The 213,172-nt window shown below is 47.4% G+C and overlaps 2 protein-coding genes across 3 annotated transcripts; both read left to right on the top strand.

The window, feature by feature from the left end:
• Positions 1-37,983: 37,983 nt before the first annotated feature.
• Positions 37,984-187,822, top strand: CD72 (CD72 molecule). Of its 2 annotated transcripts, XM_040420698.1 has the most exons (10): positions 38,194-38,261; positions 39,324-39,447; positions 39,480-39,643; positions 64,065-64,154; positions 80,455-80,776; positions 134,048-134,328; positions 143,365-143,388; positions 146,405-146,571; positions 178,576-178,661; positions 187,332-187,822. In XM_040420698.1, exons 2-10 carry the CDS (start codon positions 39,362-39,364, stop codon positions 187,519-187,521), a joined length of 1,410 nt encoding a protein of 469 aa, XP_040276632.1. In that variant the 5' UTR covers positions 38,194-38,261; positions 39,324-39,361; the 3' UTR covers positions 187,522-187,822. The 2 variants fall into 2 exon arrangements, with proteins under 2 accessions (XP_040276633.1, XP_040276632.1); XM_040420699.1 differs by lacking the exons at positions 38,194-38,261; positions 39,324-39,447 and adding an exon at positions 37,984-38,170 and having other exon boundaries at positions 39,536-39,643.
• Positions 187,823-205,786: 17,964 nt separating this feature from the next.
• LOC120992362 (uncharacterized protein K02A2.6-like) lies at positions 205,787-209,908 on the top strand. Its single transcript, XM_040421289.1, has one exon. The coding sequence runs from the start codon at positions 205,787-205,789 to the stop codon at positions 209,906-209,908; it is 4,122 nt and encodes a 1,373-aa protein (XP_040277223.1).
• The last annotated feature ends 3,264 nt before the right edge of the window (positions 209,909-213,172 follow it).

Here is a 213,172-nt window from a genome sequence, read left to right as displayed (position 1 = left end):
GGGAGGAGCCTGCCGGGGGCGCTGGGCGGTAGAGGAGGTCAGACCGGCGGAGAATGAGAACTGCACTGCACTGTGAGAGATGTCACAGGCTTGCAGAGCAGCGGGAGTCGCGGCGCCGGCAGGACTTACTAGCGGGAGCCGAGGTCAGGAGGACTCAGAGGAGGAGGAGGTCTTGGTCTGTGCCACTGCCGCGGTACTGGTAGGTGACGGTGAGTGACTCACTGCCTGCCCTGTACGAATCAATGCTGCTGCGCTGCTCTCTCTGCTGCAAGAACCGCGGCGGCAGCTGGAGGAGGAGGAGGTGGGGGTGGAGTCGGAGCCGCAGAGAGAGCGGGACATGGTGACGTCACTGGTTGCTACACGCCAAGCGGGGCAGCCGTAGCAACCAGTGATTTAGGATGAATTAATTACAACAGCACTGCGGCAGCAGCGGCAGTGAATGTTGCAGACTGGCAGCAGTGGCGTCTCTAGCTTTCAAATTTTGGGGGGGCACACTGGGGGCCAGGACAAAAGTAGGGGGGGTAGCTATAACAATGATACATTTACACAAGTATGCTTAGAAATGCTACAATACTTTACCCAATACCTAAAACCGCAACAGGGAAGAAAAGTCCAGCTGTCTGTGGATGACACTTTTATAGAGAGGGGGATCTGTGGATGACACTGCTATGGGGGGGATCTGTGGATGCCACATACCGTATATAGCATCTTATGCTATATGTGTCATCCCCAGATCCACCCCATGACAGTGTCATCCCCATTTCCCCCTCCATAACAGTGTCATCCACAGATCTCCCTCCCTATAACAGTGTCATCCACAGATCTCCCTCCCTATAACAGTGTCATCCACAGATCTCCCTCCCCGCCTCTCACAGGAGTGTACATATATAAAAAAAGCATATTTCACATGAACACTTACAGTTACTTGGCTTGGCCCTTGGGGATCTCGGACGCCACTTCAACACTTTGGCTGGGGGGCTCGGCGGAGCTGATGTTGTGTTTTATCCTAATGAGAAAGATTTCATAATAAGGATTTGGAGAAGGGGCAGAGGGATAGCAGAGCAGGGAGAGGCTGGTGCTGCTACTAGGGGGTCATACCATGGGGGAGTAATAAAACCCACCATAATGCCCCCCAGTAGAAAGAATTCTTTTTATAATGTGCAAAACATACCCCCTTGTAATGCCCCCAGTTGAGCTAATGTCCCCCATAATGTGCCAGTATAAAATACCCCTATATAGTGCCCCAGTAAATGGCTCCATAGTGCTCCTCTCCCCCCTTCCTGCTAGTGCCCCCCATAATGTACCAGTATAAAATGCCCCATATATCGTGCCCCAGTAGATGCCCTCAGTGTCCCCCATAATTTGCAAGTATAAAATACCCCTTCTTAGTGCCCCCCGTAGATGACTCCATAGTACTCCTGTCTCCCCTTCTCCATAGTACCCACCATAATGTGTCCCAGTATAAAATGCTACTGTACAGAGCCCCCCATATAAAACACCCCTTCTTTGTGGCCTCAGTAGATGCCCCTATAGTGCCCACCAATAATGTGCCAGTAATAAGTGCCCTCAATAACGTGCCACTGCCAGTAACAAGAGCCCCCCAATGTGCCAGTAACAAGAGCCCCATCACGTGCCAGTAATAAGCCCCCCATCACGTGCCAGTAATAATCCCCCCATCACGTGCCAGTAATAAGCCCCCCATCACGTGCCAGTAACAAGAGCCCCATCACGTGCCAGTAATAAGCCCCCCATCACGTGCCAGTAATAAGCCCCCCATCACGTGCCAGTAATAAGCCCCCCATCACGTGCCAGTAATAAGCCCCCCATCACGTGCCAGTAATAGGCCCCCCCATTACGTGCCAGTAATAAGCCCCCCATTACGTGCCAGTAATAAGCCCCCCATTACGTGCCAGTAATAAGCCCCCCATTACGTGTCAGTAATAAGCCCCCCCATTACGTGCCAGCAATAAGCCCCCCATTACGTGCCAGTAATAAGCCCCCCATTACGTGCCAGTATTAAGCCCCCCCATCACTTGCCAGTATTAAGCCCCCCATCATGTGCCAGTATTAAGTCCCCCCATCATCATGTGCCAGTATTAAGCCCCCCCATCATCATGTGCCAGTATTAAGCCCCCCCATCATGTGCCAGTATTAAGCCCCCCCATTGTAATAAGCCCCCCCATTGTAATAAGCCCCCCATTGTAATAAGCCCCCCCATTGTAATAAGCCCTCCTCATTGTAATAAGCCCCCCCATTGTAATAAGCCCCCCTCATTGTAATAAGCCCCCCATTGTAATAAGCCCCCTCATTGTAATAAGCCCCCCCATTGTAATAAGCCCCCCTCATTGTAATAAGCCCCCCATTGTAATAAGCCCCCCTCATTGTAATAAGCCCCCCTCATTGTAATAAGCCCCCCCATTGTAATAACCCCCCCCCATTGTAATAAGCCCCCTCCATTGTAATAAGCCCCCCCATTGTAATAAGCCCCCTCATTGTAATAACCCCCCCCATTGTAATAAGCCCCCCCATTGTAATAAGCCCCCCTCATTGTAATAAGTCCCCCCATTGTAATAAGCCCCCCCATTGTAATAAGCCCCCCATTGTAATAAGCCCCCCCCTCATTGTAATAAGTCCCCCCACTGTAATAAGCCCCCTTCGTTGTAATAAGCCCCCCCATTGTAATAAGCCCCCCCATTGTAATAAGCCCCCCTCATTGTAATAAGTCCCCCCATTGTAATAAGCCCCCTCATTGTAATAAGCCCCCCCATTGTAATAAGCCCCCCCTCATTGTAATAAGTCCCCCCATTGTAATAAGCCCCCCCATTGTAATAAGCCCCCCCATTGTAATAAGCCCCCCTCATTGTAATAAGCCCCCCCATTGTAATAAGCCCCCCATTGTAATAAGCCCCCCCCAATGCCAGTAACACTATTGTAAAAAAAAAAAACAACAAAAAAAAACACTTATACTTACCTCAGTGTCAGCGATGCGATGCAGACTCTTCCTGTGTCCCGCGCTGTAAGGCTCGGGCGGTGCGATGACGTCATCGCCCCGCCTTCGCCGGCCTCTGATAGGCTGCCGGCCTAGTGCCTGCAGCCTATCAGAGGAAGGGGAAGGGACACGCCTCTCCCTCCCCTGCACCTCCGCTGGCACAGGCAGATTACTAAGGAGATGAGCGCAATGGAAGCGCTCATCTCCCTGTGCCCGGCGGCGGCGGCTCACTTGGGGGGGCATTTTAGATGGGGGGGCACAGCATGATGTAGGGGGGGCCGTGGCCCCCTCTGGCCCCCCCCTGGCGACGCCACTGACTGGCAGGCAGTTGATTCCGGGACTCTCTATTGTCCCGGTTTGAAGGCTCCCGGGACACGGGACAAAAACGGAAATTACGGGACGATCCCGGGCAAACCGGGACACGTGGTCACCCTACCGTCCACAGTGCACTAAACAGAGCAGCCCTGGCCACAGTGCACTAAACAGAGCAGCCCCGGCCACAGTGCACTAAACAGAGCAGCTCCGCCCACAGTGCACTAAACAGAGCAGCCCCGCCCACAATGTACCAGAGCAGCCCCGTCCACAGTGCACTAAACAGAGCAGCCCTGGCCACAGTGCAGCAAACAGAGCAGCCCCGCCCACAATGTACCAGAGCAGCCCCGGCCACAGTGCACTAAACAGAGCAGCCCCGGCCACAGTGCACTAAACAGAGCAGCTCCGCCCACAGTGCACTAAACAGAGCAGCCCCGCCCACAATGTACCAGAGCAGCCCCGTCCACAGTGCACTAAACAGAGCAGCCCTGGCCACAGTGCAGCAAACAAAGCAGCCCCGCCCACAATGTACCAGAGCAGCCCCGGCCACAGTGCACTAAACAGAGCAGCCCCGCCCACAGTGCACCAGAGCAGTTTCGCCCACAGTGCAGCAAACAGAGCAGCCCCGCCCACAGTGTAGCAAACAGAGCAGCCCCGCCCACAGTGTACCAGAGCAGCCCCACCCACAGTGCAGCAAACAGAGCAGCCCAGTCCACAATGCAGCAAACAGAGCAGCCCCGCCCACAGTGCAGCAAACAGCAGCCCCGTCCACAGTGCACCAGAGCATCCCCGTCCACAGTGCACCAGAGCAGCCCTGCCCACAGTGCAGTAAACAGAGTAGCCCCGCCCACAGTGTACCAGAGCAGCCCCGGCCACAGTGCAGTAAACAGAGCAGCCCCGCCCACAGTGCACCAGAGCAGCCCTGCCCACAGTGCAGTAAACAGAGTAGCCCCGCCCACAGTGTACCAGAGCAGCCCCGGCCACAGTGCACTAAACAGAGCAGCCCCGCCCACAGTGCACCAGAGCAGCTTCGCCCACAGTGCAGCAAACAGAGCAGCCCCGCCCACAGTGCACCAGAGCAGTTTCGCCCACAGTGCAGCAAACAGAGCAGCCCCGCCCACAGTGTAGCAAACAGAGCAGCCCCGCCCACAGTGTACCAGAGCAGCCCCACCCACAGTGCAGCAAACAGAGCAGCCCAGTCCACAATGCAGCAAACAGAGCAGCCCCGCCCACAGTGCAGCAAACAGCAGCCCCACCCACAGTGCAGCAAACAGCAGCCCCGTCCACAGTGCACCAGAGCATCCCCGTCCACAGTGCACCAGAGCAGCCCTGCCCACAGTGCAGTAAACAGAGTAGCCCCACCCACAGTGTACCAGAGCAGCCCCGGCCACAGTGCAGTAAACAGAGCAGCCCCGCCCACAGTGCACCAGAGCAGCCCTGCCCACAGTGCAGTAAACAGAGTAGCCCCGCCCACAGTGTACCAGAGCAGCCCCGCCCACAGTGCAGTAAACAGAGCAGCGCCGCCCACAGTGCAGTAAACAGAGCAGCCCCGCCCACAGTGCACTAAACAGAGCAGCTCCGCCCACAGTGCACTAAACAGAGCAGCCCCGCCCACAATGTACCAGAGCAGCCCCGGCCACAGTGCACTAAACAGAGCAGCTCCGCCCACAGTGCACTAAACAGAGCAGCCCCGCCCACAATGTACCAGAGCAGCCCCGGCCACAGTGCACTAAACAGAGCAGCCTCGGCCACAGTGCACTAAACAGAGCAGCCCCGCCCACAGTGCACCAGAGCAGCCCCGCCCACAGTGCACTAAACAGAGCAGCCTCGGCCACAGTGCACTAAACAGAGCAGCCCCGCCCACAGTGCACCAGAGCAGCCCCGCCCACAGTGCACTAAACAGAGCAGCCCCGCCCACAGTGTACCAGAGCAGCCCCGCCCACAGTGCACTAAACAGAGCAGCCCCGCCCACAGTGTACCAGAGCAGCCCTGCCCACAGTTCACTGAAAGCCTTTGTTACATAAAAAGAAGCATTTCTCAGGGCTGTAGTAAGTGGCTTGTATTAACTTTCTCTACATGATAAATGCCACTTCGACTACTCTCACACTCGCGTTTTGGTTTTCCGTTTGTGAGATCCGTTCAGGGCTCAGCCGTCCAAAACGGATCAGTTTTGCCCTAATGCATTCTAAATGGAAAAGGATCCGCTCAGAATGCATCAGAATGCATCAGTTTGCCATTCCGTCACCATTCCGCTCTGAATGCGGACACTAAAACGCTGCCTGCACGTTTTTCTGTCCGCGATGTGGTGCGGAGCAAGACGGATCCGTCCTGACACACAATGTAAGTCAATGGGGACGGATACATTTTCTCTGACACAATCTGGCACAATAGAAAACGGATCCGTCCTCCATTGACTTTCAATGGTGTTCAAGACGGATCTGTCATGGCTATAGAAGACATAATACAACCGGATCCGTTCATGATGGATGCATGCGGCTGTATTACTGTAACTGAAGCGTTTTTGCAGATTTATGATGGATCGACAAAAAACGCTACTGTAAAAGTAGCCTTAGACCCCTTTCACACTGGCAAGTTTTCCGCACGGGTGCAATGCGTGACGTGAACGCATAGCGCCCACACTAAATCCTTGCCTATTCATTTAAATTGGGCTGAGTACATGAGCGATGTTTTCATGCATCGCAACATGTTCTATATTCTGTGTTTTTCACTCAATGCAGTGTAGCTGGCCAGCTAAGACCTGTCCTAGGTTGCTAGTATAGCTTATAGGTTTATACAGCTAAACCTGCCAATAACCTTAATACAGTTCCTATGTTTATGTGTTAAAGACAAAAGCAGAGTTATTTACAGTGACTTCATGTTGGGATGTCATATAACTGTTATATATTGTGTTCACAGAAGCAGAAAAAGATAAAATGCCTTTAAGATTCATTTTGTAATGTAAGGTAAGCTCAGTGACACAGCAGCAACAACAGAAGTTATAGTGTTAATCTGTTGTTGCTGGGCAGAAGTCTAGACCAATCACAGCCAGCTTTTCACACAGCATGAGTTTTCACCAATCACAGCCCGCCTCACGCACAGCCTGCTAGAATCATTATTCACCAGAGACAGGAGCTGAAGAGACATTCACTCCACTGAGAGGTGAGTTTTATGGGAGCAAGAGGCCAAAATAGGTATTTAAAATGTATAATGTCCCTATTGTTAGTATTGTGTTTAGAACTGTATACTGAACTAGATATATATGTGTTTACTTACAGTTCCACCAATTGCAACCATACAATTGCAAATACAAATACTATACAAACCAGATTCCATACAAACTGCGAACTGCTCATACCAGATCATAAGCAAGTGCATACTGCAAACTGCAAACAAAGTTGAGTAAGCAGAACTATTAGTTAGACCTCAGATATACCTCTCAGAGAGATCATAAAGTGCTTAAATAACTTAAAGTGAGAGTACAGATACTGAAGAGAGAAATATATCCACCATTTTATGTTGAATGACAAGATTGAACAGTTGAACCACCATCTTAATCATACCGCCATATTGTGATATCTTTTCAACACGTGTTATGTACATGGACGATTTCTTGTGGAGGCAGCAGTGTTATATATGAAGAAAAGTTGAAGTTAATAAGGAAGTTATTTCAAGCATTTGGTGTGCTCTTTAAACCTACTGTTTCCATAGAACGGCGCTAGAGGAATTACAGAGTAATAGACAGTCTGGTTAGACTGAAAGTCAGAGATATCAAAATTCTTCTAGTTCCACAGCGCAAAAGTCACTTCATAGTGCTGCACCTGCCATAGTGGAACTATTACCCTCAGAGGGTGAAGCGATAGCGCTCCTCAATTTGCACAGTAAAGATCGCATTAGAGCAGCGGAGCGCCAGCATATACCGCCGCGCAGCAACTGTTCCCTGAGTGAGCAAGCAAAGACACCTCAGCGGAGCTACCATAGAGGCCATAGAACGTGTGCATTAGTCAAACTGCAGCCGACTCTTAAAGTGGCAGAACGGCAAAGGCCAGATAGTCAGAGATAGAGTGCCAACCCTCCGGCGATCCCTAGAGAGAGAAAGAGAAGCATGGTGTGAGGCCAGAGTGCCTGCATGGTGTGAGGCTAGAGTGCCTGCACCACTATCCACGGAGAGACCACGTACTGCAGCCAGCTAGTTTTCCGCCATTAGGCCCAAAGCCTGCAGCAACCTATCCAAGCCAACGCATCGCAAGTCAGCACAAAGCATCGCAAGTCTGCACAGAGCATCGCAAGTCTGCACAGAGCATTGCATCATATCAAGAAAAGACAAGTCTCCTTTAAGACAGACATTTGTTCCAGCAACCTTCAGATCGCAGCATCCTGCTCTTCAGAATAAGGTCAGAGCTTTCCTTTTATTACTTATAATTGCATATAGGCTTTGGCATAAAGAAAAAAAAATTGTGTTCAGAAATAAGAAACTTTAAATAAAAACAAAGGACAGTTTGTAATACACGGACTCTAAAGCATTTAAAGTGAAAGTCATTTATTGCCTGCATTTATCGCAGTTCAATTTAAAGTGACAGTCATTTATTTCTGCCTTTGTCAGTATTGCATTTAAAGTGAAAGGACTCTTAAAGGGAACCTGTCATCAACTTTGTGCTGACCGTACTGAGGGCAGTTTAAAGTACTGACAGAAATGCTGATGTCAGCGGTGTGTCACTCATGTGCTAAAAGTAAGTGGTTGACGAGAACCAGCATCACAATCATTACAGCCCAGGCCTTGAAAGGAGTCAAATCTACCTGAGAAGAGCCATAAGAATTCCTGCTCTCCTGCTCACCTGCTGATGACTGACAGGCTTCTACCTACTTTTCTCCCTTTCTCTGTAGGAGAGAACTGCCAATCATCAGCAGATGGTCGGGGAGAACAGGAGATTATGAATAACCATGATTCTTCTCAGGTAGATTTGACTCTTTTCAAGGCCTGTGCTGCAATGATTATGATGCTGGTTCTCGGCAACCCCTTACTTTTAGCTGATGTGTGACACACCGCAGAAATCAGCATTTCTGTCACTACGTTATACTGCCCTCATTACGCTCAGCATAAAGTTGATGACAGGTTCCCTTTAATATTCATATTGATTGTCAGTATTGCATTGAAAGTAAAATGTCTGAGCCTAGTATTACCATGCCACTGTTAGAGGATACAAAGATAGATAGAGTAGAGGGGAAAGAGCAAGGGAACCTGTCTGAGGTCGAAGAGTCTGATGCAGCATTAGTCTTGCCTCAAACAAATATTGCCCAAGCAGATGAACTAAGACGTTCATCACGTGCCAGAAAACCGACCCCAAAGATGGGAAAATTTGGAGCAAGAAGCAGCGCTGAAAAGAAAAAAGTTTGCCAGAATGTATGATAAATGGAAATTATACATTAAAGACATTCGTAAAAAATCTAAAGCAAGAAAGTATAAAAGGGAACTTGAGTGATATGGTAGAGATGGTAGAAGAATCTGAATCAGAGCTTATGGTAGCTTATGTCAACCTGCGGTCATTTACAACACCTTCCCAGGATATTGAAAGGAACATGGACACATGTACTGCGGTCACTAAAGATTTGGTAAAGCTCATGAGAGAACTATCATCTGCAGAAAACTATGATGAAGTTAAATCAAGAAGTAGAATGAATGAGCTTTTTATGAGAGACTATGCTAGGTCCTTAGATTGTACCACAATCTCAAGTGTGACTTCCTTTGCTAGCAAAAGTGCCACCCACATATCAGAGTCCTCAAATACTTCAGCCAAAAGAAAGGAATTGGCTGAACTACTTGCTGTCAAGAGAGCAGAAATTGAAATGGAAGCTGCCATCGAGGCGCAGCGCCAACTGATGGCTAAAAAGGAAGCTAAAAAGGATGCACAACGCCATCAGATGGAAGCTGAAATGGATGCACAACGCCATGAAATGGAAGCTGAAATACAAGCACAGCGCCAACTGATGGCTGAAAAGAATGCACAACACAATCAAATGGAAGTTGAAATGGAAGCACAGCGCCAACAGATGAAAAGTCTGGAAAGGCAGAAAGAAGTTAAGATCCTAGAAGCCAGACTCAGAGTACATGAGGAGGATATGAGTCAGAGTAGTCATAGGTTCAAATCTTTACTAAGTGAAGAAACAGACTCCTACTTTCCTTCATATGCCCAGGAGAATGAAATGAAATCTCCAGCATGTAGTGAAGAAATTAGTTATTATCCTTCCATCCCTGCTCATAAAAACAAAGAGAGGCCTAGTCCAGTGTCAGGAAAAAGGTGTGTGAATTTACCCTCTATCTCTACCGGAAAAGATGAAGAAAAGAACTCACCTAATTCAGAACAAAGTGAGAAAATAGAATCGGATGATTTTATTCCTAGATGTCACGGCAATGCTCAGGAGAATGTTACAACTATTGTATAGGGCGGAGCTATAGTAGTAATGGATACATCTTACTATAGACAAGAAATTAAGAGACAACTGGCTGACACGGACACCTACAAACTTACATATAATAATCCCTTGACCACCACTTAGTGACTGATACAATTGATAAAGCAACATATAAATTTTTACACAATGATCACCCAATCATACCGGTCATATATGTATTGCCTAAAATATATAAGAACCTTCAACAACCACCTGGTTGCCCGATAGTGGCATCGACAGATTCACTACTGGCACCACTATCTATTTACTTAGAAAAAATACTCACACCATTAGTACGTCAAACAAAATCTTATTTATTAGATACATCACATTTTTTAGAGACCATTTTTTCCATGGGTGTAATTCCCCCTGATGCACTTTTGGTTACTTTGGATGAGAAGAGCCTGTACACCTCCATTTCTCATGATGGGGGTGTACAGGCGGTGCGCGCATCTCTTGCAACCACTACTCTTTCCAATGCTCAACAGGCTTTTTGTATTGGACTATTGCAGTTTGATTTACAATTTTTTTTTATTATGTTCGGGGACCATTATTATATTCAGAAGAAGGGTATGGCAATGGGGGAAAATGTGGCCCCCCCATATGCCAATCTCTTCATGGCACAGTTTGAAGAGGACTATGTATACCCACATACATTATTTTGGACCTATGCACTAATATGGCGTAGATTTATCGATGATGTTTTTTGCATCTGGACAGGAAATAGGGAATCCTTTGATAACTTTTATACATATCTTAATGATGTGATTGATGACTTGCAGTTCACTGCCCATGTTGATGAGACCACTATTAATTTCTTGGATACTTCTGTGTCCAAGGATTCTAGTGGCCTTCTTAAAATAGACATCTATACAAAACCGACGGACCGGAATACACTACTTCTATACTCAAGTTGCCATCCCAAGAATACTAAAACATCATTACCTCGGTCACAATTTGCCAGGGTATCAAGAATTGTAAGTGATCCCATAGTAAAACAACAACAATTGATGGAAATGTCAGATAAATTTGAGGCACGTGGTTATCCACGGGGCCTCTTGCAAAAAGAGATCAACTTGATTACTCAGGGCAAACTTAAACCGAAATCCTCACAACTGCAACAATCCTCACCCCGACTTCCACTAGTGGTGACATATCACCCTTTTGTGCCAAAAATTCTACGTACTATACAGAAACATTGGCCTTTGTTAGGTAGATTCTATCCAGAAATAAAGGAATTTAATAGTCCTGTCAGGATGTGTTATAAGCGCCCAAGAAATTTACGTGATGCCCAAATAAAAGCAGATATTGGCCCCGAGAGATTCCATTAAAACAGACGGTATTTTCTAATCCAAAAATGGGCACTTTTCCTTGCTTGAATTGTGCACAATGTACTCATGTTATGAAAGGGAGCACATTTTCACATCCACACATGGGCAAAACATATAATATAAAGGGTTTCTTCACTAGAGATGTCGCGAACATAAAATTTTCCGAATTTTCGCAAATGTTCGCGAACGGGCGAACTGGGCGAACCGCCATTGACTTCAATGGGCAGGCGAATTTTAAAACCCACAGGGACTCTTTCTGGCCACAATAGTGATGGAAAAGTTGTTTCAAGGGGACTAGCACCTGGACTGTGGCATGCCGGAGGGGGATCCATGGCAAAACTCCCATGGAAAATTACATAGTTGACGCAGAGTCGGGTTTTAATCCATAAAGGGCATAAATCACCTAACAATCCTAAATTGTTTGGAATAACGTGCTTTAAAACATCAGGTATACTTCCGGTTCCGACGCTAGCATGTGAGGACGCTGGAGACTGCTGCTCCGTACCGCCGCCAAATACATCTGCTAACATCGGCCAGCTGGGAGTTGTGAGAGGGCTGCTTCTGGCAGAGTGGAGCCCTGAAGGGTGTATGGAGCGTTACCTGCTAAGAAGTGGACAGAAAACCTTTTCTCAGACGGCAGCTGACGCTGAGAGCGCAAGTGGAACTTCTCTAAAGATGGCGCCGTTCCCTCCCCCCTCGCCGAAACCTGCGTCTCCTGAGGAACAAGATCCCCAGATAGTTAACACGCAGCTGGATCTGTTTGAAAGTACTGGTAAGGCGATCGATGTCAAAACTCTGGCCATTGAAGTGGCGAAACAACTAGCCCCCGATATTATAGCCTCTTTATCTACCACCCTGCAAGCTGCACTGAATAAGCTTAAGGAGGAGGTGGACTTACAGGACCATAGGGTATCTGAGGTGGAACAACGGGTGGCCTGCATGGAGGAGGAGGCATCAGATACCGCACAGAGGATGCGGGATTTATACCAATTGGCGGAGAAATTGAATGACCGCGTTGAGGACCTTGAAAATAGGTCCAGACGCAGCAATTTGCGATTGGTTGGGGTGCCTGAATCGGTGCCGGTGATAGAACTTTGCCGAGTTTTTGAAGTGGAATTGCCTCAGGCCCTGGGGCTTCAGAGCGGAAGAAGGAAAGTGGAAAGGGCTCATAGAGTGGGACCATGGAGAGATCAAGGTTCGTCTGCTAACACCAGAACAGACCAAAGGCCAAGGCAGGCGATTTGCAAGTATTTAGACTACTCTGACAAAGAGGACATTTTGCGGGCTTACCGAACAAGAAGGGAGCCGTTAATACTGAGAGGGTCAAAGGTGCTACTTTTTTGCCGATTACTCTGCAGAAGTGGCGCGTAAACGGAGGTCTTTCGGGCCTGTTTGCTCTAGCCTTTATAAGAACGGAACCAGATTTCAGTTAGCATATCCTGCTATTTTACGGATACAGCTGTCGGATGGTGGCGCTAAACAGTTTACGGATCCAGTGGAGGCGGAAGAGTTTATGCGGAACCAAGTGAATCGTGGTCCGGGAGCTGGTGATATTGGGGAGGACCGTCAAGTTACTTCCATGCGACAGGGAGATAATGGCTGGCACCGGGTACATCAAGTCTCCTCGTCTCTTCCACAGAGGATGAATAAGATTCCAAAATCTTCGGGAGCAAAGTTTGCACGGCAGACGGGTGGACTATGATAATAATGTCAGGTTATGTTCTGAATATTAGATATTATCTTCATGGCTTTGGGGGAGGGGGAGGGAGTTTATTTCTTGTTCATCATGATAGAAGTATTTACAGTGACTTTTACATTGCCCGGGGACTCTGGTCAGTACCTGCTAATAGGCGGTGGTGGTGAGCGTCTAATGCTAGAAAAAAGAGAGTTATAAAACTAATTGTGGTGTCTATGTGGTTCTACTTAGTTTACTTATATTGCTTAGCCATAGTTCCTATGTGGCTTATTTTTTTTATGTTATAGGGCAATCTATGTGCAATCAATGTATGATGATGAATGGAGTGCTGTCGGGCTGGGAGGCAGTGCTTCTTTGGATAATATTCAAGCTGTGATAGCAAGGTGGGGAGGGGTTCTCTGCCGTCAGGTGGGTCTTACGTAACTATTCCATTTATGAGAATTATCTCGTGGAATTATCTCGAGGCACTTGCGCAGATTAAAGGCGGATATAGGCTTGTTGCAGGAGACCCACCTGTCGGCGGCGGACTTCCATAGGATGAAGAAGTTGTGGGTTGGGGAGGTATATGGCTCTGCGGCGGTGGACAGAAAAGCAGGTGTTTTAGTTCTGATAAGTCGTCACTTGTCACATACTGTGCACTCTGTAATAGCGGATGATGCAGGCAGGATATTACGTTTGCATATTTCTGGCCTATTTGGGGACATTAGCCTTTACAATATTTATGCACCCAATATGGGTCAGAAAGCCTTCTTTGATTCTTTATGCACCAGATTGTTACAGGATACACATGGTGTAAAAATATTAGGGGGTGATTTTAATGCCGTAATGAATCAGCATGAGGACAGGAGGACTACTAGTGATATTTGTCGTCATAATCCTCTGGGGGACTTTGCCGAGTCGTTGTCTCTCAGGGATATGTGGAGGGTCTCCAATCCTCAAGGTCGGGAGTTTACTCACTATTCCCATGTGCACAAGAGTTGGTCGAGAATTGATTACTTTTTTGTATCGGCAGCTATTGTGCATAGAGTGACTGATATTGTTATAGGGGATATGGTAATATCGGATCATTCACCTCTCCTAATGGATATCAGGGAAGTGTACAATGGGGGAGGGGAGTATATATGGAGATTTCCTAATTATTTGGTGAAAGATGCCGAGTTTGTAAAATTATTGAAAGGATGGTGGATGGAATTTGTTGATGACAATGGGCAGCATGTGAATGATCCGATATTATTCTGGGAGACGGCCAAAGCTGTATTGAGGGGTAGGTTGATGGCGTATGTGTCCTCCATTAGGAAAATAGCCAGGAATCAGTATGAGAAGGCGAGTACATGTTTAAGGGAAGCCTATAGTAACTTTCTCTTGGCCCAGACCCAGATTGCTAAAGAACGCTGGATCTCGGCTAAGAGAGACTTTGATGAATGGGCAGAGAAAATAGAGATTTCTAAGAGGTCTCAACTGGAGGCCAGGTTGCACAGATTTGGCAATAAGTCAGGGAAGCTACTAGCTTCTTTAGCCAAAGGTAGGCGTCCTTTGAATCATATCCAAGTGGTGAGGAAAGGGGATGGGACCAGGGAGCATAGACCACAACGGATTAACCAATTGTTTGAACGGTATATGGCAGCATTTTATCAAAATACTGGGGATAGGGTGGAAGAGGGGAGGGCTTTCTTGGAGCGTATGTCCTTGCCAACTTTGACAGTGGAACAGTTGGATGTTTTGAACGCCCCTTTGACGGCAGTGGAGGTTCAGGCGACTATAAAGTCTTTTCCTTCCGGTAAAGCCCCAGGCCCAGACGGGTATACGGCGGACTTTTATAAAGCGTTAGATGCTCAGGTGGTGCCTTATTTGACGTCCCTGTATTCTTCCATAGTGGAGGGGACTCCGTTGTCGGAGCATATGAACACGGCGTATATAACGTTACTCCATAAAGCTGGGAAAGATCCGGAGGATTTGGGGTCTTATAGGCCAATATCCCTGATCAACCATGACATTAAGATCATATCAAAATTGCTTGCCAATAGGTTGGCGACGGTTCTTCCCTCTTTGATCTCTCCTGCACAAGTTGGTTTTATTAAAGGTAGGGCGGCTGTCACTAATTTGAGAAAAGTGTTGTTGGCCCTCTCTGTGACTGGCAAGGCGGAATACCGGGGGCGGGACCCAGCCATCCTCACTTTAGATACGGAAAAGGCTTTCGATAGCATTAATTGGAGATGGCTGGGTCTAGCTTTGGATTCGGCGGGTATTACAGGATTGTTTCGCACTCTATTAGATGGGTTATATTTAGGTCCAAAGGCAAGGGTTTGTACAGGAGGATGCATATCTGATTCTTTTTTGTTGAAAAGGGGAACTAGGCAGGGATGTCCCTTGTCTCTTCTCCTGTTTGACTTGGCTATAGAGCCTTTGTCTAGATGGCTTGATTCAGGAGATTTCTTTGAGGGTTTGGAGGTGGGCAAGAAGCAGCTGCGTACGGCGTTGTTTGCTGATGATATCTTGCTTTTCTTATCTGACCCTCAAAGGGATATTGGGAGGATTATGGTTGCACTAGAGGAGTTCGGCCTTCTATCAGGGTTGAAGATTAATAAATCAAAAAGCGAGATACTATTTTTAAAGGGTGGGGGGCAGAGGGTGTTAGGTGATGAATTGGGGGGTATACCTATTGCTAGATCTTACATAACTTACTTATAGATTAAAGTGGGGATTACTCCCGAGTCTTTATATAGACTTAACTATGACCCATTAATTACTAAAATAATTCAGGAATTGTGTAGGTGGCATGATCTGCCGCTGTCGTTGCTGGGGCGTAATCATCTTATTAAGATGATGTCAGTTTCTAAACTGCTATATCCTATGCAGACGATCCCTATTCTGTTAAAACATAAGGATGTCTCCAAACTGGTCAAAGCATTAAAAAAATTTTTGTGGCATGGTAAGAGACCCAGGATATTAATGCGTTCCCTGATGAAGGGAATCGAGCAGGGAGGTATAGCATTTCCTGATATTAGAAACTACAATCTGGCGTGTATGGCTAGGCATATTTGCGACTGGATTAATGACTCTAGTTTTTATTCAGCTTTACTATTGGAAAAGGAATTCTGTGCTCCCTGGTCCCTGGTGGCGTTGCTGCATTCGAGGTTGCAGGTAATTCCTGTTTGGATTAAACCGTCTTTATTGGTTAAGGACACAATAGCTGCATGGAGGATTCTTAGGAAAAAGTACTGGTTGTCGTACAGAATCTCCAAGCATCTTCCATTGTGGAACAATCCTGAATTCCCACAGGGTAATAGAAACAAGCTGTTTGAGGAATGGAGGAGGAAGGGGATTTTGTGCGTGAAACAGTTATTGCATGATTCGGACCCTAGGTGGCTGACAGGAGAGGAAGTGATTGAAAAGTTTTCTTTGTCGTCATTTCAGACTATTCAGTGGTCTCAAGTGAAGGAGGCAGTGGTGAACCAGCTAGTATTGGTGCAGAAGGAAATACGTAAAAACACTCTGGATAAGATCTTGGACCTGGGGGGTGGGAGGGTCTCGATTTCTACGATATATGCAGATATGCGGAAGGAAGAAGGGATTAGGGATGGGAGTAAATGTTTTGGGAAATGGGCGGAGCAACTGGGTGATGACGACATTGAACCAAAGATAGTGAAAGGGTGGGAAGTAGTGAGGAGGCATATAATTAATGAGTCATGGAGGGACACCCAGGTTAGACTTATGCACAGAGCTATTTATGGTTTTAATATTCCCCCTCATGCAGCTAAACCAGACAGGATTACAAGTTGCCCGAAATGTGGGATAGGGTTCCCTGATCTATTCCATGGGATATGGACGTGCCCAAATAGTAAAAGGTTATGGGAGGAAGTGGGAAATTTGGTTCGGGGGATCTGGGGAAGAGAGCTTCCGTTATCAGCTACTCTGTATCTATTTCACTACGAGGAGGGAGAGATAGGGCAAGGTGGGATACCCTGCTTGTTCCATACGATAAGTATGGTAGTGAAGCATAGTCTCCTGCGACAATGGCTTCAGGATGATACCCCAAGGTTACAGGCTATAATTGAGCAGCTAAAGCACGTTTTTCATATAGAAAGGTTAAATTCTCTTGCAGAGAAGGAACGACAGGCAAAAGGGTTGTTTCAAAAATGGAAACCGTTTATTGAGTATTGTATGTCAAATACGGAGATACAGTTGATTATGAAGCCATTTACACTCACGGAATGGTACATAATGGGTCAATTGAAAGGGACACTTGGTCGTCTGCTACTTAGTCTAGCCAACTCCTCTTGATTCAACGCAAGTGTATTGATTGTTTATGCTACTATACATTGATTGTGAATTATGACTGCTTTGTACTACGGAAAACATATTGCCCTATGTTTGTGATTGTATTGTCTGTGGCACTTGAAGTGCCTTACTTTGTTTTGTTGTTTGTGTTTTTAAAAAAATAATAAAGAATTATTAAAAAAAAAAAAAAACATCAGGTATGATGTTGTATTGATCAGGTAGTGTAAGGGTTATGCCCGCTTCACAGTGACAGACCAAACTCTGACAGACCAAACTCCCCGTTTAACGCTCCGCAAACAGTCCATTTGCACAACCGCAAACTCACCATTTGCTCAAGGTTGGATACCAAGCTAGCCATGTCCCGTTCCTTGTCCTCACTGACGTCATTGAAGGTCTCTTCCTCCACCCAGCCACGTACAACACCAAGCGTCCCCGAAAGGTGACAACAAGCCCCCTGGGACGCCTGCTGTGGTTGGTCTTCCACCTCCTCAAAGCCACCTTCCTCCTCTGACTCCTCTACTTCAGACTCCTCTCTCTGCGTTGCCTCTCTCTGCGTTATTATAAGGTGTGTTAAGTAGTACTATTCCTATCAGGGGACGTGTATATGGCATCGATTTTAGGAACCGGGAAATGGAAAAAGATGCTTGGTCGGTCCTCTTACTTCCAATTTGGGGCACTGCACGTGCGCCGTGTAATGTACTGTGCCACCAGATATGAGTGGTGTGTTAAGTAGTACTATTTCTATCAGTTTAATCCCTGTTACACCCCCTATCAGGGGACCTGTATTGAATACAGTTTAGACAACCGCAAAGAGTTGTCAATAGTTGACACACTCATGACATAAATTTTATTCCTCTATGCGTCAATCTTGGTGTAGTGATGACTGCGCCGTGCGCACGTTTGGGAGATTGCAGGCGATGGGGGTTTTACAAAGCCTATGGTCATGCTGAGGTCGTTCAGTGACAGTTAAGTGACCCAGAAAACAATGATTCTGCAGTGTGGGCCCATTGTTGGCCTAGTAGGCTTTAATGATCACCTTAGATGATCACAAAGAAAATTAATGTTTTTTCTATGCAAAATTATCCAGGCGATCGCTTTTGGTCTGTTCACAATGAAGCAATGACCTTATCATCTGGGGTGTGCCAACATTGCCATTGCCAACACAGTCATAGAGGTGGTCGCTTCATTGAGATACGCAAGCCCCTTCACCACAACAAGGTAACGATCACGAAGGGGAATTGACACATGTATGTGCCTTTTTTTTTGTTTGGTTTTTGAAGCCACAGTGCAGCACCAGAGGCCAGAAAAATTAGGCATGTACGCATGCCTGAAAAATTAGGAATTGTAGCAGTGACCAGAAAAATTGATGTTTGTTTCCCAGGCAGAAAGTGCCCTAAAACATTGCGGCTTGAACCCTAGTTGGTGGCGGATAAGTCACGCAAGTCATCCGGCATGCAGATATAAAATACAGCAGCGTGTGGACCATTTTTAGCCCAAGGCAGCTCATCTCATCAGGCCTTTTTTAGTCGAATGTATCGCCCACTGTCAGTCCCTTCGGGATCCATCCCTCATTCATCTTAATAAAGGTGAGGTAATCTAGACTTTTTTGACCTAGGCAACTTCTCTTCTCTGTGACAATACCTCCTGCTGCACTGAAGGTCCTTTCTGACAGAACACTTGAAGCCGGGCATCCCAGAAGTTCTATCGCAAATTGGGATAGCTCAGGCCACAGGTCAAGCCTGCACACCCAGTAGTCAAGGGGTTCATCGCTCCTCAGAGTGTCGATATCTGCAGTTAAGGCGAGGTAGTCTGCTACCTGTCGGTTCAGTCGTTCTCTGAGGGTGGACCCCGAAGGGCTGTGGCGATGCGTAGGACTGAAAAAGCTCTGCATGTCCTCCATCAACAACACGTCTGTAAAGCGTCCTGTCCTTGCCGGCGTGGTCGTGGGAGGAGGAGGATTACTTTCACCTCTTCCCCTGTTAGATTCCCGTTGTGCTGTGACATCACCCTTATACGCTGTGTAAAGCATACTTTTTAATTTATTTTGGAACTGCTGCATCCTTTCCGACTTCCGGTAATTCGGTAACATTTCAGGCACTTTCTGCTTATACCGGGGGTCTTATACACATTGCTATGCTGGGGGAGAGAAATATCTCGGCAAAAGACAACTTTTCCCATTTTTTTATACAAATTTGGCAATTGACCGAGATATTTATCTCACCCAGCATGGGTATATGTAAAATAACACCCCAAAACACATTGCCCAACTTCTCCTGAGTACGGCGATACCACATGTGTGACACTTTTTTGCAGCCTAGGTGGGCAAAGGGGCCCACATTCCAAAGAGCACCTTTAGGATTTCACAGGGCATTTTTTACACATTTTGATTTCAAACTACTTCCCACACATTAGGGCCCCTAAAATGCCAGGGCAGTATAACTAACCCACAAGTGACCACATTTTGGAAAGAAGACACCCCAAGGTATTTTGTGATGGGCATAGTGAGTTCATGGAAGTTTTTATTTTTTGTCACAAGTTAGTGGAATATGAGACTTTGTATGGAAAAAAAATAATCATCATTTTCCGCTAACTTGTGACAAAAAATAAAAATTTCTATGAACTCACTATGCCCATCAGTGAATACCTTAGGGTGTCTACTTTCCGAAATGGGGTTATTTGTGGGGTTTTTCTACTGTCTGGGCATTGTAGAACCTCAAGAAACATGACAGGTGCTCAGAAAGTCAGAACGGCTTCAAAAAGCAGAAATTCACATTTTTGTACCATAGTTTGCAAACGCTATAACTTTTACCCAAAACATATTTTTTTTTTACCCAAACATTTTTTTTTTATCAAAGACATGTAGAACAATAAATTTAGAGAAAAATTTATATATGGATGTCGTTTTTTATTTTATTTTTACAACTGAAAGTGAAAAATGTCATTTTTTTGCAAAAATTTCGTTAAATTTCGATTAATAGCAAAAAAAGTTAAAATGTCAGCAGCAATGAAATACCACCAAATGAAAGCTCTATTAGTGAGAAGAAAAGGAGGTAAAATTCATTTGGGTGGTAAGTTGCATGACCGAGCAATAAACGGTGAAAGTAGTGTAGTGCAGAAGTGTAAAAAGTGGCCTGGTCATTAAGGGTGTTTAAGCTAGGGGGGCTGAGGTGGGTATAGGCCATACGGAAAAATGGAACGGAAAAACGGAACGGATCCGGAAAAAACGGCCCGCAAAACACTGAAACAGCCATAAGGTCGTGTGAAAGAGGCCTAAGGCTGAGGTTTCCTCAGTTCTGGGTCAGCTCTCCTGGTGTGTGTTGTCTTGTCCTGCTTCTAGTTTGTACTCACTCTCCCATGCTGCTGACCCATGGGATCCGTGTCTGTCTGTGGGTTTCCTACTTGTTCATTACCGTCCTCTTTCCTGTGTTTCTGTTATCTGTTCTGCCAGTTATGTTTGAGTCACCTTGTGTGTATTCATATGTCTCTGTTCAGCAAGCCCTTGCTGCAGAGTGCTATGGGAAAGGCCACGCAGTATACCACTGGTGGAGCTAGTCCTTCTCTGCTCATTGCCACTCCTGTTCCCTTGCGTGAACTCCTGCTGGTGTTTTTAGTTGCCTGCTTGTATTTGCCTGTTTGTTATGTTTGCCTATGTACCGTCGGTACCTTCTGGTACCTGTTGTCCGTTTGCTCCTGTTGTCACTGTCTAGTTCACGCTCCAGAGTGGACCCTGGCAACTTCCTGCGGCAAAGCCTAACCCTACCATCTGGGGCCCTAGTGAATACCAGGAGTTGCTTAGTCACGTCCCTCTGGAGTATTACTAGACAGTGGCGCAGTGGGGGTTTTCCTCCCACTGTGCGGACGGTACATAGAGCTCTCAATTTCCCTGTGTTTCCCTCCTTGGATTCTGTTTGTGCAATAAACTCTGTTGTGACTGTACCGTATTGCTGTATGTTTTTGCTTGAGGTCTCTCCTGGGACCTCCAACTCGTGACACATAGACTTTGTTTCCCCGGGTGTGGGTGCCCACAGAGTGGGCTCTGAGTGCCACCTCTGGCACCCGTTCCATAGCATTTCCACCACTGTGCTATTCTAACACATGGCAATATACCTTTTTTGATTATACCCTTTTTGAATAAACCTTTTTTTTTAGAACTGAAAACAAAATACATCATTCATAAGTCAAAAAGGTCCCGAGAGTACGAATACTAGTCCGAAGAGGAGGTAGTGGGCTGCTGGAAGACCCGTGTAGCACTTGGACCTTGGACTGGAGGAGGAAATTAATGATGCATCGAAGACATTGCAGGTTGATGCAATTGATTCCGAGCATCATTGAGGAAGTCAAACACTCTCATTGGCATAGTTGGGCCTGCAAATATCTCCAGAACAGCTGTCAAGGCAGACACGCATATATCATTCAAGCAGTGCCGACCCTTCTCTACAATATACGCATATATGCTGTCTGGATTTAGGTACCCTTTGTAAGAAAGGCCCCAGGTGTCACCGCCAGGTCTGTGAGAAGATCTGGCAGACGTTTTTCTCTACCTCTTGTATGATGTTCTTTGTTTTGGTTTCACTTTCTCATCTCCTTTCCTTCTGCCAGGTGTAACTTATTTCGACTAATCGTCTTCCTTTATAATCCCTCCCATACTGCCTCACTTTGCGGTTTATACTACTTCCTGGATGAGGTGTTCACTGCTGGAGGCTGCTTCTGCTGTTTGTACAGATAAGTCTTTTACTTTATTGTGTTTCCTTGCTGGCTTGATTCTAGGTGACCCTGACTCCATCCGTATTAAGTGCAGGGAGCCAGTGGTCGTGTCCCCTCACTATTATAGGGTTTTCAGGTGTCACACAGTATTAGGTACGCGGGCATGCAATCGTCTACCATACAGACCCTTGCATGTGCATAGAAGACAGGGAGAGCTCTTAGGGTTTTATAGGGCTCACCTATAAGCTCCTTAGTTTGGGATCAAGCCAGTCGCTCGTTTATTTATATGTTCCAGCTATCTGCTAACTTCATCCGTGACACCAGGCTCAGCACAATGCTGTCCTCTGGAGTTTCAGGCTTGTTTCGGGATAAATACTCAAGAACCTGACAATCAATCAGGTCTCGAGTACTGGAACCGGAAAATAGGCTGAGGAGGATTCCTTTTGCATTTTGAACCCCTTGTGGTAATGTCTGCCTGTTGATGTGGGACCTCAGGTGTTCTGATCTGTGGTGGTGGTGTCACAGCCATTGGTGGAGTGTTGCTGTGTGTAGAAATAGGGCTTCTTTTTCTTTCCACCGCTATCGCCATTTTTGCCTTTACGGGCTGTTTCTTCGAGCCGGAATTGATCCCGGCAGGAATGCCATCGGGTCTTAAGATTTTTTACTGTAAATAAAAATTTATAAAAACAGTTTTGGCTTTTTTGTTAGCAGATAAAAAAAAAAAAAAGAGGATGTCAGTTTGATCTAGTACATGGATGTAGTGTCGAGCACGTGCAGGATGCTCAGAGAAGATTTCAAACTTCTCTGAGCATGCTGCACATGCTATATACTACATGCATGTAGACTACATCAAACTGACATCAAGCTTGTGCACTAAGAAAATAAGTGCAGGATGCTCAGAGAAGATTTCAAACTTCTGAGCATGCTGCACATGCTAGAAAACCTAAACCCAATTGCATTTCAATTAAAAATTAATCTAGAAATATAAAAATATAAGTTTACTTACTAATCCTTTTATGGACTTTGGCATCTCCCTTTGCCCACTCGTCCGGCATAAGGATTTCAGCAACTTCGCACCACGACCTATCCTTGCGGACACGGTCGTGGTACAATTCTGAACGAGTGTCCCACAACTCAATTCTCTCCTGAACCATAACTATCATCTGCTCCACAGAGAAAGCCATGTCAGACAACTCCTAAAACTCACAGCCAACTGACAAAATGGTTTTTCTCTGTCTGAATTTGCCCAGACAGACCTGTCTGATAATGTATCAATTTTTATTTGGGGCTGGGTCAATAAAATTGCGGACATTGATCCGCAAAAATGTTGATTACATACTGAAACATTTCCGTTGTAATCCGCATTTTTGCGGACCCATAGACTTGTATGGGTGCACGGAACGTTTTTTGCGGACAAGTATAGGACATTAAAGTTTATTTTTGCGGACCCGCAGTACGGAATAACGGATGCGGACAGCACGCGGTGTGCTGTCTGCATCTTTTGAGGGCCCATAGAAATGAATGGTGTGGCGAAACCAATCTCGCCACTGGGTTTTGGAGAGGCCTGTTTATCAGCCTCTTGCCTCAGGATTATGGCCCATACTAACTTTTAAACCCCTGAACCTATTCAAGTGAATTTTGGATAGGTTTGTCCCCAAGTTATACTGTTTAAATTGATGTAAGTTATATGTATGGCCAATGTAAACTCACAAAGTTGTAACAATTTATAATAAGTGTAACTTGTCAGCTTGGGAGGAATATGCTGGGTGTGTTTCTATTGTGCCATTGTCCCATTGTGTGTTTAAATGGTGATTTCTGTCCTGTTATATCCACATGTGTATTGGTGATTTCTCTTTGTCTTGAGAGATAATTGGATTATGCCTCGGGTGTCTCCAGGGCAGAGAGGAGGAAACCATGATGCATTGTGGGGATGTATTGTCTCTGTGTATCCTACAGTGCTGCATATCTGTCCTATGTCACAGTCTTCATTCTGGTCCCCTAGGGGCGTGTACACCAGATGGGCTTGGTTGTTTTATACCTCCCTGTGGGCGGACCTGTAATTGCAACAACTGTAATAAAAAACAGGCTGGGTGTGCCAGCACCTCAGACCACTGCTTGACCCTCAACACGGAGCCTTGTCTCGTTATTGGGGGGATCCGCTGTATGCTGTTAGAGACTGATTGCCAGGAGTGTAAGCTGATTCCTGTTCGTCTGCTAGCAGCTATTCGTGAGGTTCCAGTTTGGAGTGCTATTTTGTATCCAGTTCGGGAGTTGGGTGTTCTGCAGTAGCTGGGCCTGTCTCTCAGAAAGGGGCACATCGCCTAAACGGATTTTAACCCCTTGTCTGCTGAAACTATCCGTTACATTGGTGGCAAGCAGCGGGATCGTTCCTACAGCCAGAAGGACAGCTACAGGAGACACCATTTCTTTGGATTTTACAACTTAAGGGCAACGCACGTCTCAGTACAGCGACCCTAAAAGCACCAGGATGGAACCAGCAGTGGAGTACAGATACTCTGTGGAGGAATTTGACCGTATGATGTGGTTGCGGCTGAACTTCTTCGGACCCAATCCAGCTGAGAAATACGTGAAGTTCGTGAGGAGTCTAGTGTTCAAGACCCTACTATACCGGGCAGAAGGTGACGGTCAGCTGCCACATTGGGTGGACCTCCATCGGAAGTTACAGTTGCGGGACAGAGGGAGCTCAGTCTCCTCTCCCCAGCGGCAGAGTGTCCAGCAGGGAATTGGGAGCCCAGTCTCCATTCCCCAGCGGCAGTGTGAATTGCAGGGAATTGGGAGCCCAGTCTCCATTGCCCAGCGGCAGTGTGAAGTGCAGGGAGAGGAGAGCAGCGTCCTCCCTCCCCAGCGGCAGGCTGAGTTACAGGGGGCAGAGGTAGTTGTTCCTGCCCCCCAGCAGCAGAGTGATATGCCGGGAAGGTAGTGTGAAATGCAGGGAGAGGAGAGCAGCGTCCTCCCTCCCCAGCGGCAGGCTGAGTTACAGGGGGCAGAGGTAGTTGTTCCTGCCCCCCAGCAGCAGAGTGATTTTTTGGGAATTGGGAGCCCAGTCTCCATTCCCCAGCGGCAGAGTGTCCAGCAGGGAATAGAGAGCCCAGTCTCCTTTCCCCAGCAGCAGGACACTGTAATGGGAGCGGAGACGGTCGGTCGCCCTCCCCAGCAGCTGGAAGTATGTATAGGAGAGGAGCTCGTTACCCCCTCTCCCCAGCGGCAGCTTAATGCACCAGGGGGAGACAGTAAGCCCCACAACAGTGCAGATGGGACCGTGGTCTCTGCACTTACAGCACAGGGGGTAGGGACAGTCGGTCTCCCCCTCCAGCAGCAGAGCTGGGTATCCAAAGGGAGACAGTCGGTCTCCCCCTCCAACAACCAGGCTCCAACCAGGCTTCTTCCATGGTAACGCTGGCACCAGGGCAGAGTACCGCTGATACCTGCCCACAAAGCAACCTCAACTCCAAGCCAGGGAGCAACACAGAGACCGGGAGTACCAGCTACCAACATAACCTTGGTGGACTCACTGGACAGAGACAGGCTACCAAATTAAACAGGTCCAGTATTTGGTTGTGGGTGGGCTGCCAGACTAACTCAGGTACCGACTGGCGTGAGGTCAGGTATCTGGTTAGTCTTCCCTGGGGGGGGAGATGTGTGGCGAAACCAACCTCGCCACTGGGTTTTGGAGAGGCCTGTTTATCAGCCTCTTGCCTCAGGATTATGGCCCATACTAACTTTTAAACCCTTGAACCTATTCAAGTGAATTTTGGATAGGTTTGTCCCCAAGTTATACTGTTTAAATTGATGTAAGTTATATGTATGGCCAATGTAAACTCACAAAGTTGTAACAATTTATAATAAGTGTAACTTGTCAGCTTGGGAGGAATATGCTGGGTGTGTTCCTATTATGCCATTGTCCCATTGTGTGTTTAAATGGTGATGTCTGTCCTGTTATATCCACATGTGTATTGGTGACTCCTCTTTGTCTTGAGAGATAATTGGATTACTCCTCGGGTGTCTCCAGGGCAGAGAGGAGGAAACCATGATGCATTGTGGGGATGTATTGTCTCTGTGTATCCTACAGTGCTGCATATCTGTCCTATGTCACAAGTCTTCATTCTGGTCCCCTAGGGGCGTGTACACCAGATGGGCTTGATTGTTTTATACCTCCCTGTGGGCGGACCTGTAATTGCAACAACTGTAATAAAAAACAGGCTGGGTGTGCCAGGACCTCAGACCACTGCTTGACCCTCAACACGGAGCCTTGTCTCGTTATTGGGGGGATCCGCTGTATGCTGTTAGAGACTGATTGCCAGGAGTGTAAGCTGATTCCTGTTCGTCTGCTAGCAGCTATTCGTGAGGTTCCAGTTTGGAGTGCTAGTTTGTATCCAGTTCGGGAGTTTGGTGTTCTGCAGTAGCTGGGCCTGTCTCTCAGAAAGGGGCATATCGCCTAAACGGATTTTAACCCATTGTCTGCTGAAACGGTCCGTTACAAATGGATCCGCAGACCTTCCGCAAAATTGCGGAACGGCTACGGATCCGTACATACGGTCGTGTGAATGGACCCTAATACAGATAGTTAGTGGGAGATAGTCAGTATAGGTTATATCCTGATATAGGGTAGCTGATAGGGTCCAGTGCAGGGTGTTAGGCAGTGTGATAGGTTCTGCTGTCCATACAGACATAGAGCTGGGATGTCACAACAATACTTAGTGCACCAATCAGTAAAAACTACTCAGACCTTATAAAATGTGAAGTTTCACCTATTGCACCAAAATATACACATCATGAATTGCCGATTTGCGCAATCGTGAATATATTGGAGCACTCTATCTGCATATAAAGCTAATGTAATGTTCTGCTGTGCCGGCCATTTTCTACAGTCTCAGAAAACTTCTAGCAGGTTGAAAAATGTAGCAACAGTGACCCACGCCTGTATTGCGTGCGCAATACGCGCATACTACATTGACGATTTTCTCAATCAAGAAAATAATTGTGAATTCTACAATTCGTGAATTTATGATGAATATTTGCCCAAATATTCGTGAAATATTGCGAATTCGAATATTGCCTCTGCCACTCATCACTACTGGTGACTCCGAACAGAACAAATGTCTCTCCAACAAGCATGCGGTACCGCAGTGTTCCTCTGCTCTCATCAGCACTCCTGGCAGCAATATTTCTTCCTCTGGACAGGATCAGGGTCTTGGACACGATCAGCTTCACTCAGCTGCAGCTCTGGTCACTCTCATACCTGGATGCCATCAGATTCTCTGCTCAAACAGTTCCTCAGTGTCTCTCACAGCCTCCTTCTAAGATGGCTGCTCCCTTCCCCTCCAGACTCTGCGTGTAAACCCCACGTCTCTCATGAATATGGAGATATATGTGCAGTCTGTAGCTGTGTTAGGAAACAGCGGCATCTTGTGGCCAAACAGCAGAATGTCAGTCCAGTACATTTAATTTAATCACACAGTGTTCAGAATTCAGAATTCCAGTACTCATACATAGATCACTGGTCGGGATAAACAGCAGTGTAGAAACAGTGACTTCGAGTTGATAAACCATTAGTCAGTCCCGTAGTATTTAAGGCATATTGACGAGTACAAGACCAGACATCCATCCACACACACATTCATACAACCTGGATTTCCGGATTCCGGCACATAGAGTCAGATAGTGCCCTGTGCACATAGCCACAGTCCCCAAACCTGGTCAAACCTATCAGGAGTCCCCCTTGCTGCAAAAGTAAGTTTGTACAACTGCAGGTCAGAATTTATCAGTTGGATCCAGGGTAGGGGTCTTTGGTGGTTTCCAATTCAAAAGGATTGTTTTCCTCCCATAGAACATGAGCAGGCGGAGTAGCTTCCTTCCATATTTGGTAGGTACTATTTCCGACACCAATCCCAACAGGCAGACTATAGGGGAGAGTATCCCCGGGAGCCCCAACTTTGAGGAAACAAAATGACAAATCTCACTCCAGTATCGCCGCACCGCAGGACAAGACCATACCATATGATATAAGGATCCTCTCGGCTCTCCACACCTGGGGCAAGAAGGGTCTGGGAGTCTACGCATATGATACAGACGGACTGGAGGGAGATAAACTCTGTGTAGCCACTTAAGTTGAATGAGTTGATCACGAGCACTTATTACCGTGTTCTTCCAGACAGAGCTCAGTTCCTCCAGGTGAGATGCCTCCAGGTCTGGGATATCAATCCTCCAATGCTCGAAGGAGCGACTGAGTGGTGAATCCTGCATTTTCATAATTTCAACATAAAACAAAGAAATAGGTTTATATGGTTGTTTCCGCCGAGCCTCCAATTCAATGGGGCCACATTTTAAACACAAGGATAAGGATTTAAATTGGGTCTCACAGGCGTGTGTCAGCTGGAGGTACCGATAGAAACATGTATGAGGCAAATTGTATTCCCTGCGAAGGCTTTCAAATGAGCAGAAGACCCCATCCACATATAGTTGAGTAAGGTACTTCACCCCCCTTTGAGGCCAAAATTCATATTCAGATAAGTGAAACAGTTCTTGCAACTGCTTGTTGCGCCACAATGGAATGTATGGGGACCAGCTATCGCCTCCCTCACCTTCGATGAGCGTCACCACGAACTGTTTCCAGGCCATCACCACCACGGCCATAGCTTCAGTGTAGTGTAGGACTGGAGTCCCTCCCCCCGATAAACCAAGTTGGCTAGTGCCTCATAGGAGCCCACTAGTGCCGCCTCTAGAACCACTGCAGGATTAGTGGCATCGGCCCCAATCCACCAGGAGGCATACACTATTTGGGCAGCGATGTAGTACACACACATGTCTGGTAGTCTCAACCCTCCCTCATTATATAGGGCTTTCAAAGAATTCCTAGCAATGCAAGGGGACCGATGATTCCACAAAAAGGGGGAGAAAATCTTATTTAGAGAATCAAAGTGGATATGGGGGATCTTTATGGGGGCTGCTCTGTAAAGATATAGAAGTTTCGGCAATATGGCCATTTTTATCATATTCGTTCTACCTATTAACGTTAGCTGTAAATTTTCCCAAGCTTCCAGTTTCCGAGTAATATACTCCATAGTGGGGACTACATTAAGCCGATAGAACTGTCTAGGGTCTCTGTGTATCCCAATCGCCAAATAGACAAAGCACTCCACTACCTTTAGACGCGACAGGGGCGTTATATTTGCAGGATCTATCTCGTCTATTAAGCAGAGACTGGATTTACTCCAATTGACCTCGAGGCCCGAGAATTTCCCAAAATCGTCTATGGTATCTAAAAGAGCTTCCAAGCAGGGACGGACTGGGGATAAAAACAGCCCTGGAATAAGTTGCACACCAGCCCCACAGCGTCGCGTCATTATTTACTTGTTTATAATAGGAGAAAGCGTTCATTTTAAAAACACGTGTGTAAACACGAATATGAACTTTGCCCCACGATATCTCTTTTGTAGAACCCCCATTGTTCATATTATCAGTGTTTTCCCAACCAGGATGCCTCCAACTGTTGCAAAACTACAACTCTCAGCATGCTCAGACAGTGTTTTACCACGCCCTTTGACCCGCCCCTTTTTTGTTGGCCACCTATTTAATGATTGTTGCATGCAACATTTTACTTGACCAGCTATTTTAGATATTCTACGGCAGTCCTGTTACAATCCCCCCTCCCCCCCAATGAGCCTTTCGACCAAATAATAAAAATATTTATAAAATTTCACCCATATGCTGCAAAAAAAAATAAAAAAATCTGCAATGTAAAATCGATAATAAAGATCAACTACAAACATAAACATATTTCACATGAAAACTTACAATTACTTGGCCCTTGGGGATCTCGGACGTCACTTCAACACTTTGGTCGGGGGCTCGGTGGAGCTGATGTTGTGCTTTATCCTAATGAGAAAGATTTCATAATAAGGATTTGGAGAAGGGGCAGAGGTATAGCAGAGCAGAAAGAGGCTGGTGCTGCTACTAGGGGGTCATACCATGGGGGAGTAATAAAGCCCACCATAATGCCCCCCCTCCCCAGTAGAAATAATTCTCTTTATAATGTGCAAAACATACCACTTTGTAATGGCCCCAGTTGAGCTAATGTTCCCATAATGTGCCAATATAAAATACCCCTTCTCAGTGCCCCCGTAGATGACACCATAGTGCCCCTCCCCCCTTACCCCCACCATAATATGTCCCAGTATAAAATGCCCCTATACAGCGCCCCCCATATAAAATACCCCTTCTTTTTAGCCTCAGTAGATGCCCCTATAGTGCCCCCCAATCATGTGCCAGTAAGATGTGCCCCAATAGATGCCCCCCAATCATGTGCCAGTAAGATGTGCCCCCATAGATCCCCCAATCATGTGCCAGTAAGATGTGCCCCCATAGATGCCCCCAATCATGTGCCAGTAAGATGTGCCCCCATAGATGCCCCCAATCATGTGCCAGTAATAAGAGCCCCCCACCATCATGTGCCAGCAGCCAGGGCCCCCCTATATCATGTGCCAGTAGCCCCCCTTTATGTGCCAATAACCCCCCCTTATTATGTGCCAGTAACCCCCCCTTATGTGCCAGTAGCCACCCCTTATCATGTGCCAGTAGCCCCCATATCATGTGCCAGTAGCCCCCATATCATGTGCCAATAGCCCCCATATCATGTGCCAATAGCCCCCATATCTTGTGCCAATAGCCCCCATATCATGTGCCAATAGCCCCCATATCATGTGCCAATAGCCCCCATATCATGTGCCAATAGCCCCCATATCATGTGCCAATAGCCCCCATATCATGTGCCAGTAGCCCCCATATCATGTGCCAATAGCCCCCATATCATGTGCCAATAGCCCCCATATCTTGTGCCAATAGCCCCCATATCATGTGCCAATAGCCCCCATATCATGTGCCAATAGCCCCCTTATGTGCCAGTAACCCCCCCTTATGTGCCAGTAGCCGCCCCTTATCATGTGCCAGTAGCCCTCCTTATGTGCCAGTAGCCCCCATATCACGTGCCAATATCCCCCATATCATGTGCCAGTAGCCCCCTAATGTGCCAATAACCCCCATATCATGTGCCAATAGCCCCCATATCATGTGCCAATAGCCCCCATATCATGTGCCAATAGCCCCCATATCATGTGCCAGTAGCCCCCATATCATGTGCCAATAGCCCCCTTATCATGTGCCAGTAACCCCCCCATCATGATCCAGTATTGTACCTATATAAAAATAAAATAATAAATAAACACTTATACTTACCTCCAGCGATGCGATGCAAGCCTCTTCCGGCCTGTGTCCTTCGCTATACGGTGCAGGCGGCGCAATGACGTCACCGCGCCGCCTGCACCGGCCTCTGATAGGCTGCCGGCCTAGTGCTGGCCGCCTATCAGAAGAACAGGAGGGGACACACCTCTCCCTCCCCTGCCGCAGCATAGACATCTGTATCGCTGTCCTAAAGACGGCGATACAGATGACTATGGAGATGAGCGCTTCCACAATGGAAGCGCTCATCTCCTGCTGCTGTGTCCTGCCGCCGGCCGCCCCCACTTTCCACCAGGGCCGCGGCCTTGCGTCACTCAGGCCTGCTGGCCTACCGGGAAATTTCCCGGTATCCCGGCAGGCCAGTCCGGCCCTGCTTCCAAGGAAGGACTTGCATCAGCTAGATACACCAGTAGGTCATCAGCGTAAAGCGAAATCTTCTCTTGAATTCCCGCTATAGACCATCCTTCAATCAGTCCCGATCCGTTAACTAATTGAGTTAGGGGTTCCATAACTAGGGCAAATAACATGGGTGACAAGGGACAGCCCTGCCTAGTACCTCTATGTAGACTAAAGGGGCGCGACAGGTAACCATTAACCCTGACCCTTGCCGTGGGGGCCGTACAACAATAGGCCAGAGCCCTCCCGTTTTTGTCCCCTTCTGAGAACACCACTTGCCTCTGATACAATAGCCTCTTCTGAGTGTATTCCAATAAATGAAGGTGATACCTCCTCTGGGCCTCCTCCCACATCTCACGGGATTCCGGGCAAGGGTTTAGAGTATATTCACCCTCCTTATTAGCTATTTCTTCCTCTAGTTTAGTCCTAGTGCTCACTAATTCTTTCCTATGTGATGCAATGGCATGTATAAGAGTACCGCGTTGCACCGCTTTGAAGGCCTCCCATTCAACAGTAGGATTAGCTGACCCCTCTAGAGCTGCACAAGCCACAGGTAATACCTCCAGCCATCTAATCACAAGTAACGGGGCATGATCCGAGATGCCCCTTGGGAGGTATTCCACCCTAGACAACCATGGCAGTAGCTCCCTGTTAACAAACACTAAGTCAATACGGGACAAAGTATCAAAAGAAGCCGAGTGACAGGAAAATTGACTGTCACTTGGGTGGAGAAATCTCCAGCCTTCAGTCAGATCATGTGCATCAGCCCAATTTACAAGTGACCTATTAGGCGAGACCTGAGGACGAAGTCTATCTGCTATCGGGTCCAGCACTGCATTGTAATCTCCCATCATAATTAGCGGGTAGAGTTGATACCTTCCCCATAATGTCATCTAGTACTCCTCTTTGAAAGGGGGGGGATGTATATGTCTACCACTATGTAGTCTCTTCCCCGTATAGCAGCGTGTACAATTACATAGCGCCCAGATAAGTCTGTCTGCACGGAATGTAGCTGAAAAGGGATTGACTTAGACACAATGACAGAGACCCCTCTAGCATTGTTACTGTAAACAGCGTGAAATGATGATCCTATCCAAGGACGCTTCAATGCCAACAGCTTTTGGCCTCTCAAGTGGGTCTCCTGCAATGAGACCACATCCGGGGAAAATTTCTTCAAGTAATTAAATACAAGCGATCTTTTCACTTTGTCATTAAGTCCCCTGACGTTCCAGGAGATAAAATTACAGGTAGCCATCATGTAACAGAGCCGACCACATAAGTCGTAGAAATCCTAGGACATCCAGGCCAGGCACTCCCACACTCATACCACAAGACGACACACCAACACATAAAACAAATATGAAAACAGGTGAAACAAGACCCGCAAAAATGTCCCCCCTCCCTGCCCAGACCACCCAACCTATCTGAGCCTAGAAACCCAAACTAAGACTAGTAGTTTCCTATTGGAAAAACGGGACGACCCGTTCTAAACACTACCTCCCCCGGAATAAACTAAACTAACCCCCGGGAAGTGGAACTGTTCTGTCGAACACAGCCCCTCCCCGTGTCTCGGCCAACTTCAAAAGTGTAGACAGAATCTCACTATCTGACAGTCTCTATATATTCAGCCCCTCCGGTCGAGCCAGTCAGATGCTTCCTCTGGAGTAGAGAAGAACTTTGCTGAGTCGCCGTCCTGTACGCTAAGACGCGCGGGATACAACATAGCGTAGACGAGGCTTTCTCCCGTAGTCGTGCCCTCACTGCTGTGAACTGTCTCCGCTGTTTCTGGACCTCCGAGGAGAAGTCCGGGTAGAAGGATATCCTAATGTTATTAAAGCGAATGTCTTTCAGGCGACGGGCCGCTGCAAGCACCGCATCTCGGTCCCTATAATTCAGGACTTTTAGGATGAAAGGACGCGGCGGGGCCCCAGGCGGCAAAGGTTTGGTGGGCATCCTGTGGGCCCTCTCCACCGCAAAGTTCACAGACAAATTAATGGGGGTCAGGGTTTGCTTAATAAGGTGCTCCGCAAAGTCCTCCGGAGATTGGCCCTCCGCCCTTTCAGGTAACCCCATGATACGTATGTTCCGCCTGTTCCGATTTTCTGCGTCCTCCACCTTTGCCATTAATGCTTTAATTTGTTGTTGGAGTGTTCGGACACTATTATCACCACGCTGCGTCATATCCTACACTTCGCCCAGCCTCCTCTCCACCTCTACGGTTCTTTCCCGCACCTTGTCAATGTCATGTCTGAGGCAGGTAAGGTCTGCCTGGACGTGGTCTATTTTGACCATGAGGGTCATCTGACAGTTCGTAATGGCAGCCATTATTTTAGAGAGATCAATCTTCGCCTGATCAGTGGGGACACTGTCCCCTTGAGCCTCTGTCTGACTCATGGTATCTACCATCAACTTGCTCCAGAAGTGGCCGTCTTACGGACCATATAGAGGACGTGTATCCGCGTATGATATAGGTAACAGTCCCTCAGGTGCAAAATATAAGAAGACACAGGCTCGCCAGTATAGGCAGGCGCGGGCCCCAAAGGATGTCAAGGAGGTAGCGCCAGGGCTACGCACAGCAATCCCTAGGGTGCCACTTCTCTGTTATAGCAGTGTGCTAGCTTCTCCAACTGTGGCTTTCAGGAGATGCCTGCACTCCCCTCAAAGGGTTAAAACCCCCTTGCAGTCCTTTCTGTGGGGAATATTGGTGCCGTACTTTGATGCTGCCACTGACCTGCTCTGCACAAAAGTCGCCCTCAGTGGCCACTTGGCCCAGGGTAAGGGTCCTAGAAGCTGCAGCCTGCGTTCTGTCCCCAAACCGCTAAGGCTGGTCCGGTGCTGGCAAGAGGATCGCAGGGGAGAACGGAGCCGCGGCGGTAATTGAGCCCGTGATGGAGAGCGAGCGGGAACCTGTCAGGAGGTGTCGAGTCTGCTGGTAAGGGCCGGACAGCTGCACTCTCTCCCGTCGTCGAACTCCACAGGTCTGCTGTGTCGAGGGGAATCACCTTCGGTGTGCCGATATCCCAGGCATCCACAGGAGAGCCCGGGCGCTGGAGAACCTGGTCGGCAAGATGGCTGCTCCCCTGTGCTGTGTATAGGCGGTCACACTGGCATGGTGGTAGGTCTCCAGGGGCAGACTTGCGGCCAAGAGTCCCACTGCTGCTCTCAGGGTGTTTCAGGGATCTTTAGGGGCAGAAATAATGGCGCTGGAATCGCTGATGGCCAGGATATCCTCAGGATTTTGTAGGAGCTGGAGCTGTGTGCGACCTTACGCCATGACAGTCAGGCCACGCCCCATCACTGCCATTATTAATCCTGTAGCTTTTCGTCTTGAACTTCCTCAGGCCCTGAAGATTCCTAATGTGTTCCATAAATCTTTGTTGAAGAGATATGTTGAACCTTTGGGGCCGTCTTCCTTTCCACCCGCTCCTGTCATGGTCGACGGTAGTTTGGATTTTCAGATCTCGAGTTCTCTGTAGATCTCTTCAGAATCGTATTCACTGAAAGGGTTATGGACCAGAGGAGAGGATGTAGGTACCGGCATCTGACGTGAATGCCAGTCGTTTGGTGAAAGCTTTTCACAGGTCTCACCCGGATAAGGTCGGTCCTGGGTGCCCTGAGGTCACCCGTAGAAGGGGGGGTACTGTCACAGACGTTCCCGCCCCCTAATGTCATACTGGTGAGACCCCCTCTGTCACGGACGTTTCCGAGACAGGTGGCAGGAGATCAGTGAGACTGGCAACACGTGGTTTGATCTGACAGGTTTTCCTTGTGGATCAATAGGCGTCTGTGATGTTTCTGGTAACGGCCACATCCCTTGCCTCAGGTGTTGCTAATGTGGTCATTTTACCTTCCTTATTTATCGTTGCTTCTCCCACAATGCTGTGCGGTTTATAGCTTCAGTTTCAGTTGTGGATGCTGGTGTGTGGATCTCGGCAAAGTTCCTGGTGCTTCCATAGCCCCTTTGAAGTTAAGTCTTTCCTTTCCCTCCTTGTATTTTGATTGGGTTCTGTGTGTTGCATTTCCTATTGTTTGTATTGGTCTGAAGGAGACTCCTTCCTTTTGGAGGAACAGGTAGTCTCGTCCCTGCCAATAGTACCAGGGTCCTATAGGGCTAGATATGACCCTAGGTATTCCTGCGTATGGACACACCTACCTCTGGGGTCTGTCAGGATTTGGTTAAGGTTTTACTAGGAGGTGTCCATCTTCCTTCCCTTGTTCTCAGGACTGATTCCCTGTTCCCACCTTCCCGGTGTGGTGTTTTCCTCCTACACCGAAGCCTGACACCACCAAGTCATATTGATTAGAACCCTTTATGTCATACTGGTGAGAAACTCCATGTGATACTGGTGAAAGCCCCCTTATGTCATACTGGTGAAAGCTCCCTCATGTGATACTGGTGACAGCACCCTCATGTCATACTGGTGAGACCCCATCATGTCATACTGATTAGAACCCCTTATGTTATACTGGTGAAATCCCACTCATGTCATACTGGTGAGAAGCCCCATGTCATACTGGTTAGGGCCCCCTCATGTCATACTGGTGAGAAACCCCATGTGATACTGGTGAGAGCCCCCTCATGTGATACTGGTGAGAGGCCCCTCATGTCATACTGGTGAGTGCCCCCTCATGTCATACTGGTGAGGGCCCCCTCATGTCATACTGGTGAGGGCCCCCTCATGTCATACTGGTGAGACCCCCTCATGTCATACTGGTGAGACCCCATCATGTCATACTGGTGAGACCCCATCATGTCATACTGGTAAGGGCCCCCTCATGTCATACTGGTGAGACCCCCTCATGTCATACTGGTGAGACCCCATCATGTCATACTGGTGAGACCCCATCATGTCATACTGGTGAAAGCCCCCTCATGTCATACTGGTGAAAGCCCCCTCATGTCATACTGGTGAGGGCCCCCTCATGTCATACTGGTGAGAAGCCCCATGTCATACTGGTTAGGGCCCCCTCATGTCATACTGGTGAGAAACCCCATGTGATACTGGTGAGAGCCCCCTCATGTGATACTGGTGAGAGGCCCCTCATGTCATACTGGTGAGGGCCCCCTCATGTCATACTGGTGAGGGCCCCCTCATGTCATACTGGTGAGGGCCCCCTCATGTCATACTGGTGAGGGCCCCCTCATGTCATACTGGTGAGGGCCCCCTCATGTCATACTGGTGAGACCCCCTCATGTCATACTGGTGAGACCCCATCATGTCATACTGGTGAGACCCCATCATGTCATACTGGTAAGGGCCCCGTCATGTCATACTGGTGAAAGCCCCCTCATGTCATACTGGTGAGGGCCCCTCATGTCATACTGGTGAGGGCCCCCTCATGTCATACTGGTGAGGGCCCCCTCATGTCATACTGGTGAGGGCCCCCTCATGTCATACTGGTGAGGGCCCCCTCATGTCATATTGGTGAGACCCCATCATGTCAAACTGGTTAGACCCCATCATGTCATACTGGTAAGGGCCCCGTCATGTCATACTGGTGAAAGCCCCCTCATGTCATACTGGTGAGACCCCATCATGTCATACTGGTGAGACCCCATCATGTCATACTGGTGAGACCCCATCATGTCATACTGGTGAGACCCCATCATGTCATACTGGTGAGGGCCCCGTCATGCCATACTGGTGAAAGCCCCCTCATGTCATACTGGTGAAAGCCCCCTCATGTCATACTGGTGAGACCCCCATCATGTCATACTGGTGAGACCCCATCATGTCATACTGGTGAGGGCCCCGTCATGTCATACTGGTGAAAGCCCCCTCATGTCATACTGGTGAAAGCCCCCTCATGTCATACTGGTGAAAGCCCCCTCATGTCATACTGGTGAGACCCCATCATGTCATACTGGTGAGACCCCATCATGTCATACTGGTGAAAGCCCCGTCATGTCATACTGGTGAAAGCCCCCTAATGTCATACTGGTGAAAGCCCCCTCATGTCATACTGGTGAAAGCCCCCTCATGTCATACTGGTGAAAGCCCCCTCATGTCATACTGGTGAAAGCCCCCTCATGTCATACTGGTGAAAGCCCCCTCATGTCATACTGGTGAAAGCCCCCTCATGTCATACTGGTGAGACCCCATCATGTCATACTGGTGAGACCCCATCATGTCATATTGATTAGAACCCCTCATGTGATACTGGGGAGAGCCCCCTCATGTCATACTGGTGAGAAACCCCATATCATACTGGTGAGGGCACCCTCATGTCATACTGGTGAGAAACCCCATGTCATACTCGTGAAGGCCCCCTCATGTCATACTGGTGAGAAACCCCATATCATACTGGTGAGGGCCCCTCATGTCATCGTGGTGAGGGCCCCCTGATGTGATACTGGTGACACCCCATCATGTCATACTGGTGAGAAACCCCATGTCATACTGGTGAGGGCCCCCTCATGTGATACTGGTGAGGCCCCCTCATGTTATACTGGTGAGACCCCATCATGTCATACTGGTCAGAGCTCTCTCATGTGATACTGGTGAGAAACCCCATGTCATACTGGTGAGGTCGCCTCATGTCATACTGGTGTAACCCCCCCACGATACCAGTAAGCCTCTCTTCTTCACACTTGGCCGCCCATGGCTGCAGTCACGTTGTCTCTGCTTCTTCCGTTCTGTGGATTCTTTTTCTTTCCACCATTTACTTCCTCTTCTGAACCGATGAAGACGCGGTTCTGAGCGCTGATGGCCGTCGTCTACGCTGACCTGAGATTTACCAGAGACCCCTCCCGGACCACAGGTAAGTACTTCTCTAGAGACTAGAGGTTGTCAGATCCAGGCCACCGGTTAGTGGTGTCAGAGGAGACCTATAGAGAGGTTGTCAGGGCCAGGCTGCAGGTGAGTTGTGTCAGAGGAGACCTGTACAGAGGTTGTCAGGTACAGGCCACTGGTCAGTGGTGTCAGAGGAGACCTGTACAGAGGTTGTCAGGTCAAGGCCACCTGTTAGTGGTGTCAGAGGAGACCAGTACAGAGGTTGTCAGGTCCATGCTGCAGGTCAGTGGTGTCAGAGGAGACCTGTACAGAGGTTGTCAGATCAAGGCCACTGGTCAGTGGTGTCAGAGGAGACCTGTACAGAGGTTGTCAGATCAAGGCCACTGGTCAGTGGTGTCAGAGGAGACCTGTACAGAGGTTGTCAGGTCAAGGCCACTGGTCAGTGGTGTCAGAGGAGACCTGTACAGAGGTTGTCAGATCAAGGCCACTGGTCAGTGGTGTCAGAGGAGACCTGTACAGAGGTTGTCAGGTCCATGCTGCAGGTCAGTCATGTCAGAGGAGACCTGTACAGAGGTTGTCAGGCACAGGCCACTGGTCGGTGGTGTCAGAGGAGACCTGTACAGAGGTTGTCAGGTCAAGGCCACTGGTCAGTGGTGTCAGAGGAGACCTGTACAGAGGTTGTCAGGTACAGGCCACTGGTCGGTGGTGACAGAGGAGACCTGTACAGAGGTTGTCAGGTACAGGCCACTGGTCAGTGGTGTCAGAGAAGACCTGTACAGAGGTTGTCAGGCACAGGCCACTGGTCGGTGGTGACAGAGGAGACCTGTACAGAGGTTGTCAGGTACAGGCCAATGGTCGGTGGTGTCAAAGGAAACCTGTACAGAGGTTGTCAGGTCCAAGCTGCAGGTCGGTCATGTCAGAAGAGACCTGTACAGAGGTTGTCAGGTCAAGGCCACTGGTCGGTGGTGTCAGAGGAGACCTGTACAGAGGTTGTCGGGTCAAGGCCACTGGTCGGTGGTGTCAGAGGAGACCTGTACAGAGGTTGTCAGGTCCAGGCTGCAGGTCAGTCATGTCAGAGGAGACCTGTACCTATACCATGGTTCACTACAGACTCTGGTCAGGGCTGCCAGCAGACAGATGTACCTAGAACAGAGACTTTGTACAGAGGTTGTCAGGTCCAGGCTGCTTTCCTTTAATAAGGGTCCAGCTGTGGCTGAGGATGCATGTGCGAGGTCCTGAGAGTCCTTCAACGAAACCTAGAAGAGGACGCTTCCTGATCCGCACAGAGTGGCCCCTGCCTGTAAGGGGCCCGCACCCACTATCTGCCAGGGCTGAAGACTGCACTTAACTACTGGACGTAATAATGGCGTCATATCGTGTGTCACATTCACAGGCGTCAACCAGGAGCCGGCAGATGAAGACTGGGACGTTACATACGAAAATGTCATCGACCCGAAAGAAAGGGAGAATCAGAACCAGTCACAGAGGACGAGTCCCAGAGGTAAGTGACCACGACACCATAGGTAATAACAGTATATGGCACAAGCTACCGCCCTGTAATCTGTATATAACATACAGCACAATACAGCGCCCTGTAATCTGTATATAACATACAGCACAATACACCGCCCTGTAATCTGTATATAACATACAGCACAATACAGCGCCCTGTAATCTGTATATAACATACAGCACAATACACGACCTGTAATCTGTATATAACATACAGCACAATACACCGCCCTGTAATCTGTATATAACATACAGCACAATACACGCCCTGTAATCTGTATATAACATACAGCACAATACACCGCCCTGTAATCTGTATATAACATACAGCACAATACACCGCCCTGTAATCTGTATATAACATACAGCACAATACACCGCCCTGTAATCTGTATATAACATACAACACAATACACCGCCCTGTAATCTGTTTATAACATACAGCACAATACACCACCCTGCAATCTGTATATAATACACAACACAATACACCGCCCTGTAATATGTATATAACATACAGCACAATCTACTGCCCTGTAATCTGTATATAACATACAGCACAATACACCGCCCTGTAATCTGTATATAACATACAACACAATACACTGCCCTGTAATCTGAATATAACATACAGCACAATACACCGCCCTGTAATCTGTATATAACATACAACACAATACACCGCCCTGTAATCTGTATATAACATACAACACAATACACCGCCCTGTAATCTGTATATAACATACAGCACAATACACCGCCCTGTAATCTGTATATAACATACAACACAATACAGCGCCCTGTAATTTGTATATAACATACAACACAATACAGCGCCATGTAATTTGTATATTACATACAACACAATACACCACCCTGTAATCTGTATATAACATACAGCACAATACACCCCCTGTAATCTGTATATAACATACAACACAATACACGCCCTGTAATCTGTTTATAACATACAACACAATACACCACCCTGTAATCTGTATATAATATACAACACAATACACCACCCTGTAATCTGTATATAACATACAGCACAATACACCACCCTGTAATCTGTATATAACATACAGCACAATACACCACCCTATAATCTGTATATAACATACAACACAATACAGCGCCATGTAATCTGTTTATAACATACAACACTGTAACGGACCGTTTCAGCAGACAAGGGGTTAAAATCCGTTTAGGCGATGTGCCCCTTTCTGAGAGACAGGCACAGCTACTGCAGGACACCAACCTCCCGAACTGGATACAAAGTAGCACTCCAAACTGGAACCTCACGAATAGCTGCTAGCAGACGAACAGGAATCAGCTTACACTCCTGGCAATCAGTCTCTAACAGCATACAGCGGATCCCCCCAATAACGAGACAAGGCTCCGTGTTGAGGGTCAAGCAGTGGTCTGACTGTACTTCACGTACAGCCTCTTTTATTCATAAACCACAAACATAGTACTGCCCACAGGGGTTTGAAATACAACCAATCAGTAATTTACAACACATACAATGATACAACATATCCCCACAATGCATCATGGTTTCCTCCTCTCTGTCCCGAAGACAACCGAGGCGTAATCCAATTATCTCTCAAGACAAAGAGAAGTCACCAATACACATGTGCAGACAACAGGACAGACATCACCAGTTAAACACACAATGGGACAATGGCACAATAGAAACACACCCAGCATATTCCTCCCAAGCTGACAAGTTACACTTATTATAACTTGTTACAACTTTGTGAGTTTACATTGGCCATACATATAATTTACATCAATTTAAACAGTATAACTTGGGGACAAACCTATCCAGAATTCACTTGAATAGGTTCAGGGGTTTAAAAGTTAGTATATGGCCCATAATCCAGGGGCAAGAGGCCAGCAGCCAGTCCTCTCCAAAACCCAGTGGTGAGGTTGGTTTCGCCACAAACACAATACTCCACCCTGTAATCTGTATATAACATACATCACAATACACCACCCTGTAATCTGTATATAACATACAACACAATACACCGCCCTGTAATCTGTATATAATACACAACACAATACACCACCCTGTAATCTGTATATAACATACAGCACAATACACCACCCTGTAATCTGTATATAACATACAGCACAATACACCACCCTGTAATCTGTATATAACATACAACACAATATACCACCCTGTAATCTGTATATAATACACAACACAATTCACCACCCTGTAATCTGTATATAACATACAACACAATACAGCGCCATGTAATTTGTATATAACATACAACACAATATACCACCCTGTAATCTGTATATAACATACAACACAATATACCACCCTGTAATCTGTATATAATACACAACACAATTCACCACCCTGTAATCTGTATATAACATACAACACAATACAGCGCCATGTAATCTGTTTATAACATACAACACAATACAGCGCCCTGTAATCTGTATATAACATACAGCACAATACACCGCCCTGAAATCTGTATATAACATACAGCACAATACACCACCCTGTAATCTGTATATAATACACAACACAATACACGCCATGTAATCTGTATATAACATACAACACAATACAGCGCCATGTAATCTGTATATAACATACAGCACAATACACCCCCCTGTAATCTGTATATAACATACAACACAATACACCGCCCTGTAATCTGTATATAACATACAACACAATACAGCGCCATGTAATCTGTATATAACATACAACACAATACACCGCCCTGTAATCTGTATATAACATACAACACAATACACCGCCCTGTAATCTGTATATAACATACAACACAATACACCGCCCTGTAATCTGTATATAACATACAGCACAGTACACCGCCATGTAATTTGTATATAATATACAACACAATACATCACCCTGTAATCTGTATATAACATACAGCACAGTCTACTGCCCTGTAATCTGTATATAATATACAACACAATATACCACCCTGTAATCTGTATATAACATACAGCACAGTACACCGCCATGTAATCTGTATATAATACACAACACAATCTACAGCCCTGTAATCTGTATATAACAATATCACTGAACAAAAATCAATTCCCCTTTTAAAAAAAAACGTTTAATTATTGTCTATTATTAAAAATCCTACTTCAATAAATTCTGATAACAGACAAGAATATGTATATACTACAGGGGACAGTATACTATATATATATACTACAGGGGACAGTATACTATATATGTATATATATATATATATATATATACTACAGAGTACAGTATACTATATATATACTACAGAGGACAGTATACTGTATATATATACTACAGAGGACAGTATACTGTATATATATACTACAGAGGACAGTATACTGTATATATATACTACAGAGGACAGTATACTGTATATATACACTACAGAGGACAGTATACTGTATATATACTACAGAGGACAGTATACTGTGTATATATATATACTACAGAGGACAGTATACTGTGTATATATATATATACACTACAGAGGACAGTATACTGTATATATACTACAGAGGACAGTATACTGTATATATACTACAGAGGACAGTATACTATATATATACTACAGAGGACAGTATACTATATATATACTACAGAGGACAGTATACTGTATATATACTACAGAGGACAGTATACTATATATATACTACAGAGGACAGTATACTATATATATACTACAGAGGACAGTATACTGTATATATACTACAGAGGACAGTATACTATATATATATACTACAGGGGACAGTATACTATATATATATATATACTACAGAGTACAGTATACTATATATATACTACAGAGGACAGTATACTGTATATATACTACAGAGGACAGTATACTGTATATATACTACAGAGGACAGTATACAGTATATATATACTACAGAGGACAGTATACTTTATATATACTACAGAGGACAGTATACTGTATATATACTACAGAGGACATTATACTGTATATATATACTACAGAGGACAGTATACTATATATATATACTACAGAGGACAGTATACAGTATATATATATATACTACAGAGGACAGTATACCATATATATACTACAGAGGACAGTATACTGTATATATATATATATACACACTACAGAGGACAGTATACAGTATATATATATATATATACTACAGAGGACAGTATACTTTATATATATACTACATAGGACAATATACTGTATATATACTACAGAGGACAGTATACTGTATATATACTACAGAGGACAGTATACTGTATATATATACTACAGAAGACAGTATACTGTATATATACTACAGAGGACAATATACTGTTTATATATATATATATATATACTACATAGGACAATATACTGTATATATACTACAGAGAACAGTATACTGTATATATACTACAGAGGACAGTATACTGTGTATATATATATATATATATATATATATACTACAGAAGACAGTATACTGTATATATACTACAGAGGACAATATACTGTATATATATATACTACAGAGGACAATATACTGTATATATATACTACTGAGGACAGTATACTGTATATATATATACACACTACAGGGTACAGTATATTGTATATATACTACAGGGGACAGTATACTATATATACTACAGAGGACAGTATACTGTATATACTACAGGGTACAGTATACTGTATATATATACACTACAGGGGACAGTATACTATATATATATATATATACTACAGAGGACAGTATACTGCATATATATATATATATATATATATATATATATATATACACTACAGAGGACAGTATACTGTATATATATACTACAGAGGACAATATACTGTATATATATATATACTACAGAGGACAGTATACTGTATATATACTACAGGGGACAGTATACTGTATATACTACAGGGTACAGTATACTGTATATAAATACTACAGGGGACAGTATACTATATATATATACTACAGAGGACAGTATTCTGTATATATAGATATACACTACAGAGGACAGTATACTGTATATATACTACAGAGGACAGTATACTATATATATATACACACACACACACTACAGAGGACAGTATAATATATATATATATATATATATATATGTATACACACACTACAGAGGGCATTATACTGTATACATACTATAGATGACAGTATACTGTATATTTACACTACAGAGGACAGTATACTGTGTGTATATAAATATATATATATATATACTACAGGGGACAGTATACTGTATATATACACTACAGGGTACAGTATACTGATATATATATATATATATACAGTACAGACCAAAAGTTTGGACACACCTTCTCATTCAAAGAGTTTTCTTTATTTTCATGACTATGAAGGCATCAAAACTATGAATTAACACATGTGGAATTATATACATAACAAACAAGTGTGAAACAACTGAAAATATGTCATATTCTAGGTTCTTCAAAGTAGCCACCTTTTGCTTTGATTACTGCTTTGCACACTCTTGGCATTCTCTTGATGAGCTTCAAGATGTAGTCCCCTGAAATGGTCTTCCAACAGTCTTGAAGGAGTTCCCAGAGATGCTTAGCACTTGTTGGCCCTTTTGCCTTCACTCTGCGGTCCAGCTCAACCCAAACCATCTCGATTGGGTTCAGGTCCAGGGACTGTGGAGGCCAGGTCATCTGGCGCAGCACCCCATCACTCTCCTTCATGGTCAAATAGCCCTTACTTTCAAAGTTTTCCCAATTTTTCGGCTGACTGACTGACTGACCTTCATTTCTTAAAGTAATGATGGCCACTCGTTTTTCTTTACTTAGCTGCTTTTTTCTTGCCATAATACAAATTCTAACAGTCTATTCAGTAGGACTATCAGCTGTGTATCCACCTGACTTCTCCTCAACGCCACTGATGGTCCCAACCCCATTTATAAGGCAAGAAATCCCACTTATTAAACCTGACAGGGCACACCTGTGAAGTGAAGACCATTTCAGGGGACTACCTCTTGAAGCTCATCAAGAGAATGCCAAGAGTGTGCAAAGCAGTAATCAAAGCAAAAGGTGGCTACTTTGAAGAACCTAGAATATGACATATTTTCAGTTGTTTCACACTTGTTTGTTATGTATATAATTCCACATGTGTTAATTCATAGTTTTGATGCCTTCAGTGTGAATCTACAATTTTCATATAAAGAAAGAAAACTCTTTGAATGAGAAGGTGTGTCCATCCAAACTTTTGGTCTGTACTGTATATATATATATATATATATATATATATATATAGAATCCAGAAGAAGGACGGCACTCCAGTAAGGTGAAAAAAAGATGATGCCTTTATTCAACCATCCGGTGCAACGTTTCGGCTCTAAATGAGCTCATTTAGAGCCGAAACGTTGCACCGGATGGTTGAATAAAGGCATCATCATTTTTTTCACCTTACTGGAGTGCCGTCCTTCTTCTGGATTCTATTTGTGGGGTGAGAAGTCTATACTCTAGGATCATGCACCCAATTTTCTTTTTATTTATAGCCAGTGCTGCCATTTTTCCTTTATATATATATATATATATATATATATATATATATACACTACAGGGGACATTATACTGTATATATACTACAGAAGACAGTATACTGTGTGTATATATATATATATATATATATATTACAGGGGACATTACACTGTATATATACTACAGAGGACAGTATACTGTGTATGTATATATATATATATATACACACTACAGAGGACAGGATACTGTATAAATATACTACAGGGGACAGTATACTGTATATATACTACTGAGGACAGTATACTGTATATATATATATACACTACAGGGGACAGTATACTGTATATATACTACTGAGGACAGTATACTGTATATATATACTACAGGGGACAGTATAATATATATATATATATATATATATATATATATATACACACACACACACACACTACAGGGGACAGTATACTATATATATACTACAGAGGACAGTATACTGTATATATACTACTGAGGACAGTATACTGTATATATATACACACTACAGGGGACAGTATACTGTATATATATATATATATATATACACACACACACTACAGGGGACAGTATACTGTGTATATACAGTCGTGGCCAAAAGTTTTGAGAATTACATAAATATTGGAAATTGGAAAAGTTGCTGCTTAAGTTTTTATAATAGCAATTTACATCTACTCCAGAATGTTATGAAGAGTGATCAGATGAATTGCATAGTCCTTCTTTGCCATGGAAATTAACTTAATCCCAAAAAAACCTTTCCACTGCATTTCATTGCTGTCATTAAAGGACCTGCTGAGATCATTTCAGTAATCGTCTTGTTAACTCAGGTGAGAATGTTGAGGAGCACAAGGCTGGAGATCATTATGTCAGGCTGATTGGGTTAAAAGGCAGACTTGACATGTTAAAAGGAGGGTGATGCTTGAAATCATTGTTCTTCCATTGTTAACCATGGTGACCTGCAAAGAAACGCGTGCAGCCATCATTGCATTGCATAAAAATGGCTTCATAGGCAAGGATATTGTGGCTACTAAGATTGCACCTCAATCAACAATTTATAGGCTCATCAAGAACTTCAAGGAAAGAGGTTCAATTCTTGTTAAGAAGGCTTCAGGGCGTCCAAGAAAGTCCAGCAAGCGCCAGGATCGTCTCCTAAAGAGGATTCAGCTGCGGGATCGGAGTGCCACCAGTGCAGAGCTTGCTCAGGAATGGCAGCAGGCAGGTGTGAGCGCATCTGCACGCACAGTGAGGCCAAGACTTTTGGAAGATGGCCTGGTGTCAAGAAGGGCAGCAAAGAAGCCACTTCTCTCCAAAAAAAACATCATCAGGGACAGATTGATCTTCTGTAGAAAGTCTGGTGAATGGACTGCTGAGGACTGGGGCAAAGTCATGTTCTCCGATGAAGCCTCTTTCCGATTGTTTGGGGCATCTGGAAAAAGGCTTGTCCGGAGAAGAAAAGGTGAGCGCTACCATCAGTCCTGTGTCATGCCAACAGTAAAGCATCCTGCGACCATTCATGTGTGGGGTTGCTTCTCATCCAAGGGAGTGGGCTCACTCACAATTTTGCCCAAAAACACAGCCATGAATAAAGAATGGCACCAAAACACCCTCCAACAGCAACTTCTTCCAACAATCCAACAACAGTTTGGTGAAGAACAATGCATTTTCCAGCACGATGGAGCACCGTGCCATAAGGCAAAAGTGATAACTAAGTGGCTCGGGGACCAAAACGTTGACATTTTGGATCCATGGCCTGGAAACTCCCCAGATCTTAATCCCATTGAGTGGTCAATCCTCAAGAGGCGGGTGGACAAACAAAAACCCACTAATTCTGACAAACTCCAAGAAGTGATGATGAAAGAATGGGTTGTATCAGTCAGGAATTGGCCCAGAAGTGATTGAGAGCATGCCCAGTCGAACTGCAGAGGTCCTGAAAAAGAAGGGCCAACACTGCAAATACTGACTCTTTGCATGAATGTCATGGAATTGTCGATAAAAGCCTTTGAAACGTATGAAGTGCGTGTAATTATATTTCACTACATCACAGAAACAACTGAAACAAAGATCTAAAAGCAGTTTAGCAGCAAACTTTGTGAAAACTAATATTTGTGTCATTCTCAAAACTTTTGGCCATGACTGTACTACAGAGGACAGTATACTATATATATATATACTACAGAGGACAATATAATGTGTATATATATATATATATATATATATATATATATATATATATATATAAAATAGAAAAAAAACACTGGCAGCACCATCCAAAGGAAAAAAGAAAAACAGGCGGGTGCAATGTCCAAGTATGGCAACAGGTGCTTACCCTCTTGTATAGAATAAAAATCGGACTGCACTCCAGAAAGATCTTCAATAAGACAATGTGTTTTATTCACCCATGAAGTGGCAAAGAGCGACGTTTGGGCTCATACATGAGCCTTTCTCAAGCATTGGTACAAAATGAACAGCAAACATATAAAGGTGTGTCAATCAAGGTAATCAGTACAAAAACATAATTGATAATTACAAAAATTCAAGTGCAAAATATATTAAAATACATAAGAGAAGTCAATAATCATCCGCACCGGGTAAAGTGACAAGTGCATATAGTGAATCAAATACATAAAGTAATAAAAAACATACAATATCCTGAAATGAACATGATTGGATCCACCTGTATCACATCCTTCTATAATCAGTGCATACACTTTAATTAATGTGATCATAAGAGGGAGGAGGAGACCTGGAAGATCGATGTGGCCCACATATACCATCGCGCCATTCTGCGCATGTTCCGGCTGCATTACGTCATCAGTATCGGGCCGAGCGGAGACGCACGCTCGCCGCAGGGTCGCATGAACGCATGAATCACAGGCCCTGCCCATAAACTGACGGCTATAAAAGGCGGCGCATGCGCAAAACCACCTTTGCATCCGCCGCCATGTTCAAAGAGGGAATCCCGCCAAATCTCTTTTTTATGATTTATCATTGTAGCTACACACCGTCACGATTCCTGTAGGATCAGTCACTGTGGATCAATTCCACTACCAAGCAGGTTAGGCGCATAACCACCTCTTCCAAGATGGATAGCCCAAACCCAATCGGTACCCAAATGGTGCCAACACGTCAATGCTGGCCACATCTCGGGTCCCCATCCTGCTCCAACTCGTGACTAAGAGGGTTCTCCTCTATTAGATGTGACAGGGTATATAAAGGTCCAAAGCAATAACATACTGGCAATATAGATACTTGAACTGAACAAAGCATTGTCTCATCAAACAAAGGAGAAAACCACCTCCCTGTAGTGCAGGCGGGACCCACAGAGGGAACCTCAGAAATAAAAACCACTAAGAGGTTAGACTTCATTGGGGGCTCTTCATCCAACGTCCAGGCTCATTACTCATCCAAAAAACCTTCTCCCAAATGTGCGAAGGTGTCTAAAATAATGAGAGAAATATCAATAATACATATAATCTATATGCCTCATTACCCCTATGTTACAAAAAGTATATAATTTTCTGTTCTTATTTTAAAATTTTTCATTATTTTTATTTTTTTTAACCATTCCACCACAGGTAGAAGGCTTCACGTACATTCCAGGTAATCGAGGGCAAACCACCACACTCATACTATCCCACCATATCTGCAATCAATATTCAATCCATTAGGATACAGGCTGTTTAAAGTCTGGATCCAATATAACTCTCTTTTTGAGTAGAGATATACGGTCTCCACCCCTCCGTGGCATTTGAATCTGGTCTATTATCCAACATCTCAGATCCTTTTCATTATGTTTTTACCGGGGACCGGTAAATCTGTGCGCCCCTTTCTAATCGTATAGCGATGATTATCGAGCCTGGTCTTTAAATCTGGAGATGTTTCGCCTACATAGAGCAACTGACAAGGGCAAGATAAAATATATACTACAAAAGAAGAATCGCATGTTAAATGGGACTTAATGGGGTATGTGTAACCCGTATTAGGGTGCACAAATGTCCTAGACCTACAGACATAACGACAATCGACACAATGCAGGCACGGGAAACAACCAGTGGCCGATGGTGCCAACGTCGTCTGTCTACTAGTTGTTTTGGGGTCCACATCCGCTCTCACTAACTGATCTCTGATATTTTTACATCTGCGATATGCACACAAAGGTAATGCCCTAAATTCAGGTACCGCTTTAGGGCGCTAACACTAGGATGTTATAACAGCATTATACTTCATTGGGGGCTCTTCATCCTTCATGAAGTGCCTATTAGGTATTTAGTGTGCCGTTCCACAAGATGAAGACATCGTCAAGAAAACGACCCCAAAAGCTGATGTAGGGCTTCCATTTATTGTCTTCAGTAAGTATCACGGTATCCTCCCACCAAACCAGGAACAGATTAACATAAGTTGGCGCACAGGCGCTGCCCATGGCTGAGTTGGTGGAAGTACCTAGAATTGAAAGGAAAATAATTACCGGTATGTTTTAGGACAAAGTCCAAAAGACGCAGTATAAATCCATTATGGGAATTGCAATGTGTGCCTCTCGTTTTCAAGAAATTGCCAAGAGTCCTTTATCATGGGGGATATTACTGTAGAGGGCTTCAATGTCAATTGAGGCTAGAAACATGTTGTCCTCCACCATTAGGCCATCGAGCTATTTAATCAGATCAGAGGTGTCCCTGATGTACGAGGGGAGAGAGACTACAAAATCTCTCAATATTTTATCAATATAGATCCCTACATTGTGGGTAATTGAGTTTGTTCCTGACCCTATGGGTCTTCCTTCTAGTGGGCATAGGCCTTTATGTATTTTTGGCAAAGAGTACAAAGTAGGTATTGTAGGTTTCTCTACATACATAAATATCTTTTCTTCTCTGAGATAAGCCTGGCATCTAAGGCCTCGATCAGGATAATACTTAATTTTTGTTGGTATTCTAAGGTGGGGTTACTACTTAATTTTCCATAAGAGGATATATTATTTAAGATGCGATTACACATTTCCAGATATTGTTGGTGGTTTAAAATGAGTAGATTCCCCCCTTTGTCTGAGGGTTTGATGATAATGTTCTCGTCTGATTCTAATGCCACCATGGCCCTAATTTCGGACTTACTCATATTTGTACTTTGGTCAGCTTTTCTAAAAACTAGTTTTACCATTTCCTTAATGACACCACTTAGGAATAAATCAATAATGTTACTTTCTTGGGGTGGAGGGGCCTTCTTGCTTCTGGATTTTAGGTCAGTAAAGGGACCTAGGCCCCTATCTTTCTCCTCTTCATTGAGTAGCTCTGCTAATAATCTGGTGCCTGGAAGATCTTCTAAGGATATCCCTAATTTTATGCTCTCAACCATATCATTATTTTTATGGAATTTGTGCCATTTTAGCTTCCAGCAAAAGAGATGAATGTCTTTTACCCATCTAAAAGCATTATATCTTGTTGTAGGAACAAAAGTAATCCCTACAGAGAGGACAATCGTTTCATCGGTCGTTAGGTTTCTATCTGACAAATTAATTACTTGACCTTCATCAGAGTTTGGGCCAGTCTCATTCATTTCTCTAGGCAGGTCCGATCTCTCAGTTGATATGGGCTTGCCCCCTCCGAAGACCCCTGATGATGCATATGATCGTGAGGGTTGAGAAGAATCCTGATCTCGTGAGTTGTATCTGTTTTGTGGGCCCCATCTTCCTGATCGACCTCGGTTCCGATATCCCCTACTACCTCTGGGCCTTGATCTGCCAGCAGTAGGTCTCTCACCCACTCGTTCAGTGCCCGAGATATCTACCTCCGAAGAGGAGATCTCGGAATCAGAAGGGGTCTTCTTTTTTTTCTGTTAGATTCGAGTATGCCCTGTTTTCTTTAAATTCTAACAGATCTCTCCTAAACTGTTTATGTTTCCTGTCTTTTATTAGCATGTGAAATTTACTACTGACGTTTGTAGATTATTTTCACGCTTGGGTGGCGATCCATCTATAGTTGCTGTATTCACCTCTGTCAACATAGATATTACTCTTGTTAAGCAGTAGTGTGGATAATGTTTTGGTGGTGAGGTCTTTATAATTTGATTGTACCTTAATTAACTATAGGCATAAGCATCTATATAAATATTCTTTTTTGTTATCGGGATTTATTGAAGTGGGCTTTTTAACAATGGACAATAATTAAACGTTATGTTTTAAAAGGGGAATTGATTTTTGTTCAGTGATATTGTTCCTTAAAAACCCCCCGTAGGTATCCTTAATTTTTTTAGTGAATTATATAATATACAACACAAAACACTGCCCTGTAACCTGTATAAAACATACAACATAATACAGCGCCCTGTAATCTGTATATAACATACAGCACAATACACCGCCATGTAATCTGTATATAATATACAACACAATACACCGCCCTGTAATCTGTATATAACATACAGCACAATCTACTGCCCTGTAATCTGTATATAATATACAACACAATACACACGCCCTGTAACCTGTATAAAACATACAACATAATACACCGCCCTGTAATCTGTATATAACATACAGCACAATACACCGCCATGTAATCTGTATATAATATACAACACAATACACCACCATGTAATCTGTATATAATATACAACACAATACACCGCCCTGTAATCTGTATATAACATACAGCACAATCTACTGCCCTGTAATCTGTATATAATATACAACACAATACACCGCCCTGTAACCTGTATAAAACATACAACATAATACACCGCCCTGTAATCTGTATATAACATACAGCACAATACACCGCCATGTAATCTGTATATAATATACAACACAATACACCACCATGTAATCTGTATATAATATACAAAACAATACACCGCCCTGTAACCTGTATAAAACATACAACACAATCCCCTGCCCTGTAATCTGTATATAACATACAGCACAATCTACTGCCCTGTAATCTATATACAATACACAACACACCACCCTGTAATCTGTATATAAAATACAGCACAATCTACTGCCCTGTAATCTGTATATAATACACAACACAATACATCACCCTATAATCTGTATATAACATACAGCACAATCTACTGCCCTGTAATCTGTATATAATAGGCAACACAATATGCCACCCTGTAATCTGTATATACCATACAACACAATACACCGCCCTGTAACCTGTATAAAACATACAACACAATACTCCACCCTGCAATCTGTATATAACATACAGCACAATCTACTGCCCTGTAATCTCTATATAGTACACAACACTATACTCCACCCTGTAATCTGTATATAACATACAAAACAAAAATAACTGGATAATATGCAACTGAAACACTAGGAGTCAGGGCCCTGCTCGCAAAAGCTTTAGGTAGCCTGATAAGCCTGCCTGAAAAGATGTGCTTTTAAGGCACGTTTGAATGTGGAGAAGTTGTGGATTGACCTAGTATTCCGGGCAGAGTATTCCAGAGAGTAGGTGCAGCTCGAGAAAAGTCTTGAAGACGGGAGTGAGAGGTACGAATTATGGAGGTTATTAATCTTAGGTCGCTAACATAAGGAGAGCACGAGTAGGTGCAGCACTGTGGAGAGCAGGAGTAGAGTGGTAGATGGAGATGAGGGAGGAGATGTATGGAGGTGAAGCACTGTGGAGAGCAGGAGTAGAGTGGTAGATGGAGATGAGGGAGGAGATGTATGGAGGTGAAGCACTGTGGAGAGCAGGAGTAGGGCGGTAGATGGAGATGAGGGAGGAGATGTATGGAGGTGCAGCACTGTGGAGAGCAGGAGTAGGGTGGTAGATGGAGATGAGGGGGGAGATGTATGGAGGTGCAGCACTGTGGAGAGCAGGAGTAGGGAGGTAGATGGAGATGAGGGAGGAGATGTATGGAGGTGCAGCACTGTGGAGAGCAGGAGTAGGGTGGTAGATGGAGAGGAGGAGATGTATGGAGGATCAGCACTGTGGAGAGCAGGAGTAGAGTGGTAGATGGAGATGAGGGAGGAGATGTATAGAGGTGAAGCACTGTGGAGAGCAGGAGTAGAGTGGTAGATGGAGATGAGGGAGGAGATGTATGGAGGTGCAGCACTGTGGAGAGCAGGAGTAGGGCGGTAGATGGAGATGAGGGAGGAGATGTATGGAGGTGCAGCACTGTGGAGAGCAGGAGTAGGGTGGTAGATGGAGATGAGGGGGGAGATGTATGGAGGTGCAGCACTGTGGAGAGCAGGAGTAGGGAGGTAGATGGAGATGAGGGAGGAGATGTATGGAGGTGCAGCACTGTGGAGAGCAGGAGTAGGGTGGTAGATGGAGAGGAGGAGATGTATGGAGGATCAGCACTGTGGAGAGCAGGAGTAGGGTGGTAGATGGAGATGAGATTTATGGAGGTGCAGCACTGTGGAGAGCACGAGTAGGGTGGTAGATGGAGATGAGGGAGGAGATGTATGGAGGTGCAGCACTGTGGAGAGCAGGAGTAGGGAGGTAGATGGAGATGAGGGAGGAGATGTATGGAGGTGAAGCACTGTGGAGAGCAGGAGTAGAGTGGTAGATGGAGATGAGGGAGGAGATGTATGGAGGTGCAGCACTGTGGAGAGCAGGAGTAGGGTGGTAGATGGAGATGAGGGGGGAGATGTATGGAGGTGCAGCACTGTGGAGAGCAGGAGTAGGGTGGTAGATGGAGATGAGGGAGGAGATGAATGGAGGTGCAGCACTGTGGGGAGCAGGAGTAGGGTGGTAGATGGAGATGAGGGAGGAGATGTATGTAGGTGCAGCACTGTGGAGAGCAGGAGTAGGGTGGTAGATGGAGATGAGGGGGGAGATGTATGTGCAGCACTGTGGAGAGCAGGAGTAGGGTGGTAGATGGAGAGGAGGAGATGTATGGAGGATCAGCACTGTGGAGAGCAGGAGTAGGATGGTAGATGGAGATGAGATTTATGGAGGTGCAGCACTGTGGAGAGCACGAGTAGGGTGGGAGGAGATGAGGGAGGAGATGTATGGAGGTGCAGCACTGTGGAGAGCAGGAGTAGGGTGGTAGATGGAGATGAGGGAGGAGATGTATGGAGGTGCAGCACTGTAGAGAGCAGGAGTAGGGTGGTAGATGGAGATGAGGGGGAGATGTATGGAGGTGCAGCACTGTGGAGAGCAGGAGTAGGGTGGTAGATGGAGATGAGGGAGGAGATGTATGGAGGTGCAGCACTGTGGAGAGCAGGAGTAGGGTGGTAGATGGAGATGAGGGGGAGATGTATGGATGTGCAGCACTGTGGAGAGCAGGAGTAGGGTGGTAGATGGAGATGAGGGGGAGATGTATGGAGGTGCAGCACTGTGGAGAGCAGGAGTAGGATGGTAGATGCAGATGCGGGAGGAGATGTATGGAGGTGCAGCACTGTGGAGAGCAGGAGTAGCGTGGTAGACGGAGATGAGGGAGGAAATGTAGGAGGTGCAGCACTGTGGAGAGCAGGAGTAGGGTGGTAGATGGAGATGAGGGAGGAGATGTATGGAGGTGCAGCACTGTGGAGAGCAGGAGTAGGGAGGTAGATGGAGATGAGGGAGGAGATGTATGGAGGTGCAGCACTGTGGAGAGCAGGAGTAGGGTGGTAGATGGAGATGAGGGAGGAGATGTATGGAGGTGCAGCACTGTGGAGAGCAGGAGTAGGGAGGTAGATGGAGATGAGGGAGGAGATGTATGGAGGTGCAGCACTGTGGAGAGCAGGAGTAGGGTGGTAGATGGAGAAGAGGAGGAGATGTATGGAGGTGCAGCACTGTGGAGAGCAGGAGTAGGGAGGTAGATGGAGATGAGGGAGGAGATGTATGGAGGTGCAGCACTGTGGAGAGCAGGAGTAGGGAGGTAGATGGAGATGAGGGAGGAGATGTATGGAGGTGCAGCACTGTGGAGAGCCGGAGTAGGGTGGTAGATGGAGATGAGGGAGGAGATGTATGAAGGTGCAGCACTGTGGAGAGCAGGAGTAGGGAGGTAGATGGAGATGAGGGAGGAGATGTATGGAGGTGCAGCACTGTGGAGAGCAGGAGTAGGGAGGTAGATGGAGATGAGGAAAGAGATGTATGGAGGTGCAGCACTGTGGAGAGCCGGAGTAGGGTGGTAGATGGAGATGAGGGAGGAGATGTATGAAGGTGCAGCACTGTGGAGAGCTTTGTGGGTGAGGGTGAGAAGTTTGAACTGTATTCTGTGGTGGATGGGCAACCAGTGAAGTGACTGGCACAGACTAGTAGCATCAGTGTAGCGGTTGGATGGATAGATGAGCCTGGCTGCAGCATTTAGGACAGACTGAAGGGGGGAGAGTTTAGTGCAAGGGAGCCCGATTAGTAATGCGTTGCAGTAGTCAAGACGAGAATAAATCAAGGCAACAACAAGAGCTTTTGCAGTTTCCACCGTAAGAAAAGGGCGGATTCTGGCGATATTCTTGAGGTGCAGACGACAAGAGCGAGTAAGTGATTGAATATGGGGAACAAAGGAGAGATTGGAGTCAAAAGTGGCCCCAAGACAGCGGGCATGTTGCACAGGAGTTATGATAGTGCTGCAGACCGAAATTGAAATATCAAGTTTAGGTGAGTTAGTAGATGGGGGAAAGACAAGAAGTTCAGTTTTTGAGAGGTTCAGTTTTAGATACAGAGAGGACATGATGTTAGAGACTGCTGCCAGACAATCACTGGTGTTTTGGCGTAAAGTAGGGGTGATGTTAGGGGATGAAGTGTATAGTTTGGTGTCATCAGCATAAAGATGTTATCGAAAGCCAAATCTACTAATAGTCTGTCCGATGGGGGCTGTATAGAGGGAGAAGAGTAGAGGACCTAGTACTGAGCCCTGAGGAACTCCAACATCAAGAGGAAGAGGAGAAGAAGAAGAGCCAGCGAATGATACACTAAAGGAGCGGCCAGAGAGATAGGAAGAGAACCAAGAGAGAGCAGTGTCCTTAAGGCTAATTGAGTGGAGCATGGTGAGGAGGAGTTTATGGTCTACAGTATAGAACGCTGCAGAGAGATCCAGCAGAATCAGTAGAGAATAGTCACCATTTCTTTTTGCTGTTAGGAGATTGTTAGACAATTTAGTAAGTGCAGTTTCTGTAGAGTGAAAAGGGCGAAAGGCAGATTGTAAGGTGTCAAGAAGAGAGTTTGCAGAGAGATAGCTTATTAAGTGAGAGTAGACAAGACGTTCAAGGAGTTTAGAGATGAAGGGGAGGTTAGAAACAGGTCTGTAGTTAGCAGCGCAGGTCGGGTCAAGAGATGGTTTCTTTAGTAGTGGGGTTATAATAGAGTGTTTGAAAGAGGAGGGGAAGATACCAGAAGAGAGAGAGGTTAAAAATTGTAGTTAGGTGAGTGATGACAGCCGGGAAGAGGGACTGGAGGTGTGATGGAATAGGATCACTGCTGCAGGTTGTAGGTCGAGAGAAGAGAGAAGCCGGGAGACTTCTGCCTCTGTTATAGGGTCAAAAGAGGAGAGAAAGCATGTGGAGGAATCAGAGGGAGGAGGATTGAAATTATTTGGGGACTGGGAGATAATTTCCTGCCGGATACTGCCAGTCTTGTCTCTGAAGTAAGTGGCCATGCCATCAGCACAGAGGTCAGTGACAGGTTCTGGAACTTTAGTTTTTTTGTTTGGCAATGTTGAGAGCCGAATTATATGTTTTGAGCATACATTTATAATAGAGGAAGTCTGCTGATATTCGTGATTTTCTCCATAAGCGTTCTGCACATCTGGAGCAGCGCTGGAAAAAACGTGTTTCAGGTGTGTGTCAGGGCTGTCGTGTTCTTTGTCGAGAGGGACGGATTGATATTGGAGCAACTTCATCTAGGGTGGTTTTGAGGGTCTGGTTGTAATGATTGGCTGCCAAGTCTGGACAGGGAAGGGAAGAGACTGGGTAAGAGCTAATTGTAGGGTGTCAGGGAGCTGCTGGGGATCAATGGTGTGTAGGTTTCTGTAAGTGTGAGAAGTAGGATTGTCATGAGAAAAGTGAGAGGTCTTTATGGTAAATGAAAGAAGATTGTGGTCAGAAAGTGGGAAGGATCAGTTACTAAAGTTTGAGACTGAGCAGTAACGGAAGAAGACTAGACCAAGTATATTGTCCTGTTCATGCGTGGCAGAGGAAGTGAGCTGTGATAGGCCACGAGAGGAGGTTATAGAAAGAGAGTGAGCGGCTGATGGGGGGATGGGATCATCAATGGGGATATTAAAATCACCCATAATAAGAGTTGGTGATTCAGAAGAGAGGAAGTGAGGAAGCCAAGCTGCAAAGTGATCCAGAAATTGTTGGTGGGGGGAGCCTGGGGGACGATAGACAACTGCAACTATCAGGGGGAATGGATGGAAGAGTCTGATAGTGTGAACCTCAAAAGAGGGGAATGTGAGAGAGGGTACAGGGGGAATGACCTGAAATGTGCACTGTGGAGAAAGTGGTATGCCTGCTCCTCCACCTGTCATCAGGTCTGGGGGTATGGGAGAAGTGAAGTCCACCATAGGATAGGGCAGCAGGGGAAGCAGTGTCCGAGGGGTGAAGCCAGGTTTCTGTAAGGTCCAGCAAGTTCAGAGAGCGAGAGAGGAAGAGATCATGGATTGTGGGGAGTTTGTTACGAACCGACCGTGCGTTCCAGAGCGCGCAGTTAGAGACTGGAGAGGACGTGCAGTGAACATTAATCCGATTGTTGGGGTTTATGTGTGTGGCAGAGGAGAAGTTACAACAGAGGGAGGGCCAGGGTTTGGTGAAATATCCCCTGCAGCTAGTAGCAGGAGAACAGAAAGAGGCAGCAAGTGGGTGAGAGATTTATATTGGTGTTTTTTATGCTGCACCGTGGAGGGTGTAAAGTGTATGGGAACTGAACAAGGCCAAGGGAAGGAGGGACTGATGTGGAGAGAAGGGACAGAGGGCGGACGGTGTGGAGGAATGTGAAAGTAGAAGCCATAGTGATGAGAAGAGCAGCCAGAGACACTGTGCTGGAGTAGTACACACTGCATCTCCGTCTCCTGCCCAACTGCCGCGATTAACTGCCAGGCATTTAGGCAAAATGGCGCTTAGACAGGGATGGTGCTTGTGGCTCGTGCGGACCCCTGCGAGAGCTTCCCCTAAGACTGGGTCTATATTTATAGGACGTGTGATCACAGAACTAGGGGGAATTCAGCTCATTAATCAATCACTGAAGTAAGGAACATGAGAAGAGATACCAAATGTAGGAAAACGGATAAAGCGAAGGATCTGGAGGGGCCACAAAATGTCTACAGATCACAAGCAGAACAACAGTCACATCAATCACTGGTCAATTGGAGGAACATCTCTAGGACTAATCACAAGGACATCACACTTACAGAAAATACTTTACATTGATGATAATACAAAGTTCTGTACCAGGGAAGATAGAGATAGAAGCGGCACTATCAGGCTTGTGGAAAGCTGGGTGGAGCAGAATTGTCCAAATGCAATGCAGACAATATAATCTCTATGTAATACACAATACAATACTCCACCCTGTAATCTGTATAGAATACACAACACAATACTACACTCCGTAATCTGTATGGAAAACACAACACAATACTCCACCCTGTAATCTGTATAGAATATACAACACAATACTCCACCCTGCAATCTGTATGGAATAAACAACACAATACTCCACCCTGCAATCTGTATGGAAAACACAACACAATACTCCACCCTGTAATCTGTATAGAATACACAACACAATACTCAACCCTGTAATCTGTATAGAATACACAACACAATACTCCACCCTGTAATCTGTATGGAAAACACAGCACAATACTCCACCCTGTAATCTGTATAGAATACACAACACAATACTCAACCCTGTAATCTGTATAGAATACACAACACAATACTCCACCCTGTAATCTGTATGGAAAACACAACACAATACTCCACCCTGTAATCTGTATAGGATACACAACACAATACTCAACCCTGTAATCTGTATAGAATACACAACACAATACTCCACCCTGTAATCTGTATAGAATACACAACACAATACTCCACCCTGTAATCAGTATATAATACACAGTATAAAGCCCCGTTCACTCCTGTACACCGCCCTGTAATCTGTATATAATACACAGAATAAAGCCCCGGTCACTCCTGTACACCGCCCTGTAATCTGTATATAATACACAGTATAAAGCCCGTTCACTCCTGTACACCGCCCTGTAATCTGTATATAATACACAGTATAAAGCCCCGTTCACTCCTGTACACCGCCCTGTAATCTGTATATAATACACAGTATAAAGCCCCGCTCACTCCTGTACACCGCCCTGTAATCTGTATATAATACACAGTATAAAGCCCCGCTCACTCCTGTACACCGCCCTGTAATCTGTATATAATACACAGTATAAAGCCCGTTCACTCCTGTACACCGCCCTGTAATCTGTATATAATACACAGTATAAAGCCCGTTCACTCCTGTACACCGCCCTGTAATCTGTATATAATACACAGTATAAAGCCCCGGTCACTCCTGTACACCGCCCTGTAATCTGTATATAATACACAGTATAAAGCCCCGTTCACTCCTGTACACCGCCCTGTAATCTGTATATAATACACAGTATAAAGCCCCGTTCACTCCTGTACACCGCCCTGTAATCTGTATATAATACACAGTATAAAGCCCGTTCACTCCTGTACACCGCCCTGTAATCTGTATATAATACACAGTATAAAGCCCCGTTCACTCCTGTACACCGCCCTGTAATCTGTATATAATACACAGTATAAAGCCCCGGTCACTCCTGTACACCGCCCTGTAATCTGTATATAATACACAGTATAAAGCCCCGTTCACTCCTGTACACCGCCCTGTAATCTGTATATAATACACAGTATAAAGCCCCGTTCACTCCTGTACACCGCCCTGTAATCTGTATATAATACACAGTATAAAGCCCCGTTCACTCCTGTACACCGCCCTGTAATCTGTATATAATACACAGTATAAAGCCCGCTCACTCCTGTACACCGCCCTGTAATCTGTATATAATACACAGTATAAAGCCCCGTTCACTCCTGTACACTGCCCTGTAATCTGTATATAATACACAGTATAAAGCCCCGTTCACTCCTGTACACCGCCCTGTAATCTGTATATAATACACAGTATAAAGCCCGTTCACTCCTGTACACCGCCCTGTAATCTGTATATAATACACAGTATAAAGCCCGTTCACTCCTGTACACCGCCCTGTAATCTGTATATAATACACAGTATAAAGCCCCGCTCACTCCTGTACACCGCCCTGTAATCTGTATATAATACACAGTATAAAGCCCCGTTCACTCCTGTACACCGCCCTGTAATCTGTATATAATACACAGTATAAAGCCCCGTTCACTCCTGTACACCGCCCTGTAATCTGTATATAATACACAGTATAAAGCCCCGTTCACTCCTGTACACCGCCCTGTAATCTGTATATAATACACATTATAAAGCCCCGTTCACTCCTGTACACCGCCCTGTAATCTGTATATAATACACAGTATAAAGCCCGTTCACTCCTGTACACCGCCCTGTAATCTGTATATAATACACAGTATAAAGCCCCGTTCACTCCTGTACACCGCCCTGTAATCTGTATATAATACACAGTATAAAGCCCCGTTCACTCCTGTACACCGCCCTGTAATCTGTATATAATACACAGTATAAAGCCCCGTTCACTCCTGTACACCGCCCTGTAATCTGTATATAATACACAGTATAAAGCCCCGGTCACTCCTGTACACCGCCCTGTAATCTGTATATAATACACAGTATAAAGCCCGCTCACTCCTGTACACCGCCCTGTAATCTGTATATAATACACAGTATAAAGCCCCGTTCACTCCTGTACACTGCCCTGTAATCTGTATATAATACACAGTATAAAGCCCCGTTCACTCCTGTACACCGCCCTGTAATCTGTATATAATACACAGTATAAAGCCCGTTCACTCCTGTACACCGCCCTGTAATCTGTATATAATACACAGTATAAAGCCCGTTCACTCCTGTACACCGCCCTGTAATCTGTATATAATACACAGTATAAAGCCCCGCTCACTCCTGTACACCGCCCTGTAATCTGTATATAATACACAGTATAAAGCCCCGTTCACTCCTGTACACCGCCCTGTAATCTGTATATAATACACAGTATAAAGCCCCGTTCACTCCTGTACACCGCCCTGTAATCTGTATATAATACACAGTATAAAGCCCCGTTCACTCCTGTACACCGCCCTGTAATCTGTATATAATACACATTATAAAGCCCCGTTCACTCCTGTACACCGCCCTGTAATCTGTATATAATACACAGTATAAAGCCCGTTCACTCCTGTACACCGCCCTGTAATCTGTATATAATACACAGTATAAAGCCCCGTTCACTCCTGTACACCGCCCTGTAATCTGTATATAATACACAGTATAAAGCCCCGTTCACTCCTGTACACCGCCCTGTAATCTGTATATAATACACAGTATAAAGCCCCGTTCACTCCTGTACACCGCCCTGTAATCTGTATATAATACACAGTATAAAGCCCCGGTCACTCCTGTACACCGCCCTGTAATCTGTATATAATACACAGTATAAAGCCCCGTTCACTCCTGTACACCGCCCTGTAATCTGTATATAATACACAGTATAAAGCCCCGTTCACTCCTGTACACCGCCCTGTAATCTGTATATAATACACAGTATAAAGCCCCGTTCACTCCTGTACACTGCCCTGTAATCTGTATATAATACACAGTATAAAGCCCCGCTCACTCCTGTACACCGCCCTGTAATCTGTATATAATACACAGTATAAAGCCCCGTTCACTCCTGTACACCGCCCTGTAATCTGTATATAATACACAGTATAAAGCCCCGTTCACTCCTGTACACCGCCCTGTAATCTGTATATAATACACAGTATAAAGCCCCGTTCACTCCTGTACACCGCCCTGCAATCTGTATATAATACACAGTATAAAGCCCGTTCACTCCTGTACACCGCCCTGTAATCTGTATATAATACACAGTATAAAGCCCCGTTCACTCCTGTACACCGCCCTGTAATCTGTATATAATACACAGTATAAAGCCCCGTTCACTCCTGTACACCGCCCTGTAATCTGTATATAATACACAGTATAAAGCCCCGCTCACTCCTGTACACCGCCCTGTAATCTGTATATAATACACAGTATAAAGCCCCGTTCACTCCTGTACACCGCCCTGCAATCTGTATATAATACACAGTATAAAGCCCCGGTCACTCCTGTACACCGCCCTGTAATCTGTATATAATACACAGTATAAAGCCCCGTTCACTCCTGTACACCGCCCTGCAATCTGTATATAATACACAGTATAAAGCCCGTTCACTCCTGTACACCGCCCTGTAATCTGTATATAATACACAGTATAAAGCCCGTTCACTCCTGTACACCGCCCTGTAATCTGTATAGAATACACAGTATAAAGCCCCGCTCACTCCTGTACACCGCCCTGTAATCTGTATATAATACACAGTATAAAGCCCCGTTCACTCCTGTACACCGCCCTGCAATCTGTATATAATACACAGTATAAAGCCCGTTCACTCCTGTACACCGCCCTGTAATCTGTATATAATACACAGTATAAAGCCCGTTCACTCCTGTACACCGCCCTGTAATCTGTATATAATACACAGTATAAAGCCCCGTTCACTCCTGTACACCGCCCTGTAATCTGTATATAATACACAGTATAACGCCCCGCTCACTCCTGTACACCGCCCTGTAATCTGTATATAATACACAGTATAAAGCCCCGTTCACTCCTGTACACCGCCCTGTAATCTGTATATAATGTAGTAAATCCTTGCATGTGCTTTCTGTTCAGGGTTGCGGACTCTTCCTCCATGTGGTACTAGCACTCTCATCCTCCTCTCCTGCGCTCTCCTGGCTGCCGTCATCGGGCTCTCTGTACAGTGTGAGTATTTCTTTAACCCGTCCTCTCAGATTTCAGATGGATTTAACCCTTCACATTGCAGATACTCTAACTTCCACAAGGATTTTCCTGCTGCATGTGTGGAGTGACCCAGAGAGAGCATGGAGAGGATGGGAGTCGTAGTTGTAGTTACAGTGCTCACGGTGGCTGGGCTTTCCTTCACTAAACCTCTGTCAGTCCTAGGGCCTGTGAAGTGAAGGGAGTTTGCTTGGCTGATAGGAGTAGTAGGTTCTACTGGTTGGTGGGCGGTGGTGTGCCCTTGGAGTCAGCTTGTGACTGCTGGGCAGGTATCTACAGATATATCATGGTTTCCTTTTCTGGTGGCAGGTCGTAAACACATCCAAACTAAGGGGAGGCACATGGTGTCACCAGGCGGGGCTCATCACTGGGGTGGCTGTGCTGGAACAACCCTCCACTCACTCTGTGTCCTAGCATTTCCTTCTGCAATGCAGATCTCTTTATAAGAAGAATGTTCATGCTATGAGGCAAGGCCGGAAGACTAAGGCTAAGTCCATGCTATGAGGCCAGGCCAGAAGACTAAGGCTCAGTCCATGCTATTAGGCCAGGCCGGAAGACTAAGGCTCAGTCCATGCTATGAGGCCAGGTCGGAAGACTAAGGCTAAGTCCATGCTATGAGATCAGGCTGTATGGCTAAGGCTCAGTCCATGCTATGAGACCAGGTCGAAAGACTAAGGCTCAGTCCATGCTATGAGGCCAGGCCAGAAGTCTAAGGCTCAGTCCATGCTATGAGGCCAGGCCGGAAGACTAAGGCTCAGTCCATGCTATGAGGCAAGGCCGGAAGACTAAGGCTCAGTCCATGCTATGAGGCCAGGCTGGAAGACTAAGGCTCAGTCCATGCTATGAGGCCAGGTCAGAAGACTAAGGTTCAGTCCATGCTTTGAGACCAGGTCAGAAGACTAAGGCTCAGTCCATGCTATGAGGCCAGGCCAGAAGACTAAGGCTCAGTCCATGCTATGAGGCCAGGCCAGAAGTCTAAGGTTCAGTCCATGCTATGAAATCAGGCTAGAAGACAAATGCTCAGTTCAAGTTATGAGGCCAGTCCTGAAGATTAAAGCTCAGTCCATGCTATGAGGACAGGCCGGAAGACTAAAGTTCAGTACATGCGATCAGTGTAGTCTAGAAGACTAAGACTCAGTCTATGCTATGAGGCCAGGTTGGAAGACTAAGGTTCAGTTCATGCTATGAGGCCAGGCTAGTAGTCTAAGGCTCAGTCCATGTGTTGCAATCCTACAGGCTCACCTGAGTCAGAGGACAGCTGGCTGGAGGTGGAGCCCAGTGGCAAGGACCGCAGGCAGGTTGTAGTTGCAGGAAGTCAGGCAGAGGCGTAATCGGTTAGCAGGCAGTGGGTCAGGGCAGGCGGCAGTGAGCGTGGTCAGACAATCCGGATCGGGAACGGTGGAAGCAGTTCAGTTGGTAGGGACAAGCAGAAGAGTAGTCGGGGACAATTCCAAGGTCGGCAGCAGTCGAGTTGGTAGCAGTAGCAACAGAGGAACAGCAGTAGATGCAGCAGGATCAAGTCCAGAAGAACAATAACCAGCAGGGATCTGGTGCAAGAGGCTGGGCTTATAAAGAGGAAGTAGCAGGTGCAAGGAATCACAGAGATTAACAAGGCAAGGCTGGAACAAGGTAGATCAAAGAGTTCAGTAGAAGGAAATGTCCAGAAGGGTTGGTAGTCTAGTGGCTAGAGCTACTGCCTGGGACATGGCTGGTCACTGGTTCGAATCCTGACACCATGCTATAAAGCCAAGTCATAAGACTAAGGCTCTGTCCATGCTATGAGGCCAGGTCAGAAGAGTAAGGCTCAGTCCATGCTATGAGGCCAGATCGGAAGACTAAGGATCAGTCCATGCTATGAGGCCAGGTCAGAAGACTAATGCTCAGTCCATGCTAGAAGGCAGGTCGTAAGACTAAAGCACAGTCCATGCTATGAGGTCAGGTCGTAAGACTAAGGCACAGTCCATGCTATGAGGCCAGGTTGGAAGACTAAGGCTAAGTCCATGCTATGAGATCAGGCTGTATGGCTAAGGCTCAGTCCATGCTATGAGGTCAGGCCGTAAGACTAAGGCACAGTCCATGAGACCAGGACATAAGAATAAGGCTCAGCCTATTCTATCAGGTCAGGCTATTAAACGAAGGCTCAGTTCATGCTATGAAGCCATTCCTGAAGACTAAGACTCAGTCCATGCTATATGTATGGCTAAGGCTCAGTCCATGCTATGAGGTCAGGCTGGAAGACTAAGGCTCAGTCCATGCTATAAAAGAAGACCATAAGAAAATTGCTTAGTCCATGTTATGGGGCCAGGCCAGAAGACTAAGGCTCAGTCCATGCTATGAGGTCAGGCTGTAACACTAATGCTCAGTCCATGCTATGAGACCAGGCCGTAAGAATAATGCTCAGCCTATGCTATCAGGCCAGGCTGTAAAACGAAGGCTCAGTTCATGCTATGAAGCCAGGCCAGAAGACTAAGGTTCAGGCCAGGCTGTAAAACAAAAGCTAAGACCAGGCTGGAAGACAATCGCTCAATCTATGCTGTGAGGCCCATATCTGAGAAGTTCTTCTCTCAGTCAGTAACTTGAGTCCTCTTTAGGCTGGTCCCTCTGATTAGGTCAGTTACATAATGTAAATGGCTAGGCTAGGCTGGGAGACTAAGATATTGTCCTGTGACCTCTATCCTCTACTTACAGATGTATCACTGGACTGACTGAACTAAACTGGACACAAAGCAGGACTCAACTCATTTAAGCTCGACACTCCTTCCAGATTTTTTTGGCGTAGATCCAATAAGACAGGGAATCAGAGAGAAAGACTCAGTCCTGCGACACACACCCAACACATTCCTAAAGACAGGTTACAGCTTCTTTCTGCTAGTACATATAAACAATGGAGCATTCTGCTGCAAGGGAAGAAATAAAAAGTTAGGGGTATTTGGCTTTTCGGTGAATTTTATGGAAAACATAAAAAGTTCCAGCTTCGGTGATATTACATTATGAAAGTCGGGCATTTAAATGGAAGCAGCAATGGTGATTTCCTCATCTCAAACATTTTATTGACTCAGAAGCCGACCCCAGTGCTGGGTACACCGCCACAAAGTGTCAGTGTCTGAGGAGCTTCTCATGTGGCCTTGAGCATCAATTCAAGCCTGACAACAACGTCTGCTGTTCACAAGTCACCTTATTGTCTGCTGAGGCATGGCATCCCACTCTTCTTGGAGGGCAGCCCTCAGGTCATTGAGGTTCTGAGTTACAGGGTTACGCACCTCTACACGGTGACTCAGTTGGAGAAAGTGCAGGCCACTCCATGTGAGGTCCCCAGTCTCCAGCAGCCGTTCCCTAATGATACAACCTCGATGAGCTGGCGCATGGTCCTCCATGAAGATGACATTAGGCCTGTGTTGTTCATGCAGAGGCACAATGACTGGATTAATGATGTTCTTCAAGTAGTCTGGGCTGTCACTGGACCATTCACACAATGTAGGGCAGTTCTGTACTGACTAGACACCCCTGCCACACTGTAACCTCACCACCACCAAAGGCTCGTCTGGTGACAACAGTGAATGATGCAGAGTGCTCTCCTTGACGTCTCCAACATGATTGGTGGCCATCATTTCTGCTCAGCGTGAATTGACTCTCATCAGTGAACAGCACTGAGGCCCACTGGTCCCTCATCCAGCGTATATGCTCCCTGGCCCATACAAGATGCCTGTGCCTGGTGGGGTGGTCAGGTACCCTTGCAGGTTGTCTAGCACGCAGACCATGCTGATGTAAATGGTTTCCAATGGTCTGATGTGACACTTGGGTGCCTCTCACCTCCATTATATGTACCTGGAGTTGTGTAGCATTTATCTTCCGGTTCTGCAGGGCATTGTTCACACTGAAGCGGTCATCAGTGTGGGATGTGTCAAAGAACGCCCACTTCTCTGCCTTTCTGTGACTCTTCCTGTAACATCGGCTGCTGTGCGCCGCTGTTCCCCTGCTTCCAACCGATCCTTGTGTCCTGCTAGGTTGCTGTTATCTCTGCTTGTGTTCCTGTGTACCTGACCCTTGCTTGTGTTTCTGGACTCCTCTACCTGTTTGATCCCTGCGGGCTTGCCTTGACTCTCCTGTTGCCGATCCGGACTGCCTGCCCTGTACCTGTGCCGCCTGTCCTGACCTATTGCCTGTCTGACTTCACCTCTGCCTCATCCTTCGGTCCTGCACTGTTGCTCCTGGTTACGACTTGGCTTGCTGACTACGTCTGTACCTCTGATACCTCCTGGTCTGCCTGGACCAACTGCCTTGTGTGCCAACCCTCCTCAAGAGGTAGCGACCTGGTGTCCCCCTCGGGAAAGTCTATTCAGGGCCTTGGGGGGGGGGTGTCAAACTTGGCAATTGCTCAGGGGCCCCCTACTTCAGTGCTGCTGTTCAGCAGAGCATCCATGGAAGCAAACGGGCGGACAGCTGCTCTTTACAATGCAGTGTAAGGTCTCCTCCCTCACATATAAGAGAAATCATTACCACAGCGCTGACAGCTCCGGACACCAGCAGCGTCTTCTACTGGAGCTGTAGGACCTGCTATGACGTCACGTGCAGGAGGTGGAGCTCAGCACAGAAGAGGGGATGAAGGACCAGTGATAACCTCACCATGTGACCAGAACAGGAGGCGGAGCTCAGCACAGTAGAGGGGATGAAGGAACTGCCATGACCTCACCATCATGTGACCAGAACGGGAGGCAGAGCTCAGCAATGAAGTAAAGAAGAAGACCAGTGATGCATGGGAAGAAGTGAAGGATTCAATGTAAGAGCCAGGGAAATGCTGAGAGTTGTAGTCCTGTCCTCTTATATAATATCAGAGTACATTACAAGATGAGGTATGAGGAGAGGACTACAACTCCCAGCATGTCCAGGCCATTATTATGTAATATCAGGGTACATTACAACACTATGGATATGCTGGGAGTTGTAGTCCCATCCTCTAATAAGTCCCCCTGTAACGTGCTATGATATTAAATAATATTGCTTAGACATGCTGGGAATTGTAGTCCCATCCTCTAATAAGTCCCCCTGTAACGTGCTATGATATTAAATAATATGGCTTAGACATGCTGGGAGTTGTAGTCCTCTCCTGTTATACCTCATGCAGTAATGTGCTCTGATTTAGGGCCGGGAAGATGGATAGGTGAGGGTCGTCGTCTGTCTAGAATTCCACTTCGCTACACATAAAGGGGGGCGCTCTCATGGCCAACCTCACAAGTCTCAAGCCTGTGAGGCCTCAGAACAGCGCAAGAAGCCGCAATGACATCACTGCAACCTTCTGCGCTGGGTCTTGCATTATTGTTGTGTTTCAAAAGTCAGCTATATACAATCACGCACCTGTGTAGAGCAACCTCTATGTGCACGGGAGTGACTTGTTGAATTTGACTTTCTCCACTTACAGCTTACGCATCAGACACCCAGGCGTTAATCAAGTAGCCTTTTAATCCGGAGATTATATTACAAGATGTTGCAGGGTAATCCAGATGGTAAAAGAATTATGCCAACAATAAACTCCTAGCTCAGAAGATGGATGCTGCTACTCAGAAAACTGAGCACACTATGAGCGAGGCATCACTGGGAAAACAGGGAGTGGCTAGGCTAAACTAACTAGAAACCTGAAAACAGGGGGGGGAGGGGGGAAAGAGTAGCATACCAATACACAATGCAAGATACTGGAACAGAACACTCCCCGTCTGGTATCGGTAGATACCACTATTTATATGCATACAATGGAATTGTATAAAACAATAGCTTGCAAATGCAAATAATGTCCATCTACCTGAAAAGGAAACATGCAATGAATGTTATTCAAATAAAAAAAGGATAAGTCTTCAGTTTGGGCCATAGAGCTGGTACTGGAAACAGTCTTAGAAGATGTTGAGCATCTTTGGTAGAAGGGATCTCAACATGGAAGTTCTGCAGGCAGGAGTAACACAACTTCTGTAACAGAGCGGAAGAAGGTTTTGATTGCTCCACCTCTCGCGGTTCTTACTTCCACCTTACGAACCTTCCCATCCGAACTGGAAACGACTTTAGTAATAAGTCCAGTAGGCCAGTCGAGATGATCAACTTGTTTGTCTCTTAATAGAACAAAATCGCCTTCCTTTAAATTAGGCCTTGGTTCTTGCCACCTTCTGCGTTCTTGCAAGAGGCAGAGGTACTCTGTTCTCCACCTTTTCCAGAACTGACTGGCGAGATGTTGTACCTGCTTCCATGGAAACTTGTAAAGGTTGTGCTCATTTATACGCTTGCTCTTCCCGGATTTTGGCTTTAGATCTTTGTCTAGTTTTTTTAAAGGACTTCAAGGAGTTTCCAGCATTGTCAACATCATACTGTGCATCTGGAGATGGATGATCCGAGTCAGAAGAACATTTAGCTTCCACCATTATCTTAGACGTTCTACTCCTTATAGAAGAGGCTGTATGGCCTTCACCCGAACTATATGTCCTACTTCTTTCAGGAGAAGCTGTTTGGCCTTAACCTTGACTATGGGTTCTACTTCTTTTGGTCGCATTGTCAGGTTTCTCCTTGCTGAGGAGCCTGGCGGAGTAGCTCACCATGGAGTCATACTCCATGTCTGTGGAAGGTTTGGAATGATTGATGACGTATTTGTGGGACCTGCGTCCAGGAGCCGGGACTGTGGGAATATATTCCAGATACCGTCTCTTCCGTCCATGTCCTGCAGGGTCTAATGTATATTTGCAGGGCTTTGCTGGCTGCTCCAGGGGGTCGCTCTTGGATTTCGGAAGGGCAGAGGTGCTACCCAACTTTTGGTATTATCCTTGAAGAACTCTCTGTCCATGAGGGTAACAAATTCCTTATCTTCCGCTGAAGGAACTAATGTATTATCCTTAGCAGTAACTTGGAAAACCATTTCCCCTATTCCATTAATTAATTCTTCCTGCCTAACGAAGGGGTCTGTCTCTCTGGATGTCTTGGTTTTCAGCTTGGGGCTCTCTTGCAAATAGTAGTGGTTGGGACACTGCCTGAAGTAAGAGGTTTGTCCCCCTCTTAATACGTTGGTTCTAAAGGAGTGTACTTGGCAGGGTCTGTGGGTTCTGTCCAGACATACATCCCCCACGATGACCCAACCCACTAAGTTTCTGGGCATATGGAGCGTTAAAAGGGCCATTGCAAAGTTCAAGGACCTTATGAGCCTCGAGAATGTCTCTACCTAGCAGGAGTAAGATCGCGGCATAGTTATCAAGGGGAGGAATCTCTCTGGCTATGTTCCTGAGATGAGGGTGATGCTGTGCGGCCTCAGGCGTGGGAATCTCATCCCTTGCGTCCGGCAATTCGTCACACTCAATAAGGGTTGGAAGAGAAAGTTTCTTATCTCTTTGATGGGCTTCAAGGTGAAACCATTAGCTCTTCTTCCTGAGGTTGTCACAAGACCAGAGAATGTTCCTAGGGTGTAGGGTGTAGTTTCTCCCTCTATCCTGAACAGAAAGAACTTAGGGCTAGCTAGGGAACGATTACTTTGGTCATCTAGAATAGCATACATTCTTATAGTCTTCTCTGGTTGTGCAGTAGGAAACACATCCACGAGGCAAATCTTGGAACAAGACTGACCACACACAAGTCCTTCTCCACATACCTCTGTGCATCTGGGCGTGATGGTAGTGGTTGGTCGGTCGGCACTCTCCCTGCCATGACTCTCCCTGCCTTGATCGGAATGGGGCTTGCGCCAGCTAACTGGTTCTAGGTTCCGCCTGATTGGTCCCGGGTGAACAGCGGACACATGTAGATCACTATTACATTCAGAACACTTGATTGGAACCTCACAGTCTCTGGCGAAATGCTCAGTGGATGCACAGCATCTGAAGCAGATATTACGACTCCTTAGGAACTCCTTACGTTTCTCAAAGGGCTTTCCTATGAAGACACGGCACTTCATTAAAGGATGTGGTTTATCATGGATAGGGCAATGATGATCGGGTTCCTTAGGGCTTTCGTTTCCAATTAAAGCGGCTGCGTTAATAGTGGGCACAACCCCTGTCTTTTTTACGGAAATTAAACCTTTAGGGTTTCTCTGTCTGGGACTGAAAGTCTCGTGTTTGTTTAGTAGAACCAAAGATGTTGGTCCCCAAGGTGTTGAAGCTCGGATCATTTTTGGCTCTAGCTAAGTCCTTGATTAACTTACAGAAGAATGAAAATGGTGGAAAGTTAAAGCGATGTTGCTCCTTGTATTTTGAACCTGCTGTTGCCCATTGATCTTGAACATTGAGGGGTAATTTCTCCACGATCAGGCCCATGGGAGGTATCAAGAAAGCTGAGACCTGGTAGCTGCGGCTCTCCCTTGACGATTTCAAACTCAAGAAGAAGGTCGATTAATTCCTGGAACCCTCAGCGGTCTGTATTGGATAATTCAGGAAAGTCGTATAGTCGTCTAATTAAGGCAGATTCAACTACTTCCAAGCCGCCGTATGTCTGCTCTAATCTATCCCATGCGAGGTGAAGGCCTTTGACTGGTTCGTAGATATGAATGGTTTTGAGTCTTTTAACACAGTTTGACGACCATGGACCTAGCCATCTAATTAGTAAGTCAAGTTCTTGCATAGGCGGAACACCAAGGGTTTGAACTGTTGTCTTGAAGGTGGCCTTCCAACTTCTATAGTTCTCTGGGCGATCATCAAAGTTTGTAAGGCTAGTACTGATGAGGTCCCTGAGGGTGAGGTACTTAGCGATTTCTGATGAGTCATTTCTTTCCTGCATCATGGTGACGGGAACTTCTCCCTCGCTGGTGTTATTGGCACCATCTGATATTTGGGGGTTGAAAGATGGAATGGAGTGGCAGCTGGGTTGAGCGTAAGTGAAGGCTTCACATCTGGTAATCTTGGCGCCAGCGTCTTGGTCGCTATGCGACTAGTCTCAGGAGGGTTTAATGTGATTTGATGAGCTTGAAGCAGCTTGGTCTCTAATGGCGCCTGAAATACTGTGTAACGTGCCAGAGGTTTGAAAGAAAGAGACATGTCCACTGGACTGGGGTCAACTGTATAGTTATTGGCTGCCCCTTTTTCTACTCGCATGAGTTCAGCAGGCTGGTGTGCAGAGGCAGAATCTTCTTGTGCACATGCATTGACTTTGCTTTGGTTTAGAACGAATTGCAGGGTACGCCTTTCTGAGTCATTAGATATCTTGGACATAGGATGATAAGCTTCTTCTTCTTCTTCAGAAGCTTCTTCTAGAACTCTGAGTTCAGCCATGGCTACTGCTTTTTCCCTTTCCTTCTGAAGGACCTCCAACTCAGCTTCGGCCTTGGCTTTGGTTGCTTGTGCGTGAGCCTGTATAGCGGCTTGATTAGCTTGAGATCGGGCTTGTGTCTCTGCGACTCGTGCCTTAATGGCTGCTTCCTTTCTAATGCAGTGAGCTTGTACCTTCGCTGCTTCCGCTTTTGTGCGTGCTAACACCAGTGAGTTACTCAGCGAAGAGTGCTGCGAGTGAGACTTAGCAATGAGAACTGAGCAATAGATTTCGAGGAACGGGATGAAGCTTTGGAGTGCCTTGAAAGGTTAGAATGGCGGGACGCAGTTTCATATTGTTGTGATATCTTGTCCTCTATCATTGACTTGACTGCCACAAATCTGCTATATCTTTCATCATTAAGTGCAGTGTGGGTCTTTAATTCTAGGATGAATTCCTCTGAGTCGAGACTTGATAGCAGAGAAGAATGTTTTTCAGACAGTCTCTTAAAACTTTCACAGGTTTTATTCAATTTTGTACACATGGCCTTTAATTGATCTTCATTATAGCCTGATCCATGTGCTGCATTCTTACATTGTTTAGTCTTTTCCCACAAACTGGATAAGTTATTACATATCTCAATTGTGTTAGTTAGGAGGACCTCTTTAATTTTTAAAGAGGGCTTGGAAATCCTTTTAGCTGTGTCTTCCATTTCCAGCTCCCTCTAGTGGTAGTTCAGTCTTTTAGTAGCTTACAATGTTGGCCGGGTGCCAGAAAGGCAGTCACATGACCTCCTGCTGCAGGTGGTGTTTGAGTTAAGCCTTGCAATGTATCAATATGATGGGCTCTGCCCTGTAACTTGATAGCAGGCAGAAGATACAGTAGGTGATCGCGAGATTGTGCATAAAACTGGGTTTGCATCGGCGATATTGACCCTCTGTGAGCCCTGTCGCGTGAGACAGCACCGAGCTGTGTCGCTCATTCATTTTTTTTTTCCCTCTGGATTCCTGCCTAAATCACTTTCACCGCTAGGTGTCATGCACGCTTTGTTTTCTATTTGTCATCACACTACAGTACTACTGTGGCTGCAGAAGAGTGTGTCAATTTCTTGGGCATATGAACAAGTAAAACTGCTGGTGGTCCAGCGGCAGCGTGTCAGCCTTGTAACACCTAGTGTCTAGGGTTCGATTCCCCCGTTACCTTTTTTTTTTTTTTTTTTGTGTCTTTACTTAATAATTTGTGTTAACTTCCAGAAAAAGGTTAATTAGATCATTTCCCTGCATAGCTGCAAAGCTGGAGATTAGTGTGGCATACTGCTTTTATTAATATATGAACAAGCGGTGCTGGCAGTCCTAATGTGAGCTGCATTATCACAATGTGACAAACATGCCATGGTGCTGGCTGATTATGGTCATAGAATTGAAAATTCACAAGTAAGTTTGCAGGCGTGCTGCCAAGACCGCACAAAATCCATTATAGTGCAGGTTCCCTGCTGGTGGGGGCTTCACAGGAGAACTAGGTTCATAGAGGATGGGGGACTACAAGTCCCAGTTAGGGCATACTGCCAAGAGTGCACAAAGTCATTGGTTCCCTGCTGGTGGGGGCTTCACAGGAGACCGCTTCTACACACCTGCAGAGTAGCAGCAGAACGGTGCGAGTGATGCTTCACTTCCCTGTCAGGCGGAGTGATCTCCACCCGACAGGAGCTTCCTAGTCCCGGCTGGTCTGACGTCATGATTCAGAGGCTGGGAGCGCGGGATTGAAGAACAATGCCGTATTTAACACCTCCGTCTTAGATATGTGAAGTGGACTGCTTAATGCTTTGGGGGAGGGGGGGGGGGGTGTTAAATAATTTACAATGCAAGTGTTTTTTTTTTATTTATGTTTAATGTGTACAGTTTTATTTTGTATTCTCCACAAAAAGCTAATAACATACAGTATTGTAATGTTGAATTACAATAGAATGATACTTGTGCTGTAGGCATACTCTGCCAGTTGGGGTTTGGAGCTAGTTTACAGGCACCCCCCATGGTGCCAATTCTCCTCCCTGTATGTTACAATACTGTATGTTATTAGCTTTTTGTGGAGAATACAAAATAAAACTGTACACATTAAACATAAATAAAAAAAAAACACTTGCATTGTAAATTATTTAACACCCCCCCCCCCCTCCCCCAAAGCATTAAGCAGTCCACTTCACATATCTAAGACGGAGGTGTTAAATACGGCATTGTTCTTCAATCCCGCGCTCCCAGCCTCTGAATCATGACGTCAGACCAGCCGGGACTAGGAAGCTCCTGTCGGGTGGAGATCACTCCGCCTGACAGGGAAGTGAAGCATCACTCGCACCGTTCTGCTGCTACTCTGCAGGTGTGTAGAAGCGGTCTCCTGTGAAGCCCCCACCAGCAGGGAACCAATGACTTTGTGCACTCTTGGCAGTATGCCCTAACTGGGACTTGTAGTCCCCCATCCTCTATGAACCTAGTTCTCCTGTGAAGCCCCCACCAGCAGGGAACCTGCACTATAATGGATTTTGTGCGGTCTTGGCAGCACGCCTGCAAACTTACTTGTGAATTTTCAATTCTATGACCATAATCAGCCAGCACCATGGCATGTTTGTCACATTGTGATAATGCAGCTCACATTAGGACTGCCAGCACCGCTTGTTCATATATTAATAAAAGCAGTATGCCACACTAATCTCCAGCTTTGCAGCTATGCAGGGAAATGATCTAATTAACCTTTTTCTGGAAGTTAACACAAATTATTAAGTAAAGACACACAAAAAAAAAAAAAAGTTAACGGGGGAATCGAACCCTAGACACTAGGTGTTACAAGGCTGACACGCTGCCGCTGGACCACCAGCAGATTTACTTAAAGAAGGGCATACAGTATATGTAAAGCAGTCTCAGAGGTCTCAGAGGAGGACTGAACAAAAGCCGACATGCGCACAATGGTTTTTGTCCAGCGCCACCCCGTGGTTACATGTAGCAACAACAGTTTGAGAATGCATCGCAAGCCCATTGCGGATGGTCTCGGGGACAGGCAGCGCGACAAGTACAAGCTGCAGCGCCGAGCACCAGCGTGATGGGCTCGCGATAGAAATACAATATCGAAAATACCTACTGTATTTGCCTCAGAAAACAGGGCTGAATGCAGTTCCTTGCCTGTATGAAAACGTCAATTGCTAGAAGCTTCTGCGATCCTCAGTGAATGCAGTGCAGAGCAGGATATGATGAAAAGCTCTTACGCAAGCGGTGCAATAACCCTCCACTGCACCAAGCAGGAGACTAATGATGATGTCTTATTACTTGGAGGAGGGGAATATTTTATCCTTAGCAAGAGAAGGAGAGTACTAAGGCAATTCTTTTATTGTGTCAGCTATATACAATCACGCCCCTGTGCAGAGCAACCTCTATGCGCACGGGAGTGACTTGTTAAATTTGACTCTCCACTTACAGCTTACGCATCAGACACCCAGGCGTTAATCAAGTAGCCTTTTAATCCGGAGATTGTATTACAAGATGTTGCATGGATGCTGCTACTCATAAAGCTGAGCACACTATGAGCGAGGCATCACTGGGAAAACAGGGAGTGGCTAGGCTAAACTAACTACAAGTCTGAAAACGGGAGGGGGGGAGAAGAGCATACCAATACACAATGCAAGATACTGGAACAGAACAATGATGTGGTCACGTGAGACCTGGAGCAGGAGTGGTGATGTCATTGGGACCGCACACATCGGGACACAGCAACACAAGCCACAGATAATACTGTGGTCTGCATCGCAGAGAGCGCCGGGGGGGACGGGAGGAAGGTGTCCGCACTGCTGGGGGCACCAGGGAAGGAGATCATTATATATACTGGGCACTACGAGGTACAATATATATATATATATATATATATATATATATATATATATATATATATACTGGCACTACGGGGTACATTATATATATACTGGCACTACGGGGTACGTTATATATATACTGGCACTACGGGGTACATTATGTATATACTGGCACTACGGGGTACATTATATATATCACTGAAAATGTTGCACTACAATGGTAAATGCTATTGACAATATATGGCTAAACCCTCACGCTGATATTAAATTGAGACTTTCGCCAATATATTCTTATATCAAGAACATACATTATAGATTATATACTGGCACTATGGGGGGAGCATTATATACTGGCACTACAGGGTACATTATATATACAGTGGATATAAAAGTCTACACACCCCTGTTAAAATGTCAGGTTTCTGTAATGTAAAAAAATGAGACAAAGATAAATCACATTAAAGGTGGGAAAAAGTTCTGAAATGATTTATCTTTGTCTCTTTTTTACATCACAGAAACCTGACATCTTAACAGGGGTGTGTAGACTTTTATATCATATATATATATATAATGTGCAGAGACCGAATATCTGTGTGCAGAGGCCATATATATATATATATATAGAATAGAGATGTAAACCTCTATCAGTACCTAATAGCGCTATTACAACTGGCGAATCTCCCGACAGCGGCAGTAGTTTGATAAAGGCCAAAGTGGCCGAAACGTCACATCACGACGCCGCATTTTCTAATAAACGAAAAATTCTTTGATGCAAAAGCACAGTGCTGGAGTTTTCTATTTTATTATATATAGATAGAGAGAGAGACCAAAAAGCGGCCAGCACTCCAAAGTAATGGTTAAATATTCAGAACGTTAGTCACCCATGTGATAAGGCAACGTTTCAGCTCAATGCGAGTCTTTCTCAAGCCAGACTTGAGAAAGGCTCACATAGAGCCGAAATGTTGCCTTATCACATGGGTGACTAACGTTTTGTATAATTCACCATTACTTTGAAGTGCTGGCCGCTTTTTGGTCTCTTCATACTTGATAAGCTTTTTCCCCATTTGGGCTGTGCACCCGTTTTCATTTTCTTTCTTCATTTTTCCCGGTGCTGCCATTTTTCTACTTTCACTAATTATATATATATATATATATATATATATATATATATATATATATATATATATATACACACACACATACTGGCACTATGGCGGGAGCAGTATATATTGGAACTATTGGGGGGCACTACAGGCGGACATTAGAGCCACTGGGCGCATTATGGTTGTATTATTACTACTAAAGTACTGTAGGGGCGTTATTATTTGACACAATATGGAAAGCATTGCTACTAATGGGGGCTATTTTGGGGAGTATTATCACTATTGGGGGCGCTATTACTAATGAGGGCAGTCTGGGTGTATAGTATAGTGTTTGTAGGCATGGAGGGAGCACAGCAGGCACAGTATTAGGAGTCGCTTCAAGAAGTTCTCCGGGTTTTTCCATATTGATGACCTATCCTCAGGATCGGTCATCGGTATCAGAACGGCAGGGGTCCGACACCCAGCACCCCCCTGACCAGCTGTTTGAGGAGTTGATCGGCTGGGCTGCTGGGTGTCCAACGTCTGACTGTGTTTTTAGCAAATTATTACAAGATTTTGGGCCCCACTTTTGATTTTGACCAGGGCCACATTTTGTCTAAAACCAGCCCAGAGTCTATCCCCACCATCATGGGTACTGTGAAGAACGAAGGGTTCACTTAGACATGACAATGCCCTTAGAGGAGGTAGGACACGTGGAACAGTGGGTTCACAACCACCGGTTCGTGACTCTTCCAGTCTCTGTATCTCTGATACAACCTGCTGATGACACTCTTGACACTCTAAGCTCAGTGGCCACTTCCATCTGAGAACATCCTGTTGAAGCCTCGCAATGGCAAGGTACTGTTGGGTGTTGTCTTGGTCTCATGATGTGACAATGTGAACAGCATGATGAGGAGGACTGTTTAACACCAATTCTAATTAAACCAGGATTTTTTTTTTGCCGATTCATGGATCAAACACCTGTTGTGAATTTTGCTGTTAAGGGTACTTTCACACTAGCATCGCTAGATTCCGGCAGGCAGTTCCATCGCCGGCAATCTGTAACAGATACCATTTGTAGACAGATCCGGATGCCGATCCGTTTCACAAATGCATTGCAATACCGGATCCGTCTCTCCGGTTGTCATCCAGAAAAACTGATCTGGTATTTATCTTTTTCACATTTTTAAAGGTCTGCGCAGGCGTAGACCGCAAAATCGGATCCGTTTTTCCAGAACACTTAGGGCCGGATCCGGCATTAATGCATTTCAATGTAAAGTGGCAAGTATTCCGGAATTTTGGATGGTGAAAATACTGCAGCATGCTGCGGTATTTTCTCCGTCCAAAAACCGTACAGTGACTGAACTGATGCATCCTGAACGGATTGCTTTCTATTCAGAATGCATTAGGATAAAACTGATCAGTTCTTTTCCGGTATTGAGCCCCTAGGACGGAACTCAATACCGGAAAAGAAAAACGCTAGTGTGAAAGAACCCTAAGCTCCTTGTTGTGCAAAAAGTCCTGAAACATTGAGAAGTTGGACATGTGCCTTCAGAAGGTTAGAGAAGGTCACATTAAGTTCTCCTGTAAAGGTTAGAGGGCATATTAGGTTCATCCTGAAATTTCACCCACAAGCCAAATATGCCAAACTTTTTGTGAGTCGTGTACCTTAAGATCTGTCAAACAGCACAAATCTTTAACCCTTTACCTTCTAGTGTGACCCTTCATGTGGATGAGTTTTCTGACCCTCATTTGCTTTGTGCTGTAAATTGTTGCTAATTTTTTCCACTAGAAATAGGCAAAGTGTAAACCGAACTTTATAAATATGAATCCATCGGCAGATTCTTATGCAATTAGTCCTCGTCATGCTGGTATCTCAGTTGTCCAGATGTCTCTTTAGCACAGTATGTCCTCTCTTGTACGATGTTCTCATATTGTGTCATGTCAGTATCTCAGGTGTCTGGAAGTCTCCTCAGCACAGTATGTCATCTCTTGTATGATGTCCTTTATTGTGACCAGTCCTAATCCTGTGTCATGGCAGTTTCTCTGGTTTCCTGAAGCCTTCACCGCACACTATGTCCTCTCTTGTATGATGTTGTTTATTGTGACCAGACTTCATCCTGTGCCATGTCAGTATCTCAGGTGTCCAGACGTCTCCTCAGCACAGCAGCCACATTACAAGAACTACAGGGAGATCATGAAGACCTCGGCTCCAGATTCACCGAGAATAACCAGAGAACAGACTCCATGCTCCAAACGCTTCAGGAGAACCGGAGAGAACTGGAAAAGACCAAGGCTGAGTTGCATGAGGTGCAGGAGAAGTGGAAGACCTCCACACAGGAGTTACAGAGAATGAGAAGGGAGAAGGAAGACACAGAGACCACAAAGAACTCCTTGCAAAATCTTCTCCGGATAACCAAAAATGAGCTGAGAGGGAAACAGGAGGAGCTCACACAGTAAGTGAAGGCACTCACATTGGGCAGATTGTTGTTACAGGCAGTGGGTATGGAACCACTGTATCAACCAACTGGTTTGATTTTGGGCTAAACCTAAGGATATTATCCTGCCAGACCCCTGGTATTCAAACTTTAGCCCCTATACAGGGATCTGTACTTCACTGCGGATGAGCCACCACGCCGGTACTGCACTGGCCGAGTTTGAGATGGCCCCAATGCTAAGCTGGGTCTCCCGGACACCGTAGAGGTGTCACCACGTGCTGCTGCCCCCTGAATGAGATAATAAAGCGTGGCGCAACCCAATGAGAAATAAGTCCAGAGAGTCAGGGTCTGCAGTAACCAGGGGCCTTCTTTACTGGAAGAATTCAGGTGCAAAACAATACAGACAAGGCATAGGGCTAGGTTCTTCAGTCTCCTCCCTGAGATGAGGCCTAGGGACGGCTTCTCCTGTCTCCTCCCTGAGACGAGGCACAGGCCCGGCTTCTCCAGTCTCCTCCCTGGCAGAAGAAGAGTTTGATGCTGAGGAAAGGCCTGAGCTAGCTGTCCTTCTCTCTCTCCTCTCAGAAGGCTGGTACCCTGGTCCAAGGCTGGTGATACACGGTCTGTGGTTCAGCATACCCATCTAAGCATCTTCTTCTGATCACTCATGCAGACTGGCACAGTCTTCTCCTCCAAGCACTGTTCCCTAACTGCAACACACTAGGGGCTCTGACTGATCTCCTCATATACAGTTTTAGCTAGACTGGAACCTTCTAGTGGGAGGGGTCATGTGGAGAAACTCAGCACAAACAGATACAATGTTACAATTCCCGTCTGTATTAGACTTACATTACAGATTCAATGATACTCAATGGTAATGACTAAGCAGTTTTTCCAGACAAAAACAAGTTTCCAGACATAACAACAAAGCTAAACCAGACATTCACAAGGTCAGTCAGTCTGGTTTGAGTGGTAAACAACGTCTGGCTTTTCCCCTCCAAAATAGACTCTTCTTTAAACTCTATGGCAGCTGTGGAAAATTACCAGCTTCTCATTCAAAGTCCCAAAAGTCTTTCAGTATTCATTAACCCTTTCGAAAGGGCCTTGAAAATACAGAGCGAATGAACAGTATATAAATCACAACATATAAAATGCAGTTGCACAGTAGTAAACCGTGCACATTAACCCTTTCAAGTGAAATAAAGTAAGAAGATTATAGGGTAACAGGGGAAAATGTCTATAAATGTCCAGATTTTACAGTACCACTGCTCAAGGACAGTACACTACTTTCTGTAGTCCTCCCTGTGTGGTTGATAACTGGCTCATGGGGGTCAGAAACACTGGTGTGGAGCACCAAGAGTAAGGCAAAACAAAATCTCTAACAGGCAGAGGTCAGGCTAGCAAAAGTTCATGTAAATCCGTAAAATAAGTCCAAGGCCAGGGCAGGCAGCAGAGTGAGGAAAATGCAGAGGGGTACACAGGCAGAAAAACAGAAAAAAAAACACATATTTGCAAAAAACTAGCAAGCTAGACAACCTATGATTCAGGCATCTTTCCCTATGATAGTTGCCTAGGTACCCCCAAGTGTCCATCCATTGAGTGGTGGAGATTGGTACAAGAGTGCACTGGCCCTTTAAGAGAGGGAAAGCGCATGCACACCTTATGGGACAGAGAAGGAGGCCTAGCTGCCAGGTGCCGGCTGCGGCCTCCAGCAGGGGACATAGAACTCCACTGGTCCAGAAAATGAGCACCAAGACAAGCCCGCTCTGCAACCATCATCTTCTCTTTCTCACCATTCTTGATGAAATTTACTCCTCATTCGGTTGGTTATTTCCTCTCCCATTTTCCGGAGGTAGAACTAATTTCACCTTCAGCATGGAGGACACTTACCCCAAAATCTGCAGGTTTAGTTATCATATAATCTGTCTGTTCCCTAAATCATTGGTAATTGGTAAAAATAATAATCCAGGAAAGAATCTGCTCCATATGGAGCTGCAATCAGAAAGACAGATCAGATGCCCCCACTAGTTCTCCCCCGACTCTCCTCTTCCAGAATAAATATATAGAGGTAAGTTACATGAAAAGTAGGGTTGAGCGAACCCGAACTGTAATGTTCGGGTTCGTACCGAACTTTAGTTTTTTTGGACCCCGGACCCTAACTTTTCTGTAAAAGTTTGGGTTCGGTGCTTTTGTTGGCACTTTTTGAAAGGCTGCACAGCAGCCAATCAACAAGTGTTTAACTGTCTGACCTTAGAAGCCATCACAGCCATCCCTACTAATATGCCATTAGTAGGCATGGCTGTGATGGCTTCTAAGGTCAGACAGTTAAACACTTGTTGATTGGCTGCTGTGCAGCCTTTCAAAAAGTGCCAACAAAAGCACCGAACCCAAACTTTTACAGAAAAGTTCGGGTCCGGGGTCCAAAAAAACTAAAGTTCGGTACGAACATTACAGTTCGGGTTCGCTCAACCCTACTTTTCATGTAACTTACCTTGCCGGCTGTGATTGGCCAGAGCAGCATGTGACCCAGCCTCTATATAAGCTGCAGTCACGTAGCGCTGCCCGTCACTCTGCTGTTACCAGTGTAGGGAGAGGATGCAGCTGGACTCGTGATTTCAGGGAGAGAATCTAACTCAGCGATCTACAGACAAACAGTTGTGTGGGTGCAGGGCACAATCGTTTTACCCTGCCCTGAGCCCATTGACCAAAAAAAAAATAAAAAATTTTATAATTCTGTTAGTTAGGTGGGACTGAGCTTTTGGGACATTGCAAATCACTATTTTTTTTTGGCAAACTACAACATCTGGATTTTTTCAAAAAACTGTATTTTCCAGATCTGCAAGTGTTAAATTCAAGTTTAATATATACAGTTTTCATATTCTGTTAGCAAAAAAAGACTTTTTTGGCAATCTACAACATCTGGATTAGTCAGTGTGTAATTTAAGCTAGAAATACACCCATCATTTTCTGGGGTTTGAAAAACACGCTTTGACAAAAAACACTATTTTCAGGCCTTGCAGCATCAGCACGTGTGAAATTACAGACTTATATACTGCTGTCAAATTCAGTTATTAAACAAACACTCGTTTGGGCTCCAAAAATTTAGTTGGCAGCCTTTGATGCAGATGTCATTGTGAGAGACACCCTTAACACATTTGGGTTACATTCAGAGATTTTAAATACCGCCATTTGGGCCATCAATATTTACTTCAGGCCTACAGAGGTTCAGGCCCTGTGAGATACTACCTCTACATAAAGGGGTTTGATTCAGGGATTTGAAATACAGCCATTTTGGGCAAAGAAATCTTTAATTGAGGCCTAGTCTGGTTCAGGCCGTGTGAGATACACCCTGTACATACTGTCGTTCTATTCTACTATTAATTAAACACCCATTTAGGGCAAGATCCTAAATTCGAAAACAATGAGGAGAGCGTCAAATAAGGGACGTGGCCCAGGTGGTGGTGCTGCTGGTGGAGCTCCTGTTGCAGGGAGAGGACGTGGTCGATCTGTGCCAGCTACACGCACAAGTGAAACCCCTTCCTCAGGTGCGAGTAGGCGACAGAACCTGCAGCGGTATTTGGTCGGGCCTAATACGGCTCTACGAATGGTGAGGCCTGAACAAGTACAGGCGATAGTAGATTGGGTTGCTGACAGTGGATCCAGTTCCTTCACATTGTCTCCCACCAAGTCTCCTGCTGAAAGATCAGAGTTGGCACCTGCAGCCGATGTCCATCAGTCTTTCACCTCACCCCCTTGCAAATCAGCCAAGCAGTCTGAGCCCCAAGTCATGCAGCAGTCTCTTCTGCTTTTTGATGACTCTGTTAGCAGGGTTTCCCAGGGCCGTCCACCTAGCCCTGCCCCAGAAGTGGAAGAGATTGAGTGCACTGATGGCCAAACACTTATCTTTCAAGATGAGTACATGGGAGGACCATCGCAGCACGTCTCGGATGATGACGAAACACAGGTGCCAACTGATGGGGCTTTCGAAAGTGTGCAGACCGACAAGGAGGGCAGGGGTGAAGACTGGGTGTAAGATGATGTGGAGGACGATGAGGTCCTCGACCCACATGGAATCAAGGTCATGCGAGTGACCTATGTAGTTCGGAGGAAGAGGCGGTGGTCGCACAGAGCCACCAGCACAGCAGAAGAGGGAGCAGGGTGCAAAAGCGGAGCGGCCGTCCTCTAGACAGTACGCCTGCTACTGCCCACCGCAGCAAGGGACCGAGCACACCAAAGCCAGCTCCAAGGAGTTCCCTGGCGTGGCAGTTCTTCAGACAATGTGCTGACGACAAGACACGAGTGGTTTGTACGCTGTGCAATCAGAGCCTGAAGCGAGGCATTAACGTTCTGAACCTTAGCACAACCTGCATGACCAGGCATCTAAGTGCAAAGCAGGAGCTGCAGTGGAGGACACCTCAAAAACCAAGAAAGGTCTCTGGCTCCTCCTGCTTCCTCTTCTGCTGCAGTCTCGGCCTCTTCATCCACCTCTGGAGTGACAGTGCCACCTGCCACCCACCCCGCAAACAGAGGATCGGCCAGCAACACCAACACCTGGGTCACCAAGCATCTCCACAATGTCCCACGGAAGCGTTCAGCTCTCCATCTCCCAAACGCTGGAGAGGAAGTGGAAGTACCCCCCCTACCCAGGGCCGGCTCCAGGTTCATGTGGGCCCTTGGGCGATAAATCCCAGTGGGCCCCCATAAGGCATTTTTTTACATTTACATGTCCCCCTGTGGCTCCCACACAATATAATGACCCCCAGTGGCCCCTATACAGTATAATGTCAACTAGTGGCCCTTCACACAGTATAATGAACCCCCAATTCCCCCCCCCACTGTATAATGACCCCCAGTGGCCCTGCATTCTGAATAATAACCCCCATTCGCCCCCATTCAGAATAATGACCCCCCAGTAGCCCCCACACTGGGGGAATACTGTATGGAGGGGGCTCTGGGGGTCATTATACTGAATGGAGGGTCATTGGGGATCATTATACTAAATGGGGGACACTGGGGGTCATTATATAATGTAAAGGGCCTTCACAGTATAATGACCCCACAGTGGCCCTCCATTCAGAATAATGACCCCCAGTCGCCCCCACACTGGGGGTTATACTGTATGGAGGGGGCACTCAGGGTCATTATATTGAATGGGGGCTCTGGTGGTCATTATACTAAATGGAGGGTCAATGGGGATCATTATACTAAATGGGGGCCACTGGGAGTCATTATACTGTGTAAGGGGCCCTCACAGTGTAATGACCCCCCAGTGGCCCCCTCACATACCTATCATTGCTGGAGCGCAGGGGAGCCGGTGGTCCTGTCATTCACTAACCGCAGCTCCCCGCGCTCCTTCTCTCCTCCGCTGCAGCAGTGAGACACACGTCATGACGTCACCGCCGGGCCGGGCCTGGAGGAGAGAAGGAGATGTGCAGTGATGTAGCTAGAACTGACTGGGCCCCACAGCAAATCTTAGTACGTCCCCCACCCCCCCACCCCCCAATGTGTGTTCACATCACGTTTTTCCTATCGGTTTGATGTATACACATGTGCAGCGCTCCACGGTTTTGTATTCTGCAGAGTCCATTAAGAAATGCATATGTTAACACAATGGAACTGTACGGTGAACGGACGCCACTGTGCGGCATCAGTCTGAGGCATCTGGTAACGCAGACATTTTTGGTATGTATTAAATGGATGCTTCAAATAGGATGTGAACCGAGCCCTAGTGTCAGAATAAGCCCCAGTACACAGTGGAGCGGAGAGGGGAGGCCGCCATGTACTAACAGAGCGCTGCCTGGTCCTGGTGGTCAGGGGTGAGGACTGTGCTTCCCAAGGATCATTTATCTACTGGAAAATACAGGGCACAGTATAATACACTAGAATCTATATAATATACAGATATTAGCCCTACCCCCGGATAATAATACAATTAGGGGGTCATTTACTATATAGAAATACGTCTATGTTAGGCGTATTTCTGACAGATTGTGGCGCAAAGGTCCTTAGCACCGCAATCTGCGTATATTTCCCGCTCATGCCAGGTCTAAAAAAAGTGGTGTGGGCAGGAAAGGGTTACAGTTATGGCCATCCAGTCATTGGATACCACCGCCATATAGTGACCGGATACCACCGCCATACAGTGACCGGATAACACCGCCATACAGTGACCGGATAACACCGCCATACAGTGACCGGATAACACCGCCATACAGTGACCGGGTACCACCGCCATACAGTGACCGGGTACCACCGCCATACAGTGACCGGATACCACCGCCATACAGTGACCGGATAACACCGCCATACAGTGACCGGATAACACCGCCATACAGTGACCGGATAACACCGCCATACAGTGACCGGATAACACCGCCATACAGTGACCGGATAACACCGCCATACAGTGACCGGATAACACCGCCATACAGTGACCGGATAACACCGCCATACAGTGACCGGATAACACCGCCATACAGTGACCGGATAACACCGCCATACAGTGACCGGATACCACCGCCATACAGTGACCGGATACCACCGCCATACAGTGACCGGATACCACCAGCATACAGTGACCGGATAACACCGCCATACAGTGACAGGATAAAAGGGTATAAGGGGGCCCAGTACAGGGGATGACTAGGGGCACTGCACAGGGTGTGGTAAGAGGGCACAATGCAGGGTATAAGGGGGCACAGTACGGGGTGGGGGGCACAGTCACATGACCCTGTGACGTTAGAAGGTCCTTATGGTGAATGTGGTTCAGGTGCCATCATAATGAGAGGCAGAGGAGTGAGACAGGGGCCCAGGATGGACAGGAGGGGTGGACACAGCAAGTCGGTGGAAGGGGCTCTGAGGGGGATTCATACAAGTAGTGGCAGGAGGTCTGTGCAGGGCAGCAATAGGAGATAGGAGGGTGGAACAGGAGCCCTGGATACATGAGGGAGGAAAGGAGACGGCGGGGGCTCCATGAGGAGGAGATAGGACAGGATATGGGGGGGGGGGGCAGGTGTCATGGAGACAAACAGCTTAAAATAGAATGAAGCAGCAGATTGAAGATTCCCCCCCCCCCCCCTTCTGTCCTACAGAGAAGAGACAGTCACAGTGCAGACCCACAGAGAAGAGACAGTCACAGTGCAGACCCACAGAGAAGAGACAGTCACAGTGCAGACCCACAGAGAAGAGACAGTCACAGTGCAGACCCACAGAGAAGAGACAGTCACAGTGCAGACCCACAGAGAAGAGACAGTCACAGTGCAGACTCACAGAGAAGAGACAGTCACAGTGCAGACCCACAGAGAAGAGACAGTCACAGTGCAGACTCACAGAGAAGAGACAGTCACAGTGCAGACCCACAGACTGTCTTCACACTTCTCTGCTCCAGCCCTGCCCTCTCTCTCCTCAGGCAGCATGTCCTGTGTATAGGGGGCGTGTCCTGTGTAGAGGGGGCGTGTCCTGTGTAGAGGGGGCGTGTCCTGTGTAGAGGGGGCGTGTCCTGTGTAGAGGGGGCGTGTCCTGTGTAGAGGGGGCGTGTCCTGTGTAGAGGGGGCGTGTCCTGTGTCTCTGCAGCAGCTGGACCCATGTGACTCAGAGGGCCCACCAAAGGGGTACTGCGTAAGTGAAATGACAGCAGTGAGAGCTTCCATCTGTATTGATGGAAGTGCTCATAGCAGCTCAGTGGCCCCCCCAGGAGCATTGGGCCCCGGCACTTGCCCAGGATGCCGGGTTATGACGCCGGCCCTGCCCCTACCCACCCGCGATCCCTGGCCTTGAATGCCAGCATTTCTAAATTACTGGCCTTTGAAATGCTGTCATTCAGTCTGGTGGAGACGGAGAGTTTTAAAGGCCTTATGGCGGTGGCTGTCCCACAGTACGTCGTGCCCAGCCGCCACTACTTTTCCAGGAGAGCCATCCCTTCCCTGCACAACCAAGTGGGGGACAAAATCAGGTGTGCACTGCGCAACGCCATCTGTGGCAAGCTGCACCTGACTACGGATACGTGGACCAGTAAGCACGGTCAGGGCCGTTATATCTCCATAACTGCACACTGGGTAAATGCAGTGGCGGCTGGGCCTGAGGCGGATAGCAGTTTGGCGCATGTCCTTCTACCACCGAGGATTTCAGGGCGCTTCAGTTTGCCTCCTGTTGCTTGCACCTCCTACTCCGCTTCCTCATCCTCTACCGGCTCCTCATCCGGTCAGCGTAACCCCTTCACCACCAACTTCAGCACAGCCAGGGGTAAACGACAGCAGGCAGTGTTATAACGTATCTGTTTGGGGGACAGGCCCCACACCGCGCAGGAGCTGTGGACGGGCCTTGAACAACAGACCGACGAGTGGTTGGTGCCAGTCAGCCTCAAGCCCGGCCTGGTGGTGTGCGGTGATGGGCGAAATCTCGTAGCAGCTCTGGGACTAGCCGGTTTGACGCACATCCCTTGCCTGGCGCATGTGCTGAATTTGGTGGTGCAGAAGTTCATTCACAACTACCCCGACATGTCAGAGCTGCTGCATAAAGTGCGGGCCGTCTGTTCGCGCTTCCGGCGTTCACATCCTGCCGCTGCTCGCCTGTTAGCCTTCCCGCTCACCGCCTCATATGCGACGTGCCCACCAGGTGGAACTCCACCTTGCACATGCTGGACAGACTGTGCGAGCAGCAGCAGGCCATAGTGGAGTTTCAGCTGCAGCACGCACGGGTGAGTCGCTCTGCGGAACAGCACCACTTCACCACCAATGACTGGGCCTCCATGCGAGACCTGTGTGCCCTGTTTCGAGTACTCCACCAACATGGCCAGTGGCGATAACACCGTTCTCAGCGTTACTATACCACTTCTATGCCTCCTTGAAAAAATGCTGCAGGCGATGATGGAAGAGGATGTGGCCCAGGAGGAGGAGGAGGAAGAGGGATCATTTCGTAGGGTTTCCGGCCAGTCATTCCCAAGTGGCTCCGAGGGTGGGTTCCTGCACTCACAAACCCAAGGTACACAATTGTCCAGCCAGGGCACAGTTCTGGAGGATGACGAGGTGGAGGATGAGGAGATGGAGGAGGAGGAACCATGTTCACAGCAGGGTGGCACCCAGACCAGCTCATGGCCATCACTGGTGCGTGACTGGGGGGATACAGAGGACACAGACGATACACCTCCCACAGAGGACAGCTTGTCGTTGCCTCTGGGCATCCTGGCACACATGAGCGATTACATGCTGCAGTGTCTCCGCAACGACCGCCGAGTTGCCCACATTCTAACTTGTGCTGATTACTGGGTGGCTACGCTACTGGATCCCCGTTACAAGGACAACGTACCGTCCTTAATTCCCTCACTGGAGCGTGATCGTAAGATGCGCGAGTACAAGCACACGTTGGTAGACGCGCTGCTGGTGGCATTCCCACCTGACAGTGGGGGCACAGTGGAAGCACAAGGCGAAGGCAGAGGAGGAGGAAGAGGTCGCCAACACAGCTGTGTCAGCGCCAGCACCTCAGAAGGCAGGGTTAGCATGGCCGACATGTGGAAAAGCTTTGTCAGCACGCCACAACAACCAGCACCACCAGCTGATATGGAACGTCTTAGCAGGAGGCAGCATTTCACCAACATGGTGGAGCAGTATGTGTGCACACGCCTACACGTACTGAATGACGGGTCTGCCCCCTTCAACTTCTGGGTCTCCAAATTGGGCACATGGCCTGAGCTTGCCCTTCACCCCTTGGAGGTGCTGGCCTGCCCTGCAGCCGGTGTACTCTCTGAACGTGTATTCAGCACGGCAGGAGGCATCATCACAGACAAGCGCAGCCGCCTGTCCACAGCCAACGTGGACAAGCTCACGGTCATTAAAATGAAGCAGGCCTGGATCCCTCAGGACTTGTCCGTACCTTGTGCAGAATAGACATGTATACCGGCACTAACCAGCCATTGTTATACTGCAGCGCAATTGCTCATTCTTGTATTTTGTATATTTCACTCTTTTGGAGTGTACCCTAATTTTACAAAATTAAATTAAAACCAAAACCATGTGTTGGCTACCTCGTCCTCCTCCACCGCTGGTTCTACCTACCCCGCTACGTCCACCGCCTCCTCAAACTCCTACTCCATATGGACCTCCACCTCATAAAACCATTTTTTTTTTTGTTCGTGTTTTATTTTATATCATTTCAATATTTTGTCATTTAACATTTCTGGTGAAAATAACCAATTTTTGGGTGTATAGTACCACTGCTATACCTAGTAGACCGGTAAAAAAAAAAAAAAATTGTCAGTTCCATTTTATGGTGAAATTAACAAATCTTTGTGTGTGATGTACCACTGCTATACCTAGTAGTCAGGTTAAACAAAAAATAAATTAATTGTCATTTACTTTTTCAGGTAAAATTCACCAATTTCTGGGTGTAATATACCCCTCCTCTACCTAGTAGACAGCTTAATAAATTTAAATAATTTTTCTGTTACATTCTTGGGTTGACATTATACAATTTTAGACGTGAATAAACCCCCGCTCTGCAGAGGTGACAGGGAATACAATGTAATATATTATTCAGTAATTAATGCGCCTCACCTCCTTTCATTCAATGCTTAAACTTTGAATAGTTGTCCCACTTTTATGCTTTAATAATTTCTCCCATATTTCAACTCTATAATTTTAAATTTAAAAAAAATGAATCCTCCCTTGGATGTGGTATCCCTTTCTCAGGCTCCCTCTCCGGCCTGGAACCCTGTAGCACTGTTACAGGGGAGATCTGTGGATGGCACTGTTACAGGGGAGATCTGTGGATGGCACTGTTACAGGGGAGATCTGTGGATGGCACTGTTACAGGGGAGATCTGTGGATGGCACTGTTACAGGGGAGATCTGTGGATGGCACTGTTACAGGGGAGATCTGTGGATGGCACTGTTACAGGGGAGATCTGTGGATGGCACTGTTACAGGGGAGATCTGTGGATGGCACTGTTACAGGGGAGATCTGTGGATGGCACTGTTACAGGGGGGATCTGTGGATGGCACTGTTACAGGGGGGATCTGTGGATGGCACTGTTACAGGGGAGATCTGTGGATGGCACTGTTACAGGGGGGGGATCTGTGGATGGCACTGTTACAGGGGGGGGGAATCTGTGGATGGCACTGTTACAGGGGAGATCTGTGGATGGCACTGTTACAGGGGAAATCTGTGGATGGCACTGTTACAGGGGAAATCTGTGGATGGCACTGTTACAGGGGAAATCTGTGGATGGCACTGTTACAGGGGAAATCTGTGGATGGCACTGTTACAGGGGAGATCTGTGGATGGCACTGTTACAGGGGAGATCTGTGGATGGCACTGTTACAGGGGGGATCTGTGGATGGCACTGTTACAGGGGGGATCTGTGGATGGCACTGTTACAGGGGGGATCTGTGGATGGCACTGTTACAGGGGAGATCTGTGGATGGCACTGTTACAGGGGAGATCTGTGGATGGCACTGTTACAGGGGAGATCTGTGGATGGCACTGTTACAGGGGAGATCTGTGGATGGCACTGTTACAGGGGAGATCTGTGGATGGCACTGTTACAGGGGAGATCTGTGGATGGCACTGTTACAGGGGGGATCTGTGGATGGCACTGTTACAGGGGAGATCTGTGGATGGCACTGTTACAGGGGAGATCTGTGGATGGCACTGTTACAGGGGAGATCTGTGGATGGCACTGTTACAGGGGAGATCTGTGGATGGCACTGTTACAGGGGAGATCTGTGGATGGCACTGTTACAGGGGAGATCTGTGGATGGCACTGTTACAGGGGAGATCTGTGGATGGCACTGTTACAGGGGAGATCTGTGGATGGCACTGTTACAGGGGAGATCTGTGGATGGCACTGTTACAGGGGAGATCTGTGGATGGCACTGTTACAGGGGAGATCTGTGGATGGCACTGTTACAGGGGAGATCTGTGGATGGCACTGTTACAGGGGAGATCTGTGGATGGCACTGTTACAGGGGAGATCTGTGGATGGCACTGTTACAGGGGAGATCTGTGGATGGCACTGTTACAGGGGAGATCTGTGGATGGCACTGTTACAGGGGAGATCTGTGGATGGCACTGTTACAGGGGAGATCTGTGGATGGCACTGTTACAGGGGAGATCTGTGGATGGCACTGTTACAGGGGAAATCTGTGGATGGCACTGTTACAGGGGAGATCTGTGGATGGCACTGTTACAGGGGAGATCTGTGGATGGCACTGTTACAGGGGAGATCTGTGGATGGCACTGTTACAGGGGAGATCTGTGGATGGCACTGTTACAGGGGAGATCTGTGGATGGCACTGTTACAGGGGAGATCTGTGGATGGCACTGTTACAGGGGGGATCTGTGGATGGCACTGTTACAGGGGGGGGATCTGTGGATGGCACTGTTACAGGGGAGATCTGTGGATGGCACTGTTACAGGGGAAATCTGTGGATGGCACTGTTACAGGGGAAATCTGTGGATGGCACTGTTACAGGGGAAATCTGTGGATGGCACTGTTACAGGGGAAATCTGTGGATGGCACTGTTACAGGGGAAATCTGTGGATGGCACTGTTACAGGGGAGATCTGTGGATAGCACTGTTACAGGGGAGATCTGTGGATGGCACTGTTACGGGGGGGGGATCTGTGGATGGCACTGTTATGGGGGATCTGTGGGTGGCACTGTTATATATGTGCCATCCACAGACCCCCCAGCCCATAACAGTGCCATCCACAGATGTCCCCCATAAAACTGTCTTACACAGATCCCCCCCCCCCCGCAGTATACAAGTATAACGTGTCTCATTCGATTAAAAATGATTAAACATGCCCCCCCACTCCTAATATTACCGTACATCCTAACAGCTTCTGTACAACCCAGGCAGGCCGGGCGGCCGGCGCGCCACTCACTGACGTCACTTGCCTGCGCCGCCTGCTTTATTCATAAAGTAGGCGACGCAGGCACATGACATCAGGGAGTTACGCTGCCGCCCAGCCTGCCTGCATTCTACAGAAGCTGTTAGGATGTACGGTAATATTAGGAATGGGGGGGCATGTTTAATCACTTTTAATTGAATGAGACATTTTATATTTGCATAGTGCAGCATTGGAGCGGCGGGCCGGACTACAGTGACTGCACCGCCCCGCCGCAATTGCCGGCCCGCAGCTCCTCCTCCCAGTCCCTCCCCGATCTCGCATACATCACAGCCTGCGATGTAAAAATTTCAGCATTCGCCCCATAAGACGCAGGGGCATTTTCCCCCCATTTTTTTGGGGGGGGGGGGGGGGGGGGGAGTGCATCTTATGGGGCGAAAAAAACGGTAAGTGTGCACACGCCTACACGAACTGACTGGGGTCATCCCCTGCAACTTCTGGGTCTCCAAATTGGGCACATGGCCTGAGCTTGCCCTTTACGCCTTGGAGGTGCTGGCCTGCCCTGCAGCCGGTGTATTGTCTGAACGTGTGTTTAGCACGACTGCAGGGGGTTATCACAGGTTATCCCAATGTTTTAAAAAAAATACAAATACATTTAAAACCAAAAAGAAGTGTAGGCTACCTCCTCCTCCTCCTCCTCCTCCACCTCCACCTCAACCTCCTACTCCATATGAACCTCGTCCTCCTAGATCAAGATTATTATTTTTTATTTTTACGTATTTTATGTTATTTTAAGTCATTTCCCTATCCACATTTGTTTGCAGAGCACTTGCCATGATCTTAACCACATTGTGACGACATTTGCAGCCCTCTAGCCCTTTCCATGACATTTTTAGAGCCATTTTAGTGCTCAAAAGTTCGGGTCCCTATTGACTTCAATAGGGTTCAGGTTTGGGGTCAAGTTCGGGTCCCAAACTCGAACTTTTTTCCGAAGTTCGGTCGAACCCGTCCAGGTGTCCGCTCAACTCTAATCAAAAAGTTTTTAAACGGAGTCTGTTAGCAGTTCTGACCATACTAAACTGCTGACAGCACTAGGTGGGCGCCTGGATGAGCAGGGTAAACATACCTTTTGTACAGTTTTTCTCATCAGGAGTATTGGGAATCTGAGGTTTAGTTCTGCCCAATTTGGCTCCTGCAGGTGTCCAGGAGGCGGAGTTTCACTGTGAAGTGCTAAACCTAGGGGCTTCTGCACACGGCCATAGTTTTTGCAGATCAGATGCACACCCATTCATCTCAATGGGGCCACATAAGATGTGGACAGCACACCATGTGTATCCGTATATCCATTCTTCAGCCCCGAAAAAAAATATATAACACGTCCTATTCTTGTCCATTTTGTGGACAAGGATAGGACATTTCTGCAAGAGAAAAAAAATGATGGCAGGCTCTCGACCGATATCCGGTATGTTTACCATGCTGCATTAGACCTAAGGGTGTTATCCTGACAGTCCCCTGGTATTCAACCTTTAACCCCAATACAGGGATCTGGACTTCACTGCAGGGGATCCACCAGGCTGCTACTTCATGGAATAGTCCCTGTGTGGTTGATAACTGACCCATGGGGGTCAGAAAAACTGGTGCAGACCACCAAGAATAAGGAAAAATGTAGTCAGTAAAAGGCAGAGGGAAGGGCAGGAAAAAATCTGTAAAACAAGTCCAAGATCAGGGTAGGCAGCAGAGTCAGGAAACAGGCAGAGCTGGCTACACAGGCAGACCAACAGAAAAAGCACACCTTTTCAGAAAACCAACTAAGAGAAAACCAAGCTAGACAACCTATTGCTCAGGCATCTCTCACTACGAAAAGCATCTAAGTACCCCCAGATGTCCATCCATTGGGTGGTGGAGATTGGTACAACAGTGCACTGGCCCTTTAAGAGACAGAAAGCATACACACCCTACAGAACGGAGAAGGAGGCCTAGCAGCAAGGTGCAGGTTGTGGCCTCCAGCAGGGGACATAGAACTCCAGCTACTGCCCTCCTCACCGTGAAACTCCACCTCCTGGGCACTTGCAGGAACAGAACCTGGTAATACAACAGTTCATATTCTCACTACTCCTGGTAATAAAAGCTCCCATAAATGTATGTAGTTATTAATTACATTAACCTATTCATGTCCCGCGAATAATGTGAAATGGTGAAGGACAACCATAATAAGGTTAAAAAAATAAAAATAATATGAAAAGTTAGATCCCAGGACTTTGTTTAGGGAACACATCAGAGTTTTCCAATGGAGTGCTGCTCTGCAGCACAGAAAGCTAATGAAGCTTTGAAAGTCAATTGTAAGGGATCGTCTGTTTTCAGGGGGTCACACTCACAGATATCTCACCAGACAACGGATTTTCATGTCCAAACTGTGCATTTATTTTGACGGTCTTCTTATAAAGGATAGTCCAGTTATACATCACTGGGTGGGGTGAGGTTCCCGCACCGCCAACACTTAAAACACAAATAAACTCCTGCCCGTCTAGGCGCTACCTAAACAAAATACGCCCCTACCTCACTCATAGGGCACAGTTCACACATGGACATTATATGCGGCTTTCCTCAGCCAACATCAATGCTGCAGCCTCCAGGCTGTGGCAACTCCAGTACCTTTTGGGGACAGTGTGGCCCAGTAGTCCTCCAAACGCTGGGCGTGTAACCCTCGTTCTCTAGGTGTCGCTAGGTCCTCCAAACCTCAGGCTATTCAAAGCCTTGTGGCCCTCAGACCACACACAGAGCCTCTGCTTCACAAAACAGTCTCGCTCTCCCTCCTAAGACTGACCTACTCTGAGGCGCTTTATACCAGCCTGATTACAGCAGGCCTCACCTGCCATCACCTCAGGTAGAAAGGAAAACCCATACTGGAAGGGTGTGGACTGGGAACTCCTTCTACCAAGCCTAGCCACCAGTCCAAGTAAAATCCAGCCCAGAAAATGTGTACAGAAATGTCTCAGCAAACTATGCTTTACTGAGGCCACTGCCACTCTCTGGATTTTATCTGTCTCACCCATCTGAGGTACCTGAAGTGGGACAACACACCTTCCAGCACTGTTCACATTACCACATATCCCCCCCCTCTTCTTCAGACCGGAGGTCTGGGGATTTTCCCACATCGTACCATGCCCTCTGGAAGATGTGGTCAGTGTCACATATTTCTCTCTTTTCTGCCACCCCCAGGCTAGCAGAGCTCGGTTTTTCACAAACACTGACTTTCTACCTAGCAGATAGTGTCTAATGGACTCCTCCTTCTCCTCTTTGCTGGAGAACTTTTTCTTAGCCTTCTGGCTTGCTCCTTTTCCAGATTTCTTCTTAGGTCCACGACCTCTAACTTCCGCAATCTTTACAGCCGTGTTTTCCATGAGGAGCTCCCGCCTCCTCATTTTGTTGGAGATCCAGCTGGTCAGTTTTATACCACCTTTTAGCCGCTCTGGTGTCACCTGGTGTTCACACTCGCTTTGTTTCTTTCTTTCTTCTATCAACAGATAGCACTTCTCTTTTTTCTTTACTCCCCACAGGGTTTAGCTCAGGTTTGGCTTCAGTTTCAGAGTCTTCTGCTTCTTCAGTAGCTCTGCCCACTTCGGCAGACTCTTCTTCAGCCTTATCTTTGGTCTGTGGTACATCTGAGAATTTCTCCCACTCCAACTCATCGGCCTTAGCTTCTTCAGCCTTTGAGTCTCCTTTGGAGTCTTCATTCCCTTTGTTGGCCTTCTCATCTTTCGCGGACACGGCATATACTTGCATTCTTAACCCCTCCTCCTCTTTCTCATCAAGGTTGGAGGTACTGGAGACACCAGGGTCCTCATCAGACTCTTCATCTTCTGGCATTCCCTCCAGAGGGTCACCCAGGATATTGTTCTCCATTCGGGCAGGCTCTAGGAGAGCCATCTCACAGTAGTAGACAACATCTGTATGCTGGCTGTCTGTCTCCTCATATTTTTTCCCCAGCAGACCGCTGGTTTTCTGGAAGGCATTGACGGTAGAGGGGACTTCTTTCATGACCCGGTCCTGGCTACTCACTGCCATAAGTCTCTTGACTTCTGCCTCCACATCAGCTTCATCAACTTGTTCAGAAGAAACTTCTTCCATCTTCTCTGCCTCGGCCAGCAGTGCAGTACCACCATCGTCATGCCCATTCTTAACAGGCTCTGACTTCTTGGCATCTTTCAAAGGCTGCTCCTCTTCAGGTTTCTCATTTTCCTTTGATTGAACCAACCTGTCATCTCGAGAAGCTCTTGCCTCTAACCCGTCAAGCTTAGTCTTCTCCAACTCATAGACGTTCTTTCCGACGTCATCGTTTGAGCTCATGAGATCCTCCATCTCTGCTCTGGGTTGCTTATTCAGCCTCTCACATTCACCTCGCTCCTCAAACGCTTCTTCGAGGGCTCCAACCAAGGAGAGGGCCTTGGTCTCCTTCTCCCGAGCATCAGCCTCATCTCGGTCATATTCTTCGGCATATCAGGCCGAGCCGTATTTCTCTATATGAGACATAATTTGCCTCTGGTGGTCCAGGTCCACCATCAGATCATCCAATTCTCGCTGAAGTTTGTTCTTGGTTTTGCGCACAAACGTGATGGAAGCGCCCCGCTCTTTGGCTTCCTGTTCCAGCTGCTCCCCGCTTTGCTCTGCTGCAGCAGCAGATGTAGGAGTACCACCATTCTCTTTTGGACACCCTGTGGGGGTTCTACCCAGAGTCTCTTTAAGCACATTGTCCATGTCTACCGCAGTTTTCTGTGCTTCTTTGGAGCCTTTACTCTTCACCTGGATATCAGGCAGTAGATCCTTCATCTCACTCATCTCTTTCTGATTGCAGCTGTACTGACACGTCTGGTCATCTACCACTGCCTGGGTATAGGACTCAGTCACTAGGCTGACGTCTCCCCACTTAACTCTCGTCACGTCAGGTATAACTATTGTCTGGTCACTACTAGCAACTACTTTAATTTCGCAAGACCTTGACCGGGTAGCTTCTTTCTCTGAGTTGCTATCGGCCACGGCACATGCGTCACCTATATTACTTGCGTCATCATTATCAGTTCTGACCTCTAGGGGCACTGATGCGCTAATCCCCACATTGGACACTTCCCCAGCAACCATAAAACCCCGTGGGTACTGCATATCCACCTCTGGTACGTGTGGTACACCCTCTGGGCTCACAACATTAACCAGCATTTTTGTATCACATATATTTTTACCAGGAGGGGGCACTTCTCTCCTGATCACATCCTGAAAGGGAAAAGGCATGTCATCATCATATACTTCACATGACCTCACATTTTCATTTTTCACTTCAACTACATCACTGTTTTCAATGGTCCTTTCCCTTACACGTTCACTTAAAGGGACAGGTACAAGTTCTGCAGGAGTTTTTGCACTCTCTGCAGAAGTGTCTCCATTACTCCACAACTCCCAAAACAAGGGGAAATCACGGCCCAAAACTACATCATGCGCAAGCTTGTTTGCAACCCCAAACGTATAACTGGAGTCTCACACTCAGTGAGAGCCACCAGATAGTCCTTACTATCCGCATGATTGTTCCGCACATAGTCCCCAGCTACCAAGCTGGCATGTACCAGGCTCATCTGGCACCTTGCGTCCAACAACGCCTGGACTGAACTGCCATTCACCACAATGTTGCACATTTTCGGCGCAGTCTCTAGTCCCAGTGTCTCAACACCTCCTGGCCCAGCATATAGCAACTGCCGCCGGCTCACACAACAGTTCACGGTCTCTGAGGTACCAGGGCCCCGGTCAGTCACATGCCCAACCTCCAGAGCCGTGCTCACTGTCACGTGGTCTGCTACACCAGCAATTACAGGAACCATCTTACCCATTGTCGCCTCGGGTTCGTCCCTCTCACGTGTCGCCTCCCATCTTGGATTCCTGGTCATAGGACAACCAGGTGCACACCTTCCCACTTGGCGACATCTCCAGCAGCACTCTCTCTGTTGCCGGACAGCTGCCTGCTGTCGAGGTTGGTTGCTCTTAGCAACAGCATTACGGCATCTTCGCACATCCTCTCTAGGACTCTGTACACCTTGGCAGAAAACACTTGAACTCTTGACAGCCGCACTGCTCTCCATCTCACTCTCTTCCCGTCGGTTGCCCTTGACAAAGGCATACACCACCTCTGCATCCAACCGCATCCCGAGAACCTGCAGTTCTTGGCTCCTAGTCACGAGGTCACTGCCCAGTTCCTCCGCACAGCGGTTACCATGGGAAACGCCATGGGTTAGGACGTCTCTTGGTTTGTCCAACCCGCCCATGAGCTTTTCCTGCTCCTGTTGCTACATCATTTGCCTTTGGCTAGCCTTCAGATTGGCCCGCATCAGCTGCTTGGTGAAATCCTCCATCCACCCTATAGCAACAGATAGTCCTCCCTAGCAACACAGCAAAAGGAAAAAAAAATTAAATTTTTTTTTTTTCAAACAGGTCAGTCTCTTTTCTGGGCTTTTGGCCCTTTAAATCTCTACACCACAGCAAAAATAGTCCACAATAGCATGAGCAGCCCCTGCTCCACCGAATAAACAGGTTCCGGCTCTTTAAACTCCAGCACAGCAGGATTCAGCAGCACCTGCTCTTTCTCTTGTTGTTGCCCCTAGCAACCGACTGTTGCCCTTCTCTCATGGACAAAGTGCCCGCATCCTCCACCATATGTAAGGGATCATCTCTTTTCAGGGGGTCACACTCACAGATATCTCACCAGACAACGGATTTTCATGTCCAAACTGTGCATTTATTTTGACGGTCTTCTTATAAAGGATAGTCCAGTTATACATCACTGGGTGGGGTGAGGTTCCCGCACCGCCAACACTTAAAACACAAATAAACTTCTGCCCGTCTAGGCGCTACCTAAACAAAATACGTACCTTACTCATAGGGCACAGTTCACATATGGACAACATATGCGGCTTTCCTCAGCCAACATCAATACTGCAGCCTCCAGGCTGTGGCAACTTCAGTACCTTTTGGGGGGAGTGTGGCCCAGTAGTCCTCCAGACGCTGGGCGTGTAACCCTCGTTCTCTAGGTGTCGCTAGGTCCTCCAAACCTCAGGCTATTCAAAGCCTTGTGGCCCTCAGTCCTCCTGACTGAGGGTGAATCCAGTCTCCTCTACCATCAAAGGCAGCTGGAAACTGGAGGAGACTGACAGGACGAGGACGGGCAGAACAAAGGCCACAACAGAATCAGAAGACAAATTTCTGAGTGTGATTGTCGGCTCCAGGCACAAGCTTAATGCAGTTTGAAATAAATAAGTTCCATTTCATCTGTGGAGAGAAGACTTTACGCTGCAGGTTTGACAAGTCCAGTCAGTGAGAAAGTCACTGCTTGCAGCACCTTCAGTGGACTACTGAAGACTGGAAGAAGGTCTTTTGGACTGATGAATCAAAACTGGATGCACCTGTTACACCACACAGGGCTGTTGTACACCAGGGATGCCCAACCTGTGGCCCTCCAGCTGTTGCAAAACTACAACTTCCATCATGCCTGGACAGCCTACAGCTATCGTGGCATGCTGGGAGTTGTAGTTTTGCAACAGCTGGAGAGCCACAGGTTGGGCATCCCTGTTGTACAGTATCGAGTAGGTGAAAGGATGGTTCTTCAGTGTGACACCACCACTGTCAAACATGGAGTAGAGAGGATGAGGATTGTCTGGGGCTCTTCTGCTGGATCTAAATTTGGCATCTTGCACATGGTAACTGGCACACTGGACTAAAAGGGCTACCACAGTGTTTTGAAGCTCCATGCAATACTCTCTGGTGTATGTCTAGGTGGTCAAGACAATGACCCAAAACATTCTTCTAGGTCAGTATTGGCCAACCTCTGGCACTCCATCTGTGGTAAAACTCCGAACATGCTCAATTAATTTCTATGGAGTTCTGAGAACAGCCAAGCAAGTGTACATCTTGGGAGTCGTAAATTTACCTCAGCTGGAGTTATGGAGGTTAGCCATCAAAGTTCTAGGTTATGTCAGATCTACCATGGAAGACAAGAGTAAGGAGGTTGGCTTCAAGGAAAGGAACAGCCTCACTGTTTCCAGACTTATGGAGTGGCCAGGAATGGGTAAGCTGACGCCACTTTAATGCAGTGGCCAGGTCAGGTGGATAATAGTCTGTATTTGTTTGTGGCACCAATTGCAGCGTGCGCAGGGTACTATCACAGGGCCCTTCCAAGGTGTTATAACGCACGTCCCAGATTAGGAATGCCAGGGTGGTGTAATGGCCTATAATGCCTCTATAACTCAGTGTTAGTTGTGTCACGGTGTCTCCTACTTGGGTACGGCTGTACTCCTGTCACAACAGGTAGGTAAGCGGAGAAACAACCAAACACAGGAAAACAAACTGAACAAACTACTAGGCCCAAAAGCTAGGGAGAAAAGGGTCATCTCCTAGCGATCCCTAAAAGCTTTCCCTAAACTGCTGTGCCCATGTGCATACCCTTAGGGTGGATATGCACATGCCCTTGTGCCTAAACCGGAATACCCTGGGCAACCCCTAAGCAGCAGGGAAAAGGGAAGAGGCAACCTGCTTCTTCAAACCAGGAGGAAGCAAGCGTCTCCCTAGAGGCCTAGATAAAACACACAAAGGGAAATAACGGAGAGGACTTATCTAGAGCAGTGCTGGAGCAGACAATCCACCACAAATCAAGAGCTCCCAGGAAAGAACTATAACCCGCACAGGCCACTGGGGGAAGGAGGGATAAATAGCCTCACTAACAATGAAACCCAGTACACCTGAGGGAAGTTGGATCCAGCTCAAATCCAAATCAAAACAAACCAAGAAGTCAGACATGTGCAGCCAGTCTGACAGATCTCCGCACATTCACAGGGCAAGGCGTGACAGTACTCCCCCCCTTCTACGGGTGACCTCCTGACACCCTGGACCAACTTTATCCGGGTGTGCCCTGTGAAAGGCCCTCACCAGGCGGCTAGCACTGACATCAGCAGCCGGAACCCACATTCTTTCCTCGGGACCGTATGGTCATGGTCGTGACTCTTAGAGCCGCATGCAGTTGCCAGCGGCCAGGTTTGGTTGTTTACCGCAGGTGAGGGCTGTTAGTTGGTAGCCTCACGTGCGGTTTCCGCTGGCAACATGGTGTTGTTGACAGTGTAGCAGCCTGAGCTTGTTGCTAGGCTCGCTGTCAATGCATGCAGTTGCCTCTGGCAACGTGTGTTTGTATGTGTGCACTTTCTCCGTTTGGTGTGCATGCGCGTTCTCCGGAGGGAGAGCGTTATGGGGGTTCACCGTTTACGGTGCGGTGAGTGGCTTTTTCCCCGCCATTCGGTTATACTATTGTCTGTGTTGGTGCCCCCTCGTCCCTCTCTATGTTCCTATCTCTGGTCGTCTGCTGGCAGCATTCCTTTGGTGTTCCGGCGGTGTGGTGGTTGGGGAGTGGCTGCTGGCAGCGACCTGGAGTGGGAGCGTTTACTGAGTCGGACGCGGTGTCCAGTATGCCCTTCAGACTGCTTAGCTGGCTTGTGGCCAGGGACCTAGGTGATGGTCCTGGCTTGCTGGCGGCAGTCTTGGAGGGATATGCTGACACTGACATTTCATTCCCCACCCCCCCTCCCATTGTTTGTTGTGCCCCACCAACTTCCCCTTTGATTGCTGGGGCGGGCTTTGAGGGGTGGGAGTGTCACGACTATGGTCATGGTCGTGACTCTTAGAGCCACATGCAGTTGCCAGCAGCCAGGTTTGGTTGTTTACCGCAGGTGAGGGCTGTTAGTCGGTAGCCTCACGTGCGGTTGCCGCTGGCAACATGGTGTTGTTGGCAGTGTAGCAGCCTGAGCTTGTTGCTAGGCGGCTCGCTGTCAATGCATGCGGTTGCCTCTGGCAACGTGTGTTTGTATGTGGCAAAAGTGGAAAACAGCGGCTCCACCTATCGACCGAATGGATCAGGGTGCACACCTCTCGGTCCACCCAGACCGTCTGAACACAAGTCTATTGCTATTTTTGTGTATTTGTATGTGTGCACTTTCTCCGTTTGGTGTGCACGGGGTTAAGTTGTGTGTGTTAGGAGTGGTGGGTGTGACCTCAGGCCTCCTTATATATTGGTGTGGTGGAGCCTGAAGGTCAGTTTTATTTTGGTTGTCAGCTTGGTGTGGAGCTCTGCTCCTGGGCTGTTTGTGATTATGTTTGTGTGAGTCACCCTTATTTATTATATTGTTTCCCTTGCTCTGCCTGTGTGTCCCCTCCGGCGTGTTTCTGTTTTTGCTCTCCCACCTGGTGTATGTTGTTATGGTGTGGGTATGGTGCTTGTTTGGAGGTTATTGTGTTGTAGTGTGTTTCCTCCGAAAGGGGGCTGCTTTCCCGGAGGGGTTTAAGCAAACATCTAGACAGTGCGTTTCTGGTCCATCTCGTCGGCGGCAGGTAAGTTCTGGTAACCTAGGTTGTCTGTTGCCTTTTGTTACTTACCTGTCGTTCGGCTGTGAACCCTGTCTAGTTGGTGGCCAGCTGCTGGGCTTCTGGAGACACCATGCATCCGTTGTGCTGGATGAATGGATGGTCTCTGCCCTGTCTTCAGGCTTAGGGCATAGCAGGGATACCTTTGGTTCTAGGTTGAAGAGCATGAGCCCCCTTACCTTCTGAGGCGGCTCATGCATTAGGAGTTTAGGGAGATCTTCAGAGTCGTGGTAGGAGGTGTCCTGCTCCCTGTTTCCTGCTTTCCTGCGTTCCTGCGTTGCAGCGAACGCCGAGGCACGGTGGGGGGTTTCCCCCACTCCCCGCCGTGACAGTATCCCTTCCAGTGCACCTGGTACTGGAGGGAACCTCGAAGAACACGTGAGTCGAGAATCTTAAAGATTTCAAACTCCAAATTGCCATCCACCAGGACAGGGGGAGGTGGCAATGGAGATGGTTCCACAGGTTCCACATATTTCTTTAATAAAGACCTGTGAAACACATTATTGATTTTCCAGGTCTGCGGGAGATCCAGACGAAACGCCACCGGGTTGACAATCGCTGAGATTTTGTAAGGGCCAATAATAATTTCCAAGATGGTACCTTCAGCTTAATGTTTCTAGTGGACAACCACACCGAATCACCCACACACAGGTCCGGATCAGTCATACGTCTCCTGTCAGCCATCCGTTTATATCTTTCACCCATCTTTTCCAAATTAACTTGGATCTTTCGCCAGATAGATGACAAGGCGGAAGAGAATCTCTCCTCTTCTGGCATCCCAGAAGATCCCGTCCCAGAAAAAGTACCAAACTGTGAGTGAAAATAATATGCGCCAAAAAATGGCGACTTATCAGTGGACTCCTGTCTACGGTTATTCAAGGCAAATTCGGCTACAGAAAAGAACGAGGACCAGTCATCTTGAGGCAACAAAACACCTCAAATAGGTCTCCAGGTTTTGGTTAGTGCGCTCTGTCTGACCATTCGGCTGGGGATGAAAAGTCGAAGAAAAAGGTTTTGGAGAGCAGAACGCCCTCCAAAACCTGGAAACAAATTGTGTCCCCCTATCAGACACCACATCAGAGGGAATGCCATGTAGTTTCACAATGTTATCGATAAAAATTGAGCGAGAGTTTTGGCATTGGGCAAGCTAGGCAACGGTACAAAGTGGGCCATCTTACTGAAGCAGTCCACTACCACCAAAATGACAGTTTTCCTAGAGGAACACAGTAAATCGGTAATAAAGTCCACGGACAAATGCGTCCAAGGACGAGACGGGATGGATAAAGGCAGAAGGGATCCTGAAGGCCGAGTGTGAGCCACCTTCGCGCATGCACAGGTCTCACAAGCTGTCACATAACCCTCCACACCCTTGCGCAAACCCTGGACAGCAGAATCTCCGGGAAATAAGATCTATGGTGGATTTGCTTCCAGGATGTCCCACAAGGACCGTATCATGATGTTCCTTGAACACCTTGTATCGCAGTTCAGCAGGAACAAACAACTTGTCTGGAGGACAAGAATCAGGAGTCTCCTCCTGGGCCCCCAACACCTCCATCTCCAACTCGGGGTACAGAGCGGAAACCACCACCCCATCGGCCAAAATCGGAGCGGGATCCTCCGAATCACTCCCCCCAGGAAAACTATGTGACAACTAGAGATGGCCCGAACTATCCGACGGCGAACAGTTCCCGGCGAACATAGCTTGTTCGCGTTCGCCTCTGCCGGGCGAACACATGCGATGTTCGGTCCGCCCCCTATACATCATCATTGAGCAAACTTTGACCCTGTACCTCACAGTCAGCAGACACATTCCAGCCAATCAGCAGCATACCCTCCCTCCCAGACCCTCCCACCTCCTGCACAGCATCCATTTTAGATTCATTCTGAAGCTGCAGTCTTAGTGAGAGGAGGGAGACTGTAACTGCTGCTGATTTAATTGGGAAATCGATAGCTAGGCTAGTGAATTCAGTGTCCACTCCAGTCCTGAAAGACTCATCTGATCTCTGCTGTAAGGACAGCGTCCTGACAGCACCCCAAAAAGCCCTTTTTAGGGCTGCAACATTAGTCTGCTTTTTTTTTTTCCTTTATATACATATTGCAGTTGCCTGGCCTGCCTGTGTGTGAGGAGCTGCAGGCCCACAGACTGTAGTGTGCCCACTGCCAGTGCTCACCCCTGTCATTCCGTGTGGCACAGGACTTTGCTTAAAAAAAGGCACTTAATTTTTACACTTTAATCTAAGGTTAGTTGCCTGCCAGTGTGTGTCAGGCTGACTTCCACTGACTGTAGTGTGCCCACTGCCAGTGCCCACCACTCATACCGGCTGGCACAGGACTTTGCATAAAAAAGGCATTTAATTTTTACACTTTAGTGTAATTTCAGCTGCTTGCCTGCTGCTAGTGTGTGTCAGGCCGACTTCAACTGACTGTAGTGTGCCCACTGCCAGTGCCCACCCCTGTCATCCCGTGTGGCACAGGACTTTGCTTAAAAAAAAGGCACTTCATTTTTACACTTTAATCTAAGGTTAGTTGCCTGCCAGTGTGTGTCAGGCCGACTTCAACTGACTGTAGTGTGCCCACTGCCAGTGCCCACCCCTGTCATCCCGAGTGGCACAGGACTTTGCTTAAAAAATAGGCACTTAATTTTTACACTTTAATCTAAGGTTAGTTGCCTGCCAGTGTGTGTCAGGCTGACTTCCACTGACTGTAGTGTGCCCACTGCCAGTGCCCACCACTCATACCGGCTGGCACAGGACTTTGCTTAAAAAAGGCATTTAATTTTTACACTTTAATGTAATTTCAGCTGCTTGCCTGCTGCTAGTGTGTGTCAGGCCGACTTCAACTGACTGTAGTGTGCCCACTGCCAGTGCCCACCCCTGTCATACCGAGTGGCACAGGACTTTGCTTAAAAAATAGGCACTTAATTTTTACACTTTAATCTAAGGTTAGTTGCCTGCCAGTGTGTGTCAGGCTGACTTCCACTGACTGTAGTGTGCCCACTGCCAGTGCCCACCACTCATACCGGCTGGCACAGGACTTTGCTTAAAAAAGGCATTTAATTTTTACACTTTAATGTAATTTCAGCTGCTTGCCTGCTGCTAGTGTGTGTCAGGCCGACTTCAACTGACTGTAGTGTGCCCACTGCCAGTGCCCACCCCTGTCATACCGAGTGGCACAGGACTTTGCTTAAAAAATAGGCACTTAATTTTTACACTTTAATCTAAGGTTAGTTGCCTGCCAGTGTGTGTCAGGCTGACTTCCACTGACTGTAGTGTGCCCACTGCCAGTGCCCACCACTCATACCGGCTGGCACAGGACTTTGCTTAAAAAAGGCATTTAATTTTTACACTTTAATGTAATTTCAGCTGCTTGCCTGCTGCTAGTGTGTGTCAGGCCGACTTCAACTGACTGTAGTGTGCCCACTGCCAGTGCCCACCCCTGTCATACCGAGTGGCACAGGACTTTGCTTAAAAAATAGGCACTTAATTTTTACACTTTAATCTAAGGTTAGTTGCCTGCCAGTGTGTGTCAGGCTGACTTCCACTGACTGTAGTGTGCCCACTGCCAGTGCCCACCACTCATACCGGCTGGCACAGGACTTTGCATAAAAAAGGCATTTAATTTTTACACTTTAGTGTAATTTCAGCTGCTTGCCTGCTGCTAGTGTGTGTCAGGCCGACTTCAACTGACTGTAGTGTGCCCACTGCCAGTGCCCACCCCTGTCATACCGAGTGGCACAGGACTTTGCTTAAAAAATAGGCACTTAATTTTTACACTTTAATCTAAGGTTAGTTGCCTGCCAGTGTGTGTCAGGCTGACTTCCACTGACTGTAGTGTGCCCACTGCCAGTGCCCACCACTCATACCGGCTGGCACAGGACTTTGCTTAAAAAAGGCATTTAATTTTTACACTTTAATGTAATTTCAGCTGCTTGCCTGCTGCTAGTGTGTGTCAGGCCGACTTCAACTGACTGTAGTGTGCCCACTGCCAGTGCCCACCCCTGTCATACCGAGTGGCACAGGACTTTGCTTAAAAAATAGGCACTTAATTTTTACACTTTAATCTAAGGTTAGTTGCCTGCTAGTGTGTGTCAGGCTGACTTCCACTGACTGTAGTGTGCCCACTGCCAGTGCCCACCACTCATACCGGCTGGCACAGGACTTTGCATAAAAAAGGCATTTAATTTTTACACTTTAGTGTAATTTCAGCTGCTTGCCTGCTGCTAGTGTGTGTCAGGCCGACTTCAACTGACTGTAGTGTGCCCACTGCCAGTGCCAACCACTGATACCGGGTGGCACAGTAGCTTGCCGATAAATAAGGCATTTAATTTTTAGACAGTAGTCTAAATTCAGTTGCTTGCCTGCTGCCAGTGTGTGTCAGGCCCGCTTCCACTGACTGTAGTGTGCCCACTGCCAGTGCCAACCACTCATACCGGGTGGCACAGTAGCTTGCCGATAAATAAGGCATTTAATTTTTACACTTTAGTGTAATTTCAGTTGCTTGCCTGCTGCCAGTGTGTGTCAGGCCCGCTTCTACTGACTGTAGTGTGCCCACTGCCAGTGCCAACCACTGATACCGGGTGGCACAGTAGCTTGCCGATAAATAAGGCATTTAATTTTTACACTTTAGTGTAATTTCAGTTGCTTGCCTGCTGCCAGTGTGTGTCAGGCCCGCTTCCACTGACTGTAGTGTGCCCACTGCCAGTGCCAACCACTGATACCGGGTGGCACAGTAGCTTGCCGATAAATAAGGCATTTAATTTTTAGACAGTAGTCTAAATTCAGTTGCTTGCCTGCTGCCAGTCAGTGTGTCAGGCCCTCTTCCACTGACTGTAGTGTGCCCACTGCCAGTGCCAACCACTGATACCGGGTGGCACAGTAGCTTGCCGATAAATAAGGCATTTAATTTTTACACTTTAGTGTAATTTCAGTTGCTTGCCTGCTGCCAGTGTGTGTCAGGCCCGCTTCTACTGACTGTAGTGTGCCCACTGCCAGTGCCAACCACTCATACCGGGTGGCACAGTAGCTTGCCGATAAATAAGGCATTTAATTTTTACACTTTAGTGTAATTTCAGTTGCTTGCCTGCTGCCAGTGTGTGTCAGGCCCGCTTCTACTGACTGTAGTGTGCCCACTGCCAGTGCCAACCACTGATACCGGGTGGCACAGTAGCTTGCCGATAAATAAGGCATTTAATTTTTAGACAGTAGTCTAAATTCAGTTGCTTGCCTGCTGCCAGTGTGTGTCAGGCCCGCTTCCACTGACTGTAGTGTGCCCACTGCCAGTGCCAACCACTGATACCGGGTGGCACAGTAGCTTGTCGATAAATAAGGCATTTAATTTTTACACTTTAGTGTAATTTCAGTTGCTTGCCTGCTGCCAGTGTGTGTCAGGCCCGCTTCCACTGACTGTAGTGTGCCCACTGCCAGTGCCAACCACTGATACCGGGTGGCACAGTAGCTTGCCGATAAATAAGGCATTTAATTTTTACACTTTAGTGTAATTTCAGTTGCTTGCCTGCTGCCAGTGTGTGTCAGGCCCGCTTCCACTGACTGTAGTGTGCCCACTGCCAGTGCCAACCACTGATACCGGGTGGCACAGTAGCTTGCCGATAAATAAGGCATTTAATTTTTAGACAGTAGTCTAAATTCAGTTGCTTGCCTGCTGCCAGTGTGTGTCAGGCCCACTTCCACAGACTGTAGTGTGCCCACTGCCAGTGCCAACCACTCATACCGGGTGGCACAGTACCTAGCACGCGTAGTACCACTTATCTAAAAAAAAAATGACAGGCAGAGGCAGGCCACCCCGCAGGGGCCGTCGTGGTCGTGGTGCTGTGATTTCCACTGTCCCTGGAATAATGCCCAGTTTTCAGAGGCCACGTACCCTGAACCCGAAAAATTCAGAGGACGTAGTTGACTGGCTTAGACAGGACACCCAATCTTCAACAGCTTCCGCTAAGAACCTTGACGCACCATCCTCCTCCAACTCAGCTTCGGTCACCTGCTCTCAAGTTACCACGCACCCGCCCGTCGCCACTACCACCACAGCCACCACAGCCGCTTCACTTGATCCGTCAGAGGAGTTATTTACACATCAGTTGGATGCAATTAGTGATGCGCAACCATTATTGCCAGATGATGTAGATTACGGGGATATGTCTCAGTCAGGCAGGATTACACACATGGACGTACAGTGTGATGATGATGATGTTGTACCCGCTGCTGCTTCCTTTGCTGAGGTGTCAGATACAAGTGAAGCGGTTGATGATGACGATGTGTCCACGGATGCCACGTGGGTGCCTGCTCGAAGAGAAGAAGAGGGGGAAAGTTCTGAAGGGGAGACAGAGAGAATGAGGAGACGAGTTGGAAGCAGGGGGAGGTCGTCGCAAGGAGTTAGTGGCACAGTCAGACAGCATGTATCGGCACCTGGGGTCAGCCAGACAGCACGCCAGTCAACGCATGCTGTTGCCACCACTAGAATGCCGTCATTGCAAAGCTCAGCAGTGTGGCATTTTTTTTGTGTGTCTGCCTCTGATAAAAGCAATGCCATTTGCAACCTGTGCCAAAAGAAACTGAGTCGTGGGAAGTCCAACACCCACCTTGGTACAACTGCTTTGCGAAGGCACATGATCTCACATCACAAACGCCTATGGGATCAACACATGAGTACAAGCAGCACACAAACTCAAAGCCACCATGCTCCTCCTGGTCCTGCATCTTCAGCCACGTCAACCACTGCTGTCCTCCCTGCCCCCTCTCAACCACCCGCCACTCCATCTCTCACCTTCAGCAGTTCCTGCTCATCTGCCCACAGTCAGGTGTCTGTCAAGGACATGTTTGAGCATAAGAAGCCAATGTCACAAAGTCACCCCCTTGCCCGGCGACTGACAGCTGGCTTGACGGAACTCTTAGCCCGCCAGCTTTTACCATACCAGCTGGTAGAGTCTGAGGCCTTCAAAAAATTTGTCGCTATTGGGACACCACAGTGGAAGGTACCCGGACGAAATTTTTTTTCAAAAAAGGCAATCCCAAACCTCTACCATGTCATTGAAAAGGAAGTCATGGCATCTCTGGCATACAGTGTTGGGGCAAGGGTCCATCTGACCACTGATACCTGGTCTGCAAAGCACGGTCAGGGCAGGTATATCACGTATACTGCGCATTGGGTCAACCTGCTGACGGCTGACAAGCATGGAATGCGTGGCTCTGCAGCGGAGTTGGTGACACCACCACGACTTGCAGGCAGACCTACTGCCACCTCCTCTACTCCTACTCCATCCTCTTTAATTTCCTCCTCGGCTGAGTCCTCTTCTGCTGCGGCGTCTGGCTGCACATCAACTGATTCCCCCCAGCTCCCCAGGGGCTATTCCACATCCCGGATACGACAGTGTAACGCTATCTTGGGGTTGACTTGCCTGAAAGCAGAGAGCCACACAGGACCAGCACTCCTGTCCGCCCTGAACGCACAGGTGGATCAGTGGCTGACCCCGCACCAACTGGAGATCGGCAAAGTGGTGTGTGACAATGGAAGCAATCTGTTGGCGGCATTAAATTTGGGCAAGTTGTCACATGTGCCGTGCATGGCACATGTGTTGAATCTCATCGTACAACGTTTTGTGTCTAAGTACCCAGGCTTACAGGACGTCCTCAAGCAGGCCAGGAAGGTGTGTGGCCATTTCAGGCGTTCCTACACGGCCATGGCGCACTTTTCCGATATTCAGCGGCGAAACAACATGCCAGTGAGGCGCTTGATATGCGACAGCCCGACACGTTGGAATTCAACACTCCTAATGTTCGACCGCCTGCTCCAACAAGAAAAAGCCGTCAACGAGTATTTGTATGACCGGGGTGCTAGGACAGCCTCTGCGGAGCTGGGAATCTTTTTGCCACGTTACTGGACACTCATGCGCAATGCCTGTAGGCTTATGCGTCCTTTTGAGGAGGTGACAAACCTAGTCAGTCGCACCGAAGCCACCATCAGCGACCTCATCCCATTTGTTTTCTTCCTGGAGCGTGCCCTGCGAAGAGTTCTGGATCAGGCTGTAGATGAGCGTGAAGAGGAAGAGGAAGAGTTGTGGTCACCATCACCACCAGAAACAGCCTTATCAGCATCGCTTGCTGGACCTGCGGCAACGCTGGAAGAGGAGTATGAGGAAGAGGAGTCAGAGGAGGAATGTGGCGGCTTTGAGGAGGAGGAAGACCAACCACAGCAGGCACCCCAGGGTGCTCGTTGTTGTCACCTATCTGGGACCCATGGTGTTGTACGTGGCTGGGGGGAAGAACAGACCGTCAATGACATCAGTGAGGACGAGGAACGGGAAATGAGAAGCTCTGCATCCAACCTTGTTCAAATGGGGTCTTTCATGCTGTCATGTCTGTTGAGGGACCCACGTATAAAAAGGATAAAGGAGAACGATCTGTACTGGGTGACCACGCTACTAGACCCCCGGTATAAGCAGAAAGTGGCAGAAATGTTACAAAATTACCGAAAGTCGGAAAGGATGCAGCAGTTCAAAACCAAACTAAAAAATATGCTTTACAAAGCTTATAAGGGAGATGTCACAGCACAACGGGAATCTAACAGGGGAAGAGGTGAGTGTAATCCTCCTCCTACCACGGCGGCAAGGACTGGACGATTTACAGATGTGTTGTTGATGGAGGACATGCGGAGCTTTTTCAGTCCTACTCATCGCCACAGCCCTTCGGGATCCAGCCTTAGAGAACGACTCGACCGACAGGTAGCAGACTACCTCGCCTTAACAGCAGATATCGACACTCTGAGGAGCAATGAACCCCTTCACTACTGGGTGTGCAGGCTTGACCTGTGGCCTGAGCTATCCCAGTTTGCGATAGAACTTCTGGCCTGCCCTGCTTCAAGTGTCCTGTCAGAAAGGAGCTTCAGTGCAGCAGGAGGCATTGTCACTGACAAGAGAAGTCGCCTCGGTCAAAAAAGTGTTGATTACCTCACCTTCATAAAGATGAATGAGGCATGGATCCCGAAGGGACTGACAGTGGGGGATACGTTTGACTAACAAAAGGCCTGATTACATGCCTTGGCCTCAAAATGGTCCCCACGCTGCTGTATTTAATGTCTGCATACCGGATGACTTTCGTGAATTCTCCACCACCAACTAGGGTTCAAGCCGTAATGTTTTAGTCACTTTTCTGCCTGGAAAACATAAATTTTTCCGGCCGCTGCTACAATAGCGTCTGCAACAGTGCCATTATTTTTCAGGCATGTGTACATGCCTAATTTTTCTGTCCTATGGTGCAGCACTGTGGCTGCAAAAACAAACCAAAAAAAAAAGGCACATACAAGTGTCAATTCCCCTTCGTGATCGTTACCTTGTTGTGGTGAAGGGGCTTGCGTATCACAATGAAGCAATCATCATCACCTCTATAAAAGTGTGTTGGCAATGTTGCCACACCCCAGATGATAAGGCCGTTGCTTCATTATGGTCAGACCAAAAGCGATCGGGTGGCCACGCTACTAGACCCCCGGTATAAGCAGAAAGTGGCAGAAATGTTACCAAATTACCAAAAGTCGGAAAGGATGCAGCAGTTCAAAACCAAACTAAAAAATATGCTTTACACAGCTTATAAGGGGGATGTCAATGGGGGATTCGACAATGGTTAATCAATTCGACCGGATAGGGTCCGTAACAGGGATTAAACTGATAGCAATAGTACTAGTTAAGACACCACTCATATAGGGTGTCACAGCACATTGCTCTGTGCACGCGCAGTGCCCCAATTTGGGAGTAAGAGGACCGACCAAGCTGCTTTTTCCATCTCCCGGTTCCTGAAATCAATTCAGTTTAGTGTATGAGAGTTTGGTCTGTCACTGTGAAGGCAGTCGAAGGTACCCGGCCTAAATTTTTTTTCATAAAAGGCAATTCCTGATATGGGACGTAACAGGGATTAAACTGATGAGAATAATACTACAGAAAATACCACTCATATCGGTGGAGGGAGCCAGCGTTTTTTTAACCATCTCCCCGTTCAAAAAATCTATTTAATAAATGGCCCCCAGATTGGGGATGTTAGAGGGATTAAACTGATGAGAATAGTACTACAGAAAATACCACTCATATCGGGTGTGACAGTAAATTGCACGGCGCAGATGCAGTCACCGTGGTTTAAAACAGAGTGGAGGGAGCCAGCGTTTTTTTAACCATCTCCCCGTTCGAAAAATCTATTCAATAAATGGCACCCAGATTGGGGACGTTAGAGGGATTAAACTGATGAGAATAGTACTACAGAAAATACCACTCATATCGGGTGTGACAGTAAATTGCACGGCGCAGACGCAGTCACCGTGGTTTAAAACAGAGTGGAGGGAGCCAGTTTTTTTTTAACCATCTCCCCGTTCGAAAAATCTATTCAATAAATGGCACCCAGATTGGGGACGTTAGAGGGATTAAACTGATGAGAATAGTACTACAGAAAATACCACTCATATCGGGTGTGACAGTAAATTGCACGGCGCAGACGCAGTCACCGTGGATTAAAACAGAGTGGAGGGAGCCAGCGTTTTTTTAACCATCTCCCCGTCCGAAAAATCTGTTTAATAAATGGCCCCCAGATTGGGGAGTCGGGGACGTTAGAGGGATTAAACTGATGAGAATAGTACTACAGAAAATACCACTCATATCGGGTGTGACAGTAAATTGCACGGCGCAGACGCAGTCACCGTGGATAAAAACAAAGGGGAGGGAGCCAGCGTTTTTTTAACCATCTCCCCGTTCGAAAAATCAATTCAATTGACCTTTCGGGGACCCTTGGTGTTGTACGTGGCTGGGTGGAGGAAGAAACCTTCAATGACATCACCGGGACGTGGCTAGCTTGGTATCCAACCTTGTGCAAATGGGGAGTTTGCGGTTGTGCAAATGAACTGTTTGCGGTGCATTAAAAGGGGAGTTTGGTCTGTCAATGTCTGTGATGCGGGCGTAACCCTTACACTACCTGATCGATACAACATCATACCTGATCGTATACACACACTGGATGTTTTAAAGCACGTTATTCCAAACAATTTAGGAATGTTAGTTGATTTATGCCCTTTATGGATTAAAACCCGACTCTGCGTCCACTACGTAATTTTCCATGGGAGTTTTGCCATAGATCCCCCTCCGGCATGCCACAGTCCAGGTGTTAGACCCCTTGAAACAACTTTCTCATCACTATTGTGGCCAGAAAGAGTCCCTGTGGGTTTTAAAATTCGCCTGTCTATTGAAGTCTATGGCGGTTCGCCCGGTTCGCCAGTTCGCGAACATTTGCGGAAGTTCGCGTTCGCTGTTCGCGAACTGAAAATTTTATGTTCGCGACATCACTAGTGACAACGCATCTGCCTTGACGTTTTTAACCCCAGGGCGAAAGGTGACCACAAAATTGAACCTAGTAAAAAACTGTGACAATCTAGCCTATCTAGGATTCAGGCGCTTAGCAGACTGCAAGTAAGCCAAATTCTTGTGGTCAGTATATACCGTAATAGGATGAATAGCCCCCTCCAACCAATGACGCCATTCCTCAAAGGCCAATTTAATGGCCAGCAACTCTCTATCTCCTACATCATAATTTCTTTCAGCAGCCGAGTGTTTTTTGGAGAAAAAAGCACACGGACCCCCACTTCTGATGCATCAACCTCCACGATAAACGGTTGAGACACATCAGGTTGCATCAGAATGGGAGCAGACGCAAAACATTTTTTAATAGCAGAAAAGGCTTGTTATGCCTCATCCGACCAGACAGAAAAGTCGGCGCCTTTTTTCAGTCATATCTGTCAAAGGTTTTACAATGGTGGAATAATTCAAGATGAATTTTCTGTAGTAATTGGTAAAAGCCAAAAACCACATCAGAACTTTCTGATTCTCAGGGCGGTCCCATTCCAGTATTGCCCGGACCTTTTTCGGGGTCCATACGAAAACCAGAGTCAGAAAGCAGGTATCCTAAAAACGGTAGCTCCTGGACAGCAAATACACATTTTTACAATTTTGCATACAATTTATTCTCCCGAAGAATCGACAACCCCTGTCTCACGTGATCCTGATGGGTCTCCAAATCGGGTGAGTAAATTAGTATGTCATCAAGGTAAATAACAATGAACCTTCCCACTAAATGATGGAAAATATCATTGATAAATCGCTGAAAGACCGCTGGCGCATTAGTTAAACCAAAGGGCATGACAAGATTCTCAAAATGACCTTCAGGTGTATTGAAGGCTGTTTTTCACTCATCTCCTTTCTTAATTCTGATCATATTATAAGTTCCTCTTAAATACAACTTGGAGATCACCTTGGCTCCGACAATTTGATCAAATAGATCAGAAATCAAAGGAAGGGGATACGGATCACGGACCGTAATGAGATTCAATTCCCGGAAATCTAAACACGGTCTAAGGGGGACTTAGATGGCCTAATATGTCCCTTTGCCAAACTCTGTGCAATATACTTCCGCATAGCTTCTCTTTCGGGTTGGGAAAGGTTGTATAGTCGAGATTTTGGCAGTTTAGCTCCAGGTATGAGATTGACCGGACAATCATATTCTCGATGTGGAGGCAGCTCCTGAGCTCCACCCTCCGAAAATACGTCCGCAAAATCGGAGAGAGAGTGAGGTAGGACCGTAGTTGACACCCCTGAGACAGAAGCACCAAGACAGTTGTCCGAACAAAATTCACTCCAGCTACTGATTTGTCTTGTTTGCCAGTCAATAGTAGGGTTATGCTTTATCAACCACGGTAAACCTAGAATCATCGGAGCAGGCAAGCCCCTCATAACAAAACAAAAAATGGACTCAACATGTGAATCACCCACCCTTAACCACCTCAGCCCCCATAGCTTAAACACCCTTAATGACCAGGCCACTTTTTACACTTCTGACCTACACTACTTTCATCATTTATTGCTCGATCATGCAACTTACCACCCAAATGAATTTTACCTCCTTTTCTTCTCACTAATAAAGCTTTCATTTGGTGGTATTTCATTGCTGCTGACATTTTTACTTTTTTTGTTATTAATCGAAATTTAATGATTTTTTTGCAAAAAAATGACATTTTTCACTTTCAGTTGTAAAATTTTGCAAAAAAAACGAGATCCATATATTCATTTTTCTCTAAATGTATTGTTCTACATGTCTTTGATAAAAAAAAAAATGTTTGGGTAAAAAAAAATGGTTTGGGTAAAAGTTATAGCGTTTACAAACTATGGTACAAAAATGTGAATTTCCGCTTTTTGAAGCAGCTCTGACTTTCTGAGCACCTGTCATGTTTCCTGAGGTTCTACAATGCCCAGACAGTAGAAAAACCCCACAAATGACCCCATTTCGGAAAGTAGACACCCTAAGGTATTCGCTGATGGGCATAGGGAGTTCATAGAACTTTTTATTTTTTGTCACAAGTTAGCGGAAAATGATGATTTTTTTTTTTTTTTTTTCTTACAAAGTCTCATATTCCACTAACTTGTGACAAAAAATAAAAACTTCTATGAACTCACTATGCCAATCAGCAAATACCTTGGGGTGTCTTCTTTCCAAAATGGGGTCACTTGGGGTAGTTATACTGCCCTGGCATTCTAGGGGCCCTAATGTGTGGTAAGTAGTTTGAAATCAAAATCTGTAAAAAATGGCCGGTGAAATCCGAAAGGTGCTCTTTGGAATGTGGGCCCCTTTGCCCACCTAGGCAAAGGCAAGTGTGACACTTTTTTGCAGCCTAGGTGCGCAAAGGGGCCCACATTCCAAAGAGCACCTTTCAGATTTCACCGGCCATTTTTTACAGATTTTGATTTCAAACTACTTCTCACGCATTCGGCCCCTAAAATGCCAGGGCAGTATAACTACCCCACAAGTGACCCCATTTTGGAAAGAAGACACCCCAAGGTATTTCGTGATGGGCATAGTGAGTTCATGGAAGTTTTTATTTTTTGTCACAAGAATATGAGACTTTGTAAGAAAAAAAAAAATCATCATTTTCCGCTAACTTGTGACAAAAAATAAAAAATTCTAGGAACTCGCCATGCACCTCACGGAATACCTTGGGGTGTCTTCTTTCCAAAATGGGGTCACTTGTGGGGTAGTTATACTGCCCTGGCATTCTAGGGGCCCTAATGTGTGGTAAGTAGGTAAATGACCTGTGAAATCTGAAAGGTGCTCTTTGGAATGTGGGCCCCTTTGCCCACCTAGGCTGCAAACAAAGTGTCACACATGTGGCATCGCCGTATTCTGGAGAAGTTGGGCAATGTGTTTTGGGGTGTCTTTTTACATATACTCATGCTGGGTGAGAGAAATATCTCGGCAAAAGACAACTTTTCCCATTTTTTATACAAAGTTGGCATTTGACCAAGATATTTATCTCACCCAGCATGGGTATATGTAAAATGACACCCCAAAACACATTGCCCAACTTCTCCTGAGTACGGCGATACCAGATGTGTGACATTTTTTTGCAGCTTAGGTGTGCAAAGGGGCCCATATTCCTTTTATGAGGGCATTTTTAGACATTTGGATCCCAGACTTCTTCTCACGCTTTAGGGCCCCTAAAAAGCCAGGGCAGTATAAATACCCCACATGTGACCCCATTTTGGAAAGAAGACACCCCAAGGTATTCAATGAGGGGCATGGTGAGTTCATAGAATTTTTTTTTTTTTTGGCACAAGTTAGCGGAAATTGATTTTTTATATTTCTTTCTCACAAAGTCTCCCTTTCCGCTAACTTGGGACAAAAATTTCAATCTTTCATGGACTCAATATGCCCCTCAGCGAATACCTTGGGGTGTCTTCTTTCCGAAATGGGGTCACATGTGGGGTATTTATACTGCCCTGGCTTTTTAGGGGCCCTAAAGCGTGAGAAGAAGTCTGGGATCCAAATGTCTAAAAATTTTTACGCATTTGGATTCCGTGAGGGGTATGGTGAGCTCATGTGAGATTTTATTTTTTGACACAAGTTAGTGGAATATGAAACTTTGTAAGAAAAAAAATAATAATTTCCGCTAACTTGGGCCAAAAAAATGTCTGAATGGAGCCTTACAGGGGGGTGATCAATGACAGGGGGGTGATCAATGACAGGGGGGTGATCAGGGAGTCTATATGGGGTGATCACCCCCCTGTCATTGATCACCCCCCTGTAAGGCTCCATTCAGATGTCCGTATGTGTTTTGCAGATCCGATCCATGTATCAGTGGATCCGTAAAAATCATACGGACATCTGAATGCAGCCTTACAGGGGGGTGATCAATGACAGGGGGGTGATCAATGACAGGGGGGTGATCAGGGAGTCTATATGGGGTGATCACCCCCCTGTCATTGATCACCCCCTGTAAGGCTCCATTCAGACGTCCGTATGTGTTTTGCGGATCCGATCCATGTATCAGTGGATCCGTAAAAATCATACGGACGTCTGAATGGAGCCTTACAGGGGGGTGATCAATGACAGGGGGGTGATCAATGACAGGGGGGTGATCAGGGAGTCTATATGGGGTGATCACCCCCCTGTAAGGCTCCATTCAGACGCCTGTATGTGTTTTGCGGATCCGATCCATGTATCCGTGGATCCGTAAAAAACATACGGACATCTGAATGGAGCCTTACAGGGGGGTGATCAATGACAGGGGGGTGATCAATGACAGGGGGGTGATCAGGGAGTCTATATGGGGTGATCACCACCATCGTTGATCACCCCCCTGTAAGGCTCCATTCAGATGTCCGTATGTTTTTTACGGATCCACGGATACATGGATCGGATCCGCAAAACACATACAGGCGTCTGAATGGAGCCTTACAGGGGGGTGATCACCCCATAAAGACTCCCTGATCACCCCCCTGTCATTGATCACCCCCCTGTAAGGCTCCATTCAGACGTCCGTATGCGTTTTGCGGATCCGATCCATGTATCAGTGGATCCGTAAAAATCATACGGACGTCTGAATGGAGCCTTACAGGGGGGTGATCAATGACAGGGGGGTGATCAATGACAGGGGGGTGATCAGGGAGTCTATATGGGGTGATCACCCCCTGTAAGGCTCCATTCAGACGCCTGTATGTGTTTTGCGGATCCGATCCATGTATCCGTGGATCCGTAAAAAACATACGGACATCTGAATGGAGCCTTACAGGGGGGTGATCAATGACAGGGGGTGATCAATGACAGGGGGGTGATCAGGGAGTCTATATGGGGTGATCACCCCCCTGTAAGGCTCCATTCAGACGCCTGTATGTGTTTTGCGGATCCGATCCGTGGATCCGTAAAAAACATACGGACATCTGAATGGAGCCTTACAGGGGGGTGATCAATGACAGGGGGGTGATCAATGACAGGGGGGTGATCAGGGAGTCTATATGGGGTGATCACCCCCATCGTTGATCACCCCCCTGTAAGGCTCCATTCAGATGTCCGTATGTTTTTTACGTATCCACGGATACATGGATCGGATCCGCAAAACACATACAGGCGTCTGAATGGAGCCTTACAGGGGGGTGATCACCCCATATAGACTCCCTGATCACCCCCCTGTCATTGATCACCCCCCTGTAAGGCTCCATTCAGACGTCCGTATGCGTTTTGCGGATCCGATCCATGTATCAGTGGATCCGTAAAAATCATACGGACGTCTGAATGGAGCCTTACAGGGGGGTGATCAATGACAGGGGGGTGATCAGGGAGTCTATATGGGGTGATCACCCCCCTGTAAGGCTCCATTCAGACGCCTGTATGTGTTTTGCGGATCCGATCCATGTATCCGTGGATCCGTAAAAAACATACGGATATCTGAATGGAGCCTTACAGGGGGGTGATCAATGACAGGGGGGTGATCAATGACAGGGGGGTGATCAGGGAGTCTATATGGGGTGATCACCCCCATCATTGATCACCCCCCTGTAAGGCTCCATTCAGATGTCCGTATGTTTTTTACGGATCCACGGATACATGGATCGGATCCGCAAAACACTTTTACGCGGGGCCACCGGACCCAAGGATTCAGGTGACGGCTTCTCGGGATGATCCTCATGAAATTTCTTAACCAGTCTAGGGGCATGAACCTCCCTAACTGGTAACCAAGACCTCTCCTCAGGTACATAGCCCTTCCAGTGCACCAGATACTACAAGGAATTACGCACTCTCCTGACATCCACAATTTTAGATACCACATACTCCACAGAATCCTTAACAATTACAGGCAGAGGCGCGGCTTGTGACGGTACAACAGGTTCGATGTATTTTTTTAGTAGGGACTTGTGAAATACATCGTGAATGTGGAACGAGTCGGGCAATTCTAACCTAAATGATTCTGGATTAATCACCTCTGTGATTTTGTACGGCCCTATAAAGCGAGGAGCAAACTTTCTTGAAGCAACTTTGAGTGAAAGATTTTTAGAGGACAACCACACCTTATCACCCACCTGAAAGTTCACTCCCGTGGAACGTCTCCTATTGGCCTTGACTCTTTGAGTATCTTGAGCCTTTTCCAGGTTCGATTGAACCTGAGCCCATACTGTGCACAGTTTTGAGGAGATCTCATCCGCCTCGGGATTACACGAGGAGACGGATGACCCAGAACGAAAATGAGGATGAAAGCCATAGTTACAAAAAAAAGGAGAGACCCCAGCAGAGGAATTAACACGGTTATTCAGAGCAAACTCGGCTAACGGAAGGTATTTTACCCACAACTGTTGATCATCTGCAACATATGCCCTGAGAAATTGTTCCACTGACTGATTGAGGCGCTCAGTCTGTCCATTACTTTCAGGGTGATAAGCAGATGAGAAGGACAGAGAAATCCGGCATCTCAGACAGAAGGCCCTCCAAAACTTGGACACAAACTGCACACCCCTGTCAGATACAATATTTTCTGGAATGCCATGTAAACGTACAATTTGTTCCACAAACAAAGATGCTAGGGTCTTCGCACTCGGGAGTTTAGGCAGGGGAATAAAGTGAGCCATCTTGCTGAATCTATCGACCACTACCCAAACCACAGTCTTACCCTCTGCAGGTGGCAGATCAGTTATAAAATCCATCGAGATATGAGACCAGGGTCTACTGGGAATGGGTAAGGGTCGTATGTCCCCAGCCGGGCGAGTCCTAGGGGTCTTAGACCTCGCACAAACCTCGCAGGCCAACACATAAGACTTGACGTCTCTAGTTAAGGTAGGCCACCAGCTCTTTAGTGCCCTCAACGCCCTGATGTCCACAAAAAAACAGAGTCATGACACTCACCCAGCAGTTGGAGACGAAACTGTATGGAAACAAACAACTTATCTGTAGGAGTGGATGGCGGAGCTAGGTGTTGTTCAGCCTTGATGAGAGTCGTGATGTCCTGAGACAAGGCTGCTACGAAGACCTTAGCTGGTAAAATGGTTTCAGGTGGAGTCTCTGTAGGCTGGTACGCACAGAAACTCCAAGAGAGTGCGTCGGCCTTCACGTTTCTACTTCCAGGTCTGAAAGTTATGGAAAAATTAAAGCGAGTAAAAAACAATGCCCATCTAGCCTGACGGGGATTTAACCTTTTAGCCGACTCGAGAAACATTAGGTTCTTATGATCAGTAAGAACAATAACACAATGTTTTGCCCCCTCAAGAAAATGTCTCCATTCTTCAAATGCCCACTTAATGGCCAGTAACTCCCGATTTCCTATGTCATAATTTCTCTCAGAGGGGGAAAACTTTCTGGAAAAAAAAGCACAAGGTCTCAGGTTAGTGAGGGTAGCAGGACCTTGCGAGAGGACTGCTCCTGCCCCGTCCTCAGAAGCATCCACCTCCACGATAAAAGTTTTTTCCTGATCTGGCTGGGTTAGAACAGGAGCGCTACTGAAAGCCTCCTTTAGGGTTTCAAATGAATCTAAGGCCTCAGTAGACCAATTTTCCAGATCCGCCCCTTTTTTAGTGAGGTCGGTCAGTGGTCTAGCGATTACCGAGGAATTCTTTATGAACTTACGGTAGTAGTTAGCGAATCCAAGGAAACGTTGTAAGGCCTTTAAGGATGATGGTCTTACCCATCCCTTAATCGCTAAAACCTTGCTAGGATCCATCTTTATGGCATGGGGAGTCAGAACATGTCCGAGAAATATAATCTCCTGCACCCCAAAAACACATTTTTCCTGTTTAGCAGATAATTGGTTCTCTCTCAACACCTCCAACACCTGTCTAACATGAAACACATGTGTCACGAGGGTATCAAGAGCCACGTCTGACTCCGTTATACCCGGGGTCAGGAAGTCGCAGCGGGTGGCTGCGCGCTCTATATCTAAAGATCACGCTGTTTCTTAGTGATTGTTTTCTGTGTTTGCCTTGCTATCCTTTTTGTCTCACTCAGGGATCCGTAGCTTCTCCTCCTCAGCTGTTTCTTGTCTGCCACTCCCAACCTCCTTATATTCTCCCCTCACACTTCTCTTGTTGCCAGTTATAGAGCTTCCTGCCTGGACATCTATACTGACCCACTGGAGTTGTGAATCCTGGTTGTCGTTCCAGAGTGCTACCCTCCGGATCCCTGTTGGGATTATTGTTGTCTCCTGTTGTCGCCCACCTGGGATTATATGTTGAGTCTGTGTTGTCTGTCCTCCCCTTGGTGTTTTCCCTTAGAGCTAGTGGTGCGGACTAGTGTTCCCACCGCCCTGTTCACTATCTAGGGCTCAGCTCAGGGAAAGCCAGGGCTTTAGGCACGTGATCGGCGTACGGGTGAGGAACCCGTCTAGGGACGTCAGGGCAGCCAGGTGCCAGCCGCAAGGTGAGTCAGGGGTCACCACCTTCCCTCTCACTTGGGCAGGGCCTTCCTCGTTCCCTCCCTCTGTTTCACGTATGTGATAGTCACGCCGACCGTGATATTATAACTGGCCTTTACTTTTTGAGAGAAAAAAAAAAAAAAATTTTATTTAGTTGGTTTTTTTTTCTCTACTTAGAATCCAATATGGATCCTATTGATGCCTTGGCAGAACAGCTTCAAAGCCTGTCTTTGGAGGTGGCAGGATTGAAGGCGTCTGTTCTCCAACAACAGCAGCAAATGCAGCAGACCGCACCCCCAGCGGTTGCTATGGGTAACCAGGTTGTCACTGAACCCAAGGTTGCTCTTCCTGACAGATTTTCTGGGGGAAGGGACAAATTTGCGACGTTCCGTGAGGCCTGCAAATTATATTTTAAGTTGCGCCCTTACTCCTCAGGTAATGAAGAACAGCGGGTAGGGATTGTCATTTCCCTGCTTCAGGGGGATCCGCAATCCTGGGCGTTCTCGTTACCCCCTGGTTCTCAGGCTCTTCGGTCAGTGGAGGGAATTTTTGGGGCTTTGGGTCTCATATATGATGACCCTGACCGAGTCGCCCTGGCTGAGTCGAAGTTACGGAGACTCCTACAGGGAGATCGGTCAGCAGAGGAATATTGCTCAGAGTTCCGTAGGTGGGCTACGGATACTCAGTGGAACGACCCGGCTCTCAGGAGTCAGTTCTGCTCTGGGTTATCTGAAAGGGTTAAGGATGCACTGGCGCTGTATGAGACCCCCCTTTCCCTTGATGCTGTTATGTCCCTCTCTATCAGAATAGATAGACGTCTTAGGGAGAGATCGAAAGTTCCTGAGCAATTGGTTACCTCTCCCAAGCAACAGTCAGCCTGTACTGACTTAGACGAGCCTATGCAGCTAGGCGGAACTTCTCGTCAGGTCCGTCCTCCCGAGGTTCGCCGTAGGGGGGGGGCTTGTTTTTTCTGTGGGGGGAAGGGTCATTTCATTAATGTCTGTCCCTCCTTTCTCAAAAACAAAAGACCGTCGGAAAACTACTAACCCCGGGCTGTGCGGAGGATGTCAGCAGGGGGGTATACGTTTCCTCCATACGAACATCTCAATTTGTGTTACCAGCGGTCATTGTTTTTGGTGTTAAGACGGAGTCTATTTCTTTTTTTCTAGACAGTGGAGCAGGGGTAAACTTGATTGATGCCCATTTTGCCCGCACTATGGGTTTGTCTCTCTGTACGCTGCAGAGACCTATTCCCGTATTCGCTATAGATTCTGCTCCTCTGTCTCAGAGAAACCTCACCCAAATTGTTCATAATTTACACCTTCGGGTAGGGGACCACCATAATGAGTGTCTTTCATGTTACGTTCTGGAGGGCCTTCCCTCTCCGGTGGTATTGGGTCTTCCCTGGTTGGTAGCGCACAATCCAGTGGTGGATTGGCAGGCCAGGGAGATATTGGAGTGGAGTGAGCATTGCAGAGAGAATTGCTTAAATAACAATTGCTTAATCGCCTCCATAGCTCCCCTACCTACATTTATTTCGGACTTTGAGGACGTTTTTTCTGAAAAGGGTTGTCAGAAGCTACCACCTCATCGTCCTTATGATTGCCCGGTTAACCTGATTCCCGGGGCAAAATTACCCAAGTCCAGGTTGTATAATCTTTCGGGTCCCGAGAGACAAGCCATGAAAGATTATATCTCCGAGAGTCTGGCTAAGGGACACATCAGACCCTCTTCTTCACCCGTGGCTGCACGGTTTTTCTTTGTTAAAAAGAAAGATGGGGGCCTGCGTCCTTGCCTAGATTTCCGTGAGTTAAACCAGATAACCATCCGTGACCCATACCCTCTTCCTCTCATTCCTGACCTTTTTAATCAGATTGCGGGTGCTAAGTGGTTCTCCAAACTTGATCTTAGGGGGGCCTACAATCTGATTCGTATCAAGGAAGGGGATGAATGGAAGACAGCTTTTAACACCCCTGAGGGGCATTATGAAAATCTAGTTATGCCTTTCGGTCTGACCAATGCCCCTGCTGTCTTCCAACATTTCGTTAATGATATTTTTAGTCATCTCATCGGCAGGTTTGTAGTCATATACCTAGATGATATCTTAATTTATTCGGCTGATCTGAAAACACATGAGGTGCATGTCAGGCAAGTACTGCAGGTCCTACGGACGAATAAATTATATGCGAAAATTGAAAAATGTGTCTTCGCCGTTCAGGAATTACAGTTCCTGGGATATCTATTATCTGCTTCAGGTTTCCGCATGGATCCTGGGAAGGTCCAGGCAATTTTAGATTGGGATCTTCCTGAGAACCTTAAAGCCCTACAACGGTTTTTGGGTTTCGCTAATTTCTATAGAAAGTTCATTAAAAATTATTCAGTGATCGTTAAACCCCTTACCGACATGACTAGGAAGGGGACTGATTTTTCCAAATGGTCTGACGCCGCTAAAGATGCATTTTTCCTCTCTAAAGGAGAGGTTTACCTCGGCACCTGTTCTAATTCAACCTGATGTCTCCCAGCCTTTTATTGTCGAGGTAGATGCGTCAGAGGTGGGAGTGGGGGCTGTATTGTCTCAGGGTCCGTCTCCTGGCAAATGGCGTCCTTGCGCTTTCTTTTCCAAAAAATTATCTTCTGCAGAGAAGAATTATGATATTGGAAATAGGGAACTGTTGGCGATTAAACTGGCGCTTGAAGAGTGGCGTCACTTCTTAGAGGGAGCAATCCACCCCGTCACGGTGATTACGGATCACAAAAACCTCCTGTACCTAGAATCGGCTAAGCGTTTCACCCCTAGACAAGCTAGGTGGTCGCTATTCTTTACCAGATTTAACTTTGTAATCACCTATCGTCCTGGGGCAAAAAATACCAAGGCAGACGCATTATCTCGTAGTTTCCCTGGAGGGGGTAATGTTTGTGATCCGGTACCTATTTTACAAAGAGGAGTGGTTGTCTCTGCTGTACACTCTGTTCTAGAGGGAAAGGTGTTAGAGGCTCAGGGGGACGCCCCGGCCTCTTGCCCCTCAGAGAAATTGTTTGTACCGTTAAACCTGCGTCTTGAATTATTAAAAGAACATCATAATACGGCACTTGCTGGACACCTCGTCGTTTTTGGTGGCCAAGGTTGCGTCAGGATGTAATGGATTTCGTGTCTACTTGTTCTACTTGTGCACGCGCGAAAGTCTCTCATACACGTCCAGCAGGGTCTTTATTGCCACTTTTCATCCCCAATAGGCCATGGACTCATCTGTCAATGGATTTCATCACTGACTTACCGTTGTCGGCGGGTAAAACAGTTATCTTGGTAGTAGTAGACAGGTTTAGCAAAATGGTACACTTTATTGCGCTACCCGCACTTCCTAATGCTAAAACTCTTGCTCAGGTGTTTATCAGTGAAATCGTGAAGCTTCACGGGGTCCCTTCCGATGTGGTTTCGGATCGGGGAACCCAGTTTATTTCTAAGTTTTGGAAAGCTTTTTGTTCCCGTTTGGGGGTTCACTTGTCCTTTTCCTCAGCTTTCCATCCTCAGTCGAATGGACAGACTGAGCGTACCAACCAAAACCTAGAAACATATTTAAGGTGTTTTGTGTCTGAAAACCAAGAGTTGTGGTCATCATATTTACCGTTAGCTGAGTTTGCCATAAATAATCATTATCAGGAGTCCACTGGCAAGTCACCATTCCTTGGTGCATACGGTTTTCATCCCCAATTTTGTACTTTCAAAGAGGGGGGGTCTTCTGGGGTTCCCGAAGAGGAAAGGTTTTCTTCATCGGTATGGCAGAAGGTGCAAGTTAACTTGAAAAAGATGAGTGGTAAATATAAATGCATGGCCGATAAGAAACGGTCGCCAGGTCCGGACCTTGGAGTGAATGACTATGTGTGGTTGTCTACTAGGAATATTAAGTTGAAGGTTCCTTCTTGGAAACTGGGCCCTAGGTTCATTGGTCCCTATAAAATAGTAGCCGTCATTAACCCTGTGGCTTTTCGCCTGGAGCTACCTCAGACTTTTAAGATCCATAACGTCTTCCATAAATCGTTACTCAAGAAGTATGTTCCACCTCTAGAACCATCGCCGCTGCCACCTCCTCCTGTTATTGTGGCTGGTAATCTGGAGTTTCAAATAGCCAGAATTGTTGATTCTCGTCGGGTCCGCCGCTCTCTTCAGTATCTGGTGCATTGGAGGGGTTACGGTCCCGAGGAAAGAATGTGGGTTCCAGCGTCAGAGGTAAACGCCAACAGGTTAATTCAGGCTTTCCATGCCTCTCATCCGGAGAGACCTGGTCCTGAGTGTCCGGAGGCCCCTCGTGAAAGGGGGGGTACTGTCACGAGGGTATCAAGAGCCACGTCTGACTCCGTTATACCCGGGGTCAGGAAGTCGCAGCGGGTGGCTGCGCGCTCTATATCTAAAGATCACGTTGTTTCTTAGTGATTGTTTTCTGTGTTTGCCTTGCTATCCTTTTTGTCTCACTCAGGGATCCGTAGCTTCTCCTCCTCAGCTGTTTCTTGTCTGCCACTCCCAACCTCCTTATATTCTCCCCTCACACTTCTCTTGTTGCCAGTTATAGAGCTTCCTGCCTGGACATCTATACTGACCCACTGGAGTTGTGAATCCTGGTTGTCGTTCCAGAGTGCTACCCTCCGGATCCCTGTTGGGCTTATTGTTGTCTCCTGTTGTTGCCCACCTGGGATTATAGAGCTAGTGGTGCGGACTAGTGTTCCCACCGCCCTGTTCACTATCTAGGGCTCAGCTCAGGGAAAGCCAGGGCTTTAGGCACGTGATCGGCGTACGGGTGAGGAACCCGTCTAGGGACGTCAGGGGTCACCACCTTCCCTCTCACTTGGGCAGGGCCTTCCTCGTTCCCTCCCTCTGTGTCACGTATGTGATAGTCACGCCGACCGTGATAACATGACTCTTAAATCAGGGGGAAATATCAAAATGTCGTCGAGATATACAATGACAAATTTTCCCAAGAACTCCCTAAGAATATCGTTCATGAAATTTTGGAACACAGCCGGGGCATTGCTGAGTCCAAAAGGCATAACGAGATATTCAAAGTGACCAGCCGGGGTATTGAACGCTGTTTTCCACTCGTCCCCCTCCTTGATTCGGATTAAATTGTATGCTCCTCTTAAATCAATCTTAGAAAACCAGGCCGCCCCTAATACCTGGTTAAATTAATCCGGAATCAATGGGAGGGAATAAGTATTCCGGATAGTGATCTCATTTAATTTCCGGTAATCTATACAGGGTCTAAGACCACCATCCTTCTTCTTAACAAAGAAAAACCCCGCCCCCATGGGAGAAACCGAGGGTCTAATGTGCCCCTTAATGAGACTCTCCTTAATGTAATCTTCCATGGCCTCGCGTTCAGGTTTGGAAAGATTGTAAATACGCCCCTTAGGAAACCTTGCCCCCTTCTCCAGGACTATGGCGCAATCATAAGGTCTATGGGGAGGAAGAGCCTCCGTGGACGAGGACGAGAACACATCAGCATACTCCTTTATGACTGCGGGTAATACCTCAGACTCCACAGAGAACCCAACCTGTATTCTAGACAAACACGAGCCGCACTCAGATCCCCAACTCACCAGTTCCCCTCTGGTCCAATCAATCGTAGGATTGTGTAATTGGAGCCATGGCATCCCCAATACCACCTCGACTGGTAAGTTCTCTAGGACTAACAGGGAACATTTCTCTAAGTGGCACACTCCCACAGCTAAGGAAATCTCTGAGGTACATGACCTCACAGTACCCCCTACCAGGGGAGTGGAGTCGATGGCCATGATATGGATGGGCGTAGGTAAAACAAAAATTGGAATACCCTGTCTAGTAGCATACCCCTGGTCAATAAAGCTGGCCGCTGAGCCAGAATCTATAAAGGCCTGACCCGACCACTTATTAGAACCCAGAGAAATGGTTATAGGAACTAAAAGCTTACGCTTAGTAATAACAGGGAGTACCTGGTCCCTTGGTGGTCTTGTCTTGGAAGCCTTATCAGAAAGGATCCTCTTTGGACACTGATTGATCCAATGGTCAGGATCTCCACAGTAGAAACAGATCCCACGTCTGCGGTGCTGATCCCCTCTGGTCATCCCAATTTGCTTAGGTTCTTCAGAGGAGACCTCAACACCACTCCTGGTGCAACCCTCAGACTGGACCAGTACCTGAGAAGAGAACTGTCGTTCCTGTCGTCTTTCTCTCACACGTCGGTCGAGTCGGACTGCTAGGGTCATAGTCTCCTCAAGAGTCTCAGGGAGCTGATAACTCACTAGTAGGTCTTTTAGATTATCAGATAGGCCTGACCTGAATTGACACTTAAGAGCTGGCTCGTTCCACCCTGAGGGAACACACCACCTTCTAAATTGGGTGCTATACTACTCCGCAGAGAGGTTGCCTTGAACCAATGCTTTCAGCGCAGTTTCGGCTACCAGGGCCCTGTCTGGTTCATCATATAGGGAACCCAGAGCCTGGAAAAACAACTAGCATCAGGGGGTAAAGAAAAGGCCCACTCCTGGGGATCCCCCTGTAAGCGGGAAATAACAATGCCCACCCGTTGGTTTTCCGACCCAGAAGACAAGGGGCGTAAACTAAAATACAATTTACAGCTCTCCTTAAAGGGGTGAAACTTCCTCCGAACTCTGAACTCCAGAGAAGGGCTCTGGAAGGGCTCTGGAAGCTTGATCGGTGGCTCCATATGAGGGCTCAAGTTCGGACCAGAGGCCTGAGGAGCAGCGGCGTCTTGTCCAATTTCTAGGGAAAGAATCGTCTCCCATAGCTCCTGCACCATCTGCGTCAGGTTTGACACATGCTCAGTCAGGGTCACTAGAGGATTCATGGTACAGTGGTTTCAGTAGGCCTGTTATTCTGTAACGGTCGCCTACACACACACACAGGGGGGAGGGAAGTGACCACTGCGCTCCACCCTCACCCCTGGCCCTGCCTACTTGCCTCGCGAGTCCTAATGACAGGGGACAACTGGACGGCAATCCCTAGCTTGGAATAAGTGCAGGGATGACAGACAGACAAACAACAGAACGTGAACGGACCGAGTCAATACCAGGAAAGCTACAAAGTACAAATGGAGCAAGCAGAGAATTGTCAGGAGAAGCCGGGGTCATAAATACCAGGAGAGTCGCAAAGTACACAAGGAGCAGGCAGAGGATCGTCAGGAATTCAGCAGGAGGTAAGTACGCCAGGAAAGACAAAATCACAGGTGGAACCTAAATAACAGGCAATCTGTGGCCAGCAGATTGCCTGTTTAAATAGGGAGCTAGAGGGGTCATGTGACGTGGACGCACTGATGATGCACGCACGCTCCGGACGTGCCCGCCTCCTAGATGGCGCCGTGACAATATCCTTAGGGTGGATATGTACATGCCCTTGTGCCTAAACCTGAATACCCTGGTCAAACCCTAAGCAGCAGGGAAAAGGGAAGAGGCAACCTGCTTCTTCAAACCAGGAGGAAGCTAGCGTCTCCCTAGAGGCCTAGATAAAACACACAAAGGGAAATAAAGGAGAGAACTTATCTTGAGCATAGCTGGAGCAGACAATCCACCACAAATCAAGAGCTCCCAGGAAAGAACTATAACCCGCACATGCCACTGGGGGAAGGAGGGATAAATAGCCTCGATACATTGAAACCCAGTACACCTGAGGGAAGGTGGATCCAGCTCAGATCCAAATCAAAACAAACCAAGAAGTCAGACATGTGCAGCCAGTCTGACAGATCTCCGCACATTCACAGGGCAAGGCGTGACAACTCCTGGCTCCTGGCTCACTTGCAATAAATTTGAGTGTAGTGATAGTAGGAATAATAGAGGAATTTTGCAGCAGAAATGATGTCCAGACCTTTAGATGAAGTTCAAACGTTTCTTTTCTGAAGATAACTTGTATCCAAGCAGTATACAGCTTTGGTCTCTGGTCCCAGCAGGTTTTAGCAATGATTGGCAGGAATGAATGCTTCTGCTTTAAAGGTGGGGAGCTTGCAGGATAGGACGTCTGCTTGGTAGCTCTGTAACTGTGGCAGGAATTAATCTTCTGCACTTCTCTGTAACTTCTGCTTTGTGGGGACAGACTAGCTGAGGAGGAAGTGACTTCTCCTAGGTCTCTGGACTTGACTCACAGATAGATTCTCAGGGGATGCTTTCTTCCTGGAACTCTGGAAGTTGTAGTTTCTGCTTTCGTCTCCCAGCTGAGGCTGAAGGTGCTCAGTCTGGGAATGTGATCAGGTCTCAGCCGAGACAAGATCCTTGATGTCTTCCCTATGCAGGGGATCTCCTCACACACACACACCCTACCCCTAGCAGGGGGTGGGCTACACTAACTCTAACTTCCTTCTCCACCTATGCTGCAGGATGTGGGAACAGACCACTTCGCTCACAGAGGGGGAGCTAAGCTAGAATAATCCATTCCAGCCTAGATTCACTAAACTGGGACTTGTACCTGGCCAATGTGTTGCTGCCACCTGCTGGTAACCTGGAAAATTACAAGAAACAATTATATTTAACATGGCTTTAGATGCACAGTTGTGGAGGACATAAGCAAAATCACATCTGATGACAGTGTAAAAGCTCTTAGAAGATAGTAGCGGGGTAGAGGCCTGTAGTAACACAACTCTGGGGTGTTACACTTACACCTCATTGAGCTTGTTTGGGGTGAAGTGGACAGAAGGGTGAAAGCAAAACAACCTGCAAGAGCAGCAGATTGGGGGGACCTCTGCAGGAACATCTAAATTCCATTGTAGAAAGAACACCTCGATTGTGTTCAGCTGCAATATCTGCAGGAGGTGGCGAAGAGTCAAAAATCTAGAGTCAATTTTGTCAAGCAAAATTATTCCATGATTTACTTTCATCTTACATTGTTTATTTGTGCTACGCTTTTTTTTTACAAGTACATTTGAGACATTAAACAGTGTTTAAAAAAAGGCAGAATAGGTTGAGTCCACCTGCATGGAGCGTGGAAGAACCAGAGAGGATCCAACATCCAATAAATTGGAGATCTGTATTAAAGGATCTAAATCCAGAAATACAGGACAGCAGAGTGTTCACGCGTTTCAGATCTATACAGACTGATTCTCACTCACGACTAAGCTCTGTACCAAGAATAGCTGTGGAGAAGACAACGCCGTGCTCCAGGTGTAAACAGCTGGTATCACGTCATGTGTAGTGTTGATCGCGAATATTGGCACTTCGAGAATTTGCAAATATCTAGAAAATAGTGCTATATATTCGTAATTGTGAATATTCTAGATTTTTTTCATCAGTACCCATGATCCCTCACTGCTTCTTGCTTGTGGGCCAATGAGAAGGCTGCAATATCTTTGACTTTAGGAGTAGTGTTGATCACAAATTTTAGTATCGTAAATTTTCCGATTGCTGATTTTCGCAATCAAGAAAATAATGACTGGAGATATTCGCCCAAATATTCGCAAAATATTGTGAATTCGAATATTGCCCCTGTCACTCATCACTGGTGGTGTGCAGATGAACAAACAGCAAAGTTGTAAAGCCTGCAGAAATCCCTGATGTCACCACAGTGCGGAGTGAAATCTGAGGAGCCGTCACACCATGGGTTCATTCACACTAGAGCGGACACAGGAGGTCTCCCAGTTCAGCTGCTTGTCTGTTATGTCTGCCATGGATTATTTTAGCAAATAATGGCCACGGGGAGAGAAAGGCGCTCATAAGGCGAGTATGTCAAATAAACAGTGTCCTCAACACACAGGCGGGTTAATTTTGCTCACCTGTTCAGGTTGCACCAATATTGGGCGCAACCACAATGAAGGCCAACTGGAGAAGTAACTGGTAACTGTTTGGTGCTGCTGATTCTGTCCAAATCTCCTTAGGTGGGGGCCAGACCGCCAACCTGGGGAACAATTGTACTGGAGCTCCACTGGACCATAGGAGTCAAGTGAGCATGTGGACATAAGATGCAGGATCACAACCAGATGTAAAATGTCATGAAGTTTATTGGAAGACAACGCGTTTCGGGGTTCTACGGACTCCTTTATCAAGTCTGTGAGGCTGCAGAGGAAGGGACCAGAGGCACGGCCGTTCACTGCCGACACAGCGAAGAAGACGCCCCACGTGCCGGCAATGAACGGCTGTGCCTTTGGTCCCTTCCTCTGCAGTCTCACAGACTTGCCAAAGGGGTCCGTAGAACCAATAAACTTCATGACATTTTACATCTGGTTGTGATCCTGCGCCTTATGTCCACACACTCTGTTGACTCCTATGGTCCAGTGGAGCTCCAGTACAATGGATTATTTTAGGCTGGTCTCATATCTCTATCTTGCTTTTATCTCTAGATGTGAGGACAACCTCAGATCAGTCCGTACAGAGAAGACGACATTACAGAGGACGCTGGCTCAGACAAAAACCTCTCTCGAAGAAACCAAGAGGAAACTCTACTCAACAACGATGACATTTAACGACAAGACTACAGAACTTAACAATGTAAGAAAATCCCTTCAAGAGACACAGAGGAACCTGGACAACAACAGAAGATATTCAGAGCAGCAGAAGAAGAGGCAGGAAGACCTGGAGCAGAGACTGAGCGAGGCTGGAAGATGCTTAACCAGTAGAGCCTGTAAGTGTGAGGGGCGGAGGTGTACGTACAGTGACGGTGTGAGTGGCGGAGGTGTACACACAGTGACGGTGTGAGGGGCGGAGGTGTACACACAGTGACGGTGTGAGGGGCGGAGGTGTACCTACAGTGACCGTGTGAGGGGCGGAGGTGTACGTACATTGACCGTGTGAGGGGCGGAGGTGTACGTACAGTGACCGTGTGAGGGGCGGAGGTGTACTTACAGTGACCATGTGAGGGGCAGAGGTGTACGTACAGTGACCGTGTGAGGGGCGGAGGTGTATGTATGCAACGGACGGCGACCGCGGGTCTGGGGGGGTTTTCGTGACGCCAGTTGCATTTCAATTTTATGGAAATGGCGCGGCACTCTCGTCTGTTATGTCTTTGGTGCTTGTTGTTATGGCTTCCCAGCCGAAAACACTTAGTATATATAAACAACAGCACTTTTCGTTTTCAACTTTTATTCATAAGGCAACTTCACATTCCAGTAACGTTTCTTAGATCCCAGATGCGGTGGTCCGAAGCAGAGAAAGGGGTGATTAACTTGGATAATGAAGGAAGAATTGAGTCCACACTTTGTATATGGTCCAAATGCAGCTTTACTTTGCATAAATGATAATCCAAACAGTTTCCAAACATTATCTTGGTTTCCAGCAGGCTTTAGTATACATTGGCAGGCAAACACTCTCTGCGATAAACTCCTCTTTGCTGAATCTGTACTGAGTAGCTCTCTCTTGGCTCTGCTATGTCATCAAGATTAAATAGGAATGCTTTCCTTCCTGCTTGATGCTGCAACTTCTAGCTTTGTCTGTGTCTTACTGTAATCCTAGGAACCTCTTCCTGGCTGGCTTTTAGGAAGAGCTCAGTCCAACGGAGCGAGTGTCTGCTTTTCTCCCTACAGCATGGAGTACAGGAACTAATTGGTTCTAACTAGATTCTACTCTATCTTTGGAGGAGAGTCAGAGAGCTGGAAAAAGGATTCCAGACTCTGCTACATAGCACTGCCAAGTTTGCTGCCACCTGCTGGTGAACCTGGTTATTACATGAACAATAACAAATGCATAACAGGGAATGTACAATATGTGGAGGACTGGGAATAAAGATATAAAATGAAATTATTATTGCATATACAGGTAGAAGAGGGACATAGGAGTGGTGATGCCACTCGGGGGCATTACATGTACAGTGATGGTGTGAGAGGCGGAGATGTACATACAGTGACAGTATGAGGGCAGAGGTGTATGTTCAGTGACAGTGTGAGGGGCGGAGGTGTATGTACAGTAACGGTGTGAGGGGCGGAGGAGTATGTACAGTGACGGTATGAGGGCGGAGGTGTATGTACAGTGACGGTATGAGGGCGGAGGTGTATGTACAGTGACGGTGTGAGGGGCGGAGGTGTATGTACAGTGACAGTGTAAGGGGCGGAGGTGTATGTACAGTGACGGTGTGAGGGGCGGAGGTGTATGTACAGTGACTGTGTGAGGGGCGGAGGTGTATGTACAATGACAGTGTAAGGGGCGGAGGTGTATGTACAGTGACTGTGTGAGGGGCGGAGGTGTATGTACAATGACAGTGTAAGGGGCTGAGGTGTATGTACAGTGACTGTGTGAGGGGCGGAGGTGTAAGTACAATGACAGTGTAAGGGGCTGAGGTGTATGTACAGTGACGGTGTGAGGGGCGGAGGTGTATGTACAATGACCGTGACGGTATGAGGGCGGAGGTGTATGTACAGTGACGGTGTGAGGGGCGGAGGTGTGTGTACAATGACAGTGTAAGGGGCTGAGGTGTTTGTACAGTGACGGTGTGAGGGGCGGAGGTGTATGTACAATGACAGTGTGAGGGGCTGAGGTGTATGTACAGTGACTGTGTGAGGGGCGGAGGTGTATGTACAATGACAGTGTAAGGGGCTGAGGTGTTTGTACAGTGACGGTGTGAGGGGTGGAGGTGTATGTACAATGACAGTGTAAGGGGCTGAGGTGTATGTACAATGACAGTGTAAGGGGCTGAGGTGTATGTACAGTGACGGTGTGAGGGGCGGAGGTGTATGTACAGTGACGGTGTGAGGGGCGGAGGTGTATGTACAATGACAGTGTAAGGGGCTGAGGTGTTTGTACAGTGACGGTGTGAGGGGCGGAGGTGTATGTACAATGACAGTGTGAGGGGCTGAGGTGTATGTACAGTGACTGTGTGAGGGGCGGAGGTGTATGTACAATGACAGTGTAAGGGGCTGAGGTGTTTGTACAGTGACGGTGTGAGGGGCGGAGGTGTATGTACAATGACAGTGTAAGGGGCTGAGGTGTATGTACAGTGACGTTGTGAGGGGCGGAGGTGTGTGTACAGTGACGGTGTGAGGGGCGGAGGTGTATGTACAATGACAGTGTAAGGGGCAGAGGTGTTTGTACAGTGACGGTGTGAGGGGCGGAGGTGTATGTACAATGACAGTGTAAGGGGCAGAGGTGTTTGTACAGTGACGATGTGAGGGGCGGAGGTGTATGTACAATGACCGTGACGGTATGAGGGCGGAGGTGTATGTACAGTGTCGGTGTGAGGGGCGGAGGTGTGTGTACAGTGACGGTGTGAGGGGTGGAGGTGTATGTACAATGACAGTGTAAGGGGCTGAGGTGTATGTACAATGACAGTGTAAGGGGCTGAGGTGTATGTACAGTGACGGTGTGAGGGGCGGAGGTGTATGTACAATGACAGTGTAAGGGGCAGAGGTGTTTGTACAGTGACGGTGTGAGGGGCGGAGGTGTATGTACAATGACAGTGTAAGGGGCAGAGGTGTTTGTACAGTGACGATGTGAGGGGCGGAGGTGTATGTACAATGACCGTGACGGTATGAGGGCGGAGGTGTATGTACAGTGACGGTGTGAGGGGCGGAGGTGTGTGTACAATGACAGTGTAAGGGGCAGAGGTGTTTGTACAGTGACGGTGTGAGGGGCGGAGGTGTGTGTACAGTGACGGTGTGAGGGGCGGAGGTGTATGTGCAATGACAGTGTAAGGGGCAGAGGTGTATGTACAGTGACGGTGTGAGGGGTGGAGGTGTGTGTACAGTGACGGTGTGAGGGGCGGAGGTGTATGTGCAATGACAGTGTAAGGGGCAGAGGTGTATGTACAGTGACGGTGTGAGGGGTGGAGGTGTGTGTACAGTGACGGTGTGAGGGGCGGAGGTGTATGTACAATGACAGTGTAAGGGGCTGAGGTGTATGTACAGTAACGGTGTGAGGTGTGGAGGTGTATGTACAGTGACGGTGTAAGGGGCTGAGGTGTATGTACAGTGACGGTGTGAGGGGCGGAGGTGTATGTACAGTGACGGTGTGAGGGGCTGAGGTGTGTGTACAGTGACGGTGTGAGGGGCGGAGGTGTGTGTACAGTGACGGTGTGAGGGGCTGAGGTGTATGTACAGTGACTGTGTGAGGGGCGGAGGTGTATGTACAGTGACGGTGTAAGGGGCGGAGGTGTATGTACAATGACAGTGTAAGGGGCAGAGGTGTATGTACAGTGACTGTGTGAGGGGCGGAGGTGTACGTACAGTGACGGTATGAGGGCTGAGGTGTATGTACAGTGACGGTGTAAGGGGCGGAGGTGTATGTACAGTGACGGTATGAGGGCGGAGGTGTGTGTACAGTGACGGTGTGAGGGGCGGAGGTGTGTGTACAGTGACAGTGTAAGGGGCTGAGGTGTATGTACAGTGACGGTGTGAGGGGCGGAGGTGTATGTACAGTGACAGTGTGAGGGGCGGAGGTGTATGTACAATGACGGTGTGAGGGGCGGAGATGTATGTACAGTGACGGTGTGAGGGGCGGAGGTGTGTGTACAGTGACGGTGTGAGGGGCGGAGGTGTATGTACAATGACAGTGTAAGGGGCTGAGGTGTATGTACAGTGACAGTGTGAGGGGCGGAGGTGTATGTACAATGACAGTGTAAGGGGCAGAGGTGTATGTACAGTGACGGTGTAAGGGGCGGAGGTGTATGTACAATGACTGTGTGAGGAGCTGAGGTGTATGTACAGTAACTGTGTGAGGGGCGGAGGTGTATGTACAATGACGGTGTAAGGGGCAGAGGTGTTTGTACAGTGACGGTGTGAGGGGCCGAGGTGTATGTACAATGACAGTGTAAGGGGCAGAGGTGTATGTACAGTGACGGTGTGAGGGGCGGAGGTGTGTGTACAGTGACGGTGTGAGGGGCAGAGGTGTTTGTACAATGACAGTGTAAGGGGCGGAGGTGTGTGTACAGTGACGGTATGAGGTGTGGAGGTGTATGTACAGTGACGGTGTAAGGGGCGGAGGTGTATGTACAGTGACTGTGTGAGGGGCCGAGGTGTATGTACAGTGACGGTGTGAAGGGCGGAGGTGTATGTACAATGACAGTGTAAGGGGCAGAGGTGTTTGTACAGTGACGGTGTGAGGGGCCGAGGTGTATGTACAGTGACGGTGTGAGGGGCTGAGGTGTTTGTACAGTGACGGTGTGAGGGGCGGAGGTGTATGTACAATGACAGTGTAAGGGGCAGAGGTGTATATACAGTGACTGTGTGAGGGGCGGAGGTGTATGTACAATGACAGTGTAAGGGGCAGAGGTGTATATACAGTGACTGTGTGAGGGGCGGAGGTGTATGTACAATGACAGTGTAAGGGGCAGAGGTGTATGTACAATGACAGTGTAAGGGGCTGAGGTGTATGTACAGTGACGGTGTGAGGGGCGGAGGTGTGTGTACAGTGACGGTATGAGGTGTGGAGGTGTATGTACAATGACAGTGTAAGGGGCAGAGGTGTTTGTACAGTGACGGTGTGAGGGGCGGAGGTGTCTGTACAGTGACGGTGTGAGGGGCGGAGGTGTCTGTACAGTGACGGTGTGAGGGGCGGAGGTGTGTGTACAGTGACGGTGTGAGGGGCGGAGGTGTGTGTACAGTGACTGTGTAAGGGGCTGAGGTGTTTGTACAGTGACGGTGTAAGGGGCGGAGGTGTCTGTACAGTGACGGTGTGAGGGGCGGAGGTGTGTGTACAGTGAGGGTGTGAGGGGCGGAGGTGTGTGTACAGTGACTGTGTAAGGGGCTGAGGTGTTTGTACAGTGACGGTGTAAGGGGCGGAGGTGTCTGTACAGTGACGGTGTGAGGGGCGGAGGTGTGTGTACAGTGACGGTGTGAGGGGCGGAGGTGTGTGTACAGTGACTGTGTAAGGGGCTGAGGTGTTTGTACAGTGACGGTGTAAGGGGCGGAGGTGTATGTACAGTGACGGTGTGAGGGGCGGAGGTGTCTGTACAGTGACGGTGTGAGGGGCGGAGGTGTCTGTACAGTGACGGTGTGAGGGGCGGAGGTGTGTGTACAGTGACGGTATGAGGTGTGGAGGTGTATGTACAGTGACGGTGTGAGGGGCGGAGGTGTGTGTACAGTGACGGTATGAGGTGTGGAGGTGTATGTACAGTGACGGTGTGAGGGGCGGAGGTGTGTGTACAGTGACGGTATGAGGTGTGGAGGTGTGTGTACAGTGACGGTGTGAGGGGCGGAGGTGTGTGTACAGTGACGGTGTGAGGGGCGGAGGTGTGTGTACAGTGACGGTGTGAGGTATGGAGGTGTGTGTAGTGTCCCTCAGCTCTGTACTTCAGGGGGCGCTGTTATCTACAGGGCATTGTTCTCCACTGGGTGCCATACTCCACTGGGCACTTTATTCCAGGGGGTGCTGTTCTCCCCAGGGCACTTTATTCCAGGGGGTGCTGTTCTCCCCAGGGCATGTTATTCCAGAGGGTGCTGTTCTCCCCAGGGTGCTGTATTCCAGGGGGCGCTGAACTCCACACATAGGGCTTTTCTATGGTCCCGTATTTTCCATGTTCCCGTTGGCTCCCCTATAGGACAGGAGATATATACGGCAGGATATTGCTGCAGCGGTTTGTATGTATAGGCTTTATACATTGTGTGATTCACAGAGCGCTATAGATGGTAACATCTGCCGCATAAAAAGCTGAAAAAACACAGCAACAAAAACACCTGTTAAGGTAAGTGAGACCCCGCACTGCAGAGCTGCTGGAGATTATAATACCATCCATTATAACCCATCACAAAGAAATGGCATAAAGTGATAAGATCTTCATTACACAGACTGACGCACCACAATACGAAGAGTAAGGTCCGTAACCACCAGTATGACGGATCACCCCAAGAAGAAGCCAAACATATGTGTGGCCGGGGGTGCCATACTGGTGGGTGTCTAGGCCTAATGGGACAGCGGGAGTGTGGACTGTATCAGAGTCCCTGTCCTGGGAGTGTGGACTGTATCTGAGCCCCGTCCTGGGATCATGGACTGTATCCGAGCCCCCGTCCTGGGATCATGGACTGTATCCGAGCCCCCGTCCTGGGAATGTGGACTGTATCTGAGCCCCCGTCCTGGGATCATGGACTGTATCCGAGCCCCCGTCCTGGGATCATGGACTGTATCTGAGCCCCGTCCTATGACTGCCTTATTTATGATTGGTTATTATAATGCAACGAGCCCACTACATGCCGCCTGGGGGATCCCTTATCCGTTTAGAGGTATTTACGATTATATGTCCCTCTGCTAGAGTAAGTAGTCGCGACGCCAGCTGCGGTGAAGCAGTGGAAGCGCAAGGCTCCATTTTAAGTGATGTTATGATACCCATAGGTAGGAAGGCCAGAGTGGTGATAAATAGACCACAATATCCCTGAGGATGTTGTGTTTCACTTGTCACGGTGCTCCTACCTTTGTATATAGTTGGATCCCAGACGAGTGTGGTCTGAAGCAGTGCAAGGGGGTGGTTAACTTGGATGATGAAGAAATAAAGTTGAGTCCAGACTTGGTAAACGGTTGAACAATTGCTTTACTCTCCATAAACTGTAATCCATACAGTTTCCAGACTTTATCTTGGTCTCCAATAGGTTTCAGCAGGCAAATGGCAGGTAAACACTCTGCAAACAAACTCCTCTCTACTGCTTTATCCTTAGGTAGTAGCTCTCTCAGCTCAGCTATGTTAGTAGTAGTAGTCAGTCTCTTACTGTAGATAATCCTAGAAACTTCTCGTCCTGGCTTTGAGTACCTCAAGCTCTAGCTGTAGCTTGGATTTAGGCAATGCAAGCCCAGGAGGGGACATGCAACCAAAATGCACAACCTCTAGTGATAAGGTTGGCTAGGGCAGGCAGAGCCTGTCCTGACAGGGCAAAGCCTGCTTCCTTCCCCTAGCAGGAAGGATGTCACGGAGCGCCAAAGGCGCACTCGGTCTCCCATCAGCTGCAGACCTGCTGCTTAGCTTCGGGAGCGAGGATCTGTGTTTGGCCTCGTTCCCAGGGCAGCTTTGCTAGCTGAGAGGCTCCCTGCTCCTTGGTTTGCCTTGATCGCCGAGCTGATCACTCGGTGCTCGATTTGTCTGTCTGTCGGTCATGTGACGCTGGCCACGTCACATGACCCTCAGACCCCAATATAAATACAGGCAGCCTGCTGGCCACAGGTTGCCTGTTAATTTTAGGTATCTGGTGATTGTTTTGTTCCTGCATACTTACCTGATCCTGTGTTCCCTGACGATTCTCTGCCTGCTCCTCCTGTACTGCGCTGCTCTCCTGGTATCCTGACCCCGGCTTCCACCTGACGATTCTTTGCGGACTCCTGTTGTACTTCGTTTCTCTCCTGGTATTTGACCTCGGCTTTTCCTGACTATTCTCTGCTCATTCCTTAGTACTGCGTAGCTCTCTAGGTATTGACCCGGTCCGTTCACGTTCCGTTATTTGTCTTGTCTGTCCTCCCAGCACGTATCCTAAGTTAGGGACTGGCGTCTAGTTGTCCCCTGTCATTAGGACTTGCGAGGCAAGTAGGCAGGGCCAGGGGTAAGGGTGGAGCGCAGTGGTCACTATCCTCCCCCCTGTGTGTAGTGTACGTGACCGTCACAGAGGATTTCTGCACACAACCTTTTAGGCTGGAACTAACCCTAGCTAGCTAACTAACTTCTCCTCTCCTTCTCCCTCTATAGGGAGAGAGAATGGACAATCCAGTCCATTACCTACAACTAGCACTGCCAAGTGTTGCTGCCACCTTGTGGTAGACCAGGTTATTACACAAACATATCAGGTTTCAATGGAACAATTATGTACATTATTAAGAGATGACATGAAATACATTAGATGATATGAATTAGCACATGGGAAACAGTAGCAAAGTGCCAAAAGAGTGGTAATGGCACTCTGAGTCACTACAAAAATGGTAGGAGTCATAGGTTTTATTACATACCTCCCAACTTTTGAAAATGGCAAAGAGGGACAATATGTGCGGCGCGCATCATGGCCGTGTTTTTCATACTAGGCCACGCCTCTAACTCTGCCGAAAGCACCATTACTGACACCATCACAACTGCAGCAGCCGGGGATCGGTGAGGCTTTTACAGCTTGTGGAGCCCCTGGGACAATTTTCTTCTTGTGCTTTAATATCCATTTGTATGTAAATATCAGCACATAAATCATTGCATTATTGATATTTTAAGGTCCAAATTGCACCACATGATGAAGTTCTGGTCTAATCTACAGGTAGAAACCATGCGGACAATGTAGTGAGGAGCAATTTAGTAAATGTATTAATGCACATTTAAGCTTTAATTCCCCAGGTCAAAAAGAGGGACATTTAAGGATCAAAGTGGGACAGAGAGACATGGGTCAAAAAGAGGGACTGTCCCTCCAAAGGAGGGCCACTTGGGAGGCATGTTATTACGTGACACGCTTAATTACGATTGGCTCTCTGCCCATGTTAAAGCACTCTTGGTTTGTGGAGGAGATACAGTGCTGGACTGCACAGCCGCCAGATGACGCCCTGTACTGTACTGGCCGTTAATCACAGATCATTTATGGGGCCTAATAATGCACTACCCCTTTAAGAGAGCGGAGGCTAATGTGTGACCTCCTGCCCACCAGTGGGGCGGTCTGTGGAGGGGGGGTGATTACGGGTAATTACCTCCTTTCCTCCAGGTTTTCGCCCTTACACTTTGCTCGGATCTAATCATTCAGTGCATGTAACGCTCTCACTCAGGATGTTGTTTTCTGCTCTTTCTCAGGTTCAGACATCGTGAACATTGATGGTGAGTACCACGATCCACCAAACAGACATGTACCATGTTCCATGTAACATACACATACCACAAACCACATGGCAGACACTTACCACGATCCATGAAACAGACATGTACAATGATCCACGAAACAGACATGTACCACATTCCATGTTATCAACATGTGCCACGTTCCATGTAACAGACACGTACCACAATCCACACAGCAGACACTTATCACAATCTACACGACAGACACCATAATCCCCGTAACTAACATGTACCACAATCCATGTAGCACATGTACCACGATCCGTGTAACAGACATACCACAATCCACGAAACAGACATATACCATAATCTACACAACAGACATATACCACGTTCCACAGAGCAGAGACGTACCATGATCTACAGAGCAGAGACATACCATGATCCACAGAGCAAACGTACCATGATCCATGTAACAGACATGAACACGTTCAACACAACAGACATATACCACGTTCCACAGAACAGAGACGTACCATGATTTACAGAGCAGAGACATACCATGATCCACAGAGCAGACGTACCACGATCCATGTAACAGACAGGAACACATTCAACACAACAGACATATACCATGATCCACATAACTAACATGTACCACGATTCACGTAATAAAAATGTACGATTCACGTAACACAAGTGTACCACAAAACATGCCACGATCCATACAGCAGACATGTACCACGATCCACGTGACAGACGTACCGCAATCCACACAATCCAAGTAAGAAAAAAGTATCACGATCCACACGTAACAGACATGTACCGCTTACCATGATCCATGTAACAGAGCATGTAGCGTTACAAAAGCCCACTGAGCAAGGCCCACCAAGGAGGTGTGGCTAAGTGGGAAAGAGGTGTGACTTATTTAGAAAGGGGTGTGGTCTACAATGATATATTTTGTGCCAGAATTGTGGCGTAAAATTCTGTAGCAAAGAAAGGCAATCAATGGGAAAGGCTAGACAGGAGTGCACTGTACATTTATATACATATATATATATATATATATATATATATTATAGACTTTAGGAAAATGAGGAGGCAGCACACTGTAGACAAAAGGGTGCACGGACGACCAATATGGACCAGCACCTGGGTCCAGCAAATAGAAGGAAAATAAGCCAGCAGCACTCCAGTAATTGAAGAAAAAAGTGTGGTTTATTGACCCAAAAATGAAGCGACGTTTCAACAGCTCATTGCTGTCTTTATCAAGCCTAATGCACATGTGATACAAGCGTGTGGTATATAGGGACATTGATCATCAGAGGATTAACATCAATTAAAGATATATAACTAAAATAGACATACATATAGTGATATATGTGAATGTACAAATACATATAAAAAACAGTCGCAGAAAAACAAAGATGATGCATATAAATACATAAATATATAATGCAGTATTCCTGTATTATATAAAAAAGAATTCAATGAGTGCAGGTGAACCCAATGAGTGAGTGAAATTAAAAAACTTGCCGTCAGGTGTGTGACTGTATATAATCCACATCGCATGTTCAGCGGCGTTCCCATTGACCCTCCGCGCATGCGCGGGAGGAGCAAATATCGCGATCCTGGCGGCATCCAGGCAATAACCGGAGACCACAACAAAGATGGCCGGAATAGCCTCCCATGCAATGTGCGCATGTCCAGACCACAATAGAGGCTGCAAATCAGTCGCCACACAATCCTAGTCAAGTGCATAGATACCAGATGGATATGCGGAACCAAATATTTATAAAAACAGATATCACAAGGTAAATATATATATAGATAGGGTCTAGGACACTGTAGCGCTGCAACCGCTTTGAATATATATAAAGGGCCATAAAATAAATATATATACAGTACAGACTAAAAGTTTGGACACACCTTCTCATACAAAGAGTTTTCTTTATTTTCATGACTATGAAGGCATCAAAACTATTAATTAACTCATGTGGAATTATATACATAACAAACAATTGTGAAACAACTGAAAATATGTCATATTCTAGGTTCTTCAAAGTAGCCAACTTTTGCTTTGATTACTGCTTTGCACACTCTTGGCATTCTCTTGATAAGCTTCAAGAGGTAGTCCCCTGAAATGGTCTTCCAACAGTCTTGAAGGAGTTCCCAGAGATGCTTAGCACTTGTTGGCCCTTTTGCCTTCACTCTGCGGTCCAGCTCACCCCAAACCATCTCGATTGGGTTCAGGTCCGGTGACTGTGGAGGCCAGGTCATCTGGCGCAGCACCCCATCACTCTCCTTCATGGTCAAATAGCCCTTACTTTCAAAGTTTTCCCAATTTTTCGGCTGACTGACTGACCTTCATTTCTTAAAGTAATGATGGCCACTCGTTTTTCTTTACTTAGCTGCTTTTTTCTTGCCATAATACAAATTCTAACAGTCTATTCAGTAGGACTATCAGCTGTGTATCCACCTGACTTCTCCTCAACGCAACTGATGGTCCCAACCCCATTTATAAGGCAAGAAATCCCACTTATTAAACCTGACAGGGCACACCTGTGAAGTGAAGACCATTTCAGGGGACTACCTCTTGAAGCTCATCAAGAGAATGCCAAGAGTGTGCAAAGCAGTAATCAAAGCAAAAGATTGCTACTTTGAAGAACCTAGAATATGACATATTTTCAGTTGTTTCACACTTGTTTGTTATGTATATAATTCCACATGTGTTAATTCATAGTTTTGATGCCTTCAGTGTGAATCTACAATTTTCATAGTGATAAAAATAAAGAAAACTCTTTGAATTAGAAGGTGTGTCCAAACTTTTGGTCTGTACTGTATATATATATATATATATATATATATATATACACTGTGTACCACATTTCATTGGAAGCACCTTCCACCAGTGTGGCTATGGCTGGCAGTTTGATGCCCCGCCTGCTTGTGTTAGCACTACCTGCAGTCGCTTTAGACCCATCTAAATATTAGGTCATTTTTAGATTTTTTTGCTACCTCTGAATACTCATTCTCCACCTCCTTGTGCTTCCAGAAAATACATCTGACTCCTTTAACTACTGCCCCTTGTGGTGGCATCAGATTGATGAGATGTGTTACTACTTCTCCAGTCAGAAGAAAGCGAGAATTGATGCTGAAGTAGACTGCACAAGCCAATCAGCCTCACTGGCCAGAGTGGAAGACGAGCTCATCGAGCTGCAAGTAAGAGATACTGAAACCCTCACCCTCAGATGAAGAGCATTGTGGGAGAATATATCAGTAGAGGAAGGAAAGGTGAGGAGCATTGTGGGGGGGAGATATCAGTGGAGACAGGAAAGGTGAGGAGCATTGTGGGGGGAGATATCAGTGGAGGAAAAAAATGTGAGGAGCATTGTGGGGGGAGATATCAGTGGAGGAAGGAAAGGTGAGGAGCATTGTGGGGGGAGATATCAGTGGAGGGAGAAAAGGTGAGGAGCATTGTGGGGGGAAATATCAGTGGAGGAAGGAAAGGTGAGGAGCATTGTGGGGGAGATATCAGTGGAGGAAGGAAAGGTGAGGAGCATTGTGGGGGGAGATATCAGTGGAGAAAAAAAGGTGAGGAGCATTGTGGGGGGAGATATCAGTGGAGGAAGGAAAGGTGAGGAGCATCGTGGGGGGGAGATATCAGTGGAGACAGGAAAGGTGAGGAGCATTGTGGGGGGAGATATCAGTGGAGGAAAAAAATGTGAGGAGCATTGTGGGGGGAGATATCAGTGGAGGAAGGAAAGGTGAGGAGCATTGTGGGGGGAGATATCAGTGGAGGGAGAAAAGGTGAGGAGCATTGTGGGGGGAAATATCAGTGGAGGAACGAAAGGTGAGGAGCATTGTGGGGGGATATCAGTGGAGGAAGGAAAGAGGAGGAGCATTGTGGGGGGATATATCAGTGGAGGAAGGAAAGGTGAGGAACATTGTGGGGGAGATATCATTGGAGGAAGGAAAGGTGAGGAGCATTGTGTGGGGTATGTGGGGTGGGTGGGGATTAGCTCTTCTCCGGGGGTCATTCACACAAGTATCTTCGCCAGACACCAAGTTTCAGGTCCAAATATCGCTTTATTTGGCACCTCAGCAAAACAAACATAAATTATACAAAATAAACACCTGCCCGGCTGGGCTCTAACTAAACATATCCTGACTCACCTAAAGCACCGTTCAGACACGGTCATAACATGCGACTTTCCCAACCCAATGTCCATCAGCCTCCTCGCTGTACAGAGCACTGTTCACACACGGTCTAAAGTCCAGTGCCTTTATGGGGGATTGTGGCCCAGTAGTCCTTCCGACTCCGGCCTTTTGACCACTTGGGCCTAAGCATCACGGCGTCCCCCAACAATCCGGCTAGCATCTAGCCCCGTGGCCCCTCAGCCAGCCCAGCTGAGACCACTCTTCCAGAGCCTCCAGCAGGATTGTGTTTCACAAAAACTCTGTCTCCTTCCCCAGACTGGAAGCCACACCCAAGTCCAGCAACAGGATTAAATAGCATCCCTGGACATGGGCATATTCCAAAATCCCGGAATGGAGCATGGGGAACAGGCACCCACCCAACACATTGCCTGTTCCCAGTAAAAGCCCGCCCCGGACTAGCTGGAGCCAGCTAAGCTAACTGTCTTGGTGTCCACCAACTAACTTGGTGTCCACCTATATCTAGGGCCTTTACTCCACCAAGGCTGGGCCCCTTGGTGACACGCTCCTGGTGCAAACAACACCCCTTTTTTATGCTTCCCCAGGACTTTACTCCACCTATCACTATTCACATTGCCACATATCCCCCCCCCCCCCCCCATGTTCAACCCTGTGGGGGTGAACACATGTACCAAACGGATGCTTGTGATAGGGCATCCGCATTAACCTGCCATCTTCCAGCTCAACAGTCCCCCTGGAAGATGTGGCCAGCATCACAGGCTTCCCTTTATTCTGCCAGACCCAGGACAACAGCGCTTTGTTTGTCACCCTCATGAGTTTATTACAGAGCTGACAAGTCCTCTGGAACTTTCTTGCCCATCTCATGAGCAGGTACTCTCTTTTTATATTTCCTGGCTTCTGCACAGGCCCCTCGCGTCCTTTCTTGGGCTGTGGCAACTCTTGACTGAACTGGACCCAGTAATGGTCGTGTCCCGACCGTTTCTCTTTGTCTTGCGGGGCTCCTTCAGCAGAGCAGGTTTCTTATGACTTGCTCCTTCTCCACGCATCTGGACCACTTTCCCATTATTCTCAGCAGGGGTTTCTTCGGGTTTGGGGCCAGCTTCAGAGTCTTCTGCGTCTTCAGTGGCTTTTCCCACTTCGGCAGTCGCTCCTTCCGCCCTCACCTTGGTCTCTGGAACATCCAAGGATTTCTCCCATTTCAAAACCTCGGCCTTAGCTTCTTCGGCCTCTGTTTCTTTGGCGTCTCCATTCACTTTATTAGCCTTTTCATCCTTCACGGACATGGCATCATATTCTTGCCTTCTCAACTCATCTTCCTCTTTCTCATCAAGGTTGGAGGCACTGGGGATATTGGGATCTTCACCAGACTCGTCGCCTTCTGGCAATCCCTCCAGAGGCTCACCCAGGATATTGTTACCCAATCGTTTAGGCTCTAGGAGAGCCAACTCACAGTAGTAGACAGGATCCGCATACTGGTCGCCCATCTCCTCGTATTCCTTCCCCAGCAGGCTGCTGGCTACTTGTACAGCTTTGCAGGCGGAGGGGACGTCTTTCGGGACCAGGTCCTGGCTACCCCCTGCCATCTGTCTCTTGGCCTCTGCATTCACATCAGCCCCATCAACGGGCTCAGCAGAAAGATTTTCAGTCTTCTCTGCCTCGGTCAGCGCCACCATCTCCAGACCTATTCTTAAAAGGCTCTGGCTTAGACTTCTTCAGCTCATAGACGTTCTTCCCGACATCATCTTTTGAGCTCATGAGATCTTCCATCCCTGCTCTGAGTTGCTTGTTCAGCCTCTCACATTCATCTTGCTCCTCAAGCACTTCAAGGGATCGAGCCAAGGACAGGGCCTCCTGTTCCAGATGCTCTTCACTCTGCTCTGCTGCAGGCGATGTAGGAGTATCACCATTCTCTTTTGGCCTCCCTGTGGGGGTTCCACCCAGGGTCCCTTTAAGCACTTTGTTTGTGTCTACTGCAGTCTTCTTTGGTGACTGTGAAGACAGCTAGTCCCTTCTCTATCACATCTAGGGACTGTGGGGAGAGAGAAAAATCTTCAGGATTGCAGCTGTACTGACGTGTCAGGTCATCTACCCCTGCCTGGGTATGGGTCACAGATACTAGGTTGCTGTCTCTCCACTCAGCTCTCGTCACGTCAGGTATAACTGTCGTCTGGTCGCTACTAGTGACCGCCTGAATCTCGCAATACCTTGACCTGGTAGCTTCCATCTCGGAGTTGCTAATGGTCACAGCACATACGTCGCCTATGTCACTCGTGTCATTATTAGCGCTGACCTCTAGGGGAACTGTCGAGTTAATCCCTACCTGGGACATTACTTTATTGACCATAAAACACTGTGGAGACTGCATGTCCACCTCTGGTACGTGTGATACACCCTCTAGCACTGCTACCCTTTCTTTCACGTTCACCAGAGTAGGATTGCTCCACTCAGTGCTCACAACATTTATCTGCACTTCTGCATCCTTCACATGTTTTCCACCCGGGGGCGCTATTCCCCTGACCACCTCCTGCAATGGAAAATGCATGTCATCATCACATATTTCACCTGTCATCACCTTTTCATTATGCCTTTCTGCAAACTTGGCACAATCGCTTTGCACCATTGTTTTCAATAGGCAATATTCTTTCCCCATGGCGGTCAATGTGCAGCTCCCATGGACCTTAATTTAAATGGGCAAGTACAGGTTCTGCAGTAGTTTTGTCACTATCTGCAGAAGTGTCTACCTTACCCCACAACAACGAAACAATATCACAGCCCAACATCACATCATATATGAACATATTTGTAACAGGTCCACAAGACCCAGTTCTCACTGGAGACTCCCCCTCAGTGGGAACCACCTGCACTTGCTCAGGCTCTCTTTCAGGTGCCTGGTTCACATTATAGGTCATATCTAGAGATGTCCCGAATAGTTTGCCGGCGAATAGTTCCCGGCGAACATAGCTTGTTCGCGTTCACGCGGCGGGCGAACATATGCGATGTTCAGTCCGCCCCTATTCGTCATCATTGTGTAAACTTTGACCCTGTACCTCACAGTCAGCAGACACATTCCAGCCAATCAGCAGCAGACCCTCCCTCCCAGACCCTCCCACCTCCTGGACAACATCCATTTTAGATTCATTCGGAAGCTGCATTCTCAGTGAGAGGAGGGACAGTGCAGCTGCTGCTGATTCAATAGGGAAAGCGTTAGCTAGGGCAGTGTTCTGTGTCCACAGACTCATCTGCTGTAAGGACAGCGTCCTGACAGCACCCCAAAAAGACCTGGGCTGGTACATCAGTCTGCTTTTTTTTTTTTTTCATATATATATATATATATATATATATATATATATATATATATATACACACTGCTCAAAAAAATTAAGGGAACACAAAAATAACACATCCTAGATCTGAATTAATTAAATATTCTTCTGAAATACTTTGTTCTTTACATAGTTAAATGTGCTGACAACAAAATAACACAAAAATTAAAAAATGGAAATCAAATTTTTTACCCATGGAGGTCTGGATTTGGAGTCACACTCAAAATTAAAGTGGAAAAACACACTACAGGCTGATCCAACTTTGATGTAATGTCCTTAAAACAAGTCAAAATGAGGCTCAGTAGTGTGTGTGGCCTCCACGTGCCTGTATGACCTCCCTACAACGCCTGTGCATGCTCCTGATGAGGTGGCGGACGGTCTCCTGAGGGATCTCCTCCCAGACCTGGACTAAAGCATCTGCCAACTCCTGGACAGTCTGTGGTGCAACGTGACGTTGGTGGATAGAGCGAGACATGATGTCCCAGATGTGCTCAATTGGATTCAGGTCTGGGGAACGGGCGGGCAAGTCCATAGCATCAATGCCTTCGTCTTGCAGGAACTGCTGACACACTCCAGCCACATGAGGTCTAGCATTGTCTTGCATTAGGAGGAACCCAGGGCCAACCGCACCAGCATATGGTCTCACAAGGGGTCTGAGGATCTCATCTCGGTACCTAATGGCAGTCATGCTACCTCTGGCGAGCACATGGAGGGCTGTGCGGTCCTCCAAAGAAATGCCACCCCACACCATTACTGACCCAATGCCAAACCGGTCATGCTGGAGGATGTTGCAGGCAGCAGAACGTTCTCCACGGCGTCTCCAGACTCTGTCACGTCTGTCACATGTGCTCAGTGTGAACCTGCTTTCATCTGTGAAGAGTACAGGGCACCAGTGGCGAATTTTCCAATCTTGGTGTTCTCTGGCAAATGCCAAATGTCCTGCACGGTGTTGGGCTGTAAGCACAACCCCCACCTGTGGACGTCGGGCCCTCATATCACCCTCAGTCTGTTTCTGACCGTTTGAGCAGACACATGCACATTTGTGGCCTGCTGGAGGTCATTTTGCAGGGCACTGGCAGTGCTCCTCATGTTCCTCCTTGCACAAAGGCGGAGGTAGCGGTCCTGCTGCTGGGTTGTTGCCCTCCTACGGCCTCCTCCACGTCTCCTGATGTACTGGCCTGTCTCCTGGTAGCGCCTCCATGCTCTGGACACTACGCTGACAGACACAGCAAACCTTCTTGCCACAGCTCGCATTGATGTGATATCCTGGATAAGCTGCACTACCTGAGCCACTTGTGTGGGTTGTAGACTCCGTCTCATGCTACCACTAGAGTGAAAGCACCGCCAGCATTCAAAAGTGACCAAAACATCAGCCAGGAAGCATAGGAACTGAGAAGTGGTCTGTGGTCACCACCTGCAGAACCACTCCTTTATTGGGGGTGTCTTGCTAATTGCCTATAATTTCCACCTGTTGTCTATCCCATTTGCACAACAGCATGTGAAATTGATTGTCACTCAGTGTTGCTTCCTAAGTGGACAGTTTGATTTCACAGAAGTGTGATTGACTTGGAGCTACATTGTGTTGTTTACGTGTTCCCTTTATTTTTTTGAGCAGTGTATATATATATATATATTGCAGTTGTCTGCCCGTGTGTGAGAGGCTGCAGGCTCACATGTACTGTGTGCACACCATTCATACAGGGTGTCACAGACAGTACCTTGCAGATAAAAAAAAGTCAATTTATTATTTTTTCTCTGTGATATAATCGCAGTTGCCAGACAGTGAGAGGCTGCAGGCTCATAGACTGTACTGTGGCCACTGGCCAGGCCACCACTCATACCGTTACAGGGTGTCACAATACCTTGCAGATAAAAAAAAGCCAATTTATTATTTCTCTGTGATATAATCGCAGTTGCCAGACAGTGAGAGGCTGCAGGCTCACAGACTGTACTGTGGCCACTGGCCAGGCCACCACTCATACCGTTACAGGGTGTCACAATACCTTGCAGATAAAACTAAAGTCAATTTATTATTTCTCTGTAATAAATATAATCACAGTTGCAAGCCAGTGTGTGTCAGGCCCACACAGACTGTACTGTGCCCACTGCCCACCACTTATATAGGGTGGCACAGTACCTTGCACGCATAGTACCACTTATCTAAAAAAAAATGACACACAGAGGCAGGCCACCCCGCAGGGGCCATCGTGGTGCTGTGATTTCCACTGGCCCTGGAATAATGCCCAGTGTTCAGAGGCCACGTACCCTTAACCCGAAAAATTCGGAGAAAATAGTTGACTGGCTTACACAGGACACCCAATCTTCAACAGCTTGCGCTAAGAACCTTGACGCACCATCCTCCTCCAGCTCAGCTTTGGTCACCTGCTCTCAAGTTACCACTCTCCCGCCTGCCACCACTACCACCACAGCCACCACAGCCGTTTCACTTGATCCGTCAGAGGAGTTATTTACACATCAGTTGGATGAAATTAGTGATGCGCAACCATTATTGCCAGAGGATGTAGATAACAGGGATATGTCTCAGTCAGGCAGCATTACACACATGGACGTACGGTGTGATGATGATGATGAAGTTGTACCCGCTGCTGCTTCCTTTGCTGAGGTGTCAGATACAAGTGAAGTGGTTGATGATGACGATGTGTCCGTGGATGCCACGTGGGTGCCTGCTTGAAGAGAAGAAGAAGAGGGGGAAAGATCAGAATGGGAGACAGAGAGAAGGAGTAGACGAGTTGGAAGCAGGGGGAGGTCGTCGCAAGGAGCTAGTGGCACAGTCAGACAGCATGCATCGGGCACCCGGGGTCAGCCAGACAGCACGCCAATCAACGCATGCTGTTGCCACCACCAGAATGTCGTCATTGCAAAGCTCAGCAGTGTGGCATTTTTTTTGTGTGTCTGCCTCTGACAACAGCGATGCATTTGCAACCTGTGCCAAAAGAAACGGAGTCGTGGGAAATCCAACACCCACCTCGGTACAACTGCTTTGCGAAGGCACATGATCGCACATCACAAACGCCTATGGGATCAACACATGAGTACTAGCAGCACACAAGCTCAAAGCCGCCATCCTCCTCCTGGTCCAGCATCTTCAGCCACGTCAACCCCTGCTGTCCTCCTTGTCCCCTCTCAACCACCCGCCACTCCGTCTCTCGCCTTGAGCAGTTCCTGCTCATCTGCCCACAGTCAGGTGTCTGTCAAGGACATGTTTGAGCGTAGGAAGCCAATGTGCCAGAGTCACCCCCTTGCCCGGCGTCTGACAGCTGGCTTGACGGAACTCTTAGCCCGCCAGCTTTTACCATACCAGCTGGTGGAGTCTGAGGCCTTCAAAAATTTTGTCGCTATTGGGACACCACAGTGGAAGGTACCCGGACAATTTTTTTTTTCAAAAAACGCAATCCCAAACCTCTACTCAGTTATTGAAAAGGAAGTCATGGCATCTCTGGCATACAGTGTTGGGGCAAGGGTCCATCTGACCACTGATACCTGGTCTGCAAAGCACGGTCAGGGCAGGTATATTACCTACACTGCGCATTGGGTCAACCTGCTGACGGCTGACAAGCATGGAATGCGTGGCTCTGCAGCGGAGTTGGTGACACCGCCACGACTTGCAGGCAGGCCTGCTGCCACCTCCTCTACTCCTCCTACTCCATCCTCTTCCATAACCTCCTCGGCTGAGTCCTCTTCTGCTGCGGTGTCTGGCTGCACATCAACTGAATCCCCCAGCTCCCCAGGGGCTATTCCACATCCCGGATACGACAGTGTCACACTGTCTTGGGGTTGACTTGCCTGAAAGCAGAGAGCCACACCGGACCAGCACTCCTGTCCGCCCTGAACACACAGGTGGATCAGTGGCTGACTCCGCACCAACTGGAGATCGGCAAAGTGGTGTGTGACAATGGAAGCAATTTGTTGGCGGCATTGAATTTGGGCAAGTTGTCACATGTTCCGTGCATGGCACATGTGTTGAATCTGATTGTACAACGCTTTGTGCATAAGTACCCAGGCTTACAGGACGTCCTCAAGCAGCCCAGGAAGGTGTGTGGCCATTTCAGGCGTTCCTACACGGCCATGGCGCACTTTTCAGATATCCAGCGGCGAAACAACATGCCAGTGAGGCGCTTGATTTGCGACAGCCCGACACGTTGGAATTCAACACTCCTAATGTTCGACCGCCTGCTCCAACAAGAAAAAGCCGTCAACGAGTATTTGTATGACCGGGGTGCTAGGACAGCCTCTGCGGAGCTGGGAATTTTTTTGCCACGTTACTGGACGCTCATGCGCAATGCCTGTAGGCTCATGCATCCTTTTGAGGAGGAGACAAACCTAGTCAGTCGCACCGAAGGCACCATCAGCGACCTCATCCCATTTGTTTTCTTCCTGGAGCGTGCCCTACTAAGAGTGCTGGATCAGGCTGTAGATGAGCGTGAAGAGAAAGAGGAAGAGTTGTGGTCACCATCACCACCAGAAACAGCCTTGTCATCATCACTTGCCGGACCTGCGGCAACGCTGGAAGAGGAGTATGAGGAAGAGGAGTCAGAGGAGGAATGTGGCTTTGAGGAGGAGGAAGACCAACCACAGCAGGCATCCCAGGGTGCACGTTGTTGTCACCTATCTGGGACCCGTGGTGTTGTACGTGGCTGGGGTGAAGAACAGACCGTCAATGACATCAGTGAGGACGAGGAACGGGAAATGAGTAGCTCGGCATCCAACCTTGTGCAAATGGGGTCTTTCATGCTGTCATGTCTGTTGAGGGACCCTCGTATAAAAAGGATGAAGGAGAACGACCTGTACTGGGTGGCCACGCTACTAGACCCCCGGTATAAGCAGAAAGTGGCGGAAATGTTACCAAATTACCGAAAGTCGGAAAGGATGCAGCAGTTCAAAACCAAACTAAAAAATATGCTTTACACAGCGTATAAGGGTGATGTCACAGCACAACGGGAATCTAACAGGGGAAGAGGTGAAAGTAATCCTCCTCCTACCACGACCACGGCGGCAAGGACAGGACGCTTTACAGATGTGTTGTTGATGGAGGACATGCAGAGCTTTTTAAGTCCTACGCATCGCCACAGCCCTTCGGGGTCCACCCTCAGAGAACGACTCGACCGACAGGTATCAGACTACCTCGCCTTAACTGCAGATATCGACACTCTGAGGAGCGATGAACCCCTTGACTACTGGGTGTGCAGGCTTGACCTGTGGCCTGAGCTATCCCAGTTTGCGATAGAACTTCTGGCCTGCCCCGCTTCAAGTGTCCTGTCAGAAAGGACCTTCAGTGCAGCAGGAGGCATTGTCACTGACAAAAGAAGTCGCCTCGGTCAAAAAAGTGTTGATTACCTCACCTTCATTAAGATGAATGAGGCATGGATCCCGAAGGGACTGACAGTGGGGGATACGTTTGACTAACAAAGGGCCTGATGACATGCCTTGGCCTCAAAATGGTCCCCACGCTGCTGTATTTAATGTCTGCATACCGGATGACTTTCGTGAATTCTCCGCCACCAACTAGGGTTCAAGCCGCAATGTTTTAGTCACCTTTCTGCCTTGAAAGGTTATCGGCTGCAACAATACCATTATTTTTCAGGCATGTGTACATGCCTAATTTTTCTGGCCTCTGGTGCTGCACTGTGGCTGCAAAAACAAAACAAAAAAAAAGGCACATACATGTGTCAATTCCCCTTCGTGATCGTTACCTTGTTGTGGTGAAGGGGCTTGCGTATCACAATGAAGAGATCATCACCTCTATGAGTGTGTTGGCAATGTTGCCACATCCCAGATGATAAGGCCGTTGCTTCATTATGATCAGACCAAAAGAGATCGGCTGGATAATTTTTCATAGAAAAAACTTTAATTTTCTTTTTTTTTCTTTTTTTTTTTAAGTTGTATGGGTGGGTTTTTAATACATAAAATAAAAAAATCATAATAAAGTCTCTTAATAGTTTATTAGAAATAATGCAGACAATTAAAAAAAATCCCCATCAATTCCAATACAAAGCAAGTACAAAGCTCAGAACTAAATTATTCCAGGATGTCGTAATGGTTCGTTAATTCGACAATGGTTAATCAATTCGACACACGTCCCCGGATAGGGGACGTAACAGGGATTAAACTGATAGGAATAGTACTAGTTAAGACACCACTCATATAGGGTGTCACAGCACATTGCTCCGTGCACGCGCAGTGCCCCAACTTGGGAGTAAGAGGACCGACCAAGCTGCTTTTTCTATCTTCCAGTTCCTAAAATCAATTCAACACAAGTCCCCGGATAGGGGACGTAACAGGGATTAAACTGATAAGAATAGTTAACACACCACTCATACCGTGTGGCAGAGTACATTGCACGGCGCACGCGCAGTGCCCCAAATTGGAAGTAACAAGAAGGACGCACACAGATAAATCACATTTCTGCAAGGAGTTTGTCAACTTTTGACAACTGTTTGCGGTTGTCTAAAATCCATTCAATACACGTCCTGATAGGGGACGTAACAGGGATTAAACTGATGAGAATAGAACTACAGAAAATACCACTCATATCGGGTGTGAGAGTAAATTGCACGGCGCAGACGCAGTGACCGTGGCGTGGATTCAAACAAGGGGGAGGGAGCCAGCGTTTTTTTAACCATCTCCCCGTTCGAAAAATCTATTCAATTCACCTTTCGGGGACCCTTGGTGTTGTACGTGGCTGGGTGGAGGAAGAAACCTTCAATGACATCAACGGGACATGGCTAGCTTGGTATCCAACCTTGTGCAAATGGGGAGTTTGCGGTTGTTTGCGGTGCATTAAAAGGGGAGTTTGGTCTGTCAATGTCTGTGAAGCGGGCGTAACCCTTACACTACCTGATCGATACAACATCATACCTGATCGTATACACACACTGGATGTTTTAAACCACGTTGTTCAAAAAAAATTTGGATTGTTAGGTGATTTATGCCCTTTATGGATTAAAACCCAACTCTGCGTCAACTACGTAATTTTCCATGGGAGTTTTGCCATGGATCCCCCTCCGGCATGCCACAGTCCAGGTGTTAGTCCCCTTGAAACAACTTTTCCATCACTATTGTGGCCAGAAAGAGTCCCTGTGGGTTTTAAAATTCGCCTGCCTATTGAAGTCTATGGCGGTTTGCCCGGTTTGCCCGTTCGCGAACATTTGCAAAAATTCACTTTTCGCCGTTCACTTTCATCTACCTTGCACCCGAGCTCACTAACCATAGAACCCTGTGGAGACTGCTTATCTGCACCTAGTACATGTGGCACACCTTCTAGCATTGCCTCATTTTCCTGTACGTTTATCACAGGGGGTTCCTTCAGCTGTGGGCCTTCACCATCAATAAACCTCCCTACCACATATACAACCAAACCAGCAGGGGTAGCCTGCAAAGGAAAAGGGTGGTCATCCTTATCACTTAATTTACATAACTTCACATTTTCATTAGGCAATGCAGACAACTTGGCACCATTGGAGTATGGCGGAGCTCACCTGAGTGACCACCAGTGGAAGCACGAAAAAAAAAAACGCCAGGAACCAGGCGTGGACGAAAGCAACAGAAGAAAGTGATCCAGCTTCCAAGATGGCAGTAATAAACGTGATATTCTTTATTTCATGGGTGCAGAATAAAATCCAACATATACTTCTACGCGTTTCGGATCGTCAGGTTCTGATCCTTACTCATGACAATAGTAAATACTGAGTGCCGGTCTTATATAGAAAAAAGAGGCCGGACATCTCAGGTGGAGGTCATTAGCAATAACCACTCCTTCTTACATGCAAATTAAAAGACGAAAAAACAACCTGTGCTGGGATCAGTAGTGTAATATCAAATCCTGCCTGCGATTGAGTCCTTGGGATGCGTGTATCCATAAAGAAAGTCCAATAGGGTTCTCTATTTAGGAGGGCACGCCTGTGGTCGCCACCTCGCTTGGGACAGTTATGTGTTGTGACTTTATACAACCAGGCCCAACCATTCAATCTACAGCTAACAATAAAATACACACTTTTATTACTGCCATCTTGGAAGCTGGATCTCTTTCTTCTGTAACTTGGCACCATTGGTTCTAGTCGTCACTTCAGTCCCAGCTGTCACCATAGTCTCACGTCCGGTGGGAACTATCTGACAGTCCTTTTTAATCACATGTCTGTCCAGCATATTCATCACTATACCAGTCTTAGTTTTCAGTATTGTGCTACTCCTTACCCGGGCTAGCATAGGGTCTCTAACTTTCACGACCCCAAGCCTAGCCTTGGTCACAGGCATTTTGGGCCGCACAATACCCTTCTCCCATGCGGATTCCTTCGAGGGAGCAAGTGCAACAGGCTTACCCGCCTGTTCAGACGCTGCGGTTTTCACAGAGACACATCCCCTTACGACAGTTCCTTGCCTCTGGGACTTACCATGTGCCGGCCCAGCAGGTAGCAACTGTCGTCGGCGTACTGTCCCGGGGTCTGCCAGCCCAATAATTACAGGAACGTTCTTACCGCCTGACGTCACGGATTCTGCAGTCTCTGGAGATGAAGATATCCCAAGATCATCTCTCCCAAGATCTCCAGCCTTCTCTGGGTTTCTGGTACCACGACCACCAGCAGACTCCTTACTGAAATCGTTGCCACCTGAAACCACCTGGCCTGGAGTCCAGACCTCTCCCGGACGGTCACTCCAGGCACATCCTTTAGGACCTTGTACACAATCACAGTAAACAAAGTCACTCCGCACCGCTCTCCCCCTCTTTGTCTTCCCGACAGTTGCCCTGGGCAACGGCATAGATCCGCTTTTCCTCGGGAACTCCAGGCACACCACCGACACCTTGGACGTTTGCAATGGGTCCATACAGCGTTGGAGAATTGGTCTTGCGGGCCCACTGCAATTGAGCCCTCAACGCCTCCCGCTCTACATCAAAGCACGCCATTTCACTGGGGCACCAACCCAGCAAAAAAGTGTCCAGAGCAGCACGAGTGGCACCTGCTCCTTTCAGTGACGACGTTGCCCCTAGCAACCACTTTGCCTTCTTTCAGCAGGGACGCCTGGCCGTATCCGACACCAATTGTGGGGGATAGTCTCTTCTCCGGGGGTCATTCACACAAGTATCTTCGCCAGACACCAAGTTTCAGGTCCAAACATCGCTTTATTTGGCACCTCAGTAAAACAAACATCAATAATACAAAATAAACACTTGCCCGGCTGGGCTCTAACCAAACATAACATAACCTGACTCACCTAAAGCACCGTTCAGACATGGTCATAACATCCTGGCCTTCCCAGTCCAATTTCCATCAGCCTCCTGGCTGTACAGAGCACTGTTCACACACGGTCTAAAGTCCATTGCCTTTATGGGGGATTGTGGCCCAGTAGTCCTCCGGTCTCCAGCCTTGTGACCACTTGCGCCCAAGCGTCACGGCGTCCCCCAATAATCTGGCTAGCACCTAACCTCATGGCCCCTCAGCCAGCCCAGCTGAGACCACTCTTCCAGAGCCTCCAGCAGGACTGTGTTTCACAAAAACTTTGTCTCCATCCCCAAACTGGGAGCCACACCGAAGTCCAGCAACAGGATTAAATACCATCCCTGGACATGGGCATATTCCAAAATCCCAGACTGGAGCATGGGGAACACGCACCCACCCAATACATTGCCTGTTCCCAGTAAAAGCCTGCCCCGGACTAGCTGGAGCCAGATAAGCTAACTGTCTTGGTGTCCACCAACTAACTTGGTGTCCACCTATAGCCTCATGCACACGTCCGTGGAACACGGACCGTGTGATACCGACCTGGATTTCTTCTGAGTGCAGGAGCGCACGGCGTCATTGGTTGCTATGACACCGTGCGCTTCCTGCTGCCGCCGCAGTACAGTAATACACTGGTATAGATCATACCAGTGTATTACTGTACTGCAGCGGCAGCAGGAAGCGCACGGCGTCATAGCAACCAATGACGCCGTGCACTCCTGCACTCAGAAGAAATCCAGGTCGGTATCACACGGTCCGTGTTGCACGGGCATGTGCATGAGGCTTATATTTAGGGCCTTTACTTCACCAAGGCCAGGCCCCTTGGTGACACGCTACTGGTGCAAACAACACACCTTTTTCATGCTTCCCCGGGACTTTACTGCACCCATCACTATTCACATTGCCACAGGGTAGATATCAGTGGAGGAAGAAAAGGTGAGGAGCATTGTGGAGGAGATATCAGTGGAGGAAGGAAAGTTGAGGAGCATTGTGGGGGATATATCAGTGGAGGAAGGAAAGGTGAGGAGCATTGTGGGGGGAGATATCAGTGGAGGAAGGAAAGGTGAGGAGCATTGTGGGGGAGATATCAGTGGAGGAAGGAAAGGTGAGGAGCATTGTGGGGGGAGATATCAGTGGAGGAAGGAAAGGTGAGGGGCATTGTGGGGGAGATATCAGTGGAGGAAGGAAAGGTGAGGAGCATTGTGGGGGGAGATATCAGTGGAGACAGGAAAGGTGAGGAGCATTGTGGGGGGAGATATCAGTGGAGGAAGGAAAGGTGAGGAGCATTGTGGGGGAGATATCAGTGGATGAAGGAAAGGTGAGGAGCATTGTGGGGGAGATATCAGTGGAGGAAGGAAAGGTGAGGAGCATTGTGGAAGAGATATCAGTGGAGGAAGGAAAGGTGAGGAGCATTGTGGGGGAGATATCAGTGGAGGAAGGAAAGGTGAGGAGCATTGTGGGGGGAGATATCAGTGGAGACAGGAAAGGTGAGGAGCATTGTGGGGGGAGATATCAGTGGAGGAAGGAAAGGTGAGGAGCATTGTGGGGGAAGATATCAGTGGAGGAAGGAAAGGTGAGGAGCATTGTGGGGGGGGGATATCAGTGGAGGAAGGAAAGGTGAGGAGCATTGTGGGGGGATATCAGTGGAGGAAGGAAAGGTGAGGAGCATTGTGGGGGGATATCAGTGGAGGAAGGAAAGGTGAGGAGCATTGTGGGGTGAGATATCAGTGGAGACAGGAAAGGTGAGGAGCATTGTGGGGGGAGATATCAGTGGAGGAAGGAAAGGTGAGGAGCATTGTGGGGGAGATATCAGTGGATGAAGGAAAGGTGAGGAGCATTGTGGGGGAGATATCAGTGGAGGAAGGAAAGGTGAGGAGCATTGTGGAAGAGATATCAGTGGAGGAAGGAAAGGTGAGGAGCATTGTGGGGGAGATATCAGTGGAGGAAGGAAAGGTGAGGAGCATTGTGGGGGGGGATATCAGTGGAGGAAGGAAAGGTGAGGAGCATTGTGGGGGGATATCAGTGGAGGAAGGAAAAGGTGAGGAGCATTGTGGGGGGGATATCAGTGGAGGAAGGAAAGGTGAGGAGCATTGTGGGGGGATATCAGTGGAGAAAGGAAAGGTGAGGAGCATTGTGGGGGGATATCAGTGGAGGAAGGAAAGGTGAGGAGCATTGTGAGGGGGGGATATTAGTGGAGGAAGTTAAGGTGAGGAGCATTGTGGGGGGGAGATATCAGTGGAGGAAGGAAAGATGAGGAGCATTGCGGGGGGGGCAGTATCAGTGGAGACAGGAAAGGTGAGGAGCATTGTGGGGGAGATATCAGTGGAGGAAGGAAAGATGAGGAGCATTGTGGGGGCAGATATCAGTGGAGGAAGGAAAGATGAGGAGCATTGTGGGGGGGAGATATCAGTGGAAGAAGGAAAGGTGAGGAGCATTGTGGGGGGAGATATCAGTGGAGGAAGGAAAGGTGAGGAGCATTGTGGGGGAGATATCAGTGGAGGAAGGAAAGGTGAGGAGCATTGTTGGGGGAGATATCAGTGGAGGAAGGAAAGGTGAGGAGCATTGTGGGGGGAGATATTAGTGGAAGAAGGATAGGTGAGGAGCATTGTGGAAGAGATATCAGTGGAGGAAGGAAAGGTGAGGAGCATTGTGGGGGGAGATATCAGTGGAGGAAGGAAAGGTGAGGAGCATTGTTGGGGGAGATATCAGTGGAGGAAGGAAAGGTGAGGAGCATTGTGGGGGGAGATATTAGTGGAAGAAGGATAGGTGAGGAGCATTGTGGAAGAGATATCAGTGGAGGAAGGAAAGGTGAGGAGCATTGTTGGGGGAGATATCAGTGGAGGAAGGAAAGGTGAGGAGCATTGTGGGGGGAGATATCAGTGGAAGAAGGATAGGTGAGGAGCATTGTGGAAGAGATATCAGTGGAGGAAGGAAAGGTGAGGAGCATTGTGGGGGGAGATATCAGTGGAGGAAGGAAAGGTGAGGAGCATTGTGGGGGGAGATATCAGTGGAGGAAGGAAAGGTGAGGAGCATTGTGGGGGGAGATATTAGTGGAGACAGGAATGGTGAGGAGTAGAGTTGAGCGTACCAAACTTTAGGATTTTTGGACCCCGGACCCGAACCCGAACATTTCAGTATAAGTTAGGGTTTGGTGTTCAGCGCTTTCTTGGCGCTTTTTGAAAGGCTGCAGAGCAACCAATCAACAAGCGGTTAACTGTCTGACCTTAGAAGCCATCACAGCCATGCCTACTAATGGCATGGCTGTGATTGGCCAGTGCAGCATGTGACCCAGGCTCTATATAAGCTGGAGTCACGTAGCGCCGCCCGTCACTCTGCTGTTACAAGTGTAGGGAGAGGATGCTGCTGGACTTGTGATTTCAGGGAGAGAATAGGAGAGAATCTAACTCAGCGATCTACAGACAAATAGTCGTGTGGGTGCAGGGCACTATCGTTTTACCCTGCCCTGAGCCCATTGACCAAAAAAAATGTATAACATGTATAATTCTGTTAGTTAGGTGGGCAGGGGCGGCCATTTTATGCAAGCTCAGTGTACTAGCACTGCATCTGAGCTTTTGGGACATTGCAAATCACAATTTTTTTGGGCAATCTACAACATCTGGATTAGTCAGTGTGCAATTTAAGCTAGAAATACACCCATCATTTTCTGGGGTTTTAAAACACACTTTTTTTTTTACAAAAAACACTATTTTCAGGCCTTGCAGCATCAGCACGTGTGAAATTACAGACTTATATACTGCTGTCAAATTCAGTTGTTAAACAAACACTGCCAAAATTACTTGGCAGCCTTTGATGCAGATGTCATTGTGAGATACACCCTTAACACATTTGGGTTAGATTCAGAGATTTGAAATACCACCATTTGGTGCACCAATATTGAATTGATACCTACACAGGTTCAGGCCCTGTGAGATACCCCCTCTACATACAGGGGTTTGATTCAGGCATTTGAAATACAGCCATTTTGGGCAAAGAAATATTGATTTCAGGCCTACACTCGTTCAGGCCGTGTGAGATACACCTTCTACATACAGGGGTTTGATTCAGGCAATTTAAATACAGCCATTTTGGGCAAAGAAATATTTAATTGAGGCCTAGTCTGGTTCAGGCCGTGTGAGATACACCCTTTACATAATGTCGTTCTATTCTACTATTAATTAAACACCCATTTAGGGCAAGATCCTAAATTCGAGAAATATGAGGAGATGCTGGAGCTCCTGTTGTAGGGAGAGGACGTGGTCGATCTGTGCCAGCTACACGCACAAGTGAAACCCCTTCCTCAGGTGCGAGTAGGCGACAGAACCTGCAGCGGTATTTGGTCGGGCCTAATGCGGCTCTACTAATGGTGAGGCCTGAACAAGTACAGGCGATAGTAGATTGGGTTGCTGACAGTGGATCCAGTTCCTTCACATTGTCTCCCACCCAGTCTCCTGCTGAAAGACCACAGTTGGCACCTGCAGCCGATGTCCATCAGTCTTTCACCTCACCCCCTTGCACATCAGCCAAGCAGTCTGATCCCCAAGTCATGCAGCAGTCTCTTCTGCTTTTTGATGACTCTGTTAGCAGGGTTTCCCAGGGCCATCCACCTAGCCCTGCCCCAGAAGTGGAAGAGATTGAGTGCACCGATGCCCAACCACTGATCTTTCAGGATGAGTACATGGGAGGACCATCGCAGCACGTCTCACATGATGACGAAACACAGGTGCCAACTGCTGGGGCTTTCGATAGTGTGCAGACCGGCAAGGAAGGCAGGGGTGAAGACTGGGTGGAAGATGATGTGGAGGATGATGAGGTCCTCGACCCCACATGGAATCAAGGTCATGCGAGTGACCTGTCTAGTTCAGAGGAAGAGGCGGTGATCGCACAGAGCCACCAGCACAGCAGAAGAGGGAGCAGGGTGCAAAAGCGGAGCGGCCATCCCCTAGACAGTACGCCTGCTACTGCCCACCGCAGCAAGGGACCGAGCACACCAAAGCCAGCTCCAAGGAGTTCCCTGGCGTGGCAGTTCTTCAGACAATGTGCTGACGACAAGACACGAGTGGTTTGCATGCTGTGCAATCAGAGCCTGAAGCGAGGCATAAACGTTCTCCACCTGAGCACAACCTGCATGACCAGGCATCTAAGTGCAAAGCACGAGCTGCAGTGGAGTAGACACCTCAAAAACCAAGAAAGGTCTCTGGCTCCTCCTGCTTCCTCTTCTGCTTCAGTCTCGGCCTCTTCATTCACCTCTGGAGTGACAGTGCCACCTGCCACCCCGCAAACAGAGGATCTGCCAGCAACACCACCACCTGGGTCACCAAGCATCTCCACAATGTCCCATGGAAGCGTTCAGCTCTCCATCTCCCAAACACTGGAGAGGAAGAGGAAGTACCCCCCTACCCACCCACGATCCCTGGCCCTGAATGCCAGCATTTCTAAATTACTGGCCTTTGAAATGCTGTCATTCAGTCTGGTGGAGACGGATAGTTTTAAAGGCCTTATGGCGGTGGCTGTCCCACAGTACGTCGTGCCCAGCCGCCACTACTTTTCAAGGAAAGCCATCCCTTCCCTGCACAAACAAGTAGGAGACAAAATCAGGTGTGCACTGCGCGACGCCATCTGTGGCAAGGTCCACATAACCACCGGCACGTGGACCAGTAAGCACGGTCAGGGACGTTATATCTCCATAACAGCACACTGGGTAAATGCAGTGGCGGCTGGGCCTGAGGCGGATAGCAGTTTGGCGCATGTCCTTCCACCACCGAGGATTGCAGGGCGCTTCAGTTTGCCTCCTGTTGCTTCCTCCTCCTACTCCGCTTCCTCATCCTCTACCGGCTCCTCATCCGGTCAGCGTAACCCCTTCACCACCAACTTCAGCACAGCCAGGGGGAAACGACAGCAGGCAGTTTTATAACTTATCTGTTTGGGGGACAAACCCCACACCGCGCAGGAGCTGTGGACGGGCCTTGAACAACAGACCGATGAGTGGTTGGTGCCAGTCAGCCTCAAGCCTGGCCTGGTGGTGGGCGATATCTCTTAGAAGCTCTGGGACTAGCCGGTTTGATGCACATCCCTTGCCTGGCGCATGTGCTGAATTTGGTGGTGCAGAGATTCCATAAAAATTACCCCGACATGTCAGAGCTGCTGCATAAAGTGCGGGCCGTCTGTGCGCGCTTTCAGCGTTTTCACCCTGCTGCTGCTCGCCTGTCTGCGCTGCAGCGTAACTTCGGCCTTCCAGCTCACCGCCTCATTTATTTATTTATTATATGCACTTATATAGCGCTACTATATTCTGCAGCACTTTACAGACATTAGCATCCAACTGTCCCCAATGGGGCTCACAATCTAAGGTCCCTATCAGTCTGTCCTTGGAGTGTGGGAGGAAACCCACGCAAACACAGGGAGAACATACAAACTCCATGCAGATGTTGCCCTTGGTTGGATTCGAACCTAGGACCACCAGTGCTAACCACTGAGCCACCGTGCTGCCCACAGGTGAGTCGCACTGTGGAACAGCACTACTTCACCACCAATGACTGGGCCTCCATGCGAGACCTGTGTTCCTTGTTGCGCTGTTTTCAGTACTCCACCAACATGGCCAGTGCCGATAACACCGTTCTCAGCGTTACTCTCCCACTTCTAGGCCTCCTTGAAAAAACGCTCCTGGCGATGATGGAAGAGGATGTGGCACAGGAGGAGGAGGAGGAGGAAGAGGGATCATTTCGTAGGGTTTCCGGCCAGTCATTCCCAAGTGGCTCCGAGGGTGGGTTCCTGCACCCACAAACCCAAGGTACACAATTGTCCAGCCAGGGCACAGTTCTGGAGTATGAGGAGGTGGAGGATGAGGAGATGGAGGAGGAGGAACCATGTTCACAGCAGGGTGGCACCCAGACCAGCTCATGGCCATCACTGGTACGTGGATGGGGGGATACAGAGGACCCAGACGATACACCTCCCACAGAGGACAGCTTGTCGTTGCCTCTGGGCAGCCTGGCACACATGAGCGATTACATGCTGCAGTGTCTCCGCAACGACCGCCGAGTTGCCCACATTCTAACTTGTGCTGATTACTGGGTGGCTACGCTGCTGGATCCCCGTTACAAGGACAACGTACCGTCCTTAATTCCATCACTGGAGCGTGATCCTAAGATGCGCGAGTACAAGCGCACGCTGGTAAACGCGCTGCTGGTAGCATTCCCACCTGACAGCGGGGGCACAGTGGAAGCACAAGGCGATGGCAGAGGAGGAGGGAGGAAGAGGTCGCCAACGCAGCTGGGGCACCGCCAGCACCTCAGAAGGCAGGGTTAGCATGGCCGACATGTGGAAAAGCTTTGTCAGCACGCCACAACAACCAGCACCACCAGCTGATATGGAACGTCTTAGCAGGAGGCAGCATTTCACCAACATGGTGGAGCAGTATGTGTGCACACGCCTACACATACAGAATGACGGGTCTGCCCCCTTCAACTTCTGGGTCTCCAAATTGTCCACATGGCCTGAGCTTGCCCTTTACGCCTTGGAGGTGCTGGCCTGCCCTGCAGCCAGTGTATTATCTGGACGTGTGTTTAGCACGGCAGGGGGCGTCATCACAGACAAGCGCAGCCGCCTGTCCACAGCCAACGTGGACAAGCTCACGTTCATTAAAATGAACCAGGCCTGGATCCCTTAGGACTTGTCCGTACCTTGTGCAGAATGGACATGTATACCGGCACTAAGCAGCCATTGTTATACTGCAGCGCCATTGCTCATTCTTGTATTTTGGATATTTCACACTCTTTTGGAGTTTACCTTAATTTTACTAAATTAAATTAAAACCAAAAACCTGTGTTGGCTATCTCGTCCTCCTCCACCGCTACGTCCACCGCCTCCTCAAACTCCTACTCCATATGGAACTCCACCTCATAAATCAAATATTTTTTTTTATTTGTACGTATTTTATTTTATATCATTTTACTACTTTGTCATTAACATTTTCTGGTGAAATTCACCAATTTTTGGGTGTATAGTACCACTGCTATACCTAGTAGGCCGGTAAAAAAAAATAAAAAAAAATTGTCAGTTACATTTTCTGGTGAAATTCACCAATTTTTGGGTGTAATATACCCCTCCTCTACCTAGTAGACAGCTTAATAAATTTCAATAATTTTCTGTTACATTCTTGGGTTGACATTATACAATGTTAGATGTGAATAAACCCCCGCTCTGCATAGGTGACAGGGAATACAATGTAATATATTATTCAGTATTTAACCCCTTAAGGACGCAGGGCGTATCGGTACGCCCTATTTCCCGAGTCCTTAAGGACTCAGGGCGTACCGGTACGTCCTAACTTGAAATCAGTATTCCGGCGCCCGAGGGGTTAAACGGAACGGGATTTCGGCTGAAATCCTTCAGCCGGCATCCTGTGACAACGCCAGGGGGGGTCATGTGACCCCCCCGTGTCGGCGATCGCAGCAAACCGCAGGTCAATTCAGACCTGCGGTTTGCTGCGCTTTTTGCAGTTTCTGATGCCCGCGGTCCCTGACCGCGGGGATCAGAAACTTTTGAGTGCCTATAATCAGTATTTTTCACCCCCCCCCTGCACCCCTGCACGATTTTATGCCGGCGGGTGGTGTCGCATGCGGTGGGGGCGGTGCGGGAGGCGGGCGGTGCGGCAGGCGGGATCGCGATCCCCCGCCCGCCTCCCCATGAAAGATCGTTGGCTTCTAGTGGGGATACCAGGGTGCCAGCACATTGCTGGCACCCTGGTATAAACGGCTGACATCTGTGCAGATGTCAGCCGTTTAACCCTTTCCATACCGCGGTCCGTACGGACCGCTGTATGGAAAAAGTTAACTGTCATCGTCAGGGAGCTCCCTCCCTCTCCATCGGGGGGCTGCTGTGCCTTTGCAGCCCCCCGATGGAGAGGGAGAGAGCTCCCAGACAGCCCCCCTCAGCCCTGTGCTTACCCTTCCCCGTCTGCGAAGTTCTGAGCAGACGGGGAGGGTTCCCATGGCAACAGGACGCCGTCTCAGGCGTCCTGCTGTCCATGGTGCTGAACAGATCTGTGCTGAAACATAGATCTGTTCAGTGTAAGTAAAATACAGTACAGAACAATATATATTGTACTGTACTGTATTATACAGACATCAGACCCACTGGATCTTCCAGAACCAAGCGGGTCTGGGTCAAAAAAAAAGTTAAAAAAAGTGAAAAAAGTTAAGATAAAAAAAAAAACATTCATCACTGAATAAAAATGAAAAAAATAAACTACACTACACATATTAGGTATCGCCGCGTCCGTAACGACCTGATCTATAAAACGGTCATGTTACTTTCCCCGCACGGTGAACACCATAAAAAAAAAAAAAAAAAAATATGAGAAAATTGAAATTTTGCCCACCTTACTTCCCAAAAAAGGTAATAAAAGTGATAAAAAAAGTCACATGTACGCCAAAATAGTACCAATCAAACCGTCATCTCATCCCGCAAAAATCATACCTTACCCAAGATAATCGCCCAAAAACTGAAAAAACTATGGCTCTCAGACTAAAGAAACACTAAAACATGATTTTTTTTGTTTCAAAAATGAAATCATTGTGTAAAACTTACATAAATAAAAATAAAGTATACATATTAGGTATCGCCGCGTCCGTATCGACCGGCTCTATAAGAATATCACATGATCTAACCCCTCAGGTGACCACCGTAAAAAATAAAAAATAAAAACGGTGTAAAAAAAGCCATTTTTTGTCATCTTACGTCACAAAAAGTGTAATAACAAGCGATCAAAAAGTCATATGCACCCCAAAATAGTGCCAATTAAACCGTCATCTCTTCCCGCAAAAAATGAGACCCTACTCAAGATAATCGCCCAAAAACTGAAAAAACTATGGCTCTTAGACTATGGAGACACTAAAACTTTTTTTGGTTTTAAAAATGAAGTTATTGTATAAAACTTACATAAATAAAAAAAAAGGTATACATATTAGGTATCGCCGCGTCCGTGACAACCTGCTCTATAAAATTACCACATGATCTAACCTGTCAGATGAATGTTGTAAATAACAAAAAAAAAACAAACGTGCCAAAAAAGCTATTTCTTGTTACCTTGCCGCACAAAAAGTGTAATATAGAGCAACCAAAAATCATATGTACCCTAAACTAGTACCAACAATACTGCCACCCTATCCCGTAGTTTCTAAAATGGGGTCACTTTTTTGGAGTTTCTACTCTAGGGGTGCATCAGGGGGGCTTCAAATGGGACATGGTGTCAAAAAAACCAGTCCAGCAAAATCTGCCTTCCAAAAACCGAATGGCATTCCTTTCCTTCTGCGCCCTGCCGTGTGCCCGTACAGCGGTTTACGAACACATATTAGGTGTTTCTGTAAACTACAGAACCAGGGCCATAAATAATGAGTTTTGTTTGGCTGTTAACCCTTGCTTTGTTACTGGAAAAAAAATATTAAAATGGAAAATCTGCCAAAAAAGTGAAATTTTGAAATTGTATCTCTATTTTCCATTAAATCTTGTGCAACACCTAAAGGGTTAACAAAGTTTGTAAAATCAGTTTTGAATACCTTGAGGGGTGTAGTTTCTTAGATGGGGTCACTTTTTTGGAGTTTCTACTCTAGGGGTGCATCAGGGGGGCTTCAAATGGGACATGGTGTCAAAAAAAACAGTCCAGCAAAATCTGGCTTCCAAAAACCATACGGCGCACCTTTCACTCTACGCCCCGCTGTGTGGCCGTACAGTAGTTTACGGCCACATATGGGGTGTTTCTGTAAACGGCAGAGTCAGGGCAATAAAGATACAGTCTTGTTTGGCTGTTAACCCTTGCTTTGTTAGTGGAAAAAATGGGTTAAAATGGAAAATTAGGCAAAAAAATGAAATTCTCAAATTTCATCCCCATTTGCCAATAACTCTTGTGCAACACCTAAAGGGTTAACAAAGTTTGTAAAATCAGTTTTGAATACCTTGAGGGGTGTAGTTTCTTAGATGGGGTCACTTTTATGGAGTTTCTACTCTAGGGGTGCATCAGGGGGCTTCAAATGGGACATGGTGTCAAAAAAACAGTCCAGCAAAATCAGCCCTCCAGAAACCAAACGGCGCACCTTTCACTCTACGCCCCGCTGTGTGGCCGTACAGTAGTTTACGGCCACATATGGGGTGTTTCTGTAAACAGCAGAGTCAGGGCAATAAAGATACAGTCTTGTTTAGCTGTTAACCCTTGCTTTGTTAGTGGAAAAAATGGGTTAAAATGGAAAATTAGGCAAAAAAATGAAATTCTCAAATTTCATCCCCATTTGCCAATAACTCTTGTGCAATACCTAAAGGGTTAACGAAGCTTGTAAAATCAGTTTTGAATACCTTGAGGGGTGTATTTTATAGAATGGGGTCATTTTTGGGCGGTTTCTATTATGTAAGCCTCGCAAAGTGACTTCAGACCTGTTGTGGTCCCTAAAAATTTGGTTTTTGTAAATTTCTGAAAAATTTCAAGATTTGCTTCTAAACTTCTAAGCCTTATAACATCCCCAAAAAATAAAATATCAATCCCAAAATGCTACAAACATGAAGTAGACATATGGGGAATGTAAAGTCATCAAAATTTTTGGGGGTATTACTATGTATTACAGAAGTAGAGAAACTGAAACTTTGAAATTTGCAAATTTTTCAAAATTTTTGGTAAATATGGTATTTTTTTATGCAAAAAAATTTACTTTTTTGACCCAATTTTAGCAGTGTCATGAAGTACAATATGTGACGAAAAAACAATCTCAGAACGGCCTGGATAAGTCAAAGCGTTTTAAAGTTATCAGCACTTAAAGTGACACTGGTCAGATTTGCAAAAAATGGCCAAGTCCTTAAGGTGAAATAGGGCTGAGTCCTTAAGGGGTTAATGTGCGCCACATCCTTACATTCAATGCTTAAACTTTGAATAGTTGTCCCACTTTTAACGCTTTAATAATTTTGCCCATATTTCAACTCTATAATTTAAAATTTGAAAAAATGAATCCTCCCTTGGATGTGGTCTCTCTTTCTCACGCTCCCTCTCCGGCCTGGAACCCTGATTCCCCTCCACCCCTGATCACCATGGTAGGCGCAGAAAAGAACATGGAAAGTTGATAGAGCAGATATCCAATTGTATGGTGAACATCACAGGGACGTGTGACATGGTGGGGCAGTATGTGTGCACACGCCTACACGTACTGACTGATGGGTCTGCCCTGCAACTTCTGGGTCTCCAAATTGGGCACATGGCCTGAGCTTGCCCTTTACCCCTTAGAGGTGCTGGCCTGCCCTGCAGCCAGTGTATTGTCTGAATGTGTGTTTAGCACGACTGCAGGGGGTTATCACAGGTTATATTTCCCAATGTTTAAAAAAAAAATACAAATACATTTAAAACCAAAAAGCAGTGTAGGCTACCTCCTCCTCCTACACCGCCGCTTCCACCTCCACCTCAACCTCCTACTCCATATGGACCTCGTCCTCCTAGATCAAGATTATTATTTTTTATTTTTACGTATTTTATGTTATTTGTAGTCATTTCCCTATCCACATTTGTTTGCAGCGCACTTGCCATGCTCTTAACCACATTTTGATGCCATTTGCAGCCCTCTAGCCCTTTCCATGACATTTTTACAGCCATTTTAGTGCTCAAAAGTTCGGGTCCCCATTGACTTCAATGGGGTTTGGGTTCGGGGTCAAGTTCGGGTCCCGAACTCGAACTTTTTTCAGAAATTCGGCCGAACCCATCGAACCCGAACATCCAGGTGTTTGCTCAACTCTAGTGAGGAGCATTGTGGGGGGAGATATCAGTGGAGGAAGGAAAGGTGAGGAGCATTGTGGGGGGAGATATCAGTGGAGGAAGGAAAGGTGAGGAGCATTGTTGGGGGAGATATCAGTGGAGGAATAAAATGTGAGGAGCATTGTGGGGGGAGATATCAGTGGAGGAAGGAAAGGTGAGGAGCATTGTTGGGGGAGATATCAGTGGAGGAAGGAAAGGTGAGGAGCATTGTGGGGGGAGATATTAGTGGAGGAAGGAAATGTGAGGGATATTGTGGGAGAAGATGCTAATAAAGGAAAGAAAGGTGAGGTGAATTGTGGGAGAAGAAATCCACCATCCTCAGTGACAACACATGGGCAGGGTCCCCACCAGCTTAGCTCTATCAATGGATTCTCAAAGACTGAAGTCCACCAGCTCCTGCAAGAGAGGAGAATCCAGGACCAGAGACGACAGCAATACTTTTAACTAAGGCTCTTTCACACTTGCGTTGTCCGGATCCGGTGTGTACTCCACTTGCCGGAATTACACGCCGGATCCGGAAAAACGCAAGTGTACTGAAAGCATTTGAAGACGGATCCGTCTTCCAAATGCTTTCAGTGTTACTATGGCACCCAGGACGCTATTAAAGTCCTGGCTGCCATAGTAGTAGTGGAGAGCGGGGGAGCAGTATACTTACCGTCCGTGCGGCTCCCGGGGCGCTCTCAGAATGACGTCAGAGCGCCCCATGCGCATGGATGACGTGCCATGCGATCACGTCACCCATGCACGTGGGGCGCCCTGACGTCACTCTGAAGCGCCCGGGGAGCCGCACGGACGGTAAGTATGCTGCTCCCCCGCTCCCCACTACACTTTACCATGGCTGACAGGACTTTAGCGTCCCGGCAGCCATGGTAACCATTCAGAAAAAGCTAAACGTCGGATCCGGCAATGCGCCAAAACGACGTTTAGCTTAAGGCCGGATCCGGATCAATGCCTTTCAATGGGCATTAATTCCGGAACCGGCCTTGCGGCAAGTGTTCAGGATTTTTGGCCGGAGCAAAAAGCGCAGCATGCTGCGGTATTTTCTCCGGCCAAAAAATGTTCCGTTCCGGAACTGAAGACATCCTGATGCATCCTGAACGGATTTCACTCCATTCAGAATGCATTAGGATAAAACTGATCAGGATTCTTCCGGCATAGAGCCCCGACGACGGAACTCTATGCCGGAAGACAATAACGCAAGTGTGAAAGAGCCCTTAGGAGTTATCAGTATCAGAACCGGCTCCCAGGGTTCTCATGTGAAGGTATTCTAGAACTTGCTCTCATACAAGAGAATTTCAGAATCGGCTCCCAGGCTTCTTATTTCAATGAATTTCAGAACTGGGTCCTGGGCTTCCCATGTCAGAGAATTCCAGAACTGGCTTCCAGGGTTCTCATATTAGAGAATTCCAGAACCAGGTTCCAGGGTTCTCATATTAGAGAATTCCAGAACCAGGTTCCAGGGTTCTCATATCAGATAATTCCAGAACCGGCTTCCAGGGTTCTCATATTAGAGAATTCCAGAACCAGGTTCCAGGGTTCTCATATCAGATAATTCCAGAACCAGGTTCCAGGGTTCTCATATTAGAGAATTCCAGAACCAGGTCCCAGGGTTCTCATATCAGATAATTCCAGAACCAGGTCCCAGGGTTCTCATATCAGATAATTCCAGAACCAGGTCCCAGGGTTCTCATATTAGAGAATTCCAGAACCAAGTCCCAGGGTTCTCATATCAGATAATTCTAGAACCGGCTTCCAGGGTTCTCATATTAGAGAATTCCAGAACCAAGTCCCAGGGTTCTCATATCAGATAATTCTAGAACCGGCTTCCAGGGTTCTCATATTAGAGAATTCCAGAACCAGCTCCTGGGCTTCTCATGTCGGACAAATTGCTGGAGTGGGTTTATTATCTACTAGTTCTTAAAAGGGTCTAATGGACAGCTTTTTAACATAATACATACATACACTGCTCAAAAAAATAAAGGGAACACTTAAACAACACACTGTAACTCCAAGTCAATCACACTTCTGTGAAATCAAACTGTCCACTTAGGAAGCAACACTGAGTGACAATCAATTTCACATGCGGTTGTGCAAATGGGATAGACAACAGGTGGAAATTATAGGCAATTAGCAAGACACCCCCAATAAAGGAGTGGTTCTGCAGGTGGTGACACAGACCACTTCTCAGTTCCTATGCTTCCTGGCTGATGTTTTGGTCACTTTTGAATGCTGGCGGTGCTTTCACTCTAGTGGTAGCATGAGACGGAGTCTACAACCTGGCTCAGGTAGTGCAGCTTATCCAGGATGGCACATCAATGCGAGCTGTGGCAAGAAGGTTTGCTGTGTCTGTCAGCGTAGTGTCCAGAGCATGGAGGCGCTACCAGGAGACAGGCCAGTACATCAGGAGACATGGAGGAGGCCGTAGGAGGGCAACAACCCAGCAGCAGTACCGCTACCTCCACCTTTGTGCAAGGAGGAACAGGAGGAGCACTGCCAGAGCCCTGCAAAATGACCTCCAGCAGGCCACAAATGTGCATGTGTCTGCTCAAACGGTCAGAAACAGACTCCATGAGGGTGATATGAGGGCCCAACGTCCACAGGTGGGGGTTGTGCTTACAGCCCAACACCGTGCAGGACGTTTGGCATTTGCTAGAGAACACCAAGATTGGCAAATTCGCTACTGGCGCCCTGTGCTCTTCACAGATGAAGCAGGTTCACACTGAGCACATGTGACAGACGTGACAGAGTCTGGAGACGCCGTGGAGAACATTCTGCTGCCTGCAACATCCTCCAGCATGACCGGTTTGGCATTGGGTCAGTAATGTTGTGGGGTGGCATTTCTTTGGAGGGCCGCACAGCCCTCCATGTGCTCGCCAGAGGTAGCCTGACTGCCATTAGGTACCGAGATGAGATCCTCAGACCCCTTGTGAGACCGTATGCTGGTGCGGTTGGCCCTGGGTTCCTCCTAATGCAAGACAATGCTAGACCTCATGTGGCTGGAGTGTGTCAGCAGTTCCTGCAAGACGAAGGCATTGATGCTATGGACTGGCCCGCCCGTTCCCCAGACCTGAATCCAATTGAGCACATCTGGGACATCACTTCTCGCTCTTTCCACCAACGTCACGTTGCACCACAGACTGTCCAGGAGTTGGCAGATGCTTTAGTCCAGGTCTGGGAGGAGATCCCTCAGGAGACCGTCCGCCACCTCATCAGGAGCATGCACAGGCGTTTTAGGGAGGTCCTACAGGCACGTGGAGGCCACACACACTACTGAGCCTCATTTTGACTTGTTTTAAGGACATTACATCAAAGTTGGATCAGCCTGTAGTGTGTTTTTCCACTTTAATTTTGAGTGTGACTCCAAATCCAGACCTCCATGGGTTAAAAAATTTGATTTCCATTTTTTTATTTTTGTGTGATTTTGTTGTCAGCACATTCAACTATGTAAAGAACAAAGTATTTCAGAAGAATATTTAATTAATTCAGATCTAGGATGTGTTATTTTTGTGTTCCCTTTATTTTTTTGAGCAGTGTATATTCTGTGCATCAGGTTTTTTGACTTGTTTTTGCTGTCAGTGAATGAAACAATTCAGCGGCAGTAACCCTGTACATAGATTATCTTGTTCTCAGCTGAGGATTTGCTACATTTTACCCAGTGTAGACAATAGTTGGCGAGGTGCACACATCAGCAGCGGTGGCACAAATGACTCTGCTAGTTTGTTACGAGGTATCAGTCTCGAGTCCATGATCTTTAGCTCACAGAGCATTGTCTAGAGACTGGATAAAAGTGTAGCAAACCCTCAGCTGAGAGCAGAACAAACCAAAAACAAGCCTCAATATGTGAAACAGTAAATCTGGGCAAAAGTTTAGAAGACCAATATATACCTACAATGTTGTTTACAAACAAACAACGACAAAATGCCCAAAATGATCATAAATAGAATTCATTTTGTTACAACAAATTCATAACATATCATAATGTACACAATAATAAAAATAGCCGTGAACACCAGCAGAAAGGCCGAAACCCACCGGCCTCTGCCGCCATCACCCACCAATAGCTGTTAAACATGAATGCATAGATGATCAAATCAACAAAGTCATAGCAATAATTGGCCCAATATAGGAAGAAGCTAAAAATGTAGCATATAAGAACATCACACAAAACGTGTACAAATCCCTAAAAAGAACAAAACTCTATCACTCAATAGAGCCAATAGCCAAAGACAGAGGTGCAGCGAAGACGAAGCTGAGGCGAAACGCGCGTCGAGGGTCCTATCCTGACCTGCGCTGCTCTTCTCACCCCCATCATCTCCTGCGGTACACATTGATTTGATTACAACTATTTTCTTGGCTCATTTCACCCTGATCAGTCAGAAAAATGCATTGAAATCCTGGATCCGTCTTTCCGGCGTCATCCGGCAAAATGGATCCGACATTTTTTTTTTTTCACCTTTTTTCCATGCGCAGGCCGGAAGGATGGATCCGGCATTCCGGTATTGTAACGGACCGTTTCAACAGACAAGGGGTTAAAATCCGTTTAGGCGATATGCCCCTTTCTGAGAGACAGGCACAGCTACTGCAGAACACCAAAAGACCGAACTGGATACAAAGTAGCACTCCAAACTGGAACCTCACGAATAGCTGCTAGCAGACGAACGGGAAAAGCATACAATCCTGGCAATCGGTCTTCTAACAGCATACAGTGAATCCCCCCAATAACGAGACAAGGCTCCGTGTTGAGGGTCAAACAGTGGTCTGACTGTACTTCACGTACAGCCTCTTTTATTCATAAACCACAAACATAGTACTGCCCACAGGGGTTTGAAATACAACCAATCAGTAATTAACAACACATACAATGTAACTACAGCAACCAATCGTTCACGCCCCCAGAGGACCAGAATGAAGACTGACATAGGACAACATATCCCCACAATGCATCATGGTTTCCTCCTCTCTGTCCAGACAACCTGAAGAGCAATCCAATTATCTCTGAGGACAAAGGGAGATCGCCAATACACATGTGAGGACAACAGAACAGACATCACCATTTAAACACACAATGGGACAATGGCACAATAGAAACACACCCAGCATATTCCTCCCAAGCTGACAAGTTACACTTATTATAAATTGTTACAACTTTGTGAGTTTACATTGGCCATACATATAACTTACATTAATTCAAACAGTATAACGTGGGGACAAACCTATCCAAAATTCACTTGAATCGGTTCAGGGGTTTAAAAGTTAGCATATGGCCCATAATCCTGGGGCAAGAGGCCAGCAGCCAGTCCTCTCCAAAACCCAGTGGCGAGGTCGATTTCGCCACAGGTATTATGAATACATTCCTATGGGAAAAAATGCCGGTTCCCGCATTCAGGCAAGTCTTCAGTTTTTTTGGCTGGAGATAAAACCGTAGCATGCCGCGGTATTATCTCAGTCCTGATCAGTCACATCCTCAGCGGATCGCTCTCCATTCAGAACGCATGGGGATAGCGCTGATCAGGTCTTTTCCGGCATTGAGCCCTTTTGACGGAATTCAATGCCGGAAAAGAAAAGCGCTAGTGTGAAAGTAGCCTTAGCTATGTACAGGGTTACTGCCACTAAATAGAAACAAGAGTCTCTTATTCACTGAAACAAGCAGAGATCTTGAAAATTTGAGAAAAGTTCTGAAAAGTTCTTGTGATTTCATTGGTTTCAGAATCTGATTGAGAACAGTGGAGAAAGTTACTGGATCGGTCTACATAGAAAGGATGAGTCCTGGAAGTGGTCGGACGGATCCATCAAGTGAGTGACGACGGGGGAGCCGGGGGTATATATAGTGCTATATCTGACAGTATATACCACACCTGATACTATATATATATCACTGCTCACCCCCCGGTACATTATAGGAGCCTCATACATACAGTATATATAGTGTTATATCTGACAGTATATACCACACCTGGTACTATATATATATATATACACTCACCTAAAGAATTATTAGGAACACCTGTTCTATTTCTCATTAATGCAATTATCTAGTCAACCAATCCCATGGCAGTTGCTTCGATGCATTTAGGGGGGTGCTCCTGGTCAAGACAATCTCCTGAACTCCAAACTGAATGTCAGAATGGGAAAGAAAGGTGATTTAAGCCATTTTGAGCGTGGCATGGTTGTTGGTGCCAGACGGGCCGGTCTGAGTATTTCACAATCTGCTCAGTTACTGGGATTTTCACGCACAACCATTTCTAGGGTTTACAAAGAATGGTGTGAAAAGGGAAAAACATCCAGTATGCGGCCGTCCTGTGGGCGAAAATGCCTTGTGGATGCTGGAGGTCAGAGGAGAATGGGCCGACTGATTCAAGCTGATAGAAGAGCAACGTTGGCTGAAATAACCGCTCGTTACAACCGAGGTATGCAGCAAAGCATTTGTGAAGCCACAACACGCACAACCTTGAGGCGGATGGGCTACAACAGCAGAAGACCCCACCGGGGACCACTCATCTCCACTACAGATAGGAAAAAGAGGCTACAATTTGCACGAGCTCACCAAAATTGGACTGTTGAAGACTGGAAAAATGTTGCCTGGTCTGATGAGTCTCGATTTCTGTTGAGACATTCAAATGGTAGAGTCCGAATTTGGGGTAAACAGAATGAGAACATGTATCCATCCTCTGATGGCTACTTCCAGCAGGATAATGCACCATGTCACAAAGCTACAATCATTTCACATTGGTTTCTTGAACATGACAATGAGTTCACTGGACTACAATGGCCCCACAGTCACCAGATCTCAACCCAATAGAGCATCTTTGGGATGTGGTGGAACGGGAGCTTCGTGCCCTTGATGTGCATCCCTCAAATCTCCATCAACTGCAAGATGCTATCCTATCAATATGGGCCAACATTTCTAAAGAATGCTATCAGCACCTTGTGGAATCAATGCCACTCTGAATTAAGGCCGTTCTGAAGGCAAAAGGGGGTCCAACACCGTATTAGTATGGTGGTCCTAATAATTCTTTAGGTGAGTGTATATATCACTGCTAACCCCCCGGTACATTATAGAAGCCTCATACATACAGTATATATAGTGTTATATCTGACAGTATATACCACACCTGGTACTATATATATATATATACACTCACCTAAAGAATTATTCGGAACACCTGTTCTATTTCTCATTAATGCAATTCTCTAGTCAACCAATCACATGGCAGTTGCTTCGATGCATTTAGGGGGGTGCTCCTGGTCAAGACAATCTCCTTAACTCCAAACTGAATGTCAGAATGGGAAAGAAAGGTGATTTAAGCCATTTTGAGCGTGGCATGGTTGTTGGTGCCAGACGGGCCGGTCTGAGTATTTCACAATCTGCTCAGTTACTGGGATTTTCACGCACAACCATTTCTAGGGTTTACAAAGAATGGTGTGAAAAGGGAAAAACATCCAGTATGCGGCAGTCCTGTGGGCGAAAATGCCTTGTGGATGCTAGAGGTCAGAGGAGAATGGGCCGACTGATTCAAGCTGATAGAAGAGCAGCGTTGACTGAAATAACCACTCGTTACAACCGAGGTCTGCAGCAAAGCATTTGTGAAGCCACAACACGCACAACCTTGAGGCGGATGGGCTACAACAGCAGAAGACCCCACCGGGTACCACTCATCTCCACTACAAATAGGAAAAAGAGGCTACAATTGGCACGAGCTCACCAAAATTGGACTGTTGAAGACTGGAAAAATGTTGCCTGGTCTGATGAGTCTCGATTTCTGTTGAGACATTCAAATGGTAGAGTCGGAATTTGGGGTAAACAGAATGAGAACATGTCTCCATCCTCTGATGGCTACTTCCAGCAGGATAATGCACCATGTCACAAAGCTACAATCATCTCACATTGGTTTCTTGAACATGACAATGAGTTCACTGTACTAAAATGGCCCCACAGTCACCAGATCTCAACCCAATAGAGCATCTTTGGGATGTGGTGGAACGGGAGCTTCGTGCCCTGGATGTGCATCCCTCAAATCTCCATCAACTGCTAGATGCTATCCTATCAATATGGGCCAACATTTCTAAAGAATGCTATCAGCACCTTGTGGAATCAATGCCACGTAGAATTAAGGCAGTTCTGAAGGCAAAAGGGGGTCCAACAACGTATTAGTATGGGGGGCACTAATAATTCTTTAGGTGAGTGTATATATCACTGCTAACCCCCCGGTACATTATAGAAGCCTCATACATACAGTATATATAGTGTTATATCTGACAGTATATACCACACCTGGTACTATATATATACTGTATATAGTACCAGGTGTGGTATATACTGTCAGATATAACACTATATATACTGTATGTATGAGGCTTCTATATTGTACCGGGGGGTGAGCAGTGATATATATATATATAGTACCAGGTGTGATATGTACTATTACTGTTCACCACCCCAATACATCATAGGAGCCTCATACATAGAGTAAATATAGTGTTATACCTAACAGTATATATTATACCTGGTTCTATATATATATATAGTGCTGATGCCAATTTACTGCCCCTAGTAATATTACTGACAGTGCGCCTGTCCCTGACTGTCCATATGAGTGTTAGTTATGGTGTCCCTGCCCCCGAGCTTCCCCTAATAATATTACTGACAGTGCACCTGACCCTGACTGTCCATATGAGTGTTAGTTATGGTGTCCCTGCCCCCGAGCTTCCCCTAATAATATTACTGACAGTGCGCCTGACCCTTACTGTCCATATGAGTGTTAGTGATGGTGTCCCTGCCCCCGAGCTTCCCCCAATAATATTACTGACAGTGCGCCTGACCCTTACAGTTCATATAAGTGTTAGTGATGGTGTCCCTGCCCCCGAGCTTCCCCTAATAATATTACTGACAGTGCGCCTGACCCTTACTGTCCATATGAGTGTTAGTTATGGTGTCCCTGCCCCCAAGATTCCCCCTAATAATATTACTGAGAGTGCGCCTGTCCCTTACTGTCCATATGAGTGTTAGTTATGGTGTCCCTACCCCCGAGCTTCCCCTAATAATATTACTGACAGTGCGCCTGACCCTGACTGTCCATATGAGTGTTAGTTATGGTGTCCCTGCCCCCGAGCTTCCCCTAATAATATTACTGACAGTGCGCCTGACCCTGACTGTCCATATGAGTGTTAGTTATGGTGTCCCTGCCCCCGAGCTTCCCCTAATAATATTACTGACAGTGCGCCTGACCCTTACTGTCCATATGAGTGTTAGTTATGGTGTCCCTGCCCCCAAGCTTCCCCTAATAATATTACTGACAGTGCGCCTGACCCTGACTGTCCATATGAGTGTTAGTTATGGTGTCCCTGCCCCCGAGCTTCCCCTAATAATATTACTGACAGTGCGCCTGACCCTTACTGTCCATATGAGCGTTAGTTATGGTGTCCCTGCCCCCAAGATTCCCCCTAATAATATTACTGAGAGTGCGCCTGTCCCTGACTGTCCATATGAGTGTTAGTTATGGTGTCCCTGCCCCCGAGCTTCCCCCTAATAATATTACTGAGAGTGCGCCTGTCCCTGACTGTCCATATGAGTGTTAGTGATGGTGTCCCTGCCCCCGAGCTTCCCCCTAATAATATTACTGACATTGCGTCTGTCCCTGACTGTCCATATAGGTGTTAGTGATGGTATCCCTGCCCCCGAGATTCCCCCTAATAATATTACTGACAGTGTGCCTGCCACTTACTGTCCATATAGGTGTTAGTGATGGTATCCCTGCCCCCGAGATTCCCCCTAATAATATTACTGACAGTGTGCCTGCCACTATAGGTGTTAGTGATGGTGTCCCTGCCACGGAGCTTCTCCCTAACAATATTACTGACAGTGCACCTGTCCCAGACTGTTCTTATTAGTGTTAGTGATGGTGTCCCTGCCCCTGAGCTTCCCCCTAATAATGTTACTGACAGTGCGCCTGTCCCTGACTGTCCATATGAGTGTTAGTGATGGTTTCTCTAACCCCGAGCTTCCCCCTAATAATATTACTGACAGTGCGCCTGCCACTTACTGTCCATATAGGTGTTAGTGATGGTGTCCCTGCCACGGAGCTTCTCCCTAACAATATTACTGACAGTGCACCTGTCCCTGACTGTCCATATGAGTGTTAGTGATGGTGTCCCTGCCTCCGAGCTTCCCCCTAATAATATTACTGACAGTGCACCTGTCCCAGACTGTTCTTATTAGTGTTAGTGATGGTGTCCCTGCCCCTGAGATTTCCCCTAATAATGTTACTGACAGTGCGCCTGACCCTGACTGTCCATATGAGTGTTAGTGATGGTTTCTCTAACCCCGAGCTTCCCCCTAATAATATTACTGACAGTGCGCCTGCCACTTACTGTCCATATAGGTGTTAGTGATGGTGTCCCTGCCTCCGAGCTTCCCCCTAATAATATTACTGACATTGCGTCTGTCCCTTACTGTCCATATAGGTGTTAGTGATGGTATCCCTGCCCCCGAGATTCCCCCTAATAATATTACTGACAGTGTGCCTGCCACTTACTGTCCATATAGGTGTTAGTGATGGTGTCCCTGCCACGGAGCTTCTCCCTAACAATATTACTGACAGTGCACCTGTCCCTGACTGTTCTTATTAGTGTTAGTGATGGTGTCCCTGCCCCTGAGCTTCCCCCTAATAATGTTACTGACAGTGCACCTGACCCTTACTGTCCATATAAGTGTTAGTGATGGTGTCCCTGCCCCTGAGATTTCCCCTAATAATGTTACTGACAGTGCACCTGTCCCTTACTGTGCATATTAGTGTTAGTTATGGTGTCCCTGCCCCTGAGATTTCCCCTAATAATGTTACTGACAGTGCGCCTGACCCTTACTGTCCATATTAGTGTTAGTGATGGTGTTTCTAACCCCGAGCTTCCCCCTAATAATATTACTGATAGTGCGCCTGCCACTTACTGTCCATATAGGTGTTAGTGATGGTGTCCCTGCCACGGAGCTTCTCCCTAACAATATTACTGACAGTGCACCTGTCCCAGACTGTTCTTATTAGTGTTAGTGATGGTGTCCCTGCCCCCGAGCTTCCCCCTAATAATGTTACTGACAGTGCGCCTGACACTTACTGTCCATATAGGTGTTAGTGATGGTGTCCCTGCCCCTGAGATTTCCCCTAATAATATTACCGACAGTGCACCTGTCCTTGACTATCCTTATGAGTGTTAATGATGGTGTCCCTTCCCCTGAGCTTCCCCCTAATAATATTACTGACAGTGCGCCTGACCCTTACTGTCCATATTAGTGTTATTGATGGTGTCCCTGCCCCCGAGCTTTCCCCTGATATTACTGACAGTGCGCCTGACCCTTACTGTCCATGAGTGTTAGTGAGGGTGGCCCTGCCCCGAGCTTCCCCCTAATAATATTTCTTACAGTGCACCTGTCCCTGACTTTTCATATGAGTATTAGTGATTGTGTCTCTGCCCCCGAGCTTCCCCCTAATAATATTACTGACAGTGCACCTGTCTCTGACTGTCCATATGAGTATTAGTGATGGTGTCCCTGCCCCCGAGCTTCCCCCTAATAATATTACTGACAGTGCGCCTGTCCCTGACTGTCCATATGAGTATTAGTGATGGTGTCTCTGCCCCCGAGCTTCCCCCTAATAATATTACTGACAGTGCGCCTGACCCTTACTGTTTATATGAGTTTTAGTGATGGTGTCCCTGCCATGGAGCTTCCCCCTAATAATATTACTGACAGTGCGCCTGTCCCTGACTTTTCATATGAGTATTAGTGATGGTGTCTCTGCCCCCGAGCTTCCCCTAATAATATTACTGATAGTGCGCCTGCCACTTACTGTCCATATAGGTGTTAGTGATGGTGTCCCTGCCACGGAGCTTCTCCCTAACAATATTACTGACAGTGCACCTGTCCCAGACTGTTCTTATTAGTGTTAGTGATGGTGTCCCTGCCCCCGAGCTTCCCCCTAATAATGTTACTGACAGTGCGCCTGACACTTACTGTCCATATAGGTGTTAGTGATGGTGTCCCTGCCCCTGAGATTTCCCCTAATAATATTACCGACAGTGCACCTGTCCTTGACTATCCTTATGAGTGTTAATGATGGTGTCCCTTCCCCTGAGCTTCCCCCTAATAATATTACTGACAGTGCGCCTGACCCTTACTGTCCATATTAGTGTTATTGATGGTGTCCCTGCCCCCGAGCTTTCCCCTGATATTACTGACAGTGCGCCTGACCCTTACTGTCCATGAGTGTTAGTGAGGGTGGCCCTGCCCCGAGCTTCCCCCTAATAATATTTCTTACAGTGCACCTGTCCCTGACTTTTCATATGAGTATTAGTGATTGTGTCTCTGCCCCCGAGCTTCCCCCTAATAATATTACTGACAGTGCACCTGTCTCTGACTGTCCATATGAGTATTAGTGATGGTGTCCCTGCCCCCGAGCTTCCCCCTAATAATATTACTGACAGTGCGCCTGACCCTTACTGTTCATATGAGTTTTAGTGATGGTGTCCCTGCCATGGAGCTTCCCCCTAATAATATTACTGACAGTGCGCCTGTCCCTGACTTTTCATATGAGTATTAGTGATGGTGTCTCTGCCCCCGAGCTTCCCCCTAATAATATTACTGACAGTGTGCCTGTCCCTGACTGTCCATATGAGTATTAGTGATGGTGTCCCTGTCCCCGAGCTTCCCCCTAATAATATTACTGACAGTGCGCCTGTCCCTGACTGTTCATATGATTGTTAGTGATGGTGTCCCTGCCCCCGAGCTTTCCCCTGATATTACTGACAGTGCGCCTGTCCCTGACTGTTCATATGAGTGTTAGTGATGGTGTCCCTGCCCCCGAGCTTCCCCCTAATAATATTACTGACAGTGCGCCTGTCCCTGACTGTCCATATGATTGTTAGTGAGGGTGGCCCTGCCCCCGAGCTTCCCCCTAATAATATTACTGACAGTGTGCCTGTCCCTGACTGTCCATATGAGTATTAGTGATGGTGTCCCTGTCCCCGAGCTTCCCCCTAATAATATTACTGACAGTGCGCCTGTCCCTGACTGTTCATATGATTGTTAGTGATGGTGTCCCTGCCCCCGAGCTTTCCCCTGATATTACTGACAGTGCGCCTGTCCCTGACTGTTCATATGAGTGTTAGTGATGGTGTCCCTGCCCCCGAGCTTCCCCCTAATAATATTACTGACAGTGCGCCTGTCACTGACTGTCCATATGATTGTTAGTGAGGGTGGCCCTGCCCCCGAGCTTCCCCCTAATAATATTACTGACAGTGCGCCTGACCCTGACTGTCCATATGAGTATTAGTGATGGTGTCTCTGCCCCCGAGCTTCCCCCTAATAATGTTACTGACAGTGCGCCTGTCCCTGACTGTCCATATGATTGTTAGTGAGGGTGTCCCTGCCCCCGAGCTTCCCCCTAGGAATATTACTGACAGTGCGCCTGACCCTGACTGTCCATATGAGTATTAGTGATGGTGTTCCTGCCCCCGAGCTTCCCCCTAATAATATTACTGACAGTGCGCCTGTCCCTGAGTGTTAGTGATGGTGTCTCTGCCTCCAAACTTCCCCCTAATAATATTACTGACAGTGCGCCTGACCCTGACTGTCCATATGATTGTTAGTGATGGTGTTCCTGCCCCCGAGCTTCCCCCTAATAATATTACTGACAGTGCGCCTGACCCTGACTGTCCATATGATTGTTAGTGATGGTGTTCCTGCCCCCGAGCTTCCCCCTAATAATATTACTGACAGTGCGCCTGACCCTGACTGTCCATATGATTGTTAGTGATGGTGTTCCTGCCCCCGAGCTTCCCCCTAATAATATTACTGACAGTGCGCCTGACCCTGACTGTCCATATGATTGTTAGTGATGGTGTTCCTGCCCCCGAGCTTCCCCCTAATAATATTACTGACAGTGCGCCTGACCCTGACTGTCCATATGATTGTTAGTGATGGTGTTACTGCCCCAAGCTTCCCCCTAATAATATTACTGACAGTGCGCCTGACCCTGACTGTCCATATGATTGTTAGTGATGGTGTTACTGCCCCAAGATTCCCCCTAATAATATTACTGACAGTGCGCCTGTCTCTGACTGTCCATGACCCCAAACCCTCAGCTGCCCTCTAGTAATGATCTTGAGTGCACCCGTCCCTGACTGTAGGTATACAACTACTGATTTCAGCGTTTACATAGTAAAAAGTGATATCTGGAGACAGATCTGCAGCCAAATGGAAACTTTCCATAATGATAATCTGCAAGGTGTGAACTATGTGAAAATAGTTCTCTTGTATCTTGTGTTTGAAAGTGGCCGGAAGCGAGCGTCCTCTCCTGCGTTAGACCTGTGTCATGTTGTGCTCCACTGCATGGGAGGCAGAGGTGGGCACTGCCTGGAGCTGGGTTTATCATGGTGTCTTCTCTCTTCTATTTCTATGTTTGTCCCCTCACACAGAAAAGATTTCCAGGAGAGAAACAGCCATTTGTGCGTGAAAGCAAGTCCCCGGCTGGACCTGGCGCCGTGCAGAACTAAGCTGCCCTGGATCTGTGAAATGAGGGCCAAGAGATGCAGCTCCAAGGCTGAGGCGGTGCGCTGTCTGTGGGAGAAGATTGGGGCATTCGGACAGGATCGCCAGGAGCTATAATTCTCTGATAATATACATAATAAGTATGTGCCCCCATCCTGATGTCTCCTATCACTCCTATGCTGCCAGGGGCCTAACTAAAGGCTCCTGATGGAAAACTTCAACTTGGGCCATCTGCACCACCCCAACTGCAGCCCTTCCATACCTCGGGGTCTCTTAAGTGACACCTCGAGGCAGCAGAGAGCTTCATGACTAGAGTCCTAAATGGTGAAGGGGAATCATCCTCAAGACATAGGTTTTGACCTCTTTTTCCTCCCAAAGGGCATAACTATGAGACAACTTTTCGAACATAAGACCAATTAAAAATAAAAATGGGATATTGTGTTAAGCAGTGCTGTTTAGCTAGGTATAAGTGTTACTCAGGGAAGAGGTAGTAACTGCTTGTTAGCTATGCAATACTAGGTGTAGGCAGCCATTCTGGACATGTGCTTTCTCTGTTAATGTTATATTCCATGTCCTTTGTGGGACTATTAAAGGATCATCTTATCTTATCGCACTTAGTAAATATTTTCATCACTTAGCCTGCTTAAAGGGAACCTGTCACCGGGATTTTGGGTATAGAGCTGAGGACATGGGCTGCTAGATGGCCGCTAGCACATCCGCAATACCCAGTCCCCATAGCTGCTCTGTGTGCTTTTATTGTGGGGAAAAAACTATTTGCTCCATATGCAAATTACCCTGAGATGAGTCCTGTCCCCGACTCCTCTCACCTACAGGACTCATCTCACCTACAGGACCCATCTCACCTACAGGACCCATCTCACCTACAGGACCCATCTCACCTACAGGACCCATCTCACCTACAGGACCCATCTCACCTACAGGACCCATCTCACCTACAGGACTCATCTCACCTACAGGACCCATCTCACCTACAGGACCCATCTCACCTACAGGACTCATCTCAGGGTAATTTGCATATGGAGCAAATAGTTTTTTCCCCACAATAAAAGCACACAGAGCAGCTATGGGGACTGGGTATTGCGGATGTGCTAGTGGCCATCTAGCAGCCCATGTCCTCAGCTCTATACCCAAAATCCCGGTGACAGGTTCCCTTTAAGCCTATTTATTCTCAAATCGTCAAATTCCCTATAGTTTGGCCCCTGCATCTTGTGACTTTGATGTTTTTGTCTTACAGGAGTATTATTATTATTTTTATAAGGATGGCCTATCCTCAGGAAAGACCATCACTATCTGATCGACGGGGGTCAAATCTCCTGAGCCAGGCAATCAGCCTTTTTAGTGTGGCTTTGGCGTTGGAGGTTTGCGACAGAACCACACAGCTGTGTCCACTGTGTCATGGATGGAGCTTGTACCAGTCCGCACAGTGGGTGGAACTGTGGAACTTCGGACCCCCACTGATCAGATAGTGGAATTCTATCAACCCCCAACATCCATCCCCCATGACTGCCTCTGTCAGTCATATATAGCATAGATACAGGCATGTCTCACACATGGAGGCACTTCTGTGTCTTCATATATGGAAATCTACAGATCTAGGATGTACCCACACAGAACTGCCATCCCTCGTCTACCAATAGACTGTGTGTCAGGAGTGTTGGCTCTTTACATGACCTTATCTTATAGCACATCACATCCAACCACGTGATTGCTGTCACCTAATAAAAACATCTGAAATGTTGCTCCTTTCTAATCTGCCTTTACTTTCTGGACGTATTCTCTTCCACACTGTGGTCTTGAGGAGATTATTGGGGGGGGGGGGGGGGTGCTTGTTTAGAGTTGGCCTCTAGACATGCTTCTTCTGTGCCCTCTCCGGAGAAAGCAGAGTGAATCTGAAGGAAGCTGCTCAGGGACCTCGTCCTCCTGTGGATCTGGAATATGTCCACTAGTGTTCTCCATGGAGCGGCTTGATCGTGAGGTGAAATTGTGTCAGTGAAGTTGTAGTTGGTGGCGACGCCTGTAATCGACTTGTTTAACGTCCTCTGCTATTGTCTTACAGCCGGAATGTACCATTATTGGCAACATGAAGTGGTATGTCCCGATTAGCTGTGCGTGATCGCAGATCGCAGCCCTCACATCCTGTTCTAGAGGGATCTGGTCCTGAGGAAGGTGGAGGACAGAGCAGCTCCTGTGACATATTGTGGGCCTGTAGTGTCCGCACAGCGTGCCAGCATTCACACCCAGCTTATTCCAGGGCCGTCTAAGAGGGAGAAGGCTTGACTTAACAGGACTGAGACTAAACTATGGAAAGAAAAGATGATTGTGACTAAATTGTGCACTGGCCAGATGTTGGGAGTTGATTTTTCCTGGGAAGCTCAAAACCAAGACAGGTAACCCCCTGGTAGCACTAGGAGAGGACCGACTGGAGAGACCGTGTGCCACCATCGTGCCTTGTGGATCTGTATTCTGATCAGAACTCTGTGTCTGCTTCATCAATATGACTCCCTGACTTCATTCTGCACCAACTTCAAGGGCACTGCACAAAAGATCATCCAGGAGAGGTACATCTATAGCTATTCAAGAAATGTGTGTCCACCTCCCTCGGTGACAAGGTTTCCCCGTTCAGTCCTGCACGGATCTGGAGTCGGTCCAGGCTCCTGAATATGATCAAGAAGAAATGGAATGGAGGATCCAGCAAATAAATTCCAATATCGCTTTATTTCTTCATTTAAAATAGATTTACATTACTGCATAAAATCCATTTCCTTTCCGTCTGACGCGTTTCGACCTACGAGGTCTTAGTCATAGAAAACTGAAACAATCAAGGTTGTATATATGGATCGAGATCTGAGAAGAGGACAGGGCCTCTATAAATGTACTCATGTGTTGAAATCAAGACCCGGCGACTTCAGATTCTGAATCTGAAAATGAAGCAGATGTTTCACACACAACCAACCTGTTTTGGGAATCCCAAACCACAAAAACGGAGGAGAGCAGGGTGGAAACAAAGAAACGCAAAACATGTGATTACGGGCCCACAGCAGAAGAGGGAATAAATCAAGCTTCTCCCTTGCAGGTGAGAATCTGGTTATCAATTATCAGCTGAGCAAACAAAAGTACTGAGCTACGGATTGGACTTTTCACCAACGCACACACCGGATCTCTTTGGGACCATTAAGGACATTAATACATTCAGAAGACATTTCTTCATTTCGGAAAAGATATTCTTTCTTCTACAAACAATGAATATCACAATTTGGAGTCTAACGAACAGATCTCATTATTAACATTGCAAGATTTGAGCAACAAGGAAGATTGTCAAATGCATAATATGAACCAAGCCCTTGCTTTCCAGACTCCTAATCGTGTCTTCTACCCAATACAATCTGGGGTGGAGGCCATGGATAGATTTCAGTCTATCATGGTGAGAGCATTAAGGGCGTTGTATACTCCTTTTCAGGGGCATCTTTCCCATCACAACCTCACATCCCCCAAATGCAAAGCTATCAAAGAATTACAAGCCGACTCTGTCTTTACTATCAAAATGGCGGATAAAGGGGGCTCTGTGGTTGTGATGGATTCTCAGTGATATATTGACCAGATCAATAGTATGTTAGACAATCAAACCATATATGAGAAATCATCAGGAAACCCAATAGATAAAATCCAGAAATCTGTGCTGCACATTGGGCGTCATGAGCCAAAAAGAAAAGGATTTCATCTACGAGGATCATCCAAGAACAGCATTTCTTTATGGTTTTTCCTCCTCCTCTGAGAATTTCAGTTCCAAGAATAATTTCTTACAGCGAACACCTAGGCTCTTGGTTGGACAGTCTGCTCCGCTAGTTAGTAGAACACCAGGCTATTTGAAAGATACCAGAGAAGTTTTAAGCAATCTGTATGATATGAAATGGAACGATGATCAGCTATTTACAGTTGTGTTCCAAATTATTCAACCCCCAATGCTGTAAAGGGTTTTAGGGAATTTAGTGTACATTTGTAATTGTGTTCAGAATGAAATCTTACAAGGACTTTTTAAAGAACCAAATGCAACTAAAATGACATCAATTGTTTTTGTAATACAGAATTAAATGTTTTTTTTGTGATTTCTTCATTGACACAATTATTCAACCCCTTAAAGACTACCACTCTTAAGAACAGAGGTTCATTCAAGTGTTTTCGATCAGGTATTGAAAACACCTGTGGATGTCAAGGAGCAGCAATCAAGCATAATAAGCACCAATTAGGCCGATGTAAAAGGACTGTGATACTCAGCTCCTTCTAGACATTTACTGGGGTGTTTACAAACATGGTAAAGTCAAGAGAATGGTCCAGGAAGACAAGAGAAGAAGTGATTTCTCTTTACAGGAAGGGCAATGGCTATAAGAAGATTGCAAAGATGTTAAACATACCAAGAGACACCATAGGAAGCATCATTCGCAAATTCACGGCAAAGGGCACTGTTGAAACGCTACCTGGTCGTGGCAGAAAGAAGACGCTGACTTCGACTGCTGTGCGCTACCTGAAGCGCAAAGTGGAGAAAAGTCCCCGTGTGACTGCTGAGGAACTGAAGAAAGATCTGTCAGATGTGGGCACTGAAGTCTCAGCTCAGACAATAAGGCGCACACTGCGTAATGAAGGCCTCCATGCCAGAACTCCCAGGCGCACCCCCTTGGTGTCTCCAAAGAATAAGAAGAGTCGACTGCAGTATGCCAAAAGTCATGTGGACAAACCACAAAAGTGTTCTGTGGACTGATGAAACAAAATTAGAACTGTTTGGGCCCATGGGTCAACGCTATGTTTGGAGGAGGAAGAACAAGGCCTATGAAGAAAAGAACACCTTGCCTACTGTGAAGCATGGTGGGGGGTCAATCATGCTTTGGGGCTGTTTTGCTTCTACAGGTACAGGGAAGCTTCAGCGTGTGCAAGGTACCATGAATTCTCTTCAGTACCAGGAGATATTGGATGAAAATGTGATGCAGTCCGTCACAAACCTGAGGCTTGGGAGACGTTGGACCTTTCAACAGGACAATGATCCCAAGCATACCACCAAGTCCACTAGAGCATGGCTGCAGATTAAAGGCTGGAACATTTTGAAGTGGCCATCGCAGTCACCAGACTTAAATCTGATTGAGAACCTCTGGTGGGACTTAAAGAAAGCAGTTGCAGCGCGCAAGCCTAAGAATGTGACTGAACTGGAGGCTTTTGCCCATGAAGAATGGGCGAAGATACCCATAGATCGCTGCAAGACACTTGTGTCAAGCTATGCTTCACGTTTAAAAGCTGTTATAACTGGAAAAGGAGGTTGTACTAAGTACTAAGATTGAATGTCACTTGGGGGTTGAATAAAACTGATAATGATGTGAGCACAGAAAAGACATTTGTGGTTATTTCATTATAAATGTTATGTTATATTTGTGGGAGGAGCTGAGCGAGGAACAGAATAGGCATGCCTACGTACTATCCCGACCTAACTGGCTGGAGTGTGCCCGGCGCCAGTGACGAGGTAAGGCCTGAATAAGTGGGCAAAAAGAGAACTGGCACGTTGCAAGGTATGAAGCATTTATTGAAGCATTGTGTGACCTATAATGCCAAAGAACAAAAGGCTCTGGAGATCTCAGCCCGTGGATTCGGAATGTACCCCGCGAAGCAGGACGACCGCCAACGACCCACCCTGCAAATGACGTGCGCCGGTACCCGATGACTAAATGCTGCAGAAGCGGCCCCCATACGAAAGGAGTGCCCGGATATCGTGCTAGGGTTGTACCCCAATCCTGCGGCTAGGGTGCGGATATTGGAGACGAACAGGGTCGAAGAAAGGGGCTTACCGTTGACCGGGAGCAACGGGTCGTCTAAAGCGGGAGACTGGAGGGAGGCCAGGAGCTCCTGGAGCACTTGATAGTACACCAACAGTTGGCCATAGGGAAGAACTCTACCTCGGTGGGAGGACCAGCCTGATTGGACTTGGTGGCTGGGATGGACAGTATGAAGTGGACCGAATGCCAGGCGAGATGGGTCCAAGAACCCCTAGAACCCTAGGTACATGGCTGCCCTGGTGAGGATGCTTGCTGAGTGCCCAAAAGGGAGACCGTCTAGGGCTACGGACAATCTGCGGAAAGCTCGCCTGACACTGGTGCCTACGCACCTGGACCGCCGCGCTAACCCTGAGGGTGGCTTTGATGGCCTGATACGAAAAATGGATTTGGCAGAGGGGTCGCCGAGCATCCGATGGTGTTGAATGCCGGCCAAATACAGCCCGACGGTGCTCAAATGACAGGTGGCGGTGCGTGTGGCAATGGCCTAGAAACGCCATGAAAAATGTCACCTCGTCTACCTCCCCCTTTTTTTTTTTTTTTTGGAGACTGAGGAGCCGGGAAGTGGAAGACCTGCCCTGGGCATGATCATAAATGCACAGTTGAGGAACCCTAACAGGGACTGGAGCTCCCACTTGGACAGGACCCTGGAAGAAGCCGCGGATGAAACGGCGGCCTGGATCTTAGCCAGCTTGGCGGCCGCCATGGGGCCTCAAGCCTGGCGAAAAGCTGGAGCAATTAGCCCAGCCCGAGGGGACGCCCTTAGGTCCCTTGATGATCAGGAATCAGGGTGCAGACTGCCCAGGTGAGATTGAGCAAAACCATGACGTAGCAATGAACAGGAGAATGCCGCTTGAGTGGGAGCAGAGTACAATACCTGATGTAACAACAGTTGTCGAGATAATGGATGACCATGTCCAAATCCCCGTGATGAACCCGGATCCAATGCAATCAGGGATTCAAACATGCGGAACCCGGACCGGGTAAACAGGAACCACTGGATACTGCTGGAAAAACCCCGAGCGTTTCAGGCAAATATATCGGATCCTGAGTGATTCAGGCAAATGTGTACCACCACTGGGAAAAACCTGAGCAAATGCAAACAACCTGTGGGAAAAAGACCCGAGCGATTCAGGCAAATGTGTACAACATGTGGGAAAAGACCTGAGCGAATCAGGTAAATGCGAACAACCTGCGGGAAAAAGACCTGAGCGATTCAGGCAACTGCGTATAACTTGTGGGACAAAAGACCTGAGCCATTCAGGCAAATGCGAACAACCTGCGGGAAAAAGACATGAGCGATTCAGGCAACTGCGTACAACTTGTGGGACAAAAGACCTGAGCGATTCAGGTAAATGCGAACAACCTGCGGGAAAAGGACCTGAGCGATTCAGGCAACTGCGTACAACTTGTGGGACAAAAGACCTGAGCGATTCAGGCAAATGCGAACAACCTGCGGGAAAAAGACCTGAGCAATTCAGGCAACTGCGTACAACTTGTGGGACAAAAGACCTGAGCGATTCAGGCAAATGCGAACAACCTGCGGGAAAAGGACCTGAGCGATTCAGGCAACTGCGTACAACTTGTGGGACAAAAGACCTGAGCGATTCAGGCAAATGCGAACAACCTGCGGGAAAAAGACCTGAGCGATTCAGGCAACTGCGTACAACCTGTGGGAAAAAAGACCTGAGCGATTCAGGGGATACGTAACCTGAGTGAATCAAGAAAAAACACACAACCTGGAAATACCGCCAACCTGAAAGAGACAGGAAAATACAAAACCTGAGTGATTCAGGGAAATACGTAACCTGGGTGAATCGGGAAAAACATACCACCTGGAAATACCGGCAACCTGAAAGAGACAGGAAAATACCAAACCTGAAAGAGACAGGAAAATACCAAACCTGAATGATTCAGGGAAATACCTGACCTGAGCGATTCAGGGAAATACCTGACCTGAGCGATTCAGGGAAATACCTGACCTGAGCGATTCAGGGAAATACCTGACCTGAGCGATTCAGGGAAAACGTAAGACCTGAGTGACCCGGGCACATACATGAACCTGAACGATCCAGAAAACACGAACCCGGGCGATACTGGAAACATAAAACCCAAATGATTCAGGTAAATTCATGAACCTGAGTGATTCAGGGCAATGCATGAACCCGAGCGATCCAGGAAACACGCAAAACCCGCGCGACTCTGGGGAACTGGACCTGGGTGAATAGGTAAATACGTGAATGTTTGAGCTAATCCGGGAATACATGAAACCTGAGAATCAGAAGAAAACAGGAATGAACATGGTATAGAAAGGATCGCAACCTAACCGAATCAACGGACAGCGCTGCCAACTCTCCGGCGATACTGAAGACCTAGGAATGGAGGCTCGTGATGAATGAAGGAAGGCTCTGAGCTGCGGAGAAGCGTCACGCCGCCACTTGGCTGGAACTTACCTGAAACCCGGCACCGTGGAGTGACCGGGCATGGAGGAGCCCTGCGACACAATTGAGGATGGATCGAAATTCCGGTGGCCTGAGGCCCTGCTTACATGAAAATAAGCTTGCGTTGATACGAGACCCGGAGAGAGGTGCGATCTGGTGGCACTGGAAAGAGGCGACGGAGAACCGGGATGCAGCCTGGGCACCATGGCCAACTGCTGGGTGACCCTGGACAGCCAGAATCAGAGCCCGAAGTTGCGCCGCATGCAACAACCTGCAGAAAACAGGAATCCAGACACGCCAGACACGACACGGGTAACCAGGAACCAGCCGGACGCTGCTGAACAAACCCCTGAGCGTTATAGGCTGATGCATGGAACCCGCGTAATTCGGGCGATGCACTAATCCTGAGCGGCTCAGGCAACATGGACTCTTAAGCAAGCAGGCAATTACATACACCTTCATGAAGATGACGGACACCTGGGTTGGTCGGGCAGTACTTTGAACCTGGTTGGACCTGGCCACTACCTACCCACTGGGAGACCAGGGAAAAACAGAAGCCTGAGCGAATCAGGCCAACCTGACCTGAGTGAATCAGGGGAATACATAACCAGACTGTTCAGGAAAATATGCAACCTGGAAACAACCGACCTGGAAGAGGAAGGAAACAAAACCCGAATCAGGGAGAACATGGTACCTGAGCGATTCAGGGAAATACATGACACCTGAGGGATTCAGGGAAATACATGACACCTGAGGGATTCAGGGAAATACATGACACCTGAGCGAATCAGGGAATACATGATGCCTGAGCGAATCAGGGAATACATGACGCCTGAGCGAATCAGGGAATACATGACGCCTGAGCGAATCAGGGAATACATGACGCCTGAGCGAATCAGGGAATACATGACGCCTGAGCAAATCAGGGAATACATGACGCCTGAGCGAATCAGGGAACACATGGCACCTGAGCGATTCAGGGAACCCACCACACCTGAGCGATTCAGGGAACCCACCACACCTGAGCGATTCAGGGAACACACAAGACCCAAGCGATCCAGGGAACACACAAGACCCAAGCGATCCAGGGAACACACAAGACCCAAGCGATCCAGGGAACACACAAGACCCGAGCGATCCAGGTCACACACAAGACCCGAGCGATCCAGGTCACACACAAGACCCGAGCGAACCAGGGAACACACAAGACCCGAGCGAACCAGGGAACACACAAGACCCAAGCGATCCAGGGAACACACAAGACCCAAGCGATCCAGGGAACACACAAGACCCGAGCGATCCAGGTCACACACAAGACCCGAGCGATCCAGGTCACACACAAGACCCGAGCGAACCAGGGAACACACAAGACCCGAGCGAACCAGGGAACACACAAGACCCGAGCGAACCAGGGAACACACAAGACCCGAGCGATCCAGGGAACACACAAGACCCAAGTGATCCAGGGAACATACAAGACCCGAGCGATCCAGGTCACACACAAGACCCGAGCGATCCAGGTCACACACAAGACCCGAGCGAACCAGGGAACACACAAGACCCGAGCGAACCAGGGAACACACAAGACCCGAGCGATTCAGGGAACATTACCCCTAAGTGACTAAGGGGAGGCATAACACCAGAGCGATTCAGGGGACCTGACCCCTGAGTCACTTAGGGAAGACATGACACATGCGATTTTGGGAACATGACATCTGTGAATTGGAGAAACATAACCCTGAGCGAATCAGGGAAGACATGACACATGCGGTTCTTGGGTAAATGACACCTGCCATTTGGAGAAAAACACGACGCCTGAGCGAATCAGGGAAGACAAACCTGAATGATTCAGGGAAGACATGACACCTGCGACTCCGGGAACATGACACCTGCGATTTGGGGAAAAAACATGACACCCGCGATTCCGGGAACATGACACCTGCGATTTGAGGGAAAACATTACACCTGAGCGATTCAGGGAACACATTACACCTGAGCGATTCAGGGAAGACATTACACCTGGGTGATACAGGGAAAATATTGCAATAGCGCGGTTTGGAGACCTCATTCATTCGAGCGAATCAGGGACTACTTACACCAGAGCGATTCAGGGAGTACATTACCTGGGCGAATTCGGGGATGACATTACACCTGAGCGATTCAGGGAACCAATACACCTGGTTGTTGCAGGGATGACATGACAACTGTGCGGATCGGGAAACACGTGATACTCGGACATTGTACCTGAGCGATTCAGGGGCGGTACCACGAATGACGTTACCCTGAGCGAATCAGGGAAACGGAACCCCTGGGTGACTTAAGGGCAGCCGCACCAGCCGCGAGGCCCAGGTACCAGACCCCTGACCTCAAGGAACGACTGCCCTCAGACACCCAGGGGGTGGAGATCGATTAACAGACTGGCGTGGGTGGCAGGAGCCCTGCCTGGCATCAAATTAAAGATTCCCTTTTTTTCTTTTTCCACAGCAGTGCGGGGGTTAACTGGCAGCAGGCCAACAGCCGGCAGTCAGCCAGCGATTCGTTCAGGAAAACGGTGCCCCCTGGAGGCAAGGAAGCTGCGCTGCTAGTCCTGGCGCTCGGGACCCCCGCACTGGGAAATGGCAGGAAGACTGCATGGTTCCGTTGCTAACATTGATATAATGGGAACACCCCTGGCTTGAATGAACCATAGCCTGATGTGCATGCTTGTGGAGCCGTCCCCGCTTGCCCCCTTCACTCTTAGTGAGGCGTGCCGCCCCAACTTGCGGCGCATGCGCCGGAGGGCCCGGTACCTGGAGGGGGAGGCGTCGCAATGCGCACGCTCCGGCAGCAGCCGCGACGGCGGGACCCAGTGGAGCTTCAGGCCGGCCTGGATCAGGGAACACGAGGTGCCGGTGGCAGGCGCGTCCGCCCGTGCCGCAGAGCAGTCATACAGGATGCGACGCGGCTGGCTGCACGAACCGGGATGCGGGGTGACGAACCGACAGAAGACGCGACCGGAAGTGACGTCAGGCGCTGATGCTGCTGGAGCAAGAAACGGGCCCCCTCCTGCTTGTAGGAGGGGGTTTAAATAGGGTAAGTGCGCTCCTCCCACAATTACAGGCTGCAAGCAGCCTTCAATATTTGTCTGACTAAGGGCTCTTTCACACTTGCGTTATTGTCTTCCGGCATAGAGTTCCGTCGTCGGGGCTCTATGCAGGAAGAATCCTGATCAGTTTTATCCTAATGCATTCTGAATGGAGAGAAATCCGTTCAGGATGCATCAGGATGTCTTCAGTTCCGGAACGGAACGTTTTTTGGCCGGAGAAAATACCGCAGCATGCTGCGCTTTTTGCTCCGGCCAAAAATCCTGAAGACTTGCCGCAAGGCCGGATCCGGAATTAATGCCCATTGAAAGGCATTGATCCGGATCCGGCCTTAAGCTAAACGTCGTTTCGGAGCATTGCCGGATCCGACGTTTAGCTTTTTCTGCATGGTTACCATGGCTGCCAGGACACTAAAGTCCTGGCAGCCATGGTAAAGTGTAGTGGGGAGCGGGGGAGCAGTATACTTACCGTCCGTGCGGCTCCCCGGGCGCTCCAGAGTGACGTCAGGGCGCCCCACGTGCATGGATCACGTGATCGCATTGGACACGTCATCCATGCGTATGGGGCGCTCTGACGTCATTCTGGAGCGCCTCGGGAGCCGCACGGACTGTAAGTATACCGCTCCCCCGCTCCCCACTACTACTATGGCAACCAGGACTTTAATAGCGTCCTGGGTGCCATAGTAACACTGAACGCATTTTGAAGACGGGTCCGTCTTCAAATGCTTTCAGTTCACTTGCGTTTTTCCGGATCCGGCGTGTAATTCCGGCAAGTGGAGTACACGCCGGATCCGGACAACGCAAGTGTGAAAGAGCCTTACAAGGGCCTCTTTGATTTAATTGTAAACAAGATGACTGAAATGATCAAAATCAATGTCAAACTGGCCAAAACACTCAACTTCAGTGGGGATTGAATAATTTTGAAAACAACTGTATATGGCAGGGAGATGCGTCTGCCGTAGCAGCTTTGTCTCCCATTTGAATGATAACAATTGTGGTTTAAAATTCACTCGTGTGGAACTTGAAGAAGAAAGTGTTCTAGGATCTGAATTTAAAGGGATAAGAGATCACACAATAATTACCTCAACATACAGGGAAGACCATCCTACAAGCTAAAGCCAATCAGCCAGACCTATAGGGGACATTACACTGGCCAAGCCCAACTGCAGCACACAGAACCTTTTCCAACAATCTCCAACAGACGCGCACAGAGAGCCTATCCCAACTGGATGATGGACAGGGCACAGATCAGAGTAAGAGGCCAAACACGTAAAACACTATTGACAGAGGACAGCCACCCTTACTACAATACTACAACCCTACTACAATACAGTCCCCCGTTCTTTCAAACACGCAGTGTGATAAATATCTTCAGATTCTACATGAGGACAATTCACAACAGATCTTATCTCAGGGCTGTGAGATGGCTTCTCAGAAAGCACCAGCTCTGAAACTGAAGACCGCAGGTAGGAAAACCACGTGGCTAGAACACAAAGTCACCCCTGTAGAACCCGTACACTCAGATCTATAGGATCACTTACACATTGTGTCATCGGTGCACTATATAGGAAGCACCGAGCGCAAACTGAAAAAACCATATAACAAGTAAAAATAAAAACTAAAAGAAAATCCCGTGTCAGGGGCTTCCAAACATTTTCTAGAGACATGATGGAACATAGAATGTATGAAAATCATGGGCAGAGATTAGGAGAAAGAGGTGGATACGTTAGAGAGGGAGGCGTTCTGGAAAGTCACCCTCAGCTTCACTTTTCCATTTGGTATAAATTTCCACATGGATTTATTTTTACATTATTAATAAAAAAATACTACAATTTATTACATTTTTTTGCTTATAAAATCTTGAAGTTCTTGTAGTATTATAATCAAGTATGTTCATACCAGATTTGACTTCTCCACTCATGTAATAATCCAGCAATAGGTGTAGAGCGTTTTTTCACGAGGTTTACTCCAGCCATTTTTAATTATTTTGTTTTTTATTTTTTGTATAACATTTTACAATCGGGTTGGTTATATGGGTCTAAAAAAAAAAACAGGCACATCAAGGGTTAATTTGAGCTGAGTTTCCCTGCTCTTGATTTAACACAGTCAAGTTGTAGTTGGTGGTGACGCCTGTAATCGACTTGTTTAACGTCCTCTGCTATTGTCTTACAGCCGGAATGTACCATTATTGGCAACATGAAGTGGTATGTCCCGATTAGCTGTGCGTGATCGCAGATCGCAGCCCTCACATCCTGTTCTAGAGGGATCTGGTCCTGAGGAAGGTGGAGGACAGAGCAGCTCCTGTGACATATTGTGGGCCTGTAGTGTCCGCACAGCGTGCCAGCATTCACACCCAGCTTATTTCAGGGCCGTCTAAGAGGGAGAAGGCTTGACTTAACAGGACTGAGACTAAACTATGGAAAGAAAAGATGATTGTGACTAAATTCCCTGCTCTTATACACAGTTTTAGCTAGACTGGAACCTTCTAGTGGGAGGGGTGGAGTGGAGAAACTCAGCACAAACAGATACAATGTTTCAGCTCCCGTCTGGTATAGACTTACATTAAAGCTTCAGTGATTCTCAATGGCAATGACACAGCAGGTTTTCCAGACAAAAACAAGTTTCCAGACATAACAACAGAGCTGAACTAGACATTTAAAAGGTCAGACTGTCTGCTTTTTGGTGGTAAACAAGTCAGTTTTTTTCCTCCAAAACATGGTCTTCTTTAAACCCTATGGCAGCTGTGGAAAATTACCAGCTTCTCATTCAAAGTCCTAACAGTCTCTCAGTATTCATTAACCCTTTCCACAGAGCCAAGTAAATACAGTGATAATGAACAGGACATATATCATAACATATAAAATGCAGGTACACAGTATTAAACAGTGTAAGTTAACCCTTTCAAGAGAAATAAAGTAAGACGTTTTAAGTTTGCATAGGGGATATAGGCAAATGTCCACAAATGTTCAAATGTCAAAAGTACTCCCTGCTCCAGGGCACTACACCACCATCATCTCCAGCAGAACCGCCACTGTCACTGCACCAGTCTAGGACATGTAAGGCGGATCAGTGGCCCTGAATTGGGACCTTTCATCTGCCATTTTGGAGCCTAGCCACTGTCCTTATAGAAGTCGATATGGCGGAGCCCTCAGTCACTGCTTTTGCATCAGAAGCTGGAAAATATTTTGTCATCTTTGCCTTTGATGTTTTCAATGTTCTCGTCACAATGTAAGAAGGCCATCATAAGTGCATTTCTGTGTGGTGCTCTTCATCCTAATTCTTCTCCATCCCCGGCTAGTGTTAGACATGGGGTTTAAGGAGACAGAAGGGCTATCTGTAATAAGACCGCACCCTGCAGTTGAGCATGGTGGTGCCATATTGAGAGTAAAAATGTATTGTGAGAGAGAATTTGCAACCCATTAAATGAAAATTGCACCGATTCGCTGGGAAAGGACTCAGAGAGACAATAGTCTAGGGCTACCTGGCAATATGTGTCCCGGGACTTCTTGTCGCAGAAAAATCGCACAACATTTTTTTATAATGATGGTCAATGGTGTCGCACTGTGACATGCGACATGCTGCGGCTGCAACACAAAAAATCCATCCAAGTTGTGTGACTGTCGCGTCGCAGTACGTCGCATGTTGCAGTGCGACACGATTGCCTATAATAAAACTCCATTGACTTTTATACGTTGCTCGACTCTTCTGTGACATGAATGTCACACGGCACATGTCGCAGTGTAGTTGTACCCTTCTTGTTGCACGACACATGTCGCCATGTAGCCCCAGCATTAAACTGCCTATCCCTCGTTACACACTGCCTTGGAAAAACTGTCTGTGCAATCTGTAAAGACTGACCCTACTTCTGCAAGTGCCTGTGTATCACTGTCACAATGGCACCCCACCTACCACCAAGGGGGAGACCTCAAACCAAAGTGTGCCCCGAGGGGAAGAAAGGGAGTGCCCCTTCCTTCACTGAACAGCCAAGGGAGCACCAGAGTGAGAACTGCCCCCATCAGTACTACTACCACCATTGTAGCTACTATCACCACTTGTGTTCCCTCTCCGGTTTGCTGCATGCGTAGGGACCGTCTTTCAAAGCAGAAGAAATGTCTTCTGGGGAAATCCTCAAACTCTTTCAGGATAGATTCAAGAGGAGCTCTGCATGTTGGCCTCCAAGGGTAGGTCACTGGTAAACCGTAGATTAACTGGTTCCTTGTAGCCATTCAAAAACTGCAAGATGGAATTTGCCTCTGGTTTTAAAGAAAACCCGTCCCCGCTCCTGACGCGTCTGTTATATTAGCTCCATGCATTCCCCCTGTGATAACAATTCTGGAGCATCTACTCATATGGCTTTATGTTGTGCCATTCCTCTATTATTCCTGGTAGAAGTTATGAATGAATTTCTAGCAGTCTGCAGTAAGGGTACAGAGGGGTGTTAACCAGTTGGGGGCGTGTCTCTGCAGAGTCTGAAAATGGCAGCACTGATTGGATAGAGTGAGTCTGTGCAGGGACACGCCCCCAACTGGTTACCTCCCCTCTGTACCCTTACTGCAGACTGCTAGCAATTCAGTCATAACTTCTAGGTGAAATAAAGGAATGACTTAACTTACCGACATAAGAAAAGATGTTCCAGAATTGTTATTATCGTGCAAGAAATCCCAGTAGCCGTGTCCTGGTTACTTGGGACACATGATGAAATAAAGTATATGCATCTATTTATGAGGACACGGCTGCTGGGATTTCTTGCACGACGTTGAGTGGGATTTGCTCCTTCCCTGTGCAGCATGCACACATGAGCGAGTGCCGGCCGGTCACATCAGAGGCAGAATGTTCTCTCTCTACCAGAGGAGCAGTCACTTCAGAGGCAGAATGTGCTCTCTCTACCAGAGGAGCAGTCACATCAGAGGCAGAATGTGCTGTTACGGATCACCTTCCGTTAATGGACGCTTCCTAGCTTGCGCCGAGGACCACAAGCACCGCACTGGACACCACAACCACCGCAGACTCCACAACCGCCGTAGCTTAACTGGAGCCGCGCCGTCTTCCTTCCACCCTGAATGAACCTCCAGCATTCAGGACCGTGTGGGAAAGATCTCTCCTCCAGGAGAGGGTATCAGGGACAAGAAGAAAGAGATTAAAGCTCCAGGGAATATGCAGAGCATAGCAATCCCCAGCGTGATACAGCAATTCCCTCCAATAATGAGACAAGGCTACGTTTTGAGGGATCAAGAAGAACATGAACTGAACACTTTATTGAGGGCTACCCGCCCGTATTTATGCAGGTCCCCATCTGGTGTACACGCCCCTAGGGGACCAGAAGGAAGACTGTGACACAGGACAGATACGTAGCACTCAGGACACACAGACACAACATATACCCACAATGCATCATGGTTTCCTCCTCTCTGCCCTGGAGACACCCGAGGAGCAATTCAATTATCTCTCAGGACAAAGGGAAATCACCAATACACATGTGGGAACAACAGGACAGGAATCACCACCCAAACACACAATGTCACACCCTCCCAGCAAACACAGACATTTAACCTATTCCCAGATAGCTCAAGTCTGAGGGCATATCATTAGGGGAATGCCGTTCAGAGTACACAAATACAATAAAATTAGCTATCTCGGTGCCATTTTTTAATCCATACAGGTGGGTCTGTCACAAATTCCAACCACGTTCGGTCCTATTAACAGTCCAGACATGCGGCATAGTTCTGTTACACTGTTCTTGAAGGGTAATATGTCCCGGGGCCATATTCGTAGGGCAGGAGGCTAGCCATAAGTTTTCTACAATGCGCAGTGGCAAATGGCAGTTTGTCACATGTGCTCTCTCTACCAGAGGAGCAGTCACATCAGAGGCAGAATGTGCTCTCTCTACCAGAGGAGCAGTCACATCAGAGGCAGAATGTGCTCTCTCTACCAGAGGAGCAGTCACATCAGAGGCAGAATGTTCTCTCTCTACCAGAGGAGCAGTCACATCAGAGGCAGAACGTGCTCTCTCTACCAGAGGAGCAGTCACATCAGAAGCAGAATGTGCTCTCTCTACCAGAGGAGCAGTCACATCAGAGGCAGAATGTGCTCTCTCTACCAGAGGAGCAGTCACATCAGAGGCAGAATGTGCTCTCTCTACCAGAGGAGCAGTCACTTCAGAGGCAAAACGTGCTCACTCTAAGGCCTCATGCACATGGCCGTTGTGCGGCTGTTCCGTGCATTAGGGACCGCAATTTGCGGTCCCTAATGCATGGGCGACGTCCTTGCGGTGGCCGGGGCGTATCGAGACCCATTCAACTTGAATGGGTCTGTGATCCGTGGGACTTGAACATGTGTCTGATTTACCCATTGCTAATGCAGATCTTGAGCTTTTTGTAGATGGATCCAGGTACCAAGAGAAGGAACGCTTCTATACGGGATATGCGGTGGTCACACAATCTAAGGTAATAAAAGCAGAACCACTCCCTCCTCACCATTCGGCACAGGAAGCGGAGTTGAAGGCACTCTCTGAAGAGTGTAAAGTGGCAAAGGATAAGACAGCTAATATATACACTGACTCACAATATGCTTTTGGGATTGCCCATGACTATGGTCCTATATGGAAAGCCAAGACTTTCCTGACGTTGAATGGTAAGCTGATCAAAAATGCAGAAGAAGTCAGAGAACTTATGGACTGCTGTGATGTTGTGATAGATCACTGTGACCTTTAGCCTCTTTCTCCTGATGCATGATGGGGGAGGAGGAGCTGTACCAGGAAGTCAGACGGGGTGTGAGGGGAACTGGAAGCAGACACATGAGGCTGAGAAGGGATTACATCTGATAAGGACAGAAGCTGTTTGGAATAAGACTCCTCCATGTAAGAATGCCATAATGTTCTGAGTAATAAACCTTGCTCTGGTTGAGTAGTACCTCGGCCTGTGTGTGTAACTTGCTGAGCAGATACTGGCAGCATTGCCAGCAGTACCTGAGAGACACAGAGTGTCCAGGGGACATAACAGTGGCGACGAGGATTGTGGATTTTAGCACACATGGCCTTCATAGGGTTTATTCAACCATTTGATCCTGCAGCTGAGTCATGGATCTCCTGGGTGGAGAGGCTGGAACAGTATATGGAAGCAAATAATGTGACTGTTGAAAAGAAAGTTGCAGTTTTTCTCACTGCATTGGGTCAAGCTGCATATGGAACCCTCAGAGACCTTGTTTCTCCAGACAAGCCAGCCTCTAAGTCCCTGCCTGAGTTAATTCAGACGCTACATACACACTACAACCCGAAGCCGTTAGAAATCGCAGAGCGGTTTAAATTCTACAGTAGAAGGCAGCAGGCCGGGGAGGATATAAAGACATATATCATTGCTTTACGTAAACTAGCTGCCACTTGTCAGTTTGGAGACTACCTACAGACGGCTCTCCGTGACATGTTCGTCATGGGACTCTGCGACCCAGCCATACAGAAACGTTTACTCACAGAACCCGACTTGACTCTGACGAAAGCCACTGACCTTGCTACGGTTATGGAGTTGGCAACACGGGACGCCACCCTACTTAAGGCACCACCTACAACTCCTGCAAGCCAGGGTGAGGAAATATTCCACACTGCTATCACTCAACGCTCGAGACGCCCGTCCCCTGCCACTCAGCTTAAACCTCGCCACCCTAATTCTTCTGTCTCTGGGACCCCGACTTGCTACCGTTGTGGTAACACTACTCACAGTGCGCCGGCTTGCAAGTTCAAGGATGTCGTTTGTTTTCGCTGTGGAAAGACTGGTCATATTGGGCGCGTTTGCCGCAGCTCTCGCTCCCCGAACGCTACCACAAAAGATAGACGTAAACAGACATTCCGTGTGGATATGGACAATAACGGTTTTAGCTCTGATGAGGAGACATGTGTCCAGCATGTTGGACTGTTTCGAGTAACTGGGAGTACTCCTGCGATTAAAGTGGATGTCACACTCAATGGCTGTCCTGTCTCCATGGATGTTGATACAGGGGCAGCTGTGTCTGTCATTTCATGGACTGATTTAAAAGCATCGGGTCTGTCCCTGCCGCTAAAACCTACAAAGCTCACACTACAAACCTACAGCAAGGAACTACTACAGCCCTTGGGTTATGTAAAACCCCTTGTTACATTAGGCAACCGCAGTCAAAGTCTACGCCTTTATGTTGTAAGGAATGGAGGTCCTCCGCTGTATGGAAGGGACTGGATCAAAGCCCTGGGCATGCCTCCTTTTACCATTGCCCAATGTACATTGCTTTCTAAGGTAGACCATTGGGTGGAATCCCTGAAGTCACGTTTTAAAGAGGTTTTTGAGGACTCTTTGGGCACCGTAAAAGGAAAGATGGCCCACCTCCTCTTGAAGCCTGGTGCTACACCTCGTTTTTGTAAGGCAAGATCAGTACCTTTTGCCTTGCGAAAAAAAGTGGAAGCAGAGCTGGACCACCTATTGGCTGAAAAGATCATAACGAAAGTGGATAGAAGTGAATGGGCATCACCAATTGTGCCTGTCAAGAAAAAGAATGGAGACATTAGGATTTGTGGTGATTTCAGGGTAGCTCTGAACAACCAACTTCTTGTGGATCAATACCCATTGCCTCGACTTGAAGATTTATTTGGCTCACTGGCTGGGGGGCAAAAGTTTACAAAAATAGACTTAAAGCAAGCTTACCTGCAACTGCAAGTACACCCAGATTCACGCCATCTGTTGACCATTAACACTCATAAAGGATTATTCCAGTATAACCGCATGGTTTTTGGCATAGCCCCAGCTCCAGCCATCTGGCAGCGGATCATGGATGAGGTACTGGCAGGAATACCTTTCACCCAATGTCTACTGGATGACATGCTCATCACTGGTCCCACTGATGAAGAACACAGAAAGAATGTTGAAGCTGTGCTAGAGAGACTCCAAAAGTATGGTTTACGTGTCAATCTTTCAAAATGCGAATTTCTCAAGTCTCAGCTGGAGTTTTGTGCCCACACGGTGGACCGACATGGGTTACACACTACTGAAGAAAAGGTTAAAGCCCTTACCCATGCCCCTACCCCCCGGAATGTCACCCAGCTCAGGTCTTACCTTGGCCTCCTAAATTACTACCACCGTTTCTTGCCGAACCTAGCACACCAGCTCTACCCATTACATCGCTTACTGGATGCAAGAGCTAAATGGATATGGACAGACAAATGTGAAGAAGCTTTTCGGCTTTCTAAAGAACTCATTCTGTCTTCTCGAGTTCTGGTCCACTATGATTTAAAGAAACCCGTCATCCTGGCTTGTGATTCCTCGCCTTATGGACTGGGTGCCGTGCTTTCCCATGTCATGCCGGATGGCACGGAGCGCCCCATTTCTTTTGCCTCCAGGTCTTTAACCTCAGCGGAACAAAACTACTCCCAGATTGACAAGGAAGCTTTGGCCATTGTATGGGCCACAAAAAAATTTCACGCGTACATCTATGGTCGGGAGTTCACACTTATCACTGACCACAAACCTCTGTTGTCAATACTGAACCCTCAGAAAGGAATTTCTACAACAACTGCATCTCGCTTACAAAGGTACGCTTTATTTTTAGGAGCTTATGCTTATTCTATCAGATACCGCTCCCATGATACCCATGGCAATGCAGATGCTTTTTCCAGATTGCCACTAAGAGATGACCACCCACTAAGAGAGGTACGTGTAGTGGAAGTACACAGGCCACAATCTTGCATGTCCACCTCCCTGATTGCCAGACATACAGCCACAGATCCTTTCCTGTCTCAGATATTCTCTTATGTTCAGACTGGATGGCCAGAGAGAGTTTCAGGTGAATTTCGTCCGTACTTTGCCAGAAAATGTGAGCTTGTGACTAATGCTGGTTGCCTACAATGGGGCAATAGAGTGATTGTACCCCAGTACTTGCAATCAACCATGCTAAGGATACTGCATGAAGGCCATCCTGGTGTGGTGCGCATGAAGCAGCGAGCCCGGAGCTACGTTTGGTGGCCACAAATGGATACAGCAATTGAAGATTATGTTGCTCAATGTCCTGGGTGCTGTCAAGCCCAGCGACCCCAAAAGAGAGGAACCCTGCAACCTTGGCCATGGCCAACAGAACCGTGGTCCAGACTCCATCTTGATTTTGCTGGCCCCATCCAGGGTAAAATGTATTTGATCGTGGTAGATGCGCATTCAAAATGGCCGGAGGTTTTTCAAATGCCTTCTATTACCTCAGCTGCTACCATTCTAGTCTTAAGGAAGCTCTTTGCTCAATATGGCTTGCCAACAGCCATAGTCTCCGACAATGGAACTCAATTTACATCGCATGAGTTTCAATCCTTCCTTAGTGGCTTGGGCGTCCAACACTACAAAACAGCTCCTTATCATCCAGCTTCAAATGGGCTGGCAGAACGATTTGTGCAGACATTTAAGAAGCACTTACTGTCCACTCTGGACCAGGTTGGACTGTCAGAAGAGAAGCTGCTGGAATTCTTGATCATGTACCGTAACACGAAACACGCTACTACTGGGCTGTCACCGGCTTTTCTTATGTTTGGCAGGCATCTCCGCACCAAACTTGATTTAGTTCGTCCGCAGGAACAGTCACCAACACCTCCTCCGCCGGGCCGTCTGGGATTCCGTGCCGGTGATCTTGTATGGTCTCGGAATTACAGAGCTTTGCCTCCTTGGCTTCCGGGCGTTATTGATGGAACTCTTGGCAGAAGAATGTACCTTGTCCGCCTGGAGGAAGGCATTTGTGTTCGGCGACACCTTTCACAATTGAGGAAACGCATTTGCCGGCCACTAGTGACAAAACCGACCCCTCTTTCTAACCACCCACCAGAGTCTACTCTGAACTCTGCTGGTGACATATGGCATGGTGTCTGGCATGATCCCACAAGTTTACAACCAAACCCTGAACTGGTTGGTGACCATATTCCTGAGGAGCCCGGACATGTGCCTGGAGTTACAGAGCCTGATTTGTCTGTGGGACGCCCACTGACATCTCCAGAACCCTTGACTGACTCTATCCCTCCCGGTGCTGTGCCTCTGCGTAAGTCTACCCGTCAAAGACGTCAAACGCCTCGCTGGCAAAGTGCTGAAATCTTACGGGACACATTGGAGGTCAGGGAACAGAGACAAAGGGCTCATGAAGTGCTGCGGAAATCACAGAACTGAGTTGGAGATACTACTTGCTGAACTGATCTCGCTTGCCTTGTTATGTTATGTGTTCAACATTTTGTTCTCTTGTTATGTTTTTTTTTTTTTTTTTGGGAAGGAAAGGAGGTGTGATGTTGTGATAGATCACTGTGACCTTTAGCCTCTTTCTCCTGATGCATGATGGGGGAGGAGGAGCTGTACCAGGAAGTCAGACGGGGTGTGAGGGGAACTGGAAGCAGACACATGAGGCTGAGAAGGGATTACATCTGATAAGGACAGAAGCTGTTTGGAATAAGACTCCTCCATGTAAGAATGCCATAATGTTCTGAGTAATAAACCTTGCTCTGGTTAAGTAGTACATCGGCCTGTGTGTGTAACTTGCTGAGCAGATACTGGCAGCATTGCCAGCAGTACCTGAGAGACACAGAGTGTCCAGGGGACATAACAACTGCCTTCTCCTACCTGTGGAGCTAGGCATTGTCTAAGTAATGGCCCATACAAGGGCAGACACAGATATTCTAAAAGGCAGATGAAGCTGCCAGAAAGCCTCGGATTAGGGGCCAGACACAACTCCTTGCCGCCATAACAATCCCAGTCCCGATAGCACCAGATATTCTCTGTTCCCTACAGAAACTGGTTATGAAAAGAGGGAGTGGGAGAGGGTGGGGGCCAAAGAGGGGGGGATGGTAGGTGGCAGCTGGAGGACCAAATGTGCCTGCCTCGGGCCCTTTTTCCCATGATGGCACAAGGAAAAGCCCACTTGTCAAAGACAGCAATGTGCTCAGTAGTAGATGAACATTGGATAACCCCTGGGTTTAGCACATTAGCTGCCCGCTTTACCCAGGCATGTATGGTGTGTGCCAGGCAACACTGGAAGAACGGTCAAAGTCCCCCTTAAACACTCTACCAAACACCTTTCAGAGACTGATTATACAGGGAGTGCAGAATTATTAGGCAAGTTGTATTTTTGAGGATTAATTTTATTATTGAACAACAACCATGTTCTCAATGAACCCAAAAAACTCATTAATATCAAAGCTGAATATTTTTGGAAGTAGTTTATAGTTTGTTTTTAGTTTTAGCTATTTTAGGGGGATATCTGTGTGTGCAGGTGACTATTACTGTGCATAATTATTAGGCAACTTAACAAAAAACAAATATATACCCATTTCAATTATTTATTTTTACCAGTGAAACCAATATAACATCTCAACATTCACAAATATACATTTCTGACATTCAAAAACAAAACAAAAACAAATCAGTGACCAATATAGCCACCTTTCTTTGCAAGGACACTCAAAAGCCTGCCATCCATGGATTCTGTCAGTGTTTTGATCTGTTCACCATCAACATTGCGTGCAGCAGCAACCACAGCCTCCCAGACACTGTTCAGAGAGGTGTACTGTTTTCCCTCCTTGTAAATCTCACATTTGATGATGGACCACAGGTTCTCAAAGGGGTTCAGATCAGGTGAACAAGGAGGCCATGTCGTTAGATTTTCTTCTTTTATACCCTTTCTTGCCAGCCACGCTGTGGAGTACTTGGACGCGTGTGATGGAGCATTGTCCTGCATGAAAATCATGTTTTTCTTGAAGGATGCAGACTTCTTCCTGTACCACTGCTTGAAGAAGGTGTCTTCCAGAAACTGGCAGTAGGACTGGGAGTTGAGCTTGACTCCATCCTCCACCCGAAAAGGCCCCACAAGCTCATCTTTGATGATACCAGCCCAAACCAGTACTCCACCTCCCCCTTGCTGGCGTCTGAGTCGGACTGGAGCTCTCTGCCCTTTACCAATCCAGCCACGGGCCCATCCATCTGGCCCATCAAGACTCACTCTCATTTCATCAGTCCATAAAACCTTAGAAAAATCAGTCTTGAGATATTTCTTGGCCCAGTCTTGACGTTTCAGCTTGTGTGTCTTGTTCAGTGGTGGTCGTCTTTCAGCCTTTCTTACCTTGGCCATGTCTCTGAGTATTGCACACCTTGTGCTTTTGGGCACTCCAGTGATGTTGCAGCTCTGAAATATGGCCAAACTGGTGGCAAGTGGCATCTTGGCAGCTGCACGCTTGACTTTTCTCAGTTCATGGGCAGTTATTTTGCGCCTTGGTTTTTCCACACGCTTCTTGCGACCCTGTTGACTATTTTGAATGAAACACTTGATTGTTCGATGATCACGCTTCAGAAGCTTTGCAATTTTAAGAGTGCTGCATCCCTCTGCAAGATATCTCACTATTTTTTACTTTTCTGAGCCTGTCAAGTCCTTCTTTTGACCCATTTTGCCAAAGGAAAGGAAGTTGCCTAATAATTATGCACACCTAATATAGGGTGTTGATGTCATTAGACCACACCCCTTCTCATTACAGAGATGCACATCACCTAATATGCTTAATTGGTAGTAGGCTTTCGAGCCTATACAGCTTGGAGTAAGACAACATGCATAAAGAGGATGATGTGGTCAAAATACTCATTTGCCTAATAATTCTGCACGCAGTGTATACAACTGCCCAAGGTAGGTGTATATGAGTGTGTGCTTGTGTGTGGTGACCTCTTTTCCAGATGGCCTGAAGGATACGCAGTGGCAAATGCTACTGCAAAAGCCACCGCTCAGAAACTAGAAATAAAAAGTGACCGGGGGACACACTTCACAGGGGAGATCATGAAAGCAATGACAGAGGCCTTAGGCATCCAACAAGCCTTCCATGAGTCATACCACCCACAAAGCTCGGGAAAAGTGGAAAGACTGAATGGCACACTTAAATTAAAAATTCAAAAAGCCACGGAGGAGACGGTAACAATTGGGTTGACTGCTTACACGTAGCCTTGTTCCCAATCAGGTACACTCCAAGTAGAAAAACTGGTTTGTCCCCTTATGAAATCCTCCTTGTGTCTGCCCTTGGTATTTTCCACAAGTATTGGCCATGACACCCAGCTCATTGTCAGACTATGTGCAGGCCCTGCAGGCACAATCACATAAGGTACATAAACAGGTGTTTGCATCTAGTCCAGATACCAACTGTCTTGAAGGGAGACATTCTTTGGAACCAGGAGACTGGGTGGTCCTGAGGAGACACGTCAGGAAAAGCCTCGATCCCTGGTTTGACGAACCCTTCCAAGTCCTTCTGACAACTACCACTTTAGTGAAATTGCAAGGAAAGACAAACTGGGTCATTGCAAGAAAGTGTTGAGACTGGAAGAGATGATGCCTCTCATCCCCCTTGTGTGGCTATTGATCTTGGTGCAAAGAATATGGACTCTTAAAGAGATGCTAAAGGAGGACGG

The sequence above is a fragment of the Bufo bufo genome, chromosome 2, assembly GCF_905171765.1.
Source record: "Bufo bufo chromosome 2, aBufBuf1.1, whole genome shotgun sequence".
NCBI classification, from domain to species: Eukaryota; Metazoa; Chordata; class Amphibia; order Anura; family Bufonidae; genus Bufo; species Bufo bufo.
This window is presented reverse-complemented; position numbering and strand designations above follow the sequence as displayed.

Bases quoted from the DNA above. Each gene is read 5' to 3' on its own strand.
- CD72 (XM_040420698.1), top strand. From the start codon at position 39,362: ATGCATGTGCGAGGTCCTGAGAGTCCTTCAACGAAACCTAGAAGAGGA. The intron at 39,448-39,479 runs GGGCCCGCACCC...CCAGGGCTGAAG, and splicing joins GAGTGGCCCCTGCCTGTAAG to ACTGCACTTAACTACTGGAC. The intron at 178,662-187,331 runs GTGAGTGACGAC...CCCCTCACACAG, and splicing joins TGGTCGGACGGATCCATCAA to AAAAGATTTCCAGGAGAGAA.
- LOC120992362 (XM_040421289.1), top strand. From the start codon at position 205,787: ATGGCCTTCATAGGGTTTATTCAACCATTTGATCCTGCAGCTGAGTCA.